Genomic DNA, 282,047 nt, shown 5'->3' with positions numbered 1-282,047 from the left:
ATCTTTTCTATGTGTCCACTTTTGCCAAGGTTGTGCCCTTTTATCTTTTATAAGCGCAAGTTTTTTCACGGAAGCCAAGCAAGTTTCTTCGTTGCTGTTTTACATATTCTTGTCTGTCTTGATGGTCTGAAGGTAAATATAGATACAGTGGCAGGAGAAAAGTGGTAAAATCATGATGAGAGTAAACTGAAGGTTGAGATATTGAAATGGAAGGACGGATTAACCCTGTAATATTTATATTTTTGCAAAAAATTTGTTGGTCAAATTAGACTGACTGGGTAGTTTCAGCTGGTTGTTGGAGTTTGTTCTAGCCAGTAATTCTGGGATGGCTGGGAGACTTTCCTCGTGTATGATTTTCCTCTTGCAACTATTAATTCAGGATCTGTTTTTGTGACAGATGTGCGGCCGGGGTCCAGCTCTATTTAGCCTCGCGGAATTTGCTTCAGCGTTTCACAAAGATTACTTCGTGGCCTCTCTGGTCGCCTGAGACCAATTTTGGTTTGGCCCGAGCCACGACAAAAACAGAACTCCGGTTCCAGATGGCAGAGACCCAGGATGGCAAAGCCAGGCACCCCCACCCCTCTGCAATATTTACCTTTTTAAGGAGTACAGCCATTCTCATGCCAGTAATTACATGTTACAGTGACCCCAATTAGATCAGGACGAGTGCAACAAAGTCTCATAGTATTGTCTATTTTTACCGCTCGAGCACCACATGCTATCTTTTCAGGCTATGATCAGCAGTGTGTGACCGGGCTTTGACGTTCATCTCTGTAAGAGATTTTAAAAGCTCCAGATGCCTATCAAAGGTCATGTGCTGGAGAGCAGCCCCCATGTCAACAGCAGTCAGTGTCCCTGGAGTCTGTGTGTTGACTTGTGGGATGTAGAACTGTGGCCTTTAAAAGTTTAAACTTCGGCTTCGGTGGAGCTCAGGGTTGGTGGAATATCTGAACTCAACTTTCACAGCAAGCCTTTTTAAATACGACTGAAGAGATCCAAACTATGGCAATGTAGAGAATGCTGTTATACAGGTGACAATATGTGGTATCTCTGTGATTATCAGTCTTAGTTTTTTCCTTCTTTTCTCCACTGTTTTGTCATGTCAGTGTAGCTACAAATTCATGTGACAACCTCACCTCTTCTCACACACTGAGCTTCACTGAAACTACTTACAACGAACAACAAAACACTTGTGCAGTTACTTTGGTGCAGCAGACTGTCACGAAAATCTCTTTTATTGATCAGTTTAACATATCAGTTGTGCTATTTGTTTTGAGTGGATAATGACATTGCTGTCAGAACTTGATCCGTGCACATGGACATTCCAGCGTGCTTGTGCTTAAGGGAATTGTCTGTTGGGATATTATTAAAGACGGACTGGATTTGCTGTGCGTTTGCCAAGTAGAAATCTTTTCCATCCCCTTCCCTCATTTGTTCTTTAACATGCTATCCTTCTTCCTGACTTTATTAAGCACCTTGCCTTGAGCCGCACCTTATAAGCCAATGTTTGGACTCCTTTTAACTTCACCGCCAAGACTGCACTGCTTAAGTAAATGTTGAACGAGGCTCATCTTTAAGAGCCCAAAGTCTGCAGGAAGAATGGTCAGGAGACATGAGTGGAAGATACTCTTAAGTCCAGATTAGCGGTTGTAAAGAGAGTGACACTGTGCTAATGGAAAGAAGCGACTTCTGCCCTCTTTGCACCACATCACTGTTTGCAGAGGGGAGTGTCAGCTGTGGGTCTGTGCTGGATTTGCAGGCCGGGGTGATATACGTGAAGCAACAGACACAACAAGCTCCAGGATCAAAGAGCTGCCAGACCAAAAGCAGTCACACACACACATATGCAGAGCTCACGCATGAGATTTATTCAAAAGCCTGTGAATGCTTTTGCCTCTAATCTCCAGACTGTGTGGTGACTAAGCATACAAGGTGGCATTAACACGAGCTTTGTTCAGCGTGTTTCTGCACACTTTAGTTTCACTTATTCATAGCTTTGAGGCTGTTAACTTCCCTTCAAGATGCATTCAGACAGTCGTTGCAGCTCTTATATATAATGCTGAACCCGAATGCCCTCTTACCTGCTGAGATTTTGGGGCTTTTGTAAGTTTCAAAAGTTGCTGCACTTACATTTGCATTGCATTTGCAAATAAATGTGCATCCATGCTGCCGCGTTGCCATTGTGTGCGCTCCTATGCAGCAAAAACACACAAAGTTCTGATTAAGAGACTTCCCAAGCAGCATCAAAAACAATCCATGTGCGTTGCTAAACTATCAATAAATCAATTAGTGAGGAATGTCTTTACTGGGAAAGCAGCCGGCTCACGTGGGAAGCTGCACTGTCTGAATGCAAACTGAATGCACTGTTAAGAAGTGGGGTCCTGGGAGCTGCAGGTGGCCCTGTATCAGACAGACCACTTAACTGAGTTATCTGCCTCACTCTTTTCAGAGCCATCTGTTTTCTGCTAATACAATCATGTTGTATCAGAGCCGTTCAGGACCGGAGTGTCAGGTCTCCATTGGCCGTCTGTGACATTCTATCAGGCGGCTCCGGCCTGCCACTGATTAATGAACACAATAGGTTAATCACTGACTGAGCGATGGAGCGGTGCAAATTCAGTGTTGCACTTGGAGAACAATCCCACAGCCAGCCAAGTAAAGAACATGACGAGATGTTCTTTGTAGGCGGCTCTTTAACAGTCGCTTGATGACACGTCTCACACGTCTTGACAGCTTTGATATGAATCTGTGAAAGCCGCTTGATAATTCATCAGCTATTCTCTGTCATCCTGCATCAGGGAGTTCAGGGAAAACTGCTTCTTATTCTCACCTAAAAAGCTGTTTGAGGGAAACCTGGTTGTCTGTGTATCTCTGTGAATTCAGAAAATGAGGATATACTGTATTTTGCATGCTCAGTTGTTAATTCCTGAATAACGCTGTGTCTCAAGGGTTGGATTTTTCCTCATGCATCCAAGGTGTGTTCATCATCATTTTGCTTTTGCTTACTGCTGCGCTCCTCATTTTTTAGCCATTTGTTTTCAGGTGGAACAGGAAACTAGCATTGATTCTCCCAACACACAGAGTGGCTTCTGCTGTCCTGTGGTCGTGGTTTCAAGCACAGGTTGTTAGATTATGTCTGTCTTGTTGTGGCAACAATGCTAAGTTCTTGTGTATACACTGTAAACCTCAGGTCAGGACAGCGGTAGAAGGCCTGGCATCACTCTGCCAGTTTGAAGCTTTGTTTTCATCTACTTGCACGGCGTGGATTCGGTCCTAGAACACTTTTGATTTCATTTTTACTTCAAAACAGTCAAGACACATCCCTGAAAATATGCAGTGTATGTATACATGAAGATAACCATCCTCTATCTGCCTTTTGCCCTCCTGCAGATAAACACAAGTTACGAGCACAAACACACACTGGTTTGGCAACATACCAAGCGTGGCTCAGACACACTGGTACCGATGATGAGATTTTTTCAGGTCTTCGATTTCGGACCTAATGCTGTTATTAAGACAGATTGAAGCCCGGTCTTTGTGTGTGTACGGTGCCTGCATGTCTTTTTCTCATTATTAACGATATCATCTTCAGAGGAAACACTCTGGTGCTCTGGTCATGGGTCAAGTGACTTTCCCAGGCTGGAGTGTGTTTCTGAACATGGACAGAGCGTGTGTGTGCGCATGCCCATGTGTTTCTGAGCAGAGGGGAAGTCCAGAGCTCCAGGCTCCATTCCTGATGTTAAGTCTTGGCTGTGGACTAGTGAGACGAGAAATCACTAACAGACCTACACACTGGCTTACCACACGCATCCTAAAACACACAGACACACACAGAGTGGCTTCAGCACGGAGGAATGCCTTTAAGGTCAATGACCCCGAGAAGCTAACTGTGCACGATAGCTAAACTTAATTTGCTCAAGCCACAGATAATGTTGTGCAGATTGTGCACGGCATTCTCACTACCAACATCTGCACGCGGCGCACGCAAGAAAGTTAATTCCTGCTTCCGTTAAAGCTGTACATTCAGACACTGCCAGCTGTATGAAGGTTGTTCTGTCTCTCTGCTTTACACTGCTGTAAATAGCTCCACTTTGACGAGAAAACCCTGTTTTGCTGGGTCATGTCATCTGTTCTTGGCTTTCAGCAAAGCCATTTTTCACACGTTGGATATATCTGTCTGTTTTTTTCCCCCCCTTTTTGACTGGATTCCACTGTGTAAAGATAAATGTTCCGCTCAAATAGAACGAAAACTGGAGTCACACAGTCTTCTCGTGTCTCCAGTCATGCATCGCACTGACGCCCGTGGGCTTCCGATCTGCCATTCAGAACGCAAAGTGAGGAAAATGTCGCCTTGCAGAGCAACCATGAGGCCATGCTCATCATCTCTAACCAGATCACGTCTAATGGCCCCTCAGACGTTTGAGGAATGTTTCGCCTCGCAGTAATTCCTATGACATAGAGTGTTATCAATTTTCCTCAGTGACCTCACCCAGGTCAGCTGGAGTTTACTGTATTCCTGTGATGTGACCTTTGCATACATGCTGTTTCTCCTTTCCTCCTGATCATCTTTGTCACGTGTTTGTGTGTTTTCAGATCGGTGCCAACGTGCTGATCTTCCTGTGCACTAACATGATCGGGATCTGCACCCACTACCCTGCTGAGGTCTCCCAGAGACAAGCCTTCCAGGAGACAAGAGGATACATTCAGGCCAGACTGCACCTGCAGAGGGAAAACCAGCAGCAGGTACATATATGCACAGAAAAACACCTGCAAATTGGAGCAGAGTAAGAAAGGAGGACAGCCGTGCCCGCATCCTGCAGGAAAACACGCATACACAGAAATGCAAAAGAGCAACAAATGGGCGTCTCCATTTTCGAGTCTAATTTGTTTGTCTCCCTTCTGGAGGTCAACAATATGTCCTGGAGTACAACACGCACCTCCACTCCTCTCTATTTGACTAACACGTTCCCACACAAATGCCAACGAGGGAGGGTGACTCATTCAACATTCTAACAGTGGAAAATGATGAAAATGAATGGAGTCTGTCTCTCTTTCTTTCTCTCACACTGTCTTTCTGTCTGTTTTTTAATTCCTCTCTCGGTCTGTTCTCTCATTCTGTGTCTCTATCTCTCTCTCAGGAGCGCTTACTGCTGTCAGTGCTGCCAAGGCACGTTGCCATGGAGATGAAGGCTGATATCAATGCCAAGAAGGAAGATATGATGTTCCACAAGATCTACATCCAAAAACACGACAATGTGAGGTAAATGCACGTACATGCTTCCACACAGACGCGCATTCGAGAAGATGTTGGGTCTACTTTGTTGTCTTAGGACCTCACTCCACTGACTGATGCGTAAGTTACAGAGTCGCTTCAGCAGCCATTTCCCTGACAGCATGTATTATGCATGTTGTTGTTTATTGACACTGACAGCACCAGCTGCAGTAACAATATCGACTTAGGCGCACCGCTGTGCTTTCCGTTGCAAATGATCGGAGGCAGAACTTAAGTCTTCCAGCCCCCCCCCCCGTCTCCACCCTCGCCACTGGATTTCACCTCCTGAGTGGGAATAACTCGGTGCTAACAGGTGATCGAAACTTTCCGATGGTGGGCGAATGAAACGAGGTTGCGGCAGAGATCTCCTGTCAGAGGGTGGCCCACATAGGTACAGGTGATGCGCTCAGTGGAACAATCTGCCGCAACACCACGGCCCTACCGAGGTGTAAACTTACAGGAGCAATCCATTACTCCAACAAGATTAAAACCAGCTGTCTTTGTCTAAAACTGATGCTGAGGTCATTTTGTAAAAGCTGCTAAACCTAAGTTGTTTCTTTTTCATTGCGCTGAAAGTGAATTTAAATCACTAATGTCCACAAAACAGACCTGGAACTTAAAAAATTTAGCTATAGACTTCGTTTTTTCATTTAATCCTGCAGGTCAAATTGACCCGTTTTTAAGTTGGAAAATTTGGGATAAAAAAATATTTTCACAGTGAAACTTCTGATGTCCACATTTTCAACATTTTTGGGAAATTTTTGAACAGTTTTTGGTGGGGAAAAAAAGATAAGTTAAAAATGTTTCTTTAAGAAGATTCACATAAAAATCAACCAAAATCCATTAAAATTTTGTGAATGTTCTTAAAGAAAATATTTTACTGTTATATATGTAATTAATTTAGATATTTTTAGGATTTTTTTGAAGATTTTTTTACTCATTTTTCGAAAATATTTACAAGAATTTTCTTGTCAAATTTGGGGGATTTTTTTATATATAAAAAGGTTAACTTTTAAGGAATTATTGGAAATTTCTTCCAGGAGTTTTTTCAAATTTTCAGAAATTTGGTGAATTTTTTTGCTGAATTGTTGGATTTTTTTCAGACAAGGAAACAATATTTTTGGTGCCTGCAAATGAGGACAGCAGGGGGTTAAACTATGATCTAGAGTTTAAGGTTATGATCAGTCAAGAGACAAACCTATTAAGTGTAGTTTTACCTCTAATTTCTGGTTCAAAAAGCACTTTTGTACATTTGATTGAACTTTAACTTGCAGTTTTGTTGGAATCCTGTAGAGTTAAAGTAAAGAAAATTTCAATTATGGTGCTTATTTTGCTAAAAAAAATACAAAAAAACAATCACATGCAACAGTAGCATCTCTGTCCAGAAATAATGTACCAGTTACTTGGAATAACCCACAAATCCTGCTGTCAGCTTTGTTATGGGGCGGTGAAAATTGTTGACAGTGGGAAGTAGAAATCTGAAAATATGGGCAAATAAAAAGGCTAATGCTGCCAAAACTACACCCACAGCTTGGAGAAATCCCACAGGCGCTAAGCGAGAAAGTAAGTTGCTTGATAATTTGGGTGAATCCGTAAATTTAGAGATGAACTAGTGGCTCACAGCCTCGGTCACGGTGGGAGACACAGACACGCTGCTGTAATTAAGGACCAAATCCACCACCATGACCTCATGAGGCCCACAGCGCCATCTGTTGCCTTCCAGTGGAACTTTTTGTCTGTGGTGTTGTTTATCCTCGCCTTTCATTACTATCAAAAGTTAGCAATGAAAGGCATGCAGACAGGGGGGATGAAGGGGGGTGGCGTTCTCAGAGGGAAGGGCTGGAAGAGGTGACCTACATTGGCCTAGATGATGAGAGCCAGAGCTGAACAAATGTCTGCCTCCTTCTCTCTCCCCTCCTGCTCTCATGGCAGCTGGACTCGGAGAAGGGGAGGGAGGGAGGCGCTAGACCATGCTAACTGACTCTATACTTCATCGATTGATCTCCTTTTGTCTTTCTTTTCCTGTCTGTCTGTTTCGGCCACCCTCTCCCCCTCTCACCTCCACCACCACCACCTCTCCTGCAGCATACTGTTTGCCGACATCGAGGGCTTCACCAGCCTGGCGTCTCAGTGCACGGCCCAGGAGCTGGTCATGACGCTGAACGAGCTGTTCGCACGCTTCGACAAGCTGGCCTCGGTGAGCGCCGACACCTGCAGGAGAACTCTGAACCGCTGCTTCTTATGTAACTGTACATTATGTAGCCGTCACTGTTCGTATGACGAAGCCATAATGAAGCACTTACTTGCAGGAGCGGGGTGGGGGGTGGGAGTACTTAAGTATTGTGTAACACGCCAATTAGACCACGCTGAGAGTGATGAGTCATTTAAATTGCGCATCTGTTTGACATGAGCGTGGCTTGTATTAGCTGTAGTTGAAGGCCCTAATATTTCATGTGCTATGCGTCTTTGCCGTGCAGGAGAACCACTGCCTGCGCATCAAAATCCTTGGAGACTGTTACTACTGTGTGTCTGGACTGCCTGAGCCCCGGGCCGACCACGCCCACTGCTGTGTGGAGATGGGAGTAGACATGATCGAAGCCATCTCGTAAGTGAAATGCACCAAAGCACACTGAAAGATGCTGGGTGTGGGCATGGGTAAAAAAAGTAGCCTAAGGGCTTTAAAGTGACTCTGTGATGGTAGTTGTTTGACAGCAGTTTGTGCATCTACAGGCTGGTGAGGGAGGTGACGGGTGTTAACGTGAACATGCGAGTGGGCATCCACAGTGGGCGAGTTCACTGTGGCGTTCTGGGTCTGCGCAAGTGGCAGTTTGACGTCTGGTCCAATGACGTGACGCTCGCCAACCAAATGGAGGCTGGAGGAAAAGCTGGGTAAGTCCCTCCTGCTCCACCTTCTGCTGCTGCACTGAGACAAACTCCCTGCTTAGTTTCCGAAACACTTGCTTTTGTGTGTGTGTAGGCGTATCCACATCACCAAAGCCACGCTGCAGTATTTGAACGGGGACTACGAGGTGGAGCCGGGATTTGGAGGAGAGAGGAATGCCTACCTGAAGGAGCACAACATTGAAACCTTCTTGGTGCTGGGCTGCAGCCAGAAAAGGGTTGGCGCTTTTCAAACACACACACACACACACACACACACACACACACACACACACACACACACACACACACACACACACACACACACACACGTCCTTGATTATCTGCATGACCTCCTCAACACATCACACCGGTGCCATATTTCACACAAACAAGATAATGGCTTGTCACCTGGCATAGAAGACCTTATTTGTCAAAGCATGTACCCTGTTGGGGTTTCTTCACTTCCAGAAAGATGAGAAAGCCATGATGGCCAAGATGCAGCGAGCACGTGCAAACTCTGCAGAGGGACTGATGCCGCGTTGGGTTCCTGACAGATCTTTCTCCAGAACAAAGGAGTCCAAAGTCTACAAGAAGATGGTGAGACACAAACAGGAAGTGCTTTACTTACTGCATGGCACCTTTTCTTCTTTTCTGGATCAGATTTTCAGTGTCATCCTCGCCACGCTCTCTAGTAAAATCATAAATGGGACATATTTTGTCCTCCAGGTAGCCCATAATTATACATTTGTCTTTTGAAGTCTTTCAAGTTTCAGAGATAGATCAACTTTCAGACTTTCTGAGCCCCTAAAGGATGGATTGTAAAAACTATGTTGATCCCACAGCATCAAGTGAGAATTAAAATTCAGTGTTTTGATTTGTGACCAGATATTTAACTAAAGATATTCTGCTTACTGCATTTTTTTGTTTAGTGCACATGGAACACCAAACTATTTTGCTATATTAATTGCAGGTGATAATAATGTTTTCGTAGCTTTCCTGTCAAATAGCCAGAAGATTTATATTTTTAATGCTGTTAAGCATCTGAACCCCCAAATCCATCAGCAGGTTTGAGAGGCAAAGAAAACACCTTTTTAAAAATGGCAAAATTGCACCATTTATCACTGTCAGAAACTGTAAAAAACACCCAAAAAAACATCAAATTATCAACTTTCTGACGGTACTTAAACTACTCATTTGTGAAGTGCCAATATATGAAAATGGTCAGAAAAATGAACCATATCAAAGCATAAAATCATCAAAAGAATGAATACAACATGTACTACAGAACTACTTTCTGTAAAAGACAAAAAATTCGGTACCGCCCTCCACACACATGAAGCCGTTAGTGCGACTAACAGTTGAACAGCAAAAATTCAGGGACTATTTGAACTGGGCTGTACTGCAGGCTGTGTTCACACAGAACGGATATGAGACGGGTATGAAAACAAAATAATAATGTAAGAAATAAAATATCTATAGTATCAAGAGTCACCATCTTTTAGAGTGCTAGGAGGGTCGAGCTATAATTGCGGGACTTTTTGTATCATAGTTGACATTTTTGCTGTTTTCAGGCCAATAAATCAACATGGCCGCCTGTAACCAAACACCACGTGGCATTTTTACAGAAAGATTCTTCTAAAATACTTGGAATGCATATATTTTCTGTCTCTCTGCTTCTAGCCGTTATTGTGCTGTCTTCATAGAGGTGCAGGGTTTTATACTGGAGTGAAAAATGAGACCACAATAAGTAAAAATTTATCAACAGCAAAAAAGGCCCAGGAACTTTTCAGAGGGCTAATTAGTTAGCTACAGTTAGTAAGTTAAGTTACTGTTACAGAGAACATGTCTAACTAGTAAACAGATGTTAACAGGCTAACATGCTAAACTAGGATGGAGCTGCAAGTGTAGCTGTAGACTCCTTTTTATTTTTGAGTGCCTTCACATCCATTTAAATGTGACAAATATGTGCCGAACCGACCTATACGAGACAATGGGAATGTAAGAAGAAATATTGATCCGTTTCCGTCAAACAAACATGAGTCACAATCGGGCTCCCAGGGAGTTCCTCTTATACTTACTAAAGCTAATCTGATGACAATACAGCTGGAGATTTTCTTTCTCACCCACTTTCTCTTATTTCCTCTCTCTCGCTATGCTCAAAGTCTCATTTCCTATTCTTTCCTACATTCTTTCCCTCTCCTCCTCCTTTTGTCCTCTCCATCTCAGAGGGTTTGAGCCCTAGGGGCAAACAGGGTGTAATTTGAAGCCTCCGAGCATTAATTAAAACATCAGTCTGGCTCACAGGGATTAGCTGTGCAGATGTCTGAGTCTGTCTGTTTTTCAGTTGTAGTGTGGCACCACAATAATCTCTTTTTACTCTCTTTTTTTCCTCTCCTGCTCTCTCTGCTTTTTGCTCTCTCTGTGTTTTTGCTTTTTCTCAGGGCATCGATGCCGCATCCAGCAAAGACAAGTGAGTGTTTTGGCTCCACTTTCTGTTATCAGGGCAGCTTTTGTTATTAGTGGTTGATTGGCAGGCTGTCACTTTAGCAGTTTGACTTTAGGACCCACTGTTGGTTTTGCACGGTCAGATCCAACACAGCACTAATACCATATTAGCTCTGAGTCATCCTGCCTGTCACAGCAGAGGCCAGTTCCCTCACATACACATTCGCAGAGTGACCTATTGTTCCATGTTCCTCACAGTCGCTGTGCTCAGGAGGCTCTGAACCCCGAGGATGAGGTGGATGAGTTTCTTGGACGAGCCATCGACGCGCGCAGCATCGACCAGCTGAGGAAAGATCACGTCAAGAAGTTTCTGCTCACATTTCAGACCGTCGACCTCGAGAAAAAGGTTGGTGTTTGACGAGAGTTAGACTGAAATTCACCAAAAATTCTCGCCAAAATAAGCTGAATGAATCATCGCTTCTTTAAACTGAGCTGCAGTGCCACTGAGTTTTCACTGATTTTCTGTTCTCAGTACTCCAAAAAGGTGGATGATCGTTTCGGAGGATATGTGGCCTGCACACTTTTTGTCTTCGCTTTCATCTGTTTCATTCAGATGATTATTTTCCCAAAGTAAGTACTTCTCTCAGACAACTTGCCTTTCGCAGTTATAAAGAATTGTGGCCAGGAAATGTGATTTTAATTACTTTAGGAGGAGTTAATAAGACTTGTACTCCCTAATGAGCCTGCTTTCTGCTCTTCCGCAGAACAACACTTATGCTCGGTCTTTACATCAGCATCTTCATCATCCTCGCCAACATCCTCTTCATCTGTGCCATCTACTCTTGTGTCAAAGTAAGAAACAAAGGCCTTCGCCACTCATATGAATCCTCTTGCAGATATCTTTAGATAAGAGTCCTTATTACATGTCTTCAGCCAGCATCACTAATGGTATTAACTCCCTCTTATCTGATCTTCTCCCCGCTGCCTCTATTAAAGCTTTTCCCAGCTGCCTTGCAGACAGTAACCAAGAAAATAGTCCAGTCTCGAGCAAACAGCACACTGGTGGGCGTCTTCACCATCCTCCTCCTCTTCATCTCTTCTTTTGCTAACATGGTAGGAACTGCATCTCCTCATTTAGTCATTTTTCTATCACGAAACAGATGTTTTAGGTTGACGTTGTTTCAATAAGTCCCGACGGGCTCTGTGTGTCTTCCTCATTTGTCTGTTCGTTCACAAATTTTTCACATCACATGCTCACGTTTTTAAACATTGGGAGACATTCTGCTCCATCTTGGCTTTAAAATTAGACTTATTTGCCTAAGGGGGCGCTATACTTAGAGGCTGCGCTGTAATTGTCAACTGTGACAGATGGGGTTGTAGAAATTCATCTATTTTTAGCCATCATACTTTTTCCATGTTTATCAACAACTCATTTAGCATTGTGTTTGTGCATGTGTGGATTAAAACAGGATAAATGCCGGTGCCAGTGCATGCCAGGTTATAAATGCCACGGCTGAGAAAGGGGTCAAAAGTTGCAGAAGGTTTATACGTGTGACAGCCTATAAACACTGAAACTGTGGAATTTTTTAATCTAATGGTGTGAAAAAAGCTGGCTGTAATTGGAGCGATGCTGTAACCACGGTTTAGCCCAGTTTACCGCAAATGTCGCGTTTGTTTGTAGACCCTGTGTGTCACCTTCTGGGTTTTGTAGCTGCAGCTTTTTGTGCTGACCCACATGCCTGCAGGTGTTGTTCCAGGCTGTGATTGGTTGCTCAATCTCAGGCTCAAGCATCAAATTAGGCAATTTAGGTTTCGTAAGGACTTATTCAGTTGCTCAGTGCAGCAGCTGATTTCCTCTGTGTGTGCACCGTTGACCAACATAGTCAGTTTATACATTTTTGGAACTTTTTGTGACACTTACTGTGTTATGGAAATGTTTAAGTTTGCAAAAAGTAACTTTATAAATACATGTCAAAATATCAGGAATACTGACTAATGACAGGCCAGAGGGCAGAAAGAAAGATACATTGGCGTATTATTGAAAGATATTGAAAATTTAATGGAATTTCAAAACACCAGTATTAACAGAGTTTGATCACCAGAGCACTGAGACCTGTTTTTCAAATGTGCAGTGTCGTAGCTGGTAAATATAGGTCAAAGGTTTTTACAATAATCAAGTGGCTTTTGTGAAATCTGTTATTATGATGTGCAAAAATCCTGCTGTCAGCTTTGTAGTTCTCGTTCAGGAGAATTATTGCATGTTTTATAATTGTGGCTTTCTGTATTAAGCACAACACGTGTCTCCTGCTACTACTTGCTGGTTCCTCTTATTGGCTAACTAGTTCCTCCTTTCTCTCCAGTTTACCTGCAGCACAGAGAATCTGGAGGACTGTGTGTTCAACGAGCTGAACACATCGGTGACTCTCTGCCTGCTGCACAACCTGACCAAGACAGCAGAGGACGGTTTGACTCTGTGCTCCAGCCAGGCCATGCCCTGCCATTTCCCCGAGGTCAGCTCCGTAGCATTTTAACATGTGTGTCTGTTAGTGTTTGCTTTTTGTGTGCGCACACAGAAGCACAGGTGCGTGCCTGTGTGCTCGCCTTCGTGTTTGTTTTTCAGTGTGTAAGAAAAGTATGTTTGAGCATTCGCCTTAAACCTTCCTCCTCCTCCTCCTCCTCCTCCTCCCTGCTGTCTCCTCGGTGCTGCAGTATTTCAGCTACAGCGTACTGCTGACCCTGCTGGCCTGCTCTGTGTTCCTCCACATCAGCAGCATAGGGAAGCTGGCTTTGATGCTGCTCATCCAGCTCACTTTCCTCCTGCTGGTGGAGTGGCCTCAGGTGGCCCTGTTTGACAACGCAGACCTGCTGGTCATGGCCAACACCCTGTGAGTCCAATGCCAGGAACAGTCACACATTCACATAACACGTACTCCCATTCTTTCCCAATTTTCAACCTGAATAGTTCAGCTTCTGTGTCACAGTAGTGCAGTTTAGGTCAGAATTGGCCTACTTTTTTATGATCGGGTTTAGGTTTTAAGAGACCTACTTTCTTCTGTTTCTTTAATATGTTCCAATTTGTTCCCTCAGGCAATTATCACCTGTTAATGATTCCCTCCAACAGTAAGTTGTCTTTTATGTATTGTAGTAGCTAATTTTAATGACTCACATGAAGTATGGTCATGACTTTCTCTTGTCTGTTTTCTAGACTTGGTTTCAATGAAACTGCAGAACAGTGGTGAGCAGTTTTCACTCATTCCTGTGTCCGGTTTAATACGTTTTACTCCCATACAAGACACTCATTCATGACTCCTCTCTCCCTCCTCAGCCTGGAGAGCATGACCAAGGTATCCCTAAAGGTCATGACCCCTGTCATCCTCACCGTTTTTGTTCTGGCTCTCTACCTGCACGGCCAGCAGGTGGAGTCCACTGCACGCCTCGACTTCCTGTGGAAGCTGCAGGTAAATAAAAGAGTTTCAGTTACGAACCAGAAACAAAAGTGAAGCTGCTACTATTCAAACTCGACAAAAGGCGTTTTTCACAGCGGATCTGTTGACGTGTCACAGCAGGAAAAAGCACGAGGTCAGTAATAACAATAACAATGACTATTCTATATAAGTCTTGCCAGTGTGCCAGCGAGCCAACATGCATGACATCAGCACTGCTACCGAGGGAGCTGAATGGAAATTATTATTTACACCTGTGCTTTTTCTACTGCAACATGTCAAACGGTCCCATAGCAGCAGCTTTGAGTTCTTGAAGGAATCCAGTCACCTGATGATGATGATGTGACTCTTGCTGTTCCTCCCATAAGGCCACAGAAGAGAAGGAGGAGATGGAGGAGCTGCAGGCGTACAACCGCCGCCTTCTCCACAACATCCTGCCCAAAGACGTAGCTGCCCACTTCCTCGCACGCGAGCGTCGGAATGACGAGCTGTACTACCAGTCATGTGAGTGCGTCGCCGTCATGTTCGCGTCCATCAGCAACTTTTCAGAGTTTTACGTCGAGCTGGAGGCCAACAACGAAGGCGTGGAATGTCTCAGGCTGCTCAATGAGATCATCGCTGACTTTGACGAGGTGAGTTCAGATACAGATTAGTAATGTAACTCCAATTAATATAGGGGATTGGATAAGGTGTGCACCATGGAAGTGAATCATTAGTCATCTTCTTGTTTGTGTTATTCTGTCACTTAGCATCTCTGCTGACCTGTAGCCGACGTGCTGCTTATCTCTTTTTGATTACTTCTCCCCAGATCATCAGCGAGGAGAGGTTCCGTCAGCTGGAGAAAATCAAAACCATCGGCTCCACCTACATGGCCGCCTCCGGTCTCAACGACTCCACCTACGACAGAGAGGGCCGCTCACACATCCTCGCTTTGGCCGACTACGCCATGAGGCTTAGAGAGCAGATGAAATACATCAACGAGCACTCCTTCAACAACTTCCAGATGAAGATAGGTAAGCGTGGGAGGTAGTGGAAGTTGAGCTTGAAACGCTATCTGATAAATCTTCTTCGGATAGGCTTCTGTTGGGTCAGACAGCAGTAATCCTCCTCCTCTGAAGCAGCATTAATATTCAGATAAACTGGTGTAACTAATGTGATGGCTCACAGTCAGGTGGTTTGTTCTCAGGGTTGAACATGGGGCCGGTGGTAGCAGGTGTGATTGGAGCCAGAAAACCTCAGTACGACATCTGGGGGAATACAGTCAACGTGGCCAGCCGGATGGACAGCACAGGAGTACCAGACTACATCCAGGTACTGCAAATGTGCTGAGGTCTTATCAGCAGAGGATCGGCAGTTTTTGACTTCATGTTCATCAGAAATATTTGCCATATTCAGTTTTTGCTAAATGAGTCAGCCAGCTCAGAATATGAATCCGGTTTCTTGTGAAATTAGTCATAACGCTGTTATCACTGGTTACTCAACATGAACGTGTTTGCCCCTTATGTTCCATTCATGTTCATTTGTGCCCAAGTCACTGTGAAAACAACTTCTGCACATTTCCTGTGGTTGTCAGGTGTTTATTACTCCAAAGCACATAAAGTCTAGTTTGTGGTATCTGAAAGGAAGCTTATACTACAGATCCAATCACTGCACAGTCCTTCACTTTCAGGATTTACGCTCAGACATCTGCAGAAGTGCCTTTGAGCAAGAATCGGTGTCAGCGCTGGACAGGCTGTTATCTAGCAGACATCAGGCTCTAATGTCCCTCTGGGGAAGGACAGAAAGCTAAATTTGAATTCCCTCAGAGGCCACACAACTACCACAATATTATCATCCTCAGTGGTGAAAGATCGTCACATGTTCCTGAGAGAAGCTCAATTTTATTCATAGATTCATATAGCAGATGTTGACACTTATTGTGAAATGTTTAACAGCCCACATGCTGTGAAGCTGCTCCGAAATCAAAAGCATGGAAGAATAGAACAGTGCTTCCATCTGTTGTACACTGTGTGTTACTGCAAATCAAAATACCTTCAGCAACACAAAGCAGAAACAGTGCAAATATTCAGTATTTCTATTGTGAATTAATCTTTTGATGACTTTTAGGTAAACAATAGATTATGAACGGTGTTGTGGTCATTATTTTAAAAATACTGTGCTTATTTGTAATCTGTAGAAAGCAGTTGGTTACACTCCTCATTACATTTATTTAGCGTTCATCTGCAGTATAGCATTAGGAGTACTATCACAAAATTGCCAGCTAATAATATAACCTAAAACCCAGTTTGTGGGTGGGGGTGGGGGCGTGCATTTCACACCTAGGTATTCAATAGTGCTCCATCTGAATCAATTCACACCACAATAACTATGTTATGGCTATACAAACCATCTAATTATGCAGAAATGCAGTATAAAGAACCGTTGAATCACCGATAGATAACTCGTGTAGCCACAATAAATGCTACAGCTGCGACACACATTAAAAAACATCCATAATGACCTCATAAAACTGCAATATTATTGAGGAAAATAGCATTTCTTTATAGCAAATAGGTTTACTCACCAAAAATTCTTCTTATTTGGACACAAAATCCATCCTCCCTGGCACAAGTTTTAATTCGTTTTAGTGCTGAAAATGTTTGCTGGACAGAAGCAGTGGACACAGGGATGGTCACCGCCAAACACAAATGTGTACAGCTGCCCCATGCCCTCACTCAGATTTTTCTGCTGAAGGAAGTCCGGGAAATCAGTGGGAGATTTTCCTGCAAAATCATCCATGGCATACATTACAGTCAGTTCTGGTTTTAGCCGAGACAGATGGTAAAGTGTTCCGTGGCTCTGTGGTAAGCTGGAGAAGGCTGCATGCGGGAAATTTCTCTTGTATTCCAGAAACTTCTGGGGGTCGAGGAGGGTGACAAACATCAGTTTTTCATGGTCGTCTGAAAAATAATACTGTCCAGAATCCTGCCGTGGAGTTGGTGGTAGTGCGCGCCACGATCTTGCGCTTGATCTCTGCGTGCGCTCGGAACGTTTGCGGTGCGTTCAGGGACCTTGTAGAGTTCCTCGTATCGGCTTCTCTCTCGCTCAACGGTGTCACAAAACTCCTTTACCCTAGCCAGACAAAACTGTACATCCAGTTTTATGTCATGTAGTACTGAAAAGATCACATCTGAATACTCAACAATGCCATTAAATATATGAAGCGGTCTCCTGTTTGTGACAGGCTCGCTAGCTCCGGAATTCCCCGACCTTTCTTAATGATGTCCAGCTTTTCTTAAAAAGTCCGTCTTGAAAGTGGCTTTGACAATAAATCTGCAACCAAACCCATTTCTTCTCCTCCTTCAACCATTGTGGGTTGACAAAATAGCTATTAAATCTAACTATATTTCTGTTCGAGCAGCTTGCTAGCTCTGGCCAGTAAACTCTCTGGCTATCCAATCAAAGGGTCTGAATACGCTGACGTCACCGTACGCCTGCTAGAGGGCCTAATTGGTTGAAGCAACAGTTTAATCGACACTTATTTTTTGCTGGAGGGCCCGCAGAACTGATTGTGAAGGCCTCCAGACCATCCATCCATTCTCTATACACCGCTTTATCCTCACTAGGGTCACGGGGGGTGCTGGAGCCTATCTCAGCTGACTCAGCGAAGGCAGGGGACACCCTGGACAGGTCACCAGTCTGTCACAGGGCTACATATACAGACAAACAATCACACTCACATTCACACCTACGGGCAATTTAGAGTAACGAAGTAACCTCAGCATATTTTTGGACTGTGGGAGGAAGCCAGAGTGCCCGGAGAAAACCCACGCATGCACAGGGAGAACATGCAAACTCCATGCAGAAAGATCCCCGGCCCAGCCCGGAATTTGAACCGGGGATCTTCTTGCTGCAAGGCGAAAGTGCTAACAAGTACACCACTGTGCAGCCCAGCCTCCAGACCATAGACTGTATATATATTTATATACTGTATATATATATATATATTTATATACAGTATATGCTCCAGACAGATTTCTTTGACTTTCACTCTGCACAGTCAGGAGGAAAGCGATGAAAGGAAGTGGACAGACAATTTTGAATTATTTAATAAGTATTCATGGACAAAATAGAGAAAAGCAGCAAATGATCACATTCAGTATTACATGTTTGGTATACATTTTTTGATAATGATTTTATAATCAAAGCTTCATTAATTTTCTGTCAGTTGAACTGTCAAGAACTGCTGGTTTGACCCAGATAGATAAACACTGTTTCAGATGCTGGTGGTTAGCACTTTCGCCTTGCAGCTAGAAGATTCCCGGTTCACATCCCAGCTTTGCCAGGATCTTCTTGCATGGAGTTTGCATGTTCTCCCTGTGTATTGTGAGTTTTCTCCAGGTACTCTGGCTTCCTCCCACAGTCTAAACACATGCTGAGGTTAATTAACTCTAAATTGTCCGTAGATGTGAATGTGAGTGCTGTTGTTTGTCTCTGTGTGTAGCCCTGTGATAGACTGGTGACCGGTCCAGGTGTCCTTCTCCCTGAGTCAGCTCAGTTAGACTCCAGCCCATTTGCGACCCTAACGAGGATTAAGCGGTGTATAGATAATGAAGATAATGGATGATGCAGACTCTATTTTTATACACATTTCACTACTTTTTAAACATTCTCTTCTACACATTATCTTCCTCTGTTTACGTTCTGCCTTCATCACGGTGCTTTAGGGAGATTATTCGGTGTGAAACTGGGACTGACACTGTTTCTCTCTGGAAGGGTTGAATGTCTCATATCCTGAGTGTCAAATGTCGGCATCCTCTCTTAGGTGACCACGGACTTGTACCACGTGTTGGCCAACAACGGATACCAGCTGGACTGTCGAGGTCTTGTCAAGGTGAAGGGAAAGGGCGAGATGACCACTTACTTCCTCACCAGCGGCCCCCCGGGCAGTTAGCGACGGACCGGCCGACCGCAGACTGACTCCCCCTGCACTGATGAGGCGGACACTGCAGAGACTGAGTGGTCAGCTCGATGAGGCGATGAGCACCAATAGCTCGGTGAAAACACACCGGGGACAGGAGACGGCCGCCGGAGACGAGTCTTTATGTTCACGTCACCAACTCAGATGCACACGTGTCAGCCGTCGGTCATGTTTGAAGGCTACCCCACCTCCCCAAGCTGCCCGAGAGATAATGAAGCCCAGTTGCCTTAGGACGGAAGTGGCATTGCTTGTGTTTATGAGCAATAGTACAAGTATTTCATGTGGAATCATTATTTATTTTTCGTGAAAAGCAAAAACTACGTTTCGTTAAAGAAAATATGCAAGGACAACATGAAGGATGACAAATAACCAAAGAACAAATGTTTGATATGAAACACACACTAACGATTCTGCTCAAATGTACGGTAACCTTAAGTAATTTATTCATCTTTTGAGAGAAAAAGGCCACGGAAACGTCACTGTCACTGACAGGGATGAACACTTTTTTTGTTTTTTTTGTGGACTTACTAATGAAGGAAACGCACATGCACACGTATGAACACAATGCAAATAAAAAACACAACAACTTTTGCTTGGACCTCTGTGTTTCTTATCAGGGCCTTCTTTGTTTCTTCCAGTCTGTGATTATCCGCAGTCTGGACTTGAGGCTGTTTGTAGTTTTACTCAGATGTACGACTGAACACTCGCTCCCTGCAATGTATTTTTGGTTTGAGCCAAAAAACGAGAAGTATGAAATGAAGGAAGGGCAGTTGCATTCGAAATGCAGAACAGAAGAGATTGTTGAACTGTTGTGAAACATTTTATACAAGAGTGTATGTGTGTGTGTACTGAATGTATGGGTGTGAGCACATGTAACTGAATGCTGATCTTTACCTATAAAGGGGCATACTGTAATTTTTCACTGTGAGGTTTTTACAATACTGTATGACAATGCTTTCTTGCCAAACTGGTTGCTGCAAGGCATGTTTTATATTATTCATCGGAGTTGTGTGTCCATTCCTGATTTATTTTCTTTTTTTTGTGTGTGTCAAAATGATCATTTGAAGAGAATTATGTCTGCTGCGCCTTTTACTGGACTGTGATTCTGACTGATTTCATTCCAACTGAAATAAGCAAAAGCCTATGAAATATGTGGGGTTTTTTTGGATTGTGTAAGGAAATGTCAAAGTAAACTGGTTACCTGACAGCTTCAGGATTAAGTGTGTGCAGAAATTCTCAATCTGCTCATGTCTGTATTGCCTTGAGATGACGCAGTCTGCATACTTCACGGACCAATATTCACAACTCTACACTACAGTATTCAACCCTGTTTTGTGTTTTTCACATGGAGGTTTGTAACCCCCCAAAATTAGTTTCAAACAATAATCAGATGAATGTATGTAATGAGTTGTTCTGTCCACAATGAGACTACTGAAGAATACTAGTCTTTATGTTGCCTTTGGAACTGATGAAGGAGCTGAACTGTTGTTTCCTGAAGCTTTACACTCTGTGGTAATATATGCTCATTTTTCTGTTGGAGTCCAAAAACGCTGCCTGAAGAGGCTACAAAAAAGCTCCTCACTTTCGTTGGTCTTTCTCTGTCCTTAAAATGAAAGGTCAACTAAACACTGTTGCATTTTCCTTTTAAAAAGAAGTGGCAGTTTAACAACTAGTGCAATGATTGATTTGATTAAATTCCCCTTGGATAAGAAATCGAAAAATGACTGTTTTTTTTCTTTGAATTTATTGTATTTGTTTCATTTGACGTTCTTTCTTGAACAAAGACAAAATGAGTCGACTGCTTACTTCACAATGTAGTTTTAGCCTGTTTCGCGGTGTTCTGTTTGTTAGCTTTAATTTAGCTCTCGTGTCAATCAGCACCACGCAATCAAGATTCCTCCCTGTGACAGTAACCTGAGAGATGCTTCCATCTCCTTTTCTGCATAAATCAGTCTATAGTTTCAAGAGGACGATACGGGAGAGAGTATTTAATTGCTTGCATATGAATAATGAATTTCTGTCGAGGTAGAGGTAATGTTCACTTACAACACTCTATGCTGAACATTAATTAAGTGACATAAATTCCTCCTAATCCCTGATGAAAAACACTAATGCTACTATAATAGATTCATGACACAGCGACACATAAAGTACAATCAATGGCCACTTCTACAGGTACTTCTTGCACAGTCTGATGCAACCCGACACTACTGTTCATCCTTTAAGTGGACTTTTATGACCCCTATAATGTTTTCATACACAGGTGTCATTTTAGTCATGAACAAAAGTTAGCATGAACTTATCATATCTTGGTGGTCTTTAGTTTCTGATGACTCATGTAACTGAATTTTCTATGATGGAATTGTTGAAACCCATGCATCTTTGTCAAAAAGATATATTAAAGATCTTCCGCAAAAATGTCAAAAATATAGGTACAACAATGCTTACATTAGGTTTAAATTCTCCGTAGACTTTTTTTTACCTCTAGTAGGTGCTTTTAGTAGCTGTCCACAAGCTTCTGCTTGTATCTTTGATTATTCCTCTTTGCAGAATTAGTGCTGTTAAACTAATTTTCTTTTCTTTCGAACACAAACTTGTCTCTTCTTCATAGCCAACAGTTTCTTGATTGGGTTTAAATCAGGGTGTTGGTCAGATTAGTCTCAAGCACTAATTATAGCCTGATTTAGCCACTTCTTTACCACTTCTAATTTGTGTTTGGGGTCATTGTCTATTTGGAACATCCAACTGTGTCCAAGACTTCCTTCCTTTTCCAAACAATGTAGAGATAATCCTCATTTTTCGTTATTCTATTTACTTTGTGTAAAACAGTAGTTCTACTGCAAGCCAAAGAGCATGATACCGCCACCACCATGCTTAATGGTAGGTTTGTCGTTCTTCGGGTTAAGGGCCTCACCTTCTCTCCTACAAACATATATTTGATTGTTATCTCCAAATAACTCATTTTTTTTTGGTTAATCTGGCCGTGGAACTTTCCTTTAGAGGGCTTTTTCTTTGTCCATGTGACCAGCAACGGTCAAGCCTTAAGGTGTCGCTTCTAGAGGAAAGGCTTCCTTGGATTAATTCTGATCTCCAAAGTTGCTTTAAATTTAGTCTGTGTGCCTTTCCTGACTTCTTGTGGCAGAGTTTAATAAGTATCAAACAGGCCCTATTTAAATTGGCTCAGAGGAGTCACCAACTGTAGTCGATCATAGTCATTCACAAGAAGTTGAAGTTTACAACACTTAGAAAATTTGATTAACACAGCTTTTTACATCACTAAAACTGAGAATTCAATAAAAAATAATAATCCATTTTATTTGAAGGTGCCTTTCTTGCCACTCAATGACACCATACAAAAACATTTCTGTACATACACAGCACACATTAAAAACAATAAAAACAATAGAGACAGGGCAATGGAATATGCAGTTTAATCACGGTATGTATATTTTTGACATGAGATTTTTTTTTCCCCAGAAGACCTTATAATAAATCCATAGAAGAACCAAAGTGAATAACTGTTTCTTGTGACAAAGACTCATGGGTTTCAGTGACTCTGTCATGATTCAGTGATTGGAAACTCAAGACTCCCATGACATACATTGTACGAAAAAAAAATGTGTGCAAACTTTTGTTCAGGACTGGGTTAAGGTCTGAAAAATTGTCTATGGTGATCATCTGGAATGCTCTCCTCTCAGCATAGTGCAATCCAGTAAAAACCAAATGTAGGAATTTACTGAAAATATACATTTCCAACAACATTTTATGTGTTATTGAATCACGGAGTTTCTCATAAAGTGGCCACGGAGTTCGCTTTGGATTATCTATTTTACAGTTTTTGTCTTTTTTGTGTATGTGTGTGTGTCACATGTTTTATGTTGCGTTCTCCCACGTGCGTGAAACTGTCAATACAGGGGCGCAAGCTCTGTTTCCTTTTTTTTTTTTTTAAAGAGAGAAACAAAGATGCGCGCGGAGCTGAGCTGGGGAGGCGCGCGGCCAGCAGGGGACTCGCTCACACTAATTATTCCAACTAATGGCACCTGTTCGCTCCGAAAGCACAACAGTCGGCAGCGCTCTCTGCTCCAGCTTGACAACTTCCAAGAAGAGCCCGGAACATTTGTCGGCTTCACACAGAAACACCGAGTCCGGTACTGAGGCAGGTGAAAGTGGGCGACAACTGCGTCTCAGTTTAAGGTAAGAGGCGATATTTTTTGAGAGCACAAATCATAAACTATTATGGTACTGTACACCTTGGTGTTATTTGTGACGCTTAATGTCAGATTGTCTTCGCCAACTTAATTCGTGATTTCTACTAAGGTAGTACATTGTTTCCTCGTGTGGTGTTTAAAGCTGTGAATGGCCTCATGAAGACTCAGTGAAAGCAGGATGTTTGCGGCTCTTCCTCTTTCATTTTGCTGTAATGTGTTCAACTAAAGGCCTCCTTGGCATTTTTATTTCCTCATATTGCCAGTTCTACTGGTGCTACTTGCTATTCCAAACTGTAGATGCTAACCTGTATAATTATCCTGATCTCATGCATTCCTGATAAAATTAATTTATCGTGATGGCACATATAGATATTTTGACATTAAATTCAAAAGCACAGACTCACATATTGACTTTGTTTTGGCAATGATGTACAGTAACTGACGAGTTAATCAATTAGTTGTCAACTATTGAATTAATCACCAACTATTTCTGTAATCGATTTAAAGGTATAGTATTTAAAAAGGCAAAATTCTCTGATATCAGATTATTAAATTATAATATTTTCTGATTTATTTACTACTATGGCACTAATGTTTTGGGGTTGGAAAACACTAATCAAACATTTTGCCCCATTTTCTGACTTTTATTAAACCAAACAATTACACAAATGCAAATCAAGAAAATAACCCAGAGATAAATCCACAATGGAAATAATCAGTAGTAGTCTCCCTAATATTGTGTGATTCAATGTTTTTCATTCCTCCTCCTCCTTCTTCCTTATGACTGTGGTTTCCCATTAGAGACACTCACAGTGGCCTGTGGTTGTTTGCTCTCTCTGGAACACCAAAAGAGTGTCCTCTTGAATCAATTATGAAGTCGGCTGGCTTGAGAATAAAGCAAATTAATTATGACCAAGTAAGAGTGAGTCTCTTTACAGTGATCACCTAAGGACACACAGATGTCCTACATTGCAGCGATATCCTTGCTGAGCGAGCTTGGCTAATTTGCCAGCTGCTATGACACTTTAGGAGACGCACAAACCGGTTTGTGGGATTTTGCTCTTGCTCGTCTTCTCTTTTTACAGCAGGAATAGCAAGTGATAGCAGGTAAGGATAACAGAGGAGTGTGTTTTGAGTAAAGAGTTTGTTGAAGTTAGCTTAAAACCCTGAGGCCAGTCAACAGGGAGCCAGCTTTCATTCTGTTGTAATCCCTCTCTCTTTTTTTCTGTTTAGCAGCCTTTAGGTGTAACACCCACACGGAAACATGCATCTGTTTCCACGCCGGCGTATGTCCCCACTTAAACTGGTGCTCCTTGGGGGGACTATCTTCTTGGTGGCCCTGGTGGTTCTCCAGAGGGACGTTGGCACCTCATCTGCTGGGGACCCCTGGCTGCAGGAGCTGGTGAACAAGAAGGACCAGATGATGGTCATGGTCCGAGACGCTGTCCACAACATCGGCTTCCAGATCGGAACCCCAGTGCAGCCACCGGTACAGGAACAGCCCACAGAAGACGAAAACTGCCCTGCTGGATTTTACACTCAGGCTCAGCTCAAACCTCACCTGGAGAGACCTCCTCAGGACGCCCAAGCCCCCGGAGCTGGTGGGATGGCCTTTCAGACAGACCACTTGAGCCCAGAGGAGGAGAAGGAGAAGGAGGAGGGCATGACACGGCATTGTTTCAACCAGTTCGCCAGTGACCGGATCTCGCTCAGCCGAAGTCTCGGGGATGACACGAGGCCTCCGGAGTAAGAGCATGTTGTCAGTGTGAACTGATCACTCTTTTACCAACAAGCGTGCTGACGTGCACAGGTCAGATACAACCCTGCTCCTTAGCTGGGATCAATGAAGTTAATTATTTGCATACTGTTTTCCTGAAAATGATTGAGTTAAAAAGCCTGATATGATTGTTACCACTGAAACGGAGTATAGTTTGCACAGTGTTGAGTATCCTGATAATTGAAACTGAAACATTGTCTTTGTTGTAAATGCTTCCATTCTCTGTAAATATTTGTCCACCTTGACAGCTTTTACACTCTAATAGGATATGAGATATTTCCCCTTTCACTGTTTACCATTGGCTTTGAAAATGAGCCGATTGTTAACGAGAGCCACACATTGAGCTAGTTAAAATGTTTGTTAGCAGATCTTGAATGCCTGCACACAATGGCCCATTATACGTCGCGCCCCAGGATCTTCTGTGACTTTTGTTTCATCAGATACGCCTTCTGTCTCACTCACCTCTTTGTCTCTCTGTGTATTTTGATGGCACCTGCCTCGCCCAGGTGCGTGGAAAGGAAGTTTCGTCGCTGTCCTCCTCTGCCTACAACCAGTGTCATTATAGTCTTCCACAACGAGGCTTGGTCCACACTCCTCAGGACGGTGCACAGCGTCCTGCACACATCTCCTGCTATCCTGCTGAAAGAGATCATCTTGGTAGACGATGCCAGTACAGCAGGTATGATATAACAGGGTTTCTGCAGGGCATTAAAAAGTATGAATAGTCATTAAGTTGATTTTGTAAAAATGAAGGCCTTAAATGGCATTAAAAATCATTAAATTTGATTCTCAGTGGCATTAAAAATTATTGCTGCAGTTTTCAAGAAAAATATTTGACAATAATAGTATACAATTATAGACTGCAATTGGTCAGATATGTGCATCTTCGTAAACATGTCGAAGAATTGCGATAATTGTTCCGGCTGGTCGGGTACATTTGCCAAAAAATGCATTTTTTTAAAGTGGCCGGCAGAATGGACCAGGCGGAGGAGAGCTGGGAAAAGGGAAAACACAAATTCCAGCAAAAATGGCTCAAAAACGTGGATTTCAGAGAATGAATACAGCCCATGGGTGGTCATGGGTGGTTTCTGGATTCAGAAATGGTGAATGTAGGGACAGTTTTCATGTAAAACAAACCTGTGTAGTTTGTTGAGTTCATGGTCGTGGCATAAAATTTTTTAGAGAATAGCATTAAAAAGCAATACATTTGACTGGCTGATGTTTACAGAAACCCTGTGTAACTTAAACATGTACTAATACAACAAAAGCATACATGGAGGACTTCTTGACAGGAAGCTACAACAGTGTTTACTTTAGAGGTGTGTGACAATAAGAGAAAGTTCTGTTTTGTCGCTTAATCAGGAACAGAGTGACGAACAAACTGATAAACTCAGTTGTTCTGCTAATCTGTTGGTGTGCCAGTAAAGTAAATATCAAATAAAAATTTAGCAGACAGGCAGAGCAGGAAGTGAAATTCCAATGCCATGCTTCAGTGGAGAAATAGTACATGGTAGCAATAATGGTTTAACAATAAGTGAAGGCTGGCACTTACTATAAAGAACAGACAGTTTTTGCTGCATTTAAAAAAAAAAACAGGAAGCTGTTGTGTTTTTTTTCAGGCGGGAAATGAATATTGAAAATCTAGGAAGGCCCAAGTTATAAGTAATTTATTCATTTAACTGGCCTTCAGAGTATTTAGGGCAACATTCCAGTCACTGCATCAGCTTTGATAGGACGGCCTAGAAATGGTCTTCGCTTGGGATTTTAGCAGCTTGATCAAACAACAGCGAGCAGGTGGGGTTTTACAAATAGCTCAAGAGAGTGATGTGCACGTACACTGTAACGGTCTGCAGCGTCATAAATGAGAATGACCCTGTGTGTTTTACCAAGGGTATGTCCACAAGGCCGGCTACACTAAATTATATGAGTGATAGAGGATCCTGCAAGAGCACATCTACCTCCGTGAGAGTTGGCAGATGTGACAGAGCAGTTGTGGTGAAGGAGACCAGCTTGCAAGTCTCTGAGTGCAGCTTTGCAGGATGTTTTTACAGGAAAGTGTTTCACCCTCCGTGGTAAATGCTATGACTTAACATGCAACGAGATAATTGCTCTCTTATGGAAAACGCGCAAATGCGTTATTGTGCAGCAGCATCGGGCTGTTTTTATAAGCCCCTTTTACTGCTATTAACACTTCACTGGTGTGTTTGTTCTGTTCATAGACACTTTCACTACAGTTTACACACTCTGTTCAGATGCCAAACTGCATGAGCTGGTACATATTGTAGTGAGTAACTGGAAAGATGAATTTAATATAATTTAAAATGCAGATCAGGTTTACTACAGTTCCTCAAGCAACACAAACTATTATAGCTTAAGTGTTGCATCATTTCAGTCCTTGCACCAAAAGAGCATAAGGAATAAGTAAACAGTGACTTCAAAATGCTGATCAGTGCAGATGCAATTAAAATGTTTTGACACTTTTTGAACAGAAAAAGGTGATTGTTAGATTGTTTTAAAAGATAAATTAAATACACACACTACAATATTTGACATTAGCCTGATCAGTCCTGAGTAAAGCAAGTAAAAGATGATTTGGAGTGATGATAGATGGTCTCACACACTGCTTATCAGAGGCTCCAGCATCTGTTGTTTATGAATAATGCTCAGTGGCCTGTTAACTGAGCTTTAAATATCCTCAGTCAGCTTTCTTCTCGTAAGTGAACGTAATGTTACCCTCAGCTGTATGTACATGTTTCCTACTGTATCTAAACGTGCTTTGACTAGCAAAGCAGCAGCTTTCTGTCGTTAGAGTTCATGACATGTGGTTGGTTGATTCTACAATTCTACAATTTCATTTAGCAGACGCTTTTGTCCAAAGCGACGTACAACACCAGCAAGAATTCAGACATAAGGAAAAACCTGTAGTAAGTGCAAAAAGTGCGATTGGTCAAAGGTGTTGCCATCAAGTTGCGGAAGAATTGCCAACACCCCCCCACCCCCACCCCCCACCCCTTTTTTTCCCAACTTTGTTAGCGCTAAATAGGTGCTGGGTTTAGGACCACCTGACTTATTCTACCCCTAAGGTGGACTCAGATTAAGTGCCTAGGTGTTCTCTGAACAATTGAGTCTTCAATTGTCTCTTAAAAGTAGAAAGGGGCTCAGCAGAACGCACAGAGTTTGGTAGTTTGTTCCACCATTTGGGAACAACAGAGGAGAAGAGTCTGGCTAGTTATATCGATATCGAGCCGTGCTGGGCTGGAAGCACCAGGCGTCTCTCACGTGCAGAGCGAAGTGGGCGTGAAGGGGAGTAGACCTGGATCAGGGAATCCAGGTAGGTTGGAGTCGTTCTTGTAAAGGTTTTGTAAGCCAGGAGGAGAGTTTTGAATTTGATTCTGGCTGCAACTGGAAGCCAGTGAAGGGAGATGAACAGGGGAGTGACATGAGCTCTTTTGGGCTGGTTGAAGACCAGACATGCTGCTGCATTCTGGATCATCTGTAGAGGTTTGACTGTACATGCAGGGAGACCTGCCAGAAGAGAGTTGCAGTAGTCAATGCGTGACATCACTCAGATTGAAACTTATAAGAATTATACGGTGTTCCTTGTGGTCATAAAAGCTCTTAAAAGGGAAGTGTGACCCATTTTTATCAGCAGAGTTTCCACGTCATTGTCACTTCTTCTGGCATTGCTCTCAAAGGTATAAACGTTATGAATGTTTGACTTTTTTTTGTCAATGTGGCACTGAGGGTACACTTTGACAATTTTTTTCCAGACACGAGCTATGTGATGAAAATGTTGTTTCATCTCTGCAGAGCACTTGAAGAGCCGCCTCGAAGAGTATGTGCGACAGCTGAAGATCGTCCATGTTGTGAGGCAGCTGGAGAGGAAGGGCCTCATCACTGCCAGGCTTCTGGGTGCCAGTAAAGCTCAGGGTGAAGTGCTCACCTTCCTTGATTCACACTGTGAGGAGATGCAAACACACACAAAAATACACAAGTCACAGAAGCCATTTTAAGCAGCCGTGTGTAGCTCAGTTGGTCATAACACTGTCAGGATTAGGAGTAAAAAGTTGAACAAGTTCCTAATATGGCCGCCGTCTAGAAGCACAGGCTTTATCCAGCTCCGATATCGTCTTAACAATAATCCTGTTATAGACCGTGGACTTGATTCTTAAGAGCACGGAGGAATTAATTTTCTTAAGAGAAGATGGCACCCCCAACAAAAACCAGCAAGGATAAAGGAAAACTGCAGATGAAACTTTCTGATTTCGGGAAATCGGAGCAGAGGCCTAGCAAAGACGCTAGTGTTAGCCCCGCTGACAAAGCTGGCATTAGCAGCGAGGACATGCCTAAACTACTTGCCGCAACCCTTGAGGGATATGGTTGCAGTGAACTTATGCTTGTCAAGGAGGAGATTCTGAAGGCGGTGGGTGATTTCAGAACGGAGTTTACGGCCATCTAAATGGTATACTGAAGGCATCTAAGAAATTACAAAACGGGTAAGTGACTGCGATAACCGAATTGGACATGCGGAGACGCCTATTTCCAATGTTGAAGATGATTGTTTGAGCGTGTGACTTGTAAATCTCCCCGAGGGAGCCGAGAATCCTGATTGCTGTGTGTTTCTTGAGACCTGACTTCCAGATGTATTGGATTTGCAGCTGTGAGCGCTCATAGTAATAGAGCGGGCTCACTGTATTGGGCCAAAGAGGGGTACAGGAGATTCTCCAAGACCCCTCATGATGAAGTTTCTGGACTACCAGCAGAAGGTACTTGTGATGCAAGCTGCTAAAAGCAAGAAGGACGTGTTGTACAAGAATATTCACGTACGGCTTTACCCCGATCTGGCAGCAGAGATGCACAAACAGAGGAAGCAATACGACTCGGTGCATAAAGAACTGCGTGAACTTGGACTAAGGCACGGGATAAGATCGCCTGCTACAATGCTGGTAACGTACAAAGGTGAAACACTGACATTTACTCAGCCATCACACATGGAGGAGTTCATACTCGGGGTCAAGAGAGAGAGCTCATCGGACCAATAAGTTTGATATATTTTATAACGTTAGTAATTGTTGAATAACACTCTCCTGCTTAATGGCTATATAAGCTATTCTAGTTTGTTTTTTTTCTTTGACTTTTACAGTACTTTGGGTAATCTCCATAAACAGTGGTCCTTTCTGTTTGTTTTAAGATGGGAAAAGCTAGAATATTTTAATTTCAGTTTGTTTTTTTACTTTTTATCTCACCGAAGTTGAAGCAGTAGTTCCTAATGTATTAGCATTATATGTTTTTTTTGGGGGGGGGGATCTGTGCATACAAACAACAGGTGTTTAATAATTTATGAATGGAGCTGGAGAGCTTAGGGATCTTTATTTTGAGGATTCTTGTTTTTTATTTTTCTGTTTTAGGATCTGTTCCTACAGGTTAGGGGAAGCGGACATAGACAAGGGGGGTAGCCACTTAGTGTGGACAATGGGATTATTTTTTGGTTTTGATGTTCAGCAAGTTTACAGTTTGTTCTATTGTTGTATTGTTAACCTTGCTCAGAGAAATGGCCAGAAAAACATGTCCTTTTTTGATTTGAATGTCACAAAGTGTAAAGCTTAAGTTTTTTTCCTGGAATTGTAGAGGTCTACAGAAAGTTAAAAAGATAAAACAAGTTATGAATAAACTTAAAGATTCAGATGCTAAAATTACGTTTCTGCAGGAGACTCATATCCTAAAAGAAGATCATGTTAAAATAAGTAGAAGATGGCAGGGGACTGTATATTCGGCATCATTTAATTCTCAGGCGAGAGGAGTTATGACCCTCATCCATCCATCCTCTATACACCGCTTTACCCTCACTAGGGTCGCGGGGGGTGCTGGAGTCTATCCCAGCTGACTCGGGCGAAGGCAGGGGACACCCAGGACAGGTCGCCGGTCTGTCGTTATGACCCTCATTCACAGCTCAATTCCTTTTCAAGTGCTCTATACAATCTAGGATAAATTTGGAAGATGTTTAATTATCCAAGGCTCACTATTATCAGCAAGTCTAAACCTGGTGAATGTTTACGGTCCGAATGTGGACGATCCAAAGTTTTTCACTGACCTCTTTCTGCCTCTCTCCTCCCTCCTTGGGGCATACATAATTGCTGGTGTTTGGAACTGTACGTTAAACCCTATCAAAGACCGATCAACAGGTGTTGACCAAACACACAGTAAAAGTAGGACAATGATCAATCATTTTATAAAAGAGCTGAATTTACTTGATATCTGGCGGCATTTTAAACCTGATGAAATTGCATATTCTTGTTATTCTGGAACATATAAGACGTTCTCTCGCATTGATTATTTTTTAGTGTCTGGTACATTGATCTCTAAAATTAATAACTGTTTTTACGATCCTATACTATTGTCTGATCATGGTCCATGCGGCTATATTTACATAGAATGAGGCTCTTGTAAGAGATCCACCGAGATGGAGTTTAAATCTAAAATGGTTACTGGATGATGACTTTGTCGAATATATTGGAAAAGAAATAGATAACTACTTTAAAGACAATACAACTGAAACAACTGCTGCAATTAGATGGGATGCTTTCAAAGCTGTTTTGAGAGGACATATAATAAGTTATACCTCGTCCAAATCAAGAGATTTTCATAAAAAGAGATTATGATGTCAAAAATTAAAATTTCCCAAAACCTTATGATTAAGGATAGCACACCTAATACACAAAAGGAACTGTTAAGCCTAAAAGTAGAATACAGTACACTGTCAGCAGACAGGGCAGCTGTGGATATTATTAGGCTTAACCAAACCTTTTATGAACAGGGTGCGAAAACTGGGAAACTGTTAGCATGGCAAATCAAACCGTTAGAAACAACAAAGGCAATAACTTCAATTAGGAAAAGCAATGGAGACATGATAACCAATCCTGTTAAGATAAAAGAAGAATTTAGGGAATTTTATCAAAAACTTTATAATTCAGAAACACAAAATGATTAGATAGTTAAAATACTTTTTTAGATGGTTTGGAAACTCCACAAGTTTCAAATGATTTTTGAAGACTTTAGAAGCTGATTTGGAAGAAAAATAACTTAGCAAGGCAATTGATGATATGAGGGCTGGCAGGACACCAGGTCCTGATGGACTCCCTATTGATATTTACAAAACATTTAAATCCAAATTGCTAAAACCCCTTTTAGAAATGTTTGAGTCCGTTCAGAGTGGAAGCCAACCGCCATTGCTAACAGCTGCACTAATAACATTATTGCCAAAGCCTGGAAGGCCAAGTAATTCTTGTGGAAATATGAGACCAATAAGCTTATTAAATGCTGATCTAAAAATTTTATGCAAAGTTTTTGCAAAACGACTTCAAGAAACATTACCTAGCATAATACATAGGGATCAAAATGGATTTGTTCTTGGACAACTGGGTTTCCACAATGTTAGGCGTGTTTTGAATATTCTCCAAGGATTAGATGAAACTACAGATAAGGTCTTCTTATCTCTTGACACTGAAAAGGCTTTTGATAAGGTCGAGTGGCATTATCTTTTTAACGTCCGAGAACGATTTGGAAACAAATTCTTAAAATGGGTTCAATTACTGTATTTAAATTCAACAGCTCAGGTCTTAACAAAAACGTCTCACAATTAATTAAAATAAAGAGAGGATGTCATCAGGGCTGTCCACTTTCGCCTCTCTCGTTTACTTTAGCGATAGAACCTCTGGCAATAGCCATCAGAAAAAATACTAAAATAAGTGTAATATCGATCGGTAATACTGAGCACAAAGTTGCACTTTATGCCGATGATGTTATCTTATTTGTTTCACATATTAGCAGGACAATTCCTGTTATCCTAGATCTGATTAGGGAGTTTAGTAAAATCTCAGGTTATACAATCAACAATACTAAATCTTCTATTTTATTGCTTAATGAGAAAGAGGTGGGAAAAACCAGCCCCACAAGCTCAGTATTTTAAAGTGGTGGATCATTTTGAATATCTAGGTACAGAAATTAGGCGCAAACTAAATTTGATTGTCATATCTAACTACGAATCTTTAATGAACGATGTAACAGGATTAGTGGATAGATGGATGTCTTTACCTTTATCTTTGATTAGTAGAATTAGTGTAATAAAAATGAATGTGCTCCCCAACATGCTGTATATTTTTCAGAATTTACCTCTGCCCCCACCAACTGAATTTTTTGAAAAGGTTAAAAAATTATTTACAGGATTTATTTGGAAAAATTCTAAGGCCTGAATTAGATTGTCCTTATTACAGTTACCATATAATAAAGGAGGACTAAAATGTCCAAATATAAAGTGGTATTATTGGGCAACACAACTGAGGTCAATTAAATTCTATTTTGAGACAAAAGACATCCCGCAGTGGAGGGAGATGGAGTCAGAGGGTCTGATTTTACCATTACCACAATACCTTTACTCAGACAAAATTTCTAAACTTGTTAAAAAAAGTGAAAATCCGATAGTTAAAAATATGATTCAAATCTGGTCTAAAGTTCGCAAACTTGTAAAGGAGCCTTGTAATTTATCTCTCTATTCTCCAATTTGGGGTAACCAAGGTTTCATTCCTGGAAGGGCAGACACTGTTTTTCGAGAGTGGGCATTGAAGGGATTAGAGACTATAAAAGATCTGTATAAACCAAATACAGATGCTTTAATGTCCTTTCAGGAAATAAAATACCAATATAATAATAATAAAAAAAATACTTATTCAAATTTCTTCAACTTAGAAGTTTTATTAGAACTAATCAGAATAATATGAACAAACCTCAAAAAACGGTTTTAGAAAAAATTACTACTAAAAATAGTCTGAGTAAGGGTGCTATATCAGAGTTATATAATTTATTATTGTCCACTTCGACTGATAATACTGACTCTAAATTGAGAGCATGGAATCAGGATTTGCAAACAGATATCTCAAAAGAGGACTGGGAATTGGCATGTGCCAGAGCACATAAACAATTGGTCAAGATTCGATTTAGGCTTCTTCAGTACAAGTGGCTTATGAGAATCTATGTTACACCAGAAAAACTGCACAGATATAATCATAATATACCTGATATATGTACAAAGTGTCTAAATGATAAAGGAACATTGTTCCATTGTATGTGGACATGTCCTGAAGTGGAACTTTTTTGGGAGGAGGTTAAAATAGCAGTAGAGTCAATCATATCAAAGGATATTCCAAAAAGTCCTGCGTTTTTCATTTTAGGAATATATCCAGAAAAACACAATTTTTCAAAAACTGAAAAAACAAGACGACATGGTCATCAATATCCCCCGTCACATGTGATGTCTATGAGTCTATATTCAAAATAGTGATCAAGGGCCATAACTCTGTTAAATATTATCGCACAGGTCTCATTTTCAAACTTGATCAAGGTGTCCATGGTGTGAAGCTACACACTAAATTTCGTAATCCTAGCTGTAATAGTTTCCGAGAAAAGCTGTCCCCTTCATCTCGGAGAGACGGACGGACGGATGGAAGCACGGACGGACGGAGGCCAAACCTATATCCCCCTTTTCCACTTTGTGGAGGCAGGGGATAACAAACCTATATCCCCCTTTTCCACTTCGTGGAGGCGGGGGATAATAATTGCAATATATTGGAAAAAAAAAAGTAGCAGACCCAAACTGGTGCACTGGGTGAAACAGATGCTCATCGTATATCCTCTAGAAAGAATTACATGTATTAGGGGAAAAAAGCTGTCTGTATTTGAAAAGGTGTGGGGATCATTTAAAGACTTTGTGAGAAATTTTGATTTGACACAAGATGCTGATTAAATTTAAATTAATATTTTGTTGTAGACCTTCTCAATATAATTTGTGCATTTAAGTATGTAATGTACCATTTGTTTTCATGTTTGGCAGTATGTAAAGTTCTTTTAACTCAATCCATTTCTGGCAAGGTAATCTTTTATCAAAATCTGTGCAATATGTAAACAAATTCTTTGCCTACAAACCTGGGACAAGAAATGTTGGCATACAGTTCTTACAGTGATTTTCATGTAAGAAACAAATAAAGACATTGTTATTAAAAAAAAAAGCCAAAAAAAAAGTTGGACAAAAGCTGTATTTCTAGTAATTCTCTAATGATTTAGTTTTTTTCTTGTGGCTATATAACAATAATCAGGATTATTTTGCTAAATACAGTCATAAAATCCAACAGTCCATCATTCACGTTGGACTCATACATCTGCTCGATATACTCATACTATGATCCATCATAACACTTGATATTTGACACTGGTTGTTGCAAGTAAGAAGGAAACGTCAAGTTATCTCTCCCTTTTTCAGGTGAGTGTTTCCATGGGTGGCTCGAGCCTCTGTTGGTCCGCATTGTAGAGGAGCCGAAAGCAGTGGTCAGTCCAAAAATCGTCACCATTGACCTCAACTCCTTCCAGTTCCATAAACCCGTGGTCACCAGCCGCATTTTCAACCGAGGCAACTTTGACTGGAGCCTGACTTTCGGCTGGGAGCCAATCCCAGAGGATGCAAAGAAGCTGCGCAAGGACGAAACCTACCCTGTCAAGTAAGAAGGATCTTGTTGGTTTCATATGGAACATCTTGAATCATTCAAGTCTCTAAAGTCTTTGTGTCTGCCTATGGTAATTTCAGAACACCTACTTTTGCTGGAGGTCTCTTCTCAATCTCAAAGGAGTACTTCGAACACATTGGAACGTACGATGACAAGATGGAGATCTGGGGCGGTGAGAATGTGGAGATGTCATTCAGGGTCAGCTTTCTTTTGCTTTCACAATTCCACACATTACGTAATTTGTCTCCTTGTGATTATCAGTTTAGAGACTGAGTGCTTGATTCTTACCTGTAACATATGTGATCCACAGGTGTGGCAGTGTGGAGGTCAGCTAGAGATCCTCCCTTGTTCTGTGGTCGGCCACGTCTTCCGCACTAAGACCCCCCACACTTTCCCCAAAGGCACAGAGGTCATCACTCGCAACCAGGTTCGCCTCGCTGAAGTCTGGATGGACGACTATAAGAAGGTCTATTATCGCCGCAACAAGAATGCTGCTGTTATGGCCAGCGAGGTCAGTTTTTACATGTTAAACTGATACACTGCCGTTAATCACTCTTGCTCTGAAGCTTTTATGACTTGAATTCATACTTCCTGCTGCAACCAGTTGATGTGAAAGTGTAATCCTAAGTTTTGCCCCTTCACTGCTACAGCATAGGTACGGAGACATCTCTGACCGCCTGAAGCTGAGAGAGCGGCTTCAGTGCAAGAACTTCACCTGGTACCTAAACACCATCTACCCAGAGATCTTCATTCCAGACTTAACCCCAGACAAACTTGGAGCGGTGAGTGAAGTTTGTGGATAGCAGTGTACACACGGCATGTGTTGCATAACTGTGGCTGTATCTGAGTGTTATTGTGTGTCAATGTTTGCAAAAGATTAGAAACTCTGGTTCTAATACCTGCCTGGATGTTGGAGAGAACAACCAGGGTGGTAAACCCATGATCATGTACCAGTGTCACAACATGGGCGGCAACCAGGTGCGGCAACTCTGACTTAGTAATGTGGCGTTAAATATGAAATTATTTGATTTCCTTGTTAGAAATTGAGCTCTAAATGGATTACTGTGTCTTCTAGTACTTTGAGTATACATCTCATAAGGAGTTGCGCCACAACATTGGAAAGCAGCTGTGTCTTCACGCCTCAGAGCCGGTGAAGATTGAACTGTGCCAGCTGAAGGGGAAGGGCACCAGTGTGTCTCCACAACAGGAGTGGGTGTTTACAGAGGTGAGGAACCCCAGGGGCCGGATTTACAGAAAAAGTTTTGCATTTATTCAAATGCATTTATTAGCTCCCTGGATAGATGACACTAGATATATCAACTAATTAGCTGTGCTTTGCATAATGCTTGGAAAAAAAGGAAAAGCTTTCCAGCGCTGAATGTTACTGTCAAGTTGTTCAAAAATCGGTGGGCTGTCTAGAAACATATTGCACCCAGCCAAGAAATGCTAATAAACTACTAGAAAACCACACAAAAACGAGGTAAACGTGTTAAATAGTGAGCTTTAGAAGTGATGATGAGGTGATTTTATTTTTTGGTTAGCTGTTTTTAGTGTCAAGCTAACTAGCTATGATACTGGCTGCAGCTTTGTTCACACCAGACCGACAGCAGAGATCTTCTCATCAAACTCTTGGGATAATAAGGATGTTTACCACATTATACTATTCTCTAAACCATTCTATGTGGAATATGTAAGTGGTGTACAGCATGTTATTGAATTAATTTGAGCCTCATTTTTGATTCTCCTCTCTTATTTTACTCTCCAGGATCATCTTCTGAAGAATCCCAGCAGTGGGAAATGTTTACAGCTGAGAGGAGGGCAGATTCAGATGGACTCCTGTAATACTGCTGATCTCTTTCAGCAATGGATCTTAAGCTGACCTCCCAGTCTGCCCATCAGGTGAACTCTGGCACCTTACGTCCCCCACAGACTCGTCATCAAGGAGCCAAACCAACATCGATCCGGTTGGACTTAACGTGATGCTCGAGGCATGTGGCCGTGCAAAATCTGCAGTCAAAGATGGAGGACAAACAGTCATATCTGTTAAAGACCCTCAAGTTGGTCTTAACCGATTTCAAATTTATTTATGGAGGAAACTCAGGAAAAACATTTGAGGTTGTTGGGATCTTCAGACAGAGTTTGGACTTTGCATTTGGGTGTGGCAGCTCGACCGTGGCAGCGCTGATCATGGAAATGACTGAACTGACGTGACCGGATTCACTGGACTTACACTCCAGCTTGAAAAATCACCTATTAATGACTTTTTTTTTGCTGACAGTGAATGTTGAAATGTGAAAATATGCACAAATCTAACCACTGAAGTAATAAAGAAAAAATAAAATGAGATTTGTTTTTTTTTTAAATAAAAATTGTCAGATAAATAATAATTTGTATATAGTACGTAATAAATCTTATTTTTTTATCACCACAGGAGCAGAACACCATTTGTAAGGCTAAATACATTAAAATTGTAGCCAGCCTCTTTGTTCTGTCATGGTTATTTGTACTACTTCAGCAAGCCAACACGCATGACATCAGCACTGCTACTGAGGGAGCTGAACGGAAATTATTATTTACACCTGTGCTTTTTCTACTGCAACACGTCAAACGGTCCCATAGCAGCAGCTGTGAGTTCTGAAGGAATCCAGTCACCTGATGATGATGATGTGACTCTTGCTGTTCCTCCCATAAGGCCACAGAAGAGAAGGAAAAGATGGAGGAGCTGCAGGCGTACAACCGCCGCCTTCTCCACAACATCCTGCCCAAAGACGTAGCTGCCCACTTCCTCGCACGCGAGCGTCGGAATGACGAGCTGTACTACCAGTCATGTGAGTGCGTCGCCGTCATGTTCGGGTCCATCAGCAACTTTTCAGAGTTTTACGTCGAGCTGGAGGCCAACAACGAAGGCGTGGAATGTCTCAGGCTGCTCAATGAGATCATCGCTGACTTTGACGAGGTGAGTTCAGATACAGATTAGTAATGTAACTCCAATTAATATAGGGGATTGGATAAGGTGTGCACCATGGAAGTGAATCATTATTCATCTTCTTGTTTGTGTTATTTTGTCACTTAGCATCTCTGCTGACCTGTAGCCGACGTGCTGCTTATCTCTTTTTGATTACTTCTCCCCAGATCATCGGCGAGGAGAGGTTCTGTCAGCTGGAGAAAATCAAAACCATCGGCTCCACCTACATGGCCGCCTCCGGTCTCAACGACTCCACCTACGACAGAGAGGGCCGCTCACACATCCTGGCTTTGGCCGACTACGCCATGAGGCTTAGAGAGCAGATGAAATACATCAACGAGCACTCCTTCAACAACTTCCAGATGAAGATAGGTAAGCGTGGGAGGTAGTGGAAGTTGAGCTTGAAACGCTATCTGATAAATCTTCTTCGGATAGGCTTCTGTTGGGTCAGACAGCAGTAATCCTCCTCCTCTGAAGCAGCATTAATATTCAGATAAACTGGTGTAACTAATGTGATGGCTCACAGTCAGGTGGTTTGTTCTCAGGGTTGAACATGGGGCCGGTGGTAGCAGGTGTGATTGGAGCCAGAAAACCTCAGTACGACATCTGGGGGAATACAGTCAACGTGGCCAGCCGGATGGACAGCACAGGAGTACCAGACTACATCCAGGTACTGCAAATGTGCTGAGGTCTTATCAGCAGAGGATCGGCAGTTTTTGACTTCATGTTCATCAGAAATATTTGCCATATTCAGTTTTTGCTAAATGAGTCAGCCAGCTCAGAATATGAATCCAGTTTCTTGTGAAATTAGTCATAACGCTGTTATCACTGGTTACTCAACATGAACGTTTTTGCCCCTTATGTTCCATTCATGTTCTTTTATGCCCAAGTCACTGTGAAAACAACTTCTGCACATTTCCTGTGGTTGTCAGGTGTTTATTACTCCAAAGCACATAAAGTCTAGTTTGTGGTATCTGAAAGGAAGCTTATACTACAGATCCAATCACTGCACAGTCCTTCACTTTCAGGATTTACGCTCAGACATCTGCAGAAGTGCCTTTGAGCAAGAATCGGTGTCAGCGCTGGACAGGCTGTTATCTAACAGACATCAGGCTCTAATGTCCCTCTGGGGAAGGACAGAAAGCTAAATTTGAATTCCCTCAGAGGCCACACAACTACCACAATATTATCATCCTCAGTGGTGAAAGATCGTCACATGTTCCTGAGAGAAGCTCAATTTTATTCATAGATTCATATAGCAGATGTTGACACTTATTGTGAAATGTTTAACAGCCCACATGCTGTGAAGCTGCTCCTAAATCAAAAGCATGGAAGAATAGAACAGTGCTTCCATCTGTTGTACACTGTGTGTTACTGCAAATCAAAATACCTTCAGCAACACAAAGCAGAAACAGTGCAAATATTCAGTATTTCTATTGTGAATTAATCTTTTGATGACTTTTAGGTAAACAATAGATTATGAACGGTGTTGTGGTCATTATTTTAAAAATACTGTGCTTATTTGTAATCTGTAGAAAGCAGTTGGTTACACTCCTCATTACATTTATTTAGCGTTCATCTGCAGTATAGCATTAGGAGTACTATCACAAAATTGCCAGCTAATAATATAACCTAAAACCCAGTTTGTGGGTGGGGTGGGGGCGTGCATTTCACACCTAGGTATTCAATAGTGCTCCATCTGAATCAATTCACACCACAATAACTATGTTATGGCTATACAAACCATCTAATTATGCAGAAATGCAGTATAAAGAACCGTTGAATCGCCGATAGATAACTCGTGTAGCCACAATAAATGCTACAGCTGCGACACACATTAAAAAACATCCATAATGACCTCATAAAATTGCAATAATATTTCGGGAAATAGCATTTCTTTATAGCAAATAGGTTTACTCACCAAAAATTCTGATTATTTGGACACAAAATCCATCCTCCCTGGAACAAGTTTTAATTCGTTTTAGTGCTGAAAATGTCCGCTGGACAGAAGCAGTGGACACAGGGATGGTCACCGCCAAACACAAATGTGTACAGCTGCCCCATGCCCTCACTCAGATTTTTCTGCTGAAGGAAGTCCAGGAGATCAGTGGGAGATTTTCCTGCAAAATCATCCATGGCATACATTACAGTCAGTTCTGGTTTTAGCCGAGACCGATGGTAAAGTGTTCCGTGGCTCTGTGGTAAGCTGGAGAAGGCTGCATGCGGGAAATTTCTCTTGTATTCCAGAAACTTCTGGGGGTCGAGGAGGGTGACAAACATCAGTTTTTCATGGTCGTCTGAAAAATAATACTGTCCAGAATCCTGCCGTGGAGTTGGTGGTAGTGCGCGCCACGATCTTGCGCTTGACCTCTGCGTGCGCTCGGAACGTTTGCGGTGCGTTCAGGGACCTTGTAGAGTTCCTCGTATCGGCTTCTCTCTCGCTCAACGGTGTCACAAAACTCCTTTACCCTAGCCAGACAAAACTGTACATCCAGTTTTGTGTCATGTAGTACTGAAAAGACCACGTCTGAATACTCAACAATGCCATTAAATATATGAAGCGGTTTCCTGTTTGTGACAGGCTCTAGCTTCGGAATTCCCCGACCTTTCTTGACGATGTCCAGCTTTTCTTAAAAAGACCGTCTTGAAAATGGCTTTGACAATAAATCTGCAGCCAAACCCATTTCTTCTCCTCCTTCAACCATTGTGGGTTGACAAAACGGCTATTAAATAAACACAACTATATTTCTGTTCGAGCAGCTTGCTCGCTGTTGCTAGTAAACTCTCTGGGTATCCAATCAAAGGGTATGAGTACGCTGACGTCACCGTACGCCTGTTAGAGGGCCTTGGTACGGTGGCCCCGTACCTTGGTGTCGCCAACGCAAAATCTAATTGGTTGAAGCAACAGTTTAATCGACACTTATTTTTTTGATGGAAGGCCTCCAAACCATAGACTGTATATATATTTATATACAGTCTGTGCTCCAGACAGATTTCTTTGACTTTCACTCTGCCTGGCAACAAATTCATGGCTGAAATGTGATTGGTTAAATGCTTTAATATGAAAATACACCTCTAGAAGCAGCACAGCCAGGGGAAAAGCGATGAAAGGAAGTGGACAGACAATTTTGAATTATTTAATAAGTATTCATGAACAAAATATAATTAACATCAGTCTGTGATTCAGATATTTTTTTAGGCCAGCCGAGAAGGCCTTGCAGGCCCTGACGGCCCACCACTGCTTAAACCTTACATGTGTCCCTATGTTGACGAGAATCCCTCTCCTAATAGAGAGGACATGTACAAGATTTTTCTTTTGTACTTTTAAATAAAATGTTACCACTAAAATCACTATTAGTACTTTCTAAAATACAAAAAACCACCAGTTTCACTAACTGCAAAGTGGGTGGAAATCAGCCCACAGAGCACTTGTAATGTAACGTGATTGTGTGAATTTATTAACAGTAACTCATTGTATAATTGTGTTACAGACAATTGTAATGTGATGACAGTAATGTGTGTTTGTCCATTTGTTGCCACCAACACGGAATATATGTATGAAGTCCATGAAGTAGAAATTAAGTAAATGCCCAAAACTGAGCATATTCAGTTCAAAATAATACAAGAGACACGTCCGAGGTGGAGATGTATGAAATATGATGGAAAATTCTCATAGTTGCTGTTGAATTTTCTGAGTTACTTGTTTGCTAAGTCATATTTCAGGTCTAAATATTGTGAAAAATTGGTGAAAAGTGGCCATTGCACTTTTCTAATAGACATGTTCCAAGGATGATGGTCTAGGAGACATCTTCAAATAGCATGCACGAGTTTGGAAAATTATGCAAAACAAAGAAAAGCAACAAATGATCACATTTAGTGTTACATTTTGATAATGATTTTATAATCAAAGCTTCATTAATTTTCTGTCAGTTGAACTGTCAGGAACTGCTGGTTTGACCCAGATAGATAAATACTGTTGCAGATGCAGCACAGTGGCTTGGTGGTTAGTACTTTCGCCTTGCAGCCAGAAGATTCCCGGTTCGCATCCCAGCTTTGCCAGGATCTTCTTGCATGGAGTTTGCATGTTCTCCCTGTGTATTGTGAGTTTTCTCCAGGTACTCTGGCTTCCTCCCACAGTCTAAACACATGCTGAGGTTAATTGTTAACTCTAAATTGTCCGTAGATGTGAATGTGAGTGCTGTTGTTTGTCTCTGTGTGTAGCCCTGTGATAGACTGGTGACCGGTCCAGGTGTCCTTCACCCTGAGTCAGCTCAGTTAGACTCCAGCCCATTTGCGACCCTAACGAGGATTAAGCCGTGTATAGATAATGGAGATAATGGATGATGCAGACTCTATTTTTATACACATTTCACTACTTTTTAAACATTCTCTTCTACACATTATCTTCCTCTGTTTACGTTCTGCCTTCATCACGGTGCTTTAGGGAGATTATTCGGTGTGAAACTGGGACTGACACTGTTTCTCTCTGGAAGGGTTGAATGTCTCATATCCTGAGTGTCAAATGTCGGCATCCTCTCTTAGGTGACCACGGACTTGTACCACGTGTTGGCCAACAACGGATACCAGCTGGACTGTCGAGGTCTTGTCAAGGTGAAGGGAAAGGGCGAGATGACCACTTACTTCCTCACCAGCGGCCCCCCGGGCAGTTAGCGACGGACCGGCCGACCGCAGACTGACTCCCCCTGCACTGATGAGGCGGACACTGCAGAGAGACTGAGTGGTCAGCTCGATGAGGCGATGAGCACCCATAGCTCGGTGAAAACACACCGGGGACAGGAGACGGCCGACGGAGACGCGTATGTTCACGTCACCAACTCAGATGCCAACACAACAAGTCCTCCAATTCATACGACCGCATCGGTCGTTTTCACCGTGCACCGGAATACGACGCATCGGTCGTTTTCACCGTGCACCGGAATACGACCTATGCGGTCGTATGAACGTTTGCGCCCCTACGGGGAAAACGAACGCATTACGGGATTTAATTCGCAAAACGGCTTTTCCGTCGCAAAACGGCTTTTTTCTCACTTTCCCAACACGTTTTTAGGGTTATGGTTAAGGTTAGGGTTAGAGATAGGGACAGGGATAGTGTTAGATAAAAGTTTGTTCATGATGACGTTTCACCTGCGACTCCAGAGTGTCGATATTTACTCAACCGCTAGAGGTCGCATAGTCAAAACGTAACACTGGGTCGTAATACTGGCATGTACAGACGACCTATGTGGTCGTTTTTTGTTTGAGGACAGGCTCCAGATGCACATGTGTCGGCCGTCGGTCATGTTTGAAGGCTACCCCACCTCCCCAAGCTGCCCGAGAGATAATGAAGCCCAGTTGCCTTAGGACGGAAGTGGCATTGCTTGTGTTTATGAGCAATAGTACAAGTATTTCATGTGGAATCATTATTTATTTTTCGTGAAAAGCAAAAACTACGTTTCGTTAAAGAAAATATGCAAGGACAACATGAAGGATGACAAATAACCAAAGAACAAATGTTTGATATGAAACACACACTAACGATTCTGCTCAAATGTACGGTAACCTTAAGTAATTTATTCATCTTTTGAGAGAAAAAGGCCACGGAAACGTCACTGTCACTGACAGGGATGAACACTTTTTTTGTTGTTTTTTTGTGGACTTACTAATGAAGGAAACGCACATGCACACGTATGAACACAATGCAAATAAAAACACAACAACTTTTGCTTGGACCTCTGTGTTTCTTATCAGGGCCTTCTTTGTTTCTTCCAGTCTGTGATTATCTGCAGTCTGGACTTGAGGCTGTTTGTGGTTTTACTCAGATGTACGACTGAACACTCGCTCCCTGCAATGTATTTTTGGTTCGAGCCAAAAAACGAGAAGTATGAAATGAAGGAAGGGCAGTTGCATTCGAAATGCAGAACAGAAGAGATTGTGAAAGTGTGTGTGTGTGTGTGTGTGTGTGTGTGTGTGTGTGTGTGTGTGTGTGTGTGTGTGTGTGTGTGTGTGTGTGTGTGTGTGTGTGTGTGTGTGTGTGTGTGTGTGTGTGTGTGTGTGTGTGTGTGTGTGTGTGAGAATGCTGATCTTTACCTATAAAGGGGCATACTGTAATTTTTCACTGTGAGGTTTTTACAATACTGTATGACAATGCTTTCTTGCCAAACTGGTTGCTGCAAGGCATGTATTATATTATTCATCGGAGTTGTGTGTCCATTCCTGATTTATTTTCTTTTTTTTGTGTGTGTCAAAATGATCATTTGAAGAGAATTATGTCTGCTGCGCCTTTTACTGGACTGTGATTCTGACTGATTTCATTCCAACTGAAATAAGCAAAAGCCTATGAAATGTGTGTGGTTTTTTTGCATTGTGTAAGGAAATGTCAAAGTAAACTGGTTACCTGACAGCTTCAGGATTAAGTGTGTGCAGAAATTCTCAATCTGCTCATGTCTGTATTGCCTTGAGATGATGCAGTCTGCATACTTCACGGACCAATATTCACAACTCTACACTACAGTATTCAACCCTGTTTTGTGTTTTTCACATGGAGGTTTGTAACCCCCCAAAATTAGTTTGAAACAGTAATCAGATCGCAGTGGCGGCTGGCCCATAGGGGGCGCTGGGGCTCCGCCCCATCAGCTGTGGAGGGGATTTTTTTTAATTTTAATTTTAATTTTTTTTAATCAGCTTCAGTTTTACTTAATAGTATGTGTGTGCCTACATGTATTTTAAATCATTTAAACAACATTAACACCAACCGACAACCGAATTTCGGCCGAACTACGGTATGGCATTCTCCCACGGGGCGCTCGGCAAAGTGCCCCTGACCTGCAGCTAAATAGCCAATCAGGTTATGATTGCTAGGGGAAAATTACTGATAATTGGCCTATCGGCGTCACCAAATTTAACGCCGATGGGGCGCTGGAAATGTCGCCCCAACTGCTACGTAAAAAGCGTGAACGTTTATGATCGCTAGAGCTACTTGAGGAGCCAGCGATAGTTTTTTTTCGTAGTGCGACTCCCAGACTCCGTCCTATATCGGGAGGAAAAGAGGAGGGAGAAGATTCTTGTATAAATAAAACCTAGAGAGAGACAAACACATGCGCACAGAAAAATAGACACACAGGAACAGAGACTCACAGGAGCAGAGACAGAGTGTCTTTTAAGTTTATTTTACATTCAATGGGCAGTATGTAATAATCATATAGTTGTGGGTTGGTTGGTTGGTTCTCAATTCTTTATGTTACATTTTTATAGGAAATGTTCTCTTTCATTCTCTCTTCAAAAATAACTGAACCCACATTGATAGCATAACGTCTAATATGTCTGTAAATTGTTACTTCTTCTGTGAAACTGGAAACTGAAATTAAATTATTATTGTGGACCTGTAGTCATTTTCCAACTGTTCATTTGAATGCTTATGCTCGATCTGTTGGCACACCAGCCCCACCAAGATTTTTTTCACCAGCCGCCACTGGATGAATGTATGTATTGAGTTTTTCTGTCCACAATGAGACTACTGAAGAATACTAGTCTTTATGTTGCCTTTGGAACTGATGAAGAAGCTGAACTGTTGTTTCCTGAAGCTTTACACTCTGTGGTAATATATGCTCATTTTTCTGTTGGAGTCCAAAAACGCTGCCTTAATAGGCTGCAAAAAAAGCTTCTCACTTTCGTTGGTCTTTCTCTGTCCTTAAAATGAAAGGTCAACGAAACACTGTTGCATTTTCCTTTTAAAAAGAAGTGGCAGTTTAACAACTAGTGCAATGACTGATTTGAATTCCCCTTGGATAAGAATTAGAAAAAAATTACTGATTTTTTCTTTGAATTTATTGTATTTGTTTCATTTGACGTTCTTTCTTGAACAAAGACAAAATGAGTCGACTGCTTACTTCACAATGTAGTTTTAGCCTGTTTCGCGGTGTTCTGTTTGTTAGCTTTAATTTAGCTCTCGTGTCAATCAGCACCACGCAATCAAGATTCCTCCCTGTGACAGTAACCTGAGAGATGCTTCCATCTCCTTTTCTGCATAAATCAGTCTATAGTTTCAAGAGGACGATACGGGAGAGAGTATTTAATTGCTTGCATATGAATAATGAATTTCTGTCGAGGTAGAGGTAATGTTCACTTACAACACTCTATGCTGAACATTAATTAAGTGACATAAATTCCTCCTAATCCCTGATGAAAAACACTAATGCTACTATAATAGATTCATGACACAGCGACACATAAAGTACAATCAATGGCCACTTCTACAGGTACTTCTTGCACAGTCTGATGCAACCCGACACTACTGTTCATCCTTTAAGTGGACTTTTATGACCCCTATAATGTTTTCATACACAGGTGTCATTTTTAGTCATGAACAAAAGTTAGCATGAACTTGTCATATCATGGTGGTCTTTAGTTTCTGATGACTCATGTAACTGAATTTTCTATGATGGAATTGTTGAAACCCATGCATCTTTGTCAAAAAGATATATTAAAGATCTTCTGCAAAAATGCCAAAAATATAGGTACAACAATGCTTACATTAGGTTTAAATTCTCCGTAGACTTTTTTTTTACCTCAAGTAGGTGCTTTTAGTAGCTGTCCACAAGCTTCTGCTTGTATCTTTGATTATTCCTCTTTGCAGAATTAGTGCTGTTAAACTAAATTTGTTGGCTTTCTTACACAAACTTGTCTCTTCTTCATAGCCAACAGTTTCTTGATTGGGTTTAAATCAGGGTGTTGGTCAGATTAGTCTCAAACACTAATTGTAGCCTGATTTAGCCACTTCTTTACCAGTTCTGATTTGTGTTTGGGGTCATTGTCTATTTGGAACATCCAACTGTGTCCAAGACTTCCTTCCTTTTCCAAACAATGTGGAGATAATCCTCATTTTTCGTTATTGTATTTACTTTGTGTAAAACAGTAGTTCTACTGCAAGCCAAAGAGCATGATACCGCCACCACCATGCTTAATGGTAGATTTGTCGTTCTTTGGGTTGAGGGCCTCACCTTCTCTCCTACAAACATATATTTGATTGTTATCTCCAAATAACTCATTTTTTTGGTTAATCTGGCCGTGGAACTTTCCTTTAGAGGGCTTTTTCTTTGTCCATGTGACCAGCAACGGTCAAGCCTTAAGGTGTTGCTTCTAGAGGAAAGGCTTCCTTGGATTAATTCTGATCTCCAAAGTTGCTTTAAATTTAGTCTGTGTGCCTTTCCTGACTTCTTGTGGCAGAGTTTAATAAGTATCAAACAGGCCCTATTTAAATTGGCTCAGAGGAGTCACCAACGGTAGTCGATCATAGTCATTCACAAGAAGTTGAAGTTTACAACACTTAGAAAATTTGATTAACACAGCTTTTTACATCACTAAAACTGAGAATTCAATAAAAATAATAATACATTTTATTTGAAGGTGCCTTTCTTGCCACTCAATGACACCATACAAAAACATTCCTGTACATACACAGCACACATTAAAAACAATAAAAACAATAGAGACAGGGCAATTGGCATTAGATGGAATATGCAGTTTAATCACGGTATGTATATTTTTGACCCAAGAGATTTTTTTTTTTTCCAGAAGACCTTATAATAAATCCATAGAAGAACCAAAGTGAATAACTGTTTCTTGTGACAAAGACTCATGGTTTTCAGTGACTCTGTCATGATTCAGTGATTGGAAACTCAAGACTCCCATGACATACATTGTATGAAAAAAATATGTGCAAACCTTTGTTCAGGACTGGGTTAAGGTCTGAAAAATTGTCTATGGTGATCATCTGGAATGCTCTCCTCTCAGCATAGTGCAATCCAGTAAAAACCAAATGTAAGAATTTACTGAAAATATACCTTTCCAACAACATTTTATGTGTTATTGAATCACGGAGTTTCTCATAAAGTGGCCACGGAGTTCGCTTTGGATTATCTATTTTACAGTTTTTGTCTTTTATTTGTGCATGTGTGTGTGTCACATGTTTTATGTTGCGTTCTCCCACGTGCGTGAAACTGTCAATACAGGGGCGCGAGCTCTGTTTCCTTTTTTTTTTTTAAGAGAGAAACAAAGATGCGCGCGGAGCTGAGCTGGGGAGGCGCGCGGCCAGCAGGGGACTCGCTCATACTAATTATTCCAACTAATGGCACCTGTTCGCTCCGAAAGCACAACAGTCGGCAGCGCTCTCTGCTCCAGCTTGACAACTTCCAAGAAGAGCCCGGAACATTTGTCGGCTTCACACAGAAACACCGAGTCCGGTACTGAGGCAGGTGAAAGTGGGTGACAATTGCGTCTCAGTTTAAGGTAAGAGGCGATATTTTTTGAGAGCACAAATCATAAACTATTATGGTACTGTACACCTTGGTGTTATTTGTGACGCTTAATGTCAGATTGTCTTCGCCAACTTAATTCGTGATTTCTACTAAGGTAGTACATTGTTTCCTCGTGTGGTGTTTAAAGCTGTGAATGGCCTCATGAAGACTCAGTGAAAGCAGGATGTTTGCGGCTCTTCCTCTTTCATTTTGCTGTAATGTGTTCAACTAAAGGCCTCCTTGGCATTTTTATTTCCTCATCATATTACTAGTTCTACTGGTGCTACTTGCTATTCCAAACTGTAGATGCTAACCTGTAATTATCCTGATCTCATGCATTCCTGATAAAATTCATTCATCATGATGACACATATAGATATTCTGACATTAAATTCAAAAGCACAGACTCACATATTGACTTTGTTTTGGCAATGATGTACAGTAACTGACGAGTTAATCAATTAGTTGTCAACTATTGAATTAATCACCAACTATTTCTGTAATCGATTTAAAGGTATAGTATTTAAAAAGGCAAAATTCTCTGATATCAGATTATTAAATTATAATATTTTCTGATTTATTTACTACTATGGCACTAATGTTTTGGGGTTGGAAAACACTAATCAAACATTTTGCCCCATTTTCTGACTTTTATTAAACCAAACAATTACACAAATGCAAATCAAGAAAATAACCCAGAGATAAATCCACAATGGAAATAATCAGTAGTAGTCTCCCTAATATTGTGTGATTCAATGTTTTTCATTCCTCCTCCTCCTTCTTCCTTATGACTGTGGTTTCCCATTAGAGACACTCACAGTGGCCTGTGGTTGTTTGCTCTCTCTGGAACACCAAAAGAGTGTCCTCTTGAATCAATTATGAAGTCGGCTGGCCTGAGAATTAAGTAAATTAATTATGACCAAGTAAGAGTGAGTCTCTTTACAGTGATCACCTAAGGACACACAGATGTCCTACATTGCAGCGATATCCTGTTTCACAAAGCAGGAAATACAGCCTCCCATTGTGCCAGGTCCGGGTGAAGTTGTCTGTACTCCATGTTGCAACCTCGACTTCCTGCAGTAGATGACAGCTTATCAGTAAAGGTGATGTGTCTTTGAGTGCAGGTGTCTAAGCGCCGCGTTGTGCGTCACTTATCGGCTGGCGTTGGAGCTGCAGGTTGCGCCGGCAGCTCACCTGCTGCCACGTGGGTCCTGGTGGACTGTGTCCAGAGCAGGTGAATTCAGGTGTTTACTGAAAGGTGTGGTGTGTTTGTTCGCTGCACCCGCCCTCTGGGGCTGTTTCCTGAAGAGAAGGAGAGGGAGGAGTGAGCTTGGCTAATTTGCCAGCTGCTATGACACTTTAGGAGACGCACAAACCGGTTTGTGGGATTTTGCTCTTGCTCGTCTTCTCTTTTTACTGCAGGAATAGCAAGTGATAGCAGGTAAGGGTTACAGAGGAGTGTGTTTTGAGTAAAGAGTTTGTTGAAGTTAGCTTAAAACCCTGAGGCCAGTCAACAGGGAGCCAGCTTTCATTCTGTTGTAATCTCTCTCTTTTTTTTCTGTTTAGCAGCCTTTAGGTGTAACACCCACACGGAAACATGCGTCTGTTTCCACGCCGGCGTATGTCCCCACTTAAACTGGTGCTCCTTGGGGGGACTATCTTCTTGGTGGCCCTGGTGGTTCTCCAGAGGGACGTTGGCACCTCATCTGCTGGGGACCCCTGGCTGCAGGAGCTGGTGAACAAGAAGGACCAGATGATGGTCATGGTCCGAGACGCTGTCCACAACATCGGCTTCCAGATCGGAGCCCCAGAGCAGCCACCGGTACAGGAACAGCCCACAGAAGACGAAAACTGCCCTGCTGGATTTTACACTCAGGCTCAGCTCAAACCTTACCTGGAGAGACCTCCTCAGGACGCCCAAGCCCCCGGAGCTGATGGGATGGCCTTTCAGACAGACCACTTGAGCCCAGCGGAGGAGAAGGAGAAGGAGGAGGGCATGACACGGCATTGTTTCAACCAGTTTGCCAGTGACCGGATCTCGCTCAGCCGAAGTCTCGGGGATGACACGAGGCCTCCGGAGTAAGAGCATGTTGTCAGAATTATCTGTCTGAGTGTGAACTGATCACTCTTTTACCAACAAGTGTGCTGACGTGCACAGGTCAGATACAACCCTGCTCCTTAGCTGGGATCAATGAAGTTAATTATTTGCAAACTGTTTTCCTGAAAATGATTGAGTTAAAAAGCCTGATATGATTGTTACCACTGAAACGGAGTATAGTTTGCACAGTGTTGAGTATCCTGATAATTGAAACTGAAACATTGTCTTTGTTGTAAATGCTTCCATTCTCTGTAAATATTTGTCCACCTTGATAGCTTTTACACTCTAATAGGATATGAGATATTTCCCCTTTCACTGTTTACCAGTGGCTTTGAAAATGAGCCGATTGTTAACGAGAGCCACACATTGAGCTAGTTAAAATGTTTGTTAGCAGATCTTGAATGCCTGCACACAATGGCCCATTATACGTAGCACCCCAGGATCTTCTGTGACTTTTGTTTCATCAGATACACCTTCTGTCTCACTCACCTCTTTGTCTCTCTGTGTATTTTGATGGCACCTGCCTCGCCCAGGTGCGTGGAAAGGAAGTTTCGTCGCTGTCCTCCTCTGCCTACAACCAGTGTCATTATAGTCTTCCACAACGAGGCTTGGTCCACACTCCTCAGGACGGTGCACAGCGTCCTGCACACATCTCCTGCTATCCTGCTGAAAGAGATCATCTTGGTAGATGATGCCAGTACAGCAGGTATGATATAACAGGGTTTCTGCAGGGCATTAAAAAGTATGAATAGTCATTAAGTTGATTCTGCAAAAATGAAGGCCTTAAATGGCATTAAAAATCATTACATTTGATTCTCAGTGGCATTAAAAATTCTTGCTGCAGTTTTCAAGAAAAATATTTGACAATAATAGTATATAATTACCTCCGCCAGGAGGTTATGTAATCACCGGAGTCTGTCTCTCTGTCTGTCTGTCTGTCTGTCTGTCTGTTTGTTTGTTTGTTTGTCTGTTAACAGCATAACTCAAGAAGTCATGGACGGATTTTCACCAAATTTTTACAGGATGTCCGGAAGAGCAAAAGTAACAATCGATTAGATTTTGGAGGTAATCCGGATCACTTTCTGGATCCAGGATTTTTTTGAAGGTCGAAGGACAATTGAGAGATGGCCGCCAGGCATGGCGGAGGTCTGCGCTCTCCGAGTGCTTCTCTAGTTATAGACTGCAATTCGTCAGATATGTGCATCTTCGTAAACATGTCGAAGAATTGCGATAATTGTTCCGGCTGGTCGGGTACAATTGCCAAACGCTGCATATTTTTAAAGTGGCCGGCAGGCTGGACCAGGCGGAGGAGAACTGGGAAATGGAGAAACACAAATTCCAGCAAAAATGGCTCAAAAACGTGGATTTCAGAGAATGAATACAGCCCATGGGTGGTAAGGGGTGGTTTCTGGATTCAGAAATGGTGAATGTAGGGACAGTTTTCATGTAAAACAAACCTGTGTAGTTTGTTGAGTTCACGGTCGTGGCATAAAATTTTTTAGAGAATAGCATTACAATGGCATTAAGAAGCAATAAATTTGGCTGGCTAATTTCAACTGAAACCCTGTGTAACTTAAACATGCACTAATAAAAAAAGCATACATGGAGGACTTCTTGACAGGAAGCTACAACAGTGTTTACTTTAGAGGTGTGTGACAATAAGAGAAAGTTCTATTTTGTCGCTTAATCAGGAACAGAGTGACGAACAAACTGATAAACTCAGTTGTTCTGCTAATCTGTTGGTGTGCCAGTAAAGTGAATATCAAATAAAAATTTAGCAGACAGGCAGAGCAGGAAGTGAAATTCCAATGCCATGCTTCAGTGGAGAAATAGTACATGGTAGCAATAATGGTTTAAGGCCCAAGTTATAAGTAATTTATTAATTTAACTGGCCTTCAGAGTTTTTCGGGCAACATTCCAGTCACTGCATCAGCTTTGATAGGACGGCCTAGAAATGGTCTTCGCTTGGGATTTTAGCAGCTTGGTCAAACAACAGCGAGCAGGTGGGGTTTTACAAATAGCTCAAGAGAGTGATGTGCACGTACACTGTAACGGTCTGCAGCGTCATTAATGAGAATGACCCTGTGTGTTTTACCAAGGGTATGTCCACAAGGCCGGCTACACTAAATTATATGAGTGATAGAGGATCCTGCAAGAGCACATCTACCTCCGTGAGAGTTGGCAGATGTGACAGAGCAGTTGTGGTGAAGGAGACCAGCTTGCAAGTCTCTGAGTGCAGCTTTGCAGGATGTTTTTACAGGAAAGTGTTTCACCCTCCGTGGTAAATGCTATGACTTAACATGCAACGAGATAATTGCTCTCTTATGGAAAACGGCATACGTTATTGTGCAGCAGCATCGGGCTGTTTTTATAAGCCCCTTTTACTGCTGTTACCACTTCACTGGTGTGTTGTTTGTTCTGTTCATACACACTTTCACTACCGTTTACACACTCTGTTCAGATGCCAAACTGCATGAGCTGGTACATATTGTAGTGAGTCACTGGAAAGATGATTCTAATATCATTTAAAATGCAGATCAGGTTTACTACAGTTCCTCAAGCAACACAAACTATTATAGCTTAAGTGTTGTATCATTTCAGTCCTTGCACCAAAAGAGCATAAGGAATAAGTACAGTGACTTTAAAATGCTGATCAGTGCAGATGAAATTAAAATTTTTTGACACTTTTTGAACAGAAAAAGGTGATTGTTAGTTTGTTTTAAAAGATAAATTAAATACACACACTACAATGTTTGACATTAGCCTGATCAGTCCTGAGTAAAGCAAGTAAAAGATGATTTGGAGTGATGATAGATGGTCTCACACACTGCTTATCAGAGGCTCCAGCATCTGTTGTTTATTAATAACGCTCAGTGGCCTATTAACTGAGCTTTAAATATCCTCAGTCAGCTTTCTTCTCGTAAGTGAACGTAATGTTACCCTCAGCTGTATGTACATGTTTCCTACTGTATCTAAACATGTGCTTTGACTAGCAAAGCAGCAGCTTTCTGTCGTTAGAGTTCATGAGGTGTGGTTAGTTGATTCACTCAGATTGAAACTTATAAGAATTATGCGGTGTTCCTTGTGGTCATAAAAGCACTTAAAGGGAAGTGTGACCCATTTTTATCAGCAGAGTTTCCACTTCATTGTCACTTCTTCTGGCATTGCTCTCAAAAGTATAAACATTATGAATGTTTGACTTTTTTTTGTCAATGTGGCACTGAGGTGCTTCATGAACTACCAGTCTGACTGCATCACTGAGTACTTCAGGTTCTAAATCTGAAATCTGTTACACCTCTGACCACAGTGATATAAAAGTGTATTGAGTGTACACTTTCACTTTGACAATTTTTTTCCAGACACGAGCTATGTGATGAAAATGTTGTTTCATCTCTGCAGAGCACTTGAAGAGCCGCCTCGAAGAGTATGTGCGACAGCTGAAGATCGTCCATGTTGTGAGGCAGCTGGAGAGGAAGGGCCTCATCACTGCCAGGCTTCTGGGTGCCAGTAAAGCTCAGGGTGAAGTGCTCACCTTCCTTGATGCACACTGTGAGGAGATGCAAACACACACAAAAATACACAAGTCACAGAAGCCATTTTAAGCAGCCGTGTGTAGCTCACTGGGTCATAACACTGTCAGGATTAGGAGTAAAAAGTTGAACAAAAGTTGTATTTCTAGTAGTTTTTTTCCTTATGGTTGTATAACAATAATCAGGATTATTTTGCTAAATACAGTCATAAAATCCAACAGTCCATCATTCACGTTAGACTCGTACATCTGCTAGATATACTCATACTATGATCCATCATAACACTTGATATTTGACACTGGTTGTTGCAAGTAAGAAGGAAACATCAAGTTATCTCTCCCTTTTTCAGGTGAGTGTTTCCATGGGTGGCTCGAGCCTCTGTTGGTCCGCATTGTAGAGGAGCCGAAAGCAGTGGTCAGTCCAGAAATCGTCACCATTGACCTCAACTCCTTCCAGTTCCATAAACCCGTGGTCACCAGCCGAGCGTTCAACCGAGGCAACTTTGACTGGAGCTTGACTTTTGGCTGGGAGCCAATCCCAGAGGATGCAAAGAAGCTGCGCAAGGACGAAACCTACCCTGTCAAGTAAGAAGGATCTTGTTGGTTTCATATGGAACATCTTGAATCATTCAAGTCTCTAAAGTCTTTGTGTCTGCCTATGATAATTTCAGAACACCTACTTTTGCTGGAGGTCTCTTCTCAATCTCAAAGGAGTACTTCGAACACATTGGAACGTACGATGACAAGATGGAGATCTGGGGCGGTGAGAATGTGGAGATGTCATTCAGGGTCAGCTTTCTTTTGCTTTCACAATTCCACACATTACGTAATTTGTCTCCTTGTGATTATCAGTTTAGAGACTGAGTGCTTGATTCTTACCTGTAACATATGTGATCCACAGGTGTGGCAGTGTGGAGGTCAGCTAGAGATCCTCCCTTGTTCTGTGGTCGGCCACGTCTTCCGCACTAAGAGCCCCCACACTTTCCCCAAAGGCACAGAGGTCATCACTCGCAACCAGGTTCGCCTCGCTGAAGTCTGGATGGACGACTATAAGAAGGTCTATTATCGCCGCAACAAGAATGCTGCTGTTATGGCCAGCGAGGTCAGTTTTTACATGTTAAACTGATACACTGCCGTTAATCACTCTTCCTCTGATGCTTTTATGACTTGAATTCATACTTCCTGCTGCAACCGGTTGATGTGAAAGTGTAATCCTAAGTTTTGCCCCTTCACTGCTACAGCATAGGTACGGAGACATCTCTGACCGCCTGAAGCTGAGAGAGCGGCTTCAGTGCAAGAACTTCACCTGGTACCTAAACACCATCTACCCAGAGATCTTCATTCCAGACTTAACCCCAGACAAATTTGGAGCGGTGAGTGAAGTTTGTGGATAGCAGTGTACACACGGCATGTGTTGCATAACTGTGGCTGTATCTGACTGTTATTGTGTGTCAATGTTTGCAAAAGATTAGAAACTCTGGTTCTAATACCTGCCTGGATGTTGGAGAGAACAACCAGGGTGGTAAACCCATGATCATGTACCAGTGTCACAACATGGGCGGCAACCAGGTGCGGCAACTCTGACTTAGTAATGTGGCGTTAAATATGAAATTATTTGATTTCCTTGTTAGAAACTGAGTTCTAAATGGATTACTGTGTCTTCTAGTACTTTGAGTATACATCTCATAAGGAGTTGCGCCACAACATTGGAAAGCAGCTGTGTCTTCACGCCTCAGAGCCGGTGAAGATTGAACTGTGCCAGCTGAAGGGGAAGGGCACCAGTGTGTCTCCACAACAGGAGTGGGTGTTTACAGAGGTGAGGAACACCTGGGGCCGGATTTACAGAAAAAGTTTTGCATTTATTCAAATGCATTTATTAGCTCCCTGAATAGATGACACTGCCGGGCTTTGCAAAAGTTCTGTTACACGGTTTCATGATTTTTAGAGATGTTTACATGTCGGAGTGAAAAATTCCATTAAATAAACTGAAAGTTCTACCTTATAGGCAGGTGTCCTTAATACAATTTTTTTCTCCGGTGAAGTTGTATCAAGATGGAAGTCAAAAGAGTTGAGATATCTGCTCTCCTTCATGCTGGCCACAACAAGTCTGACAGAGCCAAGCAGCTGAACATCAGCCGGATGACCGTCCACAAAGTCGCGGAGAGGCTGAAGAATGGTGAAGATCTTTCAGTGATCTTTCAAGAATGGTGAAGACCTGAAAGATCTTCACCATTCTTTAGCCTCTCCGCAACTCTGTGGACGGTCATCTGGCTGATGTTCAGCACAAAGGAGAGCAGATATCTCAACTCTTTTGACTTCCATCTTGATACAACTTCACCGGAGAAAAAAATGTATATTAAGGACACCTGCCTATAAGGTAGAACTTTCAGTTTAATGGAATTTTTCACTCCGACATGTAAACGTCTCTAAAGATCATGAAACTGAGTGTAACAGAACTTTTGCAAAGCCCGGTAGATATATCAACTAATTAGCTGTGCTTTGCATAATGCTTGGAAAAAAGGAAAAGCTTTCCAGCGCTGAATGTTACTGTCAAGTTGTTCAAAAATCAGTGGGCTGTCCAGAAACATATTGCACCCAGCCAAGAAATACTAATAAACTACTAGAAAACCACACAAAAAAGACTATATAGTGTGTTAAATAGTGAGCTTTAGAGGTGATGATGAGGTGATTTTATTTTTTGGTTAGCTGTTTTTAGTGTCAAGCTAACTAGCTATGATACTGGCTGCAGCTTTGTTCACACCAGACCGACAGCAGAGATCTTCTCATCAAGCTATTGGGATAATAAGGATGTTTACCACATTATAATATTCTCTAAACCATTCTATGTGGAATATGTAAGTGTTGTACAGCATGTTATTGAATTAATTTGAGCCTCATTTTTGATTCTCCTCTCTTATTTTACTCTCCAGGATCATCTTCTGAAGAATCCCAGCAGTGGGAAATGTTTACAGCTGAGAGGAGGGCAGATTCAGATGGACTCCTGTAATACTGCTGATCTCTTTCAGCAATGGATCTTAAGCTGACCTCCCAGTCTGCCCATCAGGTGAACTCTGGCACCTTACGTCCCCCACAGACTCGTCATCAAGGAGCCAAACCAACATCGATCCGGTTGGACTTAACGTGATGCTCGAGGCATGTGGCCGTGCAAAATCTGCAGTCAAAGATGGAGGACAAACAGTCATATCTGTTAAAGACCCTCAAGTTGGTCTTAACCAATTTTAAATTAATTTATGGAGGAAACTCAGGAAAAACATTTGAGGTGGTTGGGATCTTCAGACAGAGTTTGGACTTTGCGTTTAGGTGTGGCAGCTCGACCGTGGCAGCGCTGATCATGGAAATGACTGAACGGCCGTGACCAGATTTACTGGACTTGCACTCCAGCTTGAAAAATCACCTATTAATGACTTTTTTTTTTGCTGACAGTGAATGTTGAAATGTGAAAACATGCACAAATCTAACTACTGAAGAATAAAATGAGATTTCTGTTTTTTTTAAATAAAAATGATTGTGTCAGATAAATAATAATTTGTATATAGTACGTAATAAATCTTATTTTTTTATCACCACAGGAGCAGAACACCATTTGTAAGGTTAAATACATTGAAATTGTAGCCAGCCTCTTTGTTCTGTCATGGTTATTTGTACTACTTTATGTAAACGTGTACTAATCTCGTACTAGTGCGAGAATTTTCCTTCCGTTTTAGCCTCACAGTGGTTGGTACTGATTTACAAAATGTTCTGTATCCTGAAAAAATGATTTACGCCGACTCTTTGCCATGGTTACTGACACTACAAATAAATAATTTGGACTTGAAACCTCGGTAGCTTTAAGACACCAGTCTGGAATTGCTTCATGATGCAGTTTATGACTTATTTTATGGCCTGTGGGAAATACTTTGCCAGAGGTTATGCACTGATAAGATCTCCGTTTGCAACAAAGCACGAAGACTTTCTTTGTTGAAGGTACCTGTTAGTGTTTGCGAAACATTTGAGGAGTGGTTCAGGAGCAGGAGACATTCCTGCCAACTGCTTCGCCCTCGTCTCGTCTGAATAGACCTGAAATGTGAGTTACAGTTATTGAAGGGGATTGCCAAACCTGATCTGATGGAATGTGTAGCTTTCATTCTCGCATAGAATATTTTACATGTAACCTGCTGGACTATAGGAGATAAAAGAGCAGATATGATACTATATACTGTACATTCATAAGGAAGCAATAGCAAGAAAGCAGTTTTTTCTTTGTGACAATAGATGGCAGCACAGAGTTGCTGAGGTTTTTCTGCAAGGCAAGGATGACAACTGAAATTTCACCACAGACCACACAATTTGTGCAATATAGACCATACTGAAACGACCGGTCACTGTGGGGACGGATTGACAGCAGATGGGCCAGAAGATGAGCACTGAGCCTTTGACTCGTGCTGAGGTGTTTGGACAGCTCAGGAAGGAGCTCTATGGAGAGGAGCAGCCAACTCATTCCAACACTCACATATTCATCGTACTGGGAGCGTCTGTGAGTACAACCTTGAGATTCTTACAGCATGACAAAATTATGGGATTTAAAGGTATAGCTGTCACAGTTTCTGTTGTTCACTCTTTAATGGTGTCTTGTTAGTTGTGGACGCATTTATTCTGTTTTGACTTGTTTTGCATCAAATTCCTAACATTTTTTGTGGAGTGTTAGAAGTAGCGGGGGCCCAACAGAGGTGACACAAAGCCTCACTGGGCAATATTGCAGTGTTGTAATCAGAGGCATGAAAGCCAGCGAATGAGCACGTTGACTAAAATGTGCTGCACCTACTTTTTCCTTTGTCAACCACCAATAGAGGAGGATGATTTTACAGCAAAAACCTGTTGACTGTCCCTGCTATTGCCTGGAACAAGTTCCAAAACTAGTTGTTTTTCATCTATCAATACATGAAGTTTCAGGGTTGTGCAAGGAGGGTGTGTTCCAAGTTGCTTAAAAACGTCTGGTTAGGCTTTTTTTTTTTAAATCTCACGTTACTCAACAGGTCCGCTCACTCTACTGTGGCCACTTATTTTCAAAGTTGACATAGTCTTTGGACTCTCGTATGATTCTTTGTTGTCACAGTGATTAGCTCTGTAGGTTCCTGATCAGATCTTTTTGTTTTAATCTGTGGTATTTGCACAGGGAGATCTTGCTAAAAAGAAGATCTATCCAACTTTATGGTGAGTAATCATATCATATGAGGAAGAGTTTGAACCTTGACCAAAGTGTTCTGCATTACTGCGCTCACTTTGTACTGCTGTTTAGGTGGTTGTTCAGAGATGGCCTGCTCCCAGATGACACATACTTTGTGGGTTTTGCCCGGTCTGACCTGACTGTTGAGGACATCAAAACTGCATGTCTGCCTCATATGAAGGTAGTAGGTTTAAGGTTTCTTCCTGGTAAGATTGTGGTTTGTTTGGAGTGTGTTTTCAAGAATCGTTCCATATTATCCTTCAGGTCACTGATGAAGACAGCAAGTGTCTATCAGCCTTCTTCAGTAAGAATTCCTACCTGAGCGGCAGGTATGATGACGGCAGCTCCTTCGACCAACTCAACAACCTCCTGTCATCTCTGCCTGGAGGAGCCGACGCCAACCGGCTCTTCTACTTGGCTCTGCCGCCCAGCGTCTACCACCATGTCAGCGCCAACATCAGACACCAATGCATGAGCCACAAGTTTGTATCTGTTCAGTCCATGAAAGCCCATGATTAACACACTGTTTGATCGAGTGATTCTAACCAGCTGTGTTTGTGGCAGAGGTTGGAACAGGGTAATTGTTGAGAAGCCCTTCGGTCGTGACCTCCAGAGCTCACAGGAGCTGTCAGCCCACCTTTCCTCCCTCTTCACTGAAGACCAGATTTACCGCATAGATCACTACCTGGGGAAAGAGATGGTCCAGAACCTCATGGTGCTCAGGTAAGCTCATTATATCCATTTTTGATTCAGGTATAACCCTAAAGGAGTTCTCATTACCCGTCCATCCTCTGTTGTGTTCTGGAAGTACGTTATTATCTCACTTTCAGGTTTGGGAATCGCATTTTCGGACCCATATGGAACAGGAACAGTGTGGCCTGTGTGGTCCTCACCTTCAAGGAGCCTTTCGGCACTCAGGGCCGTGGAGGATACTTTGATGACTTTGGAATCATTCGGTAGGAGCCGTTATATTCAGATAAATGTGACAAACTGTTAATAATTTATTGGAAACACACTGATTACAGTCCTTTCCATTGAATACAGAGATGTCATGCAGAACCACCTCCTCCAGATGCTCTGTTTGGTTGCAATGGAGAAACCTGCATCCACCAGCCCAGATGATGTGAGGGATGAAAAGGTAACATTGATGATTAAATGGCAGGAGTTTCTATGTTGTCTGTAATGATAGGATTTTCAATTCACTGCAATCCTATGTTTTTGTTTTTATACGTTCTGTAGGTGAAGGTGCTGAAGTCTATAGCTCCGGTTACGATGTCAGATGTGGTGCTCGGCCAGTATGTCGGAGATCCTGAGGGGGAGGGGGAGTCGAAGTTGGGTTACCTGGACGATCCAACTGTACCTAAAGGCTCCTGCACACCAACGTTTGCCACTGCAGTGCTCTACGTCCAGAATGAAAGATGGGACGGTAAGGTTATAATTCCAACTTTCTCTGTTCCTTACTTGTCTTTCTTAGTTTACATTTTGTGACACCACCTCCCTCTGATTTTCTCCCTGACATTCTTCTCCATCCATCTCTTCCATCAGGAGTTCCTTTCATTCTGCGCTGTGGTAAAGCTCTAAATGAGCGGAAAGCAGAGGTTCGTCTGCAGTTCACCGACGTGCCAGGAGACATCTTCGGAGAATGCTGTCAGAGGAACGAGCTGGTGGTTCGGGTGCAGCCAGACGAGGCCATTTACCTGAAGATGATGACCAAGCGGCCTGGAGTTTATTTCAGCCCAGAGGAGACGGAGCTGGACCTCACCTACAAGAGCAGATACAAGGTAGGCTCATTTCATTCAAAGATGTCGTCATTTTCCATAGTTCTTATTGTCAGTGTGTGAATGTTTACTTAATTCATCCTTTGATCTGAAGTGTGCCGGACCAGAAAAAACACAGCATAATAACCTAAAAATAAGGACATCTCCAAATGTTTCCTTTGATTTAGTGAAAAAAAAGTACATTCTGAAAATGTTCACATTAAAAAATTATTGTTTTACAAAATATTATAAACAATCTGAAATTTCTTCAGAAAAATAAATTCAATTGCAACAACATTATCCCTCAGTTTATCATTTACAAATTACAACTGACAGATCAGAGTATCTATAAATTCTCACTAAACTTTTAGTCACAGCTCTCTGGAACTGAGTACATTATTTGACTTCATGATTCAAATGACAAAAGTCAGACAAAAAAGCAACAAAGACAAGTCAAAATACTCCAAAAATGAGACACAATGACAAATATGAGACAAACGACACAAAACATAAGAAAAAAGAGACAAAAAATTGGACGGAAAAGTTCAAAAATGACAAAAAAAAGAACAAAACTACAAAAAAATAGACAAAAAACACAAGCAAGACAAAAAGTAAACACAAAACTACAAAAAAACCACACAAAACAATGAATAAAGCAAAACAAAGATGAAAAAATAAGACCAAAAATACAAAACGACAAAAACGAGAAGCAAAACGACAAAAACATGAGACAAACGACAAAACTCAGACAAAAAAAACAACAAAAAATGAAAACAAAAATGAGACACAATATGACAAAAGAATAGTGAGCATTTTAGTATTTTCAAAACAACTTTTCATGGTCTACAAATTATTTAAAATGTATAGTTTTACAAATTGACAAATTGCAGTTAATGTCTGCAATGTTTACTAGTTGTTCATCTAATCCTTGCTATAGGATGCTGTAGATTACTGACCCTAAAGTAAGCATGTATGTAGTTTTAACAGCGTTCATCTGTTTGTAGAATGTGAAGCTCCCAGATGCGTATGAAAGACTGATTCTGGACGTCTTCTGTGGAAATCAGATGCACTTTGTCCGCAGGTTGGTAGCATTATTTACTGTAAAAAAGTTCAATAAAAAAAAAATCGACTCACTTGTCTCCTCGTGCCAAATATTTACACTCTACAAAAATATAAACCAACACTTTTGTTTTTGCTCCCATTTTTTATGAGATGAACTCAATGATCTAAAAGTTTTTCCACATACACAATATCACAATTTCTCTCAAATATTGTTCACAAATCTGTCTAAATCTGTGATAGTGAGCACTTCTCCTTTGCTGAGATAATCCATCCCACCTCACAGGTGTGCCATATCAAGATGCTGATTAGACACCATGATTAGTGCACAGGTGTGCCTTAGACTGCCCACAATAAAAGGACACTCTGAAAGGTGCAGTTTTATCACACAGCACAATGCCACAGATGTGACAAGATCTGAGGGAGCGTGCAAACTGGCATGCTGACAGCATCGTTGCAAAAACAAAAGTGTTGCGTTTATATTTTTGTTCAGTGTATGTGCAATTCAGATTCACACTGCTTAGAATTTTAGCTCTTAGAGGTAGTTTCATAAAAAGGTTATGATTTTTTTTGTTAAAAGCTGTTCTGAATTGCTTCTCTTTCTGTCCCAGTGATGAGCTGCGGGAGGCCTGGAGGATCTTCACCCCTCTGCTCCACCAAATAGAAGGCGAGAAGACAAACCCCATTCCCTACACTTACGGAAGGTAAACTCTGTTTTATGAGACAATCCATATTATCACTATCCTCTGCAGCAATAACTTTCCTTCCTCCTGTCTATTTATTTGTCGTGTCCACAGTCGGGGTCCCAGTGAAGCAGACGATCTGGTAAAGAGGGCCGGGTTCCGCTATGAGGGAACATACAAGTGGGTGCAGCCCCACACAGCCTGATGCTTTCCGTCACACACACACTCACATACTCATGAAAACAGTAACAGCACTGTAAGAACATTTACACACAATAAAGCTTACTCCAGTCACTGCTGTACCACTGTGATTTTGTCTGCATGTACAAAGGAAACACTTCTTTTTACCTCTAATCATACAAGAATGAATGTAGAGTTAAAACAAAAACTGTAACAGCCTGATCTGACCTGTAAATCTGAAGTTTCTGAATAAATCACGATTCACTTTTTTGCCTACACTTTCTTTAAAAAGCCTTGTAAATACCAGCAACTATGGCTTTAGTATTTATGAAGCTTGCAGAGCAGGAAAATCTACATTCAGTGTGGTATTTATGGACAAAGACTAACGTGACATGTCCTCACAGGGACTTGTACGTGTCAAAACTATAAATTTGTTCTGTGCTGTCAGCAGGCCTGTGTTTACAGTCATCACTACATTATGGTGATGATTGCATAAAGCAGCACCAAGTAGCGTTTGTACCAAGAGGACCTGTTGGTCTGGTTTGTATGAACAGGTGCCTCTCATAATAAGTCATAAAGGAGACACGTTTAAATATCCTGCTGCAGGTAAGAACAGCTTCCAGGTGAGTCTCTTCAGCTAACTTAAATCAAAACATAATATTAATACAATATTAATCTCTCACAATGTACCAATGAGTGTTAACTTGATATTTTTTACACTTATTTACCTTAAAATGAGCTTGATTTCTATTATCTGCCTGCTTCAGATTGATGATGTGTCTTGTCACTTTGTCTTTACCAGGAGTGTGGCCTAACTGGAACCATACACACAATTTATTACACACTGAGCGGTGTGTAAAGCACTCGGAGAGCTGTGGGAAGTACAGAAAGGACAAACACGTGTTTAAACAACTACACCTCCACCACTATTGTACTTTCCTTGTTTCTCCTTCTTGCCTTATGATTTTAAACACACTGCAATGCAATATAAATTAGTAAGGAGGCACTCAGAGTGAAGATAATTTTGAAAATGTTAGTTTATAATCCAGTGTAGTTTGGTTTCCTGTTGCATGATTGTTTATGTTGAACACAAAGGAAGCTGTTGATGCTTTTTTTGAGTTTCAGAGTAAAACTGCACTGCTGACAACAATAAAGCACAAAAGCAAAAAAAAAAGGGTAATCCCTTTTATTGTATAAAGAGGTTTTCTGTCTTACAACTTCTGTTGGTTTTTTCCATGACTTTATTCTCTGGAAACTCAAGTGGACATAAATAAAATTTACAGAATAAAAACTGCACACGCACTGTACACAGTACCATGTTAAACATCCCATATTGTGTCCCCTTTAATCAAACTCTCACACGTCCCCGCAGAGTGTTTTTCAGCTGTAAAACATCTGGTTTTAAGGCAGCTGCTGTCCTCTTGAGGAATATCAGAAGTAAATGTCTTCATATCTCAACAGCTTCAATTTTAAATCTTCAAGTTCATAATGACGACAAAAACGTAAAAGAACGACGATAAAAATTGATTTTCATCATATGGGACCTTGAAATATCTTTTGTGCAAAACCACCTGCACCAAAGATGAGAGTAAAATTTAACTGTTAACTGTTTTTACCGAGAAGTGTTCAGCGAGCACACAGACATTTAAGAATAAATAGCTTTTGTTCATTATTACAATGAGAAAATGTATAAAAGTACCTGAAATATTAGGAACGCTTTGGCCATAAAAGATTGTGCAGCTGGCTAGTGTTTTTAAATTCATTAGCCTCACCATATAGACACCATTCTTCACTTATTTAAAACTATTTGGGATGCATATCCTTTGACACTCGTCCCTTTCTTCACTGTTGCGTATGGCTGCTCCGTCCTCGATGCCCCGAGCGTACAGACGCACCAACTGGCCATGTATCCTGAGAGAGAACACAGCAAGAGACGGCGTTGGTGACAAATTCATCTGGTTTCATATAATCGAGATGAATTACTGATAACACCTAGATCAGGGGTGTCAAACTCATTCAGGGGCAACATTCAGCCCAGTTTGATCTCAAGTGGACCAGACCAGTAAAATCACAGCATAACAACCAACAAACAACCACAACTACAGATTTTCATCACAGGTATCTGGAACTGAACAATATAGTATTTTACTTTATGATCAAAACAACAGTCAGGCAAAAAAACAAAACAAAACACCAAAAGCTCGACAAGATATAAAAACCAGACACAAAACGACAAACGCGAGAAAAAAAGACAATATGAGACACACAATACAAAACAAAACAAAACAAAACAAAGAGAGACAAAAAAGTTACAAAGCGACAAAAACTGGATAAACGACTTAAGTGAGACAAAAAAAACATAAAATTACAAAAATGATACACAAATTAACGAATAAAGCAAAAAAAAAATCTAAATGACAAAAATGAGACACAAAATGACAGAAGGGAGAGAAAAAATAACAAGAAATGAGACAGACAACATAAAACAAAACAAAAAAGAGATTAAAAATTCGACCAAAAAAGTTACAAAGCGACAAAAATTGTACAAACGACAAAAATGAGACAAAAAAATGATACAAATTGCACAAACAAGACAAAAAACATGGCAAAAGCAAGAAACAAAATGACAAAAAAGTAGACAAACCACACAAGCGAGACAAAAAAAAAAACACAAAACGATACAAACGACACATAGAACAACAAAAAAGCTAAACAAAAACACAAGCAGGACAAAAAGGCAACACAAAATGACAAAAACGAGAAACTAAATGACAAAAACATGAGACAACAACAGTCAGGCAAAAAAAAGGCAATAAACCACAAAAACAAGACAAAACATTACAAAAGTAAGACACAAAACAACAAAAGAATGAACCATCTAGAATTTCACTTTTTGATGAAAACAAGTTGTCATGGTCTACAAATTATTTTAAATTTATAGTTTAACAAATTTACAGGTTGCAGCTAATATCTTCGCTGTCATTTTTACGCTTTACAGTCGTCCTGTGGGCCGGATCGGACCCTCTGGCTGGCCGATTTTGGCCCACAGGCCTCATGTTTGACGCCCCTGAGCTACAAGACAAAACAGTAAGCGATGACTCAAAGCGCAGCATGTTGGGCTTCTTACTTGCAGACGATGTCGGTGAAAGGCAGAATCTCTCCATCGCAGTTCCACACCGACACAGCGGGAGACTTTCTGCAGCACAAACCACACAGGAAGGGAGTCGCTGTTTTCTGCTCGTGTGTCACGGCTCTCTCTGCCAGGTGCTGCCGAGATCCGTTCCTGCTAACAGTGTCCACATATTCTCTCTGTCCTTCATCTGTCTCGCCGCTAAGCCCTCCGATTTCTTCATATTCTTGCTCCTCTCTGCCAGACGGCGCAGAGAAGCGGACTGCCTTCACGCGATGGACCTCAACGAAGGGCAGGTCGAACTAGAAACGGAAGGAGAGAGATTAAGTCCAGCAGGTTTTAAACTTCTCAGGCCAGCTTTGTTTTTTTCCATGAGAAAATCCCAAACCTGGTCCTGTGTGCTCGTGTGCCTGTGGAGGAACTTGAGGAAGCCCAGAGGGTGAGTGTCCCACACGAGGACGAGGTCCCCGGTTCCATCCGCCAGGTGAGCAGAAGGTGAAAGACCCAGAGGACTCCTGGCACATGAGCTGGACATACAAGTCAGAGAGATACACCTGAACCTGCCCTCCACACTCACCCACTGACCTGAGGACAGAAAGAAAGAAAGACAGAGATAAAGCTACATTCAAGAAAGAAAAAAATCACTGATAATTCCAACAAGGGCTATACCACTATTTCATGGCTGCAACAGTATTACCACAAAATATTAAAATAACCCTCAGAACCCCAAGCAGTTTCTCTACATCTTTTGCTCCTGGCACATTTTCACTCACTTGTGGACTCATTTTTCACTTTTCAATATAAAGTCTTGAACCTCTATGAGAACAGCACAACCACACCTGTTTGACACAGTTATGATACCATAAATCATTTAAAAAAAACAAAAGCAAAAGTTAAATTTTTTCGAGCATTTCTTTTAGAAGAATTGAAATGACCTGTAATTAGCATCTACAACATTTTTTCATGTGCCTGCAGCTGTTTCCGATGCTTGGAAAGAATGTAAGAATATATAATTGATATTTTGCTGCTCACATTTTAGGTTTGTGATTTCTGCTTTGTGTAAACACTGCCTGCAGTTCAGCTGAAAACTTCTCGAGTTTTTGTTGTGCGACTGTCGGTCACAGTTGGTTCACAGTTGCATCAAGGAGCACAGAAGTTTTTGCTTTTTACTTAACCTGCTTGAGGTAAATTATTCATTTTTGGGGAATTTTTAAATGATACATGTAGAATAAAGGCATTTTGATAAAATGTCATGAATTTAAGCTTAGATTTGCCTCATTTACAGATGGAATGGCACATCGTAGATAATTACTTTAAGGACTTCTTTATGTTTTTACGTTACCAATTCTGACATTTCCTGAAAGAAAACATGCCCTTCTTGTGGGATAAAAGGCAGAAACTAATAAAGAATATTCTCTGCAAAGTGTAAACATATTATAAACAAATAGTATATTTTAAATAGTTCTGTAAAGTAGCGGTTCCCTCATGAGGTGGCTACCCCTGATCCCATGAGCTGAAATAACATTTTCCCACTACTTCTTGTAATATTTGTCGATTCTCTTGGAAGTGTTGAATGACATCAGCTCCTCAGCGCCATTCAAATTGAATTGGCTATTTGACCTAATTAAGCGATCACAAGCCAAAAATACCACTTTACAGCATGCAAGACGTGTAATAAATGGGATGAAATACACAAATCATGCAAAAAGCCAGTACTTCTATGTGCTGCTACCTTCTGAGCCGGGGCTGAACTGGCTGAAGTGGGAGCTGTACAGGGAGCCCGAATCAGACGAGTGGGGGAAAAGTCTTTCTGTGCTTCTGGAACACACACTGCACCTAAACGCACAAACACACACAAAACACAATGAAAGTCACTCTGCTTGAAGTCTGTGAAATAACAAGCTCCTCGACCTTGACGCCCACTCATAAGAGCATTATAAAGCATGTGCTGACAGCCAGAAGCAGCTGCCTCAGACAAAGACCGAGGCTCGGCACACTCTAACAGGAGGCCAAGGCTCACCTTTCATCTAGATCAAGTTCCTCCTGCCATGCTTTCCACCCTCCTTAAGGTGCACCCAACACCTGAGTCCTCTCTGCAGGTGGTGGCAGCGACAGTAGCGTCTCAAACTGTGAACTTGAACCATTTCTCCGTCGATTCAATAATAATGATGTAACTCACGTGAACACTTTCCCTCCTTCTAATGAAACGGGTTTAGAGTTGCACCGAGGATCAAATCATCCTCTCTCTTAGATTGCTTAGATTAGGACTCCAGGACAGTGAGAGACACCAGTTCTTGTAGTTCGGTTGTCACTATGGGCTTCTTCTTCCAAAACTTTCACCTATTCTTGGCCATTACCCTCGCGGTGGAATTGTATCGCTAAGTCACATCACAATGGGAACTACGGTATTAATCCTCATGTTGTCCTGCAGGTAAAAATTATTCCGTTTTAAAGTTTGAAAATGTGGATAAAAATATATTTTCACAGTGAAACTTCTGATGTCCACATTTTCAACATTTTTGGGAAATCTTTGAACAATTTTTGGTGGAAAAAAGAAAAGTTAAAAATGTTTCTTTAAGAATATTCACATAAAAATCAACCAAAATCCAGTGAATTTCGCTGGATTTTGGTTGATTTTTATGTGAATGTTCTTAAAGAAAATACTAGAAATTTTACTTATATGTATGTAATCACTTTAGATATTTTTGAGGATTTTTTTTTGAAGAATTTTATTAATTTTTTGAACATAATTACAAGAATTTTCTTTCCAAATTTGGTGATTTTTTTTTAAATCAAACTTTAAAAGGAAACTTTTAAGGAATTATTGGAATTTTCTTCCTGAAGGTTTTGCAAATTTTCAGAAATTTGGGGAATTTTTTTATGATTTTTGGGATTTTTTTCGGACAAGGAAACAATATTTTTTGGTGCCCGTAAATGAGGACAGCAGGAGGGTTAATGGTTAAATTCACCTCTGTGATGCAGGAAATGAAAGGAAGAAAAAAAAAACATGCAGGCAGGTGCTTAAAAATAACAATATGAAAACAATATGGGAAGTAGATTTGCACATTAGAAAGCACTCCCATGCTGTTTGAAAGTTTTATGGCATTAACCATGAGTATAGCCTACTGTGAACACTGTAACCTTTCTTTCTCTATAGACTTAGACTTTCTTTTCCACAGCACCATTCAGCTGGATTTACATTAAGAGGACAGTACAAAAACAAAGTTCAACATATAAGTGCAGTTTTCACTCTGCTCTGATCACCTTTGCCTTTAGTTGAGGGTCGCTATAATAGGTGGCATCAGGCTTTTGTCTACTTGTGCTCGTCTGCATCTCAGGGTTGTGCATCTACGTCCCGAGGGGAGGAGGGTGAGGTGTGTGTCCAGCGGGTGTGCTATGTCCTGTTCTTTTATGTTTGCAATTTGTGTAATGGCCCTGTCGTTAAGTTCTGTGAGGTTTGGTGTGGGAAGACCGACTGTTTTGGCAGATGTGGTGGTTATGCGTATGGTTTTGTTTGTAACAGGGAGCATGTTGTAGAAGCAGGTGGACTGAATGCTCCTGTACTTATGAAGCTGTCAGTAGTTGGTGTTTTACCCGGCGAGGCAGCGTGTTTTATCTCTGGGGCTGGAGAGCAGTGGGTCTGCTGGTAGATACTGCACTACGCCCGAGTAGCTTCTGTTGCTCAGGTACACCACTGTGCCTGTAGAAAGGAGAACATGAATGTAGAACATCAGATAGACACACAACGGCTTAAAAAGGAACAACATTCACTGCGGGTTTGTTACATCAAATGCATAAAAAAGGAACACATGGGTCACATTAAGAGCTTTCATCTTGGTGAAAGCACCGTCAGCGGCAGTTTCAGGAAGGTTTTTTTAAACTCTTAACCTAAAAATAAATATAGAGAACCTAACAGCATCTCACGTAATTCAGCACGCATTTGTTTCTGTTCTCTAAATGAATCATCAGACCTGAATAGTCGTATCTCAGAGGTCCCATCCAGCGATGTTTTTCACTCTCAGCCAGCACGTCTCCATAGAAGCCATAGCCCAGCAGAGACACCGAGTAGCGCACCCGAGCAGAGGATTGACGAACGGAACAGACGTCCAGAGGCTGGGAGTCTCCTGCAAGGCATTGTGGGAAATCAGGAGGGCTGTACAAGCTTAACCCTCATGTTGTTCTGCAAGTCAAAATTGACCCGTTCCAAATTTTGAAAATGTGGGGGGAAAAAAAATAAAATTTCACAGTGAATCTTCTGATGTCCACATTTTTAACATTTTTGGGAAATCTTTGAACATTTTGTGGTGGAAAGAAGAAATGTTTCTTAAGAACATTCTTAAGAACATTGTGAATGTTCTTAAAGAAAATATTACAAGTTTTCCTGAGTTATATGTAATCACTTTAGATAGGATAGGATTTTTTGGAAGATTTTTACTCATTTTTTGAAAATATTTACAAGAATTTTCTTGCCAAATTTGGCGGATTTTTTAAAATAAAGCTTTTAAGGGAAACTTTTAAGGAATTATTGAAATTTTCTTCCTGAATGTTTTGCAAATCTTCAGAAATTTGGGGAATTTTTTGCTGAATTTTGGGATTTTTTTTTCAGACAAGGAAACCATATATTTTGATGCCTGTAAATGAGGACAACAGGAGGGTTAAAGTTGAGAAGACTGTTTGAACATTGGTTTAAAAAAAAAAAAAAAACAAACCGATGATAATGTGCAGAGCTGAAGTGACGGGGTCGATCACTCCCACAGTGGCGTAACACACACAGTCTGTAGAACCTGCAATGAATACAACCCATCAGTATGAGCGTGTCAGAGCTCTAAATGTGACGCCATCACTGCATGAACACTCAGCAACCTGCAGGGATGATGCCGATGTGCAGCGGACACGGCTGCAGGGCGGCAGTGGGATCATTCTCACAAAGGCCGGCCTCTTGTTGCGTCCGCCCGATCAAACCGTGAAGTAATTCGCTGAACATGCCATCCCCGCCCACGCACACCACACTGTGTAAACAAACACAAGAGTTTCTGTTATGGAAGCGCCTCCCAGCAAGCTTAGCTGGCATAAAGGTCTCCTGCCACAGTATTTACTCTGTGGTGCTGGGAGGACTTACCCATCAAAACCTGTCAGGTCTTTCTTCAGGAGATGATCTCTGGCCTGGTTCGCCCGCTCAGTCACTGAATAATAAAGATTATGATTACATCCACACGGAATATCTTCAGTCATCCATCAGATATAAGCCTTTAGCTGGTAGAGCATTATATCTTTGCATGAGGAACAAATAAACCTTTCTTTAAAATACACAAAGGGGGTTTTTACCAATTACATGAGAGCTTATACCAGCCAGCTCAAACAGAGGAGCCACCAGAGAATGATAGATCTGTCTTCCTTTCTTCTTCCCTCCAAAAGGGTTGATGAACACCAGCAGTCTATGTGGACGCAACGGACCTGGAAGATACGTTTGGAATAGTGTAAGTTTGTGGAAGACCTCAGACATGCAGCTGATGGAAGATTTGAAACTTCTTTAACCCTCCTGTTGACCCGGTTCAAAGTTTGAAAATGTGGGGAAAAATATATATTTTCCCAGTGAAACTTCTGATGTCCACATTTTCAATGTTTTTGGGAAATCTTTAAACATTTTTTGGTGGAAAAAAGAAATGTTAAAAATGTTTCTTTAAGAACATTCTTAAAGAAAATATTAAAAGTTTTACTGATATACATGTAATCATTTTAGATATTTTTACTCATTTTTTGAAGATTTTTACTCATTTTTTGAAAATATTTACAAGAATTTTCTTGACAAATTTGGGGGATTTTTTTTAAAAATAAAACTTTTAAGGTAAACTTTTAAGGAATTATTGGAATTTTCTTCCTGAAGGTTTTGCAAATTTTCAAAAATTTGGAGATTTTTTTTGCTGAACTTTTTCATTTTTTCCAGACAAGGAAACGACATTTTTTTTGTGCCCGTAAATGGCATGTTAAAAACAGGAGGGTTTAAAATAGCAGTAAAATATCGGCCTATTTAGACGGCTGTAATATCAGCTTATCCAGTTACGCATCCCTACTGTGAGTTTTGAGAGCGGTCCTCAGGTGTTTCGTCCACTGGTCTCGTAGAACCCGACTGGCGCAGCTGAACTGGATCCGGCCCAGTCTCCATAGCAACCCATAGGAACCCCCACTGCTGCTACGCTTCACGTAGAAAACTGCAGGAAGATAGCAGATAAAGAAATTGAAACCATGCCATAAAACCACCAACTGTTGCACTGCGGCCGAGCACCATGAAGCTGGAGAGGTCATGCACTTCTATGCACATCACCAACCATCTCGTCTCATTTAAAACTCAGTGCCTACAGGCCGTGTTGTTCTTAATTTACTTGAAGGTGGTCTTGGGTTTGTGACACCTGATAGTCCTTCACCTGTGAAATCTTTGTCTGTGTCTTCTACTGACTTCTGGGGCAGGATCTCCACCCGACCCTCCTCCACGCCAACCACCTCCGCCACAGGTACTGAAACTTTAATCACACAGTAGAAAAAACTTCAGTGGACATGCTCCAATGCACACAGTTAATGGAATATTTTAACAGCTGGAAAGACTGCACACAGGATGTGTTTAACTTGCATTGAAAGTGAATGCACAGGTGTAATTAAGAGCATAAATAATGGGGGCGTCTCATTCAGCTGTGTCATGTCAAAACTGTCTCCACTGTCGGGCAACAGTAGGAAGAGCACAGATGTAAATAAAATAAAATCAGTGGGAGCAGAATTCAATAAGCTGCTTCAGATTCAGGGTGCTGGTGTATAATGTGCCACACTGGCAGATTTGAATAGAACTGAGCTATTGTTTGTGTTAAATCCACCACATGTCTGCCGTGCAAAAGGCTCATTGGACATGCTGGCACATCTTAAAGGAGCGGGGGGTCAATGTCAATGTTGTAAACTACACCTCTGTGCTGTAAATCAGACCATGCGGTTGGTTTTCAGTACATATCAAAGACAGGATGTAAGGAGAATATGGTAAAAATGGACCGTTAAACGTTGCAATGAGTATCTTTGCACAAAATACTTAAAATAATCCAAATCAAATCAATTGTTTTCACTTTTTTGCACTGCTGGAAAGGAAATTGATGAAGAAATAAACTTCACATGTGTATGATATCAAAAATGCATCATGGAGACCGATCCCAGAATCAAACAGAATTCTGACATTAAAATCGTTGAGCTGACAAAAATCATAAAACTAAAAAGTGATCATTGGGCTAAAAATAAAATCTATTCTTCATTTGCATCATTGTATGGTCATGTCAGGTCATACTTTGACTATTTTATCTTATTTAATTTCCTATTCAAAAGATATGGTGTCCCATATTGGCTCCATTATAATTTGACTTGGGGGAGAAATTACTCAAAATTTGTCCCAAATTACTCAAACATTGCCTAAAATTACTCAAAAATTGTCCAAAATGACTCAAAAATGTCCAAAATTATGCCAAAAAAATTTGTCCAAAATTACTCAGGATTTGTCCTCCAAGACAATATGTCATTGTCAAGATATATTGTGTTGGAGAAGAACTGTTCTGCGTTTGATTCCTTTTTAATATTCTAGTCATATGCTCATATAACAGTAAAGCAGTATTTTTTGTTATTATTATTATTATTATTATTAATGATTTTAATCAAGTTTGGAGCTGAGGAACTAGAAAGAACTGTTCCAGAATATAGGTTTTTATTTCGACAATACTCACTAATATGACACACAGACAGATACATATTGGAATATGTCTCTATCTTTGGCTTGCTTGTGTTGTTTTTGTGTATGTTGATGATATCAGACTCCAGGAAACACTTCTTCCCTTCATCCCATTTCCTTCTTTGTGTTTGTGGGTGACAGAGACAAACCTTGGAGACAATTTTGATTATGGTAATAAACCAAAGGTCGATCATTTAGGACAAGGCAAATACCAGACTATAAGGAAGTGCGTGTGCATGTATGAGTGCCTTTGTTTTCAGTAAACTGTCGTGTTTGTGCTGTTTAACTCGTTCTTCACGTTTGCTTCAGGCCCCTAAAGGCTCCATTTAAAAGTTGCCTCCCTGCTAAATGAGCTGCATGTGAGATGTAATGACTTCTGTTTGGTTTGGAGGGTTTCCTTGGCTACTACTGAAGATTGACTACAGGCTTATTTGTCATCAGAGCGATAGGAAACAGACTTCTAACAAGTCAGTGTGGTCCTGCATGTGCACATATTTATTATTTAGATGTGATTAGACGTATTTAAACACAACCTGTAGCCCACAGAGTTTAATATTCTGATGTGTGGGAGGGTTCTCTTACCTGTCTTCTTGTCTCGGTTCTTCTTATCCACCTCGGTCCATCTGAAGTGCCATCCTGTCAGCACCGCCCGGTATCTTTTGTTCCCGACCCATAAACTGGACTCCAGCCCCAGGTCCATCCGGAACAGCTCTGTCACACTCCCTCTTTCCTGATCACATTTCAAACCCTGGACTTTTACATTTTGGCCGTCAGTCCTCCTGGCTCCTCCCCTGACAGGTGAAAGTTCTCATCTCCCTCTGAAGTGAGCCCGCAGACCTTCTCGTTCAAACCTTCATCCCGGTGAAGTGCTGAAGACGCCTCCTCGGTATTATTCTGAACTGTTTCCTCCACTCCCTCCTGACACCTGCTTCATTTGCATGCTGCGCTGCTGATTGGTCGACAGAGGTTTACCTGCGCTGCTGTGGCCAATTACTGTCAGCGTTGGAGGTAACCTGTGTGGACCTCAAAACAATTAAATATTCAGTATAACTTAGAAAAGGCAGTATACAATTAAGGGACTTTTTAAATCCATGGGATATGTCTTGCATACATTTTTATTGAAAGTAAAAAAAAACCTAACATCTTTTATGTTTATTAGGATCATATCTTTACAAATTCCAGATTTGTATTTGAACAAAACTGTGTGCAAATTACTCAACACCAATGTCCATTTGCTTCATTTTATTTAATAACATGTTCAGTAATGCGTAATGTATTTTTTTAAATTAAATTTAGGTGTATGAAATATGCCACAACATTAACAACAAACTCTCTTCAGGGTTTTGCATTTAGTTAATGAAAAGCTATAGTCTGTTATGATTTAATTATCCTCAAAACTTTCCTCTTGTGAACATGTTACGTTAATTAATTTACTATTTTTATATAATGTATTATTATATCGGGCACATCTCTTGTTCATTTTACATGTTTGCTTTATTATCTTTTCATATGTAGACATTAAGATATTGCACAGATTCTTTTGTAGGCGGATAACAAAAGAATAAACGTACTTCAAAATAAAACTGATTCATTATTCATTAAGTACCTCGGCGCTTAGAGCTTTTATTGTGAAATCCCAGCACGCCGTGACGGAAATGTGCGCCGTTATTGTGGCACGCTCCTTCCTCTCTTCCTGCTAGCTAGTCGGCACAGCTAGCTAGCTAACAAGCTCTTTAAACTGCGTGGTGGCACTATTATGAACCGTTTCATCCGTGTGCTGTAATTAATTTCTTTTTCCTTAGTCTTGATAAGAAACCAGACGACAGAATGAACATCAGAAACGCTCGGGTGAGTGAACTGGAAGCCCGTCGACAACCACGCTGGTTCTGCTGGTTGGCTAAGCTAACGACGCTGACTGCAGGCTGCACTTTAACGCACCAAATATCACATCTCGGCGGTTTAGCAGCGTGTCGTGAACCTTTGTTTTCTGTCTTTCAGCCGGAGGACCTCATGAACATGCAGCACTGTAACCTGCTGTGTCTTCCAGAGAACTACCAGATGAAATATTACTTCTATCACGGCTTGTCCTGGCCTCAGGTGAGCCGCAGTGCTGCTCCCCATTTCTGATAAAGGCAGTGCCCCTCTCATGTACAGCTCAGATTTTCACTCTGTCTCTGTTTTTTTTATTTATGGTTTCAGCTGTCATACATTGCAGAGGATGAAAATGGAAAAATTGTGGGATATGTACTGGCAAAGATGTGAGTATTTGATCATATTTGTATAGAATGTGCTTTATTGTTATGATACAGTGAAAAACGAGATTGGAAAGCTTCTTTTCAGTGCGAACAAGAAGGTGCAAGGTAAGTCTTAAAAATCTTAAAGGTAGTGCAAACAGTCTCTATTAATCCTCCTGTTGTCCTTATTCACAGGCACCAAAAAAATATTGTTTACTTGTCTGAAAAAAATCCAAAAGTTCAGCAAAAAAATTCCCCAAATTTCTGAAAATTCCTGTGAAAATCTTCCCCCAAAATCCAAGAAATATCTAAAGTGACTCCATATATATCGGTAAAACTTCAAATATTTTCTTTAAGACCATTCACATAAAAATCAAACAAAATCTAGCGAATTTTGCTGGATTTTGGTTGATTTTTTTTTTTTTTTGTGAATGTTCTTAAGAAACATTTTTAACATTTTTTTTCCACCAAAAAATGCTCAAACATTTCCTAAAAATGTTGAAAATGTGAACATCAGAATTTTCACTGTGAAAATATATGTATTTATTCTACATTTTCAAACGTTGAAACGGGTCAATTTTAACCCGCTGGACAACATGAAGGTTGAACAAATATACAATATAAACAACCGAGTGAATATTGAGGTAGCATAGAGTGGCAGCAGCAGAGACAGTGATGTATATTACACATTTTACATTTATTGTTGGCAGCGTTGTTACATGTGAGAGTTCAGATGGGTGAAGGCTCTCGGAAAGAAGCTGTTTTTCGTCTGTTTTTCCTCACATCATTTGAAGAAAAGCCATGCTTAATGTGCCACAAATAACTCTTGCAAACTGTGTTTAGGGAGGAGGACCCAGATGATGTCCCCCATGGACACATCACATCCCTGGTAAGTCTAACTCATGACTCTATTCATTCTTTATTTTACCAGATAAGATCAGTTGAGAACAATTTCTCATTTTTTAAGAAGCCCCAGCTGGAAGAGAGATAATAAATTCACAATACATATACAAAGAAGGACACACGAGTGTTCGAACAGAGATTAAAAACAGCCTAAATTTATGCTAGCAATTCAGTGAAAACAGTCAGCATGTGCGGTGGTCAGCTAGGGTCTGGTAGAGCTTCTGTTTAAACATATAAAGTAATGGAAAAGATGAGAGTTTGAGAGATTTTTGGAGGGAATTTCAATTGAATTCCAGCCAAAGACGGTGCGAAACTTGGGGATATAGTGTTATGAAATCACTGAATGAATAAATGAATGGATGGATGGTTTATTTCAGTTACAATCTACAGTATAAAAATTTAATTGTGTGCGTTTAGCTGACAAAGAGTTAATATGCACGCTTGCAGTACGCATTTTTTTCCCTCACAAAAAAAGAAAAATTGAACAGGCTCCGTCACCGAAAAAGGAATAGGCTGGAGCCGAGGATTATTTTTGCCTCTCCTGTATAATCCATAAAATAACCCATAATATCAGTAATGCAAGAAATAGACAGACAGAATAATGATGTGAAGCATGAAAGAGAGTGAAGAGTCCACCAGAGACCAAGGTACTTGTATGAGTTGATGAACTGAACATCTGAGCCTTCTACACAGCTGATCTTTATGGGGCTGGTTGAACAGCATACAAGACATATATGTCCTCATTCAGTATAATTTGTATCACACATTATATGCTGCTGAGGTTATATTCTAAACCCTCTCCGTGTCTTTCAGGCAGTGAAGCGATCCCACAGACGTCTTGGTCTGGCTCAAAAGCTGATGGATCAGGCCAGCCGAGCCATGATCGAGAACTTCAATGCTAAATATGTCTCACTTCACGTGCGTAAAAGGTACTGTCGGCACGTTGTGAGCTTAGTTTTGCTTTATTGTGGACAAGCAGGCAGAATCAGCTGCAATGACAAAGTACTTACACAGTATATAAGAAATTTGGTGTCAGCCGTTGGTGCCATTGTAGGAATAAGGAAAAGAGAACAATAAAGTAACTGTAGAAAAACAATGGAGATCTTTACAAATCTAGAACAGAATATAGTAGTGCAAAACAACAGTGGCTAAAGTGAGAAGAGAGTGGCATTGATTCCTGTGTACAAAATGTGTTCATGCTCTGACTGATGTTTTCTCCCCACTTCAGCAACCGAGCAGCCCTGCACCTGTACTCCAACACACTCAAATTCCAGTAAGTCCCTTTTTTTTTTTTTTTTTTGTGAATGTAAAGCACAAACTCGTGGTGTATCTTTGCTCCATAACTCAAACTTACAGAAATCCTGGGGTCATGAGTAGAGCTAGATTACTAAATCATGAGTTTATGTATCAAACTTTATTAGATAATGTCAGATGTAACGATTATTAGTATTTGGTACATGTGAGCTCGTAAGTAACCAAAACAAAACTGCAGCAGAATGTGCCAGACAATGAATGAATGTGCATTGAGCTCATGAAAGATTTTTTTATTTTTTTTTTGGCAGTTCACATTGATAAAAGCAAGACGGGTTTCTTCAGGCTTCCTCAGCCTCAGTTTTTTTTCTGACTGTGCTCTTTCAGATGCCTGCACCTCCAGCTCTGCAGTGCATGCTTTGTGGGAAGGTTTTTGTGCTCGGTGTGTGTCATTAACATCATTTAAAAACTGTGTTGCTATTGACGCATAAAGAGTGAGCTGATAACCTGCCTCTCAAAAAACAACTTAGTTTTTAAAGGATCATTTTCTACATTGTTGTGGTAATGTATTAAAGCAAAAGAACACCAGCTGATATATGTGGGATTAAAATCTAGTATTTGTAGGGCACTGGTCCTGAGTCCAGGTCCCCATCAAACCCCAACTATTTGAAAGATTCTTGTATAAATGCGAGGATTTAAATTATGATGGGGAGCTGCTCAGTCTTTTTTTTTTTTTTGTATATTTATTTGACCTAAAAGTAGTAAAATGTAAATGTATATTAGTCTAAAACTAATTCTTCTTTAAATTTACATACTCTAAATCTTCAAGGTTTCTAAACCCCCCTCAGGAAATCGCTACAGGATATGAACTCAGTGATATTTATATCCACTTTAATTCATGTGGTTTCTTGTTGTTCCTTCACAGAATTAGTGAAGTAGAGCCGAAATACTACGCAGATGGGGAGGATGCCTACGCCATGAAGAGGGACCTGGCCCACATGGCTGATGAGGTGGTTTTATCTCCTACCTTTGTTTTAACCAGCTCTGTGTTCCCTCAGCAGTCGTGTGAAACCGCTGGCTTCATGTGAGCAGATTCTAATTGTGATTCCTGTTTTGTTTTGTTTTTCCTGCAGTTGAGGAAACCTGGAGTGCGAGTGTCTGGTCAAGAGGCTCCGTCTGGCCAGAGCCCGTCAGGGTCCGGAGACCAGGAGAGAGAAAGCGAGAGAGACAGCGGAGGAGAGAGCAAAGAGCTGAGCGAAGTCAGCGAGGCGACAGAAAGCACAGACGTTAAAGATTCTTCTTCTGATTCACAATGACGCTGCAGGCCGAGACATTTTTAAGAAATCATCCCTCACTTCCTCTTTTTATCAGTTTGCCACCAACTCTGGCTTTACAGACTATCTGTGCATCAAAGCTGTTTCAACATTTCCGTCACTGGATTTTTCTAAATTCTTGTTTATTTCCTGCAGTGATGAACAGAGAGACGTGGACATGAATCAGTATGTTGACTTAAGTAAATTACTAAAGAGAATCACCGGTCTTGATGTTTTTATTGGATTGCTGTCGTCTTTACCAAAGCTCTGTGAGATATGGAGGATTGAAGACGTTCTCAATTTGCTCTCGAAAGTATTTATCAGGAAATAAATCTTTCAAATAATATTTGGGATTTCAGTTATTTTAATAAGTGATCATAAAAACAGCATTTTTTTTAGTGTATTTCTGATAACGACCCATTAGACAGTCTGAGAACAGATGATTGTGAAAACATGTTGATGCCGCGCAGTGTGTTGTAATACGATCAATGAAATGTTGCGGGTTGTATAAATGACACAATAAGCTCATTTAGGATTTACATGATAACACTGTCTGCTCAGCTAATGATAAGGTTATTGTTTAATTACAGTTCTTGCATCTGTTGCAGTCACAGGCAGTCAGGTGAGGTATAAACTGCTAAATCCTCCGCCTGGAAATGTGAAAATGTCCCGACTTCAAATGGAAGCTATGGCGACTCCCAGTGGTGGCATCGGTAAAGACAGTATTTCACAGAATGTCCACAGCAAACCTCACCCTGGGAGATACTAAAGGTAACAGGATGAATACAGTTTTGCCAGAAATGCCATATTTCTCCATAAATCAAAGCTCCAATCTTAGGAGATAAATGGAATGCATTGTAGGCAGCCAAAAGTCAGAATGATGAAACCGTTTTCTGCAAAGAATGTCTGACCTCCATCCTCATTTACAGCCAAACATTCCTGTCGCAAAGTTCAAAAGCTGCCCCCGCTTTAAACCAAAAAAGACAAACGAATAATACATTAGCCGTCAATATAGACTAACCGGTTCCTCTGTCATGCTGACCAAACAAATGTGAGAGCAGTGGATTTTTAAGAGTGATTTCACAACACCGTCCTACTGTCCGTTAGAGGAAGGAAAGAGCACAGTGGGTGAGAAGTACGTGGCAGATAAGAGGAAAATTTGTTCACGCTGACCTTTCAGAAAGTTTGGCCGTTTGCTGCATATCACCCAGTTTTACACCTTTATGCCATTTAACACTTTCCAGCAAAGTGTGAAAGAAGACGAGTGCAGTGAACACACGTGACAAACCTTTCATGGAGTGGGATTTTGAAGCAGCAGTGGTTATGCTTTGTTTGTTTTTTGCCGCCAATCTACAAATAATGACCTATATCTGTAAATATTTCACTTGACATGAACATACTTCTGTATTTTCTACATTGGTGGCTCTCATTCATACCAAGAACAACACAAACCAGCTCCCCCCCCCCACTAAACTCTATACCAGCTGATTTCACTTGGTAACTTGCAAGTAACCTGTGAGCCGGAGACCAATCAGTGACAGCAGCTGGGGTTTGATTGGACTGAAAATCTGCTTGGAGCTCGAGAGGCAGCATGACAGAAAAAGCACAGGAAGGACTTGACTCGATGAAGGTTTTCACTCGTGTCACTTGCACAATCACACACTGATGCCTCGGAGCAAATGCGCGACTGAGATGAGGGGTGAGAAAGAGCGAACTGCAGAACAGTGAGTCTATGTGAGAGAGAGAGAGAGAGAGAGAGAGAGAGAGAGAGAGAGAGAGAGAGAGAGAGAGAGAGAGAGAGAGAGAGAGAGAGAGAGAGAGAGAGAGAGAGAGAGAGAGAGAGAGAGAGAGATCCACCCCACCCACATCCATCCGAGTCCAATGTGAGGGGGAGGTGAAACAGTTGAGCGCTCACTGTGCTATTAACTGGCATTATTTAGTTACCTCAGTCTGGAGAAGAGGCTAGTCGAGACTGCTCCTCATCAGGTATGACTCCTTTTTTATTTACGCGTGTGTAAAACTTTAATTGATTTTCATTTACTGGCCTGTCAAGCCAACACAGAGCAGACAGCTGGGGTCTATTAAACACATTTCTGTACTATAAAGTGCATGTTCTTCTGCTGTTAAGGATTGCTCAGCTGGTTTATTTCAGTTATGTTGTTATTGGCTTCAGATAAAAGCCCTCAGGACATTTGATGTTCCATAACTCCAGCAGCATCGATGTGTTGGTACTTGTAAGAACCCCAAGTGAGACAAACAGCGTTACTCTTAATATCAGCTGAGAGGCTACAGCTGCTGCAAGGTTAAAACCAGCTTTAATGAAATATTGCAGCAGATTGTGATGACAGGAGGTGGTGATTCAGTGCTGATCACACAGAGAAAGAATGAAAGGGGCTCATGGAAAAGGGTGACATAGGCTGGAAAAATGAAAATGACACACTCTCCCTTTTCTACACAGAGTTTTGGGTTTGCTAAAAAAAAAATGCAGCAGAGTCGATTTAGCAGGTCAGTTGGTAAATGTTTCAAAGAGTGCACATTTCAGCTTGAAGAAGAATGCTGATGAGTGATGTTTGGCTTCCGAAAAAAGGGAAGTTAAAGGGGAAAGAGAGAGAATGTGAGATGATTGTGTACAAAGGGTTATGATCCAGCAAGAAAACACCCCGCTCTTCCCCTTTCTGATGTGTATTAAATTTTGTCCTAATTAAAGTGTTGCAGGCCACAGTTACTGAGCTTCTGTTTTGTCTAAGGCTGTGAAAGTATTGTGTTTAAATAACTGTCACGCCGCAGCCACTCTCTCTTATCTTATTTCTTCTATGTTCTGCTGAGACATACAGGGGTGCTAGTCTCGGTCATAGAAGACGTTGCAAAGCATAAGAAACTGAAACCAAAATTCTGAGGCAAATGTTTCCAGTCAGGCCTGTTTATTTTCATGTTGTTTGAAGCTAAATCTTAGTCAGCCTAAACCAAAATATACTTTCCCTGTTAAGATTAATAGTCATCTTATGTATACAATAGAAGTCAAAAGCAGAATAAACTTTGAGTGCATCAATAAACTTAAGTATCACTGGTAGAAACCACCTGTAGTCTTCAGCACAAACATCCCTACGGAGCTGTGTGCCTTGTGGTTCACCCTATTTTTAGGGCAGCTGAGATGTTGCTATTGCTATTTTTGCACCTCGTGCAATTCTGCAGTGTGACCGGTGCAGCAGGCAACACATGCCAACTGATTTTCTAGTTGTCTTCCGTTAAGGAGAGCGCTGCAGAGGGGTGACCGCTTTGAAGAGATGTGTTACAGTAAGATGAACATGCTCTTTTCGCTCTTTCTGTGTCGGGAGGAAGTTGCTATGGTCTGTGTAGGGCAGAGTGTGACAGTTTGTGGAAGGGCATGCTGGGGGTGCAGCAGTTGGTCACAGGCCTCGACTAGAATAGTATGTATGCATACAAACCATACTATACTAATGCAGTGGAGACAAAAGGAACAGAACAGGGTTGCTATTTAATACTAGGTGGTGGTGTAGTAAAGTCTTCACCTTTATGCAGAATTCCACCCAGTTGGAGCAACGATGACTTCCCACGTAAAACTCCGGAAGGAGAGGCTCAGCGTTGTGGACTATGACACACAAATCAAAGGTAAACAAACTTTTATCTGTGCCATTCTAACAGCCTTTCTTTACTATCTTCAACTTGCGTTCTTCTGTGGAAGAAGACCTTGTAAAGTCTGTTTCTCACATAGCAGCAAGACTTTCAGAATGAGTTATGTTCTCCCATATGTGCTTCTCTCTGTTTAGAGGTGCGTTGTCAGCTTGTAGACCAACTAAAGGTGTTGGACTTGCAGCTTGAACAGAAAAGCCAGCAGCTGCAAGATCTGGCCGACTACCTGCGGCGGCGGGGTGAGATTGAAAACGAGTACGCTCGCTCACTAGAAAAACTTGCAGAAAGGTTCACCTCGAGGATTAAGAGGTAATGACAGTCCTGCACATAATGTACTAAATTTACTAACAGTTCATTTGAAGGTGCTGTCTGTACTGAAATCCTTTCACCCACATGTCCTTTGCTTCTCCTGTACTGGTAAATGTGCTCAGGAAGGAGCCCAGCAGTCACTCAGTGGCCCAGGTCTGGTTGGCTCTGCTGTCACAGACCCGCCAGGAGAGCAGAGACCACAATGGACTGAGTGAAAGTTGCAGCAACTTCCTGATTCAGCCCCTCACCTACTGTCTGGAGTACACACAGCGCCTTGCCAAAAAGGTACCATTAAAAGTGCAAACCTACCTTCCATAATAATCAAGCTTCCCCTACATCCCCTATAAATGTCAAGACATTGAATGTACTCTGCGGATTGTTGTGTACATTCTGTACTGCGTCACCTCAGTGTGTTATATTTGGTCTCTTCCAGAGTAAAGACATCTGTACCCAGCTACAAGATGGACTGCTAAAGGTTACCACAGAGCTGCAAACTGTAAGTGAGAAACCAACCACCCGAGACATTTTCCGTTTCCAAGACATGCAAAATAAAGCATTGCTGTGTGCGTGTTTGTGAGCAGGCTTGGAGGACATACTACCAATACCACTCAGACTATGTGGCTGCAGAGGGGAAGCTGAGGGAGGCAGAGAAACAGGAGGAAAAGCAAAAGCAGAGTGCTGCTAAGAAACTGGAGAGGCTGATAGAAAAAGTAAATAAATATCCTTCTGTTTGGTGTTCTATGCATGCATCCTGAATATGTGACTCTCGCTGACAGTCCTTATGTGTTGTAGAGACAAGGAAAGGTTCAAGAGATACACCTGAAGTGCAGTAAGGCCCGAAACGACTACCTCCTAAACCTAGCAGCCGCCAATTCCTCCATGAATAAATACTACCTCCAAGACATTTCTACTCTCATAGATGTGAGTGTATTGGTTCACAAGCTTATGTCTCTGCTGCCTCTTCCTTTCCTTTCAAAATAAAGTTTATTACGCTCATACCATTTTTTTAAAATCTGTTTTTAGCTTCTCAACAAGCTAAAACTGCTGTAAAATAGTGTGATGTTAGACCTACAGTGCCTGAGTTAACACCTAAAACCTCGAGTTTAAAAGAAGGCCATTTCCTCCTCCAGTGTGCAGATGTAGGGTACCACCTGTCTTTGGACCGGGTGATGCAAGCATACCTGTCCAAACGCTGGCGGGCCCAGCAGAACCTCAGCACTGGTCTACAGCAGCTCCAGGGGGCCGTGTCTGGACTGGACCAGCGCCAGGACAGGGACACCCTCCTGCAGGACCACTACAACACCTTCTCTATGCCCCTTCGCTTCCCCTATCAGCCCCACGATGGGGACCAGGTATGTGCTTTGGACTGAATGAATATTAGTGTGCATTTTTGTTTGTTTTTTTTAGCTGATTATTCTGCTGTGTCGCATCAGCTCTAGACTTCCTCATGTCTCTCAGGTTTCTGAAGTCAGTGCAGAGTGTGAGATGAGATGCGAGCTCGAGACCAGATTCAAACAGATACAAACGAGGCTGAAAGCAGTCACCCAGGAAACGGAGGAGGTAAAGTATATCTTACAATCCTTACGGCTTCATTTGCATGTTTTTTTGACCTGCCACAATTCTGCAAAAAGTCTATCAAATAATATTTTTGCTTCCTGAATCTAATTTTATTGAAGGAGATAGAAAGTATCATGAGCTAAAGTAAGATGGGAAGCAAAAGTTCTGCATTTAGCAGTGATGAAGAAGCAAAACTGTCCAGATATAGGACAGTGACTTCTCACTTTTTTTAAATTATTCACATGTGCTCAGCCCTGAATAGAATTGTATCCCTACCCAAGCTGATGTAACGCTCACAGGCACTTGAAAGCAATACGTGATTTTTTTTTTTTAAATAGGTCATTGCTTACGCAGTTATTTTTCATGACACAAACAAAATGCCTGTTTGTAGTTTGACACACAGATGTCAGGAAAAATTTACATACACCTTTTTTGTCTTGCGTTTCCAATAATTCCTACAAATTGGATTTATTTTACAGTTAAATGATTGAAACGTGGATTTTTGGCACAGACAATGACTGTGCATTTTGGTTCTTTCAGAGATTTATTCTAAATCTTATGGATGTATGTCAAAATCTGCCCATCAAAAACCTTTTGACTGTGATGAAGGAACAAGTCTATGTCAAAAAGCCAACAAATGTAGTTGAATTGCACCATTTCTGACTAAAGGAGTGGTCAAAGATGCAACCTGAAGCTTGTGGATGACAAACAAAAGTACCTAATTCAGGTTAAAATGGCCAAAGGACATAATTGCTGTATATATTTCTTTAACCCAGCAGTCACATGTCCAAAAGCGCTATAATAATTCTATGAATCAACCAAAATGCACGATTGTTGTTTTTGTGACAAGGATGTGTGTGTTTCAATCATTCAAACCTAAGAAACTAAAAAATGTAGGAGTCACTGGAAACTCAAGACTGTCAGCATTCAGTTTGTAGACTTCTGTTCGCATCTGTAAATCAGAATAGACATCAGAGTCAATATTATTAATATTCCGACCTCAGTGCTGAAGTAAAGCATTCCACCTCTGTAGGTCACTACTTAGTTGTTCTCTCTGCCATTGCCATGCAGGCCGGTAAGAACATGTCCTCAGCCCAGTCCAACCTGCTGGAGGGGATCAGTGATGATGATCTGGAGCTCAGCAGCGGTTCTGGTTCGTCCCACGACGGCAGCACCGAGAATCTGAACGTGAAGCCCAGCGTGGCACGACGCAGAGCCAGCCTGCAGGAAGTAGAAAACCTCTACTTCACCGTGAGTCTGTTTTTAATGCAACTGGCAAGAATAGTTCACTTTTAAAGACGGTTTTGCGATGGAAGGTTGATGCTGATTAAACCTTGTTTTTGACAGAACGCACGTCTGATTTGTCTTGCAGAAAGTTAAAGAGTACCTCGTTGGCAGCTCCCTGGTGTCTAAACTTCAAGCCAAACACGACCTGCTTAAAGTAGCTGTGGAAAAAGGTATGACTCCTGCATTTCTCACATAAAAATAGCACAACAAGGCAAACTGCTGACCCAAAATGTCACTCTGCAGCAAAGGGTGTGGATTATTTTCTGCTAAAATCATTTTTGTCACCACATAAACGAGGAGGTTTTAACTTGCAATTCTTAATTCCTCTTTTTCTCTCTAGCTGAAGCATCAAACGGACATCGGCCCAAGTATGCATATAAAATCAGTTCCTAGTTGCAGATATTATACACTTTGTGATTGAAATGGAGATTGTTGTCTTCATGTTGCGGCATGTTGTTTTGCAGACTGACTGGAAAGTCTGTGCGTGTCAGAAGGAATCACTCAAGTGCCAATCTGTTGCACAACCACAAGCTTTTCAACGGAGACATGCTTTCTTTCATACAGGTCGATATCCTCATAATTAGTTTCTTCTTTCCACTATCAGTCTGCATTAATGTGTCCGGCTTGCTGTTTGTGAAATTCACTGCCGAATTTGTTTTCGTTCAGGCGTCAGGACAACAGATTCCAATTGTTGTGGAAAGCTGCATTTGCTTCATCAACCTCAATGGTGAGTTTTCAAGAGTGAAGGAACAGAAAAGCAGCGGATGCACATTTGTAGCACTGATGCACAAAAATACACTGACAGTCATTAAAAACTTTGAGACCATATTTTTCAACATAATTTTTATTTTGAAGCCCGAAACTGGATTTTCTTCATATGAATCATTTGTTTAGCATATTGGCATACAGAAACAAAAATCTAAAGTTTCAAGAATGATTTCAAAATAAAGAATTTCACAAAAGAAAACGGCACCTTCCAAACACAAAGTCATAACAGTCAATACGGAGTATGGCCTCCATTTGCTTCGATGCAGGCAGCAATCCGTCGGCGCATGCTTTGGACCAGGCTTCTGATTGTGGGTTGGGAACAGCCCATACGCCTGGCTACATCACTGTAGCTCAAACCGGCCTCCACCATACCCAGTGCCCGGAGACATTGTTCATGTGATAGACGCGGCATGATGCTGTTCACTGGACTAACAATGGTGGCTTTTTTTGGGCCTTTATATAGGCCTTCAAAACCCATTCTCAAATTGTGCAGATACTCACTGAGTATTGCTTGGTGTGTATTTGGTTCACTTTTGCAAAGTGACCAACCCATGTGCAATGAATCATGACAAAATGACAACTCATCATTATCTGAACTACCAGGGCACTAGATCATCAGTAAATCCACAATGAATAATTACAACCCCCCTACAAGTAGAATTCTGCTTCCATTTCTACCTCAAAGTTTCTATTGGCTGTCAGTATACATCACAGACATTTTTAGTTCAACTTTTAAAGCCGCTGTGACAGACCTACATAGCCAGGCAGCACTGACACGAACGCAAATCAACAGTATTGGTCATGATTCTTCTTCAAGTTCATTCTAAAAAGGCTATTAGCATAAAATATTAGTGACTTTAAGTGTATGTTTTAGAATTGGAGTTAAATGTTCCCAGCACTGAGTGACTGTAACATTATGTCTGCCCATCAGGCCTCCATCATGAGGGGATATTTAGAGTGCCGGGGTCTCAGATGGAAGTCAATAACCTGAGGGATGCGTTTGAGCGAGGTAGGCCTGTGTGTTTTGTGTGTGGGTGTGTGCTGAGATAACCCGTGTTTCCACAGTAGATCTGCTCACTATGCAGCATTAATAATGTGGGGCAGTGTGCTGTGGGCTTCCTCTGCAGGAGAGGACCCCCTGGCCGAGCGCTGGTACGACCTGGACTCTGTGGCGGGAGTGTTGAAGCTCTACTTCAGAGGGCTGGAGAATCCACTCTTCCCCATCGACAGCACCAGTCGGCTCCTGGAGCACGCTCGTGAGTGTTTGCATGTAATATGGTGGCTGTGGCTGAGGAGGTGCAGCAGCTTATCTTTCCTTCCTCACCTTTTCTCAGAAATAAAGAATGAATCAGAGAGAGCAGCTCAGCTCAAATCAGTCATCTCTTCCTACCCTGAGCCTGTCATCGTCGTCATGAGATACCTCTTTGCATTCCTTCATCAGTGAGTATTGAATCTTGTTGTTGCTGATCAGTGCTTGAATGTGCAAAAACAATCACACCGTGCAACCAGGAAATCAAACTGTTTCTCTCTAGAATATAAGAAAGTCAGTTTTGCAAAGTTGCTGAAGCCATGTTAGATCTTCCAGAAGCATAACGTATATATATATTTTTTAGCATATTGATCATACAGTATTAGCTAAATGTGCAAAACCAGGGCAGCACTAGCACAAAGGTCTGGAGCTTCTGATTAGCTGTGGCCTTTCTGTGTGGAGTTTGTATGTTCTTCCAGGACGTGCATATTTCCTGGTGTTCTGGCTCCTTCAAAAGCATGCATTGTAGGTCAATTAGTGAACCTAAATTAGCTGTAGGTATGAAAATAGGAATGAACAGTTGTCTGTCTTTTTGTGTTAGCCCTGTGATGTAGTCCAGCCCTCTGTGAACCTTCACAGATGAACACAAGTATAGTTGATGAATGGATGAAAATGTGTACGACCGGCTCATGTTCAGAGGGGCCTGATGATGTACTTAAGAGAGACACAGGAAGATGACATGTTTTGACATCTGTACACAAGACAATGTGGCTAAACTGGATTTTTTTTTCATTTAGTGTGAAAAACACAGCAACAAAAAAAAGGAAGAAAAAAGCAGATCTAATTTTAGCTTAACAGAGAAAATAGATGGTGACAGATATAGACAAGTGGCATAGACAGAACAGTGTTTGTATAGCAACAAGGAAACAACAAAACAAAGCAATTAAATATAGTTAAAATATCAGAATGTTTTCATGTTGGAGATGGGTTGAGGTCAGATATTGGATATCCTCCTGAGAATCGAAAGAAAAGCATCTTTTTGGAGCTAAAACACCTCACAATTTAGAATTAAATAAAATATATATTTTTTCGAATTTACATCCTGTCCAATCTAATAGTCAATAGAACGATTTTACCTTTAAAAAAAAAAAACAGCAAACACTTTGAAATCAAAATACTGACAAAAAACATGACGATCCATTTTGTAATCAAACTTTAAGGAACTAAATTAAATATCAATAGTGTAAACTTCAAGAGGTTGTTTGAAACATAGTTATGAAAATGTTTGTTACATGAATTACTTTACATAGAAAATATATTAAATCGTTCTCGTCTGTTACAGTTGACATTCATAAAGGGGTTATTTTTTTTCCTAACCAAAAGTTTAACTGAACTCTGACCCCAGTTTTTAAATCCTGATATGTTCATAAACAAACTATATGATTACCATGAGTAAAACAACAATATGTTATCAATATTTGACTTAACGTTTCTCTTTTCCTGGCAGGAGACTTTTGCTGCAGTCTCCATTCTGTCTCAGTATAAGTTCCCATTTTGCACCCAGTCACCAGATATCATTGAGTTTCCTCTATTGAACACATCTGGGTTTAGTAGGGTAGCACAAATGGGTCAAAAGATTTAGAACAAAAACAAATGTTGAGCACAGAGGACATAAATGAACGGGCTCGGTCTCAGGAGGACATATTTGCAAACACAATTCTATGTATGTTAGATAAATGTAAAAGAAAAAACATATCAGAGAGGATCAGCTTCTTTTCTGTTGTTTCCCCCTATAGCCTTCATTGTCCCCATTCTTTTCTCCCTCATTTCCTCTGCTCTCCCTCCTCCAGTGTGTCTCAGTACAGTGATGAGAACATGATGCAGCCCTACAATCTGGCCGTGTGTTTTGGGCCCAGCCTGGTGAGAGGAGCTCAGGATGAGGATGTTGTCACCCTGCAGCCTCAGATCAACGCCCTGGTGAAGGACATCATCCTCCAGCATGAGAGCATCTTCCCCGGTCAGGGCGAAGTGCAAGGGCCAGTGTACGAGAAATGTATGACACTAGAGCAGGATGACTGGTACGTTGAAGAATGGTTTGACTGGCAGATCGATGCACGGACATATGATTCGTGGTTAACTGATGATCTGAGTGTGTTCTCTTCACAGTGAACCCATTAATGAGGAAGGAGATGTTGAAGCAGAGTGCACTCACACCAAAGATGGTAAGTTTTACGTGCTTATTGCAGTCCATCTTTTCATTAAAACCATTGTGGTGCCTTTTGTGGAAGTAAAAAATGTATTGATGTGTTTTGCAACAGATTTGGAAACGGGATCCTCAGCTGATAACCGCACAAGAAATCGTCCTCGAGCGAACAGCAGCGGCTGCATAGACCAAAGCAGGCTAGCAGCTGGACCAGCAGGGGGAGGCCTCACTGCAGGTGGAAAGTTGATGCTTCAGATTCCAGTTGGGCCACAATGCAAGCCGCGGAGGATGCACTCTCCTGGTTATGTGTACAGAGAGTAAGTAAAACTCCCTGACTAATCATGTTTGAGTGGAAAATACATATTAGGGTCAATATATAATTGAAGAAGTCCGTGGGATATATCTTGCATACATTTTTATTAAAAGTATAAAACAAATGTTTTTTTATGATCATGTCTTTACAAATTCCTTAATTATGGAAACAATTAATTATTATGGAAACAGTCACTTATTTAGAAAAAACAATGCCTGAATATCACTAAAATGTCAATTAGATAACATCCTGATTTAATAACAACCACCTTCTAATTAGCTAAACAATGATAAAATGAGCTTATTTAAAAAATATTTTGATTGTGTTCTTTATATTAAGTTGAGATAATTATGACAGATATTTCTTTTTTTGGCAATAAATCAAATTTCAGATGGAAAATAACAAATTTTATGTGTCCGAGAAATAATTTTCAACTAAGTTCCCCATTACAAAAACACCTCTCTAGGAAGTGTGTTGATTACAGATCACATGACCTGCTCCTCATGATGTCATTTCCTCCTGAAGAAAAGCCTCCAAGGCTTTGAGTTATTTAATATAAAGTAGTGTGTGAGTCAAGTGTGGATTTATGGCATGTCAACAGGTTTACTACAATATCTTTAGAAATAACTTTCAATTTCAGTTTTACTCAATTGTGTATATATAATATTTTCAAAAAATCTTTGTGTAAAAGTATCATGTGGTATTTGGCTATAGAGGACTATGTTGATTTTAGGCCTGAAAACAGCAAAAATGTTTTATGATATGTCAACCATGTTACAAAAAGTTCTGCAGTTCTATATTGACCCATTTACTGTTTTCTGTTCTCTTTTTTGCATACAGAAACCAGCAACACTCATCTTCTGAGGATATAGCCGTTCATATAGACAAGGTTTGTCTTGTTTCTCATGTTGTTTGAGGTTCTGGTTCCATTATGTAACAAGAAATTATTTTTACTGAGGGCTTTATACGGCCTAACTAGACATCAACAATGTCTAGTTAGGCCTTTTTCAATTGTGAATGTTCAATCATTAATGAAGAGTTTTTACAATATTTCATCAAATCTGTAGCTGCTAATGGAATCTGGTGGAAAGTGGCTGAACTATCCTTCAGAAAAATGTTCTTGATGAATAAAAGACCAAAAAAAAAAAAAAAGGAGAGAAATAAATCACCAGTCAAAACTTGACAAGCAGCAACTGAAAATGAGTTTATTAATGGCTTATAAGTACACAAGTAATTACTGACAAGCCCCCACTGGGCCTTTGGCTGGGGTTATCTGTATCCTTTCACCACCAATGGAGGATCTGACCAAATGACTAATGATTTAGTGACAGAAGCACATTGTAGCTTTTCTGACTAGCATAAACGGAAGCTCTTGAGTGGTCTGGTGCAGAGAACAAAGGCAGTTTTGTCTTTTTCCTCTCTCTTTCTCTCATCACCATTGTTCATTCCAAACTACAGGAGGTCTGTCGCCAGATGGACTCGGTCTTCAAGGAGCTTATTTCGCGTCAAGCACTGCAGGAACCCTCCTCCACCGTCTCCTCATCCTCTGCCCAGGCTCCCCAAAGGAAAGGGAGGCGGGGTGATGGACGCAGGGAGAAATGACCAGGTCTCTTCAAAGCAGCAGATCCACGGGACTGAGAGAACAGGAGATGGGAAAAGAGAGAGAGAGAGAGCGGTGATGTTAATGAAAACTGAAGTGTGGCTCGAAGGGCTTTGACAGCAGCTTTCAGCACATCTATTTCTAGAAAAGTCAGATCACTGACCCATAGTCCTCCTCTGAAGTCCCTGTGTTTGGTTCAGGCTTCTCTCCACATGATGGCGTCAGACTCAAGAGCTGTTTCATTCATGTTTGTACAGTGGATCCTATTTGTGACTGCAGGGCTGCAGTACAATAAGAAACTGAAATACTTGAAATGCACCGAGTGGTTTGTGTAAAGCTGCGTGTGCTTGTGCAGCTTTATTTCTGCATAGGTGTTGGTGTTACCTTTCAATTGTTTCCAGTTAAAGCCAGATTTTATCAGTGATTTTTAGTCCACACACACATTTCTACAAGTTCAAATGTCTGTCAAACTGAGATGGAGTCACAAAGTTGATAAAACTGTGAACTCTGTAGCTGTAAGGAATTTGTATATAATGAAATATTTCTAACTTGTTTCAAACTTTTATGATTTGTCTGTAGATTATATAGCAAATAAATAATTTGTCTGTTCTCAATGCTTTTTTTAAAAAAAATCATGAGTTCTGGATATGAGTGCTGAAAACAGGAAGTATAACTTGCATTTCTCCCAGATTAATCTTGATTATTTCAACTAAAATTTTGACATTTTGGCCAGAGGCATTGGTTGTCCAGATGACTCTTTCCCCCAAAACATGTTCCAGTTCCTCCTGGGGGATCCTAAAGCATTCCCAGGCCAGATGAGATAATTATTTTTCCCAGCATTTTCGGAGTCATTAAGGGTGTTTCCTACCCGTTAGGAAAAGTAGGTGCCAAAGATGCCTGAACCATATTTCAGCACGGTCTCTAATGTCATGCCAGTTTGTCAGTTTCTTACTGAATTTAGCCACTCCAGTAAACAAAACCCAGAGATAGTACTTCACTTGGGGCAGCAACTCTGTCACAAACCTCGTGGGGGAGTAATCCAGCTCTTTCCAGCTGAGAACTACGGCCTTGGTGTTGGCTGGTTTTCATCTCAGCTGTGCACAGTTGAGGCCAAAAGAATCACATCATCTGCAAAGAGGAGAGAGAAATATTTTAAGGTCTTCAGACTAAAGACTCACTTCCCACGAGGAGCATCCCAAAATCCTGCCATTTAGATCACAAACAGAGCTCCTGACAAAGAAATCTTGAGGACCAGCAACAACTGGAAATTTGTTTCACAACAGTTCTCACACTAGGTAAATACATGGGTTCTATAAATAGCCTTAATATCACAAACTCCTGCAGCATTGTCCCACAAAATCCCACAAAAGACATGGTCATAAGTCCACAAAAAACATGTAGACTCTGTGGTCAAACACCCCTTAGGCAACAGATCGCCGATGCTGTTCCACAGATAGGACAGATTCCACATTGTTCAGTTGTGATTTCTCTTTATATGATTAGAAAAATATCCAAAAGACTTCATAGAATTATGTTCATTATGACAATATGTGTATAAAATTAGCTCCAGATAGCATCACATAAACAACAAAAAGCACATAAGACTATAGAAGACATAGACCTTATTCACAAAAGACATTTAGAATAGTCATCCATAGCAGAAAAACCACAGATGTAATGAATAAAAGCAACTTAATGACAACTTTATTCCGCTTTGAAGTCACAGTGAGCCAATGTATCAATAAAAGAACCTTATTTTGGACTGTAGCACCTGAATGGAAAGCAGCCATTATTAGTTACGATTATAGTCTGCTTTTACTGTTACATGTCAACATGTCATCTGTGAAGAAGGTCTATCAGCTCAAGGAAACTTTTAAATACCAACACATGACTCCAAGTTAGTTTCACAGATGCACAAAGAGCACTGGAAATCCTCATTTCTAAGCCAGCTACATTGTCAAGAGAAAATAAATACAATGCCCACAAGTCTGACTGCCTTTGCACTGGTTGAAACAGAAAATGACTGGCTATATTTCTTGAATGTTTTATGATGCTACTGAGCAAAAATATAAAAGTAGAATGTAATATTATCGTTAACATGTGGGATTAACTATCTGTTGTTTCAACTGACAGCATCTCTACAACAGAACAGATGTCATGAAACAACCAAATACGACTATATTGGAAATAATAATGGGCAAATGGAGAAGTGCAGTCATAGACCAAAAATCAAGTCAGTAACGCAGAGAGTTAATGAGGATGTTTATGCTGCATGCAGGGTGTTCCTTCATTCTTGCTGGAAATGTTGGGGGACAGAACTATGTTTTTGGCATGTCTATTGGGAGGATCATGTGTCAGATGGTCTGCATGAAAACATTTCTTAGATGAGAAATGATGGAGTTGTGGACATTTAAGTGTCTAGCTGCAGCCCAAAGTGATATGCCAGCATGTCCAACACGTCATTTGTAGCATTGTGTAATTAGAATAAAACTAAATTTTAACATTATCAGTGGTCAGTAATAGTGAATCTGTCACCAGTTAAACAGTGCACAATTGGCAAAAATAACAAAAAACAATAAAAGAAAAACATGACAATAGAAATAGGATTTTTTTTTCTAAGGGAGGAAAGAAGACCATTTTTCATGCTTTGTTTATAGTTTTTCTTCATTGAAAAAAGTGTGAGCAAAAGTACAGTGGAGAAAAAAAGTTAAATAACACTAAAGATCCTGCATCAACAACATATTTATTTATTAAAACGATCAAAGTCTCAAGGGCATTTTGACATTTCTTCTTTTTATATAGTCTATGCTCTCAGGCCACCTTCAGTTTTGACTCAGATGACGTGTCTACATAGCAGTTTCCCAGAGTGCTATGCGTCGCTACAGTCCACGTCATTGCGGCGCAGGCGCAGAGTCGCCGTCTCGGTGAGCTGAGGTGGACTTCTTCCTTTCAGTAAGGAGTGAAACGAACGGAGCAGTTCAGCCACTGGACCCCAGGAGCAGCAAGAAACCTCCGAGACAACCTTTCAGACACCATGATGATCAGGATAGCCGCATTCCTCGTCCTGCTGGTAGCCGCGTGCTCCGGTAAGTCAGCGGAGAACCGATGGAGCTGATTAACCGGCTTAATTAGCCTAATAATGCTAACCAGTGCTAGCTAGTAGCTAGTCCTTCATCTGGCTTCAGTTAGGGAGAACAGAAGCCTTGTTGAAAGTAGTATTTGGATGATGCACCGGTGTCCAGGTGTTTTAGCTAACCTTAGCCGTGCTCTGTGTTGACAGGAGAGAGCTGCACAGATCCAGTCATCACTCCGTCGGCCTACACCACCTCTGACGCCGTCATCTCCTCCGAGTCTGTCTTCATCGTTGAACTCAGTCTGACCTGTGCCAACGGAGCTCAGGTACCTGTCCACCTCCTGTACTATAAACAGACTACATGACACTGCTGCCTCACTCACTGATGGTCCCTTCTGTCTTCTCTAGAGCGTGACTCTGTATGCTGATGTCAATGGAAGGCAGTTCCCTGTGACCAGAGGCCAGGATGTTGGCAAATACCAGGTATGGGTTCATATGGAGTTGCTGCTAAAGACCCTTTCCTTTACGATATCTGACTTATTAGTGTTGCTGTACCCATGGGTACAAGAGCACATAAGACAATGACACTGAACAAGGTTAAGCATATAGCCACGGAGAGTGTTGTGCGCCTGCAAATCACAGATCACCATGAACCTCTTAGCTACAACAGACAAATGAATTCCTTATTGAGTGTGTGTCATATCAAGGAAAACTGTTGTTAGTGTAGATATGCAACTGTCATTTTTAATTTCTACCTACTGGTGTCATTAGGTTAAAAACGTTTGGAAAAGCTTTAAACACAGTTTATAGAAGCTTTCTCATTTCTAGGATACCACTTAACCCATTTCTCAGCAGGCCTTAAACACACAACCATGCCCTCATAGTAAGGACTGACATTTTGGAATTTGCATGCTTAGGAAAAACATTTAAAATTCTAGCTCTCTATATTGTCATTTTGTCGAGATACTCAACAAATTTTCAGTGCACTGAGTAAAGAAACGGAGCTCAAAGCAAATGTTTATTATACGTACTCTTTCAAAACATACGCAGTTCCAGACATTCACATAATTTCCAATATATGTTTAAAGGAAAGTAAAAACAAATGTGGAAGATATAGCACTTAATGTGTAATAGATAATCAAAAATAAGTAGTATAGCTCAAAGATGTTGCTACATTTTTAAGGATTGGTGTTTATAGTGTGTGATTTCATTGCGATAGTAAATTCAAATAAATATAGAAACTTTCTTCTTATATTGTGTGTTTAATGAACTTTCTTCTCTCAGGTGTCATGGAGTCTTCCTCACAAACAGGCCAGCTCTGGAACGTACCAGGTCAAATTCTTCGATGAGGAGTCCTACAGCGCCCTGCGCAAGGTTAGTGTTCGATGTGTAGTTGATCAGCTCGTAGTTTACTGCCTGGGAATTCCTCAGCAAATATGTTTGATTTGAATTCTGTATGTGTCTCGTTTGTTCCAGGCCCAGAGAAACAATGAAGATGTAAATGCCATCCAGCCTCTCTTCTCTGTGAACATCGACCACAGGGTGAGTCTCCTGCAGAACCTCAGTCTGAACACAAGAATGTTTCATAACCCCGATGCCCGTCATAGCAACAACAGTCATTATTTATATAACAATAATGAATCACATGGCTACTTTGAGAATTTGAAAGGTGTTTTAGAGCTACCTGAGTCTGCAGTTACCTCATCTTTATAGACCATTACACCATGTTTCACTTCATCGTCTAGACTTTCCAGCCAGCAGCTGTTCTGTTTTGGATAAAAATGTCATCAGCAGGCAACTGTTTTAGGAAAAAAAAATCTCTATCGTACCCAGTGTGCACTATCAGCGCACTTAGCAACTAAGGAACCTAATATTTATGTCAGGAATTAGTGGAGACTCAAAATAGCCAAAGCGGGATGGGTTTCACTGTGACTGCTGGATGTGTGAAAAATGTTCTTTATATCTGCTGAAAAGGTGATAATATGTTAGTACTGTGTCAAAAACAAGATTCCACTGCTCACAGTGAGTCTCCAGAAAACTATATCTGGCTGTGTTTCATACCACAAAAGTCTGAGCAGAGACAGCAGTGGCTTAAAGGTCTGATTTTAATCAGGTACGACCCGCTTACACAAACAACTTTAATAGGTTTCCTCAGCTCCGTGCAGAAGGATTTTTATTGTGTGTTACTGTAGTGGTGATATCATGTAGAGGAAAATTTAATCTGAGCTTGAGCTGCTTCGTACATGGTAACAACTGCAGAGATGAAAATGGTTATTGCAGCAGCTGTTAGCGTTTCACTGGGATGAAGGGAAGTGTCAGAAAAAATGAGTGATGAAGCCAAAAAATTCACTCTACAATTTGGGTATCCTCTTTGCTGACATTCCAGGAAAATCTATAGTCGCCTAATTAGTAAATAAACATGAATTAACGGTATTTAAGAATAATTTTATGCCTAAAAAATGACTCTGATTAGTCACTGTATACTTTGGAATACAATCTGAGCAGTCAATCATGTTACTTTCAGTGAAATGTACGGTTGATCATCACAAGTTAACTTCTCATTCCTGTAAATATTCGATCTCTTTTATGTATCGCTCTCTCTCTACAGGGAGCATGGAGCGGCCCGTGGGTGTCCACTGAGGTGGTGGCTGCCCTCATCGGTATCCTGTTTTACTACATGGCATTCAGCGCCAAGAGCACCATCCAAGCATAAACGGATCCACTGTCGCTCGTAAACCGCTGGATCATTAAAGACTGAATTCTGATGGAGCTCGACCAACAATCCATCATCCACTGTTGTGGCAAACAAGCAGGATTTTGCTACTTGATCTACTTTGAGACGTCATGCAAAAGTAGCAGTCTTTGTATTTTTTATTCAGACTGTGTCTGTGTGCGATTGGTCTTATCAATTTACAGATGAATTCTGTCATGAATCTGTCCAGTCAGTGTGAATGGAATTTTGTAATAGTTTTTTTTTTTTGAATACCACACAAATGAACCTGGACTTTTACAATTATGGAATATAAATCTACCTTACATACTGTGGTCAGTCCTGCCTAAGAGTAGCTGGTACATCCTCCTGTGTGGATACGATGGTCAGAGTGGGACTTTTACAGATGTTCTGAATACAACAGAGAAAGGTCAAGCCTTCCGTGATTTGAAACGTCAATAATGTAACTGCACTGGCTGTCCTGTACAGGCTTAGAGGATGTGTCTCTTCCAGGAAAATGAATAAATGGCTTTTTTTTTTCTTCCAGTTGAATGTGTTGGTTCATGTGATAGCACAGTGATTCTGCTCTTCTACAAGTCCCTTTTTCTCCAAGACAAACTGGAACATTCATTGTCTCTTATTTCATGACAACACGCATCAACTAGGATGTGTTTTTGTTTGTTTGCAAGTGTTACACAGTGTGTAGCTGATCCAACAGTCATCTAAAATGAGCTATAACCAGATCTAGGGAGATTTCTCTTGTACACACTTAGGCCTTGAGAGATTAATTTTTTTTTTTTTTACAAGGATGACTTTCAGAGCTGCAGTTCCTGTCCTCTGCACTAAATCTTCTTTGATAAGTTGATAGTGTCCAAAAGTTTCCCTGAAGATGTTTAATGTGCTAAATAATGCTGTGAAATTCAGTTCAGTTCAATTTTATTCATACAACACCAATTACAGGTAAAACTGTCTCAAGATGCTTTGCAGAACCCATATGCCTGAACCCCCAGAACAAGCCCTAAGGCAACAGGAGCAAGAATAACACCCTTTTGATGGGAAGAAACCTGAAGCAGAACCCAGTTCATATGGGACCCATCTGCTGCTAGCCAAAGCGTCTATTTAACTGGCAGATGGGTCCCTCCAGATGAAAAGCCGGGTTCTGCTCAAGGTTTCTTACCATTTAAAGGGTGTTTTTCTTGCCTCTGTCGCCTTAGGGCTGCTCTGGTGGTTCAGGCATATGGGTTCTGTAAAGTGTCTTGAGACAATTTGAACTGTAATTGATGCTATATGAATAAAATGAGTTGAATAAGATTCCTATTAGTGAACAAACTCGTGAAAAGTCATTTAGTTGTTGCTGTCTGTTAGATTTTCAGCAAGGAGGATGTGGCTGAACTCTCACTGGACACAATGGCTATTTTTGTCAGCAGAGGAGAAGCAAGCTGTTCCACTGACATTCCTAGATGGTCAAGGAGATATAAGTGTAAAAAAAATAAAAGCCACGGCAGCAGCTAACTTCCTGTTTTCTCTTGCTACACCATCAGTAAACATGTTCGAGGTGCTATTTCAGCCAGCTGCTACTGGACTTGTTTCTTCCTGATTACCTGTAGTGCAGTGCCACCAGTTGAACACACTGTGGCAGCTCTGTGCTGGGTTTTTTTTAACGTTTGTTGGAGCAGATACTCCCCCATAGATAGATTACACGTGATTTGTTTTTTCTGTTTCACTATAAGCTGCTGCTAATGCAACACATTGCACTTTGAGCCCTTCTTTACGTCCCCTTCCCTCCTTGTTTGTCACACTGACAGGTACTTAGCACAAACTTTTGCTTATCTGGTTTGCTGCAGAGATTTAAACTTAGCGTGTCTATTTCTGTCCATGTCCCAAATCGGTGTTTGTACTCACTGAGCAGCACATACAGGTCAGCTTTTTCAAGTGCAGCTCAGTCGATCCCTTTAGACTAACGTAAATTTTGTGCATGAGTAACACGATCTGCACATGTAAATACTGAGTGCTGCACAAAAGTTTCTCACGTCTTCTTTTCTGGCGTTGTTATCACACATGTACAGATGTGTTTGGAAAACTATTTTTGTGAGAACCTTCACTGGCACAATGCATTCTTCCTTAGCCCCTTAGTCGAACCTTAACCCCCACCCTTACCTACACCTAATTCCAACATTAACCCTAATTTCCACTGTGAAACGTATGATGTCCACATTTTGAACATTTTTGGCGGAAAAAGGAAATGTTAAAAACGTTTCTTCAGAACATTCACAAAAAATCATCCAAAATCATCTTCCGGTGACTGGCTGGATAAGATGGCGGCTTAGGGTTCTCGCTCTCGCCTTAACTTCCCAATTTTGACATTGTTCTCCCATTGAACTTGGCTTACTCTTTTGCCTGGATAGTTTTTCAACTGCCGGGGACGAAATGGCTGATTCTGGAAAGAAAGCTGGCTCGAGTGGTACCTCCAAAGCAAACAAAGCTACTTGCTAACGAGCTCGACGCCGTTACCGATTCCGTGATGGAGAAACAACGTGAATTTTTTGAACCTCGGTTTGCTCAGCTGCACAAAATGGGCAAAAGCACGGATAACAAGTTAAATGCAACTCAGACAGAGGTAGTGTCACTTTCGGGTGGTATGACTTTGCTGACTTTTCCACACTCAGAGCTCTGTGGACGACGCGGCTATAAAAGCTCTTGAACTTAAGCTAGCGGACATGGAGGACATGAGCAGGCGGTGCAACATCCGTGTTATCGGCCTAAAAGAGGGAGCTGAGGGCTCGAATGCTGTGCAGTATTTGACACGATCGCTTCCTAAGTGGTTTCCGTCCCTTCGGTCCAAGCCGAGCGGATTAATCTCGCTTTTATTTCGGATTGAACTCATCAGACTGATTCAAGCCAGTGATCTGGACGTTTATTATCTTTGGCCTTCGATCGTGAAGTTATTCAGAGTAAGGTAAAGCACATTTCATTGTTTTTCATTCTGTTTATCGGTGGGCAAACAACTTATATTTGCAATATGGCAGTCTGTTTCCAGTGTTATCTGATATTATGCCTGTAGTAGTTCAAGTACGGCCGTTGGCTCTTGTGTTTGTTCTATTTTACCTATTAGCACAAAAGTTGGCTGGTAATTGTTTTAGATCCAGGAATATGTTGGATCACATAGTATTAAAAAGTAATGGGAGAGAGAAATAATTCAATGTCTTATTTACAACTATGGGAGTGCAGTGGTTGATGTTTGACCTACTGCTGCCCTTTTTCCATTTTAGGTGACGGAATCAGGTATAAGGTCAATGGGGATTTTTAGAGCTTGTTCAGACTCTTTGGGGATTACAGTGGTTGGGGGTGGACGGGCTTTTACCTGTGATTTTCTTGGTCACTACTTTCCGTGGGATTGCGGCTCCTGTTCATGAAGAACTTTTCATTTTGGTTGGGGAGAGAAGGACCTGAGTGGGCAGTTACTAGTATTTGGGAATTTTTTTTGCTGAATTTTTGGATTTTTTTCAGACAAGGAAACAACTTTTTTTTTGGTGCCTGTAAATGAGGACAATATGAGGGTTAAGTTAAGTCTTAACCCTCAACCAGCCCTTTCTGGGATGTAAGAAGGCGAGGAGCTGTCCAAGTGGCCTCATTTTGAAGAAAGGCTGCTGTAAGACTCAACCTGGTCCTCGTAAAAATATCTGTACGACACAAACACACACACTAATGTTGCAAGCATATCTCAGCTTCAGGCTTCTGGCACCTACACGAGACAATGGAGGCATCACGATGCTGTTAGCTCAGAGAAGACACGAGCTGGCGTGAATCCAGACACTCTTTCACAGGGTCACCTATTAGACTGTGGGAAGTAGGGGGACGGCTGCATGGAGGGATATAAATGGAATGAACAAATAAACAGCCAAACAAGGACACATGACTTCTTCCTTCCCTTTGCGATGAGTTCAAAGTCTGCGACTCTGACTCACGCTTCAGCGCTCTTCGCTGTCGATGTAGGAAATGTCTTTGAGATAGTTGCTGTCATATCAGGCAAATATACCCACAGGAAGTCAGTTTCTTCTGTCAGTTGGGAATTATTTATCTTTGTATATTTACTTTAATCGTGTAAACACAGACACATCTCTGTTCATATGATTACATAACACAGGGCTCAAACCTGTTTTTAAGGGTAATGCATCTTTGTCCTTATTAACAGTACCTTTTACATTTTACAGTGGACCATAAACTACTGTAAGAACCTGTGTGTGTTTGTGCTGTGAGGCAGAGAAAAGCAGCTTTGACAGAGGTGTGTAAAACACCAGATCCAGGGGCAGACACCGATGGGCTTAGTGGGATTCAGCAATGTGGAAACTGGCATTGCACAAATGATTCTCACATGAAGTCACACTTTTCTGTCTGTGCCATAAAAATGTGTTTTTACTGCTCGTTCTAGACACTTTTTTTTTCTTTGAATGCAGAGCAAGGTCAACAGACTGCGGACTAACTCAATAATCAGAAAGCAGATGGTATCTCCCCCTTCCTTCGCTACCATAATAGTCATTGTTCGGGTGGTTTGGTGGATGTGTGCATACAGTGAGGCGTGTCAGATGTATCGACGCTTCAACCCAAACAGTTTGACTCTGTTTGGAATGAATAAACTCACAGTCACTTCCAAGCTTTTGTGCGTCCCTCTCTGTTATCTCCCTCTTCCTGTCCTGTTTGGGCATCCTCTAATCCGCTTTCTCTGTCAATGCAATTACCAGTTAAGAACCAGCCATATATGGGGGAAAATTCTCTCTTTTTTTCTCCATCATAGAAGACAGCCCCCTCCTTACATTTCAAACTGGAAGGTCAGCCGCTGGTGTGGAGCATCTCTTTTTTCATTTACTGCTCATAGCTGGCCCGGAGCCATGAAATACTGTAGGTTAAACAGGAACAGACACATCACAACAAACCGTTTCTTAGCGCATAAATCCTGTGAAAGCATCTTGAGCGAGCTCCCCATAAAATACTTTTTATCAGACACCGTCCACATGCCTGTTTTTACTATGAAGGAAAAAGAAATTGCTGGATCTGGTGGCGGTGTAAACACAAGCACACTTTAAGTAATGAAAACAAGGTGGGTGAAAGTGATAAAAGCGTATCCTTGATCCTTCCAGGCTCTCAGAGAGATCGCCCCCTTTAAATCAATAAATGCTTTGTATTCTGCAAAGTACGAGGTGAGGTTTGTGTAGAATCATAATTGCTGCCAATAAAATAAAAGTGTTTAGCAAAAAAAGCACCTTGAAAGCAGCTGCAGTCAAGCTGGGTTTGGTAAGTTCAAGCAATGGATGCAGATGTAGGATGAAAGTCTGACACTCCTTTTCCAGCTACTTTGACACACAAAGGGTTTAAAAATGGTCAAATCTGAGGAAGAGAGAGAAATGAAACAAAAAATTTTTTTTATCTGCAGTTAAATTGGTCAACCTGTGTTTCTTTCTTCTTACTTTAATGTAACATCATCCATACCCAGACGCTGCAGTTGTGTAAGTTGGGCTGCATTTGCCTCCCGATGTCTTGGAATGAGCTTAGTAGAAGCTTCGGCAGTCATCAAGTCTGTGGAGGGGTCTTGGGTTAAGCAGTGCAGACACATTGCTCAGTACAGTAAAGCTCCTGGTTCCAGATCTGATTTATTCTGACTGTAGGCAAGGCTGGGGAGCTCTGTCATTCTTCAGAACCACTGCTTGAACTCCGCAGGTGACCTCAAACTGATCTGAAGAGGGAAGTTGCCCTATTTTCCTGCCCTTGTGATGGCCACACTGAGGGATCATTTATTTCTTTTCTGCCTCATCATGGCTACGGTGCCTGGCAAGAAATGCTGCCGCGCTGTCATGAAGAAGTGACCTTGAGTGTCGACGTTGATGGTGCTTCAGTATGGAAACCATGAGCATTAGGACATTCAGAATAAACACACCCACGCATGCTGGCAGATTACAAAAAAGCAACGACCTACCCTATAGACCACATATCACACCCTGATACAGGAGGGATGATGGCTGCAGCGATAACAACCACTGTCAGTCTTTCATCCCCAGGAAACGGCACACAGTCGCAGGGGAATTGTCTCTGCAATGGTGTATTTTTAGTAGATATTTAGAAGTGGTTGTGCCAGGAAATTCTCATCTACATTCATTATTTAGGAGTGTTAATGTTCACTAATGGCTGCAGTAAACAGTTAAAGTGTTTGGCCTCATTCTGAAGTCTGGCCCGATCATCAGAGAAGAATCATCCCCTGACCTCTCAGCTTCCTGACAGGAAGAGGAAAAATGCATGAACACCCAAAGGTTTGGGAGAAGTTCATCTATTTCCTGATATAACAAAGTGAGACGCGGGACGGTGTTGCTGCAGCCTTTCAGTCTGGCCCAGGATCAAAGTGGGGCCTTGTGTCTGGGGAGTAAATGCACGGTGGCGTGCTGAAAACCTAAACATCACGGCCTCACAGAGGAAAAGGTGAGGCTTCTCCTTCGACCCCAGACAAGTACTCCAGAGACACCTTGAAAGCATCCCAGTATTGTCTGATAGACTCACATAACACTGTTTTCTCATGACAAAAAGGATGTCTGCTGAACTGACTCGCTGCGTGTGAACAGCGTTGAAAAAAGCATCGAAAACATCCAATCTGAAGTAGTTTGACCAAGTAAGGTGAGCTCTAATCTAATTTTATACACATAAAGTTATCACATCTACTGCATGTACAGTATCTTATAGAATTCGACTTTCATATTTATAAAAAGTCTTAGGATTATTATTTTAAGTCATGCAGTTGATGGGGCATAATACATTAGTGTTTACACAGAAATTACAATATAAAAACTATACCTGAAAAGCAGTAACAGGAACTGACATATACATCTGCATGTGTGTTTGAGTGTGCGTGTGAATTTTCATTTATACAGTGGATGAATAAAGAAGAAAGGAGACCACATGGCTCATGGTGTGATATAACATATCCTGTGATCCCTGCTCTGGTGGTAGCTCCGTCTAAGAATAACATGGCTGACATCATTTGAAGATTAATCCAGTGAGGGAGGCCCCTCTGAAAACGTTTACTGACATCGCAGGCACTTAGTTTTGACTCAGAGTATTTGTACTGTTGATGTGAGGTCTTTTCTTGAATAGATTTGCAGCTGAAATAACGTTATTTGTCTTTGCTTGTCTGTTTTCATCTGCTGAAGCTCTGTAACATCTCCATTATTAAGACCTTAAAAGTGAAGCTATAAAAAAACATCTTTGGTTCGATATCTCCTTGTTTTCTACTACATACCTTGGACCATTACAGTTGATGCTTTACATCTGACTTTTTATCTTACACAACATGTAATAATGTGCCTTACACTTTCAATAAATATACTTTACATTGTTCATCACTGTACATGGAATGTTGCTGTTGAATGTTTCTCGTTTGCTTCCTTCCCGTGTCTTCTGAATAATGTTCTCTCTCCTGAGAACACGACGGAAGGTCATTTCGTGTACCTCATAAGCTCTGTTTGTACAAAACACAATCACATAATTGCTTCCCAGTTGGCTATGGAAACCCGGGTTGTTTGTTTGTATTCTTCTAGGCCCTAAACTGTCACTCTTGTTTGTTTGTGAGTGTTGTGAGAGTCTCTTTCCGTCTGTTAATCCACAGTTTTAAAGCTCCTCATGGGGCAGAGTCTTGACCTGCACCGTCCTCGTGAGTGAATCTGTCCATCGTTCTAATAAATCGCGGTTGTTCCTCGTGACTGAATTCCTCCTGAGTGAATATATATGCAGCCTCAAGCATCCATCTCTAATCCACTTTCTTTGATATAACACAGTTTGTTTGCATTATTAGACTTCGACTACAGCCTTCTCAGGACCACTGCTGCAGCCGTAACATCCTTCACATCCCCCGTCTGTTTCCAGACCAGCAGCAGTCTCAGTCTCTCATGCTGTCTGCATGTGTTTCATTCCTTCTTTCCTTATCCTGCTGCTTGGTTTTCTTCACACCCATAGCTTTGTCTGCTGCTTTGTACATTAGGCGTGCCATAAGGCCATGAATGCAGCAATCCACCCCATGCATTCCTTTTGCTCTGCTATGTCTGAGCAAAAGCAGGAGTGTTTTTTTTTTCTTCACATGAATTACTGCACAAGTTCGTAGTCAACAGCAACGGAAGAGATGATTTACTCTCTTTACTCTTTACTTTCCAGGTAATTTTGCCTTGCAGATGAACTGAGAGGCTGAATGTGGTGATGACGGCTTCAATGACATCCTTCCTTACTGCTGAGGTGGAGAAGACAAGTGATTACAGACTGAAGTCCTGCTGACAGTGCAGCTGTCCTTTGTTGCGGAAAACATCTGGCGGAGGTCAGGGCTGGCTGTTCTCAGGCTGTGACGCTGCAGCTGAGTGCAATGACACATCCTTGCAGCGTGTGCACTCATGCATGTGTTTTCAAGCACGTCTCTGTGTGTCCGTTTCTGTCAGTACAGGCTGTCCTTGGTGGTCGAGGTGTGCGTGGTGGTGGAGTCGTCGGGCAGGGACCCCCGGCGGCTGGGTCGTGACCGGCAGCGCAGCAGGTTCTGCAGCTCTCTGGACACGCTGCTGGAGAAAGCTGTGTAGATCCACGGGTTGGTGCACGAGTTCAGACTGGCCAGCAGCATCAGGATGGTGAAGGCCACGCCTGCTGGAGACACACGTTTAGAAGCACATTTATATTCAGAGATAAGTATACAATGCAAGAATAAAAATGTGAAACTGAGGACGAGCCAAGGACGGATCACAGTGTGCATCACATTGTTCTCTTTCAACCATAAGTATGTGCGACTATTTAGTTCATGATTATTGTTTTTCATTTAATTTCCTTCAGGAAAAGCAACAGGATTATAAATATCCCAGAGAGACAAAACCGTACACACTTCCATCATCTTTCATTGTTTTTATTCTTCTAATAATACATCTTTTATGCCATAACTAAAACATGCTTATTTCCCTGCAGCCAGTTGAAGGCAAATAGATTAGGACAAAGTGATTTTAGAATACAAAGCTGATAATAATCAGCTGCGTGTGTTTGAGTGTGGCGCTCATTCATGTGTGTGTGTGTGTGTGCGTACTTGTAGCTGCATGTGAGACCGCTTTAGGCGAATGTGTGTGTGTGTGTGCGCAAGTTTCTGTGCCTTGTGCCATGTGTCTGCTTGTGATTTCGATGATATATGATGTGTGCAAGGTGCTGGCACACATCATTGTTGATGAAATGTCAACATCTGGAAGTGTTACAAAATCAGCAGGGGATATAAACACGTTATCTATCAGCCTCCTGATGTTTGTCTTTAGCTGCGGATCAGAGGACACTCACTCAGTCCATCGCATCAGCCACGACTTGAGGCTACGTTGGCCTTTCCTTGCTTGACTCATCGGGAAATTCAGTTTTTGTGCCAGAATGTCAGAGTCCAGAGATGTCATCCAGGGACTCCTGCTCGTGGGTCAAAGCAAGCACTAGTTCTGACCTTGTATTTCACTCACTGTTACCCCATCTGAGCTGGAACTTGTCCTTGCAATAATGAGTACGACCTGGGTTTAGACTCTGCATTTGATCAGAGGGTTTTATTGTAAAACAGACCCAGTCGTTTGGCTTTTGGCATCCTGGAGTGTAAAAAAGATGGTTCGCACATTTAAGGCAATTAAATGGATTAACTGGGCTGAGGAGGATCAATCCATCTGGGGAAAACAACACAAATTACTCCCCTGAAATCCCCTAAATATAAGTGCTTGTTTGTGTTTCTTGCTGAAGGTGGATTAACCTTCCTGTTGTCCTCATTTACAGGCACCAAAAAATATTGTTTCCTTGTCTGAAAAAAATCCCAAAATTCAGCAAAAAAAAAAAAAAATCCCCCAAATTTCTGAACATTTACAAAAACTTTTCCTTAAAGATTTCCCTTAAAAGTTTTGTTTTTTAAAAAAACTCACAAATTTGACAAGAAAATTCTTGTAAATATTTTCAAAAAAATAGTAAAAATCTTCCCAAAAAAATCCTAAAAATATCTAAAGTGATTACATATATTTCAGTAAAACTTCTAATATTTTCTTTAAGAACATTGGATTTTGGTTGATTTTTATGTGAATATTCTTAAAAAAACATTTTTAACATTTCTTTTTTTTCCACCAAAAAATGTTCAAAGATTTCTCAAAAATGTTGAAAATGTGGACATCAGAGGTTTCACTGTGAATTTTTCCCCCCCATATTTTCAAACTTTAAAGCGGGTCAATTTTGACCCACAGAACGACATGAGGGTTAAGCAAACAGGTGGATGCTGCCGTGCTGCACGTTTACACTATGTTTGAGACTGACCTTGGTCTGGAGGGTTGGGGTCCCAGGCGGCCCACAGCTGGACGATGAAGAACGGCGACCAGCAGATCGTATAGACCAGCACAATGACCAGAGTCATCCTCACTGTCTTGGACATGGCTTTTGTGATGCTCGGAGGTGGGGTGGCTGGAGGCGGAGGGGGGGCGTAGTCCAGCGAGCAGCGTGGAGAGCTACTGTAGGACTCCTGGCAATCCAAACTGCTCGGGGTTTGCTGGTGCGTTGTTGATGTTGTTGCTGTTGTTGTTGTTGTCGTCACATGCTCACTGTGGCAACTGTTGTACTGAATAGCAGCTGGCACATAGTCATAACACTCTCCCACTTGGCTGCTGTGGGTGTTATTGTGAGGGCTGTTATTCGCACCCTTCAGGAGCTGCCCTCCTCTGCCCCCACCTCCAGATGCCCGTCTCCCCCTCTCCCTGGCCCGCTCGTCCTCCTTCTTGAAGCCGTGGAAGCGAAAGAGGATTTCACTCTTCTTCAACTCCGCCATCACCATCCTCTCCGACTTCAGGTAGATGTTGTTGTGAATCTCACGGAAGATTCTTATCTGAAACACGAGGATATTTTCAAGAAATTGCACATTTAACAGAGGAAGCAAGACATTCAATGGCAAGACTCAAGATTGAATTTTGTAACTTGGAATTGTCAGATTCAGATGTTTGTCTGTGCTGCAGATGGTCGTGTTTGCAATTCTGTTGATGGGAAATTTGGAAGGAAAAAGAGAATGTGCGTTGGTCTTAACCATCAGCTATAAACCAGCGTTGGACGTTTTTATGTAACATTATTAAACACTGCTATTCCTTCACTGTGTTTGAGAATAGCTAACATTAAATTTTATGGCATAAAAATGATTCACAGTGCTCTCCTGAGCAAGTAAAAACAATAATTTGAACTCTAGTAATAATAGGTGATTCATTCTTGTAGCTACTTTCAATTCTCTCGATTTTAAAGTTTGCTGCTCGAGGCACAGTTTAATCAGACACTCCACTCTAATACATACTTCCATTCAGATACCAATACATGTGATTTAATCATTTGACTACGACCTCCAGCAGAAAAAACAACATTCCTCTCTCTTCAAAAGTGTCAAAATACTGAATACAAAAAGCAGATATGTAAAAAGGGTCAGGGGTTCTGTGTTTGGCACAGATCTGGTACATTCCACTTCCTGGCAGGAGGTTCTCAGAGAAGGCGGCCATCTCAGCGGTGGACCTCCAAGTGCTGCGTTAATTAGCGGAAATAGCTGGACCCAAGAAATATCTTTCCCTAAATAGAGGCGGACTGATGGGAGGCAGCCCAGAATGCCTGTCCACCATGGGATGCTACACAACACCGACCGCAGTCCCCCGGGGGTTACTGAACAATGCCTGCCAACTGCACCCTTGGCGAAAACAAAGCAGCGTTTCATTCATGCCACATGCTTCATTATTGGATAATGTTTCCTTGAGCGTGTAATCCTCAGGTCAGTAGCCTTTGTGCTCAGTGACAGTGCTGAGAAGCAGCCAGTACAGCCAGTATTACCTGACAGATGGTGATGATGAGGGCAGGCAGGAGGAACACCGCCACCGTCATCCAGGTGACGTAGGCCTTCAGCCCCCACGGCTCGGCAAAGTGACCCCAGCACTCAAACTCTCCAGGAGCCACTTCTGAGCGGGAGAAGATGAATATCTGACGGACGTAACAAAAGACAGGTGGTCAGCACACATGCGGACGCAGCGTGAAGTCATTATCACTCTCCATTAACCGCACTGCTGGCTAAAAATAGACCCAGATCTTGAGTTCTACTCTAGAAATCAGGGTGTGAGCGCATGCTGAGCTTTCATTTCCTATTTCGCCATGTGTTTCTTCTGTGGGAATTGTTTTTTTTAAATTTCACTCCATCTTACCTGCGGTACGCTGAGGACTAGAGCCAAACCCCAGGCTACCATGACAGGGGTGTTCCAGCGGGACATGGCTCCCCCACGGTAGGCCTGCAGTGGGCAGCAGATGGCATAGTGCCGGTCTACTGTCATAGCAACTATCATGTAGGAGGAGGCAAACATGCCCACAATCTGCAAGTACTTGATGGACCGGCAGAGCAAGTCAGGGCCCTGAAATCTTTCTGTTATGTCCCATATGAGCTGGGGAAGAACCTGTAGAGATTTAATGAAAAGAAACAAACAGTTTGTTAATGCAAAATGCATTGTAACATTTGAGGGCATTTTTGTGTAGAAATGCACAAGAGAAAGGCTGAAGAATAGCTCTAGTGATGTTCGATATCTGGGTTAATACTGCATGTGTGCAGCTTATCTCTGCCAAGCAACAATGATCAGTTTTGTGCCTTATTTGAACCCACAAATGGAGCTTTTCCACTACCAACTGCTCGGCTCGACTCAGCTTAACTCTACTCGGTTTTCCATTAGGACGTAGTACCTTGTACCAGGTACTATCTCAGTACCTACTCGGCTGATACTGAGTCGAGTCGATAATGTGACGTCTACAGAATCCAGGCCACTGATTGGACAGGAAGTGACGACACATGAGAGCGACTCCTTCACGAATACCAAACCTGCCACTTTTTAAAAAAAAAGAAAACAACGACAGTGCGCGTTGCTCTTCATGGAACTCTTTTACTTTCAATCTGACAAAAAGCCATAGACCGAGCAGCAGGTATACCATTGCCTCGATGTCCTCCATTGTTGTGTTGTGTTTGTGTCGCACACAAATGACGTTAAGGGACTTCCGGGCCACCATGCTATGACGACTCCACCCACGATGAGATGATACTCAACTGTAGTGGAAAACAACCTACATCAAGTCCAGTGAGTAGGTGCTGTTGGAAAAGCATCTAAACTGACCTGAAAAAGCGCCACCACCAGGTCGGCGATGCACAGGTTCACCATGAACACGTGCATCGGTGCGTTGTGCTTCCGTCTCCTCAGCAGCACCCACAACACGAAGCTGTTCCCCAGGGTGGTCAGAGCCAGCACCAACCCGAGCACCGCGATCTCCGCCCGGGCCAGGCCCAAGTCCCTCACCCTGGGTTGGGGAAGAGTGAAGGGCGTGGTGCTGGAACCATTCTCTGGGAAGAATCCAAAGAAGGATCCCCCGCTGTGGGAAGTATTGAATGTGTTCCGCTCAGACACGAACGAGGAAGAGAAATTGCTTCTTCCACTGATGCCCAGAGAAGAGGAGAGGCCTAACCCATCCCAGTCCGTTTCCACGCTGATGCTTTCCATTCCTGAAAGAGCAGCAACGTGTTAATTCAGTGCAGGATCATGAGACTGCTTAAATTATAACAAGCATTGATTTCTACTACAAACACTTCACTCACTCCTAATGATCACAGGAGCAGCGTCTTGTCTGACCATCGTAAATAATCTCCCTCAAATAGCCTTTTTTCTAGGCGGAGTAAATTTGCCTTAAATGTTTTCTTTATTGTTGCTCTGAGATCCTAGAGCCAAACACTCGGGGCTTTTATTTAAAATAGACGTTGATGAAGACATTAAAAACAGGGACTCTTTGTTGTTGGTGCATCGCTAACTAAAATTGCTTCTCTTGTGCAACTTCATGAAATTTGAAAGTAATAAAAGCCAGACTTTGTACAAACCGTTTTGCCATGTGAATACTGTTGTATATTCGCTGCTGTCTTCAATTTTTTAATAAGTCCTCAGCCTGTCCGTTTCTCAAAGCTTCCCATTATTCTGACGCAAGCCCATTCCGGTTTATTTTCTTTCCCATACTTTCTCAAGGTTGATTTGACAGCTTTCCCTTTTATCCCACCATTCTTATTCCTTCACCTCCGCTCTCATAATCGCTCTCATCCCATGCTTACCCCCATACATTCCTTTTTTCTGCTGTTTTTGTTCCCCTCTCCCCAGATTTTTCTCTCAAGCACCCAGGCATTCTTTTCTCGAACCCCCCCCCCCCCCCCCCCCCCCCCCCGAGTCACACTCTCTCTTTCTTGATCTCATTAAATTTTACGTTTATTTTTCTTTGCCTATAAATATAATGACTAAAAAAGATGACAGGAATGAGACGACAATTTAAGAAACCGAGTCGTGGGATGCCGCTTTTGGTCCGGTCGACTGCACGTAGTGAAGTTTGTGAGGACAAATAGAGGAAGATGAGAGAGGAGTGATGGAGGATGTGCAGAAAAAAGCAAGATAAAACAACAGATTTGAGAAGAGGGGCGATAAGGAAAGACATATAGCTCTAAAGAGTGCTGAATGCCTACAGCTATCACAGAGTGTTTGCTGACTGACAACATATTGAAGTGTTACATTGGTTAATGTACAAGGACTGCTTGGACATGCATAAGTGTTGCTCTGTATGTTTGCTTGGATATTTTCCATGTCTAAAAATAGCGGGTAAGCTATAGCGATAGTTTTGAGCAATTGGGTGTGACTAACCAGACGTTACAAGGTTGTTCCCACTGTTGCGGTGAGACCTAATGACCAATTTGCTTGTAATAATGCTCTCGCTGCTGTGTGCACGAGATAACGCACACAGTGGAGCTTTACGTCCAGGTTTTGCCACAGGAATGTATGCAGATTAATGAATGACAGGCCGAGGCAGCAGCAGAAGGTGAAGCTATGAGTGAAAGGAGGAAAACCTGAAGCAGAACCATTTCTCAGAAGAAGTCGGACAAGCGCTCATGATGGTTTGAGTGAATCTCTGCTGCCACATCAGGCAGATCCAACCCAACTTTTTTCCACTAAACCTGCACTGGTTTGGCGACTTAGTAGAATTCTTCTCAAATAATTAACTCCATATGAAGGTCATTTGGATCTAAGGTTACTATCTGTTCATTATTTTTCTTTAATTAAGGGGTTTAGACAGCGAGGCCCTTTTTTTTTCCATCAAGGAATCTCCTGGCCTCTCTTTGTAGGGACCTGAGGAGCCTGGTGCCCCTCGCTGTAATTACAGCATAATTCATGAGAGGATTCTTTGTGCTGCTGTGGCTCTTTAACCCACTACATAATCTCTTTATGTATATTTGCCCATGTGACTCACTTCTGATGTCAAAGTGTGTTTTAAGTCTGCCTGTCTGCAGATAAGGTGTAAAGACTCACAGGGACGTGTTATAATACCTGTTTGGCCTAATAAGAATCTATAAAATAAAGTAACAGTTATTCGACGTACATCTGAGAGTGGATACAACACAAGCAAGGATCTAGTCGGGAGAAAACAACCCAGATAAGAGCCATAAAACAAGTTAAAGTCTTAATGGGACCATGGTGTCTACAGGCAGTAGACGAAATAGGATTTTTTAATTTTTTTGCAGTCAAGTGCAGAAGTGTTCAGAGAAGAGCTGAGTTTTTAGTATTTTGTTAACCCTCCTGTTGTCCTCATCTACGGGCACCAAAAAATATTGTTTCCTTGTCTGAAAAAAATCCAAAAATTCTGCAAAAAAATTCCCCAAATTTCTGAAAATTTGCAAAACCTTCAGGAAGAAAATTCCAATAATTCCTTAAAAGTTTTATTTTACAAAAAAAAAATCCCCAAATTTGGCAAGAAAATTCTAGTAAATATTTTCAAAAAAATTTGTAAAAATCTTCCAAAAAATCCTAGAAAAAAGTGATTACATGTACACACATGGACAAAATTGTTGGTACCCCTCAGTTAAAGAAGGAAAAACCCACAATTCTCACTGAAATCACTTGAAACTCACAAAAGTAACAATAAATAAAAATTTATTGAAAATTAAATAATCAAAATCAGCCATCACTTTTGAATTGTTGATTAACATAATTATTTAAAAAAACAAACTAATGAAATAGGGCTGGACAAAAATGATGGTACCCATAACTTAATATTTTGTTGCACAACCTTTTGAGGCAATCACTGCAATTGAACGATTTCTGTATTTGTCAATGAGCGTTCTGCAGCTGTCAACAGGTATTTTGGCCCACTCCTCATGAGCAAACAGCTCCAGTTGTCTCAGGTTTGATGGGTGTCTTCTCCAAATGGCATGTTTCAGCTCCTTCCACATATGTTCAATGGGATTCAGATCTGGGCTCATAGAAGGCCACTTTAGAATAGTCCAACGCTTTTCTCTCAGCCATTCTTGGGTGTTTTTGGCTGTGTGTTTTGGATCGTTGTCCTGTTGGAAGACCCATGACCTGCGACTGAGACCAAGCTTTCTGACACTAGGCAGCACATTTCTCTCCAGAATGCCTTGATAGTCTTCAGATTTCATCGTACCTTGCACACTTTCAAGACACCCTGTGCCAGATGCAGCAAAGCAGCCCCAAAACATTACTGAGCCTCCTCCATGTTTCACCGTAGGGACAGTGTTCTTTTCTTCGTATGCTTGGTTTTTGAGTCTATGAACATAGAGTTGATGTGCCTTACCAAAAAGCTCCAGTTTGGTCTCATCTGTCCAAAGGACATTCTCCCAGAAGCTTTGTGGCTTGTCAACATGCATTTTTGCAAATTCCAGTCTCGCTTTTTTATGAGTTTTTTTCAGCAGTGGTGTCCTCCTTGGTCGTCTCCCATGAAGTCCACTTTGGCTCAAACAACGACGAATGGTGCGATCTGACACTGATGTACCTTGGCCTTGGAGTTCACCTTTAGTTTCTTTGGAGGTTGCTCTGGGCTCTTTGGATACAATTCCAACGATCCGTCTCTTCAATTTGTCATCAATTTTCCTCTTGCGGCCACGTCCAGGGAGGTTGGCTACTGTCCCGTGGGTCTTGAACTTCTGAATAATATGAGCCACTGTTGTCACAGGAACTTCAAGCTGTTTAGAGATGGTCTTATAGCCTTTACCTTTAAGATGTTTGTCTATAATTTTTTTTCGGATGTCCTGGGACAATTCTCTCCTTCGCTTTCTGTTGTCCATGTTCAGTGTGGTACACACCTTTTCACCAAACAGCAGGGTGACTACTTGTCTCCCTTTAAATAGGCAGACTGACTGATTATGAGTTTGGAAACACCTGTGATGTCAATTAAATGACACACCTGAGTTAATCATGTCACTCTGGTCAAATAGTTTTCAATCTTTTATAGAGGTACCATCATTTTTGTCCAGGCCTGTTTCATTAGTTTGTTTTTTTAAATAATTATGTTAATCAACAATTCAAAAGTAATGGCTGTTTTTGATTATTTAATTTTCAATAAATTTTTATTTATTGTTACTTTTGTGAGTTTCAAGTGATTTCAGTGAGAATTGTGGGTTTTTCCTTCTTTAACTGAGGGGTACCAACAATTTTGTCCACGTGTGTATATCAGTTAAACTTTTTATATTCTCTTAAGAACATTCACATAAAAATCAACCAAAATCCAGTGAAATTCACTGGATTTTGGTTGATTTTTATGTGAATGTTCTTAAGAAACATTTTTAACATTTCTTTTTTTTTTCACCAAAAAATGCTCAGAGACTTCCCAAAAAAGTTGAAAATGTGGACATCACAAATTCCACTGTGAATATATTTATTTTTTTCCCACATTTTCAAGCTTTAAAACGGGTCAATTTTGACAAGACGAGGGTTAAAGACTGAGAGGGACTCTGCAGATCGAATAGAATTTGGCAACTCGTTCCACCACCTGGGAACCACAGAAGAGAAGAGTCCAGCTATCGACCGGCCCTGTTAAGATGCATGTATAAAACCACTTTTTGTTGGCCGAGCGTAGCGAGCACTAATGCACTAACATCCCCGAGCTGTGTTCAACAGAATCAAATAAAAGGTTCAACAACTGATAAGGAGGAACTGCACTATCACAAACGGAAGGGTTTCTGCAGCGTGTTGTTCTTCTCACTGGGCTGTTCTCAGAAATTCTGAAGTAGCCCCTGTTTTCCTGAAATCCTGCAGGACACTATGTATCTCTCCAAATATGCTCAAGGCTCATTTGCATCGCTTGCGCATCCAAGAAATCAAGATGGATTGTCTTCGAGTTGCTCAATGGTTGAGCTACCAGAGACCCATGCATAGCTCCAAACTTCCCAATCTTTCATGTCCGAGGAGGGAATTTAGTGAACTGAAGCTCCACAGAGAAGGTAAATAATGTCTGCGGAGCTGCGCTGGAAGCAGTTTAACGTATTCCAAGCGCATCACGTCATTCCCATATGTCTGACTGACTTAATGCAAAGCACAAATTATTCCGTCTCTGTGACGGATAGGCCGTGGACGCTGCTTTTAGTAGTTAGTGCAGCGCGTTGCTTCCTCTCTTTACTTGAAAGCTCTCAGTTTGATTAATGATCAAGTCGATGCCTCCCCTGCTCTCATCTCCAGAGGCAAACCAGTGTGCAACCATCTATTTTCATGTCCTCTCCTTCCTGTACTGCTTCTCTGGGCTCACTGGGCCTCAGGGATGACAGAAACAGGTAGTTAAAGCACACAGGAAACATAGCTACCAACCACTTAAATCTTTCAACACCTCGGTCGTCTGTTCTTGCCATTTACACGTGTGTTGGTCATTCCCTTTGACAAACGACGTCACGTTCCAGCTATGAGATCCAAACACTATTTATGTCAAAGGCCTCGTAAAGTACAGTATGTAAAGTACAAAATGTTTGGGGAGGTTTGGGGAGGAAAAAATAATAATTGTGGTGGTAGTTTGTGAAAAAAAAACTGATTTAGGGAATTTATCATACAGATTCTCATGAAGAATCAGAGTAGATAGAAAAAAATATAGTGAACCTAAAGGTTGAAATTAGCTTTAGATGAATAAAACTATTTAAAACTAAAGTATTTATGATACAAGCAACAAAAAAGCCTTTCCAGAGTGCTGGGATTATTTTATTTTAGATTTTACCCAGTGGGAAACATAAACAGGCGCTATAATCCAGACATAATGGAAATCCGTTACCCTCCTGCCTGTCTTGTTTGTGCTTGTCAGTCCCACAATTAGCTTCCTTTGACGAAATTTGACCCTTTCTGATTAAAGAGGGTCTCTCTCATTAGCAGTTGAGCGTTTTCTCAAACAACCTGCCTCTAATTTCCCTCTTTAATCGGCTCTTTTTCTTTCTTTTTATTAGCATCTCTCCTCACCTGTAATGCTCTCTAAATATTCATATCACCCACCATCTTCATTTCTCTCTGTCTTTTCTAATAGTCCACCACCCCCTGTCATCAAGGACCAGAACTGCAGCAGAAGCTCCTTCTGACATGTTTATTATTTTTGGTTTGGATGTTAATCAGCATCCTCTTTAATTGACTTTGGCAGCAGAAAACAGGATTAAAACGGTCTAAGTTTGACTGTGACTAAACATACAGAGCAAACCCTGAATCCCACCACGTGTTCTGGTACAGCTTTAGTATTCTATACTGCTGTACACAGACTTTATTTACACATCGATCAGTGCATCCTTACACAATAACGGCCTGGATGAGTCATGAGATTGCACAGACTAGACCATACGGCATTTCATCTGCGCGATGAAGCAGATTCGAAGGCGCTTTCTTCCTTAAGCCTTCTATCTGTAAATTGGATCCCCACTGACACAATCACAAGCAGCATGAATTCACCTTCTGAGCGAGTCTTTTCGATGACAGGCGGATACTCTGTACATAGTTACACATTTCCAATTTGTGGGGGCACCTGCAGTACTCATTAAAAAGCAGATTCACAGCTGTCCATCCATGATTTATTCCTCTATCTCAGCATGTCACTCGGGTTCTGCTCTCTGACACAAACTCCAGCCCAGGTGAGACATAAAAGCACCTGCTCTTCTCACTGTCTTGGCCAAACAACCCATTAAATGTTAATCATGCGGGCCCACACCTCATTACACACACCGACAAAGCCATTTCTCGCCCACATTTCAGTTGTGTTGTGCCATGGCGCCTCTTGAGTTTTGTATTCACAAGCAACGCGGTGCGTTCTCTTGCCATAAAACTCCGGCCAGTGGACAACGCTCGTAAGGTTTGGTGTTGAAGAGGGTCCAAGTCCCCTTATCGTCACTGATAAAGCCCGTTCATAAGAGCGCGGGCTGTTTTTTCTGTTGTGTATCATTAACTAGCACACTGCCAACAAGCATGTGCTCAAAACATGACCTTCTTGTTGTCACTCAGCTGATACAAAATTTAAGGAGCTTCCCCCTGAAGAAAGGCAAAAGGCGCTGCAGTGCTAAGACAGCATATTACAACAGCCAGGAGCGTTGTGGCTGACACCATCAGACCTGTGCCACATGATGAAATTACCTCAGTGAAATGATTCTTTGTTAGAGAGCAGACTAACTTGACTATTTAATTAATATCAATGATGATTATTTTCCCTGCCACAATCAAGGAAGCAATTTGTAAATTGCAGACTGTCAAAGATAGTTTTTAAAAAAAAAGCATGATTAATGGAAAAACCCTTTTCAAGCTCTTTGGCTCACGCAAACAGCTTTGAACTCTCAATCACAAAAAAAAGTGCTTCTGACAACAATAAATGTTTGGAAACTGGGAAAGTCGGGCCATAAATTAATGAGCTTTAAAGACACAAAAATCCAGCCCGGGACAGCAAATCTTTTTCTCATCTAAAGACCTTTGATTTTCCTTTATATAAATGTACAGGACACACATTTGCACAGAGATGCAATAAAAGAAGAGCAACCCAAGGTGAGGACAGAAATATACCTGCATGCCTGTGTCCTCTCTTACCTTGTTGTCAGTGCATGGTAAGACTTGTCACGCGTGTCCTTTTCTCTCCGTGTGTTTTGCTCTTGTCTCTGTGGGACAAAGCAATCGGAGCCGTCACCATTACAGTCCATTAGCATTACATGCAAGAGCAGATCACATTAACAACCTGACTGTTCTCTGGAGCTTTTTTAATCCGTGGAAAGATTTAGAGGATCACATGCATTTTTTCCGAGCACTCCGGCTTCCTCCCACAGTTCAAAAATATGCTGAGGTTAATTGATTACTCTAAATTGTACGTAGGTGTGAATGTGAGTGTGATTGTTTGTCTGCGACAGACTGGTGATCTGTCCAGGGTGTCCCCTGCCTTCGCCCGAGTCAGCTGGGATGGGCTCCAGCACCCCCCGCGACCCTATTGAGGATAAAGGGGTGTATAGAGCATGGATGGATGGATGGACATGCATTTTTCTGTCATAAAATGCCTTCAGTAAAACGCAAAGATCCAAGTCTGAGATGCTGTTAACATCTATTCCATATGTTGAAATTAGGATTAGTAGATAAAGGAACAATGTACTCTAAGTACTGATACTTCATCGGAATTTCTGTGTCCATCATTAGGAAAATCAGTTAAACCGATTGCGGTTTTCCATCATTTGAAATTGAGACAGAAAGATTGTGTGAAAAGCTTATTAGGCAAACTTCAACCAGCAATTTCTCAAGAGACTGTGGGGCGTTTTGCAAATGTATGAAATGCATGATCAGTCATGGGTTTGCTTTTCCAAAACAGGTGCACTAATAATAAAAAATGATAGTTTTTTTCTTGTATTTAATATCATTTTTACTTAAAAGACACAAATATTCCAATGCTAACCCTATTTACAGTATAAATGTGAGGATTACATGATTAAAGATGATTATGACAACTTGATTCTGGGTCATAAAATAAACTGTGAAAATGTACAAAATGTCAAAAACCGAAAAGTAAGATGATGAGAGATAATTATGGACGGGGAGATTAGGTGGCATACTTGTGTCTCGTGCATACATGAGACACCGCAGACATACAGAGGGATGACCTAGATTGTCTGGTAAACACATTTGTGCAAATACAATGAGAACAAGTTCAAGTTCCTGCAGAACACTGAGCTGCAAAGTCTTTTTTTTAAAATATAATCAGAGGAAAGTTATTTCAGAAACATGATTAGAAGCACCTGCATTTATAGCATACGTGTAAATATAGCATCATGTATCAGTGTTACACGTAAAATCAATCATCACAGATTAAAAAAAAAACGTATTTACTCACTTATTATCTACTTCAGTGGTGCACAAGCAACAAAAAATACCCACAACATTCACATCTTCAATCCATTTCTCTCCATTCTGAATTAATTGGGGGGAAAAAAATCAGTGTGTCTTCATTCAACTTTTTTTGGTCAGTGTTATAAAAAAGAAAGAAGGTGTGGAAGATCTGTGTAAGTCCTCAGTGTGGCAGCTGCTTGTGTTGTCTTCGCTGTCGTTGCGGTTCACGGCTGTTTGTGAGAGTAATCCATTGGAAAGCCAAGCGTGCGTCCCGGGTGCTCGCGCGTCATGTTGTGCCTTTGCAATGTGCTGCGCCTCCAACAGCAGCAGCAGCAGAAATGAATTTGAGCTCCCTCTGCTCTCACCCTCGCCTCCTCCTCCTCCTATTCCTCCTCCTCCCTTCCACAGATATCCCCTCCTCCTGGGTCAACCAGCCTGTCCTCTAGGACTGAGGGTGGAGCCTGCAGCCAGGAGTGGAGGGAGGATGGTGCACATACCTTTGAAGTGTATAAGAGAGAGAGATAAATGGATAGGGAAACACAGACAGACAGACAGATGTGTGTGCAATAAAGGCTTTAAGTTAATGTTTGCACGAGGCTGTGTGTGTGTGGGGGTGTGTGTGACAGAGCAGCACCTCCCCTCCTCGTAGTGATTTATGCCCCGTGGAAGTCATTGATGCACACCGCTTGTGTTTTCATTCAAAGCTCCCCCCCTTGTTTTGCGCCCTCTTCCCTTCCATCTCCTTTTGTCCCCGGAGGACAAGGCCGGGAGCACTTCTACCTCACCGGGAATGCCGATTGGCTGAGTCAGCCGGGGTAGCAGCAGGTCGTGCCCTTGGTGTACACACGGAAGGTTAGCGCACAAAAAAAAGCAAGAAAAAAAGTGCTGTCTTTCAACTTGCAATTTTAACGTCAGGCCTCTTTTGCATACACACACCGACACGTGATGGTAAGGAAGTACCATCGGCATGCAGGCAAACACTCACAGGTGTACACAATGAGGGGATTCATTAACCCGTCGGACGCATAAACGGGCCAAAATCCAAGTGAACGAGCAAACAGGTAGTCAGATTTATTCTGACAGGCAAATTGCAGCTTCCACTTATTTCACCCCCCTAAAAGGTAACAAGGGAAGCTGTAGCTGGTTGACATTTCGCATGTATTATATCATTTCCCATTTGGTGGCCTTCATCGACGCACAGATCCACACATAGAGACCTGTGTGGCTGCTCTCTCTCTGTTTGTCTGTCTGGTCCAAAGCCATTGATCCCCGGCCAGCAGGGACTGGATTTGTCCCATGATGTCAGAAAACCTGGCCGTTGTCTCCCAGCGGTGCCGCCAGGTTCACCTACAGACGTCTCCTCCTCCGTCCGAGCATTCTGCCCTGCTGCTGCTGCTGCTGCTGTGGAGGTAAGCTCCCTGAGAATCGCTCCAACATGATTACCCCGGCTCCTCTGGTCTTAGAGGACGTTTTGTTATAGAGCAGTAAAATTAATCCACAATCCACTTTGCCCGTTTAACAACCAGACATGTCAACTGATGAGCACGAGAAGATAAAAGGAGGCTGTGAGAGGAGAGGCATTAGCTGGACAAATGAAATCACCTTGAATGGGTGACAGATGTCAGATAATTAATGGTTTACTCCAACTTTTAAGGTCAAGTCAACAAAACGTACACTAGAAGAAGACACGGTGGGTGAAATATTTGTATTTGGAAACACGTCAGCTCATGGTTTATTGCTGTAATCTTTCATCAGGTAGAACATCTTTTGCAAATCATGTTGAGTCATAGGGCAGAGCGCACGTTAAAGAGGAATGTGGAGACCTTTAAATATCTCCGTGTATGACAATCTTTTCCTCAGAGATTTCAGGCTGGACATTCTCCCACATGTTGGAGCTTATTTTGAGCCCCTGTTATAGTGCCAGAAATAAAAATGACAGCTGTTTTCCTCTGAAAGGGTGTCTCATCTGCAAAAGCTTTCACTAGCTCTTCACTGGGAGCAACAGAAGTGTTGACAAATACAGAAAATGTTGCTCGATTCAGCCTCGCGGTCAATCAGAGGCCCTCTTGGGTTTGGAGCAAAGTAGGATGGAGACAGTCCTGGAATATACTGAACAGAATCCAAAAACAATCGCTCAGTCAAGCTCACTTTTTCAGTCCAAAGTGTTTGGCTTCATCTCGGAGTCTGTCAGAGACCACAAACATGGCTACCATCAAGCTCAGCGCAGAAGGATGAGGCTTCACTGAATTTTCGCTCAGGTGGACAGAAAGCGCAGCAGAGTCATTTGTCTTCCTGCAGGTCAACCAGAATCGGGCCGAGCGCTCGGATGAGAAGTGCACACAGCACAAAACAACAACTGGTCCGAAGGAGTTGGCAAGGGAAAGGCCGAGGCACATCTGAGGGAATCATTAACTCTCAGACGACCCACGAATAACAGAGACAGATCAAGAATTTGGGATTCATCTTGTTCAAGTCCATAAAAAACAGGAACAGATTCCGTAGGACGTCACTTTGCCAATGAAGCACAGTTTTATTTCTGTCAGAGATCTGATTATTGCCATTGTTGTCGGCACTTTAATGTTTTTCCATGAGAAGCTGCTTGAATAAATCACTTTTGCAAACCTCCACCTGACCTTAAAATCGACACATTCCACTTCTGTCATGGGCATATGCAGCTGACGCTCTGATACAGACTCGACAAGTTAGTTTTACATATATATTATATAAAAAAATGATTTTATACCACAAAAATATTACATCAGATTAAATGACGTATTACTTATGTACTGAAGATAGTTTTGTTTGGCTCCACAGGAATTTCCTGCATGGTGTTGACCGCAAAAATTACAATAAAAATTTAATGGAAACGCCTCTTTCCAGAAGCAGTTTTCCTTTTACTTTGGCTAAACTGCAGAATACGACTGTTTATTTAGTAGGGAAGTTCCACTGAACGCTGTGTTGTGACACACTGCTGTGGATTGTTGTAAATCAAGTTTTAATGTTTAATGAAGTTGCACAAACCCTCCGAACCCCAAATAATTCCTGTGATTTATTTAATATGAGTCATTTTTCACAGCATTATTAAGTCCTGCGCATTCATGGAAACAGTGCGAGCATGGCTGGAGGTGGAGAGAAGTAAAAATGTTTTATGTGTGGTGTGCAGCAGTTAGAATGCCATAAATCAGAAAAACAAGCCAAACAAAAGTTCCATTGGGTCAATATATAATTGCAGGACTTTTTGTAACATAGTTGACAGGTATCATAGTTGATATTTTTGCTGTTTTCAGGCCTAAAATCAACATGGCCGCCTATAACCAAACACCGAGTGGCATTTTTAGAGAAAGATTCTTCTAAATATTATATAAGAATTGAATACATTTGAAATCGAAAGTTATTTATAAAGATATTGTAGTGAACCTGTTGACATGCCATAAATACACACTTGACTCACACACTACTTTATACTAAGTAACTCAGAAAGCCTTGGAGTCTTTTCTTCAGGAGGAAATGACATCATGTGGAGCAGGTCATGTGATCTGGAATTAACACACTTCCTTGAGAGGTTTTTGTAATAGAGGAACTTAGTTGAAAGTGATTTCTCAGACACAGATACAATTTGTTATTTTCCATCTAAAATTTGATATATTGCCAGAAAAGAAATATCTGTCATGATTATCTCAGCTTAAAGACCCACCGAGGAAGATTTTTATGCTCGTAACAAAGTCTCACATTAATGTGGATGAATCTTCGTTATTTACACTTATTAATGCCCCCATTTTCGATTCATGAATCATTTTGGTTTTGTAAATATTTGTATTTTATTAATTTTTTGTCGACTCATCCAGAATTTCCTGTGAGAGACGGAGCGATTTACAGCAAATACGGTGCGCGTGCGCTGACGGAGCGTAGCAGAGCGGAGCTAGTTGTTTTTAGCAGTAGCAGAGCGGAGAGTTGGTTGAGAAGACGGCACACATGAAGCGCAAAAGGAAGCGAACGGAGCAAAGTCTCGTCGTATCTCGTCGGTGGCCATTGTTCAACAACGATTTCAACTCCGCCGGCTTTCCTGAGGCTCGCTTGTTTACGACGGTTTGCGACAGTGCGCGCCGAGGCTCACGGGAAATGTACTGTTGCTTCGGCAACGCTACATTTCCGCTAAAATCTTCCTCGGTGGGTCTTTAATAAAAAGAACACGAATCAAAGATATTTTTGAATAAGCTCATTTTATTATTGTTTAGCTCATTAGGACGGTTATTTAGTTGACATTTTAGTGACACCAAGTCATTTTTTATGAACAAGTGATTGTTTCCATAATAAATAATTCTGGAATTTGTAAAGACATGATCATAATGAACATAAAAAACATTTTTTTAACTTGTAATAAAAATGTATACAAGATATATCCTATGGACAAAAATCCCTCAGTTATATGTCGATCAACTTCTTTTTCTTCTATTTCTATTTATTTTGCGTAATTTTGAGGAAAAAAATCAACTTGTACATCTTTTTCAAGTGCCAGCAGATATTACCAGCACTGGGAATAAAATGTGTGGCTCCCCATACTATACGTAGAGTTTTTAGTTTGTTTCCATGCTCGTCTCCTCTCTCCTTGGTGTGAACACAGCCTGCAGTTCAGCCCTGTGCACCCGAATCAGCTGAGTCAGTCGGATCGTTTCGTTCCTGCTGATGACTGCAATCTTTTTTGTTTTACACAGGATCTGGTTCCTGCAAATAGTTTATATCTGGCACATCTTTTTAAATGAGACGTGCAGAATAAAGCATTTTTTGATGAAGCATCATGATTTTAAGCTCAGATTTGATTCATATTCCCACTGGAACTGCACGTACCAAATGATACAAAACGGACTAACGGAAAGTTCAGAATCAGATGATTCTGTGTTACTGCCTCTGTCTCTAATAAATGCTGTAATTTTGATAATTATTTTTTTAAAGATAATGTGCTTTCCATGGTTTTAATGTGTCGAGGGTATATGGCAGCAGAAATCTCACATGATAATATCTGAAACACCTGAACACATAACTGCAGTTTTCTTAATGAATAGTGACAAATATGCTTTTTTATACTCTAACCAAATCGTTTATGCACCAGGCCTGTAATAAAAGTTGTAGCAGCTGCAATGAAATGTCCTTCAAAGGGATTTTAAACAGAATTTTTACAAGTTTTGTGAAGTACTAGCTACAGCATATGTGAAATAAAGAACGCATGAAGAATGAAAATGTTACTGTTTTTTTTAATCATTTTATTTTAGATTTACCCGCTTTGATTTACAGGTTTTTGGAAATTGTGCGCAAATTAGGTGTTATGTCTTAATATGTGTTAATTTGCACAACTAGCCCATTGACAAAGTGTTGTAAAATGAGCATAAAAATGTGTATTTGGGTGTTCTTTTCCCAACTAATCTGAAAGAAAACATGTCATGCATCTCCAAAATCTCAAAATTGACAATTGCATGAAGAAATCATGTTTGTGCATCTTTTTCTTTACAATTTACAAATGTTGATTTCAACATCGGTGTTTACATGTTGTGCTTTTTTTCCTTTTTAGGTAAAGGGGCTACGTTCAGCTATCAGAGCAGCAGTTTTTTATGAGTTCATCAGATATTTTGTGTGTTGCTAAATAACACTGTATGACAGATGTACAGCTGTGAGATCAGTGTGGATAAGAGCATTTATTGATGTAGCACTTTGGCAGAACACTGTGCTGTTTTTGGGATCCAGTTTATGGTTATAAGATGATCCCTGTAAACACACGTCCCGCTGATCGAAGAGGCCAGGCATTATTAAGATGTTTTGTTTACTTCACGGCAGTCTCAAAAAAATTGTCCGTGACATAATCTGTTCGTGAACCTCTGCATTAAGCGAGGAGGAGAGAAGTAATTTGTCATAACATGCTCTGCATATAGTCACTGTATGATAGTCATAACCACTTTTCATAGAGGAGTACGGCCATTATCTCCATGTGCTTTGTCATTTTAATAGCTGTTGAAGACATAGATGAATAAGCTGAATGGCAGACCTGCGATTCTCACTGCCAAGATGGATATTAATGGAAACTTGTGAAGACAGATCTGAGCCACTGGCCTTCACAGATACAGATGGAGCACACAGGGATATCATGAAGTTGATAACAGAGGAGAAGTGACATTGAGCACTGAAGATGATCTAAAGCTTCGGTACTTTACTGCACTAGATTGGGGCGTTTATGTGCATCTGTAAGTGGACGATACATGAAACAGCTGGTGATTCACATGGGGTTTTACTGTATGAATCAGCTCCCTGGTTTTACAGCTACATAAATGTACAATGGAATAAGACTTTTCTGAATTTTAAAAGAAAGAAGAAAGACATTACACATGAGCATTTTCAGACAAGAGAGATCAGTTTCTTAACTTATCCATATTCCAAATTATTCGTTGACATACACTCTAAAACAGGGGTGTCAAATTCATTTTAGTTCAGGGGAACATTCAGTCCAGTTTGATCTCCAGTGGGCCGACCAGTAAAATCAAAGCATAATAACCTATAAATGACCGCAACTCCAAATGTTTCCCTTTGTTTTAGTGCAAAAAAACGTACATTCTGACGATGTTCACATTAAATGAGTTATCTTTTTACAGAACATTATGAACAACCTGAAATTTCTTAAGCAAAATAAGTGAACTTTCAACAACATTAAGCCTCAGTTTATCACAGCTTACAGATCACAGTGTTTCCACAAAGACACAAGACATTTAGTCACAGGTATCTGGAACTGAACGATATAGCATTTTACAACTTGTAAAGATCTAGAAATTATTTTAAATTCCCATTCATTTCCACATCTGTGTAGTAATCCTGACACATCACACCACACAAATTAAAGTGGGAACTATTAAGGAAGAAGGTTAATTTACCCCCCTGCCTTGTAAATATTTGAATTTATCTATAAAAATATACAGACGTTGTGGCAGTGCATCAACAATAGGGTTCAACCAAACCAAACTCAGTCATACTGAAGCTGCTGACTCACATTATGTTGCACAATGTTCAATGTTTTTCAATATTTTCACAGTAAGTTTTCATTTTCACCTCTGTAATTTTTACACTTTGCAAAGTCGTCCTGTGGGCCGGATTGGACCCTCTGGCGGGCAGTTCTGGCCTGTGAGCCTTATGTTTAACACCCCTGCTGTAAAATATAATGTTAAGGCTGAAAAATGAACAGTTTGCTTCAAGCTTTTTGATTTGAGGTGACGTCTAAGAAATTATGTTCAACCAACAATACTGAGTTTGGGAAATTCACTTTTATTAAATACTTAATGATTGAAGGAATAAATACAACTTCTTCAATTCTTTAATAATGAAAATTAGGTTGTTCTGATTAGTTTCTAATGGTATCTAAAATGAATTTTGTGTGTTACATAGTTACTCATGAATACAAATTTTTCAATTGACAAACAGTTGTTCCATTTAGAATTTCTTCAATAGTGTTGGACTTTTTCTGTTTGTGTTCATGTTGTAGCTTTCAAGAAATGTGTTATTTCAACAACAAAATTGTTGGTAATGAACTTATCTTTAAAATTATGTATTTTCCACACACACTACTTCAACTTCAACTTTATTATTATTATCCCATGGGAAATTTGTTTTTCAGCAGCAGGCAGTACAAGATAAACCATAAACCATAAAACATAAAACATAAGACATACAGACATTAAGAAAATGGGGAAAATCCTGAGCACAAGTGAAAAAGGACGACACTTAAGCCACAAAATGCCAAACTCTGATCAGGCAAAAACCCATAAAGTGCATTCATCGTCAAAGTGCTGTGCAATAGATAAATAAACAGTAATGATGAACATGCGGGGTAAAGCAAATAAAAAGAGATGCAATAAATATTCAATAAATAGTAAAGGATTACAGTCTTAAAATCAACAATCAGTTCTATCCACAGGTGCAAAAAGCAGACACAAGAAAGAAACTGGTCAGGCCAATGAATTGAGGTTTTCAATGGCAACTGGGATAAAAGAAGTTCTGGCTCTCCTCGTTTTGGTTCTGGGCATTCTGTAACGTCGGCCAGAAGGAAGAAGATCAAATTCAGCAAACAGGGGATGATCAGGGCAGTTCAGAACTATATTTAGATTTTCTCACACTATATTTAGATTTTAAAGCAAAAACAACACAAATTTAAATTGCCCATCATATTCTAAATAAATATTAAAAGGTCTAGCTAGCTGAACAGTTTTGTCAAGTGAAAGGTTATCATTCATTTTCCTTTGTTTGCTAAACTAAAACATAGGATGGCTCCGTTTCACTGCTGAATATGAGTCCACTATCAGTGTTCAGTTAATTTCTGTAGTGGAATTTGTTTGTAAAAGACATGTCTCACCATGACATGTGCTTTGTATTGTATTTGTTCAGCCTACAGGCCCGCTGTACGTACAGTCTTGGCTGTCTGAAATTGTCAGGGCATGTTTAGCAGGCAAAGGAGGAGACTTTAAATCCTGAACTAAAGGTAAAGAAAAATCAAGCCAGTTTCATTTAGTTACAACTTGGATACAGTTTCAAATCAACTAATGCAGACATTTTTGTTGCAATTACCATTTTTGTGACAACCCAACCCCTCAAAATAATGTTTTCAACTTGAAATTATGTCTTTAAATGGAAACAGGTCCTTGAACACAACTTACTGCTGCACTTTAGACCTAGTAACACTGTCAGACACAAACTGGTTCACTCTGAGGATAAAACACCCAAAACATAAACTGAGAAATGTTGCAGGGGACTGCAGCAAGGAGTGCACAGACCTGTACACAGAGGAGACTGTACAAATGCATGGGTCAAGAAAAGAGAGCAGCTCGTCCACCTGTATTTTAGAGATAAAAGACACACCTTTGAGGACAGCAATATTGAAATTCTGGACAGAGACCATTTCTTTTCAATTCCATACCTCATATTTTTCTTCCAAAATGACCAGTTGTTGCTTCCTACTTCTGCATAGTCTTGTTTCTTCCACACTTACACGTATGTACCCCTTTGAACCGGTCAGTACTGTTAGTAGCTGATTCCTACAACTGAATTACATAGTGAACTGTGGGCTGCATCATAAAGTGAAGAAAGATAAACTATGAGAAAATACAGACAGGAATAAAAATATGTAGCCAACATGTGCACAAGTGGAATGTCAGTTCTGAGCCATCAAAAAGACCAGGATCTGCTCGATCCAGGCGTTTTTAGCAGATTTATGAATACAGATTTTATAACCGCGGCCTGTCCCTGATCTGCTGCTCACTTGTGCTGGACCTGCCAGCTGAGCTGTCAAACTGACTTTCCAGAGAATTTAAATGCGCACCTTTGTGTTCATCTTTTTGCATCTGTTCCAGCAGCATCTCGCAGGTGGTCGAGCCTCCTAACAACCAACCAGTGAAGTATAACACTTACTTTAGCTTATGAAGAGTGGTTGTCACCATTTACACGTTCCTGCTGCAAGAATTCCAGACAGAAATGCTCTCCAAGGAGGTGTTATAAAATATTATGGCACTTCGTATTAATAGGAGACCATTAAAGGAAAGCTTTGATTCAAAATATTATCACTGCTGAATCTTTTCAGAGTGTGTTGCTATGAAAGAATGCTAACATTGAATTAAATATCTCATCAGTGTAGCATAGCCTTTAGCATTTTAGGATAACATGGATCAGGACAATTTTAAATGTACAGTCTGTGTACACTATCAATATTTACAGTCTGCATACAGGGGTCCTGAGAACTGACCTCTTCTGTTAAAAGGCTGCATCATGGATTTTCTGCAGGGAAACAAGTCAAAAAAATTCCATAACTGTCCTTTTTTCCTCATCTGTTTCCTCTCCTCTTTGTGAGCGCTCAATTTATTGTTCTGTTTTGTGTTTTTCTGCTCAGATTCCTTTTACTGCTAGTTGGCAATGATGGATTATCTGTGTGCACAGCAAACACACAAAAGGTTTCGATAAGGGAAGGATAAACAGCCAAGCAAGTGTATCGACAGAAAAGAGGAGACAACAGGAAAAAGCCCAGGTAGAAAAGAGAGGTACAAAGAAGGAAAAGAATGTAGAAATCAACAAGAGAAACAATTCAGAGAACAATGCAACGTTTGAACTCAGCATGAAGATGGCTTCAAAATGTTTTGTAATGATCCACTAACGAGCCGGGATGTGCCATTCGAACCGTCAATCAGGGAGGAAGCTGCAACAAAAACAAACTCTGAAAAGCTCCCTGCCTGGGAGTATTTTTTCCTCCCTTCTCTGCACACACCATCTATCCTCCCTGATCCTGCACCTCCTCTCCAACAAAACGGTCGGGAACAGGAAAAACTGGATAGCCTGTAATTCAAGCGTAAAAGATGGATAGAATGCAGTGGAATGGTAGATATCTGCATCCCTAAGAAAGAAAAACAGACACCAAAACACGAGGAGAAAGGCTTAGAGGGATTAAGTGGGAAAAAGGGCAGTGTAAATTAGAGTGGAAGGGAAGCGATCTGTCAGTGTTTGGTGAAGAAACGGGAACGCCGGTGAGTGAATAAAGGTTCAGGAGCATGAAACTCCAAGCGCATAGTCCAGAAATAAAACATTAGACTGTAAGCATAAAGTTGTGGCTGTGGCCCGTGACATGAGCGAGTACTGCGGCGTATGTTTCCCTACAGATGGAGGTTTGTTTGGAGTAGCGTGAGTGTGAGAAGTGAGCATGCAGATGGAGATGCAGATGTGGTGAATAGAACTCTGTGCGCTTCAGGGGGCTCCAGGATAAACTGCCAACGTTGAGGTTTTTTTTTTCTACATCTCCACATTTCTTCTAATTTCTCAATGTCAGCCAACACCTCCTACTGGATCTGGACTCACGGTCTGCAGTGTGTGTGTGTGTGTGTGTGTGTGTGTGTGTGTGTGTGTGTGTGTGTGTGTGTGTGTGTGTGTGTGTGTGCGTGCAGCAGAGTATGCAGTAACCATGACCACATGTTGTATCTTTATGTACGTTATTGATGCATGTACACATCAGTAGGTCAAGGTTGGTAAATAAAGCCCTTGGTAGACTACGCTGTGCCTGTGTCACATGATAAAGGATCAAAGGTGGTTCCTGCATTGTTTTACGGTTACAACATTAATGCAGGACCACAGTAGATCATTCCTTCCATTATGGACCTTGTTTGTGTTTAACGGCTTTTTGTTCTCCTATACAGATTGAAATGACAATTTTTATTGTGTTTTGTGGTTGTTATAAACTTGGAGGTGCAAACTAAAAGCTGTTAGTATATGAAGATGTTTGCCTCTGTCATTCCTAAAGCTCCTCCACAACTACTAGATATCCTCCCGGCTTTGAGCTGCTGCATTCCTGCTGAGGAACCAAAAGTTATTCTGCTCAAATTTTGTATAATCCTGCCCCTTCTCTGCCCGCTGCTTTCAGAAGAATGAGCCAGAATGAGCAGCTGTCTCTCAGTCCATTAGGTTTGTTTTCTTTTTGCAGCTGCTTCTGTTAATTCTGAAATGTCATACTCATGAACAAAGTTCACCAAATGTTCTGCTGCTGGCTTAGAGTGAACACAAGAGGGTTCATGCACTCCCAGCGACTGAGGAAGTGAAGAGTCAGAGGATTACTTTTATGATTGATAAGCACACCTTTGTCCTTTAATGGAACATTTCTATCCTGATAGGATCTTTCAGGATGACAATACCCCAATCAATAGGGCATGAAGGGGCCACTGAATGTTTGGATGAAAATTATGTTAATCGTCTACAGTAGGGGCGTCAAACTCATTTTAGTTCAGGGGCTACATTCAGCCCAATTTGATCTCAAGTGACCAGTAAAATCACAGCATAATAACCAATAAATAACGACAACTCCAATTTTTTCCTTTGTTTTAGTGCAAAAAAGTACATTCTAAAAATGTTCACATTTAAGGAATTGTCTTTTTTACAAAACCTTATGAATAACCCAAAATTTTTTAAGAAAACCAAATTCATTTTCAACAACATTATGCCTCAGTTTATCGTTTACACATTACAGCTTCCAGATCAATGAGTGCCTACGAAGGAAGAAAACATTTAGTCACAGCTATCTGGAACTGAACAAAATAATATTTTACTTAATAAAAAGACAAAAAACAACAAAAACAAGACAAAATATTACAAAAATTAAACACATTATGACAAAATGAGAAACAAAATGACAAACAATGAGACAAACAACACAAAACTAAACAAAAAAGAGACAAAAAATTGACAAAAAAGTTACAAAGCGACGAAAAAAATGAACACAGACGAGACAAAAAATGACAAAAGCGAGAAACAAAACGACAAAAACCATACCCAAAACAATGAATAAAGCAAAACACAAAATGACAAAAATGAGACAAAAAACACAAGCGAGACTAAAAGGAACACAAAACAACAAAAAACATGAGACAAAGGATAAAAGTCAGACAGAAAAAAACAAAAAACAACTAAAAGACGACTAAATATTACAAAAATGAAACACAAAATAACAATAGAGCAATGTAGTTGTAGCCAGGTTCTAAAAATCCATACATTATAGTGCAATGGTGTTGGAATCAGGTTTGATAAAATTAGGGATAAAAGCACATTTGAATAAATAATTAATAAATAATAAATAGCCTGCAATAAACAGTTTAAAAACCGTTGTTAAAATCCATATATTTCATTGTGATTAAAATTGTGAAGTTCGTAAAATGTTTAGAAAATTGTAATCCTGTGACCTTTGACCTGTGAAGAGGGAATGACGTAATGCAGAAAGAGAAAAAAAACAGAAAGACGGGCGGACGTGCTAATGCTGGAGCTTTGTGCTCATATTACTCTGTTTGTATGTTTCTGTACTATAGATTGTCAGTGAGATAGTCTGTGAAAGGACGTGTAATGAGGACGCTTGCTAAGCGACAGATAATTTCTCCTCGAAGTTAAGTTCTGTTGTTTATCCTTTCATTCATTAGCTAAGTGAGTGGCTAAGCTAATTAGCATTACAACCGGACCGTGGCTTCAGTTGGCTAACGCAGCTAGCCACGTAGCCTATCCTGGGTTGTTTCCGACCTGGAGATGGAGAGAGGGATACCAGGTAGATCTCTGAGTGACCGGAAAAGCTCAGAGTTCCTCTAGCAACGTTGGAAGACAAGAGGAGAGCTCCGCTGGGGTTTGCCGCGTGTCGTCAATCCATCTGCTTATGGACTGAGGCTAAAGGACAGATAGGAGTTACTGGACATTGACAGATCGCTGGACAAAGGTATCACTCTTTTTGTTTTTGTTTTGCTCATTATTGAGTGAAGGACCGTCGAATTTGCTTTGTGGAATCCCGGACAACAAATCAGGCCAGCACCTTGGGGTTTTTTGGTTAAATTGCTGGTCTTAGAGACTAATTAATGGTGTGCACGCCATAGGTAAAGGGACATTTCAAGGAAAGTAAAAACTGTTAAGACTGATTCTTTCAATTTTAATTATTATTATTATTATGAAGTTGTGTTCCTGTGAAACTTTGACTTGTGACTGCGTTTGTTTATGCACATTTCTCACATATTTGGGGTTGTAATTAAAGTGGGATTGTTTAGTTTGACCATTTCTGGTGCGGTTATTTATTTAGATGGTCAGTAAACTAGTTTATTTATTCTTAATATTGTACAGAATAATTTAGCTCAGGAATTAGAGTGTTGAAATCACTACATAGATTGAAGAACTAAAGACAGTCAAGTAAGACTTTTCATATCAGAGTATTACTGTCAAAAGAACTCGGGGCCCTTTCCTATATAAAATTGGGATAGGAGGGCTACATAGTATTTTAATTTAAGATCAAAACAACTTGTCATGGTCTAGGAACTTTCCAAAGTCATCCTGCGGACCAGATTGGACCATCTAGTTGGCCGGTTTTGGACCGCAGACCGCATGTTTGACCCCACTGATCTACAGCTTTCACAGTCACCAGGTCTCCTCCCAGTTGAAAACATATGGGAGATTATAGACTGACATGTTAGACAGCACTCTCCACTACCACCATCAAAACACCAAATTTAACTGAATTCAGTTTTACTTTTGCAGCAAAAATTCACTACATATGTCGTCTCATAGAACTTAACATAATAAGGTGAATTACTTATGAATTTTAAACAGAGGCTCTAACAATCCAGTGCTGCCTTTGGACTTCCTATGAGGAAACAGTCGGGGACAGTCGGAAGAAACCAAAAAAAAGCACCTCCTTTACCAGGGAGGGAGAAAAAAACTCTGCGTCCACTGGTTGGCATGAGAGTGAGGATGAGGTGAAATGAAATGAGGAACATGTTATGAACAAATGGTGTTCATTTCTCCAGCAGAGTGAAAGCTACTTGTAGATTCAATGACGAGGCACGGTGAAGCTGTTCTGATGGCCCAGCACTTTACTGAGACACTATGTTGGCTTTTCCTTTAATTTGGCATAGTGTGTGTATGTGTATGTTGTTGGGATGGTGCTCTATAAGGATCTATGGATGGTGATATCTGACTGTCCTTCTGTCAGCTCATGACTTTGGCCCAGACTGAAGTATCTCAACAACATTAATGTGATTTTGGACACATTATTCACAGAGTTCATCGTGGTAACATCTCTGACTTTGAAGGTCAGTTTCCACATGTCCGCAAAATTGTAAAAACACAATGTTTGGCTTGTCCTTCCCCAGATCCGAATCACAACTTCGGTGAACCCTGACTTTTTCTCCAGTGTCAGCACAAAGTTTATATTCTAGCGTGTTTGTGAAGCGACTTGAGAAGTATTGATGGATTGTGATAAAAATGGAGAGAAAGTTCCAAGTTAAAATATTATTTATTCAGTTTGTTAGCTGATCACCAAACACCTGCAAAACTAAATCTTTCTCATCATCCTCAGCTCTTCTAAGTACGCCGAGTTGTTTAGATGTCTGTGCTTTTTCTTTGTATATATTTTTTATGTTGTGTTATGTATACACTGTTTTATTATGTTTATATGTTTTATTACAGAATAAACCCAACCCAAACCATTACCTAATCCTGAGGCTCTGCTCTGAGGACGGGCTCTGCACTGTGCTCATTATAGGAAGATCTAAATGGTGCATATTTATAATTAAATGTGACTTTGATCAAATTACTACAAACACAGCAAACCTCTGGCCAGGTGGTATTCTAGCAAAGGAGTAATAGTTGGTTTCTCGTGCTCCAGGCGAAATATAATTAAGCTGCCATGTGTAGTTGACTCGGTGTTTGATTGATACGTGGAGGGAAAAGGGAGAGTATAAACAGAATACACGGAGAGTGGGAGGAGCAGGAGGTCAGTAGGAGCCCATTAACTCAATTTTGCTCAGAGGCCGCTTAAAACCAGCTTCTCTGGACATGTGTACCTGCACGTCCTGATGCAGTGCAGATTTTTTGAAGATTTGGAAGAAAGGCAGTGACTGAGTAAAGATAAACACCTGCTGAGCTGCAGCTATTTGTCAGGACGGATCTCCCTTAATCCTGGAATATCCCCGTTGCTCCCAGAAGACGAGACTCAGTAAAACAGCGTTGCACAAACTGGAAGAGGCGAACGAAGCACTGCAGCTGGAAAAGAAAAACACTGACATTGGAGGCGCATCAATTTCACTTTATGGTGGGAGACAAAGAGGAAGCCAGAGTAGGAAAGCAAACCTTTCATGGACGTTTTATGGGGAATGGAAACAACATAAACACACATCAAGGCAAAGTAAATGCGGTCTAATTGTTACGCCTGGTGAGGACTGAAGCCGGAACATGGACTGCAGCCCAAACATAACCATGCACACACAAACAACCGTTTCACCTTAAAGGTAGATGTTATGCAGTGGTGGAAGAATTATTAAAGTGCCGATATAACTATAAAACTAATAAAATACTAAAGTATTGACATCAAAATGTAGTTAAAGTATAAAAGTAAACGTATTAGTGTGGTGTTTTATTATATATGACGTTATTAGATTAGTAATACTGAAGCGTCCCTTTTGTCAGCATCACGTTAAGACCTTGTCTAAACTCTTTCATTATCAGTTTATATACAAGGACAGCAGATAAATCTGACGGCTCATCAGAGAAAAATAGAATAAACTAAGTTCTGAGACACAAATCTGTTTGCAGTTTTTGGACTTTTTCTCCGATCTTTCATTTTTGGTGAGGTATCGGATCATTTGAGCTTTTACTGAAGTGAAACCAGGTGAGAAGTTTAGAGGGAAAAATCCGTATTTGGTAGAACTGTTACCAACTCATTCACATCTGAAATGTGAGCCTGACTACATGCTGCTTTTTGGAAGATGTCAGAAGCCAAAAACGCTGGAAACCACTGTTTTAACCATTAAGTTTGTGTTACATTTTATGAGCTAGTTAGAATGTCCGTTGTATAAGATATTCATCTCAAAAGTAACTAGAACTGTGGTTCCCTGACGGTTGCCAAACTCTATTCGATCTGCAGAGTCTCTCAGTCTTTAAGAAAAGACTAAAAATCCAGTTCTTCACTGAACACCTTTTCACTTGACAGACAGATCAAACAGAATAACATAATAATAATAAAAATCCTGTTACACCTGCTTTGCCTGTAGACACAATAGTCCCATTATGAGTCTTGAATTTGCTTCATGACACTTATGCAGGTTGTTTTGTCCTGAATAGATCCTTGCTTGTATTGTATCCACTTTCACATTTACTTTGCTTTGGATAAAAGCGTCTCCTAAATGGAATGAAGTGAAGAACTGCTGAATAATCTAGTAGAATAGAAAGTACCAATTCATCCCTATGAAATGTAGTGGAATGGAAATACTCAAGTATCAGTGCCCCAAGAACTTACTTAACCCTCGTGCCGTCCTGCGGGTCAAACTGACCCATTTTAAAGTTTGAAAATGTGTAAAAAAAAAATAGATTTTCACAATGAAAACTTCCACATTTGCAATATTTTTGGGAATTGTTTGAATATTTTTTTGTGGAAAAAATGAAATGTTAAAAAAAATCTACCAAAATCCATCAAAATTCGCTGGATTTTGGTTGATTTTTTTTAATGTTCTTAAAGAAAATATTAGAACTTTTACTGATAAATATGGAATCAATTTAAATATATTTTTTGGGGATTTTTTGGGAGGATTTTTATTCATTTTTTGAAAATATTTACAATTTATATATTGTTTTAATTTTTTAAATTTTTATTTGTTGACAAATTTGAGGATTTTTAAAAAATAAACCTTTTAAGAGAAACTTTTAAGAAATTTTCAGAATTTTCTTTCTGAAAATTTAGCAAATTTTTATAAATTTGGGGAATTTTTTGCTGAATTTTTGGATTTTTTCAGACAAGGAAACAATATTTTTTGGTAAACGAAGAAAACAGGAGAGTTAAATATGGTAGCTCAGTAAGTGTACTTCATTAGTTTCAACTGCCCTGCGACAGACTGGCGACCTGTCCAGGGTGTCCCCTGCCTTCGCCCGAGTCAGCTGGGCTCCAGCACCCCCCGTGACCCTAGTGAGGATAAAGCGGCATATAGATAATGGATAGATGGATAGTTTCAGCTGCTGGTGTTGTGGTTTCTATCAAAATGAGCATTCCTCTGTGGAAAAGTTCACATCCGACATGTCTTACATATACACTCTATATGTACTGGTATGCATGTGTGCACCCTGAAGGATGTGTGTTTCCACATACCTACTTATCATGCCCAGCACTGCATGCATGATAGTGCTGACGTCATAGCTTCAATGATGATTATGTTGATGGTGTTTATGTATCTGTGGAGGTGGAAAAAAGGTGGACGGTGGTTGAATGAGTGCAGTGTCGGCGGCTGCAGAGAGCTAAGGGTGACTCAGGAAGAGCGAGGGGACCCGGGGGGTGAATAGTTCTCTGTGAGGGGATTGAGAGAAAAGAGAGAGCCTCTTGTGGTGTGTTTACATGTCAGTTTAGATCCTGGCCTGATTGAGCGTATCTGTGCGTCTCTGTGTTTGTGTCGCCGTGCGGGTTTCCACATTGAAATACTGGTCCATAATTTAAGTGGGTAATTTAAGAGTGTCATGCGATGATATATCGCTGAATGTAATTTCATTTAGTAACTCTTGGACACCAAGTAATGTCTGGCCTATGCTAAGAGGCGGAGTGTGTTAAAAGGCTTGCTCCTGGTTGTTCCACCATTGTGATTTATAATGAAATAAACCCACCTCTGTGTGGCAGGCAGCGTAAATCTGAGCTTGGCTGGATACTGCTTTGGCCTGAGAGACACCATATTTCATAAGGGAATGAAGCAATTTGATGTGCTTAGTGGAAATTAAAGGCAACCACCACAGGTAATAACCCCACAATTACTCAACTGTGTTCAGTGAAAACGGGACATTTTGTACTCTAAATTAATGTTTACCTGAAATGCAGTGACAATCACAATATAATCACTCACTTTAATCAGTGCACTAAATTAGACATAAACGTTGCTGACATCAGCACCAGCGGTCAACGTTCTGCATTGAAGCACGGTTCAAATAAAGCTGCACCCAAAGCTGTGAGTCGCTGATGTGAGTGTTCCCTGATTTTGAGGCTGCTAAGCGGCTGATTAACTGATGCTGGTTCTAATTATTCAACGAGCAGACGGGGGGAGGAATGTGATGGAAGGAATGAAGGATGGAAAAAACCAAAGAGAGAGCAGAGAGAGAACAGAAAAGGAGTCCACACAGCTGGGTCATGTGGAGGAAAATCTAGCGACGGACAGGAAATACAGGAAAAGGGATGGAGGAGATATAAAAAAAGGAGGCAGACAAGGAAACACACACACACACACACACACACACACACACACACACACACACACACACACACATAGAAGAACATGCATGTATAAGAGGAGGTGTTTAGTGAGATTGTCATCATCTCCTGTTACAGTCGATGAAACATTAAGTGCATCAGTTACCACAGGGTGTTGGTGAGGTGTCAGGTTAGTGTCCTTCGCAGCGGGGGTGTTTGTGTGCCTCTTCGTGTGTGTGTGTGTGTGCAGAGATCAGTGATGTGCGTGAGTGCATGTCCACCTACTTCTGTTTGTTTCATGAAGCACTCCCATGTGTAAAATGAGTCTGAACACCTGATCGGGCCGTGGGTGTCGGTGCGACTGAGGTTGCTAATCCAATAGATTAACTCAGTTAGACCGCGTTTAGACACACACACACACACACACACACACACGGTAATTTTGTTTGTGTTAGAGATACTTTTTGCACATCAGTGAGGCCTGGCGGTAGTAGTGTGACTGCGTTCATGGCACTGTTCCTATAGCTGCTCACGGAGGAGGTTGTGGGAAACCCTGCAACAGTTTGACCATTCAAGACATAAAAACACATCCCAGTATGCCAGTCCTCTGCCCCCTCTCTCCTGGGACAGAGGTGCCAGTTAGACTTACGGTTTTGGATGTTAGAACAAACTGCTTTGTGTGCTGCCGAGTGGCGTAACAGACCTCGTATTTGTTGACTGCGCTGGGAAATCAACACAGCAGCCTGAGCTCAGCCTCTCCCTCCATCTGGTGCTGCTCAGTCTGGGCTCCTGAGTTTACGATGACGAGGCTGTGACAGGGCAGTAATGAGGCTGTGTCAAGTCCGCCAAACAGGATCAGTGGCAAGTTTCTGACTGACAGTGGCTTAGCTGTTCTGTCTTCCACTTCCTTTGTGACGAGCGCCGAGTCCTGTGAAGCAGTAAATCTTTGACGTACGCCACGTTACACTTTACATAAGAGAGGGATATGAGGGTAGAACCAATAAGCTGCTGTATTTGGGACTCATGCGAGGCCCTCGCTGCAAAGTAAACCATCCATGGGTGGCGCCAGCTCTTCCAAGCTTTTCAGCGGATGTCCTGAGTACAATAGGTCATATAGTGTATAGAGAGAGAAAGATAAACAACTCAGCCGGGCTTATAGGATCATATGTTAACCATCATGCCGGCAACTTGTCTGAGTAATTTGGTAGCTATAAATACAGCCCATGTCATCTGTCGTTCATGTTTTAAATATTTTCTCAAGACCGGGAAGGTTTAATTTGTCCAAAAAAACCTCGGAAAAAAAAATTGACAAAATATTCATGGGTGTGTGGAGCATTGGGTGTGAACAAGGATGTAAAGAGATAAAAACAAAGAAAATCCAGTAAGCAAACGACGAAAATCCAGCAGCAAGGGTGCCAAAAAAACATAATGATTCATAGTGGAATGCTATGACATTAAAAAAAAAACAGTAAAAAAGGCTAAATAAATAAGTAGAACAAACAAAAACAAATAAAACTAACATGTGAAAATACAGTAGATATCAGTAAAATAATGACATGGTTGTGTGTGATCACTCATTGTAGAAGGACAAAGTATTCTGTACAAATACAGATCTTAAGTGCAGTTTTGGCATGTTTTTTGTTGCAGTCAGCATGTAAATTTATATTTTTATGTGGGTTTTAGTAGCTGTCTGTAATTTAACGAAACAGGGACGATAAGTCAACAAACAGTCCAAAAATGCACAATTTTTTTGTCCTTAATATACCAACATTTTCTTTAAAATAACAGCAAATATCTGTAAAATAACTGTATTTTTTGCTCATTAAAATACCGTAAAAATACTGTAATTTGATGGTCAAAATTATACAAGTACAAACTGACATTAGTAATATTTTTAAGGTGGACATTATTAACAGTTCGGTCAGTTTTTTTTCTGTTAAGATTTTTTTGTGATTGTATTTGCTTTCAGAATCAGCTTTAATGGCCAATTACGTACTCGATATGCAAGGAATTTGGATTCGGCTGTTGGTGTCACCCTAGAAATAAGGAAAGAGAACAATAAAGTCGCTATTTAAAGAAGAAGTGAGGTAAAAGTAATAGTAGTGATAAAAATAAATTTTAAAAAAGCATATTCAGATATTTACATATATGAAAAGAATATATAAACACAGTAGTGCTAAAAAGATAATTGCTAGAGTGTCAATGCAGTGCAAAAAGCAGAGAATACTTTTATGTCTTTCAACAAAATAGGAAAATAATGTAAAATAATGATGATGTGTTCTCAGTAATTTTTAATTTTTAACGTGTTGTTTCTCTGCACAGTGCCTGACAGATATATTTAGATCGCAGTCTTTGTGTGTCTGCTGTGAGTTGTTAGGAGAACAGAGCAGGGATTAGCGCTGATATCTGCATCACATTTCCGTGGAATATGAGCTGCTGATGCACGGAGCTGACGGATAATGAAAGGTGTCAATTCTTCGGCTACCTGATTGCCGTGACTTGCTGCCGTTTGCCGTCACTCTACACTTAGTTTCTCCCCGGCGTCTTTAATTCCACCTGCCTCCTGGAAAGACTCCCTCCTGTGTTTTTTTTTTTCCCCTCCTCTGTGCTGTCTCTCTCCTAAACCCAAATCTTTAAAACACCTTTGAGGGAAACACATAAACACATAGCTTGTGTCTGGATTCCTTCCACGTTTTGGAGTAATCATTCGATGATTTATGCACGTAAGGAAAGTGTAGAAGAAATGTTTGCTGGCTTGTATTGCAATGAAATGAGCCAGAACGCAGCACTCTGTACAAAGTGTGATTTTGCGTTGCTGAAGTTAGTGTAGGAGCTGAGGTGTATACACAGATTAAACTGTTAACACAAGAGCTGTGAAGACCGTGTAACAACTTGGTGAAATTACGGCATGAGGTCATCGAAAATCTGGCAAATGGAGCCATGTGTTGGGCTCTTGAGTTGGGCTCTGTGCATTGTGTTTTTTTAAGATTAGGCAACAGAATGATAGGAGGCCATGGATAAGACTGGTGAAAGAGCTTTGAAGTGGGGAAGGGGAAGGGGCCAGGCAGGTATGTGCACTTGAAGGACTGTTGAAAGAAATGTCAGGTCAGCAGCAGCAGGAGAATGTGAGGGAAAAAACCCGGAGCCTAACCTTCATCTTCAGAGCCAATAACAACGGTGTTTTTCTTTAGAAGACCAACACTGTGATAGATTTTTAAAAATCTGCTTGTTGGTTTATAAGACACATGCGGGAAAAACGTCGTAAAGACACGACTGCACCTGGTTTCACATCTTCATCCCTTCTTGATTCTCCCAGCTGTTCGATAACACGCCATCAAAAGCAGGATAACTGTCAGAAATTAAGGTAGGATTCTGTCGCAATTTTAACATTACTGCATGAATTTGCAACTGAGAAAATGTTAAAGCCTAATGGCAGTACATCAACGGAGAACAACTGACTCAAGAGGCAGTCGATGCTCGCCGCTTCATCCCGGCTGGATTTACCCAAAGACTGGAGCTATTCAGAGATGGCGAGATAAAAGAGGAGGTGGAAGCTGGAGCATTGCTGGACTGTTTTTTCATATCTGTGCCCGTCTCAGGTGGCTTTACAGCGGGTCACATCAGGTATGTCACTAAATTAGCCTGCCCCGAGGCCAGATGTGTTCTGGCTGCTAGTTAAAATTGTGCTGTGTTTCCTGTCTGCAGTCTCCCAGCTGGTTCATCAAGGATCAAACCCGCCACAGTTTCACTCCTCCTCATTCTTGCGATAGAGGAAATTTCAGTTCTTGCACTGGTACAAATTGAGCAGTCCTTTGTCTTAACATTAGTACAGATTGTTCCCGTTGTTTCTTGTTTGGAACGTTGGCGTCACCGCACCTCCCTTTAGTTTTCTTACAGGAATGAGCGGGTATTTATGAAAAGCAACGCAGACAAGAATCTCGCCAAGCTGTCACAGTGAATGGAGAAATATAATCAAAGCTGTGTTTTCTGGTGGATTTGCAGAAATCTGTTTTCATCAAAATTCTTGAGAGATGCCTGAGGAGAGGAGAATGGGGAAAGAAGTGCAGACATTCAAGACTAAGGAGGGGGTTAAAATAGATAAAAATCAGGAAATGGTGGCACATGATATGAGACAGCCAAAAGAGAGGCAGTGAAGCGTTTTGTTTTTTTTTTAACAGCTACTGGTAAGTGAAAGTTCTGGACAATGAAAAAAGAACCTGACTTTAGGGAATCAAGACCAAAAGTGTAAATAGAACATATGTCATTTTTGAGAGTTTTGGAGGGGTCGCATGGTTCTTTTATTTTGACATATTTAGTCTCTTAATAGCATGTGTCTGGCAACAGGTGGGGAGACAGTCTTGGCCTGGTCGAGGAGATGATCGCTGACTGTGACGTGCAGGAGATTTATTAGACTGAACCGCCTGAGTGTCACTGGGAAATATGCTTTGTTTTGGCAACCGAGAGAGAGCACACTTTTTTCTTCTTTTTTTTTTGAAGTGGTGAACACAGAGCTGGAAAGGGGGGGTTTGCCAAGTTGTCAAAGTGCCAAGACGCTCCAATTTCAGGGGGGAGCGGAGTTGTAATGACATCAGGGCGATGCAATGCAGGTTGCCATGAGCGCAGCATGCGTGCCTTGATGTAATGCAACTCTGGCAGTACCCTCTGAACTCTGAGCAAGGGCACAGACGGAAAAGCATTTAAGAAAATTAAAGATAGAGCAATCAGAAAAGAAAGAAACAGGGCGGAGGGTTTCAGACGGCGCAAATAGTGCATCAATATCCAATCAATGAGTGCTTTCGCTTCTCCTCCCTTCGTTCTTCAGTGTAAATCCGCAGTTTGCTCTCTGATGAGAGGCAGCATGTCGATGTTCTCAGAAAACCCAGCAAGGAACACAGGCCCACTAATTTATCATAAATATAAAACCAAACAGAAATAGCTCACAGGCTCCCCTCGCTGTCACTTTGCCAGGAGGCTTTCAGTGCCGTGCAGAGGGGGAGAAGAAATCGTGTGGGATAGTTAAGGAAAAGTGAGCAAGACAGACAGGATCGTATTTAGAAACAATGCAATAAAGCACCCCACACACATGCTGACCCTTTTCCATGCAACATTTAGCTGCACTGGACCTCTGACAGGTCAGAATGCCAGGAGGAGGGCCGGCTCGTGGAGCACAGGTGGAACCGGTTTCTCTGCCTGAAGCTAAGAACACAGCTGCAGTAAAAACATATGCAGAGTTGCACACATAAATAAGACAGATGCATGTATAAAATCACACACATACCGGTTTGCACACGCACTAAGCATGCCTGGAGCCTCCGGTTTCCTCTCTGGGGGTAAAACAGAGAGCATTACGGATTTACTAATTTATTTTACGAGGCCCAAGGAGAACAAAGCAGTTGCATAAGCATGTGTGCTTCTTTTCTAAGAAGCAGCTATGTTTATGCTATGAGCTCAGCATAGGGAGCCCCTGGTATCTACTGTATCGAACACTCGGAGCGGCAACAAGGGTGGCCGAGTTAGGCAAGTCAGAGAGGCTGTTGGATTTCATGACCCAGGTTCAAGCACTGGAGGTGTAATGATGCAAGGTCATAAAACTCCAGCAGCTGTAGAGATGAACGCTCTGCAGGTAGACCAGCAATCAGAGGGGGACAACCCAAAGTAGACAAATAGGCATGTTCTGATGGAGAAGACGTTTAGCGGAGCTGCAGTGTTAAGCGCTTTATAATCTCAGTAGGTGGTGATTAAACCAACTCAAAAATATCAGTGTGCAGCTCCTGATAAAGAGGTAGGCCGTTGTGTCATGATTTATTTGACTCCTTTCATTTTGAAAAATTCACTGCTGATAAAGTGTTTCGACAACCAACTGCCCGGTGAACTCTCCGGTTATGAGTATGAGTCATACATCAGATTGTTCTTCTGCCCACTTCCTCCAGCTACAACCACTCCCTCTCCCCTCCATTCCTCCGCATGCCATCCTTCAAGAACGTCCTCTCTGCTGCACCCATTTCTGCCAAGCAAACATCAGAATTAACTTCTCCTGACCACTCCTGACACTGGAAGTCATTCTGGAGAAAACACACACAAAGAGGCCAAAACACACATGCAGTCAGGCCCAAGTAAAAGAGAATAGCTGACCGCTGACGTAGCTTAATGTAGCTAAGCCGTAACTGTTAGAGGAAAAAAAAAAAAAACCCAGGCCCATTAAGGGAGAGCAGAGCCGGCTGACTGGATGCAGCTGTGCTCGGCAGTGAATGATCAGAGGCCCGTTGATTGATTACGATCACCTGCAATATAGCAGAGCTGATCAACATGAAAGAGACGCAGATAGAAGGAGGGCGTTCACGTGTAATGGACACTAAAGAAAGGATCTTAGGTTATATGATCTTAGGTTATATGTGTACTTGTACCTCTTTGGGACAAAAAGCAAAGCAAGACTGCATAGTGAAAGTCTACAAGTTTAGGTTGTATAAGGTTAATGATTAAGGAAGTAGTGCTTGTGATTCGATTAAGATTTTAGGAAATGGTTGTTCCAGAGAGAAAGAAATAGATGAAGCACCCTCAAAAGGATCCGAAACTGGGGCACCATTAGGGTTAAAAATAAAGACACAGGCTTTAAGGTCAGCATCACATCTCATGGCCTGACTCCACTTTTCAGGTTATCTTTCAGAGCCAGATAAAAATATTACACATAGTGCTTAAAAGAGACATGAAAAAGAGAAGGAATGAAGGAGAAAGGGGAGGAGATGAAGCGAATTAAGAAAAAAAGGGGTCATAAGCTGGTAAATAAGCCAGGAGCTGGACGTTCAGTGAGTGCTGTAAAGATGAAACACGTCTGCCTGAGTGTACGTGATTATAAGAAAGTTTGGGAATGCTGTTTGGGAAATTAAATTATGTAAGTTCACAGAGTTTCTCTCTATCAGCCTGGATGGTCAGTGTGCCACGAGAAACCAGACAGGAGGGGCAGATGGAGTTATCTATACACCATGTGATCCTCATTAGGGTCGCAGAGGGAGCTGGAACCCATGGGTGAAGTCAGGGGACAGCTTGGACAGGTCACCAGGTTATCACAGGGCTACACGTAGAGACAGACAAGCGCACTCACATTCAAACTATTTAGAATCACCGATTAACTTCAGCATGTTTTTGGATTGTGGGTGGAAACCAGAGAACTCGGAGAAAACCCACAGATGCACAGGGAGAGCATGCAAACTCCATGCAGAAAGATCAGAGGCTGGGACTCAAACCGGGGACCTTCTAGCTGTGAATGCAAAATAACTAATTATATTTCCTCAAGAATTGTATTTAACTTATAAGCACTTGTATTTTGCATGAGTGTTTCCTGGCTACCCTACTATATTTGTTTGGCTATTTTAGTTACTATTAAAATGAAGATTTTACGCATGTGATAACATAACAAGCTCTTACAACAGCACATTGTTCCATCGGTGGATTGCAAGCTCTGTCTTTGGTGCTTTCAGTGCGTAGTTTGAGTCACATTTCAAATATCCATGACTTCCTACGAGCTCCACCAAATAATGATCTTTCAGTTTAAGCATCGCATGTGGTTTCACGTCCATAAATGACCCAGTATCTTACCAAAAAATCAAAGGTTAGAGGAGCAGTCTAGAAACTGAAAACAGATTTTTGTATCAGAAGTTTGTTTTTCTTTCTTGCCTCCCTTTTTTTTTATCTCATGAGCCTCCGTATTTATCTACTGTCCCTGTAAAGTAATTTGAACTGGTTCAACTTCAAGCAGCTGCAACACTAACAGGCTGTAGCACACCAAGGCTTCATAATCCACGATGTCCTACTGTATATAAGAATATATCAGTCAGAGGGACCCGGCAGTGCTTTTATTTTAACACTTTATCTACATTTAACTGCTAGAACCTTTGTAATTTTACCAAGCAGGATTTTTCATGCAGGGTTTTTGCTTGGAATGGAGCATTTGTACAAATTTTACTTACATGAAGGATCTTCCCACACTGATGCAGTTTAACACAACTTCACAAAGACTTTAATGCTCAGTTCACAAAAACAAATCTCTGATTAATGTAGAACAGTTTAGCAGCAACACAAAGTGCAAACTCAAAGAGATCATAGAGTGAAATTAGCATTTCTCTGAAACCGTTTCAACAAAATCTTCGCAACCTTCATTAGTTAATTGGACTGCATTTGTTTTAGCGACGTGTGCCAAACAAACTGACAAATGACTGCAGAGGGAACATTTATCTTCCTTTAAGTGGCAAGTATGAAAACAAAAATATATAAATCTAATGGAAATCTTTCATTTTGTTTGGGTTGATATGTTCAGCTCAGTTTTGAGATCTTTGTGTATTTGCTTCTAGACTAAGACAATAGAGGTGGAAAAAAATGGGTTTGTGTTGCTCAGAATATCAAAAAGTTTTTTTTCTTTACAGAGACCCCATTGCCCTGAATAATTACATGCTGTGATTGTTTTCATGTGGATTATTTTGAGCTCTGTGATTATCCGGGCTATCAGGGACACTGTTTTTGGATTGGGCTGAATTTTCCATCTGTGATTTTTCAACGCGGTGAGCATTGCAAACAAAATTCCACACACCTCAGTTGTACTGGATCGGCTGCACAAATCTCAGACAGACTTCTGTAACACTGGGTACATAAAACCAAAACTATTTGCATGGGCAGATAACACCGAGGGTGAGGGGAGCTTTCTTTTGTAATCCGGCGCTGTTGCAGCAGAAAACACACAGCAGGTTTCGGGTTATGCAAGGACTGAACAGTGGCCCACAGAGGTCAAGTGGCCGGTAGTTTGTTGCAACATCTCCCACTTTCCCAAAACGCCTGACCACCTGCCTCCTGGCCGGACTCCCACTGAGGCTCAGAGGGGACGGAGCATCTCAGCGAGGAGACCCAGAGGTGAGCGGGGTGACGAGGAGGGGAGAGCGAGTGGTTTATATGCAGTGATTAGAAGTGATGTGAGGTTCTGCTGAGGCAAACAGCTTGAGTGGAATAAGATGATTAGAAAAAGCTGGTCTGGAGTAGGGAACCTCTTACACAGAATAAAACACAAAGAAAGATTGAAAATGAATGTTTCGGAGCCAATCTGCTGTCTCTGCGGAGCGAGAGACTGACATGAGTGAAGAGGCAGTAAAACAGTCACAGACAGCCAACTGGCAGAAGCTAAAGTACACACAGCAATTTCCTGCATATTTCACACGCTGTATGATTGCATACAGCTTATTTTTATCGATTTTTATTGATCTGTGCAGCTTTTTTTTAATCTTTCCACACTACTTGATGCAGTCAATCATGCGTTGCTTTTAAAAAGACTACAGTGTTGGTTTTAATTGAAATGCTTTTAAATAGTTTTACAGTCACTTCAAGGACAGACGGCAGTGTGTGGCTAGTGGAAATGTTAAATCAGAATTTATGAAGAGGTGTCACACAGGGCCATTGGTGCATATATCTACATAAATATCTTGGAATCTGGATTGAAGAGACTTTTAAACATGAGGTGTCCAAACTGGTGACTAAACTATAACAAAAAATTGGTTCATTTACAGGATTAACCCTCGTGTCGTCCTGCGGGTCAAAATTGACCCGGTTCAGAGTTTGAAAATGTGGAAATCTATATTTTTACAGTGAAACTTCTGATGTTCACATTTTCAACATTTTTGGAAAATCGTTGAACATTTTTTGGTGGAAAAAAAGAAATGTTAAAAATGTTTCTTTAAGAACATTCACCAAAAAATCAACCAAAATCCAGCGAAACTCGCTGGATTTTGGTTGATTTTTTGGTGAATGTTCGTAAAGAAAATATTCGAAATTTTACTGATATATATGGAATCACTTTAGATATTTTTAGGATTTTTTTGGAAGATTTTTACTCATTTTTTGAAAATATTTACAAGAATTTTCTTGCCAAACTTGGGGAATTTTTTTTTTTCAAATGAAACCTTTAAGATAAACTTTCAAGGAATTGTTGGACTTTTCTTCCTGAAGGTTTTGCAAATTTTCCAAAATTTGGGGAATTTTTTTTGCTGAATTTTTGGATTTTTTTTTTCCAGTCAAGGAAACAATATTTTTTGGTGCCCATAAATGAGGACAACAGAAGGGTTAAATCACATTTCTCATTGCTTTGTAGAAAAGCACTTATTGAGGTCTTACTTTTGGTCGTTATCATGGTGACATTTTACACGTGCATGCATCAGCGGCGACTCTTAAGCTCTTGGACACTGTTTAAAACGCTGCGTTAATATTTATTACTGGTAACAATTACAGTGCTCATCAGTGTGAGCTGTATACGCTGAGGCTGGGTGGCCCTCACTATCTGGGTTTCATTTATTTATAAGGCCTGCAGTGTTTCGTTTTTTCTTACTCCCTTACATACCTTCATTGCTGTCTTTTATTGTGGGCTCTTACCAAACACGCTCGAATGGGTGGATTACGCTGCAGGTGTTGGCTGTTTTTATTTGGCATGGAAAATCCAGTTCTACTCTCGGTGTGCACCTGCAACCTGAAATAACCTGCAGAACAATCTGAAGCTCCGTTTTCATCCTCAGGGCAATTTAGGGTTTTAATTTGACCTCATTTCGGTTGCGGCTGCTCTTGCTTTAGAGTTAGGGTTATAATTTCACTGTTTTGCCAACTTTTTCATACTAATATTGTTGCCCAAGTTTCTTATTTCTGTGCTTAAATGTTTTCTGTTACAGCAAAGGAGGCCTTAACGTACTCCAAATTTAAATAAAGGTTGAATGAATGCCGGTGATTGTTGATTCCCTAAAACGTGTACGTGTAAAAAAAGATTGGACCTCACCCCAAAAGATTTCTCCATTCAGTATGCAAATGTACAAACAGGAACAGTCTGCAACGTTCCCACAGAGCGGGACAGATGATAAATTGTTAGCATTGTTACAGTGACATGTGCCTCATTGACTAAGAGCGGCAGACTGTGATGATTTGGACAATAAATGTGAGCAGAAAGTTAGTGCTGATTGACGCACCGCTATACATCCATCCACTCCCCCTGCTTTATCCGAGGGGCCAGACAATTTATGCATGGTGGGAGCATTTTACGCAATTAGATGAAGCAATAATTACTCACTTGCCTGGTGAAAATATAATAAATGATCTGGTTTCATGCTAAATTGGGATAATTTGAACGGACGGCAAAGCCAAAATACTTCACGTTTGTCTTATAAACCCACAGTCTGAGGCCAAGAGTCTGATTCCTAGAAATCACCCAAAAAGAACACAAGAATTATCTTAATGTTTTCAATTACGTGGAGCAGTCTGGCTGCCAGAGATTCCTGCATTCACAATTCCCCTGCAGCTATTATGCAATGCAGGAGGAACATAATGATATAACAAGAGCACATGCTGTATTTTCTGCATTTTTTCCTTTCTATACAGAGTATTTAAAGGAGCACATGCACTTGCAGCTGGGAATGTTTTTGCAGTTCCAGAAAGTGGTGTTGCCACCTAGTGTTGAAATGTAAAAGAGCAGCTTGTCATCCAATGTTGTCGGAAATATGTTGATGGAGCATGAAATTGTAAAACAAACGGAAGGATCAGTGAGCTTTATCTTATTTGGAGCTAAATAATCTTTATCCCCAGCAGGAGGCCCAGAGCAGAGCTTTTCTTTGAAGCAATGAATCGAAATAACTGATCTCAGCAATAAGGTTTTCTTATTTAGAACGGATCTACGCTCTCAAATTGCTAGTTTAGTTGATGGACCTCGCTAAAACTAATGCTCACTAAGCCAACTGTAATTAGTAGCATCTGTCAGCATGGTGCAAAGCAATTTAACAACACCGCAAACTTCAATCTCAGTTTCAAAGATATTCAAAGAGGAAGGATTTGTTCTCGGACTGTTTCATTGGAGCACATTCATTTCAGCTAATTATATCCAATAAACTCTGTGTACCAGATATAATTTCTAAATCAATGTACTTTAGCTTTAAAAATGACTTCAATCATGCTTCAACATTTGAAGTAGATTATTCCTTTATTGATAATATGATATACAGTATAAGTGCCCGCCAACAAACACAATGTAACCGTTTTTCCGTAGCAGCCTTTAAGAGCACTTGCCGGGTTAAGACTTAAAGACAACAGTCTAACCGTGTGATATTGTCCAGCTTTGGCAGAAATTACCTGATGTACCCCTGATCTGACAACAGAGAAGTACACTTAACATGATGTGAATGTTCAGGACATAACAGCATCTACAAGGCAGCTTAATGTTTAAGTTACAGTATGACAAACAAAGTTAAGCAGTTAAACAAACATTGCACATTTTAGTTGACTGAAAGGCTGTATCAAAATCAGAATCTGAAAAATAAATAACCCACAGTGAAGAATGTTGACGTCAATGCATGCCCAGATTTGCATATGATCAGTATTTTTCACCTCAACGTGTGTTTGGTGACAAACTGGAAATCAGATTTTCTAATTGCAAGGATGTGGATTTTTAACTGTATGAACCTCACCATTTCTGTAGCAAGAGTGATAATGGAACTTTATCAAAAGTAAACAAATTGAGTGTTTTTATGGGGCATTACTATGCGTGAAACACACAGGTGTGGATAAAAGGCTGTTGGTACAGTTCCCGGGTCAGTAGGCCGTGTGAACAAAAAAAAAGGACCTTATGGCAGCAGACATGCATGGACATCTCCTACATCCTGTACACCTGTACCGGGTGCAGACACCTGTTTAAACTCACTCCACCGATAACCGTGTGGTTGTTCAGAGCTCTGCAGTGAGCTGTCCTTTACTCTGAATGATCCTCATGACAGACTGAACCACCTCTGATGTGGTGCCCTGGCCCCCGAGATCAGCTGTGTGCAACTGCAAGACAAAAAAAGTGAAAAATTTGCAATTTTAGCATTTTGGAATGAGCCTCCTGAGATAAACTGCATCTGCAAAGTTGCTCTGTGTATTTAAGTAGTCAGTTTTCTACTGGGAGCAATAAATTATCACATATCGTCGCTCAAAAGAACGATCCAAAGCTGCCACCAGCCTGCAGCTGTAGATGACGGGCAGATCAGGTTTTTAAATGAACTCAAGGACTGTATTTAATGCCAATGTACACAGCGCAAGATCAGATACCGTACAGTGTAGAACTTCATCAGCGCTTTGAGGCAGTAAAGGGACACAATGCTGCTTTGTGTGAATGCATTGTGATGCCCTCTAGGAAGCATGCCAGACCTGCCACCAGGGGCTCTAACCCTGTGTCTCACTTTGATGGCCTGGCAGCTTTACAGTAGCGTGACAGGTGAGAGGAAGAGCCTATCGGTGACAGAGGACTCACCCTGTTTTCGTTCATTGTGGTGAAGACCGCATTCCGGATTGAACTTGCGTAATCGTGAAGCCTGGAGAAGTATAGGAGAATTCATTTTATTCGTGTATCACAGTTGCAAGATTAGGTTTCAGATGAAAGTGCACGAAAGTATGTAATATTATTTTATCTGGAAAAACTTACTTAAGGTGATCCAGCATCATGCAGCCGGCTAGCAGCATAGCAGTGGGGTTTGCAATGTTCTTTTCTGCAATGCTTTTTCCCGTGTTCCTCGTGGCCTGAAATTGGGAAAAGAAACAGGCAAAATTACAATGTATCAAATGGACACGATTAGTGCAATTTTCACCCTTCAGAATTTAGACGGAACAGCGTCTTACACACACGGCTCATTTCCAAACACTCACCGTTTCAAAAACAGCATAGTCACGGCCATAATTGGCTCCAGGAACAAGGCCAGGCCCTCCCACCAGGCCAGCGCACACATTGCTAACCACATTCCCATACAGATTAGGCATCACCATCACATCAAACTGCTGAGGTTTGGACACCAGCTACAAACACAAACAAACAGTGGAAGGTAAATAATTTAGATCCAACATTTACAAAGTGCTGAAGAAATTTCACTCTTAGTCCTTGGAAGTTTGCTGCAGCGGGGTGTTCATTGGTATTCTGGCATCAGAGTACGAGTCTGTGAAGGTAAGCCGACCGAGAACATTTGCGAAGTCCACATTTTATAGGGATGGTCAGAGGGCCGTATGTAAACAGAAGGGTGAATAGTGGTTAATTTGCATATGGTTACTAATCAGTAACAGAGGGTAATACACTAAAGAACAAAAGGTAATTGAATCAAGAGGTCTGGTAGACAGTAAAAGGTAATAGGAGGGTATTATAGACAGCAACAAATAAAAGATAAAAGAATAGTGGATAACTGTGGGAAATGGAATGAAGGAGTGACACTAGAAGGTATCTGTAGCAAAAGCTGTGCTATTTTCTTCATCAAAAGCAACAACTCATTATCAATTCTCACCTGCATGGTGGTGTTGTCCACAATCATGCTGTCAAAGGTGATGTCTGGGTAACCCGAGGCCACTTCTCTGCAACACTGCAGAAACAAGCCATCACCAAGCTTCCTGTGGAAACAGAAATGCCACACTCAACATTTCTAGCAGATAGAAACTCACTATATTATGTAAGACAGAAGGCCAAACTGCTACGACAGGATACTTTACTCTCACAGTGACTTACATGATGTTAGCCTTGTGTACGGCAGTGACTCGACGGCGACCTTTCTCCCTGGCCAGTCGGAAGGCATACTCAGCGATCCTGAGGGAATTGTTCCTGGTGATGATCTTCAGACTCTCCACTACACCGGGCACATTCTAAAGAAGACAGTGGGGAGATTGACAAATGAATAATCACTGGAGTTCAATAGAGTTAAAACAAGGCCAGAAAGACCAATAAGAAACTTAATGTTAACTGTCCAGTGCACCTCATCACAGCATACGTAGCAACGGCTAATTTCCAATGCCTGTTCAGCTTACAATACATTAAATTTTATGGCCATTGGACAAGTATAGCAAAAGGCATTAAATCCAGAACTGCAAGTAGTAAAAGGAAGTGCAAGGAGTTAAAAAAAAAAAAAACATTTCATATATATGTATATATATATATATATATATATATATATATAGAGAGAGAGAGAGAGAGAGAGAGAGGCAAAGTCCATAGTCTTCTACTCTTGAAAGAAATAACTTTGCATGTAACCGACTTAGAAAGAACAAAATGAAGAGCGGAGATATTAAACTAGAGTAATACAGACTACTACAAAGCAGCTGGTGATGTTAATAATGTAGTAACTTTGTTCTGAACCGATTGAGATCCTTCTTCTGTGTGTAAAGCATCGTCACACTTTAAATACACATAATTTCTTCGCTTCACACTCTTTCAGTGTCCAGACATAATAACACTCCTTTTGTGCAAATGTTATGTTTTTCTAAAAGCGTATAAAATGTGGCTGCTATTTCATATTTTGGTGACTAACAAACCATATCTAATGTTGCTTGAGCACATCTTGCAAACATCAGTGACTTTAATAAGGATCAAGTGTGTCAGACCACCACATAAAAAGCTTCTGCACAGTTATTTGGCACTTTGCAAATGAATTGTGGATGTCCTCCTGAGACTGAGTCCATTCATTTATGTCCTCTGTACTGGACATTTGTTTTTTTGTTCTTTATCTTTTGACTCATTTGAGCTACCCTACTAAAACCTGATGTGTTCCATAGACGACATCCTGGCCTTTCCACTGATATCTGGTGATTTGGTGGGAAAATGGGAAGTTTGTTTTCATACTGAGACAAAATGGAGACTGCAGCAAAACTGGTCTGCCAGGAAAAGAGAAAAGTTAAGTCAAATAAAAAGATATAGTTGTTTTACTCATGGTAATCATAAAAGTTTTTTGTTTAGGAACACATTAACTGGAATGGACCTGAAAACGATTTAATATATTTTTTATGTAAAGTAATTAATGTAATAAATAAATAGTTGTTTAGAACTATGTTTCATTCAACCTCTTAAATTTTACACTTTTTAAAATTTATTTTAGTTTCTTAAAGTTTAATTACAAAATGGATCAGCATGTTTCCTTGTCAGCCTATTTTGATTTCAAAGTGTTGTCGTTTTTTTTGTTGTTCTGTTGCCTGCTACAATTGACACGCTGTAAAATCTAAAATTAAAAATATTTTTTGCAAATTCTGAATTGTGAGTTGTAGTTTTAGGTCCAAACAGGCAGGAAATAACAAAACAATTTGCATTTTGAAAGATTTTTCCTTGGTTCTCAGGAGGATGTATGACAATTTATGGACAGTAGCCAACTCCCGCTTCAAAACAGAACAAAAAGTAAAGAAAAACTAAAACTGTTTTCTTATAGGAGGGAGCATGAGCATGTGTTTCAGCAGATGGTGGGACTGATTGTTTTTCTGTTCCGTCTGACCTCATGCTCCAGACTGCTGTACTCTCCCTCTGTGTTCTCCCTGATGATCATGATGTCAATGTTCTGGTGGCGAGTCTGGACTCCGGGGAGGGACTGACAGTGCATCACGTTGGCGTACAGGTCTAAACTCGTGCTGTTGATGTACACATGGAGGACAGGGGAAGAAAAACAAAAAGGGTCACACGGGCTCAAAGGACCAACCTATGGAAGAAATCTGGCAACTGAGGAAAGAGGACGTTTGTCAAGGGAACTGAATATTTCATACAAACTCACCGCAAGAGATTATTCCTGGATTTGACAGATGGCGGCATGGTATGTTTGGTTTCTATGTTACCTATCAGGAGAGTTGAGCAATTTCACAGTTAAATCATAAGATCATGATCTTAATATAAACCACATGCGACTCACAGATGTGTCCCGCTTTTTAGATTTTCACGCTCTGTTTGTGACGCACACACACACACAAAAAAGTGGCTGCTCACCTTTGAGGGCAACTCCATTACGGCGGATCGCAGTGATGGCATTGTTGATATCTTCCTCCGTCTCCAAAGCAGAGTTGACATGAACCACCTCGAAGTCCACGGGCACACAGCTGAACCTATAGCATGATGGCAAACCGCACAACGGAGGGAATCGTCACCTGTGTGTAGCCGACGCTTTTTAAATCAGATTTACTTCAAGTCCAACCAACCTGAAAACCTCTCTGACGTGATTGAGAAGCTCTGGACCAATTCCATCTCCAGGTATGAGGGTCACAGTGTGTCTGCCTCCATACTTTGCAGGAGGGGGCTGCAACATTGGCATTTAACATCTCATTAACTCTGCTGACTGAACATGAAAAACAACACTAGTGATTTTGCAACAACCAGAATCCAGTTACTCACATATTTGCCTAACTGAGGTTATGCTACCACAAGTTTCAGAATGATTTCTGAACTTCCGCTTTAGGAATTAAATATTTGGACAATATGAAAATCACCCTGTGAAGTCATGGCATAGTTGCTTGTATGTATTTCTGTTATTTACATTCTTATACAGTAATGCAGTTGCAACTGGGGCTCTTGTGTCAAATACTCAGATACCTGCACACTGTTGTTTGCATGTAAACAGTGAGGAAGTTACCATTTAATGACAAACAATGTTCATTTAGGTGGACTAACCATGTCAAGCAATTCTAAAATATATGAAAGCTGTCATACTGCGGCTGAATGAAAATACAACACTGGTAGGAAAGGTAGCTAATTTTGACAATGCACACAAATTGTAATCAATGTGCTAAAAATATAAATGCAAAACCACCAGCAAGGTCCACAGCAACACAGAAATAAGCGAGTGAGGGTAAGGTTAGGCCGTTAATAGTGTCATTTAGGCCTGAGCATTATATTATTAGAGTTATAACATCATTATTAATGTTTAATATTGCAACTCAAGAACCAGTTTGTTAATTGTGCAGTAGTTGCAGATTCCAGCAGAAATGACTGAAATGATAATGTGATGTACAGTAGTGGTCTTCTGCTTCTCATACTTAAAAAAAAAAAATCTGCATCACAACCATAGTTAGCAAAATATTCTTCCTTGTATGTGAAGTGATGCATTGCAATCCAGCAAACTGTGTCAAAGAGTCAGCTACTTACTATGTTTTCTCCCTGTTGATGAAGATGGACAGCAAGGAAAGCAGAAGGACAAGAGTCAGTCTGACAGTTGCATAGAAGGACACGTTAAATCCAAACAGTGGTCAAACCCAGAGCCTCTTTTAGCGCAAGAGAGTGGAAACAGATACACAGCACTCCCATCTGGCAATGAAAAAAATACACAGAGAACCCAATCCGAAGCCATACAGCTTGTAAATATAGAGCTTAATGAGTAGCAGTGATTTTTTGTCATAAAGTTACACTATAATGGCAATATGCTCATTCTGTATCAAAAGTGACAAACTGACAAAATCACATGTACTCATTCTGACAGTCTGATTCACTCACAGTTAGCTGTGTCTTATTCCTGTGGCTGGTCAGAGTTGTTCCAAATACCTGAAAAACAGAACAAATGCAGATGGTTTAGAGTCATTTAACACCCATCAGATGTAAACATTTAAGCAAAAACTTTAATGCAACCAGCTCGTAGATGTGGAGGAAGCCTGTTAGCTTGCTAATTCGACTGACTGATGTTAACCGTTTGACCTTGTGATGAGATAAAATAACGAAATTCATTTAGTTTGGAGTCATACGGCAACATACACAGCCGATATAACAATGACAACGTGTATCGCTTTACTTTAACCGTATTTCCAAGGCGTCCACCCCAGAAAGGATTAATGATTTTGGACACGGACAGAACAGCGCTGTGGGCAGCCATCTTGAGAGGGAGGCAGGAGTCGCGTGCACGAGCAGGAAGTGCCGTGCCCGCGCAATGACTATTTTCTTTTTGTGCTCTGTACAGATTTATGTATTGATTTTACATTTTCAGTTGGGCTTTGTGACAGTTTAAGGTGAGAAATTAGTATGTAATTAATTATGTATTACAATTATGTAAAAAAAAAATAGATAGCCTATTCAGCACCCAGGATGAATGTTAAACAAATGTTCTGGTTTTTGTTTTGTTTTACATTTATTTTATGTAATTTCTCCCACCAATGGAGTAACACTATCATCCATTTCAAAAAATGCAGAAATCCTCTGTGTCATTATTCACTATTATTACAGTGAAATTCTGTTATTCTATTATAATTGCATAAACACAGCTTCACTGACTAAACAGTTTGGTGGTTTGTAAGCTACTGAATACATACCGTAATAGAACCTGCCTGCATGAATTACATCTTTATTTACAGATTTGCTTTTCATTTTTTAATTACATCACTGTGCATAGTATCACCTGACACTAGTTAAATGGTCTTCATAGTAAGATGTTAAGTACTTCATACCATGTGTTGAGGTCAGTGTAGAGGTTTAGAGTTATACCTTTTAAATGTTAAAAGCCACCAGATGCATTTTGCCCTTCATTTCTTTCTTCCTTTGAGTTTACCTATTATGTACTTACACCAGTTATGCCAGTGTCTGACCACCAGCCAAATGCACTCCTGTGACATCTTGTGGCCCAACACTGCAGAGGGAGTACCAAAAAGTGCCACAGAGGTGCACCAGGGTGCTAAAGATTGCTATTGAGGTGCCACAAACTGAAACAGACTGCCAGTGAAGTGCCACAGGTTATCACCAGGGTGCCACAAACTTCCACTGAAATGCCACAAACTGCCACCAAGGCACCACTTGCTGCCACAAACTGCCATAAAGGTGCAGGCACAAAGTTAAAACCACAAACTGCCAGCGAAGTGCCACAGACTCCCTGAAATGTGCCACAAACTGCTGCACTTCCCGCCAGCGCCACTAGGGGGATCCTGGCTCCTGTCTCGCTTAAATTTGGTCACGTGGTTCTCTCTGCGCAGACTCTGTGCTCACTGGTTTGGGCTGGGAATGTATTTCCGGAAGACAAATGAGATAAACCTAACATCATTTTTTCCATGCTTGTCGAAAGCGCTGTAATAAAAGTTCGACTGAGCATACTGACTGCAGCCTGCCTAATTACCGAAAGCTTGTTTTTTTATTAGCAGCGCTTCAATGAGGAAACCGCGACATAAATAGTAAAAGTCCGGGGTGACAAGCGCAACAGCTCCTCATTACCGACCGCTTCATCACAGAAAGGCGAGGTGACGAGGCGATACTCGCCTTAAACGTGGACCAAGTGGGTAAGACGTGACATTTCTTAAGTTTAAGTGCAGATATAAGCGAATAATAATGCTGTTCTGGACTTATTCTTCATTGCTTTGTCTTTGCTGTGGCTCAGGTTCATGTCATAAGCTTAAAACGTCATCTCTGCAGTGCCATCTTGCTTGGCCACTGTAAAGAGGGTAAAGTTTCTGGTGAAAATGTCATATAAGCTGTATTGACCTCTAATTAATTGGATGGCAATTTTTTAATGGTGTTGCTCATATTATACTTACACTTTTCATTTCAGTGTTTTAAAGTTACCTTTCTGCACAATAGTGTCTTAATTGAAAACATAAAAACAAACACTCTGTTGTTGTCCTTTTTTTGCTTGTCCTTTCCATTTTATAATTACTTTTGTCAAAGTAACTGGAAAATTGGATAAAATTTCTGACAAAACAAGACCCTCTGTAAAACTGTGACTTGCATCCTGTCTAAGCTGCATTGTTTTCTCCCTGTACAGGTCTGCCAGGCGGTGAATCATGAGGTTAACAGGTATGTGGGAATTGTTTCTGTCAGCAGGAACTTGTCGGTTTATGACTTTTTCCTGACCTGCTGGTTTCCCCTGACAGGCCCCCTGCGAGTCGTGGCTGTTATGCTTTTGGTGGGACTCACCTGGCTGCTGGCGAGCGCATTATTCGGACGAGAAAGTGCCTTAGTGCAATATTTCTTTAGCGGTAAGACAGGTAGTTGAACTCATTTATTGACAGTTTGAGTAAAAGTTTACGGTTCTAGCTTGGCACATGTTGGAGTGTGGTGGTGTTGTGATTATATACAGTCAAGCCCAAAATTATTCAAAAATTTTGACTTAAAGTTCCTTTTAAATGTAAATAAAAGCTTAGAAATGATTTTTTCCCACAATGATGCCTCTTGCATATCATCTTATTATCTTTTTGGAAACACCTGTGTCTTTTCCAATAAAAAAAAAAACAAAACTTGCTGGTTGAATAAAAGTAACTTTAAGTCAAAATTTGCTAGAGGTATGAATAATTTCGGTCTTGACTGTATATATGTGTGTATATATCAACACAAGCACCTGGAGAGCAATCGCCACAGGCTCTGAAAAATCACCATTTTCAACCATTTTTTGACATTCTAGAAACTAGACACAAACTAATTGATGGGAGATGTTTGTAGCTAAGAACCCCACATGCAAGTTATCAGATAAGATTTACTTTATTCATTCGTACAATACAGTAAACAAAGGTAGTGGCATGTACACACAGATGTTGGTCGTAATATAGAAATATCGTGGAACACAAAGTACAAAATGCATAGTTTGTAAAAGTGTTTGTGTAAAAGTGTCTTAAGTGTGTAAAACGTAAGTGGGAGTTTGAACTTATTCCGTGTTTGATGGACATCTGTGAATGAAATCCGCAAATAAATTTTCCCTGATATGAAACCTGTTTATGTTTTCAGGCACAAATGAGGAACCAACACCTGGTAAGTAGCAGGAAATCATACCACATGATTATGACTGATTATGTTGTATCTTTATCACCCCTTATTAATGTATCATGTTCTTTAGAACCTCGGCCTCGAAAGTATAAATGTGGACTTTCAGCCCCTTGTCCCTCAAAGCATTTAGCTTTCCGCCTGGTGTCTGGCGCTGCCAATGTCATCGGCCCCAAAATCTGTTTGGAGGATAAGATGTGAGATACAGTGCTTACCATTTCCTGTCTTTTGTCTCTGGTCCTTGTCTCCCCTGGTTTGTGTTTGTTTGTTTGCTTTCTGTTTCACACTCTGTTCTGTTTTTTTTTTCCCTCTGTGCTTTCATAACCAGGCCTCCAAGTCTGTGTTGGGAGTTGAATGCAAGTATTGTTTCAGTCTGCTGGCCCCTCATCTCTTTGGTTTTTTCTGTAGTCTTTGACCTTTTTGTATGTGCTGTGTGTCAAATGTCAGATGATGTGAACAAGTGTGTAAATTATTGCATATGTCTGAAGCTTGTGATTTTTTTTCTACCAGGTTGTTGAGCAGTGTGAAGAACAATGTTGGCAGGGGACTTAACATAGCTTTAGTAAATGGTAAGAGTGTCATCCTTTAGCTATTGACAGACTGTGCTTTATTACATTTTCAACTTTCAATTGTGGTATTTTAACATCTAACTGATGTTTCCTTGCTCCAGGGGTGACAGGCGAGCTCATGGAGACAAAAACCTTTGATATGTGGGCAGGAGGTAATGAGAACCAGACATTAATGTTTGGTATGAATTTCACATCTGGTGGTAGATATACGTAGCTTGGCAGTCATAAACCACAATTCATAGCTCATTTGATGTATGTTTTTAGATGTTTCGGACCTGTTGAAGTTTCTACGGCCGCTTCATGAAGGCACCCTAGTGTTCGTGGCCTCTTTTGATGATGCAGCTACAAAGTAAGAATCCACCGTTTGTTGCATTTCAGCACTCCTCACTTTTTACTTGCACAAAAAGCAGTTTTAACACAGAGATTGTCCGCTAAACGTGAGGATATTTCATGTTGTAACTCTTGTTAATGTGTCACAAATATTGTGTTGAATGCGGTGCTTGTATTTTAAGTAGCTAAACAGCAGCGGAGCCAAATTCCAGCCAACAATGTAAACTTCACTTGTATAACAATCAGTCAAATGAATAGATTAGATTCAGCTTTGTCATTGCGCAGAGTACAAGCGCTAAGACAACAAAGTGGACTTCAGGCTGTTTACACATACTTTTAAAAATCATTTTAATGTAAACGTCTCTCATTCAACAAGTAGGATACAGTGAAGTTTTTTTTAAATTGTAAAAGTGCACATTCTATGCCAGATTCTAAAGACATTTCCTGCTTAGAAATATACTGATCGAGTTGTAATTATTGTTTTGGTGGCAGAATGAACGATGAGTCTCGACGACTGTTTGAGGAGCTCGGGAGCACAGCAGTGAAGGAACTGGCCTTCAGAGACAGCTGGGTGTTCGTTGGAGCCAAGGGTATTGAAAATAAGAGCCCCTTTGAGCAGGTATGTCACTAATACTAAAAATACTCAACAGAGGGTGAGGTGATGATCTCTGGTAGAACATATCCTGCTAGTGTAGTCGTATTAAGTGTACTGCAGAATGACTCACCGGACAATATGAATCAGATTTGTTGTTTTCAGTGACATTATGAAACACGAATGAATCTCCACAGCGCTGGAGAATGGTTTAGCTGCACCTCATATTCATACTTCAATAGGGAAAAATGCTCTGGTTTGGTTGAATTTCATTAAACCAGTCACTCTCTACCTGTCTAAGCCCAGGATGTGGTAATGATGCCCTACAAAAATAATGACAGGGGAATTGTTTTGGTGGAACTTCAGCATACAGGAGGATGAGCATTGTTGCTAAAACGGATAATTTGCAGACAAAAAACAAACGGTGCTATCTTATCCAAATCTTCTGCAACACTGTGGTAGCTGTTGTTGGTTCCAAACTTTGATTGAATTTGGAAACTGTGACACTGTGTGAAACTGAGGCTCACATCTGGTTTGTCGGTGTAACTTTGCAAAGGTGATGCACCTAATGACTCATCGACAACTTGCTATGCAAACATTTGTACTGACGGATGAAAGCAGACAAGCAAACAGCACAAACATGAACCATCGTTCTCTAGATTATACAATAATAATGAAATGTTAATGGGCATGTGGACTTTACCCTTTGGGGATGATTTGGATCCCAAAGTGGCAAAACCTTTTAAGCATAATCCTCTCCAGTAAAATCTGTGCCGTGGTTCCAGACAGAGAAAAACCCATTTGTGTCTCTTTGGCAAACATGTGTGAGCCTTTCAAATGGAAGGAGCTGTAGAATAATATTAAGCAAATTTGAAACAGATGGTTTGATACTCTGCACCAACCACACCATGTAGGAGATTAAGCTCAATGGGAAAGCAAATTAGGCATGATGTTTGATTAGCCACATTAAATGCACACAGGTGTCAGCATGCTGCTTACACTTTATACCAGAACAGTCACAGCCATGTTTTAGCACTACTTCATGTACCGTGAATGTTGCTTAAAAATACCTGGTAACTGTAGTTGTTTTTCAATCATAATTTGGAACCACAAATCCTACATTTACTACTCACAGTTTGAGTTTTCTAAGTCTATTCTTTCACATTGATTCCGACATGATTTTATGCAAATCTTGAAATCCCTGCTTGTTATGGTGTTTGGTATCATTTGTATGTGATGCAAATTCTAGGGAGTGTATTTATTTGGATGACAGCTATCCAGGAAATTGGAAGTAAATGCAGTTTAACATGTTTAAGCAGAGTAATTCAGCTTAACTGGCTATTCCAGTTGGTAGGAAATATGGATCTCCCCAATATTTAACCCTTTAAGCTTCAGTCAATTCCAGCCGTTTTCAGTACAAAAAATCGCTAATATTCTATTTTTAAATAAAAAAAATTACGAAAAATACAGGGAATATTGGACGCACATCGCGAGGTGCATTTCCTTGAAAACGACCGATTCGTGGATTTTATACCGACTTCAGGACATGTTTTGGACAAAATAGTTTACTGGCTTGTGTCATCTGGATGTAAAAGGTTGGATTATGGCCGTTTTTTGTGGAATCTTTTTTTCTGTGTGTAATAATGAACCCGGAAATGTGAGTCGCGCTGTGTGCGTTGAAGCCGTGTATAGAGAACGGATGGATGAATATTCGTTTTTGTCGGACAAATGTGTTTTTCTCACCCGGTGTGGTAATCGCATCTGAAAGTGGTTTATACCGGCGGATTCATGAGAATCTAAGCTTTCCATCGGCGTATAGTGTTTGTATAATCGTGTTTGCACCCGTCGGACATTCTTGAAATTCCTATGCAAATTGGTAGGTGTACCGCCGGCGGTACACCTACGACGCACTGAAGCGTAAAGGGTTAAATCCATTGTAGTAAGAGTAAAGCCTTTATTTGGGTCCTCGCTATCTCCTAGTGGTACAGCAGATTTCCCAATAGCCGGAGAAAAGACGAGCACAGCTGGACTTCAGTGCAGAGAAATAACAGTATGTCATCTGCATATATAAAAAATACATTTTCCAACTCTAACGCCATTAATGTGTGTGTGTGTGTATTCCAATAGACACAGCCAGAGTTAAATGTTTGTAAAAAAAAACCCAAAACAAAACAAGATGTTGGTCAGTGGACAGCTTCGACTGGTGTCACGTCTAAGTGGACCAATAAACCAGGACAATGCAAGATCTTATTACTTACCACCTCCTTGGTAGAGTAATTATAAAGTGCACACTTACTTGAGATATACAATATGTTTGTGTGTGTACAGAGTTCAGTGAAATTGTTCAGAAGTGCAAGTCTGTGAGGAGCTTTGTAGAGAACCGATCACTTAATAAACCTGGTCGACACTGGACACTTGTTTTTCTGCAACTTAGCATTATAATACAGTCCAAAAGGGGCTGTGATGACAACCTCTGACGTGCTTTTGTGAAAGTGGAAATTATGAATCTGATAACTCCAAGAATACATTGAAAAGCATTTTTTCTGAGTTGTCCTTTGCTGCAACACATTCAAACGAGCATGAACTGATAAATCACATAAGGCTTGGAAAAGCTTCCATTTTGCACTCTGTATACCATTAGCTATTATGCTGTGAGAACCGGATGCCAGTCGGTTTTGTTGACAGTAAATGTTGTTTTCTTGTGGTTGTTCCCATTAGCGTATGAAGAACAGTAAGAGCAGCAACAAGTACGAAGGCTGGCCCGAGTCTCTGGAGATGGATGGCTGTATTCCCCTGCGGCCGCCGCTGGAAGCCTAATTCTGCCCGGTACTCTCTCACATGCATAACACCTGGAGCTACAGCAGGGAGACAGAATGACTGTTAGAAAGCCAAGGAGCTGCTAAATGACTGAAACCATTTAAGATCTGGGCTGTGAAAAAAAAACTACTTTTATTTTCCCTCTCATGGCAGAGGAATGAGGTGAATGCAAAGATTGTTATGACTTGATGCGTTTAAAGTTGCTGGAGTTTGTAGTAAAGGACTAGTGAATGAAGCTTTGTGAGCCATGTTTGAGATGGAATGATGTTTTAGAAATAAGAAAAAACTATGTCAAGTCAATGGAAACTTGAAAGTACTAATGCTGACTGACCAAAGTGTAACAGTGACTAGTGAATGAACACAGCTGGCGTAGGTCTTCCACAGCCATGATAGGAAATGGACATGCTTCCTCTCTTCCAGACTGCCTGTAGGGTGTCAGTATTTTGTGCTTGAGCAACAGGAATATTTAAGTGCTGTGTTCTTGGAAGCAGGAAAAAGTCGCTAACCGGTTTCACAGTTGGGCACTGGGAAACCTAATCCATGCCAGCGTAAGAGAAACTTTTGAGCTACTCTGCTAGTTAGTCTGAAGCACCGTGTCTATGGAAAGGTTTTATATTTGAATACTTTAATATATTTTCATTCTGTAATGTATGTTTGAGTGATATTGTTATTCCTAGTGTTTGCTGCCATTGTTTTCTTGATGCACAGCAGTCGTTGCTTACCACGTTTACAGATTTATTGAGATAAAATTGCCCTTCATCATTATCCTTTGGGGGAAAAAAATATTTATTTTTAATACTTTTAACAGAAAACACAAAGGATTTATTGCGTGAGTTTATCGAAACACTACCAACGATTTCAATGTCGTCTCAGGCCTGCGAGCTTCTCTCCTCTGAGCGCTTTGTTTTAAAGATTCAACCTACATGTGTGATTGTGTTTCTTTTCTTTTTTTTATGTTGAATGTATTCACTTGGAATATTGCAGGCCTTATTAAATGGAAATGTAAAGAATCATGAAAATATTACTTTTTTCTGTATGATTAGAAGTTTATTTTTTAGCTGCTTTTGTCTAGATTAGTTTATATTACACAAGTGTCAAGATTTTTTTTCTACGAAATATTAAGTCTGTGTTTTTATTGTGATAATATTGATGAATAAAAAATGTCTGAATATTTGTTAGTGTATTTTTGCTTTTCCTTGGCTAATGAATGATCTTGGTATACTTGAAGAAATTCACCAGAGGGCGACAAAAGTCCAAGTCTCACCGGGGTTGCTCAGTTCATCCTCCTCAAGGCATTTTCTTGACTGGACATATGCTGAGGTTGGGATTAAATCTGCGGGTCGAATGTAGAGGATTTCTGATTTGACCCCAAATTAAATGATAACATGTAACAGAGATGCTTAATGAATCGACAGAATCTATCGTAATTAAAACAGACGGGATTTATTTCATCGTTACATTGAAATGTGTCATGATGCCTTCATGTGCTATCAGACAAATCGTAAAATTGAGTTTCAAGCGTGTGATGTTAAAATGCAGACTGTGAACATGAGCACGCGGTAAATAATGAAATCTATCTATCTATGCCTGATTTATAGAACATTTCACAAAAAATAGTGAAAATATTTTTTCCCCAGAAGGCCGTCAGCAAAAACATTTCACTCCCAACATTTTGGGAAATATTTGAAAAACTTTTAAGGTGGAAAAAGAAATGTTAAAAATGTTTCTGAATGTTCTTAAAGAAAATATTAGAAGTTTTGTTGATACACATGTAATCACTTTAGATATTTTTAGGATTTTGTTGGAAGATTTTTACTCATGGGCTGCACAGTGGAGTAGTGGTTTGCACTATTGCCTTGCATCAAGAAGATCCCAGGTTCAAATCCCGGTCTGGGCCTGGAATCTTTCTGCATGGAGTTTGCATGTTCTCCCTGTGCATGTGTGGGTTTTCTCCGGGCACTCCGGCTTCCTCCCACAGTCCAAAAATATGCTGAGGTTAATTGGCTGTTCTAAATTGTCCGTAGGTGTGAATGTGAGAGTGATTGTCTGTATATGTAGCCCTGTGACAGACTGGCGACCTGTCCAGGGTGTCCCCTGCCTTTGCCCAAGTAAGCTGGGATAGGCTCCAGCACCCCCGCGACCCTATTGAGGCTAAAGCGGTGTATAGAGGATGGATGAATGGATGGATTTTTACTTATTTTTTGAAAATATTTACAAGAATTTTCTTGCCAACTTTGGGGGATTTTTTGTAAATGAAACTTTTAAGGGAAACTTTTAAGGGATTCTTGGAATTTTCTTCCTGAAGGTTGGGCAAATTTTCAGAAATTTGGGGATTTTGTTTGCTGAATTTTTGGATTTTTTCAGACAAGGAAACAATATTTTTTGGTGCCTGTAAATGAAGACAACATGAGGGTTAAATGAGTTGTCAGTTTTAGCCTCAACCCCCCACTTAACCCTTCCCTCAAGTGTTTTGAGTAGTTTAATCCGTAATTGAGGTGCGTAGTAACTGAATGCTCACAGTAAAATATGTTCTTCATGACCTAATCCTTCGTACAGAACTAAAAAACCTTCAACCTTAACGGCGTAACGAAGTTTACGAGGAGCCGGTGAAGGCAGCATTAAAGTCACATAACGAGCCGCGGACATAAACATGTAGTGCGCCGCCCCCTAGCGGCGGAGTGATCTGCTGTTGTACTGTGATGATGATGATGATGATGCGCCCCGCGGCAAGTGAGAACGGCCAGGCAGCGCGCGCGCTCGGCACACACGAGAACCTGCTGAAGGCCGTTGGAGTCGAACGTTGTAAATTATGTACATAAGTTACCGCCGTTAACCGGAGACACATGAATGGCCAGTCGCACAACTCGGAGCCGACAAACCGAGCAGCGAGCGGGGAATTGTTTAAACCTACGGAAAGCATCGTCTGAATTGGAACACGTACACCAAGTGCTCTCTCTGCCCGTCTCTGTCACAGACCGAAGCTCGACGGCTCCGGTGGGGATTTTCAAGCCGCGGCGACCCGATAAAATGTAAAGAGAAGAGCGAGAGAAAAAAAAACCTACCCGCGGATTTTTTCTTCTTTTCTAAAGCCTTGTTTTTTAATGTATTTTTTCAGTGGGTGTAAAATAATTTTGTAGGCAGAAAGCCCGGTGTAAATGTCGTGTAAATAACACTAACGTTTGTAAATAGACAGATAATACAAATCAGTGAGTTTTTGCTAGCTAACTGGGCACAGCAGCTCGTTTTTAAATGCATATATCGCTGGACTGAAGAGCTACGATGTTACATTTGGGTGAGTGATGTTTGTTGTTATTTTCAATCACAGTGCACGTAGTAATTTTTTGTGGTCCCAGTGAGACGTTGTTATTTTATCCTGTCTGTTTTAGCCACTTCGAGGTCGCTTTTTTGGTATTTATCCTCCACTATGACAAATGATGAAATGAGCTGTGATGTTTGAAGTCAGGTGCAGACGTTACAGGCAGACTGTGGCCAAGACTAAGCCCGTCATTTGAACGGTTTGAAAGGGGGCACCGAGGTCCAGGAGGGTTTGAGGGATTTTGATTTGTGTTGTTGCCTGTCGTCTCAGTTGCCTGTGCTCCTGCCCTTTATGGTGATTGTAGTACTTTGTGTCTTTCTCGGTTTGCATGGCGTTTCTCAAGTCAGCTGAGCTACCAGCTAGCCAATAGCTGTAATTCATGGTGCCTGCACATCCAGCATCACCGTGTTGTGTATGGTGTGGCCTATAAATAACATACATGAACTGCTTTTTGCTTCGGACTGCTGCATAACCAGTCACATCATGGAGACTTTGCTTTACGCATTTTTTTCTCCACTAATTAAAAATTATTGTAACAAAAAGAAATCACATGCCACCTGTGCTACTGTCTCTCATCTGTATCAGAACTGCATCGCTGGCATTTTAATGATATGGTGCCCGTAAATTATGCATAAAGCTAAGCATCCCCTCCTCAACTCCTGCATTGATCATTTATAGGTGTATATCAGTGCATCTGATCCCACTGAGAGCAGCAGCGGTGTACTCAAAACATTAGGGAGGATGCTCTGCTCTCTCTCCCAAAAAGGCTGACAGATGCTAAACTACTGAGCTCAACACTTTGCTGATCCCTGAGCACTTCATCATCCAGAAAAGTTCACCATTTGCAGAAGTAAATGGGGCTCAGTGGTTGAGATATGAGCTCTCGCAGTAGTAAGCCACTTCAGTGACATGTAATCCTGATTCATCATTGGCTGATTAAGGAGTCATTTTCTCACCTGGATTATGGGAATCCTTTGGAATTGGATGGTTCTGCTTGCTGAGGGGAATGCAAGAGAACAAAAAAGGGGGTTAGATAACACACATTCTCTCTGTCTCCCTCTCAGTGAACAGTACTCTGTGTGTGCTACCTACACTCTACTCTCCCATGCTTGACCTGGATTGGACAAAAGTCCTTGTTGTGTTTTCAGGCTTGCGTTTCCCTAATGGGACGAGAACAGTCATTGTGTGTTTGATTCTAGTGGCCAGTATTTTGTATTTTCATTGGATTTCAGAACATCACACAGGGAAACATGCTCAACAAGTCATTGATTAGTTGTCAATTTATTGTAAACTGTATTTTCTTTTGCGCCCATAGCTTTAAAAATAATCAGGGTTATTTTGAATATCTATTCATTAAGACTATGACTTTGAGTTCAATTTGTTGTGTTTTCTCTTCCCCTGTTATGTATATTGCGTAGTGCTTGACCCAAACATTGTAACTGATTGTGACTGTGCCAAACAATCACAGTTTGAGGCTGACCACCTCTTGTTTTTCAGTGCTGTAGCAACAGAGACAAAGTCAGCCCTTTGAAGGTTTACACCTGCCACTTCCAGCAGTGTATCCTGGTGTGACTGTATGGCTGTGGCCATGCCTTTTAATCATGGCCTCACTGAATAAATGTGGTCTTTGTTTTTATCTGCCAGTGTGGTCAACAGCTGAGCTGCAGGGTTCAGATGTAGACCTGTGATCTTCAGAATAGTTGCTGCTTGACTTTGGGCCCATTTGAATTTTGGCCAGACCTTGTGCTACCTCTGCCCCGTCTCCCCACATCACTCAGCCTCCATATTCTCTTTAAATCTCTGTGGGAATAGTGCTGAACTGGGAAGAGACTGGATAGAGTGAAGTGTTACATTCATCATGCTTTCAAGATTTGGCATTTAAGTCAGATATAGGTTTGACTTCAGTTTCAGACAAAAGAGTATTCTGTTACTCAGTCACCTACAGTATATTCAGCCAGATTTTTTCTGAGTTCTCCCAGTTTCCAATTTCCAGCCAAGTGGCTCTGCTGACTTCCTGGTACAGTGTAACCCAGCTCTTTCAGTCTAGCAATCACCAAAGGGATAATGATGATGGAGGATAAGGCCGCAATGCGTCCATACCAACTGATGTCATCCCATTATGACTTCATCCCTGAATTACACCTGAGTGGTGATACTTACAGTCAAGTGCAAGTTTGCAATTTAACTTTTACAGTTTATTGAACAGGCATTCAATATTTTACTAAAATACTACAAAATGTTGGTTTTTTTTGTCAGGCTTGAAAAAGAAAATATAGAAGGGCAGCAACAGTCACTTTGATTAGCTATTTATAGTCAATCATATTGCTTCTTCTGTACAACCAAAAGTCCAAAACTAAAACATGTGAAGGTAACTTTCATAAAAAAACAAAGAAAAGCACATTTTTGCAGTGTGTAAGAAGTTGTAATGTGTCAATATTTGGTAGTTATTGGGAATAAATGACTGACAGAACTGATCTGTTGTGTTGCTAGATGAGTCGGATAACCAGTTCATCTTTTGATCCCTGTTCTTTTTTTAGATTTTAGTTAGACCGGAGGATATTATTAGGTTTACAGCAAAACACACCCTCAACCTGCCCTCACTCTGCCTTCAGCACCCGGTTTAGCTGTGACACTGGACATGCCAACGGAAACTATTCCTATGCTAATGTAATCACCTCATGTTTTCAACCTTTTTCAGCCACTAAAAGCACACCTCCTCTCCTCTCCTCTCCTCTCCTCTCCTCTCCTCTCCTCTCCTCTCCTCTCCTCTCCTCTCCTCTCCTCTCCTCTCCTCTCCTCTCCTCTCCTCTCCCTCTCTACGCACAACTGTAGCTGCTTTTGTTCGGGCAGAAATTTAGCTATAGTCACTGCTTTCATTCACACAAACATTGGCACATATTTTATCAGGCAAAATCCCCCCAGCCCCCTTTTTGTCTGTGCCACCCCTCCATCCCCCTTTATCTCTCTCTTGTTCTCTTTCACACTCACATTTTTCCCACCCCTTCTGCTTGCTGGCCCCCCTCGCTCCATCTCTCCTTCCCTTTCTCTCTGTTTGAAACTCTACAGTTCGCCTGCTCCCACCAACTGCAATCCCTTCCTGTCCCCCTCGCCACTTTTTGTTCACTCTTTTCATCCACATGTTTCCCTCAATTGCAAAAGCATAGCTGTCTGCGCGCACGCTCACACACTGAGTCCCCCCGGCTCTTCCTTTGTCTGGCCGCCTAATTTTCCAGCAGTGGTTTGGTCTGAGGGATTATTGAGTGCGTCCCCTTGAAGTAGTTGATGAAATAAGTGCGACAGGATTGTGGTGCATTTGTCGCGTCTGAAGTTATAAACCGTGTTGGACGTGTTTTTGGATTTTCTAAGTGTTTGTGTAACCAAAAGGGAAAACAAACTGGGCCTTCGAGGGGTTTTGAGATTAGAATAGAAGCTACATCTATTATATTCATGAAGCAAGGATGTCATTCTGATTTTTGTTGCGCATTTCAAAAGTGATTAGGCAGCTGCAGGTGTTCTCCCCATGCAGGAGCCTCATAGAAGCCTGGAGGGCAGGCAGAGTGCAGCATGTCAGATGTTCGGTTCTCATGTATTCGAGCACTGATAGAAAAATGAAGAGACACTGATTCTGACATGGGAACTTGATGTACGCTGCACACTAGAGTCGTTTTGCTGCCGAAGCGAGATGTCACAGTTTCAGCTGCAGCCTTGGTTTTGTTATCTTCAACTTTGGTTTACCACGCTTGCCCACATGGGCAGTTGCTTGGTCATTTGGCTGGTGTCAGGAAATTCCTTTCGGCATTCTTTCATTGAAAGGGGACGTGCAGTTCGGGTGCAAGTTACAGTTTGCTTTTGATGTGTGTTTTTGTCTGTGTAGGAAAGATATTAAGAGTGTGAGAAGGACAGAGGGATGAAGAAAGAGTGAAACACAGCAAAGTTTGTTCTAACTTGCTGGTGTGTGTGTGTGATATCTGTATCTGTGCGTCTATGTGTGTGTGTGTGGAAGCGAGACGGAGCGGGTGTGAGAGACAGTGATGGGGTTGAACGTGTTTGATGTACTGTGATAACTCTGTCCGGTATGTGGCTTTCATGGGAACTCCTTGCCCTGGGGACATGGGCGAATAAGCTCCTGTTTAAAGGGCAACTTCCCTCTCTTTATCGCCTGTTGTTTTTCCCCCTTTATGTTCCCCACATCCTGTTAGCCTTTACCTTTTTAGACTCACTGTAAGCTACAGTTTGACCCTTGTTGGCTAACCTTACTCAATAATTTTCCTGACGTAAAGTGTGTTGCACTTATTGTTTATATTCACTTATTAAAGGCAAAGACAAAAAATACTGTTCTGAGCCTTTTTTGAAATAATGTAGTTTAGGTTGTGTATAAGTGATCTGCTAAACAAGCACATTGTCAGAAACTAGAAGATCTTACCTTTTAAATGAAATCTCATACATGCATTTTGACCTTATAGTTCTTCTGCTGTAAGCTTTTCCATTTGGCTATACCGATCGGGTGAACATTCCTTAAAAAGGTGTGGCTGTTAAGATGTAAAATGTTTATCAGATTGTTTTGATCATAAAATACTTCCTTAATGTGTATCATGCATAAATAATGCACATTGACAGGTTCCATTGTCTTAGTGTCTGCAGCTTTTTTCACTTTAAATTGAACGTTGAATTTTTAAAGGTTGACTTTACATGCTAGTATGTGTGTAATTGTAATGGTGTTTTTTCATAATTTGTTTTGAAAATTCTAAATTAAAGGAAGACATGTCCGCCTATACAGACTGTTAAAATAGCTGCTACTTTAATGTCTATGATTGTATTAGGCTAGCGTGTGCTTAACACCAGGACTGCTCAATTTACCAGATTAGCCAAAATCAAACACTTATTTGTATTTAAATGATTTCTCAATCAAATTTACAGAAAATTACTTACATAACAATATATAATTACTGTTGTTACTCAAAATACATACAGTGCAGTATGATATATGCCTTCATCTATCCTGTCCACCCACATGCAACCAGTGATTTCTTAACGTGTTGTAGCAGACTACTTGCTTAATGCTAATTACGGTGTGTCTCTTAGAACACGTGTATGTCTGGGGAATGTTGGCAAACTGGAATTCTTTCTTTTGCTCGAGGAGCCTCTTTGCAGTTGGCCTAATATCAGCGTATTGTGTTTTAATTTGACTGACAGCTACTAGCATTGCATGTCAGATGCATTTGCTTTGAGCTTGGGGACACAATAGACATGACGTGAGTGTTAATGACTGTATTATAAAAGGGATAATAGCCTCTCTGAGTCCACAGTGACCATGATGGGCTTTGTTCAGTTTAAGGAAAAAGTCTAGACTTGATGCTGTATCACTGCAGGGGTCAAGACCAAATGGCACATGTGTGGTCCCTGTGGATATCTTCATAGCTACAAGTGCTGTAACCCTAGACAGTCTGGGTGCGTGTGACAGGACCACCTTGAAAAAGAGGCCCTTGAAAGTTTCACGTGCTTACTTGTAAAGTAATATGTACTGAGTTGTAAACTAATATGCAAAGTGAGTTTTTTCCCTGACCTGGAATGCACTTTTCGCTTTCCATTTACTGCACCATTAAACTCACAGAACAGCCACATTCTTTCTGTGCTGCTTTTGTTGTTTGTACACGTTCGTATGCTCACTTCCTGTAAGGTCAGATGCTTAATCATAAATGGTGACTTTGGGCGTTATTGTATCTGTTGGTAGCTCAACCGTGTCTCTTAGATACTGTCTCCAGAGTAACTTCAGGCTGGCCAGTATCTTAATGAAACAGCTCTGATGCCGTCACTGAGAGATCATCAGCTGTCAGAAGACAGAGGAGATTCAATATCTTGGCACAGATGTGAAATGATAGAGGAGAAGTAAAGATGCCATCACAAATATGCCAGCTAGTGTTTACACACTGACACACACATACACACATACACACAAATGAAAAACATGAATGAGTTACAGTATTACAGGGAGACTTGTCATGTCAGAGGAAACTTGCTGTGTTCAGCTCCACCTTCTGCTTGTAAAGGTATACTGAGGTTCAGTTTAAAAAAAACTTTGACTTTGTCTCGTATCACCCTGCTTAAAAGGTTGACGGGGTATGCAGTAAGTAATACTGTTCCTGATGCCTGTGCCGAGATAGTCATAATCATAGTTGTGTATATTTATGAGTCCTTTGTTGCAGATGTGTGGTAGTCACTCTCATACAGTTCAACAATCCCTCTGTGTATGAATTATTCACACTCAACTGGCCCATAGTTCATCATCCATATTTAATGGCTGGGATTGCATACTCCTAACTGCATGCTTTCTGTCGACTAATAGAGCTGTTGAGAGCAAATTAAGTCACAAGACACTGATAAACATGTACTTGATAGCTGATGAAGCCATGTGTAATTCCTGACAAGGCTTACTGGATATTCATTTGACTCTTGGTTTAAATGTGGAAAAGAAGCAAGTGCTTTTGTTGGAAACAAGTACTTGAATCATGGAATTAATTACTTCGGCTCACTTTGGCAAGCAGCTGTGGAAAAAGACAACTGACAAGCATTTCTACTAATTAAAGTTTTGCCCTGTGTTTATTTACGCTGAGTACCAAAATCCTCAAAAACAACTTGACTTCAAAATGGGTATGGACACATATAGAGGTGGGGGTGAGGATTAATTTAAACCTGTCTAATCAAATGTAAACAGTAGACCAGTTGCACTCTTCTCTAGGGACTGCCATCATGACAGTTTTCTCCATAAGTGTGTGAATATTAATGCAGTGTTTTGTTTTTGTCTTGCAGGTTTACTTGAGGATATTCGCACAACAGTTTGAGAAAAAACACTGCCAAGAGAGACGTGTGGTTTTCTTTGATTAGCTCTGCACAAGTGGATTCTGAGGAAAATGTAGGAAATGGTGAGAAGGAAAGTGAGGACAGAATCTATTCTCCAACAGTTGTGGTCTCCCCCTCCTCTATTACTGTAAAATAGCAAAGAAAAGGTGACAGAGAAGAAGAGGGAAGACAAAAATTGTTAGTGTCTCCTGTTTGTCCAAGGACAGCCTTCACCTGCGGCACTGGAAGAACGGCCTGACAGAGTAGAAGGGGGGCGTGGGTGACCACAGAAAGACAGAGAGACGGGGACTGACGGAGGAGCAAGAGTTTGGAGGAGGAGGAGGTCTCGAAGGGGTGGGAAAGGCCATTCCCAATGGCTACTGACCCAGGAGATCCCACAGGCACCGAAGACTCTTCTGAGAAACCTGATGGACAGAAGGAGGAGGACACGGAGCGAGAGGGCCGGGTTGAGCAACAGAGGGAGCGAACACATGGCACCTCCGTGGACTTCGCCTCCTCCCAGACTCAGGAGGGGAGAGCCACAGGAGGAGAGGATGGAGGAATCGGGAGAGAAGGAGGAGGAGGAAAAGCTTCCCAGGAGCATGAGGAGACTACAGTCAAACCAATTTCATTCTCCACACCCTCCTTACCCGACGATACAGGTCAGAAACGACTGAGAAGGGAGAAGCGCTTCTTTAGGAAAAGCGTGGAGATTTGTGAGGAGGACGATGAGGTTGAGGTGGCCCCTGAAGCGCCCCACAGTGCCCCCCACCTGGAGCTGCGCTCCCCAGACTCAGTCTTCACGAGCAGTGCCCAGCAGCAAGGGGGGGCCTCATCCTGTGCAGCCTTGGGACATGATCCATCTTGCCCTAGCTCAGGTCATGAGCTTGGAAAAGATGCTCCTTCATCTGCACCTCCTCAAAGGGGGAAGGAGAGGGACCGTGAACAGGAGGAGGAGGCAGAGATGAAGGCTGTAGCCACATCTCCTGGAGGCAGGTTTCTAAAGTTTGACATTGAACTGGGCAGGGGAGCCTTCAAGACTGTGTACAAAGGCCTGGACACTGAGACTTGGGTGGAGGTGGCTTGGTGTGAACTTCAGGTAAGACAAATTGTTTTCTTGATGATACAAAGCATTTAGCCATAATTGCACAGTCTGAATTAGCTGACATAATTTCCTGCAAGATGAAGTAAACACAAAACTAGACGAGCCCCCAGTAGAGGGCAGAACCACACTCATATAGGATACTCTGTATCAATTTTGATCATCCTACGTATATCCCTTTCTACTTGATCTGCTGACCTGTAACTCCACAACTGAGCAGGGGACCTTAGACTGATCTTCAATGCCAAGTTTGATTATCCTGACTTCAGCACTTGCAGAGATATCTGACCGGACATACACACACACACACACACACACATACATACCTACATACATACTTACCCAGCCAGATACCGAAGCGAATGCAGTAACCCCGCTGACATACGTCAGGGGGGTTAATAATGAATGCACTTAAAGAAAATGGAAGTACTTTACATCAACAAATCATATTTTCAATTTGTGTGCTCGGGAGAGCTTTAAGCCCAACATTGCTCTTTTGAGGTAAATATCAATCTGGAAATCTCAGCACGTTGTCTGCTTGCTATTCACACTGTGATGGCAGTTCAGTGGAGACCGAGGTGAAAAGGAGGAGCATCACTTTTGGTTGACTGACAGCACAAAGTGAAAGAGGAGGGTTTTCCTTGTCTAGGACTGTTCTGAATAATCGAATCATAGGCTGTCAGTGTGCCTTCTTGTTGTGTTAGGTATCCTGTTAGAATCGGTATTTTCTGCTTTTTAATGACTTATATGAAGGAATGTATTGCTTTTATTTTGTTTATATTAATGTGGATGTAGTGTTTAAAAACAGTACACATTTTCAAGAGTCTAGAAAATGTGTGTTCTCTTAAGCTATGACAACAAGAAATGCTGATTTTGTCATTAATCAAGTGAGGAGCACATGTCACAAATTTTAAAATGAAATATCTGGTCAGTATTATGTTGCTCAGTATGCTAGTATTAACTTGCTTATGGGTATAGCTGAGGCCTCAGTAGTCAGATTAGTCTTGTCTATTGTATAATGTAATGACTTATCAAATGGAGCTAGTCACATGAATAGGATGGATTTCGTAGGTGTACATGTAGGTGTGACAACAGCAAATATTGCTGTAAGAAACTCTTTGTCATGCATTGACATTGTTGTAGGCAGAAAAATATAAAATATGCTAAATGTTTAATGTGAGAGCGCTGTGGGGTCTTGACATTACTGTAGCCAACCGGATTTTGTTGTGCCGAGAAGTAATGGAAGACATTGTTGTATAGTGTGAATTCAACATGTGGTGGGAGACTGACTTGTGGAGGAGAGAAGAAACGAGTCCCTCTGATTCTTAGCCTCACAATAGAGAGCTGTGTTATGGTAAGCCATCTGATTTGACTGCTGGCTTTGTGTGAGAAAAGTCAGTCATGTGTTTGGTTTGGAGCTAATTCCAAAACAAGAGCCTTGACTAATCCTTGAGATCAGGCTCTGTCTGTTGGACTAACAAGCAGCAGGCATGCCCCCATCACCTTTTCTGGTATTACTCCAACACCTAGTGAATCTGCTTCACATCAGCAGTTGAGCACTGCTACTTGATATTTCATACTGACACAGCGCTTGGCCAATCCTGCTTAAAAACTTGACCTGTCTTTTTCAAGTGATCTGCTCAGCTTGCAAAGATAGCATGTTTCACATTTAATAACAGTGTTACTGTGAACACATTTTGCCACCCGTCAGCTTTCTTTCATTAAATCAGCAAAGGCATATTTTCCTTGGCTCATGAATGTGAGAAAATCTGAGCTGGTAAAGCATTATTTGAAAACGAGAAGACATTAGGCTTAAGCTGTACCCATAATGAATTTGTCATATCGAATTCTGCCTCCCAAAATGTAGCGGGTCATATTAAATTCCTATAGAGAGACAAACTAGTTTTTAATCAGCATATTGTTATTAAACAGGCTATATTAGTCACAAATTACAGAAACAATCCAAAACACTCCATGCGTATTTCACTGTCTAATTAGATTTCATATTATAAACAGACAAGTGATCTTGGAGAAAAACATACTGAGATTCTGACAAGCAGAGCAACAGCTAGGAGATGACAAAAAGGCAGTGTGAGAAAGAAAAGAGTGAGACACAGGAGGTGATGGTGAGTGGGAGAGAGAGAGACAGAGGGGGAGACGATGAGCCAAATGGAGGATTACCATGGCATCCCTCCCAGAGAGCAGTCGTGTAGCTAATGCTAAGTTACCACATGCAGGGAGACGCACGAACACACACAAAAATGTACACACAGGCGGTACACAGTGACCTGGTCACACGCCTATAGATGGATCCAGCGCCACATTCAGAGCAACATTCTAGTCACTCAGGGCACATGATCTGTCCTTTTACTCCCCCTTACCAATGCTAGTACATGGGTTCAGTGAGATGTCGCGTTCAAATGGATAGCCCTGAGCAAAATAATTGCTGTGATAATAACGATAGCCTTGAGTTCATATATTAGATTTTAAACATTAGTATGTCCTCTGCAATTTCATTTAGGATCAATAAAGTACTATCTATCTACCTATCTATCCATCCATCCATCCATGGAAACATTTAATAACACAGTTCCATATGGATGTATCTCAGTTTGTGCAACAACATTCTTGGATGAACTTATCCAAAGTATTTTAAATCAATCCACTGGACTTTAAGAAAGTTCCTTGAAGACGTTTCACCTCTTCTTCAGTTCTGAAGAAGCCTCTTGGACGAGAGGTGAAACGTCTTCAAGGAACTTTCTTAAAGTCCAGTGGATTGATTTAAAATACTTTGGATAACCATGACCTGGATGAATGAGAACCTGCACAGACATCTTGGATGAACTTGTGATGAAAAACAAGCAATTTTACCCAGTTTTTGACACTGCTATAGTTCTGAAATCCAAACAATGCTAATTTCCTCCTTTTTAAAGCACAGGTAATCACCAACAGGAACAGAATATGTTTGCTATTGATATTATAATGCAATAACACAATGAACTGCCTCTGCAAGGCGTCTAGTTTGAAGGCACTGGACAGGACAGGATGGTAAACAACCTATACATGACTATCCGATGCACGATTTGATGCTATTCACTATCCTGTGAGACTGCAGCCTGGGAGCACCATGCTCCTCTCCTCTTGTGTCCATAAAGAGAGGGAAGCCAGGGGATTAGCTGTCCAAATGCAGCTTGAAAGAGTGGGTAATTAAAGTTCACAGTGCGGACACCATCTCTCCTCTTTCCTGTGCTTTTCCCTAGGAATTCCACACCTAAAAGGGCAGAGCTATATATCTCCCTCGTTATTGCTTCAGTTGTATATTTTGCTTTGCATAGCACTAAGTGGCTGTGTTTGTTTGCATCCTGTTCATGTTTCACATTTCTGTGTGTGAGCTGTTGCTTCCCTGTCGGTCTGTGTCAACATATGTCACCATATGTGTCTGCCTATCACCCTCCCTCTCTCCTCCTTTCTCCCTCCCTCCACCCTTCTCTCCCCCATCACTTTTTTGTCTGTTTGAGTGAGCATGCAGAGTGATCCAGGGAGTTAATTACAGTGGGTGCCTGTCAGGCTGGAACAAAAACCTTGCACAGACAGCATAACTCGGGCGGCAGAAACCAGACTGGTTCAACCCAGTCATCCCAGACTGGTCCAGCTCAGCTCTGTCCCGCCACACTCAAAGGACTAGCAACAAGAGAGCAACATTCACAACTGTAGCACTGTAGTTTGCCATTATAATGAGTACCACCTGAAATATTTGCTGATTTAATTAGCTAAGGTGGTTGTGTTCCCAAGCTGCTGTGCCATGTTTCTTAGTGTACTGCCCATGTACATCAAGGCCCCTTGTTGCTGTCAAGACTCTCTGTTTAGCCATTACCATCATGAGAACATAACCATTTACCATTCAAGGCTGAGATAGCATCTGTGGTTGTTTCACACTCTGATTCTCTTGTCAGGTAAAAGCTGCTCTCTTGTTGTGGTACGACCAGTCAATGCATGCTATGATCAAAGTATTCTAGTGAACTATATTATGCACAAAAGATTGGTATTACACAGGTTTTTCTGGTCATAATTCTTTAGTTTGGTGTGACTAACTAACAATAATGGGAGGAGTTGAGGCTTGTCTTAGTTGTTTGTGATTATGAAAGACCAACTAGGTTAGGGCAGGTAAAGCAAAGACATACTATTGATGGGTGACTAAAATTAGTAGGCTAAATCAAATACCTACAGCTGAACTGACTAGACCTGATTGGAATTGATCCAACCAAACTGGCCAGTTCAACCACACCAATGACGTTTGGCAAGTGCCCCTGGGAGTGTGTGCTCCCACCACCGTCATCATTGCCCAACTGACAACAGGGATTCTATTGCTATTGACGGCTACGACATTAACCACATAGCACTAGGATTAACTGTGCCTAATCAGAAATCAATAAATCAGAAGCACTTAGAATAGAACTGTTGTGACGTAATTATTATCAAAAGCAGTCCACTGGCAAAAAAAGGGAGCACTGTGAGTCATAATTTAATATTGATTAGTCACGCAACACGATTTCTAAAAAAAAAAAAAAAAAAGAATAGCAGAATTGTTGATAGACATGTTTTAACCAGTTTGTTTTCTAATTTGGGATTTTGTTGTTTTAGATCTGCTACCACTGAGGCACCAGCGGCACAGAATTACAACTAACAGTTCATGGTAATCTAAAAAGGAATGGCTAGTTAGTGTATTGTCTAATGGCACCTGTAGAGGTTAGTGAACTTGGCCCACTGGCCTGGAGTTTTAATCTGGCGTGCAGGGCAGCCCTTTTCGAGCAATCTATCTTGTTAGTCTGATCTGTTGTAGCTTACAGTAATCTAATCCGAGCCACCCGCCACCTAGGATTTCCAAACATGTACATGCTTACTCCTACACTACAAGACAACACATGCTGCATGCAATCTCATAAATGTACAAGTATCCACCTAAACCCTGTTTTTCCTGCTGTACCTTGTTTCAAACAAGAACGTAACCAGGGAAGCCAGTTAATCTTATGTAACCTGTATGATATGTGATCCTTATGCAGTGTTTGCCAAAAGATGTTTTAGGGCTCACATGCTTTGGCACACATGACCCCAGCTGTCTTTTACCTCCTACCAAATGTGCCTTGTAAGCCATATCCTGTCTATTTACCTCGGTGTTTTATGAGGCTACTTAATAACCCGCAGCTTGACCTTCTGCTCTACCAGATGTCTGATCCCAAAAAAATCTCATGGTACACAACTAGGTCTGAGGCCTTACTGTGTTTACTAAGTAATAGTACTTAGTCTGCTGCCTTAGATGTACCAATTGACAACAGGATTACATGATATTGTGCACACACTAGCAATAACATTCCAAAATAAAACAAAAATAATGGAGTCACAGTAACAGTTGAGATCGACACTGTCATACTGTTTGATCTAATGAAGCTACTGGGTTAAAAGGCTGAATCAACATATCTGTGATACAATCTCAGCAAAAATTGAGCATCATAATCTTCACAAATAGCCTCATATTTAATAGTATTCTGATTAATTTCAGAATAATTTTGCATCCATGGAGCAAAGTCTTTGACATGGTTCACATAGTTCACATAAAAGAAAAGTATACACATAGAATTAAAAGCAACATGGTTAAACATTGTTCATGATTTTGTTGACTTTTATCTGCCTGCTGTGCTTCACATAGTAAGAACCGAGTGCATATGTAGCATGGAACTGTCTTGTTTACGGTCTAACGGAGTCATCTGAATAACTGTCAAAATACACACAACTATCCTAATTAAATTAGCTTTTTTGCATTTTTTTGTACATTTACAATTTGATATTTATTATTTGACATTACTTTGTGCTCGGAGTGTTTATTTGATAAGCAGAAATGCAGAACAATTCATCTGACTTAGAGGAAGAAACACCAGTCCACCCACAATAGTTCTCTTTCATGTGTGCCTGTTCTGTCTCTCCCTCACTTTCTGGTGGCTTATTTCACCGTTTCTTCCTCATCTGTCTGAGAGTTGAAAGACTATTCTGTCACATTTTTTCACCCTATGACGACTGTTTGCCATTTTGTTTGTCAAATCTGTTTCAGTGAATTTTTCTTGTACCAAGGCAAGACTAATGTAGCATGCAGTTTCAGGTTATTGCCATTAGTGTTGAGTTTATTAAGTATCATTCACTTGCAATTTTGTAAGTCAGTGTGACTGAACCTTCCAAACAGCAACAATTGTATTTGTAAGTGACTTATGACACACTTGAAAAGCCTTTATGTAGAGATGTTTTTGTAGGTGCTGTGCCTGTTCTGTGTGGAAAGTGCATAATTTGGTTTCCAGTGGTAAATGGTATAAATGCGTCTAAACGCCATCTCACTATGTGAACTCTTTGTGACCCGTACTGACCCTCAGGCTGTCTGATGCGGCACGATAGACGCTGAGAAAGCAGCAGACAGGGACACATAGGCAGACTCTCTGTCTCACACTGTGCCAAAAACTGAGGTAGAGTGCTGCTCTAAATGAGGAGTGAGACAGAGGGCACAGACAGTCAAACAGAGTCAGTTCTCCTTGTCAGAGTAAAGCACACTGGAAAGAAGGCACATGTAGGCATGGAGGCAGGTAGGAACAGGCTGCATTGAGAACACACCTGCAATTAGGTGCACATATTTGGATATGAATGCCTGTGCGTAGTAACTTTATGAGGTTGGTGTTAATGGAATAAAGGAAGGAAGAAAGATCTAGACTGGGCCACTTACTCTTAGCCATAGTAGTGCAATGACGAGCAGCCCTTTTGTTGATGCTACATCCCTGTTGAGAGGGGAGGGGTGCAGAGATTCCCTTCTCTAGTATTTCCAGAAAAGGACACTGAACCAGTATAGAAACAGAAGCCAAAAGTTCCCTAAAAAATAAACACAGACATAGATAGGAAAAGAAGCAGAGGCTGCTAGCACAGGTAGACAAATTTAACTGTTTGACAGATACAGTAACAGAATGCTGCATTATATCATTATTTGTTTGGATTTAAATATCTGCAGTAACCCAGCCCCCTTTGATGGGCATTGTGCAAAAAGCTCAACATCAATGGAATCGATCAGTGGAAAGCCAGCGTTATGATGACTTCTATTTATAGTGAGGTCTGTTTGTGACACGACAACGGCTGCCATCCGACTCCCGTAGAGATGTTAAGTCAGACACAGTTTGTTTTTTTTCTGTCTTTATAATGTACTGTTACAGTGATGGTGACAGGTTGCATGTTGTAAAGCTACAAACCCATGGCAGATAACTTCTGAAGTTAGTTTTCTGATAAAACTTTTTTAATGCCTTTGAATATCAGGTCACAAGGTCAACAAAGGTCACAAGAGCATGGACCTGAAAAGCTTTGTTTTTTGTACACATGGGTATAACAGACAACAACAGTTGCTTTTGACAAGTCTAAAAATATAAACTAACTGAGTGGAACGAGCCAAGTTTTCCTCCACTGTGAAATGCTTTGTGGTCAAAGTATTATGTCCAGCTCATAAAAATAAATCATCGTCATCACATCATATACATCGTCATAAACATTATTTACTATTGACTTTGAATTTAAAGATGTTTGGATTTTTTGTGTGAATTAAATATATGCTTATTGATGAATTTAGGACTGTTTTAAGAAAACAGAAGACTGCATAAAAATAGGGCAAATTTGCAAACACGTAATAGTAAGCTTATATTATTTTTTTTCTTGACAGAAGAGAACACTTTCACTCCATAATGTACATGAGACTTAGGTCTTATAAAAAAAAAAAAAAAACCTTCGTGCCAGTGTTTAACAGAGGGATTAGTCAGTGGCTCTGTCTGTTCCTGTGGGATGCCGCTTGTGCCAGTGAATTGGATTTCTGCTGCGTCCATTCTGTCCGCCATACTGGGGATGTGTGGCAGATGCAGTAGAAATGTGTTTTATAAAGCTTAGCTTGGGTGTTGTCTTAGCACTGCTTCAATTCTATATTGCTAGTGCCATCTAGTGGCAGTGGGTGTTACTGCAGCTCATGGGCGTGAAGTGTGAGGTAGCCTCATGGGAGTTTGGGTCTCTTACCACAACTGTGTACCACTTGATTTATGGAAACAAATGGAGCACAGTTTGCAGTGTTGAAATTTCCATAAGGGTCACTGTAGGGAAGAAAATGACTTTCCTTCCAGATAACATGGTATATATTTCTCATCTCAGGACCGCAAGCTGACCAAGGCAGAGCAGCAACGCTTCAAGGAGGAGGCAGAGATGCTGAAAGGGCTCCAGCACCCCAACATTGTACGCTTCTATGATTCTTGGGAGTCTGTGCTTCGTGGAAAGAAATGCATTGTACTAGTGACTGAACTCATGACATCAGGGACACTCAAAACGTGAGTAAACCTCCTTGTATATATTATTTTCACTGAATGATAGCTCACTATTATTGTGTGAAATTTTGTCAGCATCTCTAAGTTACATTCAAAATGACAATTGCCATAAGCTCCTCTGTATGCCTCGACAGTGTTATGACACCAACATCTGTATTGCAAGTAGTTACGTAGTTATAGAACATATGTTTTTGTCAATTGGAGTGATGAATCAGTGGGAGTTTTAGCTGAAGGACCCACAGTTGTAAAGCTAGCTCTATAGTTTTTTAACTTTCAGTTCATGCCTCCATTGTGCTGTAAATATTTGATGATGGTCCTCAATATTTTACCGAAAAAAAAACGATATCATGGATCAAGGGGTACTGGTGGGAGATTTTCTTTAGTTGTACTGTACGTACATGGAAGAACAAACAGCAACTAGTAGAGACTATGATTATGGGAAAATGTTTTTTTTTATTTATCTTATGGGGAAGACGGTTAATCTAATCAGTTATGGACAGTATAGTATGACTTGGGTAAAGTGCTTTGATCCTTAATCACAATGTGTTAAAATTTAAAGGTAATTCTATTATTTTGTCTCTCTTGTTCTTTCTGTCAGTAGTCAATTATACTGTTCTTTTAAGTTTAACTGCATGTGCTCTCTCTGTACAGTTACCTGAAGCGCTTTAAGGTGATGAAACCCAAGGTCCTAAGGAGCTGGTGTAGGCAAATCTTGAAGGGTCTTCACTTCCTTCACACCAGGACTCCACCAATTGTCCACCGGGACCTCAAATGTGACAACATCTTCATAACAGGCCCTACAGGATCAGTCAAGATAGGGGACCTTGGACTAGCCACTCTTATGAGGACCTCCTTTGCAAAGAGTGTTATAGGTAGGCTACATTTTCAGAGCATCTACTTTTAAAAACAATGCAAACCATATAGAAGCTACAGCAAACTAGGCCTGCTGGGTCAGGACCTATAAATATGCTGTTCTCTGGCATCAGCACAGTTCAAAAGCATTGCTTTTTATGGAGGACCTTAACTACCTACGGTAGGAGTATAGATTATTATCGACAGAGTCACTCTAAAAATCCATGTGGGGAGCACTTAACATAAACAGAGATACTGATGAGATATTGGCGCTCTGAGCCAAATTAAGCAGTGCACTGTGAGAAACAACTCAAGGAGCAAGAGCAATTGCCAGGAAGATTGTAATCAGAGTTTTAACTGAATTTTAATTCTTCCATTCCATTCTTCCAGCCTGTGCCATGGGTGCTCTGTGGACTATGCTGTATCACTGCAAATACAGATAGTAAACAGCGATAGTGGTGAAGTAGTATTTAGCATTTCGGGTTGTTATGGACATGGAACTACTGTCTGATCTTAACAGGAACCCCGGAGTTCATGGCTCCAGAGATGTATGAGGAGCACTATGACGAGTCTGTGGATGTATATGCCTTTGGGATGTGTATGCTGGAGATGGCTACATCAGAATATCCCTACTCTGAGTGCCAAAATGCTGCTCAGATCTATCGCAAAGTCACAAGCGTAAGTCTCTTTGATTTAGTATTATTCTAATTTTGTTGTGATTCCACCTGTCTGGCTCCATGATGAAAAAGTTTTTAATAATTAAATACATTATCCAGAAAGCTTATTCCACAATTTCCCTTTAAATACAATTCATTTTCCGTCTATTTTTCAGGGTATCAAGCCAGCCAGCTTTGAAAAAGTGAATGACCCAGAGATTAAAGAGATCATTGAAGGCTGCATTCGTCAGAACAAAAGTCAGAGGTAAGGAGGTGTCACATTCATAGCATAACAAAGTGCTCTCTCTCGTGCATATTAACTGTTTAGGTGATCATTAAAAATCCTGGTGTCTGGTTCACCATCCTATGCTTCTCACTTGACAGACTCTCCATCCGAGACCTCCTGAACCATGCATTCTTTGGGGAGGATACAGGGGTTCGGGTGGAACTGGCAGAGGAGGACACAGGCACCCAGGACTGTCTGGCTCTCAGGATTTGGGTTGAAGAACCCAAGAAGCTGAAGGGGAAGCACAAGGACAATGAGGCCATTGAATTCAGTTATGACCTGGAGAATGATAGCGCTGAGGAAGTGGCTCTAGAGATGGTAAGACAGGGGAATGACTCACGCCTGATGAGTAGAGAGAGGGTTCATAGGTGTCAGATATGGTATGAGGTACACTGAGGAAAGGCTTTGATGGTTTAAAGCTTGAATGAAGGTTAGGAGGAAAAATCCCTTTGCTCATTTATCAGCCACATGAGGATGCCTCCTTCTGACTTAAGTTTCCTAAGCCTACACCGACCTATTAATTAATTACTTTCTCCTTGTCTCTCCTTCCCTCTCCGTTATCACAGGTGAAGTCAGGCTTCTTCCACGAGAGTGATGCCAAAGTGGTGGGAAAATCCATCCGGGACCGAGTAAATCTGATCAAAAAATCAAGGGAGCGTCGACAGCAACAGCTCCTTCAGCAGGGCTTTGAAGAACGAAGAGACTCCACCCTCACCTCCTACACCTTTTCGCATCCCTCTTTCCCATCCTCGCTGGGGCAAGGGGCAGCTGGACAGACGGGAGGGGAAGGAGGAGGAGTGCAGGAGTCTGAGGAGCTGCCTGAAGTGGACCAACATGTCAGGAAGCAGCATATTTTTAGTGGGACAACTCTCAGTCTGCCAGGTAGAAAAAAATCAGTCGATGTCATTTGGGAGGATCATGACATTACAACGCTTTAGTTTCACTCTTTTCAAAATTGTTTTTGGTCGCACACCTGTCTGAGCATCATAGCCACCTAGCAGCGGCTACCACATCCTATAATGTGGGGCGTATCAGTAACATCGATGCATTGTAGTGTATCTCGATAAGAAGATGTTCAGCAAGTGATGTGTTTTGCCTGTGACAAGGTCGGAGGTGTGACCAAATGAGAAAATTGGTCGCACTAGTGCTACCAGTGGAAAAAGTCTGGAGCCCTGTATTATTTTTCATATGCCAGTTTAAAAAAAAAAGCAGTCTTTATGAAACAGTAAACATCATAAATGCTTAAATGAGCAAATGTAAAATAGGTAAATATTCTGATTTGGACAAGTATTTGTGGTTTGCATTTTTGTTTTACTTTATGTTTTACCTTATTTTTAAAATTGTCTTTCCACCAGAAGGTGAGAGCATTGGGTCTGCCAGCTGTGAATCGTATGCAAGTGGACAGAGCCAGGCATACTCTCAGCAAGGGGAGTCATACACCCACTCCCAGACTGCTCTCCCCCTATGGTATCTGTACATTTAGCTTCATCTCAGTACCAATCAATTGGTGAAAACCTATTAATTAACTCGTGTTTTAAATCATTGATAAAATACATTGATCATAGAATATTTTCCTACCCTGCAGAGCACTGGAACATTGACCCATCCTCAGATGCTTCCCATTGGTGAGAGTGGAAGTGTTCCAAATGTGCCTCTTGGTCAGAGTCTTAGTATGTCCAGCATGTCTGTTGGCCAAAGTGGAGGAGGACCTGTTGGCCAGACATTTCTTCAACCTGCTACCATGGTTCCACAGGTATCACCAAGTGTACCTCAACAATATTTTCAGGTGAAAAGGGTGATAATATATGCTTTTAAAATCCGAAGCCATATTTATGATGGGGCTACAACATTTAACACTGTTTGAAGTAGAGCTATGGTCCCACTACTCTGTCACATTTTCCATCAAATAACTATTTACTCAATCGCAAATCATCCTCATAATCGTCTGAGATTGACCATCTGGTTGTACGCAATGCAGAGTTTCCCCCAGGAAGTTGGTTAGCAGAGGTGGTGAGATGCAAGAAATTAGTAGTAGCTTTCATTCAGTACTGTTTGGCCTTGTGGTGGGACATGGGGCCTCTGCTCCTTTTCCCTAAAGTTTAATATTTTTTGTATTTGCTTTCTACATTTCTGGAGAAGCAGTCATTGTCTGCTATAAAACACTGTGGGAAACCCTGTTGTTTAAAACTAAATGTGTTGATAATTTATGCTTCCTGCCAAAGCTTATTCTTAACCTAATTTTCTGCTACTTTCTTTCCCCTCTTTCTTCAACACCAATCATCATTCTGTCATTATCACTGAATAGTCACAAACATTCCCAGCAGAAGCTTTTCAAACTGCCACTCCCCATGGATCAATGGCCCCCTCACAGTCATACATACCTCCTGTTTCCCCACAAGCACCCATTAATGTTCTCACTGCATCCATGCCAGTCAGTGATCCTGCTGGACTAGCAGGGACCATTGTGCCCCATGCTCAGCAGACCCAACACCCTGCCACTCCCATGCAGCTCACTGACATCATTCCCCAAGCTGCACCCCAGCAAACACAGCCTGTCATGATCCCTCAGCACACCATTGTCCAACAACAACAGATAGGGATGGATCCCCAGACCTCCACCCTACAGCAGCAGCCACAACAGCAAATGGAGGCCCAGGCCACTCTGCATGAACAACAACAACAAGTTAGTGCCACTCAGCTGCCAACAGAACAGCATCGACAGAGCCTTTCAGCTACAGCTGTCCAGAAACATCAACATGAGCCTCAACAGCAGATCTATGTACAGCAGCCTGTCCCGCATGTCCAGCCAACTTCTCAGCAGCACGTGTTGACTACACAAACAGGTATGGAGCAGCGAGCTATGTCAGCACCACATCAAGGGGAGCAACATCTGACTTATGAACAGACTGGGGACCCTCGTGAGCAGACCATGATACAATCACAACAATTGCAACAACTTCAGCAACAGCCAAGTCTGTTACAGCAGCAGCAGCAACAACAAGCTTTACTGCTTGAGCAACATCAGCTGTACGTCCAGCAACAGCTTGATCAACAGCAACAACAAACACTGCTTCAGCAGCAGCAACAACAGGCCCAACTTCAACAGCAGCAAGCACTTCAACACAAGCATCTGTTGGATCAACAACAGCAGCAAGCTCTTATTCAACAGAAACATGAGCAGCAACAGCAAGTTCTTATACAGCAAGAACAACCACAGCAAGTACTTTTACAGCATCATTTAGAGCAACAACAACAGCTGACGTCACAGCAGCAGAGCCAATTATATCAACAAATTGGACAACACCAAGCTGGAAGTCAAAAGGAGCCAGAGAAGCAACTGCAACTTGGACAACAGCAGCAACAAATCATATTGCAGCAACAACAGCTCCAGCCAACTCAACAGCAGCAGGAACAACAATTGCAGCAGCAAGCCTTAATCCGACAAATGGAACAGCAACAAGCACTAATACAACAGCATTTGCAGCAGCAGTTAATTTTACAGCAGCAGCAGCTACAACAGAAAGCTCAGCTGCAGCAACAAGAGCAGCAACAAGTACAACTCAAGCAGCAGATAGAGCAGCAACAGCAAGCTCTGTTGCAACAACAGTTAGAACAACAGCGTCAGCAACAAGTCCTGTTACAACAACAAGCAGAGAGATTACAGCAGCAGGCTCTGATACAGCAACATATTCAAGAGCAGCAGCAGCAACAAGCTGCCATCATTCAACTACAGCAAACTGAAAAACAAGAGGCTATGCCTATTCCACAAAGCAACAGTGAGCAGCAGATTCAGCAGCAACCAACTGATACATCGCATATGTGTATCCCTCAGCTAAACGCTACTCCATTTACACCTCATACCATTCAGCAACAGGTGACAGAGCAACAACAGCAAGCAGCACTGATGCAGCAGCAGCACACCTTTGTTGCCCAGCCACAGCACCACACCTCAGTGATGGAACCTCATATTTCATCTGGAGCTCCTGGTGGTGCTGAGACGATTCAGCACCAAAGCCATATCGTATCCCAGGTCAAGGTGCCCATGACCATTCAGCCCTCACAAATCCCTGTTCAGAAGCCTGCTGTTGTCCCAGCACAAGTCCTCACTCAGCAAGGACAAAGGGAAGTTCAGTCCCAGAACCAAGGCCAGATCCCAGTCCAGTTTATTGCCCAGTCTACACCCCAAGCTGCTCAGGTTATGCCTGAGACCCAAGTGACACCACCAGTTGCATTGATCCAGGGCCAGACGCAAATCATCCAGACCCAGCAAATTCCTTTGCAGACTACTTTTCCTGGGCCTGTCCCTCTCTCACAGAGTCAGATAACTGCTCAGCCATTAATCCAGACTCAGCCTTTGCATGGAACTATTACTCAGTCCCAGCCACCGCCGGCACAGGTCCAAAAAGTTGACATTAAGATGATGGGCCAACAGATCCAAGCTACTGCCCAACCTCCATCTGCAATTGCTTCAATTCCCAGTCAGATACAGCATGAGACTCATGTTCAGCAAACACCTCCAATGCCAGGGCTCATACAACCCCAGTTCCAGCAACAAATGCAAGGCCAGGTGCAAGCTCAGCCTGCTATTGGTCTTTTGACTCATCAGTATGTTCCTCAGCCTGCCCACCAAGTCATGCCATCTGTACAACAGGATATAACTCATATTTCACAACAGCAGGAGCAACAGCACCCAGTGCACCAGTATCAGACACTGATTTTGTCTCCTGGCTCAGCTGGAAGTGTTGGAACTAAAATAGATTGTCTCAGTACAGTAGTTGACCCTACAAGCTTTGCTACCACTCCTCATCCTGTGCATGCTGGGCAAGCCTATGCTCCAGGCCAAACAGCTCTTCATCAAGTTGTTCAGGCCCAACAGCAGCCCATAGCAAGCACTGTTGACCCTTCAGTCATTCAGGCGATCTCCCAGCCGGCTTTGACTCAGTCTGCTGAACAATACAAGCAACAGCTGCCGAAGCTTTCTCAAGTGCAGCAACCAATAACCATACCTACCACACAGGCCCAGCTACCAGCACAGCCCATCCCAGCTTCCATTCAACAACAAGTTCCTCTGAAGCAGGCTTTGATGCCCCTTGATGAGAATCAGCCTCCCACACAGTGTCAACCTACTTCACATCTAGTGACCCAACCTCCTGCACAGTCAGCCCCTACTCATGTGGCTGAGCCTCGGTCCCAGAATAGGACCCTGCCCCTCCAGAGTCACCTAGTGGCAGCTTCCCCTCCATCTCCGCAACACCAGGCCAAGCAAATGCTGCCAACTTACACACACACACAAACCAGCAGTCAGGCCCAGACACACTCCCAAACACAGACACACGTTCAGACCCAGGCTCATTCTCATATTCAGACACACACCGAAACACCAATTTCTGAACAGCCTGCTCTGCCCCATGCTGTCTTTCCTGCACAACAAATGCCCCTCAGCCCTTTGCATACTTCATGTCCCCCAACATCACTACCATCTTTTCCATCCTTACCATCCCATCATCCTGCTCCAGAGCTGCCTACATCTCCACCTGTGGCCCAGGTAACCTTACCAGGGCAGGCCGACTTTATACCTACCTCCCCTCCACCTGTTGCTACTCTACAACCGCTTGATTCTAATGCCCCCAAACTGCCCCAAGCCTCGCTGCAAGACTGTGACCTTTCCCTGCTGGGCATTGCTCAGGTACAGGAAGTGTGAATGTTTGCTGTATTAATTATGATTTTTTTTTTACTTTTGCTTAGATACTGGCAGAAGGAATATTGTAAATATTTGAAAATAACTTTGGTGGCGACTTTTTGATTCAAACTAACAATTTTTGATTCTTAAAAATTAAATGTATTTATAGAAAAGTATACTTTTTGTTAAGTTTCATATAATCCATAATCACATTATTGTTTATTTTGCATCTGACGTTGCTAATGGTTTTTTGTTCATTTTTTCTCTGTGCCTGCAAACTGTGCCTGTATATATGTCATTCTATAGGATGCTCCATACCTGACAAGTGCAGAACACCATTCTTCTTCAGGGTATGTTTTGTATCTTTACTGTCTTATCTCCATTTAGAAGTAGTTTGTGATAAGAAACCTGATACTGGAAGATTCTGAAAGTCTTTATTTGGCTTAACAAGGCAAAACAATACATGTACAGTATTGTTTTTTGTTTTTTTTTTGCTTAGCAGTGGCCCCATCTCCAGGATGATGATCTTTTTTTCAATCACTTTGACATTTAGATATTTCTAGTACAATATTTGACATCCATGCCACTCTCAGATCTGTTCCAGCCAATGGAGAAGATCCACTGCAGCTCTTGGCGAATGGGAAATCGGAGAAATTAAAGCCTCAAAGAAGAGCTTCCTGTCAGAGAACTGAGAAAGTTTCACATCAGTTTCAACTTAGCATGCTTCAGGTAGAAAAAAAAAATGCTGCACAGAACAAATTGTAGACCAAAATTTGTTTACAGTATATGTTTACACAAGGAGATACAAGTAGATTATTAAATGGAGTGTATATATATATATATTTGTATATATATATTTATACATGTATAAATATAAATGTCTTGTATTCATAGGTGTCTGGCAGTGGGGACAATATGGTAGAATGTCAATTGGAGACCCATAGCAACAAGATGGTGACATTCAAATTTGACATCGAGGGGGATGCACCTGAGGATATAGCAGATTACATGGTACAGTGCTTGTGTATTGCTATAGTTTGCACTGATGCTAAAGAGTACCATCTCATATTGTTGATAAGTTCTCTTTCGTTGTAGGTGGAAGAAGACTTTGTTATTGATGTGGAGAAAGAGAAATTTGTTGAGGAGCTTAGAGCAATAGTTAAGAAAGCCCATGAACTTCTTCAGACACATTCACAGGTATGTTGTTTTACATCCATTATCTTTACTCTTCTTTTCACTTTGCTGTTCTGATTGAAGAATGAGGAATTTTAATCTTTGTTTCTCTGTTAGACTGGATCCACTGACCAGTTACATGTGAGCACTCCAACTAGCTCAAGTGAGTTTATAGATATATACTGACAGTCAATAGAAACTTTGAGGTAGAAATGGAAGCAGAATTCTACTTGTAGGGGGGTTGTAATTATTTATTGTGGATTTACTGATGCTCTAGTGCCCTGGTAGTTCAGATAATGATGAGTTGTCATTTTGTCATGATTCATTGCACATGGGTTGGTCACTTTGCAAAAGTGAACCAAATACACACCAAGCAATACTCAGTGAGTATCTGCAAAATTTGAGAATGGGTTTTGAAGGCCTATATACAGTGCATCCAGAAAGTATTCACAGCGTTTCACTTTTTCCACATTTTGTTATGTTACAGCCTTATTCCAAATCGGATTCAATTATTTTTTTCCCTTAAAATTCTACACATAACACCCCATAATGACAAAATGAAAAAAGTTTTTTTGAGAGTCTTGCAAATTTATTAAAAATAAAAAACAAAGAAATTACATGTACATAAGTATTCACAGCCTTTGCCATGAAGCTCTAAATTGAGCTCATGTGCATCCTGTTTCCACTGATCATCCTTGAGACGCTTCTACTGCTTAATTGGAGTCCACCTGTGGCAAATTCAGTTGATTGGACATGATTTGGAAAGGCACACACCTGTCTATATAAGGTTCCACAGTTGGCAGTGCATGTCAGAGCATAAACCAAGCATGAAGTCAAAGGAATTGTCTGTAGACCTCCGAAACAGGATTGTGACGAGGCACAAGTCTGGGGAAGGGTACAGAAAAATTTCTGCTGCTTTGAAGGTCCCAATGAGCACGGTGGCCTCCATCATCCGTAAATGGAAGACATTTGGAACCACCAGGACTCTTCCTAGAGCCGGCCGGCCATCTAAACTGAGCAATCGGGGGAGAAGGGCCTTAGTCAGAGAGGTGACTAAGAACCCCATGGTCACTTTGTCAGAGCTCCAGCGTTCCTCTGTGGAGAGAGGAGAACCTTCCAGAAGGACAACCATCTCTGCAGCAATCCACAAATCAGGCCTGTTTGGTAGAGTGGCCAGACGGAAGCCACTTCTTAGTAAAAGGCACATGGCAGCCCGCCTGGAGTTTGCCAAAAGGCACCTGAAGGACTCTCAGACCATCAGCAAAAAAATTCTCTGGTCTGATGAGACAAAGATTGAACTCTTTGGTGTGAATGCTAGGCGTTTTGTTTGGAGGAAACCAGGCACTGCTCATCACCAGGCCAATACCATCCCTACAGTGAAGCATGGTGGCGGTAGCATCATGCTGTGGGGATGTTTTTCAGCAGCAGGAACTGGGAAACTAGTCAAGATAGAGGGGAAGATGAATGCAGCAATGTACAGAGACATCCTGGATGAAAACCTGCTCCAGAGCGCTCTTGACCTCAAACTGGGGCGGCGGTTCATCTTTCAGCAGGACAACGACCCTAAGCACACAGCCAAGATAGCAAAGAAGTGGCTTCAGGACAACTCTGTGAATGTCCTTGAGTGGCCCAGCCAGAGCCCGGACTTGAATCCAATTGAGCATCTCTGGAGAGATCTGAAAATGGCTGTGCACCGGCGCTCCCCATCCAACTTGATGGAGCTTGAGAGGTGTTGCAAAGAGGAATGGGCAAAACTGCCCAAAGATAGGTGTGCCAAGCTTGTGGCATCATATTCAAAAAGACTTGAGGCTGTAATTGCTGCCAAAGGTGCATCAACAAAGTATTAAGCAAAGGCTGTGAATACTTATGTACATGTGGTCTCTTAGTTTTTTATTTTTAATAAATTTTCAAGAATCTCAAAAAAACTTTTTTCATTTTGTCATTATGGGGTGTTGTGTGTAGAATTTTAAGGGAAAAAATGAATTGAATCCGATTTGGTATAAGACTGTAACATAACAAAATGTGGAAAAGGTAACGCGCTGTGAATACTTTCCGGATGCACTGTAAAGGCCCAAAAAAGGCCACCATTGTTAGTCCAGTGAACAGCATCATGCCGCGTCTATCACATGAACAATGTCTCCGGGCACTGGGTATGGTGGAGGCCGGTTTGAGCTACAGTGATGTAGCCAGGCGTATGGGCTGTTCCCAACCCACAATCAGAAGCCTGGTCCAAAGCATGCGCCGACGGATTGCTGCCTGCATCGAAGCAAATGGAGGCCATACTCCGTATTGACTGTTGTGACTTTGTGTTTGGCAGGTGCCGTTTTCTTTTGTGACATTCTTTATTTTGAAATCATCCTTGAAACTTTAGATTTTTGTTTCTGTATGCCAATATGCTAAACAAATTATTCATATGAAGAAAATCCAGTTTCAGGCTTTAAAATAAAAATTATGTTGAAAAATATGGTCTCAAAGTTTTTAATGACTGTCAGTGTACAATTCTTTCTCATAAAAAAAGTGACATAGTGTGAAAATGCTGTACATGCTATAATTTATTTTGTTACAACCAGTAAAATGTCTTTCTGGTTTCTCAGTGGACTCAGTTCCTCATTCCTCCCCAGTGGGACGCTGGCGATTCTTTATTAATCAGACCATCCGCCATAGAGACTCCCTTTCCAGCCCGGGAGCAGCCACATCACCAGCCACTGCAGAAACACGGATTCCCCAGTCCCCTAAAAAAGAGAAAGGTGAGCTCTACTCAGGTTGGTTTTAATGCTGTGCCTTATTAACATGACTACGTCAGCAGCATAACATTAACTAACTGTGTGTTCCTCTCTGCCGCTGTAGAAAGTGAAGGATCCCAGAGTCTGGAGTCCTTGACTGAAATGACCTCACCTACCTTTTCTACCCTTTCTACTACCTCCCCCCAGTATCCATCCTCTCAGCCCCCACATCCATGGCCCCCTCAGCCACCGCTGCCCCTGCTTCTCACACTGCTGCTTCTGAAACTATCTCTGGACCACCCTCTGTTCCTGTCCCTGTTTCAGGTGGTGTTGAATTGCCAGTCCTCAACTCAGCTCCTGCTGATCAAATTCACATTGCTCCTTCAACCATAGCAATGCCTCTTGCTGCTAACCTCCCCGCCTTGACCATTGCTCCTGCTGTTGTGTCTCCCACATCTACCACCATTCTTTCTGATACCCTGACCCCTCCTGGAACCAGTGTTTGCTCCGCTGCAGGTCAAAGTACAGGGGATACAGTGATCACTGCTCCAAGGCCATCTGTGTCTGCACTGGACCAGTCTTCAGGCTCTTTTCATTCCCCTCCTCTTGCAGCAGTGATGCCATCTGTAGTCAGCCAACTTGGCATGGATCAGCAGCAGACATTCACCCAGGTTGCTAAACCAGTCCCACAACAACCACAATCACAGCCACAGCTGCAGCCTCCATTACAGCAGCAGGTACTGGCAGCACCACAGCAACTGCAGGCAATGCAGTTTGAGCAACAGATACAGCAGCACTCACAACATCAATTGTACCAAGAACAAATTCCGCTGCAGCAGGAACAAGCACTGCAACAGTCTCTTCAGCAGTTACAGCAACATCAACTAATACAAAAACAAACACTACTTCCACAAAAACTAACTGAGGCACAGGTGCTGCCTCCGTCAGGTCATGCAGAGTTGTTACAACAGTCTGTACCTGTACATCCGTTTCTTCCACCATTGCCCCTACAGCAAACCCAACAACCTGTTGTTCAACAGCAAACATCTCAGTATGCCCCACAACTGTTACAACAACATCAAATACAGCAGTTACCACAGCAGATTATGGCAACCCAAGCTGCTGTAGTGCCCCAACAGCAGGATCACCAGCAACAGTCACAGTTAAACCTACAACAGACAATACACCTACAGCAGCAGCAAATGGTGCAACAGCAACTACAGCCACAGCAACATCACATGCTTATGGGTGCTGTTCCTTTGAAACCAGAACTGCCCCTGTCAGTTAGTCAACAGTTTCTTCAACAGCAGACACAGCTAAATACTAGCCCTGTACCACAGCAGCAGATTCCACAACAGGTCCAAGTGCCTGCTGAGATAATACAACACGTGCAGTCACAGATGCAGCTGCAGCACATTGAGCAGCAACAGGAAATGGTAAAAGCCATGGACACACCCCAGAAACAGCAGCAGTTTCCACTGCAGAAGCAATCTTCTTTACAGATGTCAGAGTCAGAGGTTTCTACGGGAGAAACAAGTGTCACAGACGACACAGGCAGCTGTTCTGCCCCTTTTCTCCCTTCTTCAGACTCCTCTCTGCCGCCTCTCCATCTGAGCTCTGCTGAAGCCCCTTTGCCCACTCTCTCCCTCACAATGACGCCATCCCCTGCTCAGCCTTCCTCTGTGGCTGAGTCAGATAGTGAAGGCCCCCCCAAAATTGAATTTGTAGACAACCGCATTAAGACTTTGGATGAGAAGCTGAGGAACCTGTTGTATCAGGAGTACAGCAGCGGGGCAGCACTGGCCGGGGGAGCTGCTTCTGGCCCTACATCGGCTGCCTCTACGTCAGCAGGAGGTGATGAGTCTTCTGAGCCACAGTCACTTCACCACTCATCTTTCCCCCCACCTGCCTCCTCCTCAGATACTTCCCCCCACTCCCCATCCTCAACTACCTCCTCTACCACCTCTCGTTCCTCCTCTACCTCTCCTGAACCAGAGAGGGATGGAGCAGGAGAGGATGGTACCTCAGAAGTGCCCAACTCCGTGGAGCAGGGCCCAGTGGAGCAGCAGCCCGGCCCATCCCTCCCCTCCACCTCTGCCTCGTCCACCCCGCCTACCTCCCTCCTGCCTCCGAATCAGGATGACTCTGCTGGGCACCAACGCCCACCTGTACCACGAGAGCCAACCATTCTTGTGAGTGAATACCACAGATTAGATATTGAGTAAATTTTCTCTCAGTGCTGTCTTTCACTACACTGAATTTTCTTTACTGTTTATATTTTGGTATGTAAATGTGACTTCACTCTTTTTCAGCTGTCTGTGATTATTTGTAATATTTGAATGTTTGAGTGTCTCTCCATTTTGAAGGTCTCAGCTCCATGCAGCCACTCTTAATTGTCTTAACTGTTCTAGGCTGTACCCCCACACTCTGATACCAGTGCCACTGGAGACGCATCACGGCCCCCCAATCAGCACCCGATCCCCCTCCGGCACGGACAGCAGCAGCACAATGCAGGAGGTGGATATTTTGGCCTAAACCTGACATGTCCTAGTATCAGAAATCCTGTTAGCAAGAAATCCTGGACTCGAAAATTCAAAAACTGGGCATGCAAACTGCGCCACTCCGCCAGCTTGTTCAAGAAGCCCAGAGTCCAGCAAGGTAGCGTCCTTTTAGGGAGCGAGCAAGCGCGAGAGAGAGAGAGAGCGAAAGCGAGAGAGAATGGGATGTTGAGGCATGGACCTAAATCTAATATCTAGCACTAGTTTTAACATAGTATAATGACTTTCTTAACCCTGAATACAGTTTAATGTTAATGGATGATGTTTACAGTTAAATAATTCTGTTTTTGCATATTGTCATTTGACTATAGTCCCCATGTAGTATCAGTGTTGACATCTCTGCATACATTACTGTTTTTATTTTTATTTTTTCTAACGTGCTTTGTACTAAATTTCATTTTCTTGGCAGTCTTTCTTTTTGCATGGGTTACTCACTCAGGGGCGAGAACAGTGAAGAGTAGAGGAGGGTGGGAGATTGGCAGTGTGTAGGAAGAGGTTGGCAGAAATCTGATGCCGTCCCAGTGCAGATGAGCTCTGGAGCAAAGCCCAGCGGTGCCTGTGCCCAGGACATATCCCTTCATATGACACCCCCTCCATTCCCCCAAGTCCACAGGCACTGCCAGCAGCAACCATCTCACCTCCTCACCTCCACCTGCTGGCTCAGTGTAGACAGCGCCATGCAACTCACGTCATCACACAGATAAGATAGATGCTAAGTCGCCATGCTGATGTTATGCAGTCAGTTGTCATTCAGAATACATGTATGCTTTCTGCGTAAGCTCATGCAATATAGCATTGCTCCATGAGAGTCTAAAATATGATGTAGTTGTAGAAGATGCATCTCTGACAGTTGCTTTGTGCATTATCAGTATGATACAGTGCCTATCATAAGTATTCACCCCCTTTGATGGTTTACCCTTTTATTGCTTTCATAAATCAATAAAATTTGTCTCTCTTAACACAAAAAATTATTGGAAAAAACTCTTTAATGTCAAAGTGAAAACAGATTTCTATAAAGTAATGTTAATGAAAGAAAATTATATAAATAAAAATAATTGTTTGCATAATTTTTTTTGTTAAAAAAGCTAAATTTTATTGACCAGGATTGATTTATGAAAGCAATAAAAGGGTAAAACATCAAAGGGGGTGAATACTTATGATAGGCAGTGTATATTGACATTATAATCACAGTCATGATATTTTCGAATACACTGTGGCCTTTACCAAGGGCCTTTAAGTTTCTGTCAGGTTCTGTTGAACATGGGTAGGCTTTTCATGCAGCTCAGCTCCATCATCTGTTCAAGTACTGCACCCATCTTGCATGTGTTTGTGTTTCTATGTGTAATATGTGTAGAACTAGCTTAGATCCTCCCACAAGAGCACACGCATGAGCATGTATGTTATGTTCTACCCGAGTGACTAATAACGGACCATTATCTGTAAGTAACACCTACATGAGGCTGCAACTTTTGATGTTAATTTTTACGTCATGTTTATTTTAAATGCTGCTTTGATTATCCATGTACACGCTTTGCTAATGTAGTAATCCCAAATATCAAACACACTGGCCAATATCGCTGTTCATCTGGCCGCGGATCTCAAATGTGATATTGGGCTTTGCTGTCTGGTATGTGAGTGGGTCAGTGGTGACTGGTGAGAATGAGTGAGTGGATGTGTGGGTGGGTGGGGTACACTGTATTCAACTGCCATGTCACAATGTGATATTTTTTTTATTAAATGACTTGCAACAGTTAGGTTTTTAATGAAACAAGCATTTACCACTCCTCCGCACACGCCCAATAGATGTTTCTTTTAAGCACATTACATCCTACAAAACTTACATTTGTTGTTCAGTTTATTGTTTTCAATTTTGAAAATGACATTCACAGAACTTTTGTTTACACATTTCACACACCTGCATGCAGGTTATATAGTTCTTAAAGTTGATGATGTGTGGTATTGGTGGGTGATTGTGTTGTTTTAATACTGTGCCTCTGTGTTCGTGCCCTGTGTCTGTCTGTGTGCGCCTGTTTGTCTCACTGTCATGAACATTTTTCTGTGTCTGTTGCTTCTGTGTTTGTCTCATTATGTATGTTCTCTTTATACACATGTGTCTGTGTTTTTGTCTCTGTGTCCTTGTCTCCCCTTTTTGTTTTTCATCCCTGTCTCTTTATCAGACGGACATTCAAGCAGCCAGGCACTTAAAGATGACAAGGAGGTGGCCCCATTAAACCCACCTCAGTCACGCAAAGGGCGCTTTCAGGTAGGAGCTGATTTTATCTTTCCCACTTATTGGCCTGAACCTTTAGTGCAGTCTGAATAAGTAGCAAATGTTTCCCCACATGCTCTGCCGTCAGGTGACTCCAGTGCTCCAGACCTCTCTCCCAAAGGATGTGCCATCAGGCCATGGTAGCAGGAAAGTGGGACGCTTCTCTGTAACCCAGGCTGAGACTAGGAAAGAGGACAGACAGACTGACAGCTCCCCAGTGTCTCCTGATTTGGAACGAGAGAGGAGGAAATCTCGGGCAAAGGAAGGGGATAAAGAGGAAAGTAAGAGGACCCCATCAATGGCCCACATGCCTCGAGGTCATGGACACAGCCACTCGCCACTGGGCAGCAGCGATGACGATGATGAGAGTGAACTGGAGGATGAAGACTTGAGGAAAGAATTACACAAGCTCAGAGAGAAGTAAGTCCGTGAGATTAAAGATTTAACTTAATTATTTTGCTTCATGTCTTCATTTATTGCTCTTTCCCGTCTACACTGTATAACAAATCTCTTCCTCTGTAGGCACATCAAAGAGGTGGTTTCCCTTCAGGCCCAGCAGAACAGAGAACTTCAGGAACTGTACAGACAGCTTCGTTCCCTCAAAGACCAAAGGCAGAGTCTGCCCGTCTCCCTGTCGCGAACTCCTCCTCTTCCCACAGGACCTCCCCTCCTCTCTCCTCGCAGACCCAGACCAGCCAAATCCAAGCTTCGGTCCCGGCCTCACTCTCACATGGACAACAACGGAGTTACACACTCTGGTGAGGCTCGTAATCCATTCCATCTTCCTTGCTTTCGCATTTTTATATCACTTGCTGTCTGTGTAAATATTTCTTGTGTGTCTCGTTTAGGGATGCAGCAGTCAAGTAGTTTGTCGGGTGGTGAACAAAGTAGACTGTCGTTGTATTGCAACCCAGAGCACCACACTTCACTGCCTGCTAAAAGAGGTACAGTTCTTCATTATAGTGCTAAATCAAGATAACGGACGACTAATGCTAATCAGCGGTATGTTGACTCACCTCATTTCTCCACAGATCACAGTCCTCTAAGAAAAAGCACATTCACAGATGAACTGCACAAACTAGTTGACAATTGGACAAAGGAACCAGTCGGCTCCGCTCCACCCAAACCCTCACTGAATCAAATCAAGCAGATTCAGCAAGTGCAGGAGTTGGGAGGCTGGAGTCAGTCATCAGAGGTAGGACCGCACTCTATGCATTTTAAATACATACAAAAATAACTGCATATACGATCAAATGGATTGTTGATCCTTCATCAAAAGTGCTGCAGTGTTGTTATCGTTGTACCAAACAAGTTACTAACTCTTTCAGATGTTTATATCATGGTGAAATGTTTCAAGTAGACTCCTGCACTGGGTAGGGTCTTGGGTATATTTTTTTATTGAACTGATTTGTTGTTGATGTTAGTCTTTCCTAAATTTTATCTGCTTAAGTTGTGTCATTTCTTCATTGCAATTGCAGGTTCATCAGCATATGTAACCTGTGTTTTTTTAGAATGTGGTTTGACCCATGTAGGTTTTCAATCGTAATGTATTAGTAACTCGCCCATGTAATTATGTGTTTATGTATGTTATTGAAAGCTTTTTAAGTCTGGCCTTTTATAGTGGCTTCTCTTTGTACCAAACTATTTGCCTGACCGAAACGTCACAAATAAATCTATTTTTGTGAGTTAGACAATGTACAGGAGTCTATATGAAACTTTCTTCTGGGCATAGATGCACAAAGAGGTACTTTGTCTTAAATCAAAGTGTTTATATCATAAAAGATGAATTTAAAAAGTCAGATAGTAGAAAGCAATGGGTTGAAGGCAGAAAAGCAGTTTCAAGAGCCATCAGTACTAAAGCATAGAGTTTATGCTGTCATATTCTATCAGTATTCATTATTATATCTGTTACAGGTGCCTCCTCCAGGTTGGTTTCCAGTGGCTCAGCTGAACCCCCAGGTACCCTCCACCCCTGCCAGCCTGACCGTGCCGGCCCCTTCCCAGTACACAGTTGGAGGAAGCCTGTCCACACTGCACTCTCCGGGACCACCACCGCCGCCACAAACGCACATGGCTCAAGTGCCACAAATGCAGCAAAGTTTACACCTCCATCAGTCTCTCCCCCTGCAGCAGATGACCTATCAGCAGTCCCCGCTCCGGCAGCAAATACCACAGCCCCGGATGCAAACTCCCATTCAGTCCCAGTTGCTATCACAGACACAGCCCATCACCCAGCTGCCCCACTCGCCCCCTCAGAGCCAACCGCTGCTGCCTTCCCAAATGCCCACATCACCGGTGTCCACAGCTGCGTCTCTGTGTGGCACCACTGCACCCACAGATAGCACCGCTGCGACTGGGGGGCTTTTTGCTCGTGTTCCTCATCTTCTTCCACCTGTTCCTCCTCTTGTTCTACTGCTGCTCTACCTTCCAGTGCCAAAATTCACCCAACACCCCCCACCTCAACTCTTCCTCTGGGACAGAAATGAAACTGAGCGAAGTGTGAGGTCAATGTGAAGGTCCAAGAGATGGAAATTCTGCGTGGGTCAGGATGTAAAGCAGATCCATTTGAAGTGTTAGTTCTGTGTATGTGTGAGAGAGTTGTGACTGCAGTGAATACGTGGATTCCAGTGGACTTCTGGATAAGATGGGAAATGAATGTGAAATAAAGATGATAGATTCTAGCATGTACAGATAGAGGGTAACGTGGAGCACAGCAGCTGGGGTTTATGAATCATGATATGTTTGGATGTGGAGATGTACAAAGTCTTTAATGTGTGAGTGTGTGCATTTATGAGTGTGGTCAGTGTTTATGGATTATCTGAGTACATATCACTTATGTCCTTGGACACAAATTAACTGTCATGTTTTTGTTTGCAAACCAACTCAGCTGGACCTGAAATCTCACTAAGCAGAGACAAGAAGGACAAAATATTTGACAGTGTTGACATTTTATGTTTAATTTGTCAACGCTCACAGTGAAAGGACTATCAATTTTAAAAGTGCAATTAGTAGTGGTCATCTAAACTGATCAGCACGTATTGTATTGATTTGTCTGTAAGGCATAAATATTTTTGTAGAAGCACAGTGATGAATACCAGATGCGTAGAGGATTTTTTCATGATCATTTAAAACTGTAGGCCTGCAGCACAAGGCATTTCAATGGGCAGTTAAACCTTTCAAAACAACAGCATGTTACGCCGTTGAGTGCGGAAAACTTAACTGGCTTTCCTCATTGCCGCAGTGCAACCAAATGCACCGTTGCAGTGTCGTGTACCGGAACAGCATGTGCTTAATTTGTATCGTTTATGTTTGTAACTGAAAAAAGTCTGAATTGATGAGATCAGATGAATTCATAACCTGATGGTAAATTGAAATACGCCATCTGTGTTCAGTGAATGCCTCGGTACACTCAGCCTGCATGACCTTATGACTGACTTGACTTGCCTGAGTGCAAACTGCTTGCACTTGCTGTATATTCATGAATCTCACAGTTACTATTTGCGGCCTACTGAGGTAATCAGTCATGAGTAAATTTGCTTTCGGTATGATATGCTTTCACATTTGACATTTTTGCTTTCAGTTTGAGCTCCACATATCAAACAGTATCAGTGTCATGCTGAGGAGGAAGATGAAAAAGAAAAAAAAAACTGCCAAGTTATTATTGACAGGGGAAACCACATGGGTTATTCTAATATTGCCTTTTAAGATTACTGCATTTTTGTGAGTGTGTGAGTGTAGTTTTCTGTGTGACAAAGCTTTGTGACAGTCCCATCGTATAGTGCGTTATAAATTGCATCCTTGTTTCTTTCATTCAAAGCAGCCTCGCAAACGTCACTGTACTCAAATGGAAATGTTTACTCTACCTATGTTTTGGACTTGCTTCCTCAAGAAATGAGATCTTAGATCCTATACCGGCTGTAAATTTGATGTTCAACACTGTTGTGAGATCCTCACTTGCCTATTCGTCAGTTTTATTTGGCATTGTATAAATTCCTTATTTCAACTGTGAACTACCTAGTCTTTGACAATAGGCTGTCGGTGTGAAAGCATCGATCAGAAGCTCAAATGTGGGCCATAACTGTGCTTTATGCACACCGCTAAAGGTTTACTCAAGTCAAAAATGTTCCTTTCCTCAATTCAAAACTCATGACATTAGTCGACGCAGAGATACGCAGCGTAATATATCAGCAGGGGATATATTACTGTGCATTTTATTGGCTTATCAGTGCACTTAGCCATACTCACATTTGACCATTGATGGTCAGGAGTTAATAAATTTTTTGGTGTAATAAGTAGCCTGTAGTCGAAGCAGCATTTCTGTTTTATTAATGATGGAGAGATTGTGTGCCACAGAAAACAGCAGATTGTACAGGATGGTAAAGACTGCTAAACGTGAATCAAAGACATAAAAAAAAACATGAACAGTTAAGGAGGAATAGTTCAAGCTAAAGGGTATGGTTGTTCAGAAACTGCATAATCTAGAATATAAATTATACAGTTCTCTGTATTTGTTGCTTTTCAAAACTACCCACATTTTCACAGAGATATTCATTATTAGTGAAGGTGAAATACTGTGCTGTCATGTCTGATACTAACATGTATCTAACAAGCTGCAGCTTAAGGATCATGATTCATGATGTCAGGCTGGCTTTGTCCTTGAAGTGTTACCAAAATGTTATCTAAAAATAAAGATTATTTTTGTATTTTGGAATGGGGTTGTACAAATTGTAAAATGGTGTTCTCATCACTATAAATCAGAGGTTATTTGAATCTAGAAAAGGCATGGTTTTCATTCCTGTTTGTGTGGGACTCCCTGTTTTGATATACCTCTCTGAGTCGTGACAGGCCAGGATCATTTCAGATTATGGTCAAACCATTTTTGTTCATGTTTGGCATTTTATTTCAGCTTTGAGCATGAAAAGCCCAGATGATACATCGACAGAATGACGCTGACCTTAAAGGCTACAGGTCAGATATAATCTTACAAATTGATGCGACAAAATCTGGGGAGTCTCAAAATGGCACGACTGAGAACCAATGATCAAAATTTGGGCAAAAAAAACCTAGAGAAAAAAAGTATGTTGCTGGTGATTAGCCTCTGTAAATTGTAACTAATTCAACTGTTGATTTTATTTATGTTTTGTAACTAATCAAAATAAATGATGTTAAACATCAAATTACATCGTGTGTTTTTTTCCCATGCAGTAATTTTCACTGGACATTTTCTGACATCAAATACATGAAATTTAGCCCTTTAACCCTCCTTTTGTCCTACCAAAAGATATTGTTTCCTTGTCCAAAAAAAATCCCCAAATTTCTGAAAATTTGGGGAATTTTTAGGAAGAAAATTCTAACAATTCTTTGAAAGTTTCCCTTAAAAGTTTAATTTAAAAAAATCCCCCAAGTGTGGCAAGAAAATTCTTATAAATGTTTTCAAAAAATGAGTAAAAATCTTCCAAAAATAATCCTAAAAATATCTGAAGTGATTACATACACATCAGTAAAACTTCTGTTTTCTTTAAGAACATTCACAAAAAAATCAACCAAAATCCTGGATTTTGGTTGATTTTTTTGTCAATGTCCTTAAGAAACATTTTTAACATTTCTTTTATTCCACCAAAAAATGTTCAAAGATTTCCCAAAAATGTAGAAAATGTGGACATCAGAAGTTTCCCTGTGAGAATGTATTTTTTTTCCCCACATTTTCAAACATTAAAAAGGGTCAATTTTGACCCACAGGACGACACAGCAGTTAAGACGTAGTGCCTAAATTGCAAGGGTTAAAGAGTGATTGGACATTTGGCTGCTGAATGTTTTTTATGCAGCTGGGTTTCATTTCATTTTTACTTCAGGCACAGAAGAGTCCACTAGGGGCTCAGAATTGTTTTATAGTTGAGGTTGCCTCTTAGATAAATGTGGACTTGTGAAAAAGAATATATTGAAGCTAAAAAAGCGCAAATCAGTCTATAATAATACATTTAAAAAAAAAAAAAATTTCTATAAAAGGACAGCTGCACACACAAAACTGTAAAACTGGAATAAAATCTGGTAGACCGAAGAGAACAAGTCAATTAGGTGAGCGGCAAATTATTTGCACAGTGTAGAAAAATAAAGGTGACTCATGAAGGCTCTCCAGCATGTAGGCGTACGTGTTTCTTTGTCAACAATCAAGAGAAGACTTCATAACCAAAGATGATTCACAAAAATATGCAAACTCCTCTGAGGTGTCAGAAATAGGAAGTGCACACTGCAGTTCACAAAAAGTCCTTGAGCAAAGTTCTCTGGACCGATGAAAGATCATCCATCCATCCATTATCTGCGCACCGCTTAATCCTCTTCAAGGTCATGAGGAGCTGGAGTCTATCCCAGCTGACTTAAGGTGAAGGCGGGGACACCCTGGACAGATCGCCAGTTTTGGACATACAGCCAAGCACACTCACATTCACACCTACAGACAAGTTACCAACTAACCTCAGCATGTTTCTGGACTGTGGGAGGAAGCTGGAGACACAGAGAGAACATACAAACTCCACACAGAAAGCTCCCAGGCCAGGACGCAAACCGGGGATCTTGATGAAAGATTAACCTCAACTGAAATAAAAAGATAAGTGTTGAGGAAAAAAAACAGCTCATGACCCAAAGGAGACCACCTTATCTGTCATACGTGCTTCTGCTGGAGGAACTGGCACACTGGCATTTAACTTATTGATGATTTCACAGCTGACAGAAGCAGCAGGACACATGCAGAGGGATAAAGAGCAGACTGTGTCCTCAGACTCATCCAAAAGCATCAAAGCTCTCTGGACTACATTTCACCATTCAGCAGGAAAAGCACCGTTTCTTCCTCACTGCCACCACCACAATAAACAGCTGAGCCATTCCTCCACACCTGTACAATAGACAGTATACAAATGGATATGTACAGCACTTTTTAAACTGCATCATCATGCAGCAATTATCATTTTGCTCTACTGTGTTTATACATTCCTTTAGCTTGTAAATATCTGTATATATTGTGTTATATATTGTCCCTGTTCTTCTTTCTATAGTTACTTTGTTTTTATTATTTTCGTTCCATATTCCTAGAGTGACACCAACAGCCGAAACCAAACTCTTTGTATGTTGTGTAAGTACTTGGCCATTGAAGCTGATTCTAATTCTGCTTTTCAGGATCAAAATGTTAAATATTGTTGCCTGGCCAAGTCAATCACCTGATTGCTGAACGTGGCTTCAGTGAAGGCCTGCGGAGCATCACCAGTAATGATATAATGATCAAAGTGTCTGTTGATTTATATGCATTAAAGACTTGAGGCAGATATGATCACAAAGGATTTCCCAGAAATTATTTTGATTACATTTGACTGAATGTGTATCTGTCCAATTACTTTTGAAACCTCAAACTTTGATTGCCATGTATTCTATACCTCCAAGACATCTACTTCTTGTAAAATCTATTCAACTTCAAATGGTGATTTAGCACATTAATGTAGCATGGATTATTTTTATTTCAAATTGAATGCTCCAATGTCTAAATAAACAAATATCAAAATATAAAGGCTTCGGACTGTATGCATCAATTGTATCAACTCGAAATTAATTATATTTCAAGTTGCCATTATTATTACATCTGCTTTTAAGTATTTAAATCTGATTAACAATGAAGTCTGTGCTACATTTGCACAGAATAATACAATGTGATAGTAATAAAATTAATTCAAATAAACTATTGGCATTTCAGTCTAATCCATAAAATACAGAACCAGGTCACTTTAAATTGACGAGCATATATAAATAAAATAAATAAGAATAGAAACGGCTGTTTTAAAATATGTTTCGTATAGTGGATGGCAATTGCAGAAAAATTAAAGTTCAGATAATGTGCACATAATTAATTTACTCATCTCTGGACTTTGGATTGTTTTGGGTATTTCATCATTATATATTATTATTTAGTGATTTATGTATACCGTTAGAAATAAACACTTTATATCAGTTTTTGCAATTTCTACTGCTGTATGAGGGAACTTCAGCCTTTCTTGCATCATTAACACTCCGCAACGTTTTTTTTTCCCTGAATGCAACCCTGTATTTGACTGTGTGCAACTTTATTGTCCTTTGAACGGCGTACAACGACGAACAACGGTCTGACGTTGCTGCCTTTGAAATGGCGTTGATGCAGTTTAATACGGTGTTATTTACTGTAATTCTGCTTGTTTAGGTCGCTTCAGGTTGTAGTTTTTTGCTCTAGTGGGAACTTCTGAACCAGACCTTTCTATTTGAGCATTACAGAGCCGATAAACAAAAATGTGGTGAAGCAAATTGTTAATAATTGGCGTTGCATAATAAGGCCGCAGCTGCCCCCGAGCTTGCGTGGGGATTACAACGGCTTCTCAATGCTTGGCCCAGCCGCAGCTACGCATCGGTGAGTTGCTAGCGTTAAATATCAGTTTATCCGACAAACGACGCCCTATTGGCTGAAATTACTCAGCTGCATCAGGGGCATGTAATATTTGCTTCACGCTTAGAAGCTAAAATAATTAAACTCGCTGTGGCATAGGTTGGCATTTGTAAATATTTTGATTCTCCAGCTACATCTTCGGCTAACACGGCTAACATTAGCTTGCTTGCTAAACACACAACGTTAGGGCATAGCGTGTTTACAAGCATCGAGCTAACGTTACAAATTTGACTGTTTGCTACCGTTAGTGCTTAGCATAGGCAAATTACTTCTTTATTTTTTAATCTGCGAAAGGCACAAGATAGCTGTCACCATTTACAATGTGTCTTCGAAGAATACAATATATTTTTAGTACTTAAAGATTAATGTTATGTCATTAAACGTTAAATAGTTTGGTTATCCAACTAGCTTACCTAACTTGCTTCTTGCAGGAGTGACTACCTTACGCCAGGAGCAGGTTTTAACTCCTTTACAAACGTATTATTATGTATGTTCTGCTTTTCCATTGTTGTCGTGTCTTAAGACCTGCTATTAACAAGTTTTGCTTCTGTATGTTTGCAGGTTTTGAAGTGAATCCCAGCGGACATGTGTATCAGTAACAGGAACCTGGAAGTGAAGAAGCAGACTTAAGAGTTCCATTCAACATTACCATACCAGTATTAAACATTTAAGCCTTTAGTTTGTTAGATAATTTCTTCTGTCTTAGTCAGATTTTTAAACATTTTTATTACTTAGTAATAGCTTGTTCACAAACATACAGAGAATATGGCATCAGTGCCAGTGTACTGCTTGTGCCGCCTGCCATACGATGTGACACGCTTCATGATCGAGTGTGACATTTGTCAAGACTGGTTTCATGGAAGGTAGGATGTTTTTCTTATTTTGTTGATCATGTTATGTGTAGTGACATTCACATATGATGTTGCATGATTCCTGTGGGTGATGGGGCACGTTGTAGTTCATCCAGGAGAGTCGTAGACTGATTTAACTGTTTTCTGTGTAGCTGTGTGGGAGTAGAGGAAGACAAAGCAGCTGAGATTGACCTGTATCACTGCCCTAACTGTCAGGTCACCCATGGGCCTTCTGTCAGTAAGTTACCTTCTCTGTTTCTCTTAGGTGGTTGTGTTGTTGTTTTTGGTTTACTCATTCATAGGAATGCAGTGGCTGATACCTGTTCTCCGTCTCTCCTTTTGCTTAGTGCGCAAACGACGTGGAGGCAATAAGCAGATAGATGCAGGCACTGCTGGAGGACGAGATCCAAGTCGGCCTGTAAAAACAGGCAGTCCACAGTTTGTTCGAGAGCTACGGAGCCGAACCTTCCCAAAGTAAATCTCACTCACCATCATGCAGTGGTTAAAGTTTATTATTCACAAGTTTAAAGATTAAACTGTGGTTTCCCTGCAGTGATTTACTGACACACACTGTTTTCAGAACTAAATGAGAGATGATAACACTTTTTTGTTTTTTGCATTGTGTTACTGCAGTTGATAGAACTTTATTGTTCCAGTGTTGATCTTACTGTGCTTACCTCTTGTATCACTTCTTTTGCTTGCTATCCTTCAACAATTTTTGCTTTTTGGTTGAGAATGTGCCTGACTGTCATACAGTTGTAAAGCATTCTGTGTTGAATTCTTTCTTCTTGTGATCACAGTTAAAAGTTGTGCGTATGTCTGTTTGTGTTACGATGACAGTGCGGATGAAGTCTTGCTAAAGCCGTCAGGGGCCCAGCTGACAGTTGAGTTTCTGGAAGAGCATTCGTTCAGCGTTCCTGTGATGGTGCTGAGACGGGATGGCTTAGGAATGACCCTACCTCCTTCATCATTCAGCGTCACTGACGTAGAGCACTACATCGGTAAAGTTTGGATACATTTACAACATTTCAATACGTAGCCCTCAAATAGATGTTCTTAAATACTTAAACTTTATGTATGTGTATTGGAGAAATGAAAATGTGTGTCATTATACTAAATATGGTAAATAAATTATCCATACTTTTCTAATACTGGTTCATTTTGTTTCCATTGCAGGTTCCGATAAAGAGATTGATGTGATTGATGTGTCTCGCCAATGTGATCTGAAGATGCGGTTGGGAGACTTTGTTGAATACTACAACAGCCCCAACAGAGACCGAGTGCTCAATGTCATCAGTCTGGAGTTCTCTGAGACCAGGTATGCTAAGATATTCTATTTACTGAGAGTTAAGTTTGTCATTATCTATGTTAAGGAGTTTTATGTTACATTTGTATGAAAGTCAGTTTAATTAAATGAAGCTGCATTGTTATGGATGTGGTGTGTTGAAGACTTACAGTGAATGTTGGACTTCTCTTAGACTGTCAAACTTAGTGGAGACTCCCAAGATTGTGAGGAAACTGTCATGGGTGGAAAACCTCTGGCCTGAAGAGTCTGTTTTTGAGCGCCCCAATGTGCAGAAGTACTGTCTAATGGGTGTGAAGGATAGCTACACAGACTTTCACATCGACTTTGGGGGCACCTCAGTGTGGTACCACGTCCTGAGGGTGAGAAGCAGAGCATTGTCAGCCATGCTTGTGAAGTTTCAGTTATTTGTATTATTTTCAAAGCTTCCCTCTCTGTGTATTTTCAGGGTGAGAAAATCTTCTACCTAATCTCCCCCACCCCAGCCAACCTGGCGCTTTTTGAGCGGTGGAATTCTTCATCTAACCAGAATGAGATGTTCTTCGGAGACCAAGCTGATATGTGTTACAAATGTTCTGTCAAGCAGGGAAACACCTTGTTCATACCAACAGGTAAGCTGCAATGTTAACTTATTTCGGTAGCATCAAGACAAATTGTTTTAGCAAAGTTGTGACAACCAAGCAAGTGTGAGACTACGTCTGTGTTAAACCAGCAAAATTTTAGCTCTACTCCTACTGGACATGTATGGAGAACATGAGAAAGCCTGAATCTTATTATATTTCTGATTCCACATTTGGTTTCTGCTATTTTAAATGTGTTGTTCATTACAAGCATATTACAACAAAAACAGACAGAAAAAGTTTGTAGTTATGATTTTGTCTCTAAACAACCAGAAGTCAAAATGCTTTTAAGAGTTACCAGTGAATGGAAACTGAGCAAAGTGTTGTTTTTGTTGTTGTTTTTTTCTTCTTTCATTAAAAAAAGTGAAATTGCCAGAATATATTTGGTTAGCAATTATGACAGCATTTCTAGAAAGCTCTACTGTCTGAACACATACAAGACCATGGCAGCATTTTCAGACTTACACACTCCAGATCCTGTTTTGGAAAACCTCAGTTTGTGTGGGAGAAACGTGTTTTAGTTTGGACGGAAGGCCAAAACGGAAGGGAAAAGCTCTGTTTAAATTCATCTGGCTTAGTGTGGACATGGTCTTAATCAAACAGTGTTTACACATTTATCATTTGTTTGTCTTCCAGGCTGGATTCATGCTGTTCTGACTCCGGTGGACTGCTTGGCCTTTGGAGGAAACTTCTTGCACAGTCTCAACATTGACATGCAGTTGCGGTTAGTTTTCTTCAGGAGTCCTCCTGTCATCTTATTGTTATATCATTGTATCTCTTTTTTGACCAAAATGTTCTCTTAATGTTATTGATAATTAAACAACAGCATGTAATTGTAACTTTCGCACTAGTGTATAAAAGCAAGATAAAGTGATCGGGGTATTAAAACCTAATGTGATGTGCTGTGAACCAGGAAAAAGGACCAATGCTTGATACTTTAAAATGCAAACATGACTTTAGTTTTTCTAACTAAATTGCTGCAGCTCCTCACTTGAAGTTCCCCTGGGGTGTGGTTCTTGGATATATTTGGTCAAAATAACTACAACGGCTAACTTTACAGAGATAGTTTTAAAGTTTGTGCTATAAAGTCTTTTTTGTGCTTTGATCTAATTTTTAGGGCATACGAAATAGAGAAGAGATTAAGCACAGCAGACCTTTTCAAATTTCCCAACTTTGAGACTGTGTGCTGGTACGTCGGAAAGCATCTTCTGGATACCTTCAGAGGTGAGAGATTTCAGTCAAGCTCATTTTATTCATGTTGTGTACTTAACTGTATTTAATGTCAGTCCTTCTGCCATGATTAACCTTGTGTTTTCCTGTCTAACAGGTTTAAGAGAAAATCGCAGACACCCTGCCACTTATCTGGTTCATGGAGCTAAGGCCTTGAACAACGCCTTTCGTACCTGGACCCGTAAAGAGGTAATAGCTTGCTCTCTTTCTTTATGGTTTGGCATATCATTTCAGTACTCTTCTCACTCTTTGTTACCTTGCTTGCTTTATTTCTTTTTCTAACCAATTGTGACATATACATTGAGGAATTAGTTTGATTTTGAACCCAGTGAATAGAGGAGAGCAGCAGCACATTCATTTTTATTGCATCAAATCATATTTTTATGCATGTTGTTCTGTAAAGGTATTCAGTTTTAAAAAGTTATTGCGCAGGTCATTTTTCATGTCAAAAGACAACATTGAATTACAACATGAAATTAAAATTGACCAGTTAGGGAAGTATTTTTTTTTCTCTTTGTAGCAAAGAGATTTACAAGAACATTGACATTACTCTCATGTCTGCCAATTTCGTATAAATCTACAGTCAGCCATCAGTTAGCTTAGTTTGCCACAGACTGAAAACGGTTTGAAACAGCTAGCTTGACTGGATCAGAAACTAATGACCAGCACTTCTGAGTACTACTTTGTTTGTTTGCTTGTTTATTAAACAACTAATTGTAGATTTACAGGGTGTTATGTGTTATAACTTTGCTCTGAGCAGTTGCCAGGAAACCAGCTGAGACTCAAGGAAGTTACTGATTACTGTCAGGAAGTAGGAAAGCACATAACCTCCTTGTAAAATTGTTAGAGACGATGTAAGAAAAAGGCTTCAGACCACTTCAACAATCCTAAATAGAAATCAGTTGGTAAATTCCTTAATGGCGCAAACCCTGGCCTGCACTTTTCTGAGATAGGTGCTGACGAACAACAGACTTTGAAACAGCAGATTGTCACACATTTACATTCTGACACCAATCTAAACACTCAATATATAGCATATTCAGCAGTGTAATGGTAGTTCACAGGTGCTAGACTGTTGCTTTGTTTCTAGTGTTTGTGCTAAACTGTGCAAACCAGCTTCTGGTTATCGCTTCATGCATAACAGATGGACAAGCGCATTTCTCAATATATCAAACTATTCCTTTAAGTATATTTTGATGTCTATCCTGTTTTAACACTCTTCAGGCTTTAGCAGAGCATGAAGTAGAGATTCCTGAAACCATTAATACTCAGACGCTTGTGAAGGACTTGGCCAAGGAGATTCGTCTGGTTGAGGTAAACACTAGAATCACTGAAAGTTTGTTGTTAGCTTTGTTTTAATTCAGTATGCATGTCGATTTTTTTCCCCTCACATTTTCTTCATTTTACTGACTAAACATCCTCTTTTTTTTCCAGGACATCTTTCAGCAAAACATTGGTCGCACTGGACCTCAGTTTCCTGGCTCCCCGCTCTCCAAAGCTCCGCTGACCACCTCTCAGAATTCCGGACGCCCCCCTGGAAAAAAGAAAGGGCCCAAGCCCAAGGAGGTGATGGGGGGTCTTGGGCCTCCCGGAACGAAAAAGAAGAATCAGAAGGGGCTACTTAAGGCAGAGGCAGGGGAGCTCGACCTCATTGAGATCCACACTAAACACACACTCAAGAAGTTTCAACCTGGCAAGTCCAAACACAAGAATAAGGTATGAGGTTTGCAGACATTTGATGACTATAAATGTGCTTACCCAGCTTTTTTTGTGTGTGTAAATGTTTCATTCTTGCATTTGCTTGAAATTATTATCTGCGTTCCCAGTTGGAGCTGCCGTTGGAGGAGTTTGAAGGGAAGCTAAATAAAAGCAAATTGAAACTTGTGCTGACAAATGGAAAAATCCAAGGGTAAGCTTTGCAGTCATTGTCACTTCCTTCATGCTTTTTCTGACATTATGAGCCTACTACATGTTGGGATTTTACCTGCTATTATTCTGTCTTTAGTAAGAAGGATGGCAGTAACGGTGCAGGGCGTGCTGGAAACTACAAACATCTAGCTGCAGAGGGCTCCAGTCTGTCTGATTTGGAGTCTGAGGATGAGCTGCAGATTGACGAGACCCCTCCTCCGCGACGCAAACCTGCTGGACCTGGCAAGAAAAAGAAACTAAGCGGTAAGAATTAAAATTTAAACCAGAATATTCTGAACCCTTGAGGGAATTTAGTGACCCTTTTTATGGACATAGATACACTGCTGCTGTTTGAATGCTTGGACTAATTGCTAAACATAGTACCATCTATAGGATCACAACTGTAATCTAACGATGTTAAAATCTGCCTTCAGGTCTTCCCCGGAAGCTTCCCAGAGCCAAACCCTGTTCTGACCCCAACCGCATCCGGGAGCCAGGAGAGGTAGACTTTGATATTGAGGTGAGATTTTTATCTGGTTGATGAATCCAATCCTGAATGGTGTTTTTAAGATGTGGTGGCTAGTACAGGTCAGTCCCAGATCTTAAGAGAAAAATGTACTGTAATAGTTGTAACGATTTTAGGGCTGCAGTCATCGATTATTGTAGCAATCAATTATTCTATCGATTTTTCTGGCAATTAAACGAATAATTGGATTTCACGCTTGGCATGCACGTTACAGCATCAAAAGTGGAAGTGAGCGCACTGTGCAACAGAAATAACTGTCCTGGCGAAACACGGACGGTGTATTGTACATACATAATGTAGTACAGGTGTATTAATTGTACATGTATAGTATAGTACAGGGGTATTCAACTAAAACTCAAAGCCATGGGAACCCCACATGTATTCAGTTGTTGATGCAGAAATCCCATAAATATGTTCATATGTTTGGTCCATTTAAAATTTTGGAATCGCAACACACCAGTAAGAAAGCCGATTTGTTTATTAGTATTCACTACAGAGAATATTCAATCAGTAACTTTAGTTTCACTTTGATTTGGCCACAGATTAAAGTGATTAACTCCATTATGAGACAGTGTCAGACCTACATTCACTTCAGTACAATATCATGTTTGAATATATGAAGTTTGATGGTTTTACTGTGCAGCTGTCTGTTAGAAATATTCAGCTGCATTGATCAGTAAAATAAATACATTAACGGACGTTTAACAGTTTTCTACCAGCGTTTCTGTCTTTCATAATTTCCAGTCACAGCTTTTTACCATCATAAATTTTTATGTTCCTCATTGTTCTCCAATAAAACAACCTGTTGACTGAAGCAGCTGAACACGATCGGTTCATTTTGTGCAGAAACGATGCGTTAAACGTCCTGTTTGTGTGATGAGTTTGAAGCAGAAAGTCTGAGTTAACAAAGAAAGTTGAAAACCGCCTTCATACCTGACGGAGGTTTTAGTTTTTGCCGAGCCAACTCACACAGAGAAAGCCTAACTTTGTCAAACTGCCTTCCAAGTTCAGCCTGTGATCTGCTAAACTAACATCTAAACACTAGAAAAGCTGCGCTGGTTAAAATAGAAGCGTCCCATCAAATTTAAAATCCCCTTCTAGTTTATTGATTATAGGTCCGGGTCCGTATAGGAGGAAATCTGGAGGAATTTTACCTCGAGGAATTTTAGTTATCGGATAACTCGAGGAATCATTTCAGCTCTAAAATGTTTCAGGATTGAGACTAATCTATAGCTTCCAGTTTAGCTTTGTTGTCCTTTTTATATTAAACATACTTGTGACAACTTCCATGTTTAACATTTTGTTGGTCACAGCTCAACACAAGTCATGTTTTCTGTATTATAGTTGCTTATATTATTCACTTTTTCTTCCCACTGCTGTGACACATTACATTGGCTGCTTAATCAAGAGAAGATGAAGCAGATAAAGCTCCCTTCTCCCCTCTTGTCCAGCAGTAACAGTAGCATGTTTGTGCATGTGGTTTCAGGAGGACTACACGACTGATGAGGAGGCACTAGCCGCCCACGGAGTGAAGGGTGGCGCTGGGGGCATTCTGGACTTATTAAAGGCCAGCAAGCAAGTGGCAGGCTTGGACTCCTCAGCTTTAAGGTTAGATTGCCTTATTCACCAATGATTCTAATATCTGATAGTGTTTTAAAATACATGTATGTAAATAGATGTTTCATTTGAATTCTATTATGTTCTGGATCTTTGGATACCAATGACTAGAGCAATAAACCAGGGAAAATACTCTTTTATTGCAAGAATCCAATAACCTTTGAAATCTTAATATTTCACATCTTGCGATGGCACCACTATGCTTAACAGTTCATCTCTGAGATGATGAATGATTGCTCAACTCTGTGCCTTTCTCAGTGAGGAAGCCCCAGCCTCTCCCAGCACACGTGACGCCATCCAGGGTATGCTCTCCATGGCGAACCCTCCTTCCTCATCCTCCTCGTCCTCCTCTTCATCTCCCTTATCGATCTCTGGAGGCCTGACAGAGGGATTAGGAGTTGTCAAGGAGAAAGGTGGCAGGGCAGTATGGGTGACAGGAGGGGTCAAAAAGACAGCAAATCCTGAGAAGAAACCTGTCATCGAGCGGCCTGGAAAACGGCCAATTAAACGGCCAGCCCGTCACCTTAGTGACGAGGAGAGTCCCGATGAGCAGGAGACTCTGGGAACTTGTTTTAAAGATTCAGACTATGGTGAGCTGTGCAGTGACACAGAACTGCTGATGTACAAATCAATGTTAGTAAAAACACAATCTTATATTGCCTTTATCGAGAAGCCAAAGACTAATTCTGGTGATGATTTTTTAAAAGTTTATCCATCATTGGAGTCTGATGAGGAGGATCATGTCAACAAGACTAAGATGAAGCGGAAGAAAAACTGGGATGACACACCTTGGAGCCCAAAAGGTAAATGTCTTAATCATAGCAACAACACAGATCAGGTTGTCTTTTTGTCATATTTCTGATCACTGATTTCTCGATATGATATTTTCTTTTACAGCCAGAGTGATGCCCACCCTTCCCAAACAGGATCGACCAGCCAGGGAAGGGGCTCGAGTCGCCTCAGTAGAAACTGGCCTTGCAGCAGCTGCTGCCAAGTTGGCACAACAAGTAAGTTGGAGAGCAAAGCATATTGGTCTTAGATGTGAATGCCCAGTAAACAATGTGGAGTTGAAAAGATAAAGACTCTTGTTCCTTTTTTGTTTTATCATTCAGGAGCAGCAAAAACCTGCTAAAAGGAAATATACCAAAAAGCAGCGTCCTCCTCCTCCGGTTGTCACTCCTCCCCCTGTTCAGACTGAGCCAGCCCCACCCTCCCCAACACCTGCTCCAGAGTCTGTAGCAGATGTCAGCCCAGACAGGAGGATGGATTATTACTCTGCTAGTCTGTTGGACCATGAATACACAGCAGGACCAGGACCTTTTGGCCCTGGAGGCCCCAGAGGCAGTGGAGCCATGGCTCCTGGTGTATTCCTCACTTCAAGAAGACCTTCCCTGTCTCCGCAAAACAGCAGCTCTCACTCTGGTGCATCCCCTGCAGGTTCAGCCAGCCAGGGCACAGCAGGAGTTGGTCAAGGTAAACCTCACCGTGACTAAACGTAATTATTGGCAGCACAGTTTTGTAGCTCTTGGTCAGTATCGTTCTCATTTTTTTCTTCCACTTTCTTTTAGGGAAACGGCCAAAGAAAGGACTTGCAACAGCAAAACAGAGACTTGGAAAAATTCTGAAAATTCATCGCAATGGCAAACTTCTCTTGTGAGAGATGTTGGAAATGTGGCTGAAGACTCAGTGAGAATGAAGCAAATACCTTTGTGAAATAGGTTTGAAGGAAATAGAGATAGTAATCTATATTTTGTACTCTTGTTAAATTTGCTTACTGTTTTCTTTTGTTATTGAACCTCACTATGTCTTGTCCTACACCAGTTTGTCTGCCCAATTCTACTCATCCATATCTGCATAAAGATATTTTTAGAGACACATCTGTGACTGAAAGTGAATCACTCAAACGTGCAGGATGTACACTTAATGTGATAAATCATCTTTAAATATCAGTTATCTGAAATTGGTAATAGGAAATTGTGCAAAGAAAATTTTAAAATGACAGATGGACTTTTATTTAACATTAACTGACAAAGCAAAATGGTTTCTTTTATGTGGACTATTTTAGATGTTGTATTATGCAAAGACATAGTACTGTCCATTGTACATTTTTAAAAGGGAAATATTAAAAACACATTTTCTAGTCAGGTAAAGTGTAATGTTTGTGTAGCCCCCAATTCCACAGACAGACACGTGCAAACACTGACACACAGTCTTGCAGTTGTAGTATTGTATTTAGTTGCCTTTTTACCTCATAAAATGCATTTTTGTGTTGACATTATGATAACAGGACACCAGTCTTTACGACAATAATCAGTTGTCAAGTGTATACATACAGTAGGCTACAGGCCATAATTCTGTTGAACAGTTTGTCTGATGTTTGTGTAACTCATTTCCTCCATATATTGTAGCTCTACACAAGAAATAGTAAGTGCTAAACTAATGCCAAGACTACCACCATATGATTCCATTTATTCTCCTCATATTTATTTAACAAGGCATCATTTTGCCATCTGTTGGTGTTTGTTTTTACCACCTACATTCTTTTGTCCCCTGATTTTCATTGTTTTCAACCACTTAATACCTGTACAAAAACTGTATCCATTGCTCTGTTAGATTTTTTTTTACAGTTTTAATTTGTCATTGTAAATATTTGTAATATTTGTAATTTATATAGCCACGTTGAAAAGCAGACAAATATTACGACATAAAAAGATTAGTTTCCTGCATGTTGCCATTATTTGTGCTTCAAATGTTGGCAGCATTCTTGAGTCAGATGTAGAGATGTGCTTTTTTTTTTTTTTTTTTACCACAGAATGTACTTGTCATAAAACGTTGGCAGAGGTGTAGATTTAACTGTGTTAAAACATTGTGAAGGTGCAGGATATGAATTGAAATGTAAATATATGTTGTAATTTAAGTTCTTTTATAGTTCAAAAACTTTCAAATTTTTCGTAACATAACTTGTACATGATACATTGCTGTATTTGGGAAATATCTGAAATAGTCTTTTTTTATATTTGTAAGCAGTAACTGTCATGCTAAATTCATGTTGTCTTGTTAGTGTAATATTGGAAGTGTGTTGGAAAAATGCCCTTGTTAAATTTCATCCATTTAGTTTTATGTTAATTATCGTTGATATTCACTTTTGTGTTGGTGTGTACTGCGTGTTTTAAACATGATGTGTTTAAATACGACCTGGAAACGATAAAAAAATAACTTGGGCAAAATTTCTTTTTTCCATTGAGTTTATTTGAAGACCACTGAATCACCAAAAAATGTGATTTGTGAGCAAAATTTATGTTTTTCTATACTTGAGTCTACTGGAAAACTCATTGCATTCTCTAAAGAGGAATTTGAGCAATTTTACTGAATATACAGAAAAAGAATATTGTGTTGTATTAAACACATCCACAGTTAATGATTTCTTTTAGTGATAATAGTTCCACTATGTGTAGTTGAAACAATATAGTCATTAGCCACTTTAGATATTATTTTTTTAAAAAGTGGTGACTGCAGATTTTCTCAGGTTTTTTTGTTGTATGTATTACTGTACAATTATTTTCACATCTAATTGGTATCCCATCGCTTAATTTTAAATACAACTTTCCTCTTTCAAATAGAGAAGTCCATTCATCTGTTGTTAAAATGTCCGGTCTTTATTCCCAAATTGTCAGTGAGTTTGAATACACTTTCATATTAAGCAATATTTTAATAAATAAAAAAGCATGAAGAATTCTGCCGTGTACTTTCGTTTGCACCTTTAATCACAAGGTTGAAACTGGAAAATCCACTATACAGGCTGCGTGCTGTTGCGACTGAAAACGCACCAGGATTGTTTTCTACAAAAATGATAAGGGAGTGCCCTGGGTAAGCGCGAACACAGGTATTCTCGCGAGATCCAAACTGCCCTACCACTTCGCTAGTTCAAGATGGAGAAGCAAATTTAACACGCATTCGAGGTAGGCAGAAACACTTATTCCAGACTATTGACATGGGTTTTAGCTAACCGGCGACAGACTTTGCTCTTCCTTAACGGCTATCGTTGAAGATTCACAGTCGTTACGTTATCCGAGGCCACAAACTAGTTTATTTTTAAGGGTAATGTTCGGATCTTCTGCAGTGTAAACCGCCATTTTTAATTTAGCCATGATCCCACGGATAGAGCATTGTGCCGAGCTCTCATTGCTATGTAGTTAGCTCGCGCGAAACCCACAGACATTCACGCCGCACACACAGGCTCATGTTCAGTGTGTGTGGGTATGTGAGCCTCTATTCAGTTACAAGCCAAAGCTCTATCCTCGCTCAGTGGCTACTCTCTCCCTCCTCGGGGGTAACGAGACAAATAGCTGTTGGGAGAGAGTCAAAACCTGTGTCAGGTTACAGATTTGACTCTTCGTGATGTGCTCGCGTTAGCCTTCAAAGCCGAATCGAAACCGAAGTTAACAAATGTTAGCCTAAACTGCTAGTAAACCGGGCTAGTGTCATGCAACTAGCTGTTAACTTTGCTAACGTTAGCGCCACCACTGACTTAGCCTTAACTGCGTAGGTAGCTACTTCAATAACACTGAAAAACAATGTGAGCAGATTTAATACCATTACTAGCTAACTTGGTAATATTAAACTAGTAAGAGAATGTAGCAATGTTGCTAAAGCTCAGCACTATCCTTAGCTATGACTGTATTTTTCTCCCGGAGGGTTTGATGATCTGGCCAGTTCATAACGTCAGTAGCTAATATTAACATAATTGCTGCGGCGTAGTTTTTGGATTAAATAAGTTACATTAATAGGAAGAGCATCATACTGGCAGCACAGTGAGCTATTATTTGCTCATGTACTGTTTTTTGGAAGCTAACAGCAATTTATCTCGTTGAAAACAGTCATAAATGTTTTGGTGTAACTGTAGTCCACATAGCACTGTGTTACCTGTCAGCATCCATCTCTATCAGTCATCATTGCTGTGGCATGACAACAGCAAAAGTGGACTTGTAAAGAGTGAAACACATTTGATTGTTTTTGTATTTTCTACTGTGTAAGACAACTTATGGCTGAGCTTAATAATTCATGAGGATTCCTGAGTTAATGTGCATCACCAGTGGACTCTGAAAGCCAAGTTGAAAAAGAAACAGCTGAAAAGTGGACTTGTGCACTGTGAATTTTGATGCACCTTGATTAATTTGATGGTATATACATGCTGTGATACTAACTACAATGATTTAAGTACCAGTAGGCATTCCGTGTCAAATAAAACACTGTTGAAGTTGCCAGTTTCATTGACCTATGCAAGTTTTAGTAGAGCGGCGCACTTCAGTGGCAGACGTGACACTTCAACAAACTGGAACATTGTTATGAGTTACTTGGCCATGCCTTTAAAAAGAACTGATGAGACATTCCATGAATATGTACATTCTTTGATTACAAGCAAGATACCAAAGAAGTCAAGTCACTTTGTTTGTAAATCTTTGAAAGTAAAAAGTGCACTGACCATCAAGACATGTAGTATTAAGAGCAAAACAAACAGTGCAAGTCTTAGAGAGATGCATATATCCTCATACTGGCAAATAAAATACATATTCAGACCTTAAAGCTATAAAGATAAAAGTGGATCTCGAGGATTTAACAGCAGACTAAGTACACCAGCTACAGTCTTGTTTTAGGTTAGATAAGTTACATATTTACCAGTACGTAAGTGTACAAGACATAAATTGGTGCAGTTTTCATAGAAGTCTGCTTCCTGAATAACACTGACATGAATTTGCAGTTTCACAGTTGCCATAGTTACTTTTTATATCTATGATATAGTTATATTATCTTTAATGTCACTGTTGTTTTTTATTGATGAACAAGCAGCGTGATTATTTTTGTCTTGTCATGCCTAATTTCGTTGTCTTATATATTTTCAGATTGGTTAAAGAAACTGTATAACAAACTAAGGATGAGAGTTGTGGAGCTGTATGAACCAAAGCAGTTTCTGGTATGTACTGCTAACGTTTTTCTTTTTTAACATTTACTGAAACCGCTCTTGTGAAACACCTGAATGGATACCAATTACAGTAAATTGCTGTCAACATGCAACAAAAAAAGTTAGCCGCTACTTCTTGTTAATATATATATATATATATATATATATATATAAACACACACACACACACACACTGGTATAAAAACAATACCAGGAAGAAGATTGTGTATTTTTTAATTAGTTGTTTTATTTTTTGGCCTTTTCCACACAGGAGTTATGAGCTATATCAGAATTATTTTGTCGAGGAATTCAGTCGAGCTTAGGTTTTTCACATTCTTTAAAAACAGGAACAATTTAACCTCAGCAACTAGGTCAACCTTATTTCCTTTTAATTCTTGTGCTGTCATCTATCCAGTCAGATGGTTTTGGTAGAGATTTACTACGGTACACAGTGACACTTGGTCCAGCACCAGCGACATTACTTTTGCGTTCTGCTTAATATCTGCAATTTTACTTAAACATTTTGGTCAGCTGCTCCCCATATTTGTTTATAAGGAAGAGTTGTGACCAGATACAGCTTTAAATAGTCTGCAAATGCACAACAAAGTGGCAGTGAAATATTAACTGATTGTTGCTTAAAAACATGAATATCATTTCTTAGGATAATCCAGGGATGCTGTGAATATGAGTTTCCCTCCATGCATTCCCATCCATCTTGTGTACACTCTGAATTAAAATGCAAAAGGATGCATGAATACAACGAAGTAAATAATGCCAAAGGAAATGTTTGCTGTTAAAGTTAAGAGAAGATTTGGAACATATAAAAGTCTGCACGCTATGTTTGACAAATCTTTCTGAACTGCCACTGAATTAAACTGGACTAAGCAGCTTCAGCAAATCACCACAAAATCATCTTGTCTGGTAGATACTGTAGTACTGGGTAATTAGACGAGTGCAGTAAGTCCTTGTCTCTCAGTGTGTTAGCTCTTAAGATTTCCCTGTTTCAGCAGTGAAAGGGGTCTGGTGCATTAGTCTTTGATAAAACTGGCATATTTGACATGATTACCACATCTTTCACATACTCCAATGAGAAAGCATCTTGCTCTACATTCCTAAGCTCTCCACACCCCAAAACATGAACTTTTTAGAGGCTGTAGTCTCAGATTTGATGGAATTTTAACAGCAACAATATTGCTAATTTCTTATTCTTAGTTAATTTTACTTGGTCTACTTGTGCAATGTTAAAACCTTAAGTTACTTTATGTGTATTTTACTTTACACTTTCATTTTAGAGGTAATATGAGTGATCCTATAAGCATGTCCCACACTAACCCTGAAATCACCTGACCCAGACAAGTGTCCTATATTGAGATTAATATTTGTGTAGATTCATCAGACTGGATTTAGGGGAATCAATCAAGCACTTGCTCTCATGTTATGTAGTTTATTAAGCAATACCTGGCATAAGAATTTTCTTAGGAAATGAGAAAGTTCTATCTTATCTAATCTTACTTATTGAGAAAAGCTCTGTTGGCCTGATGCACAAAATGAAGATTAGACTAACCTTTAAAAAATCTGTTGAACTAATCGAACAATTAATTTATAAGTTCATTAGTTACATCATTAGTGATGGTGAAATTAAAAAGTAGAATATCAGATGCTTCAGTTAGCTTCAATATTGGTCATTTTAACTGTAAAGTGTGTACCAGTTTCAGTAAACATGCCCTTAAAATGTAGGTTTTGCTTTTATGCATGTTTTAGGAATCATTGTGCATTGTGTATCAATGTTATTTTTTTTTTAATGAAAATAAAAATAGGGCTCATCAGTTGCTTTTTTATTACATGTATGAATGAGGCAAGGTTTACAGCTGTAGGTCTGATGGATTTTGATTAAAATAATTTTAAGGAATATGTAGTCATATTTGATATTATTCCAGTGTTTTGATCTCTTGTTTTTCTGATTTGATTCGTTGATCTTAAATGTAAAGTACTGCATAAAATGTGATGCGTTCCACAGACGGACGTTGGCCCATATTAATACGCACTGCATCGATACAAACAACAGTGGCTACTCATTTCCAGCCGTAACGTTATTCACTTTTTGCACACTACCCAGAGTCATGATGACTGTGCCAACTGCTAGTGCCTATGTGCTTTGGAAACAGTCGCGGATACAATAATACACCGGACGGAAGAGCACAGTTCTTTATTGACTCGGTAGCCGGTAGTCAATCTGGCCGAACGCAAATTGAAAACAAAACTCGCAGTGTCACGTTAGACCAGTCCGACAGTGATTCAGCGAGTTATTATGCGTTTCTGTTGCTGCTCAACTAACGGTAGCTAGCTGGCTAGCTAGCGCGTGCCACGACTGTCTAGCTGTAGAAGCAGCGGCTCCGAGCCCAAAGAAAGTACCGTTACCCATTCCAGGTATTTTACACACATCCATCTCACTGTTGCTGGTCAAAGAGTGTTTTTTACGGTTTTATTTTTACTTATACCGGGGACGGCGCAGAAGCAGGGAGTGCGAACTGCTTTTGCGGCCTGCGCAGCCCCGACCTAAATTAGTCAAGAGTCAGGTTAGGACAGGATGGTGAATCTGTGAGATCTGGTTTGACAGCTGTGGCACAAATGGTCAAAACTGCTTAATTTTCTTTGGTTAGCTGCACGTTAAATGCTCGTCCTTGATGGCACGCACGACTTGTTTGTGACTTGGCTGACTTTTATAAGGTTTGATGAGTTAGTATTACATGGGAAGATCGTTTGCTAACGTTACCGGTAGCTCACTGTTAGCTTGCCAGAGGTTAACACCATCTCCGCAGCAAACGTTATCGATCGATTTGTTCGGTACGTTGAGCTTTCCAACGTGTCTTGGTTTGTCAGACGGGTTGCTAACCAGCCACACAGGACCTGTCTCCTTTGTGACTAGTATCTAGAATCAAGCTTGTGAATAGTTACTTGTTAGGGTAAATAACGCTGTGCTGTTAGCAAAGGTGACGTTAGCTTGGTAGCTCTAACTTTAACCTGTTAACGTCAAGTCGCTTGAGTTGTTGTTGGACAGCAGGATGGGTAGCATAACGTTTTATTGATATTTCACTTGAGTTTTATATACGTTAACATTGGGCGACAGTTTTAGGCCAATAATTGAGGCCCAAACCAAATTCAATTAACTTTGTGTCATTGCTCGCTAGCCACTAGCTAATGCTCTGTTTCGGGCTGCTTTGTGATGATCATACTTTTAGATAACCTAAGCAAATTCAGTGTCATTATCGCCAACTACGTATTTTTATAGGGAAGATAACCACATCAGCTGCTTTTGCTTATTCAGTGAGTGCTTTATCAAATTTTGAGACTGCTAACTGATTGTATTTTGCTATGGGCTTAAAAAACTCAGTGTACAGATTTTCATGTGTATAATATGTACATATATGTGTGTGCACTGCTATGTATCTTGTTATGAACTGCATGTTAACTAAATCGTTCATGCCTTTACCTGTCTTGTAAACCATTCTTGTCTGAAAACCTAGTGTACGCTTAAGACATGCTTGTATTGTGGCCCGTGGGACACTGTTGCTAATTCGATTTATGCTCTAATTTTGCAGGTAACTGATACTGGAACATGCTGTTAAGTGGGAATTGCCAAATTATTTTCTGTAAGTACATTTCTGTTTTTGCTTTTGTTTTCATCCACTGTTATTAATTCTACATCTGTATGACTCATTAGATTAGAGGATTTTAATGTTCAAACTATAATGTTTTCTTGATTTACACACTTGAAATCTAAGGAATTTATTTCCCTTTTAAGATTTTGTGTTAGTCCAATGTGAATTTTGTGTCTGTATGATCTGTTGGTTGTTTGAACTGTCATATCTGTTTTATTTACACATTTGACGTCTAAACAGTTCTGCCTTACAATACATTGAAAAAAATCAGCATCATGTATTGTTTTCTGATGTACATGAACATTTCTCAACAGGAGCAGCAAATTGAGATTATAGACAATGAAGGTCGACAGGAGCAAGTTAAAGAAAACTCCTACTGAAGCTGTGAGTATGCATAATGCTTGTTTTTACTTCAGTTCATTTTCTGTTAATCTTTCCCGTTATTAGTGTTAGTATACAGTTTGCATCTTGTACTTGTGTTATTTTATTTTTCTTAATTATTTTAATTCTTTTTTTTCTGGACACACTTAATACACTTTACACACTTCAGACACTTGACACACTGAGACACTTCACACAAACACTTTAAGAAACTTACATTTTGTACTTTGTGTTCTTTGTTATTTCTATTTTACTACTGACCTCTGTGTAATTGTGTATATTCCACTAACTTTTGTTTGTTGTCTATTGTACTGTGGCAAAAGTATTTCCTCTCGGATGAATAAAGCAGATCTTATCTTTCCCTGCATCTTGGTCAGTAGTGCTTACCTTGCATTCAGTCAGTGTACCCAGTTTAATGTGATCAAATGTGATATAATTTGATAACCGGAGCACAGCTTAATTGCCTTTCTGTATTGGAGAGCATTGTAAAAGATGTTGTTTAAAGTGTTGGAGTTTTAAGATGCTGCAACAAATGATCATGATACCTGTCACTTGAGGAGTTAAAGCTTTTTTGTTTGTTTATTGTGGCTACTTCCTTTACCATTTCTACCTTGTAGAAATACTAGCTGATGAAAAGACCACTGAAAACAAAGAATAGTCATCCTGTTGCTAGCCTTGGTGATAATAGGGCTGTACTACCTGTTGGCATTTTGCAATAAATATCATAGCAGTAGTAAACGCATTATCAGTTGCTTGGCAGTTCTTGTCTGTAAAGCAGTAACAGTGCAATTCTGCCTCTGAAATTACATTGATGGAGAGAAGATGGCAAAATCCAAGGCTTTTATTTGTTAACTTAGCAGCATGCTTCATCAGAACTACCTGTGGGATGATTGACTGTGTTGAGCCAGGCATTTTAATGTGGTGACAAATCTCATTTTAAGTTAGACATGGTGATGGTTCAGCTGAAAGTATTGCGAGTCATTGTACTTACCCCTACTGTGAGTTCAGGGAGGAAATTTAGATTTTAATGTCTTTGTATATTACAGTGATGCAAAAGGGTACTATACTCTTTTTAGAAAAGGGGCATAGGCGAGTCATGAACTCTGCTTGACCAAACATTTTGTGCTCCTTGTGAACCCACAGCCTGCTGACTGCAGGATTCTTATAGAGAAGCTCAAAGCATGCAGTGATGAACAGCTGCTGGTTGAGCTGCAGCACATCAAGACCTGGAATATTGGCAAGGTAAGACCCAAAGAAAAAGTGCGGGAGAGGGCCTTCCATCAGTCTTTTCTCACTTATAACAGGGATCCCACTGGTCAAGGATAGTGGAGAACAACAGTGACTTAAGAGGTGTATTCTAGAATTTTGATATTACCCAGGTTGCACCTTAGGCTTCTGCATGCATCTCATTTTTGTAATGCAGATTTTATTAAAACAAAATATGTACACTTCGCATTTCCACATTGTGGTATAACACAATTGTGTATAACACTACTGTGTAGTTGTTATTATGTGCAATATTTATTATCTTGTACTTGCACTTTTGTGACTTTTTGCACTCCTCTGTTTTTTGTTCCTAAGAGCCCTATAACAGTAAATTTCTCCTTTGTGAGATCAATAAAGTCTATCTTATCTTATCTTATCTTATCTTAGAAGCATCTGACCTCTGTGAAAGTCTGGAACAATAGAAAAATGGCAACTTTTCTCCCTTTGTTGTCCTCTTTTTAGCTGACATTTAGTATCTGGTAAGGAATACAGAGAAAACAGAAGAGAAAAGCAAATGTTGATTCCAGCTTGAATATGGATCGGTATTCGTACATTGTTGCCGCATGTGTCCCAGCTGTAAAGCTGTATAATGAACTAAGTGCTACTTTTATGCCATTATGAGCTAAAAGATAAATATTAGGTCATTATTTATGATGTTGTGCCAGACTAATTGCATTTCACATCAAGTTTATTGTGGGAAATCTGTCATGCTTGGTTCAGCCATGCTGCCAGTCATTACAAAATCCTTATATGTTGAAGTGTACCCCTGTTGTTTTTGAGGAAAATGTAAAGGTCTCGGATTATTAATTTTGCTTGGTTCATCACAGAGTTATTTTTGTCATCAACAGTGTGAGCTCTACCATTGGGTGGATCTGCTGGACCGCTTCGATGGCATTCTGTGTGATGCTGGCCAGACAGTGGAGAATATGTCATGGCTACTGGTGTGTGACCGTCCAGACAACGGACAGCTCAAAGCCTTGCTTTTGGCAGTGCTCAACTTCACAGCGCTGCTCATTGAGTATAGCTTCTCTAGGCACCTGTACAGCTCCATAGAGGTAGGCTTGAACTACACTTGCAACCACTGCTCAGACTGTGGATAAGTCACAGAGGAAACGGTAAAGAACTCACTAACTTTAACCATATTTTTTCTACCACTCCCACCACCTTTTACAGCACTTAACCACCTTGTTAGCGTCCTGTGACATGCAGGTGGTCCTGTCTGTGCTGAACCTACTGTATGTGTTCAGTAAGCGCTCCAACTACATCACAAGACTGGGATCCGACAAAAGGACACCTCTTCTGGCCCGTCTGCAACACCTGGCTGAGGTCTAGTGAATGCTATTGTCTTCCTATCGCCATGATTCCAGCTGTCCGTCAAGAGAAAGAGCTTTATTGTTTAGTCTCTTTGTTCTGTTCTGCAGAGCTGGGGAGGAAAGGAGAATGGTTTTGGTCTGGCTGAATGCTGCAGGGATCTGCCTATGACGGTAAGAAATTTATAGAGTAATGTTAAGTTACAGTTTCTGTAAACTACCTACTGCTAATAGACTATTAGCTTTGTGCTTTTAAATAAACGCAGTCAAATAAGATTAATTAACCACTTTTTATAATCTGTCTCTACTCTACTGCCCCCTGTTGGTACATGAGCAGAAATATCCTCCCAGTGCCACCACCCTGCACTTTGAGTTTTACGCCGAACCAGGCCCTGAAGTCAAAGTAGAGAGGAAGGTAAAAGTTAAGACATTTATTTATTCAATAAAAGCTTAAAATGTTTTCCAAATATGGTGTTCATGACTCAACGTTTTTGTCATGTTTATTTCCTCAGCAGACAAGTAGTAACACACTACACTATATTCACATCGAGCAGCTTGACAAGGTACAGTCAGATTAAAATTGTATCATTAAAATTGGAGTAACAGTGTCTTGGGTACTTGACCTTACATATTGTGTTCTCTGTCTCTCAGATTTCAGAGAGCCCATCTGAGATCATGGAATCTCTGACAGTGATGTACAACATCCCTAAAGACAAGCAGACCCTACTGTTCACACATATTCGACTGGCCCATGGGTTTTCAAATCACAAGAAGAGGTTGCAGGCTGTGCAGGCCCGACTGCATGCTATCTCTATACTGGGTGAGCAGATAACTTTCCCATAAGAAGTAACAGGGTCTCTTTGCTGCTAGTTTCAAATGCTGACTTTCACTGTTTCTTTGCAGTGTATTCAAATGCACTCCAAGAGTCAGCCAACAGTATTCTGTATAATGGCCTGATAGAGGAGCTGGTGGATGTCTTACAGATTACAGACAAACAGCTTGTGGTAAGAAAGTAGTTTGCTATTTCTGCCTAATCACTTTGTAAATGCACTCAATGTGTATGCACACAAGCAGTAGCATCATATGTCTTAAATGGCAGTAAAATATGTTTTTTGGCTTTGTCAGACTGAAATAACTTTCAGATAGTTATGTATGCCTGCTCCAGTGTCAGTACAGCAATACTGTTCAGTCCCTTTCATTCTGTTTTTTGAAATGCTATATTGGATTTTGTTCTTCAGGATATTAAGGCAGCATCTTTGCGCACTTTAACTTCGATTGTCCATCTGGAGAGGACGCCCAAGCTTTCCAACATCATAGATTGCACCGGCACTGCCTCCTACCATGGCTTCTTGCCTGTGTTGGTGCGCAACTGTATACAAGCAATGATCGGTGAGAATGTGGTCCAAATGTTTTGTTTTAGTGAGTGATGCACAAAAATTGGACAAATTAAATGGAGTTTTTTAAATAACTTTTCATGTCTACCCTCAAGATCCTTTGATGGAACCCTATCCACACCAGTTTGCCACTGCGCTGTTCTCATTCCTGTACCACTTGGCTAGCTATGATGCGGGAGGGGAAGCCCTCGTCTCCTGTGGCATGATGGAAGCTCTCCTGAAGGTATATCCAGATCCAATAATATACAATACTATATATAACCGAACCAATACGTCCTCTGCAATCATAGTTTTATTTTCAAGAAGATTCATTAATTAATGTTCTTTTACTTTGTAGGTGATCAAGTTCTTGGGTGATGAGCAGGATCAGATCACTTTTGTGACACGAGCAGTGCGGGTTGTGGACCTCATCACCAACCTTGACATGGCTGCCTTTCAGTCCCACAGCGGCCTTTCCATTTTCATCTGCAGGCTAGAGGTTGGTTTTGCACTTTGCGTTTCTCTATTCCTGACACAGCTGCTTCCAGCTACAGTGCCACTGAAGCCTCTCTGCTCACTTGTTCCTCTCTCAATCACTTGCTATTTTTAGCATGAGGTGGACCTATCAAGGAAAGAGTGCCCTTTTGTCATCAAGCCAAAGATCCAGAGGCCTAGTGCAACTGTGGAGTCTGAGGACATGGACACAGACATGGAAAGTAAGTTTAGAACATGGAATATCCTCATCTTCATAAATTCGTATGCAAAGCATTTTATTAGCAATACCTGTACACGTACCTATTCATGCAGTTAACAATAAGCTGATGTTGTGGCAGTAGTGCCATGCAGAAAACCATGCAAATGAAAGTCAGGAGCTTTAGTTCCTGTTCAACACCAAAATGGGAAAATTGTGATGTATTACTTTTTCCATGGCAAGACTTTTGGTGGCAGGCAAGTTGGTTAAAGTGTTTCTGAAACTGCTGATTTTGTCAGACTTTCATGCACAGCAGTCTTTGATGTTTACTCAGATTGGTGAGAAGTAGGAAAACAAAGTGAGAGGCATTTCCACAGATGGAAACACCTTATAAGTGAGGGGTATCGGAGGAGAATGACCAGGTTGGTTTAAGGAGACAGATGGACTGCACTCAAATAATGACTCTTGAAAATTGTATTGAACAGAAAAGCATCTCAGCCAAGCTTAAGTAGATGGACTACAATAGCAGAAAAGCATGTTGGGTCCCACTCCTGGTAGCCAAGAAAAGAAATCTAAGGATTAGGAGCCAAGATTGGACAGTAGTAGACTGGAAAAATTTAGCCTGGTCTGAATGTCAAAGGAATGCTTGGAACATCTTGTTCAGTACGTGCCATGAAGAACTGAGGCTGTTTTGAAAACAAAAGTGGGCCTTACCCAGTGGCAAGATGGTGTAGGTCAAATTTATAATCTCTTCAAGTTCAGGGACTTGCAATAAGTTTTACTAAGTTATAAAGACTCCCCTGGCTGTTGTGTCAATTTGCCAACGTTATGTATTCTCACAGTGTCAGAAGTTGCCATGGAAAGCAGCCCTGGACCATCGACATCTTCTGGTTCCAGACCAGACGCAGACCACCGAGCACAGAGCAGCACTGCAAACACGCCTCGAGCAGGTACGGACACAGCACACACACATTGGAGAAACTCTCAACAAAACTACTTATCCCTGCTGTACTTTATCTGCACTATCACACTCTGTCTGTCCAGGTATGCAGTGTATCCCCCAGAGGGCGGCTCTGTTAAAGTCAATGCTAAACTTCCTGAAGAAAGCCATTCAGGACCCAGCCTTCTCTGATGGCATCCGCCACGGTGAGTCATTGGCATCTTCTCACTTGTTGTATATATGAATTTGAGGTTGAGAGTCCTTGTACTTTCTTGTTGATACACACGTGGACAAAATTGTTGGTACCCCTCAGTTAAAGAAGGAAAAACCCACAATTCTCACTGAAATCACTTGAAACTCACAAAAGTAACAATAAATAAAAATTTATTGAAAATTAAATAATCAAAAACAGCCATCACTTTTGAATTGTTGATTAACATAATTATTTAAAAATACAAACTAATGAAATAGGCCTGGACAAAAATGATGGTACCTCTATAAAAGATTGAAAACTATTTGACCAGAGTGACATGATTAACTCAGGTGTGTCATTTAATTGACATCACAGGTGTTTCCAAACTCATAATCAGTCAGTCTGCCTATTTAAAGGGAGACAAGTAGTCACCCTGCTGTTTGGTGAAAAGGTGTGTACCACACTGAACATGGACAACAGAAAGCGAAGGAGAGAATTGTCCCAGGACATCCGAAAAAAATTATAGCCAAACATCTTAAAGGTAAAGGCTATAAGACCATCTCTAAACAGCTTGAAGTTCCTGTGACAACAGTGGCTCATATTATTCAGAAGTTCAAGACCCACGGGACAGTAGCCAACCTCCCTGGACGTGGCCGCAAGAGGAAAATTGATGACAAATTGAAGAGACGGATCGTTGGAATTGTATCCAAAGAGCCCAGAGCAACCTCCAAAGAAACTAAAGGTGAACTCCAAGGCCAAGGTACATCAGTGTCAGATCGCACCATTCGTCGTTGTTTGAGCCAAAGTGGACTTCATGGGAGACGACCAAGGAGGACACCACTGCTGAAAAAACTCATAAAAAAGCCAGACTGGAATTTGCAAAAATGCATGTTGACAAGCCACAAAGCTTCTGGGAGAATGTCCTTTGGACAGATGAGACCAAACTGGAGCTTTTTGGTAAGGCACATCAACTCTATGTTCATAGACTCAAAAAGCAAGCATACGAAGAAAAGAACACTGTCCCTACGGTGAAACATGGAGGAGGCTCAGTAATGTTTTGGGGCTGCTTTGCTGCATCTGGCACAGGGTGTCTTGAAAGTGTGCAAGGTACGATGAAATCTGAAGACTATCAAGGCATTCTGGAGAGAAATGTGCTGCCTAGTGTCAGAAAGCTTGGTCTCAGTCGCAGGTCATGGGTCTTCCAACAGGACAACGATCCAAAACACACAGCCAAAAACACCCAAGAATGGCTGAGAGAAAAGCGTTGGACTATTCTGCAGTGGCCTTCTATGAGCCCAGATCTGAATCCCATTGAACATATGTGGAAGGAGCTGAAACATGCCATTTGGAGAAGACACCCATCAAACCTAAGACAACTGGAGCTGTTTGCTCATGAGGAGTGGGCCAAAATACCTGTTGACAGCTGCAGAACGCTCATTGACAAATACAGAAATCGTTTAATTGCAGTGATTGCCTCAAAAGGTTGTGCAACAAAATATTAAGTTATGGGTACCATCATTTTTGTCCAGCCCTTTTTCATTAGTTTGTTTTTTTTAAATAATTATGTTAATCAACAATTCAAAAGTGATGGCTGATTTTGATTATTTAATTTTCAATACATTTTTATTTATTGTTACTTTTGTGAGTTTCAAGTGATTTCAGTGAGAATTGTGGGTTTTTCCTTCTTTAACTGAGGGGTACCAACAATTTTGTCCACGTGTGTATACTTTGAACAGATTGATGAAGTATGTTGTGAAGATTTGTACATTTCATTGCACAAATGTTGGTTGATAATTTGTGCATTGTCTGCTTTTTTCCTGAAGTCATGGATGGGTCCTTGCCTACCTCACTCAAGCACATTATCAGTAATGCAGAATATTATGGCCCATCACTGTTCCTCCTAGGTGAGTACACAGTAACACTTCAGAAAAGTCTCTCTGTTGACTGAGCTGAGTGCTGACTTTATTTCAACAATGCAAAGTATGTGTCACATTAAACTGTGGATCTGTAAATCTGATGACATTTGACTGTTTGCTTTATTGAAATGATTACATAGACACTTTTATCAGTGTGTTGCATTCTGACCTTGTTTTGTCTCTGTTTTGTTTTGGGATTATAGCGACAGAGGTGGTGACGGTGTTTGTGTTCCAGGAGCCATCCCTGCTCTCCTCCCTGCAGGATAATGGTCTCACAGATGTCATGCTGCATGCCCTTCTCATCAAAGATGTGAGTTTGCTATGTTTGCCCCATCACTGATAATTAATTTCGGTTCAATAATAGCACTCTTACTTTCTCTCATTGTCTTAACTCATTAACTGGATTTGATGTTTGAAATAGTTTTGAGACTTTTAGCTGTCTCTCATTAGAGTCCACAGAATACCTTCTCATTGATAGAGGTCTCAATCCACTTAAGATATGGATTGAAAGTGTAAATGGGTTATCCTGTCTCCACTGGTTACAATTTGGACTCAGACATGTACTATAGAACTTCATTTTTTACTAAAACATTGTGTAATTTCCAGACCAATCTGAACACATGCTAAATTACAAAGACCAACTCTAGTTTTATGGTCAAATGGCTAATCTAGGTCAGATTCTGGCATCTGGTGTAAACAAGACACTACGGTATGGCAGGTCATAGAATTTTTTTGTAAATGAATTCCATGCATGCTCACACTATGTTTACGTATCACAGGTTGTTAATGTGTCTTTTTATCAGGAAAAAAAAATATAATCGTTTATACTATTTTTAGGTTCCTGCTACTCGTGAGGTGTTGGGTTCTCTCCCTAATGTGTTCAGTGCACTCTGTCTGAATGCAAGAGGCCTGCACTCTTTCGTTCAGTGCCAGCCCTTTGAACGCCTCTTCAAAGTGCTTTTGTCCCCTGACTACCTGCCTGCTATGCGACGCCGCCGTAGCTCTGACCCTTTGGGTGAGTTGGTCTGTTTCTGTTGTGTTCTGATAATCCGATGTGGAACATTCTTGAGTGGATGATATGCTTTTTTTTTTTTGTTTGGCCTCAGGTGACACTGCATCCAACTTGGGCAGTGCTGTGGATGAGCTCATGAGGCACCAGCCCACTTTGAAGACAGATGCTACTACTGCCATTATTAAGGTAGTGTAACATTTTATTTCAAAGCGTTGTCTCCAGTGTCTTCTTATTTGTTGGATCATCAAATTTTCATTGCTGTTACAGTTACTGGAGGAGATCTGCAACCTAGGTCGAGCTCCTGAATACATCTGCCAGAAACCGTCTATCCAGAAAGCAGATGGTACTGTTGCTGTTCCACCTGCACGCTCCAGCCACGCTGCTGAAGAAGCTTCAAGTGAAGATGAAGAGGAAGAGGAGGCCCTCCACACATTCACCCAGCAGCAGGGGGAACCAGAGAGCAACAGACAGTCAGTGCCACTTGAATTGTATGACGCTGAGTTCATAACACAATAGAACAGAACAACAACTCTTTACCGACTTTGATATTTTTTCCAAGTCATTTCTCTAACTTTTGAATACTTTAGTTGGGAGCTGACATTTTTGATGTTGTGTGGATTTTTGCAGGGTGGTAGGAACTGAGGAAAGAATACCCATTCCTTTAATGGATTACATCCTGAATGTGGTATGTGTTGATTGTTTGACGTCAGTGCTGTTTTGGTTATGATGTGAAATATTTCAAGGGATAAAGCAACATTCAGTTTTTTATTTTGGTTACATCATTAATGTGTTCTGCACTTTTTTCCGCCAGATGAAGTTTGTAGAATCCATACTAAGCAACAACACCACAGACGACCACTGTCAGGAGTTTGTCAACCAGAAGGGGCTGCTGCCCCTGGTTTCTATTCTGGGCCTTCCAAACTTACCCATAGACTTTCCCACCTCAGCTGCCTGCCAAGCTGTGGCTGGTGTTTGCAAGTCCATATTGGTGAGCACAAAAGAAAGATCACTGTTGGGATTTTTGTTTATTACATTTTTTTCTTAGCAATGGCATGTATTATCGTCAATATGGTGTTCAACTGCCACATTCAGCCAAAATGCACTCTTTGATCTGCTGTTCCTGGGAACTTACAAAGAGCTGTTTTGTTTCCCTTTATTTCTTCCCCGTAGACACTCTCGCATGAGCCTAAGGTACTCCAGGAGGGCCTGTGCCAACTGGACAGCATTCTGACGTCGCTGGAGCCACTTCATCGACCAATAGAGGTGCCTGGTGGGTCTGTGCTTCTGAGAGAACTGGCTAATGCCGGCCACGTCACCGACGCCACGTTGTCAGCCCGTGCTACACCACTGCTACATGCTCTCACCGCAGCGCATGCCTACATCCTCATGTTTGTCCATACTTGCAGAGTAGGACAGGTAAATATGGATGTGTTTTCTTAAAAAAACAAACCTTACCACCTTTTACTCTATTTTAATAACTCTAAATCACTTTATTTCACAAAGTTGATTTCTGTACATTGTAATATGTGATTTCTAGAAACAAATGGTGATGTCTAAGTTGGAGGTAGGAATTTTTAATAGTTTTGTGATTTGATTCAGATTCTTAGTGTAAAAATATAATTTGTGTGATAAAATGAAAGATGAATACTAAATTTAGGCTTTTCTCTACTTTACTGTATGCCAAACCACTGACTGCTGTTGTTTGTCAACTGACATGAAAATTAACTCTGGGTCATTGTATGACAAAAAGCAAAAAACGTTTGTGCAAGTATGCAGCACTTGAACTGATTGCTTTGAAGTTTTTTTTTTTTTTTTTTTAAGTGAACAATCTTATCTTTTTTTTTTTAAATACAGATTTTTGTACAAATGAGGTCTTTGAAAAGAAACTGATTATCAAGACATTTATTTTTTATGCTTCACCTGCATTTATTTCAGTTTTACTAAGTGCTTTGGTATCTTTTGGTCAGCCTTATTTCCTTGCTAGTGCTGGACGTGGGTCCTAAACACCACTAGCCGTAGTCTAAAGATAGGCAAGGCATTCAGTAACGAAAAAATGATCATCATTCTGAAAATTTTATGAAGTCACAAAATCCAAACCACACCCCAGCACTTGTCTTATTATTTTAAGATGAACTCCATCCTCTGTCCTAGCCAGGTCTCTGTCAAACAAGGCCGCTTAAATAAAGGTTATATAAAATTTAAAAAAAAAAGTATTCACACAACACGCAAGGTAGGTGAATGCTGCACACTTCCTGGGTGCTGTTGCAGTTTCATTCACCCATTTGTATTTGTTAGTGTAACATGAGATAATTATGGATTATTTCACATCACTACAAAAATAATGAATTATTGATTCATTCAATTATTTAGTAAGGCAATAAGCTATCTTTATTTTAAAAATTGTGGCTTCCCAGTTTATTTGGCTTTACAATACTTTAAAAATCATCTTTGCAAATGTCTGATGAGGAAGGGAAGGCATTACTCAGAATTATTATAACTTAATGTACGAGCAAGGCATTTGATTTTCACCTAATGTAAACTTACCTTTTATTGGTTCATAAGAAAACTTGCTCCCAATGGAAGATGATTACAACATTTGTATGTATGTTTTTCACATTGTAGAGGGAGTTCTTCAAATTGAGATTTGGTTTACCATCTCTAAATGTTTGTGTTTGCTTTCTAAACAGAGTGAGATCAGAGCAATCTCAGTCAACCAGTGGGGCTCCCAGCTGGGCTTGAGTGTTCTCAACAAGCTCAGTCAGCTCTACTGCTCTCTGGTATGGGAGAGCACTGTGCTTCTGTCGCTATGCACCCCAAACAGGTAAGGCATCAGCTATCCCCTCTTTTTCAACAACAATGCAAAGTATGTGTCGTCTCTTAGCCCTCCTGACACCTCTCGGTTGTGCTCTGCAGCCTGCCTCCAGGATGCGAGTTTGGCCAGGCTGACATGCAGAAACTGGTGCCCAAAGAAGAGAAGCCATCTGGCAGCACTGCAGCAAGCACAGCCTCTGGTTCCAGAAGAACTGGTAATATAATCATTTAACTTTGTTCAATTGAAACAACCATGTACCTGGGACACTTTTCAATAAGTAAAATTTTGTCAACCTTCCTCCAGCAGAATCTGAGGCAGTTTCTGTAGATTCATCTGCCGGTGGTTTGTTGGAAGGCATGGGTCTAGATGGGGACACCTTGGCTCCCATGGAGACAGACGAACCCTCTACAACAGACCCTAAGGCCAAGTCCAAACTCACCCCAGCTATGGCTACCCGCATCAAACAAATTAAACCCTTACTCTCTGGTGAGATGATTTCCATGACACAATCATTTTTTTCATGTCAGAGTTTTAACAAAGTGTCAGATCTTGAGTTTGTCTGACTAACTGCCTCGTGTCTTTGCAGCGTCATCTCGACTAGGTAGGGCTCTTGCTGAGCTCTTTGGCTTGTTGGTTAAGCTATGTGTCGGCTCTCCAGTGCGCCAACGCCGCTCCCACCATGCCACAAGCACAGGCACTACCCCGACACCTGCTGCCCGGGCCACTGCTTCTGCCCTCACTAAGCTCCTCACCAAGGGTCTAAGTTGGCAGCCCCCACCCTACACACCCACCCCTCGCTTTAGGTAGGAGCAGATGACCACTACCACTGCCATTTTTCATATGTACAAGACATACAGAGTGACACTTTATTTTTTTTCCCCTGGCAGGCTGACTTTCTTCATCTGCTCAGTGGGCTTCACATCTCCCATGCTGTTTGATGAGAGGAAGTACCCGTACCACCTAATGCTGCAAAAGTTCTTTTGCTCTGGGGGACATGATGCCTTGTTTGAGTAAGTCCTATGGTATTATGAGACATTTTAGGGGTACTGATAGTATTTTGTCTTCCCTGTTGCTTGATATTATCATAGGCTGAGTATGACCAAAAATATATTACTATGTTTTTAGTATACTAACTAATATTGGAAAATGTGACTTAATAGGCAACAAACAACTAATTAGGTACCTGCCACAGAAAATACTCAGCAACGTCGCTTTGGACAAACGCGTCTGCTAAATGAAATTGTAGAATGACTGAAAAGGCGGACATGAGATACTGCTAACTAATGTTACCACAAGAGCTTTGTTTTGAGCTTGGGTGCTTGTGCTAGCAGCTTGGGGTGTAGAGTTTTGGTTTCTGTATACTCAGTTGGATAGTAGTGCTATCTTTTGAAATGATGGAAAAGGCTTGTGTTGGCACTGGTTGTCTGGATTTCTGACATATGTATGTATGAATTTTGAAATTTGAACCATTTCAAAATCACCGGAGTCGTCTGACCTAACTCTGCCACGATTCCCTTGTTACGGTCTCTGTATTACTGTTGCCTGTTAGGCAGATGAAAGCTGACCCACATGCAGGAGACATAGATCAACTGTAAATTATTTGTCAGTTTATTATCAATATTGAGGGATTTTTTTCGTAGTAATTGTCAGCATCACTTTCGCTGACAGCTGAAAATAGTATTCTTATTTTAATGTTTGACGAGAGACTCACTGGTTATGTTTGCTGTTGTTTTTTTGTGCAGGACATTTAACTGGGCTCTGTCAATGGGTGGGAAGGTGCCTGTGTCTGAAGGTCTGGAGCATACTGACCTACCAGATGGGACAGGGGAGTTTCTGGATGCTTGGTTAATGCTGGTGGAGAAGATGGTTAATCCAAGCACTGTGCTGGACTCACCCCACTCCCTGCCAGCTAAAATGCCTGGGGTCACGCCCACCATGCCCCAGTTCAGTGCTCTTAGGTTCCTCATCGTCACCCAGAAGGTTGGTATACAGTAGTAAATAAAATTTTTAAGCAATTTCCTTATTTTATATTCAGCTACATTTACAGTCAATAATTATTTGTTGAAATTCGCTAAAATACAGTATGTGTACAGACTAATAGAACCTTTTTTCATCGCAATCATGTTTGCGTCAGGGTACGTTAACAAATTAAAAAACACAAAGTAAACACCAAAGTTACTCCACGAAATGACTTGATGTAAGATTGAGGAACTTTTTTACTCCCGTCTGTATTTGACTGCTGGTGTGTCAAAATCCACTGTTATGCACCGCTAACTCCTGTGCAACTTGAAGGCAAAAATTACATCATTACCCCTGTTTACTCCCAATAGAATTCAGTCTAAATAGTTTTAGAAATTTTGTTGTGATTGCCTTACGTACAACACAGGAGTGACTTCACATTTTGAGTTCATGTTAGTCCAACTGCAGGACACCACTGCTCACCTAGAGCAGATATCGAATATTGTTCCACCAATTTTGTTGGTTTAGAAAATCAATAAGTAACTAAAGCAAAAATGTTTCCCAAAAAATCCAAGCATGGATTTAAAAAAAAAAAAAAAATTATCTACATAGCGCCAGTTTACAACATGTTGCCTCATTGCACTTCACATATTAAGGTAAAGGCCTTATCAATTTTAAAAAGAGAAATCCAACAAATCCATTGTTCATGTTTTCACAACTTTATGCAACAGTTAGCAGAGCCTGACAAGCAACAACTTTGTTTGTCCTTGGAAAGTAGGAAGATTTACTCCTTTTTAGAATATCTGTGTCTCTTCTGAGTGATCTGTAAATGTTCCTCAACTCTCTCATTAAACAGCAAAAGGCTCCACCTCGTGGTACAACTGTGTATTATAATAATTTGCAATTTTCATTTAGTACATTTTCTGACAGTTATGCTGCAAATCTGTCATTTTCTGCATAACTGATTATTATATTTATTAATTAAATCGTTAACTGTAATGAATAAATGGTATTGCTCATTTGTCTAAAAATCAAATGAGCCTTTTGCTGCCTTCAGATAGAAGTTGTTAGTTTGTGTTTTCATCATCTGAAACAAATAATACATTGTGCCCGGCAATTAACTTGGGAAACTAGTGGGAGGACAGCTGTTAGGATAATGACTAAAGATGCAGGGTTCTCTCCAGGATTTTTTTTCAGCGTAACGGCAGGTCCTCCTGCACGCGCACACAATAGACGGGAATGCGCATGCACACGCGCAGGTGCAATAGACGGGAACGGGTCAATCGACAGGAAAGTACGGCTGAGGTGGGGAGACATAAACTAACCTAGATAGGCACCCAGTCAATAAAAGCAAACGCACGTGGCGTTATCTGTCAAAATAACAGCGCAATGGCCCTAATCACAGTGTTAACCCTTCCTGTTCGGCCCCCGACCGTGGTCAGGAAGCTCGGGGTTAACCCCCTTCACTTCCTCAGCAGCCGTAGAGGCAAAGACACAAGAGCCCTGCCGCATCGAAGAACACTGCAGCCTTTATTGTAAATTAACAGTAGCTGAACTGCACAGTACCGCCAACCCAGCAACTACGCACCTCCTCTCCTCCTCTACCGAACCGACTGCCGTCTCTCTCTCGCGCGCTGCATTCAAGGTCGCTTGGACATCTTGCTCTCCCCCTCCCTCTCACACACACACGCTGCTCTCTCTCCCTCTCTCATGACGGAGCCACACACTCTCATAACAACAGCGTAACCTTTGAAATGCGCTGGCGTAGCGGCCCTAATTACAGCGTAGTCTTTTAAACTGACAGCGTAACGGGCCGTTACGCTGAAATGCGCTGGCGAGAACCCTGAGATGGATGCTGAAGCACTGACTGTTCAGTGAGTGCATTTCTGTAATTTAATACCATGTGGAGATAAAAGTCAAAATTAGGCAACAAACTTTCATGAACTCCATGACCAACATGAAGTGATTCATGCTGTTTCATGTCTTCTTGTATCAGTCTTTGTAACAAAGTCTCTCCTTCATCAAGGCTGCATTCAGCTGCATCCGCAGTCTGTGGAACAGGAAGCCGCTGAAAGTCTATGGTGGCAGGATGGCTGAGTCCATGCTGGCCATCCTCTGCCACATACTGAGAGGGGAACCAGTTATTCAGGAACGTCTGGCTAAGGAGAGAGAGGGAACTGTGCGGCCAGATGACGAGGGGGCCCCAACTGGCTCTTTGGCACCGAGTGGGGCCCCAGGAGCCTCTACAACAGGAAGCGAGGCACCAGCAGCGAGTGGAACAGCTTCTGGAGGGCCAGCAGGAGGATCCACTGATGATTCTACCAACTCTACACCTCGTCGTGAGCCCCAAGTTAACCAGGCTCAACTCACACAGGTTTGTGGGAAAGATGTATGACATTCTGCTATTTTTTGAGGATCTTTTTATGCAAGTTGTTTATTTATTTGGAGGTTGATAGTTTATTCTCCTTGCTAACTGTGGTTTATCTCTGGTGTCAGTATTTTCAGCTTGTTGTGTTGGTACTGTAGGCAGTTTTGATAGAACAGGTTAACAGCATAATTATTATGTATCCAAGTGGCCATGTAAGCAAGAAGTTGAAACAAAGGTGCTGTATTTACCAATCTTGTCCCCCAATATTCTGCATGCACTGAATCCTGGGCCACCATTTATTTTACAACAGGGAAGATACAGAGGGAGAGGGAGACCAGCAGAGGAAAGCCAGCAGCACCTCCAACAGGTATCAGAATTGTCAAAAAGAGGGAAGAAATTAAGAGGTGAAGAGAGGTAGGGAGTAAAGGATGGAGCCAGAATGGAGAGAGAGAACTGGTTAAACAGAGACAGTGAGAGAGACACTTGGATAAGATTATTGGATTATTCATACCTTTAGAGACAGAATGTTATAAGTGTTGTGAAGGAAAAAGGTCTGAAAGGGTGTTGTAGAAAGATTACAGAGGCTGTGTTAGAGTCCTCTAAGTCATGATTTTGGGGGAAAAAAGAAAACAAGTGATAAAATATGTTTATTCTTCACAATACTAACAAATGTGTTCAACTTTTTCCTTCACCCTAAGTCATTTTTCTGTAGTTATCTATTAAACCTCATAGTCCTTGTTCCCTCCGATTCTATCCACTTTCCCTTCGCTCATCACCTCATCTCTATGTACTCTTCTCTTTTCTGTGGTATTTTAGCTCATGGATATGGGCTTCTCAAGAGAACATGCCATGGAGGCCCTACTGAACACCAGCACCATGGAGCAGGCCACAGAATACCTGCTTACACACCCTCCTCCACTCCTTGGTGGAGCAGTAAGGGTAAGACTTTATTTACATTATTGTCAAACACGCAAGTATTTTGTTTCTTTATAGTTTCCATCGGTCAAACTCAGCCAGCTGACACTGTTGTTTTTATTCCATCTAGGACCTGACTATGTCTGAAGAGGACCAGATGATGAGGGCAATTGCCATGTCACTTGGGCAAGAGGTCAGCATGGAGCAACGTTCTGACTCTCCTGAGGTGTGTCTTTCTTACCGGCCAAATTACATGGAAATAGTTTAAATGGCCTAAACTGTTCTTGCTGAGTAAAACATAATGAATACATAAATTCCAGTTAGGTAAAGCAGCTGTTGAGAATATTTCTGTCTGCTTCAGGAAGCTGCACGTCGGCGTGAGGAGGAGGACAGAAGAGCCAGAGAGCGGGCAGAAGAGGAGGAGGCACGTTGCTTAGAACGCTTCATGGAGGCTGAGCCACTGGACCCCCAGGAACTACATGCCTTCACTGACTCCATGCTGCCTGGCTGCTTCCATCTTTTGGATGAGCTGCCTGACACAGTGTACCGACTCTGTGACCTGCTGATGACTGCCATCAAGAGAAGTGGCCCAGAGTACAGGGACCTTATTCTTGGCCAAGTTGTCCACCAGGTCAGTCGATTAAAATACTTCAGATTCAGTAATTTAGGGGAAGGGATGTTTAAGTACATTCCTGTGTAACATTTTATGTTTTCTGTTGTATGGCTGATATCTGCAATTAAACTCTTGCATTACTCCTTTGGCAGAACACACAAAATACGAGTAGTCAAATGCAGATTGCCAGTCAGTTCAGTACAATTTGTTGTGATGTTTGTAATTGATTGTTGCGTATTTCAAAACAAATGCTTTTCAGCAGGTTCATAGCATACCAAAATTCAGCTCTGCAAGCAAATTTAAATTTTTGTGTTTTATCACTTATTAGAAGTGACAGGGGAAACATCTTAAAGCCGTAGGCTTTAAATGATCCTGACAAAAGAAGTTTGAACGTCTGAGCCTGATTGTGTGCATGATGTGTGTAGGTGTGGGAGGCAGCGGATGTGCTGATCAAGGCAGCTGAGCCCCTGACTACTAGTGACACAAAGACGGTGTCTGAGTGGACCAGACAGATGGCCACACTGCCCCAGGCCTCCAAGCTGGCAACACGAATTCTGCTGCTCACGTTGCTCTTTGAGGTAACAGAAATAATGGTTCTGTCATAGAGACACGTTTTTGTCAGTGGTTATTTGTGCAGCTCATACATTCATTGGTGATTTTCTGTTTTGACAGGAACTGAAGTTGTTAGGTGCCAGAGTGGTGGAGAACAGTGGGATCCTTGATTTGCTGATCAAGCTTCTTGAGGTTGTGCAGCCATGTCTGCAAGCAGCTAAAGAACATAAAGACATCCAGACACCAAAGTGAGTTTTACACAGCCCCGTGTACCCCGTTTCATTTGCAAATCCTTGATATGTTTGTGGTATGAATTTGTAAAAATTAAAAATGTGCTTTTTCCTTCAGATGGATCACACCAGTACTGTTGATCATTGACTTCTATGAGAAGATGGCAGTCTCCTCAAAGCGCAGGGAACAAATGAACAAGGTACAAACAACGCCACAGTTGAGAATAATACATTGCTTAAATGGATGCACCACACAGAAGTACAGGCAGGTATTATGGGCGAATGAGTGGGAAAATTAAGAGTAGGAACAGAGCAAGTACAAAACCTACACCTGATCTTCCTATTGTCTTATTGTCTACATGATCAGTACTCTTTGCTGTTTTGTTCAAGACTTGTCTTGAATGAGCTGTATCAATACAATAAGGTATACCTTTTGGGTACCCGTATACAGGAAGTTGACAAAACACCCATGATTTCTTACAATATTGCACCCATAAACACAATGTTGTTAATTTTTGTTGTGCTTGTGGCAAGGGTTCTTACATTACCTCTTTTCAGTCTATTTTAAGATATTAGTGTTGTGCAGCTGCACCTTTTTTGTAAAATGACTGAATTCTCTCTTTGTTTGCACTTAGTATCTGCAGCCCAATGGTAATAACTGGCGATGGTTTGATGACCGCTCAGGCCGTTGGTGCAGTTACAGTGCATCCAACAACAGTACCATTGACTCAGCATGGAGGGCTGGGGAGAGCAGTGTCCGCTTCACAGCTGGACGCCGGAGATACACTGTGCAGTTTAACACCATGGTCCAGGTATACACTCTCATTTTTGTCTGTCTGTGAACACTCTATATGGTTTGTTTGTTTAACTGAAACCACTTTATTGGACAGGTAAATGAAGAGACTGGGAACAGGAGGCCCGTGATGTTGACTGTCCAGAGAGTGCCTCGCATTCCCAAACCTTCTAAGGCTGGTAGTGTTACGGACTCTGAGAGAGAGGAGGGAGACAGGGGCAAAGTGGAAGAAACCCAGACTGACCTAGACTCAGGTACAGCAGTGGAGATGAGTGCTCCAAAGGAGGATTCCAGCCAGGTGAAGGAGACCACCTCTGGCCCCTCATCTTCCCTGGAGCCTGACTACTCTCAGGGATCTGATATTGTTGTCCAAGGCCTGACTGAGGACATGACTACTGTTCTTATTCGAGCCTGTGTCAGTATGATTAGTGTTCCTGTGGATCCAGACACTCTTCATGCCACACTGCGTCTCTGTTTACGCCTTACGCGCAATCACCACTATGCAATGATGTTTGCTGAGCTGAAGAGCACACGGATGATTCTGGGACTGACGCAGAGCTCTGGCTTCAATGGCTTCACCCCTCTTGTGACTCTGTTGTTCAGACACATCATAGAAGATCCCGCGACTCTGCGGCACACCATGGAAAAGGTGAATGTTTTTTCGTACTCTTTGGATGCAGATCATAGTATATGTAGATATTGACAACACTGACATATTTTCTCCAGATTGTTATCTTCTAAGTTATGCTTCTGAGATTTGTTGATCTCATAATCCAATTCTTCTCTAATCCATACCATAGGTGGTACGGTCAGCAGTGACCAGTGGAGCAGGTAGTACCACCTCAGGAGTGGTGTCAGGCAGCCTTGGTTCCAGAGAAATCAATTACATTCTGCGTGTCCTGGGCCCTGCTGCCTGCCGTAACCCTGAATGCTTTGCTGAGACTGCCAGCAATTGTGTCCGCATCGCTCTGCCTGCACCTCGTGGAGCTGGCACAAGTGAGTGTGCAAACTTTTCAAAAATATGAAATACTGTTCATTTAGAAGTTTACTTTGAAATGAGTAACAACCTCACAGTTACATCTGAAGTTATGAGTATTGTAAAAGTGACAGATCTATTTGCATATCCAAATGTGAAAATGTTTTAGTCCCAATAAGCTTTTGCACTTTCTTTTTTCTACAGCTTCTGATGATGAGTTTGAGAACCTTCGAATTAAGGGGCCCAATGCTGTGCAGCTGGTGAAGACCACTCCTCTGAAACTGTCTCCCTTACCCCCTATCCCTGACACCATCAAGGAAGTCATCTATGACATGCTCAATGCATTGGCTGCCTACCATGCTCCTGAAGAACGTAAGGCATTTTATCGCCCTGTTTGTCATTTCAATGAAGATACTCCGTTAAATATTTCAGCTTATGAGTGTTTTATGTATATATCACAGCTGAGCGGCCAGAAGAGCGTGCTGCAGCTGTGCCTGGTGGTCAAGACCTTTGCCAGATCTTACAGGACGTTGGTGATGATGTTTACCAGCAGTACCGGCTCACCCGACAGGGGAGTGACTTTGACTCCCAGTCTGCATTCCATATCAATGTGAGACTCCGTGACAAGCAGTCCTGTTTAGCTTGCATATTGACACATGGCATTTGTCATTCCCTTAGTTAATAATAGAACCACGTCTCTTCCTCTCAGACTCAAGTGTTTGCTGCTGATGGAGGTGTGGCTGAGTCTTCCCAATCTGGAACACCACAAGGAGACGGTAAGACAAAAAAGGAAAATTTTCCTTAACACCGGGATAGAAATCCGTGCTAATTAACACCACATATCATATGTCATCACGTTGATTAATTATCTGTCAGTCTATTAACGTTGATTTTGTTGGTGGTGGTTTTATTAAGCACTGTTTAGCATGACTGATGTCTGTCAACAGTTTCAGTAGTCACTAATCTGTTTTTTTAATCATTCAACTGTGTTCTTCTGCCAGTATTTTAATAATATAATTTTGCCATGAGATTTTATTTTTAATTTATATTAAACCAATAAAGGTTGACAATGTGCTTCACACCAGGTATATAATTATTTATATAGTATTAATTTCATCTTCATGTGACAGGGTACCCGCGGATCCTTAAAAAGTATTAAAAAGTCTTAAATTCATGTATCTAAAATTAAGGCATTAAAATGTCTTAAATTCATTAGAAATTCCTTAAATACAGTAGTCAGTGGTCTTAAATTGTCGGGTCTGTTTTTTTTTACTCGGGGACTTTGAGTAACGTAAAAGTTGCGCCGGAAGTTTAATTTCAGTCGCGCGCAGACTCCTTTTTTCCTTTCTTCCTCGCGTCACCGGTCAGTCAGGATGGGTAAGTGCAAGTTTAAGCAGTGTTGGCTGGAGGACAGTCGGTTTCAAAGCTGGTTGAAAACTGTTGCCAATCTCGAGGAGGCCAGGTGCATTCTTTGCAAGAAGGATTTCAAACTCGGCACCATGGGAATTAAAGCGGTCGAATCACACATGCAGGGCGCTAAGCATAAAATGGCGACAGAGAGCCAAAAACAAACGCCGGGCATCTCTCATTTTTGTGTGGGTCCAGCGCCCCAGCTAACAACAACCGCCGCTGCTACCGGTGCTGCTAGCAGCACTGACCTGACGGTTATCTTTGGTGGGACAGCAACACTCAAATCCGAGGTGTTATGGATCTTGAACACTATGGTGAAACATCAGTCCTACACCTCAAATGAGGGGATTGGCGATCTTTTTCGTGTGATGTTTCATTGAGGTTCTAGTACAGCGGGATCCCTAACCATCGCTTGTATTTATAGGATTTTTTTTTTTAAATTCAGTCTTAAATTTCATTCAAGACGGCATTAAAAAGGTCTTAAAAAGTCTTAAATTTGACTTGCTGAAACCTGCAGATACCCTGTGTGAGCTAATACTTTACCTATGTAGTGCATGTCATATTCATACTGTTATTTTGACTTCCTCAGCCTCCACACCAGAAGAGATGCGGGAGGAGAAGAAAGAACAAGAGGGAGAGAAAGGTACCAGCTCAGACGAGAGTAAAGCAGCTAAGGTGAAGGCAAGTAAGCCTCTAATGCCTACCTCTACCATCCTGAGACTGCTGGCTGAACTGGTGCGCTCCTATGTGGGCATCGCCACACTGATTGCCTCCTACTGCTACACCGCTGGACAGTCCGAGCTTATTAAGGAGGTGGGTAGTTTAACGCAATGATCAGCTTTTCACACCTCTGTCTTGCAATCCCTTTTATGCCCTCATTTTTTTCTCTTAACCTATTTGGACATGTCTGCTTTCTAACAGGATTGCAGTGTTCTAGCCTTTGTGCTGGACCATTTACTGCCTCACACCCAGAATTCAGAGGATAAGGACACTCCAGCATTGGCACGTCTCTTCCTAGCTAGTCTGGCAGCTGCTGGTACTGGCACTGATGCCCAAGTGGCCCTGGTGAATGAGGTGAAGGCTGCCCTTAGTCGAGCATTGGCAATGACAGAAGGTGCTGAAAAACATGCCAGGTAAGCAGGATATAAATGCACAACACAACCTGATATTGACACAATAACCCTTAATTTATTGATTAATAATTTAGTTGGATTTGTACAAACTTTCTCACTTTTGTCGTGGGGCATCGGTTTTACAGGCTTCAGGCTGTGATGTGCATCATCAGCACCATCATGGAATCCTGTCCTTCCACATCCAGTTTCTATAGCACAGCAGCAGCGAAGACACAACATAATGGCATGAACAACATCATAAGGCTCTTCCTTAAGAAAGGACTGGTGAACGACTTGGCTCGCGTCCCTCACAGCTTGGATTTGTCCAGGTATATAATTCCATTAATTCAATTTAATTTACAAATCCAAATTAGCTAATGATTCACCTGGAAGAAATAACCTTTGGAGTTAAAACAAACAAGCAAGTTTTACATCAGTGTTCAATTACTCCCATCTTTTTTCTTTACATCATTTGCTTTAGTCCCAACATGGCCAACACAGTGAATGCTGCCCTGAAACCACTGGAGACTCTGTCACGCATTGTTAACCAACCCAGCAGTCTGTTTGGGGGCAAAGGAGGCTCGAGCAAGAACAAGGCAGAACATGACACTGTGGGCACCGCCAGGGACAGCAACAGCAACACTCAGGACCAAGGTATCCACATGAGACAGAGGCGGTACCACAGTACTCTCCCTGTGACTCCAAATAGATCTGTTGCTTATATGTGACATCCATTGCAGGAGAGTCTGGTGAGGCAGAGCCAGTGGATGGCAGCCACCGGGTGCAGGGAACAGACAGTGACCTGATGGATGGAGAGACAGAAGGAGACACGGTGGTCATTGCTGGTCAGCCAGAAGTTCTCAGTACACAAGCTATGCAGGTGAATAACTTTGTATTTCACACAATGCTCACTTTTTCTCCTCATTGCCATATCATAGAATCGGATTTAACTAAATGTAGCAAATTAAGCTCCTAAGTCAGAGCCATTTCTTCACTTTACTTGATGGCTGACATTGTATTTGCATTTAATTTCCTGTTCATGAAGGTCGAGAATGAGTTGGTGGATCTGATTGATGAGCTGTTGGAAAGAGATGCTGGCACTGTGAACAGCACAATTATAGGTAAGCCACTACATTGATTCCAGAGGAGATAACGAAGGCACATGGAGGAAAAAAAAAGTGTAGTACAATTGTATATACTAGCACTATGCCTTAGTGGGGAAAAATTTTAAAGTAATGTTATGATTCTAGAACACTCCTTGTATTGCAAACAGGCAAACAAAACCTAGAGATTATGCATCACGTGTTGTGTGTGTTTTCAATCAGTGGGACGCAGCGGTGAAGATGAATCGCAAGAGGATGTGTTGATGGATGAGGCCCCCTCTAATATCAGCCAGGCATCTACTCTTCAGGCCAACCGTGAAGGTAAGACATTAGCACACCAGAATGCTGTTTGTTTTATTATCACGAGTAGAACTTGCTGTTGTTGTGATTGGTCTCACTTGCGACTTTTCCAATAAGATCTTCTTGTAAGGATATGTGTGTTTCTCTCATCCATCAGACTCCATGAACATCCTGGAGCCAGAGGATGAGGAACATACACAGGAGGAAGATTCTAGTGGCAGCAATGATGATGAAGATAGCCAGGATGAGGAGGAGGAGGAGGAAGAGGAAGAGGAAGAGGATCAGGTGTGGATTGATGCAATGAAATTCATGAGAGGAAGTTTGATTGTTGCTTATACTTACAACTCGACTACTGCTGTTCTTAAGGATGATGAGGAAGGAGATGAGGATGATGATGATGAAGGTTCAGAGATGGAGTTGGATGAAGACTTCCCTGACATCAATGCTGCACCACACATCCGCTTTGAGAGGTTTGACAGGGATGATGACCTCATCATAGAGTTTGACAACATGTTCTCCAACAACGGTGAGCAAGATCATTTACTAACTTTTATTGCGGTCAGATTAACCAATTGTTGATTGATTCCTAGTTGATACCTCACCATCTCAGGTTAATCAGTTGAAAAGAATGAGTTTGAAATCAAGTACATCTTAATTCTATACATACTTTAAAGCTTCTTTCTCCATTAAACTCGCTCTTTGCACAACTGGATGATCACTCTGATTTCCAAATAGTGGTTCTAATGCCACATGACAACAGACCTTTTTCACATTAGATATCCTGACTTGTAGTAGGAGAAGCAAAGACAAAGCAGTTTTTTTAGAATGCTGCCTTATTTCCATAAAGTGCCATGCCAGTCATTCAGCATATTGTGCATAATAACATTTAAACCTGTTTTACTTTTGTAACATATCAGAATGTCTTGTGTAAAAAAAAAAAAAAAAAAAAAAAGTTAACAAAGATACCCTCCTGCTAAACCTCTGCTTGCTTCAGCCACTGAAACTTGTATTGGTGCCTCCCAAATTAGTAGTTACAAATGGAACAGGTGGTACAGAGACTCAAATTTCATTAGACTGATTTTGTTTTTTTAAGTGTTGCATGGGGTTGTGCCATAGTTGTCCCCCTAATGTCTGCCTACTGTTTTCTGTTATTTTTCCATCAGCTGACATCCCTCCTTCCCCAGGAAACATCCCTAGCTCCCACCCACTGATGGTGCGCCACGCTGACCACGGTTCCCTCACCCTAGGTGTGGCGGGGACCAGCAGCCGTCTGGCACAGGGCATGGGTCGCAGCCAGAGGACACTCCGTCAGCTCACTGCCAACAGTGGACACACCATCCATGTTCACTACCCAGGCAACCGCCAGCCCAACCCTCCACTCATCTTGCAAAGGTGAAAAAACGGTTCTTTTTGTGTCTGTTCAACAACACATCTGTGTAGCTGTATATGCTACAGCAGTTTTCTTTGTAATTTGTCGTAATTAGAATGTGTGTTCCTTCTCTTGTCACTTCTTAGACTGTTGGGCCCCAGTGCAGCAGCAGACATTTTACAGCTGTCCAGCTCACTACCTCTGCAGTCTCGTGGTCGTGCCCGCCTGTTGGTTGGAAATGAGGATGTGCACATAATTGCTCGCTCTGATGATGAGTTGTTGGATGACTTCTTCCATGAGCAGAGCAGTACTGGTGGTCAAGCAGGTAAGAATTACTGTTGGCTGCTGTCACTGTTGCTTGGTTTATTATTATGTACATTTCTGACATGCCTGTTCTTTTGGTCTCTCTAGGCACACTCTCTAGTATTCCTACTGCCTTAACTAGGTGGACAGATGAGTGTAAGGTGCTGGATGCTGAGAGTATGCACGACTGTGTAGCAGGTAAATGGATATTAAATCATGGAGTTGTTTCAGTGGTAATACGTTTCATGACAAAAATGATATTTTTTTTACTGCATACCTGCTATGTTTGAAAATGTGCCCATATATTGGTAATGGCTATTGGTGCTTTGAATAAGATGGTCAAGTAGTTGCAAGCATTCCCTGTTCATTTTATTCAGGTCAAGACACTCCTTTAATACGTCAGTAGTTTGACCACATGCCTGATTGGCCATGATTTTTCTGACGATGTTTGGAGTAAAATCCTTAATGGAGATTTTATTTACAGAAACATAGTTACATGTATTACTAAAGACATCAGTGATTTTTCTTTTAAGTTTGTTTTGTCTATACTATAGAAAAATGTAGTCTCAGGACCTAATTTTTGGTGAAGTACTTCATGTCCATTGTCTTAAAACCCAAAGTACACAAAACACTCACAAATCATAGTACTTAGGTTTGTGGCATTTTTGTACCACATCTTTCTCCGTTGGGCTGCTTCATTAGTGTTCAGGGTTGCAAAGGTAGCATGATATTTGTGACACAACACAAACAGGAGTAAATAATATAATCTGATCCTGCATTAAGGTGTGATTTCTTCCAATTCATGATTAATGAATACTGTTATTACTGATTTGAATTCATCCACAATGTTTAATAACTTTACTTAAAGTAGCTTTAATTGACCTAGTAACTTTGAATTACAGCCACAACCAAGGATCAATTCTGATGTCTTTGTCTGCTTTCAGTGGTGAAGGTGCCTATCCTGCAGCATCTGGAGAGTCTGCGAGATGAGGAACTGGAAGAGCGTAGGGAGAAGAGAAGGCGACAGCTGGCTGAGGAGGAGGAGTCAAAGCAGAATGAGAGGAGGGCTTCTGGAGCAGAACAGGCCAGAGAACAGAGCCTGCAGGTCAGCACATAATGCATGTTTATTGACTATATAGGAGGAGAAATTTTCAAATGTCAAAGCATTTTTTTTGACTGACGTATTCACTTTATGCTAATGTGTATTGTTTGTTTTCTTTGTCCACAGGGTTCTGGACTGGGGACAGTTAATGGTGCAGAGAACACTGCAGGTACTGATATTCATATAGATGTTGTTTTTGTTTGTCTTTAATGTTAAAATTCCTTGACCTGTGTGGATTGGACAACTCAGTGAAGGGCACCCAGAGGCAAGCAGCCAGCTTGCTGTGCGTGCTGTGGGATGAGGTAGTAGTTTGTATAGTTTTAGGATCACACCAGATCTGGGAGATAACTATACAGTCTACTGTCTTTCTTATGGCAACGCCATACCAGCTCATCATCTTCATTTGTTGCAAAGGAGCCAATCTCTTGTGAAATGCTCCAATAATTCTCAAACTGAAAATCCCTGATAAACATTACTGTCATATGCACCTTATTCTATTCCTTATTCTATTTTCATTACATTTCTGGTGTACAGTGTTGCTTGATATGTATCTCATTGCATTTCTCTGCTGCTACTTGTGCTGTGGTGAGGTAGTAAGTTGTGTTGTTGTTGGGGATCAGGATTGTGCACCCCGTTCAGGAGATAACTATACAACTTACTGCCTTCCTCAGCAGAGGCCTTTGGCATCTAAATAACACATGTTGTAGAGATAATCAGGTTACTGTTATTTATGTTCTCTTTATGTGTGCTTGCATTACTTCAAACATTAGCCATGAACATCTTAAAGTTTGGAAACACTTTTGATTGCAGTTGTATTTTGGGACTCCTGTTAATTTGTTAGATGCACAAGTACTGGTACTTGTTAGTAAGCATAGGAAAAAAATGCTAGTCAAATGAAACTGCAGTTTTACTTTAAGACATAATCTGTGTAGTTTTTTTCTCATAAAGAAAGTATTAACAACTCTATTCCTGTCTTCATATACATTTTCTCTCTGGATGTTGCAGAGGGCGAGCAGGCTCAGGGTGGTACGATGTCGTGTCTGGATCCACCCAGAGTCTCGGAGGGCTTCCTCACTGCTCCCCCTTCTGGAGAGGTCACTCCCACCACACCTGCCCCTCATGAACAGGCCCTGGTCTCCCTGGAGACTGCGATTAGTCAGCAGGTCCACCAGCCAATTGCTGACCTGCTACTGGCCGAATCGCATGCCAGCTCACTGGCTGCTCTGGCAGGGGCTGGCCTTCCTCCCTTGTCGGCAGCCGACAGGTCAAGCAGTGAAGCAGAGGCATCTCAGATGGAAATGTCCCCAGCACCCACAATCGGTGAGAGAGTCGGAGGAGGTGGTGGTGGAGGAGCGTTGGATGAAGGCAGGGAAGGTAGACTAACTTTGAAAACTTTGTTTATAGACTGACCAACAGTAAGGACACACATTTACAATGTAAAATATGATCTTGATTGAGGTCCAAGCTAGAAGCTATCATATTGTGAAAACTGTGAATGCAAATCATTCACCCAAGGAATTTTACACTGAATGACAAGATATCCTAAGTTAACCTCAACTATTTCTATTCCTTCAGCCTCCTTAAGTCCAGACATTGTGGAGAACTCAGAGCCTGCAGTAGTTGGTGTGTCACAACTGGAAGGGTCACCAATGGATACCAGCAGCCCTGCCTCTGCCACTCAGGAAGAAGCTGCTCCCAATCCTGCCCAGACCGCCCAGCTGTCTCAGGAGCTGTCTGGCAGTGGGGAAAGTGGGCTGACTGACAGGCAGACAGATGTGGAGACTGGGTAAGTAGCTTGAAGTATCATTGCTGACCAAATGTGTGTTCAAAAGCAGTATAATCTGCCCTATAAATGTCCTGACCAGACAACCGTAAGTGTTCATAAAGATGAGTTACGGATCATGTAGATGCCTACTCCCTCTTCATTGATGCTTTAGTTTTCAGTATTCTTACATCAACTCAGTTTATGATATTTTGTAAAACGCCAACAAATTTCCATCAAGCAGTTCAAGCGCGTTCTGTCCAGTTTGACACTTGATTAGGTACATACATAATCACATATTTTGTCGAGTGACAACAGAGCTTTTTTTTATGTGTACAGCTCCACTTCTGTATCGTCCCCTGGGGAAACGATGCCCAGGAGTGATAGTGCTGACAGTCAGTCCCAAGCCATCCAGGAAGAGCCCCTCCCATCCACCAGCAATGAGGAGGAGGACCCACTTGCAGGTAAAATAATTTGCTACCATGCTTCTGCAGTTTTTAACACATTTTTATAAATTTTACATTTCATAATGTGATGTTTTTTTGTCTTGGTAGGCATCAGTCTACCAGAGGGTGTAGATCCCTCCTTCTTGGCAGCGCTTCCTGAGGACATCCGTCGAGAGGTGCTGCAAAATCAGCTTGGCATCAGACCACCCTCACGTCCTCCTCCTGCTACAAGCCTGCCTTCCACTACTGCACCAGTGCTGGGAGGACCAGGGGTTACAGAAGTCAGCCCTGAGTTCTTAGCGGCTTTGCCACCTGCCATCCAGGAGGAGGTAAGAGAGACTGACATAAAAGAAGTTTACGGAACACAAAATGTTAATCTTGAGAAATATGATTTCCAAGCAAATAACTGAAAAATAAGTAATCTGCTCTTTCTTACTTAGGTTCTTGCACAGCAGCGAGCAGAGCAGCAGCGAAGAGAGCTAGCACAGCAGCCTCCACAGGGAGACACCCCTCTGGACCCAGTAACCTTCATCCAGACGCTGCCCTCAGAGCTCCGTCGTAGTGTCTTGGAGGACATGGAGGACAGCGTGTTGGCTGTCATGCCTCCAGATATTGCTGCTGAAGCAGCTGCGCTTCGTAGAGAACAAGAGGCACGTCAGAGGCAACTGATGCACGAGAGGCTGTTTGGTCATAGCTCATCTTCAGCCCTCTCAGCCATCTTGCGTTCACCAGCCTTCACCAGTCGATTAGGGAGCAATCGTGGCGTCCAGTACACCCGACTGGCTGTGCAGAGAGGAGGCACATTTCAGATGGGGGGAGGAACGAACCATAGGTAAGGGGAAAGAGTCATTTAATGCCAGTTTTGAGAATTTACTTTTCAAAATTCTTTTTTGGGGGGTAAATTACATGAAGAATAAGTACATCATCATCATGAATCACTAAAAAAAAGTCTGACTTTTATGTTACAGAGAATTTATGATCAAATCATACAGCAATTTCACAGGTGATAAGCTGAATGTATGTTTCACCTGTGTTTCCTCAGACCATCCAGTTCAAGTGTGGACTCTTTGTTGCGTCTGCGAGGACGATTGCTGTTGGACCATGAGGCCTTGTCCTGCCTGCTGGTTTTACTGTTTGTGGATGAACCGAAACTTAACACCAGTCGCCTGCACCGTGTGCTCAGGAACCTCTGCTACCACTCTCAAACACGTGGATGGGTCATTCGCAGTCTGTTATCCATACTCCAGCGCAGCAGCGAGAGTGAGGTATGTGTGGAAACCTCACGTCTAGAAGATTCTCGTGGCAAGAGGAGCACCCAGGGAGGCTGCGGAGGAAAAAGTTCAGCAGCCTCTTCCCTCTCCTCGTCATCCTCCTCTTCTTCTTCATCCTCATCTTCCTCCTTAGAGTTACTGAACAGGGTGGAGTCTCGCAGTTCTAGCCAGCTTTCCTGGCTGTCTGTTTCTATGGATGCAGCCTTGGGCTGTCGGACAAACATTTTCCAGATTCAGCGAGTGTCAGGCAGGAAACATGCTGACCGGCATTCAGCTGGGAGCTCCACAGCATCTGGAACACTTGTGGGAGGAGTGTCAGGCACCGCTGCAGGTGTCACGTGTGCTGGTGGTGGAGGCTCCACTGTTCATATCCACCCACAAGCTGCTCCCGTGGTTTGTCGACACGTGCTGGACACACTTATCCAGCTAGCTAAGGTAAGAGTCCAGATGTCTTGATCCTCATCTGCTCCAACATCTTTTGTCTATTGTCTGTTGTAAGAATTGAAAAAAAATGTCAATTAGGTTACAGTTGTTTAAATCCTTTTTGTTGTCTGTCTGTGCAGGTTTTCCCTAGCCATTTCACCCAGCAGCGCTGTAAGGATTTGTCAGCTTCATCTTCTGACCTGGATTCTCGCCTTTGTTCAGCCTCCTCGGGGGGAGGGGGTGGAGGTGGGGGCTCCAGATCAGGATCGCAATCTCAGAGCAACCCTAACGCCTCCAACACCCAGAACTCCTTGGGGTCTTCTGTCATTACTCCCCAATCACTGGGAATCTCCACAGATTTTTGGGACCTGCTGGTCAAGCTTGACAACATGAATGTCAGTCGCAAGGGCAAAGCCTCGATGAAGACAGTGCCTCTGGGTGGCAGTGCTGAGGCAGAAGGAGCCCAGTTCAGCTTAGAGACCTCACCTCTAGGCCAGCTAATGAACATGCTGTCCCACCCAGTTATCAGACGGAGCTCATTGCTCACTGAAAAGCTCCTGCGCCTGCTCTCCCTCATATCCATTGCCCTACCTGACAACAAGGCCACGGAGGTGCCTGCTGGACACCCAACCCCACAGGCTGCCAACCCTAACACCGCAGCCAGCTCAGGAGCCACAGTCTCAGTCACAACACAGGGCACGGCATCAGTGGGCTCCATCCAGCCCACTGTGGCCATCCCGGGAGCCTCTGTCGGAGCTGCAGCACAGGGTACTTCCTCAGGGACAAGTCTAGCAACCTCCCAGACATCGTCTACAACAATCTCTATACCTACATCCACTGGAACAATCTCTACAGGTACTATTTTTTTATTCCAAAATAAAATGTCACCAGTTGATTTAGTCTTTATAAAGTAACAGATTTCATTAGAAAACTATGATGTTTGTATTTGCCAAAACAGGAAAACAGAGGGGCACTACTAGCAATATAGAGAGTGACAAGATGGCCTCCACTGGACTAACGGAGAAACAACTTCAGCTCTCTGTGGAGGTATGGAGGAAGAATATAGAACGTGTCATAGGGAATCAGTCACAGGATATGTGAAACTCTCTTACTACTCACAGAAAAATGGAGCTTGAAATCAAAGTACATTTTTGAGATATTAGCCTGGATAACACTGAGAATCCGTAGGTAAGCATATTATAGTACAAGTTGAGGCATATTTGCTTTGTGGCGTGGCCCTAAACTGCAGACAAATATTCTATTAATTAAGGAGCTCTGACTGATCAGCAGTATTAGCTTCAGAGCTTCAAAACTCAGTTTTATCTTAAAGTTTGGTTATTTGAAGAATTGTCGAAGATGTCCTTATCAGAAAGAGGACTTTGTTTACATTGGCTGTGTTTATTTTTACTCCTCTTGCTGCCGACACTAAAATGTAATTAATGCACTGGACTCAATCCTGGCAAAATTCTATTGATACAAATAACTTTGTACAAATTCTGTGAAATCTACATTTGGTTAAATGAGCTTTAAAGTAGTAACAAAAGATCTGTTGTATGACATTGCCTCCTTGATTCAGTTCTGTTTTGGGACGTGGATAGATCAGTTGGTGTTCCACTGTTTAGAATGCTGACAGGATAATTGTTTTACTGGCCCTTGTGAATACACAGAAACATAATGGCATCGTTTGTCAATGTCTGTGTGCACTTATTGATCTGTTTTTCCTTTTCACCTTTCTGCATTTTCTTCAATCGTTTGTAATATTTTTTCTAACAACTCTTTTCATCTTCCTTACAAGGTGTTGACATCTCACTCATGTTCAGAGGAAGGTCTGGAGGATGCAGCTAACATTCTGCTGCAGTTATCTAGAGGAGACGGTGCCACCAGAGACACTGTGCTCAGACTGCTGCTCAGTGGAGCTAGACACCTCGGATACACTCTTTGCAAGCAGATAGGTCAGTTGTGGGCAACTGCACAGCTGCCAGTCCTCATATCTCTCTCTAAGCAAGTAGAGATAATTCTTTACACATGTTGCGTTTTTTCTCTCTCCCAGGAACATTACTGGCTGAGCTTAGAGAGTACAACTTGGAGCAGCAGAGACGGGCACAAGCTGATTCACATTCCCCGGATGCTCCTCCAGAGGATTCCTCCATCTCAGCCAGGCTGAAGGGGAAGATGACCAGCAGGTTAGCTTGTGATGATTCTGTGACATTGATCTGTCAAGAGACTTATAGACTGAGTGTTTTGATTAAAACTCTAGTTCTAATCAAAATTGAAAGCTAGTTTTAACTTTTCCCATGTTACGTTACAACTTACAATGATGTGTCGTATGTCATAACTATAAATTCTTTCGCTTGTGTGAATTTATTGGTTGCGACACAGGTTTGACGGGTCAGAGAGTGTAGTGATTGTGGCTGCACAGAAGCGCACGCTGGGAGGACGTGAATTACAACTTCCCTGTATGAGTTCACTAACATCTAAGACATCAACGCAGAAGTTTTTCCTGAGAGTGCTGCAAGTCATCATCCAGCTCCGCGAAGACACACGACGCGCCAACAAGAAAGCCAAACAGACAGGGCGATTAGGTAAGATGTTATGTATGGTCAGTGTTATTGATATATGCATACAATGTCCTCATGGTTTTATCAAGTGATAAAACTCCTTCCTTTCTCAACGGCCAGGCTCCACCAGTTTGGGCTCAGCCAGCAGCATCCAGGCTGCAGTGCGTCAGTTGGAGGCTGAGGCTGACGCCATCATCCAGATGGTGAGAGAGGGGCAGCGGGCACGTCGGCTCCAACAGGCCCCCCCACCCACCGCCCCTTCTGCCTCTGCCGCCGTCGCTGCTGGATCCTCAGTGGCCGCCCCCCATGCTCCCACTGGTGCTGCTCCCCCTGCTGGCACGGCTGCTGCTGCCACGGTTAGCATGGGCTGCACTGACAGCAGGCATACTCTTACTCACACACCGCACACATTTATATCGTAAAAGATCATTTGAAATCTGAAAATAAAAACATTGACTAGACAGTATAGCCATCACAGTGTGTCAGAATTACTGTGGTGGTCATCGGGATTAATGCGATTCAGTGACAATTATCTGTTTACATGCCACATGTCTAATATACTTTGCTCATACTGGCTTTGTGCATTTTGTAAAATACGCTAACCCATGACTTGCAATGCATATCTTTTTTCTCATTTTTTAGAGCAGATATCTGTAGTTACCTGTTTGTTGTTGCACTTCATTATCTGTTAAACAACATGATGCGCTGTGCTGTCACCCTACAGTCTGTTACCTCAAATGGTTTATGCGTTGTGACATCTACTCTGCTGCTGTGATGAACACTGACAGCCCCGACAGAAAGACAGATTCGCCAGTGATTCACTGCATTCTGTATCAGTGTATTTGCATTGACATGTTCTCCTGTTGATCGTGTCTAAATGTGAATGTACTGCCTGCTCCAAGCCGTTTGATCAGTTTCACTGATGTGTGTTTGCTGGCTGATGTGGCTTCATGCTTCTGGCCCTCCCTCCTCCTTCCTCCCTCTCACTGGATCATGGGAATGTCATTTTGCATGGCAGTCTCAGTCAAGGTGTCTTGCTAGGAAAAGATTCATCTTTCTAATAATTAATTCTTTTCTGTGTATTTTTTCCTGTTTTTTTTATCCCGTCTCTACCTCTCTGGTCCTACCTGGTTTGTTTCTCTAGTCTGAAGTGCAGTCAGTGTCAGAAGCCCAAGCAGCACAGAGAGATGATTCTCCAATGGACGTGGACCAGCCGTCTCCTCTAGAGCAGGATCCTCCACCTCTGGGTATGACTCAAGTAACAGTTTAAAACACCTGCTGATTTACAGTTTTTCTCCCCAACAACTGTTCCCCACATCCCCTCAACACAGTGTTTACCCTTGATTATAATGATATCATTAATTTTCCCCTGTAATTGTGTCATTACTTCAAGCATTTTCACATGAAAAATGACACATCATTTAGTAGTTAGATGGAACAAAGTTGACAAGTTACAGAAGTCATAAACTGCACATGAGAATCCTGTATTATTGGCTGCATTTCAACTTCTTGCCTCTGCTTAGGTTTTAAGATAAAGTGTATAGTATGGTGTTTTACACTCAGACATCTCAGTTGTGATAAACAGCATCTAAAACAGCAGGAGCAACTATCATAACTCAAGCAGTTCAAATATGAACACACACATATGGGCTTGTTTACAAACTGTGGAGCTTTTGGGTCCAATAAGTATTTTAAGTCTGTTACCAGGTATCAGCACGAGCAGCAAAATTGATGCAAGACTTAAATCTATTTTATAAATTCCCTTTTCAGATGAAGAAGGAAATGGACAGTCAGAGAGTGAGGAGAGACTTCCAGACCTCCCTCTGCTCAGTGAGCAGCTGCTGTTGGATGAACTATGGGATATGCTCGGGGAATGCCTGAAAGAGCTGGAGGAGTCCCATGACCAGCATGCTGTGCTGGGTAGGTGGAATCCTTCACAACAGATGTATTTATTTATGATATACTGCATGTATATTACATTGTAGTTATGTCTGTTGAATGGACTTGGTTGGGTGATATGTCCTTTATGATACTTTGTTTCCTCAGTACTCCAGCCTGCGGTGGAGGCCTTCTTCCTTGTCCACGCCACGGAACGAGAGAGCAAGCCTCCTGTGAGGGACACTCGGGAGAGCCAGTTGTCTCACATCAAAGATGAGCCTCCACCACTGTCCCCAGCACCCCTCACGCCTGCCACACCTTCGTCCCTAGACCCGTTCTTTTCCAGGGAACCATCCTCCATGCACATCTCTTCAAACCTGCCACCAGACACACAAAAGTTCCTCCGGTTTGCTGGTGAGCCTGAAGTAACATCTGAGTAAAGAGAAGGATGAAGCTTTGCTCTAAAATGCGGCGTAGTTTTTAATAGGACTCTTTTTTTTTTTCTCCCTTTCAGAAACTCACCGTACAGTGCTTAATCAGATCTTGCGCCAGTCTACCACTCACTTGGCTGATGGGCCTTTTGCAGTTCTGGTTGACTACATACGCATCCTGGACTTTGACGTGAAGAGGAAGTACGGAGAATCATGTTCCGTTTCTACCTTGCACCGTCATCCACAGTTATTGTTTTGTTTTTTTTAATCACTGACTTGCTGCACTTTCTTTTAATCCTTGCAGGTATTTCCGCCAGGAGTTAGAGCGACTGGATGAAGGCCTGAGGAAGGAGGACATGGCTGTGCATGTGAGGAGAGATCATGTGTTTGAGGACTCTTACAGGGAGCTGCATCGCAAGAGCCCAGAGGACATGAAGAACAGGCTGTAAGGCTTCATTGCTGTTCTATCCATCTTAATACCCTCTCAATTTAAAACCGCTCAACCTGTGTCGTACTCTGCTTACTTTCCACTGCAGGTACATTGTCTTTGAAGGGGAGGAGGGCCAGGATGCTGGAGGCCTGCTGAGGGAATGGTACATGATCATCTCCCGGGAGATGTTCAACCCCATGTACGCTTTGTTCCGCACTTCGCCGGGCGATCGCGTCACCTACACCATCAACCCCTCATCCCACTGCAACCCCAACCACCTCAGCTACTTCAAGTTTGTGGGTCGTGTTGTGGCCAAGGCAGTCTATGATAACCGGTTACTGGAGTGCTACTTCACCCGCAGCTTCTATAAGCACATCCTGGGCAAGAGTGTCAGGTATTTCAGCTTCTAGCAGTTAAAGCCGTTTATTACACTGGACATTGTGGCAGCAAGGAAGCTGATTAGTTCTGTTATGTTGCCTTTTAATTGAATGTGTTAAAAATATGAGTGAATTTTCTGTGGGGTCACTAGGTACACAGACATGGAAAGCGAGGACTACCCGTTCTTCCAGGGCTTGGTGTACTTGCTGGAGAATGACGTGTCCACGCTGGGCTATGAGCTGACATTCAGCACAGAGGTTGGTATCTTTTTCCCAAGGTTTCAATTAATATGCTTTTTTTTCCCCCTTCTTATCATTGTGTGTGTTGAAATTGAGGTTGGGGCTGCTTGGTTTAAATGTCATATGTTTAATGTTCTGGTAAAATGTACTTTAACCTTATAATTCTCCGTTACCTAAAATATAACATTCGACTGAAACTCTGCAAGACAAGTGATGCTGAAAGTCTTCATGTGCTTTGTATTTTTGTATTTTTAGGTCCAGGAGTTTGGGGTGTGTGAAGTGAGAGACCTCAAGCCCAACGGAGCCAATATCCTCGTCACAGAGGAGAACAAGAAGGAGTATGTGCACTTGGTGTGCCAGATGAAGATGACAGGTGAGTTTGTGGTCATTTCACCAAAGATTCAAGATCTTTATGTTTCACAAACACAGTTACTGTATATATAGTGTAATTCAAAGTGAAATGTATTGTGCCCCTGTTCCAGACCAAAACAATAGGAGTAATTGAATTAAATAAACGCAGTAAGACTTTAATGATACTAAATTTTACTACCAAAAACAACCAGTCAGTGCTAATGGATTAATCTGTATATTTTAATCAGCAGATGCCATTTTACAAGCTCAGGCATGAATGTAATAAATGTTATTTTGAGTGTTTCCACTAGGTGGCATTACTGAAGTTTTGAATGAATGAATGTGCAGCAGAGTGTTAAAGGTGCTCTCTGGAAGAAGCCTCTTTCAGCTGCTGCCTGATTACATTACTCAGTGAAACTTTCAGTTTTCAGCTGCTTAATTAGAAAAAATGATGGAGCAGTGTTACCTACAAGACAAACAGGCATATTCTCACTTCTACAGAAAGAGCTCCGTGTAAATATTTGGACTTTTTTTTTTAGGTGCAATCCGTAAACAGCTGGCAGCCTTCCTTGAGGGATTCTATGAGATCATCCCCAAGAGGCTGATTTCCATCTTCACTGAGCAGGAGCTGGAGCTGCTCATCTCTGGCCTGCCTACTATCGACATCGATGACCTAAAGGCCAACACTGAATACCACAAATACCAGTCCAGCTCTATCCAGGTATGGATTAGTGCAGCATTAATATTTATCTCTACCGACTCATGTGTGAGGGACCTAATAGTGAGATTACAAAGCTAAGATATGCAGGTTTCTTCACAATAGTCAAATGGACACATCAGGCACATCTGACTATTGTAAAGAAACCCATGAATCTTTGTTTGACTTAAATTCCGGGCTACGCAGAACTGATATAGCTACATTTTGTTTGACTCATGGCATGCAGGACTGGTTGGATGCAGTGTAAATAAACTAAAATGTGTCTAAACCAAAACAACAGACTTGGTTGCATATTGTTTAAAATGACAGAAATCTGTTCTTTTGGTGTTATTCCCGTCACGTTTGAGTTTCTAACAACTATTTTTTATCTCTGACAGAAAAGCTAAAAAATACATTGGAACACATGTATAACTATTTTTTCCCTTTTTCTTTAATGTTTAGATCCAGTGGTTCTGGAGAGCCTTGCGGTCTTTTGATCAGGCGGACCGGGCCAAGTTCCTACAGTTTGTCACCGGCACGTCCAAGGTTCCCCTCCAGGGTTTTGCTGCTCTGGAGGGCATGAACGGCATCCAGAAGTTCCAGATCCACCGTGATGATCGGTCTACTGACCGCCTGCCATCTGCCCATACCTGGTAAACACACCGCAAGATTACAAGGAATCAACCAGGGGTGTCAAACTCATTTTAGTTCAGGGGCCACATTCAGCCCAATTTGATCTCAAATGGGCTCAACCAGGAAAATCACAGCATAATAACCTATAAATAACTCCAAATTTTTCCTTTGTTATGCTGTAAAAAATGTTTGTATTTAAAGGATTATTTTTTTGCAAAACATTATGAACAACCTGAAATTTCTTAAGAAAAATTAATTTCAACAACATTATGCCAACGACAAAAAAATAGACAACACAAGGGAGACAAGGAGGAAACACAAAACGACAAAAACATGAGAAGTCTGACAAAAAAAGATGAAAAACAGGACAAAATATTATAAAAATGAGACACAAAAGGAGAAAAGCAAGAACAAAATGAGACAAATGACATGAAATACAACAAAAAGAAAACGGCAAAAATATGGAGAAACAACTTTGATTTAAAAAAGGTAAACGACAAAGGTGAGAAAAAAATGACAAAAATAGGCTAACAACACAAGCAAGACAAAAGGGAAGCATAAAACGACAAAATATTTAAAAAAAATTAGACACAAAATGGCAAAAGAACAATCAGCAATCTAGTATTTTTACATTATTATTAAAACAACTTGTCATGATCTAGAAATTATTTTAAATTTATAGTTTTACAAAATTTCAATCTGCAGTTTTACAGTTTTCTCTGTAATTTGTACACTTTACAGGGCCGCATGTTTGACAGTCCTGGCATACACGATTATAAGTATTCTGGCAGGAAGACAGTTGTAAAAATGTAACCGTGATGTTCTCGTCTGTTCCTCCCTCAGCTTTAACCAGCTGGACCTTCCAGCCTATGAGAGCTACGAGAAGCTGAGACATATGCTGCTGTTGGCCATTCAGGAATGCTCAGAGGGGTTCGGACTGGCTTAAACTGAGACTCTTAACACACACAGACATGCATACACTTAATTTAGAATTGCCCACTCCTGACACATTCACACTGATAACCTTTGAACACGCACACACACACCATCATAGACAATACTGGATTACTTGTTGAATGGCCTAGACTTGCTGGTTTCTATTCCATATTAAACAGATAAAACCAGCGAGTGAAATAGACTGATTGACATTGCGTACAACACAGAGAGCCTCATTTTGACACACTCGTGTCTCCCTTCCCAATGTAATGGCAAATGCAAGAGGGGACTTAGAGGATAAAACATGGACTAATATAAGAGATGTTTCTTCATTTAGTTTGATTTCTCTGTACAAAAGGTTTGGGAGTTTATTATGTTCAATCTTTTTTGTTCTCTGGCTGTGTAAAAAGAAAAAAGAGAATGTTGTTTGAACAGGATGGTTATAAAACCTTTGGGGAAAAAATGTTGGTGGTTTCCTGTTGCAAATTTGTGACCTCACAAGACTTGACGATGGGGAACATTTTTATGGGGGGTGTATGAACAACTTGAGAGGTTTTGGAGATATTCACAAAAATGCACTTTTCAAAGTTTTGTGGCATTTTTAAGGAAGGATGGTACAAAAAATGAAGAGAAAACCTGAAGGAGATACAAAAAAAAGAAAAAAAAACATTAACCATAAATTCTAGAGTATTTTTGGCTATTAAACCGCTGACCCAGCCTTGAGCCTTTGAATCAGAGTGGAATAACTACATGAATAAATGCATAAAATTGCGTTCATTGTCTCTTTTAACAATGTTTTAACCACTATTTTCATCAACTCATAAACACTGGTTGGGTGTTTGACAGCTTTTGAAATGAGGTATTTTCATCAGCTGAGCCCCCAATGATTCTGTGCCATCAGTCTCACATTGTGCACTCCTGTTGATCCCAGCGGTGAGTCAGACAAACTGTCCCTCCTGACAAAATCTCTTAAACATGATGTGTGATTACCGATGCCGTCCTGCAGCAGAACTCGCCTGCACGGCCCCAAGCTGCCCGCTTAAAACGAGGAGCTGGAGCTGACCCAAGCTGCCCTCCTTGATCGACTGCACCCTCGGCGATGTCTCACAGCCCACAGCGTCCCCTCTTCTCGCCGTCTTTTCGTTGCTGATGAAATGAAGGTGACAGCGCCGCCTTCATTTTCATTTCGTGGCGTTCTCGCAGGTTTCATCTGCTCATCATCGTCACAGGAGACATTTTGGGCTGCGAGAAAAGCACAGCTGTAATTGAAAATGTGAAAAACCGCTATAAATGAAATTAGTTTCACCTGTGCTGCTCTTGTTTTCAAAGCAAAAAAAGAAAAGTCTGCTGTAAGAGAAGCTTTCCCTGGCTTTATTTTGATTAGAAAAAGACTGAAGATGAAGGTTTAATCCACCTGTGTCTAGTTTGAAGTCGGGACCAGCAGGGATTTGGGTTGAAACCGTTAAATTCTTGTAATGTGTTTGCGAAGCCCTTTCAAAGTTACTAGTAGCTGTGGCACAGTTTCTAATTAATCTGTTAATTGGATTGCACCATTAAAACTGAATACCTCAGCTAGTAAAGTCAAAGTGATGTGAAACATGGGTGTTGTGGACAAAAGAATCGGCTAAATGGTAAAATAAGTACGTGTCAGGGAGCTATTAGCTTATTAGATTCAACAATGGCTGCCAATCCTTTGTAAATGCGGGTGTGACTTTGTGTTGCTTTTTTTTTTTCAAATCTAGTTTTCATGTAAACTAGAGTAAAAGTGAGATGTATTCAATTGTGCTAACCTGACCAACCCTGTCTGGTCATTTAGCCAAAATTTTAATGTCTGATACATTCATTTAACCCTCCTGTTGTCTTCATTTACAGGCACTGAAAAATATTGTTTCCTTGTCTGAAAAAAATCCAAAAATTCAGCAAAAAAAATCCCCAAATATCTGAATATTTGCAAAACCTTCAGGAAGAAAATTCCAATAATCCCTTAAAGTTTTATTTTTAAAACATCTTGTAAATATTTTCAGAAAATTAGTAAAATCTTCCCCAAAAATCCTCAAAATATCTAAAGTGATTATGTATATATCAGTAAAGCTTCTATTTTCTTTAAGAACGTTCACAAAAAAATAGATTTTTTGTATGAATGTTCGTAAACATTTTTAACATTTCTTTTTGTTCCACCCAAAAAATTTCAGATTTCCCAAAAATGTTGAAAATGTGGACATCGGACGTTTCACTGTGAATTTTTTATTTTTTTTCCCACATTTTTAAACTTTAAAATGGGTCAATTTTGACCTGCAGGACAAGAGGGTTCGTTTTTGTTTTCTTTATCCATCCTGAAAGCTTATTCTTAGCAAATTTGTCAGCTTCAGTCAACTACTTGACTAACAAACTTGGAAATTAGTGGGTTTAAATATTTAGTAAAACCTAATCAGCAATGAAACAAGTTAAATTCTTAGACCCTCCAGAAAAACGCGATTATGCGATCGCATGAATTCCCGCATTAATCACCAAAATGCCGCTGATTATGCGGGGGTCAGTTATTTCCCAAAAGGCTGCATAATCTCTGCAATACAGCGCATAATTCCCGCAAGAAGCTCATATTTCCACGAAAAAAAAAGAGAAATATGCGGGTCCCGCTTGATTTCACAATTTCCGCATAAAATGAGAAAACTATAACCAATATAAATGGAGTTGTGAGTTTTTATGTGACGCCCGGCCTGACGTCATCAGTTCGCGCATTCACACACACACTAGAAGCACGAGCTGATGCGGAGCGCAGCGCAAGTGTTGCCAACTTAGCGACTTTCTCGCTAAATCTAGCGACTTTCAAAAGCGTCCTAGCGACTTTTTTTTTGTCAAAAGCGACTAGCCACAAATCTAGCGACTTTTTCTGCCGTTTTGGAGACTGACAGGAAAACTCGGATCATTCTGTAGTTACTGTCCTCAACAAGCAGCAGGTGCTGCTGTGAGCTTCTCCCCCTCCCAAAGCACAGGCTGTCACAGTCCCAGTGTATGATTAGAGGACACATCCCTCCGCGTCCAGACGGCAGGTGAATCACGCATATTTCACAACTATTCGCATACTTTGCAACTTTCCGCAATTTCCCCGCATAAAATGGCATAAAAACCCCGCATATTCATTCGCATAATCAAGGATTTTTTTTCCGCGTTTTTCTGGAGGGTCTAAATTCAGTAGTGTGACCAACTTTAATCTGAATTTAAATGCTGGTTCTTGGACGTATTATTTACTGCTGGCTTTGTAACATTTGGGATTGTTTTGAAAGGATGGTGTTGTCTGCATGCTATAACTGAAAATGAAAGAGCATTTTGTAGGTGGTTCTTTCCTCGAAGACAACGGAAACCACAGCCTGTCCATATGCTGAGTATGTTCATACCTTTGGAAATAAACCCAAAGGCTTTTTTTTTTCAAACCTCTCCAGCCCGTTACAGTAAACATTTCACACATTGTCACAACAGGAAAGAGTTTTATTATTACATGTGATGATGATTTCTTTAAATAGCTTTCTGTGTCCAACAAACAGTCAATTCAATTTACAATTGGCCCGTTTCGTAGGGGACATTTTCACATGTAATAACAGAGGTGTAAATATTACAAAGAAATATTGATTCACTCTGTGGTGAAGGACTGTGATTTAAAATGGGAAATCTTTACATTTGACAAGCACAAACCTGTAAACACTTCTCAGTCATTTTCAGTTGATTGACTGATTGAGGACAAGTCCAGACCATCCATCCATCCATCCATCCATCCATCCGTTCTCTATACACCACTTTACCCTCACTAGGGTTGCAGGGGGTGCTGGAGCCTATCCCAGCTGACTCGGGCGAAGGCAGGGGACACCCTGGACAGGTCGCCAGTCTGTCACAGGGCTACATACACAGACAAACAATCACACTCACATTCACACCTACGGGCAATTTAGAGTAACCAATTAACCTCAGCATATTTTTGGACTGTGGGAGGAAGCCGGAGTGCCCGGAGAAAACCCACGCATGCACAGGGAAAACATGCAAACTCCATTCAGAAAGATCCCAGGCCCACTCCGGGATTCGAACCAGTCCTGGTATTAAAGTGACTATTGCAACGTTTCCTTTGGCTCCACCATTTGTACAATCCTTGTGTTTTTGCACTCTCCTCTGTATTTGCAGGATCATTGTCCACGACCCTCCATCCCTGAAAGCGGAGATTTTTGCTTCACCTGCACACCAGGTAAATACGCTTTTTCAGGTCTCACAGCAACCAACAAAGGCTTTTATCAGTGCACCTGGCTTAGGCCCGCTTCATTTTTACAACACTGAGGACAGTAAATGTGAACTCCTGACAGCTCTAACTACAGCCGGCAGTCTTTGTTTAATTTCATGTGACATTAAGTAGTTAAGTTACTGACCTGCAAGCCTCATTTCCTCAGTCAGGTGATGTGATAATGTGAATTTTAGCATGAACCCTGTGTTTGGGCAATCATTTATCATCATACCTTCATACTGAACATTGATTTCTAATAAGATGCCGATTTGCTTTTCTTTTTCCCCTTTCATCAGTGTCCACTTCTCATTTTTTTTGCACGACTTTACTCCATGGCTGTTTTCATATGTGTTCAGTCATGGAAACACTTATTAGACCACTCTTGTTTTCTTCAATATTTTGTTCATTTTAATGCCTAGTGCAACTAAAGGTACATTTACTGGGACAAATATGATGGTAACAACAAAAATAGCTATAAAGAGTTTCATTTCAGAGCTGATATCAGACATTTTTCATAGTTTTCTTGATAATAACCAAAATCACTTCTTACATTAGTAGCTATAGCATTGTGCTGCTAAAAACACCTTTTATGCATTCCATATTTTCTTTTCTGTCTGTTTCAGTCTTATGATCCACACAGCAGTTAGTACTGATCCATAACCATTGTTTCTGATGACTGCAGCCATGCGTCTTGGCATGCTCTCCACCAGCTTCTGACATTGTTCTGCTGTCACAGCAGTCTATTCCTCTTACACAAATTCAAACAAGTTTGCTTTGTTTTTGGACTGTTTTCAAGAGTAGCCCCAAACATGACCTGGTTCATTCTCCCTGTTCCACCCATAATGAAACTACCCCAGATGGTCACTGATCCACCCCCATGTTTTACTGTAGGGGCACACAGTCTGGTCTGTAGCTTCTCCAGGCTTCCTCCTAACCAGTACGTTGGCTGGAGTGGGCATCAACTGAAATTGGATTCATCCCTGAAGAGAACTTTAGCCCTGTCATCACCAAACCAATCCTTATGATCCCCAGCAAAGAGTAACCGGCTTTCCTCTGCCTTTCCTTGATGAAGGTCTTCTTCCTGCCCCGTGTGACCTCAGACCAGCTTCAAGAAGTCGGTTTCCAACTGTCCTTGCTGAACAAGTCCTATTTCCCCACAATGTCCACTCTTTTTTAAGGTCCCTGGAGGTCTGACAATAATTCCTGACACAGAAACTGATGAGTGACGGTCATCTGGTGGGTAGAAAGACGTTTCCTGCCGTGACCAGCTAGCAATTTAGTAGAACCATGTTGGGCTTGTTTGTTCTTGGTCTAATGGACCGCTGTCTTGGAGATCTTCAGTTTTTTGGCTACCTGTCTCTCACTCATGCCAGTTTCCAGCAGTGCCAAGATGGCTGCCTTTGTGGGTTCACATAATTCTTTAGTTTTAGGTATTATGTGAGAGCTGACGACTTCTGAGTTGTGCTACGGCTTGAATGTCAGCAGGAAACCACTCTAGACCTTTGCATGTGCAGTGCTGCTGATGACATGAAATGACCTCTTACATACCCTGGGAATACAATGAATGTCAGATAGGACACAAGGTATTATGGAATCAGCTGCATTTTTTGTTGTGTGCGTTGTTTTCTTCAGGTATAGTACCTTTAGTGGTACCAGGCATTAAAATGAATAAGAAATTGAAGAAAATAAGGGTGGTCTAATCTATTTTTTTCCATGACCATATGTTCTTTTCTACTAGATTATTAAATTCTGTATTTGAACATTTTCCACTGTACTTTTAAAAATGTCTAATTTTGTGAATGCACTGACAGAATTGCTGCTTAATTTTATTGTACACTGTGCAACAACAATTAAGAAATTCCATAATGAGCGAAATTAGCAGTAAATGTTGTCGTGACGCGTTTTCACCTCGAAAATGTAGAGTTTCCAAAACACAGATTTGGATTTCCTGGGTTTCTTATGTCACAAACCTCACAAACCAATCCTGACAGTTTGCAGAGTTAAACGTTCTGTATCCTTATTCTTGGTTTCTGGTTTGAATTACTCCCATAGCCCAACTTGCAAAGATGTAAAACAGTGTTTGAGCGGAGTCTAGGTGAGCTGGTGTGCTCGAGCTGCAGTAACCAGGAAAGGGTTGAGGGATGGAGACCGAAGCAGTGACCTCATAGAGCTTCACATTTTAGAGGAAGAACTGGTGTGGAGCTACTTCTAAGCCATTTTGAGCCGTGAAGGGATTATTTTCATGAGAAAACTCGGTTTCTAAATATACGTCTTTGATCCACAGAGATGAGTTTTTAGGGTTTTAATCAAAGACAGACGAGGGACTTTAGTGTCGCAGCAGCAGAGATGCACATTTCTTAGGATTAAACACTGAGATTAAACTTTCTCTTAACAATCCTTGTTTTCATCAAGAAAAATCTTAAATGCCACCGGGGGATTTAAAGCTAATTACTTTGTGTGAAGCCACAATACCCAGCGTTACAGAATCCTTCTATTTGTTCTGCCTCCCTGCTCCTCCGCTGAAGCCCTCGCATGTCTGCACCTGTCCTTCCCTCTTTTCCCTCAATCATCCCCCGTGTATCCACCTTCTTTCATCTGCTCTTGCGTGCTGAATTTGTTCCACATGAGGACTCGTACAACAGTGGAAATCGAACTGAACCCACCCAGCAGAGCTTGTTTGACCCTCCCCCACCCCGGTTGGAAACCTTCACGCCGGTGGCAGAACGGGGAGCGTCCATGTCTGATTTGGTGCGTGCTGAGGCGTGATAAATGAAATTACAGCGCTGTCATGCAGGGATTTCAGACCCCACAGTAAGGCCTGGTTTTACAGTGCACTGGCCGGCCGCCCCCCGTCATGTATGAAGCACAGATTCCATTTCCCATTGGCCACAGTTGCTTTGCATATTCTGTGAGCATCTGTTGCTGTGTTGAGCCTTTGATTTGCAATTAAAGGAGAAAACTAACCAATGCATGCAGGGAATTGACCCGGATTGACTTTTCTGCTCGTCAGGGGAATTTTCAGATTCAAAATCGTGTCGCAGCTTTGGCTGAATATCCTTCCTGTGACTGTCAGTTGGGGATGGAGACATCAGTGGTGTTGCCAAATGAGCTGTTGCAATGCATCATGGGGACCACAGAATAAACAGGATGTTCCCTGTTCTCCATGTCCCTACATTTTGGTTTCCAGCAAAGTCACTCTGATGTTTTCCATTTCATGCTTTAGGAACAATTCAGGAGTGACTGTTGCCGGAATTCTTTGTGTTTTGGTTCCTCTCGGTCTGCATAAGAGTATGACAAATTCAGCATTTGTCAGACTGCGGTTCTTCAGGATTGTTTTCATGCAACATTTTGAGAAATAAGTGGCCAGTGAACTGCTTAACCCTCAAATTGACCCGGTTTAAAATTTGAAAATCTGGAGGAAAAAATATATTTTCACAGTGAAACTTCTGGTTGATTTTTTTGATAAATGTTCTTAAAGAAAATATTAGGAGTTTTACTTATATATATATATAATCACTTGAGATATTTTTAAGATTTTTTTGGAAGATTTTTATTCATTTTTTAAAAATATTCACAAGAATCTTCTTTTGGGGGGATTTTTAAAAAAAAATAAAACTTTTAAGGAATTATTGGAATTTTCTTCCTGAAAGTTTTGCAAATTTTCAGAAATTTGGAGAATGTTTTGGCTGAATTTTTGAATTTTTTTTCAAACAAGGAATAATGTCCACATTTTCAACATTTTTGGGAAATTTTTGAACATTTTTTGGTGGAAAAAGAAAGGTAAAAAAATGTTTGAAAGTGTGAATGTTCTTAAAGAAAATATTTGAAGTTTTACTGATATATATGTAATCACTTTAGATATTTTTACTTATTTTTTGGAAGATTTTTACTCATTTTTTTTGGAAAATATTCACAAGAATTTTCATGCCACATTTGGGGAATTTTGTTCAAAAAAACTTTTACGAGAAACTTTTAAGGAATTATTGGAATTTTCGTCCCGAACGTTTTTGCAAATTTTCAGAAATTTGGGGGATTTTTTTTTTTGCTGAATTTTTGAATATTTTTCAAACAAGGAAACAATATTTTTTGGTGCCTGTAAATGAGGATAACAGGAGGGTTAAAAAGACACGGGAGATCAAGTAGATTGTGTGTGTCGGCTGCTTCAAGAAAATATCCTGCTGTTGGTACACGAAGTGCAGCAATAACAGTGATCCCTCCTCATCAGTGATAGTGGGGCCGAGGAGGAAATGAAGGCCGGTGGAGTTCATTAGTACTGACTACTTTGTATATGAGCCAGAAAGCTCTCAGCCTAATACATTTTACTGCTGCTGTCTTCAGCTGCTCAGGAATAAATCACAATATTATGGCGCTCACAGAGCAAAATGATAAAAAGCTTTTTCAGCACAGAGCCCAAATGGGCGACGGGACCAAATCAGTTCATTAGAGTAATTGGTTTAATGTTTCTAATTAGCTAGAGAGATATTTATACTGAGGAGAATTGATGATGGTGCTTAACCCTTTCTTTGCAGAAGTCATCAACCACTTCTTTCTCAGTCAAGAGTTTCATGATCCTCCAAATCACTGGGAGAAAAAGGTGAGGCCTGGCTCATACTCGTAATCAATAATGGTAATCAGCTAGCCTAGCCGCGCTAGACCCATGTTCTGAAGGCGCAAGGGTCTAGGGCCGCTCGACAGGGAGGGAGGCGGGCTAAAAGGTTGTCTTTCAAATCACTCTGCAGCAATTGGGTAGGTATACAACCAATCAGTGCAATGAATAGGCTGATGTAGTTCCTAGAGCGCCGGCGGATTGTGGCTAAGTCCCATTAGCTTCCCAACCAGCGGAGCCAACTGGTATATTAAGGATTTGCCATATCCCGTCGGCATAAGTCCAAATACGTCTTTCTTCTCAATGAAACACTTCAGTGCCGTCCTTTGTTTATCTTTCAAGTTGAATTTTAGCTTCAAATCTTTAAGGGCTGTGGCCAAAGCCGAGTCGAAAGATAACTGTTTATTATGCGCCGGTTGTTTCTGTCAGAATCGTCGTGCCTCTGTCGTCACTCCGTTACGCCCGCCTTCTGACTCTACACTTCATGGTGATTGGTCCGGACAGTTTTAGGAGCATCCAGCCTCGAGCCTTATGGAGGGTAACTAGACCCACCCTGGCAGAGAATCAAATTCGTTGCCGTGGGTTGTCTAGCGCGGCTAGGCTAGTAATTAGCAGGAGAATGCAATGTTTCCTCTGGGCCAAAATTGACCCAGTTTTAAGATTGGAAATATGGAAAGAAATATAGATTTTCACAGTGAAACTTCTGATGTCCACATTTTCAACATTTTTGGGAAATGTTTGAACATTTTTAGTGGAAAAAAGGAAATGTTAAAAATGTTTCTTAAGAATATTTACACAAAAAAAATCAACCAAAATCCAGCAATTTTTGGTTTGTATGTGAATATTCTTAAAGAAAATATATGAAGTTTTACTGATATATGTGTAATCACTTTAGATATTTTTAGGATTTTTTTGGAAAATTTTTACTCATTTTTTGAAAATATTTACAGGTATTTTCTTGCCAAATTTGGGGGATTTTTAAAAAAAAAAATTTAATGGAAACTTTTAAGGAAATTTTCTTCCTGAAGGTTTTGCAAATTTTTACAAAATTGAGGATTTTTCTTTGCTGAATTTTGGGGGTTTTTTTAGACAAGGAAACAGTGTTTTTTGGTGCCTGCAAATGAGGACAACTGGAGGGTTAAAGCCGCTATCCTCATAGCTTTGTTTCTCCCCATAAGGGCAACAAAAGCATTTGCACTGAGGTGTTGAGACAGTTTAAATAAATGGAATTTTATTTAGATGCACTGCATGGAAGGAAGGTCAGGGTTGGCCGAGGAAAAACAAAGGAAGTCATTTGTGATTTCTTCATAGTTTATCAGAAACCAGTGAGGTCTTCCAAAAATACCTCAGTTACACAACAGAGAAGGAGAGCAGTGATGGAAATTTCATCCTAACTTTTATTATTTGTGCATTATTATGTTGTTTTTCCTGCTGTGTTGTGTCAAAAAGGCTTCTGTGGAAAAGCTGCATACCTATCAAAAGTATCCACCCGTTTTTGAAGGTTCCTGCAGCAAATACTGTGTGAACTCTATGAACCAAATGTATAGATGAAGGAGAGACTTTGACATATCAAGGTGGACAGGAGCAGCCCTCAGTTTTGACAGCAGTGTGACGGGTTGGCGAGGGTGTTATGTGCTCTTGTGAATGTGTCCGGTTTGTCATCACCTCCTGATTAAGCTGCTATCTCGCCTCTGCCTGTGAGGACGACATCCAGGGAGGAGGAAAATTCACCCGAGCAGCAGTTCCCCATGCGCTGAGAAATCTCTTATACACACAGGGTGTCGCAGGCCAATAATTTTGCCAATTCTTGTTGAAATAACCTCAAATTTTCACAGAATGTATAGAAACAGATCAAGATTTTATATTTAATGTTTTATTATTGTTCAGTTTTCAGGTTGAGCCGTGCCGTTCGCTCCCAAACAAGTCATTTTGTGTCTTGGATTGTGCAGGGTGCCTTCAATGCAAAATTTGGAAAAACTTCACCAACTGGCAAGCAAATTTTGACTTGGTACCAAAAAATGTAAAGAGGACGGCTGCTCATGCAGGGCTAAAGGCCATCATCAACATCAGAAGAGAAGGTCGAGCAAGTTCATGAGCTAGACTTAGTAGGTTTTAGGATAATTCCTTTTAAAATGATGTCAGATTTTTTGGGACACTCTGTATTTGTCTGTGTTTCTTTTTCCCTGTAGGGCAAAGTGGAGAGTCAGCTGTGGGAAAAAGTTGGGCTCAGGTGGGTGCACATAGTCTGGCCTTTGGTCTCAGACATGAGCGGGAAAACCACAGAGTCCAGAGCCAAACTGGAAGTGACAGTTTGCCTACTGTAAAGGTCACAGTCTTTATTACCTCCACGCTCTGTGGTGGCTATCTATCTACCACGATGCATCTGCAGCCCCTCTTCCCCTTTAAGCTTCCCCCCTCGCCTCTCCTCAGTGGCACAGCAGTGAGCACCTTGTGGCATTTCAGAGGAGGCGAGCCACTGCATGAAATTCAGCCCTGTCACATTACAGATCACGTAATGCGGTCAACTGCTGAAGGTTATCATTCGGTGAAGTAATGTCGTTTATCCGCTGCGTCTTGTACGGCAGGATGCAATAACTGCAGGAGGATTTAATAGCTCCATCTGTAATAAGCAGCTTGTTTTATCTGTAAATATAACATGGAGAAGCTCACAGTGGGGGAAAAAGATCTCCTCTTGGTGATATTCTCATGGCTAACACGTTACACTGCAAACCACTGGATGATGTAATTCCTACATGGTGGATTGTAACAAACGATAAAGGAGAGCAAAAGGTCATTTTGATTTTTGGAGGAAAGAAAGCTTGAAAATGTGGAAAAAAAAATTATGTCCACATTTTCAACATTTTTGGGAATTTTTTGAACATTTTTTGGTGGGAAAAAAAAAATGTTGAAAAAAAATGTTTCTTTAAGAACATTCACAAAAAATCAACCAAAATCCAGCGAATTTTGGTTGATTTTTTTTGTGAATGTTTTTAACCCTCTTGGCGTCTTCATTTACGGGCATCAAAAAATATTGTTTCCTTGTCTGAAAAAAATCCAAAAATTCAGCAAAAAAATTCTCAACATTTCTGAAAATTTGCAAAACCTTCAGGAAAAAAATTCCAATAGTTGCTTAAAAGTTTTATTTAAAAAAAAATCCCCAAATTTGGCAAGAAAATTCTTGTAAATATTTTCAAAAATGAGTAAAAATGTAGAAAATATAGACATCAGATATATATATATATATATATATATATATATATATATATAATTTTTTTCCACATTTTCAAACTTTAAACCGGGTCAATTGTGACCTGCAGGACGACACGAGGGTTAAAGTTTGAAAATGTGGGTAAAAGAAGTATTTTTATGTCCACATTTTCAACATTTTTGGTGGGGAAAAAAAGAAATGTTAAACAAAATGTTTCACAAAAAAATCAACCAAAATCCAGCGACATTTGCTGGATTTTGGTTGATTTTTTTTTTGTGAATGTTCTTAAACAAATATGAGAAATTTTACTGATTCATATGGAATTACTTTAAATATTTTTAGGACCTTTTTTGGAAGATTTTTAGTCATTTTTTGAAGAATTTTCTTACTAAATTTGGGGATTTTTTGAAAAATAAAACTTTTAAGGAATTATTGGAATTTTCTTCCTAAAGGTTTTGCAAATTTTCAGAAATGTAGGGGATTTTTTTTTGCTGAATTTTTGGATTTTTTTACAGGGAAGGAAACTATATTTTTTGGTGGTGGTAAGTGAGGACAACAGGAGAGTTAACAGGGAAACATCCCAGTGATTCCTTTGCTTGAACAACATGGCACACCTGCTGCACCATGACAAGTTCTATGCAAAACCTCAATTTGAATATCAATGACGAGAATTTGAGTATACATAATCCACAGATTGCCATTTCCTCTTCGACTGACCGCCCTCATAGTGATTCCTGAGTAACTACAGGGTCTTATCTCTGACGGTGCTCTGACCTTTGGCATGTTTGTTTGTCTGAGGCTGACACGCTGCTATTTACATGCAGCTAACATGCTTAATGAGATGTGTTCTGGTGAGTGAAGTGCTGCTCATCTAGCAGCCGGGCCACTCTAAGCACTGGAAACTAAATCAGAGTCATTTCCCTTCAATTAGCGAGTGATTAACGCCAGGTCGGGATGGCTGGCTGACCTTCTGGCCACCTAATGACTTTAACTGGATCAATGGATCTCCAAAAGCCAACCACTTCAGCAGCCCAGCGACCGTGCAGCGTAGGAGAAAGAGAGTTGTTAAATCTAGTTTTGTCTGCCCACTGCTCACCCTGGTCACCGTCTGTCACCTCTCTCTCTCTCTGTCTCTCTCGTTTTGCAAAATTGTCACATCAACTCTATTTTTCTATTTCCCCCCACACACTGTTGACTCACTGCTACATTTCCACCTTTTTCTGTCGCTCTCTGCGACTCCTTCTCGCGACCACTCAACGTTTTCAACATGCTTTAGCTGTCCGACACTTTCTTTTAGCCCTGTGGCCTCCAGGAATACTATGCCATATAATCACACATCTTTTAAAATCACATTTATTATGTTTGTTGTCTACAATTACGCGCACGGTACCTCAACCCCGAAACTGAAGCAGCTCAATGAATACAGGGAATCATTTTATTATTTACATCTCTGACTTTTCATGTTGTTGCATGTCAATATTGAATGTGTCTCAATTAATTACATTATAAAGACACTTGTATCTGGAAGGTGAATCAGCATTACTGGCTCTAACTATGCTGTGAAGACAAAAACAGAAGTTGGGGATGGATCCAAGGAAATGTCCCTCAGAGTATGGCTCAATCCATTATTAAAAATAGAAGGCACATGGCACATCGCATACATCTTCTTAGAGCAGGATGTCCTCAAAAACTGAGTGACTGTGCAAGAAAGAGATTAGTGAAGGAGACCACCAAGACACCTATGAAGGAGTTACAAGCTTCAGTAGCTGAAATGGGAGAGGCTGTTTTCTGTTCCCTGACAGTTGAAGCTTTATTTTGAGAAGTGGCAACACAAAAGTCCCCATTTAGAAAAGCTTTTTAAAATTTAGAGTTCACCAGAAGGCATGTGGGAGTCACTGAAGATAACTGGAAGAAGATTCTTTAATCAGAATCCATTTGTTCAGCCGTGGCTTTCTCTTTGCTTCGTCCATTTCACTGATTGTTTGACTTCTAGGACCGTTTGTCTGCACTGTGTTGAATTAGGTGAGCCACTTTAAATGAGGGGAAAACTGCTGCTATCACTTTTAAAGTATACGTTTTTAAGTAATTAACATTACTTAGCAGAAATCTTTCACTTTGACATGAAAGAGCCTTTATGGGGGCTCAATTCTTGTCCAAAAAGGTGAATTGTTTTGACTGTGATTTAATACTGAAAAGCATTAAAAAGGGAAATCTTTTACTTTTGGAGCTTTTCCATTATTTCTGCAATGATCCACATCTGATCACACTTATGGTGAAATTCCCATCACTTCTCTTTTTCTCTCTTTCCCTGAAGTGTTTTCTAACTGAAATATTTTTTGGAAGGCCTCGCTGGTTTCCCAGAAACTATGAAGAAATCAAAAATAGCTTCTTTTGTTTTCCTTGGCAAACACATTTACATAAAATGTCGCAACACCCCAGTGCAGATGTTTTTGTTACAAGCACATTTTTTAGGGATGAACACTGAGATTTAACATTTCATTGATGCATTTATGTCCTTCTTTTATTTCGCCTATAAGGCCTCTATTGTAGCCAGCTGTCTGCTGTAAAACTGATCTTTTGTGCCTTTTCTATTTCCCCCTTGTTAACCTCATTTATTTGTGCATAATGCCTGATTTTACAGCCTTTGCTCTACTTTCCTTTTCCAGTTATAAGGCCTTCGAGGACATAACACCATTTTTTTAATTGATTTCTCACACCTGCCTGTACATATTTCTATATTTTTGTGTCTACCACGCCTTCCTTGATGGCACACCGTCCTGTTTTTGCTTTCTTCTAGTGCTCTCCCCTTCTTTTCCTCTCTCTCTCTTCCTCTGAACCTCCATTCCAACACTGCAGCCATTTACTATATTGCTCCTGTCTCTTTGCTTTTTAAGCTGATGGAATTGTCTCCCTCCCTCCCTCCTTCTCTCCCTCTCTCTCTCTCTCTTTCTTTCTGTCTTTTGCTGACTGCATCCTTTTTTCCTGCAACTCCACGCTTTGAGTTGTTCATTCATAACCTTTCCTTCTCTCCCCCCCCTGTCTCTCCGGCTCCTGTCTTCCTCCTCATATATCATTCCATCTCTCCCTCCAGTCTGCCAGCTGACTCACTTACAGTCGAGCCGGGAGGAAGGAAAATGAGCAGAGAGCTTTTGCAAGGGCAAGTGAGAAGTCTCTCACAGTCGAATGGTTTTGAGGTCCGGAACGTATGACGTGATGAGTGACG

The 282,047-nt window shown here is 41.2% G+C and overlaps 16 protein-coding genes and 1 long non-coding RNA gene across 24 annotated transcripts in view; 13 read left to right on the top strand and 4 right to left on the bottom strand.

The window, feature by feature from the left end:
- Nucleotides 1-20,724, top strand: part of LOC110958600 (adenylate cyclase type 6-like) — a 36,745-nt gene extending 16,021 nt beyond the window's left edge. Inside the window, exons 4-24 of the mRNA XM_051949133.1 lie at nt 4,594-4,743; nt 5,139-5,260; nt 7,358-7,469; nt 7,750-7,877; nt 8,003-8,161; nt 8,250-8,391; nt 8,624-8,752; nt 10,597-10,625; nt 10,859-11,006; nt 11,133-11,230; nt 11,365-11,452; nt 11,597-11,713; nt 12,961-13,110; nt 13,310-13,485; nt 13,688-13,720; nt 13,806-13,835; nt 13,926-14,058; nt 14,412-14,675; nt 14,852-15,056; nt 15,230-15,354; nt 18,848-20,724. Of these exons, the coding sequence (XP_051805093.1) occupies nt 4,594-4,743; nt 5,139-5,260; nt 7,358-7,469; nt 7,750-7,877; nt 8,003-8,161; nt 8,250-8,391; nt 8,624-8,752; nt 10,597-10,625; nt 10,859-11,006; nt 11,133-11,230; nt 11,365-11,452; nt 11,597-11,713; nt 12,961-13,110; nt 13,310-13,485; nt 13,688-13,720; nt 13,806-13,835; nt 13,926-14,058; nt 14,412-14,675; nt 14,852-15,056; nt 15,230-15,354; nt 18,848-18,976 (2,667 nt within the window). The 3' untranslated portion in view covers nt 18,977-20,724. The remainder of the gene's footprint in view (nt 1-4,593; nt 4,744-5,138; nt 5,261-7,357; nt 7,470-7,749; nt 7,878-8,002; nt 8,162-8,249; nt 8,392-8,623; nt 8,753-10,596; nt 10,626-10,858; nt 11,007-11,132; nt 11,231-11,364; nt 11,453-11,596; nt 11,714-12,960; nt 13,111-13,309; nt 13,486-13,687; nt 13,721-13,805; nt 13,836-13,925; nt 14,059-14,411; nt 14,676-14,851; nt 15,057-15,229; nt 15,355-18,847) is intronic.
- Nucleotides 20,725-23,073: 2,349 nt separating this feature from the next.
- On the top strand, nt 23,074-58,259 carry LOC110946265 (polypeptide N-acetylgalactosaminyltransferase 6-like). Of its 2 annotated transcripts, none has more exons than XM_051949139.1 (11): nt 23,074-23,197; nt 50,362-50,874; nt 51,427-51,599; nt 54,293-54,442; nt 54,773-55,007; nt 55,094-55,211; nt 55,324-55,524; nt 55,664-55,795; nt 55,890-55,991; nt 56,089-56,238; nt 57,353-58,259. In XM_051949139.1, the coding sequence occupies exons 2-11, from the start codon at nt 50,393-50,395 to the stop codon at nt 57,464-57,466; spliced, it is 1,857 nt and encodes a 618-aa protein (XP_051805099.1). In that variant the 5' UTR covers nt 23,074-23,197; nt 50,362-50,392; the 3' UTR covers nt 57,467-58,259. The 2 variants fall into 2 exon arrangements, with proteins under 2 accessions (XP_051805099.1, XP_051805098.1); XM_051949138.1 differs by lacking the exon at nt 23,074-23,197 and adding an exon at nt 48,558-48,787.
- On the top strand, nt 23,074-58,259 carry LOC110958611 (polypeptide N-acetylgalactosaminyltransferase 6-like). Of its 2 annotated transcripts, XR_007942369.1 has the most exons (12): nt 23,074-23,197; nt 24,445-24,957; nt 25,495-25,667; nt 28,799-28,948; nt 35,298-35,532; nt 35,619-35,736; nt 35,849-36,049; nt 36,189-36,320; nt 36,415-36,516; nt 36,614-36,763; nt 37,304-37,694; nt 57,744-58,259. XR_007942369.1 is itself a non-coding variant. In XM_051949140.1 (11 exons), exons 2-11 carry the CDS (start codon nt 24,476-24,478, stop codon nt 37,415-37,417), a joined length of 1,857 nt encoding a protein of 618 aa, XP_051805100.1. In that variant the 5' UTR covers nt 23,074-23,197; nt 24,445-24,475; the 3' UTR covers nt 37,418-37,882. The 2 variants fall into 2 exon arrangements, 1 of the variants encoding a protein (XP_051805100.1); XM_051949140.1 differs by lacking the exon at nt 57,744-58,259 and having other exon boundaries at nt 37,304-37,882.
- Nucleotides 38,237-44,232, top strand: LOC127534313 (adenylate cyclase type 6). The gene is made up of 4 exons (XM_051949142.1): nt 38,237-38,494; nt 38,671-38,875; nt 39,049-39,173; nt 43,046-44,232. Exons 1-4 carry the CDS (start codon nt 38,252-38,254, stop codon nt 43,172-43,174), a joined length of 702 nt encoding a protein of 233 aa, XP_051805102.1. The 5' UTR covers nt 38,237-38,251; the 3' UTR covers nt 43,175-44,232.
- Nucleotides 58,260-58,765: 506 nt separating the features above from the next.
- Nucleotides 58,766-63,601, top strand: LOC110958598 (glucose-6-phosphate 1-dehydrogenase-like). Its single transcript, XM_022205205.2, has 12 exons — nt 58,766-58,956; nt 59,596-59,633; nt 59,719-59,827; nt 59,911-60,128; nt 60,211-60,369; nt 60,477-60,602; nt 60,691-60,784; nt 60,886-61,072; nt 61,192-61,427; nt 62,408-62,484; nt 63,074-63,166; nt 63,260-63,601. Exons 1-12 carry the CDS (start codon nt 58,828-58,830, stop codon nt 63,348-63,350), a joined length of 1,557 nt encoding a protein of 518 aa, XP_022060897.2. The 5' UTR covers nt 58,766-58,827; the 3' UTR covers nt 63,351-63,601.
- An 895-nt stretch (nt 63,602-64,496) lies between these two features.
- zgc:158263 (ceramide kinase family protein) lies at nt 64,497-75,255 on the bottom strand. The gene is made up of 13 exons (XM_022199241.2): nt 74,791-75,255; nt 72,878-72,973; nt 72,527-72,664; nt 71,781-71,909; nt 71,575-71,638; nt 71,319-71,464; nt 71,165-71,239; nt 70,427-70,579; nt 70,050-70,155; nt 68,188-68,291; nt 66,844-67,040; nt 66,453-66,757; nt 64,497-65,236 (listed from the first exon to the last, which is right to left on the bottom strand). Exons 1-13 carry the CDS (start codon nt 74,906-74,908, stop codon nt 65,119-65,121), a joined length of 1,749 nt encoding a protein of 582 aa, XP_022054933.2. The 5' UTR covers nt 74,909-75,255; the 3' UTR covers nt 64,497-65,118.
- Nucleotides 75,256-75,871: 616 nt separating this feature from the next.
- naa10 (N-alpha-acetyltransferase 10, NatA catalytic subuni) lies at nt 75,872-80,255 on the top strand. The gene is made up of 8 exons (XM_022199242.2): nt 75,872-76,056; nt 76,207-76,305; nt 76,408-76,466; nt 77,286-77,331; nt 78,159-78,274; nt 78,574-78,618; nt 79,522-79,606; nt 79,730-80,255. Exons 1-8 carry the CDS (start codon nt 76,036-76,038, stop codon nt 79,910-79,912), a joined length of 654 nt encoding a protein of 217 aa, XP_022054934.1. The 5' UTR covers nt 75,872-76,035; the 3' UTR covers nt 79,913-80,255.
- A 1,496-nt stretch (nt 80,256-81,751) lies between these two features.
- LOC110954652 (SLIT-ROBO Rho GTPase-activating protein 3-like) lies at nt 81,752-93,455 on the top strand. Of its 2 annotated transcripts, XM_051949335.1 has the most exons (22): nt 81,752-81,895; nt 83,450-83,539; nt 83,698-83,869; nt 83,992-84,154; nt 84,303-84,365; nt 84,451-84,579; nt 84,662-84,790; nt 85,000-85,221; nt 85,328-85,429; nt 86,498-86,677; nt 86,799-86,883; nt 87,054-87,081; nt 87,178-87,277; nt 87,380-87,440; nt 88,413-88,490; nt 88,609-88,737; nt 88,816-88,921; nt 90,581-90,808; nt 90,897-90,952; nt 91,049-91,250; nt 92,087-92,135; nt 92,705-93,455. In XM_051949335.1, the coding sequence occupies exons 2-22, from the start codon at nt 83,473-83,475 to the stop codon at nt 92,846-92,848; spliced, it is 2,493 nt and encodes an 830-aa protein (XP_051805295.1). In that variant the 5' UTR covers nt 81,752-81,895; nt 83,450-83,472; the 3' UTR covers nt 92,849-93,455. The 2 variants fall into 2 exon arrangements, with proteins under 2 accessions (XP_051805295.1, XP_051805294.1); XM_051949334.1 differs by having other exon boundaries at nt 88,609-88,921.
- LOC127534363 (uncharacterized) lies at nt 92,734-96,230 on the bottom strand. The gene is made up of 3 exons (XR_007942467.1): nt 96,103-96,230; nt 93,870-93,974; nt 92,734-92,880 (listed from the first exon to the last, which is right to left on the bottom strand). It is a non-coding gene; the product is annotated as an uncharacterized LOC127534363 (long non-coding RNA).
- Nucleotides 95,738-99,175, top strand: ssr4 (signal sequence receptor, delta). Its single transcript, XM_022199243.2, has 6 exons — nt 95,738-95,932; nt 96,127-96,245; nt 96,328-96,402; nt 97,204-97,293; nt 97,396-97,461; nt 98,528-99,175. Exons 1-6 carry the CDS (start codon nt 95,881-95,883, stop codon nt 98,630-98,632), a joined length of 507 nt encoding a protein of 168 aa, XP_022054935.1. The 5' UTR covers nt 95,738-95,880; the 3' UTR covers nt 98,633-99,175.
- A 6,112-nt stretch (nt 99,176-105,287) lies between these two features.
- On the bottom strand, nt 105,288-121,201 carry LOC110954633 (vasopressin V2 receptor-like). 2 transcript variants are annotated; one of them, XM_051949337.1, is made up of 7 exons: nt 120,821-121,201; nt 119,539-119,606; nt 111,805-112,187; nt 110,854-111,099; nt 110,489-110,635; nt 108,953-109,514; nt 105,288-107,287 (listed from the first exon to the last, which is right to left on the bottom strand). In XM_051949337.1, the coding sequence occupies exons 3-7, from the start codon at nt 112,183-112,185 to the stop codon at nt 107,088-107,090; spliced, it is 1,536 nt and encodes a 511-aa protein (XP_051805297.1). In that variant the 5' UTR covers nt 112,186-112,187; nt 119,539-119,606; nt 120,821-121,201; the 3' UTR covers nt 105,288-107,087. The 2 variants fall into 2 exon arrangements, with proteins under 2 accessions (XP_051805297.1, XP_051805296.1); XM_051949336.1 differs by having other exon boundaries at nt 105,288-107,290; nt 120,821-121,200.
- Nucleotides 121,202-151,525: 30,324 nt separating this feature from the next.
- idh3g (isocitrate dehydrogenase (NAD(+)) 3 non-catalytic subunit gamma) lies at nt 151,526-158,243 on the bottom strand. The gene is made up of 13 exons (XM_022199247.2): nt 158,101-158,243; nt 157,809-157,856; nt 157,464-157,475; nt 156,521-156,618; nt 156,312-156,427; nt 156,103-156,163; nt 155,830-155,962; nt 154,083-154,216; nt 153,865-153,967; nt 153,242-153,388; nt 153,021-153,115; nt 152,850-152,910; nt 151,526-152,386 (listed from the first exon to the last, which is right to left on the bottom strand). The coding sequence occupies exons 1-13, from the start codon at nt 158,179-158,181 to the stop codon at nt 152,285-152,287; spliced, it is 1,191 nt and encodes a 396-aa protein (XP_022054939.1). The 5' UTR covers nt 158,182-158,243; the 3' UTR covers nt 151,526-152,284.
- Nucleotides 158,244-159,252: 1,009 nt separating this feature from the next.
- On the top strand, nt 159,253-166,523 carry fam3a (FAM3 metabolism regulating signaling molecule A). Of its 2 annotated transcripts, none has more exons than XM_022199249.2 (10): nt 159,253-159,568; nt 160,051-160,082; nt 160,160-160,273; nt 161,007-161,030; nt 161,116-161,239; nt 161,553-161,611; nt 161,713-161,763; nt 161,876-161,960; nt 162,434-162,560; nt 165,252-166,523. In XM_022199249.2, the coding sequence occupies exons 2-10, from the start codon at nt 160,070-160,072 to the stop codon at nt 165,348-165,350; spliced, it is 696 nt and encodes a 231-aa protein (XP_022054941.1). In that variant the 5' UTR covers nt 159,253-159,568; nt 160,051-160,069; the 3' UTR covers nt 165,351-166,523. The 2 variants fall into 2 exon arrangements, with proteins under 2 accessions (XP_022054941.1, XP_022054942.1); XM_022199250.2 differs by having other exon boundaries at nt 159,254-159,568; nt 160,160-160,264.
- A 1,523-nt stretch (nt 166,524-168,046) lies between these two features.
- On the top strand, nt 168,047-188,278 carry LOC127534315 (serine/threonine-protein kinase WNK3-like). Of its 2 annotated transcripts, none has more exons than XM_051949149.1 (9): nt 168,047-168,642; nt 175,474-176,602; nt 184,817-184,989; nt 185,638-185,858; nt 186,359-186,516; nt 186,671-186,759; nt 186,879-187,098; nt 187,347-187,662; nt 188,139-188,278. In XM_051949149.1, exons 2-9 carry the CDS (start codon nt 175,877-175,879, stop codon nt 188,261-188,263), a joined length of 2,028 nt encoding a protein of 675 aa, XP_051805109.1. In that variant the 5' UTR covers nt 168,047-168,642; nt 175,474-175,876; the 3' UTR covers nt 188,264-188,278. The 2 variants fall into 2 exon arrangements, with proteins under 2 accessions (XP_051805109.1, XP_051805108.1); XM_051949148.1 differs by having other exon boundaries at nt 168,048-168,642; nt 188,136-188,278.
- A 63-nt stretch (nt 188,279-188,341) lies between these two features.
- Nucleotides 188,342-206,360, top strand: LOC110954637 (serine/threonine-protein kinase WNK3-like). Its single transcript, XM_051949147.1, has 15 exons — nt 188,342-188,566; nt 192,767-192,810; nt 193,054-193,189; nt 193,355-193,471; nt 193,556-193,657; nt 193,751-193,796; nt 196,228-196,380; nt 198,277-198,548; nt 198,768-199,014; nt 201,092-201,177; nt 201,272-201,603; nt 201,706-201,941; nt 202,032-202,127; nt 202,215-202,378; nt 203,098-206,360. The coding sequence occupies exons 1-15, from the start codon at nt 188,393-188,395 to the stop codon at nt 203,695-203,697; spliced, it is 2,805 nt and encodes a 934-aa protein (XP_051805107.1). The 5' UTR covers nt 188,342-188,392; the 3' UTR covers nt 203,698-206,360.
- Nucleotides 206,361-209,302: 2,942 nt separating this feature from the next.
- phf8 (PHD finger protein 8) lies at nt 209,303-221,431 on the top strand. The gene is made up of 22 exons (XM_022199252.2): nt 209,303-209,605; nt 210,203-210,504; nt 210,645-210,730; nt 210,840-210,966; nt 211,333-211,493; nt 211,669-211,810; nt 211,971-212,157; nt 212,244-212,406; nt 213,052-213,139; nt 213,533-213,639; nt 213,743-213,834; nt 214,870-214,959; nt 215,080-215,361; nt 215,472-215,554; nt 215,651-215,817; nt 215,988-216,073; nt 217,566-217,687; nt 217,955-218,286; nt 218,404-218,499; nt 218,594-218,703; nt 218,809-219,169; nt 219,265-221,431. Exons 2-22 carry the CDS (start codon nt 210,407-210,409, stop codon nt 219,351-219,353), a joined length of 3,069 nt encoding a protein of 1,022 aa, XP_022054944.1. The 5' UTR covers nt 209,303-209,605; nt 210,203-210,406; the 3' UTR covers nt 219,354-221,431.
- Nucleotides 221,432-221,582: 151 nt separating this feature from the next.
- huwe1 (HECT, UBA and WWE domain containing E3 ubiquitin protein ligase 1) lies at nt 221,583-267,517 on the top strand. Of its 2 annotated transcripts, XM_051949164.1 has the most exons (83): nt 221,583-221,655; nt 223,597-223,667; nt 227,255-227,305; nt 227,629-227,698; nt 228,839-228,937; nt 229,810-230,016; nt 230,135-230,287; nt 230,383-230,445; nt 230,609-230,686; nt 230,784-230,834; nt 230,923-231,091; nt 231,175-231,275; nt 231,510-231,660; nt 231,761-231,888; nt 232,003-232,143; nt 232,255-232,360; nt 233,178-233,285; nt 233,380-233,481; nt 235,292-235,372; nt 235,588-235,694; nt 236,222-236,399; nt 236,491-236,582; nt 236,664-236,884; nt 237,024-237,081; nt 237,208-237,384; nt 237,567-237,812; nt 239,084-239,217; nt 239,310-239,422; nt 239,512-239,694; nt 239,795-240,011; nt 240,096-240,218; nt 240,951-241,188; nt 243,194-243,541; nt 243,846-243,902; nt 244,352-244,474; nt 244,581-244,676; nt 244,812-245,081; nt 245,489-245,641; nt 245,736-245,863; nt 245,964-246,045; nt 246,481-246,657; nt 246,736-247,287; nt 247,439-247,634; nt 247,819-247,986; nt 248,076-248,224; nt 248,303-248,390; nt 249,614-249,837; nt 249,946-250,157; nt 250,283-250,465; nt 250,618-250,790; nt 250,877-251,016; nt 251,182-251,257; nt 251,462-251,560; nt 251,697-251,824; nt 251,906-252,065; nt 252,703-252,931; nt 253,055-253,233; nt 253,320-253,409; nt 254,156-254,316; nt 254,440-254,482; nt 255,319-255,687; nt 255,889-256,099; nt 256,415-256,539; nt 256,630-256,850; nt 256,962-257,353; nt 257,564-258,227; nt 258,356-259,070; nt 259,174-259,262; nt 260,011-260,167; nt 260,266-260,398; nt 260,595-260,797; nt 260,894-261,129; nt 261,918-262,020; nt 262,544-262,693; nt 262,820-263,065; nt 263,166-263,283; nt 263,387-263,527; nt 263,619-263,906; nt 264,042-264,147; nt 264,385-264,502; nt 265,020-265,201; nt 265,640-265,830; nt 266,654-267,517. In XM_051949164.1, exons 4-83 carry the CDS (start codon nt 227,654-227,656, stop codon nt 266,754-266,756), a joined length of 13,815 nt encoding a protein of 4,604 aa, XP_051805124.1. In that variant the 5' UTR covers nt 221,583-221,655; nt 223,597-223,667; nt 227,255-227,305; nt 227,629-227,653; the 3' UTR covers nt 266,757-267,517. The 2 variants fall into 2 exon arrangements, with proteins under 2 accessions (XP_051805124.1, XP_022054949.1); XM_022199257.2 differs by lacking the exon at nt 243,846-243,902 and having other exon boundaries at nt 230,787-230,834; nt 236,664-236,866; nt 239,515-239,694; nt 248,324-248,390.
- The last annotated feature ends 14,530 nt before the right edge of the window (nt 267,518-282,047 follow it).

The sequence above is a fragment of the Acanthochromis polyacanthus genome, chromosome 6, assembly GCF_021347895.1.
Source record: "Acanthochromis polyacanthus isolate Apoly-LR-REF ecotype Palm Island chromosome 6, KAUST_Apoly_ChrSc, whole genome shotgun sequence".
NCBI lineage: Eukaryota > Metazoa > Chordata > Actinopteri > Pomacentridae > Acanthochromis > Acanthochromis polyacanthus.
This window is presented reverse-complemented; position numbering and strand designations above follow the sequence as displayed.

What these genes read in the sequence shown, in the direction of transcription:
- LOC110946265 (XM_051949139.1), top strand. Translation starts at nt 50,393, where the DNA reads ATGCGTCTGTTTCCACGCCGGCGTATGTCCCCACTTAAACTGGTGCTC. An exon ending in GATGACACGAGGCCTCCGGA is followed by an intron (nt 50,875 to 51,426) that starts GTAAGAGCATGT and finishes TGCCTCGCCCAG; the next exon opens with GTGCGTGGAAAGGAAGTTTC. An exon ending in ACAACATGGGCGGCAACCAG is followed by an intron (nt 55,992 to 56,088) that starts GTGCGGCAACTC and finishes TGTGTCTTCTAG; the next exon opens with TACTTTGAGTATACATCTCA.
- LOC110954637 (XM_051949147.1), top strand. Translation starts at nt 188,393, where the DNA reads ATGCTTCCCATTGGTGAGAGTGGAAGTGTTCCAAATGTGCCTCTTGGT. An exon ending in GAAGCCCAGAGTCCAGCAAG is followed by an intron (nt 199,015 to 201,091) that starts GTAGCGTCCTTT and finishes TCTCTTTATCAG; the next exon opens with ACGGACATTCAAGCAGCCAG. An exon ending in TTCACTGCCTGCTAAAAGAG is followed by an intron (nt 202,128 to 202,214) that starts GTACAGTTCTTC and finishes ATTTCTCCACAG; the next exon opens with ATCACAGTCCTCTAAGAAAA.
- idh3g (XM_022199247.2), bottom strand. Translation starts at nt 158,181, where the DNA reads ATGGCTGCCCACAGCGCTGTTCTGTCCGTGTCCAAAATCATTAATCCT. An exon ending in GCCTTGGAAATACGGTTAAA is followed by an intron (nt 157,857 to 158,100) that starts GTAAAGCGATAC and finishes TCTGTTTTTCAG; the next exon opens with GTATTTGGAACAACTCTGAC. An exon ending in ACTATGCTGTTTTTGAAACG is followed by an intron (nt 153,116 to 153,241) that starts GTGAGTGTTTGG and finishes TCCCAATTTCAG; the next exon opens with GCCACGAGGAACACGGGAAA.
- LOC127534313 (XM_051949142.1), top strand. Translation starts at nt 38,252, where the DNA reads ATGGAGGAGCTGCAGGCGTACAACCGCCGCCTTCTCCACAACATCCTG. An exon ending in CAACTTCCAGATGAAGATAG is followed by an intron (nt 38,876 to 39,048) that starts GTAAGCGTGGGA and finishes GTTTGTTCTCAG; the next exon opens with GGTTGAACATGGGGCCGGTG. An exon ending in GAGTACCAGACTACATCCAG is followed by an intron (nt 39,174 to 43,045) that starts GTACTGCAAATG and finishes ATCCTCTCTTAG; the next exon opens with GTGACCACGGACTTGTACCA.
- ssr4 (XM_022199243.2), top strand. Translation starts at nt 95,881, where the DNA reads ATGATGATCAGGATAGCCGCATTCCTCGTCCTGCTGGTAGCCGCGTGC. An exon ending in AGGATGTTGGCAAATACCAG is followed by an intron (nt 96,403 to 97,203) that starts GTATGGGTTCAT and finishes TTCTTCTCTCAG; the next exon opens with GTGTCATGGAGTCTTCCTCA. An exon ending in CCTACAGCGCCCTGCGCAAG is followed by an intron (nt 97,294 to 97,395) that starts GTTAGTGTTCGA and finishes CGTTTGTTCCAG; the next exon opens with GCCCAGAGAAACAATGAAGA.
- huwe1 (XM_051949164.1), top strand. Translation starts at nt 227,654, where the DNA reads ATGAAGGTCGACAGGAGCAAGTTAAAGAAAACTCCTACTGAAGCT. An exon ending in TGCAAACACGCCTCGAGCAG is followed by an intron (nt 233,286 to 233,379) that starts GTACGGACACAG and finishes CTGTCTGTCCAG; the next exon opens with GTATGCAGTGTATCCCCCAG. An exon ending in AAGGGGAAGATGACCAGCAG is followed by an intron (nt 260,399 to 260,594) that starts GTTAGCTTGTGA and finishes GTTGCGACACAG; the next exon opens with GTTTGACGGGTCAGAGAGTG.
- LOC127534315 (XM_051949148.1), top strand. Translation starts at nt 175,877, where the DNA reads ATGGCTACTGACCCAGGAGATCCCACAGGCACCGAAGACTCTTCTGAG. An exon ending in TCTATCGCAAAGTCACAAGC is followed by an intron (nt 186,517 to 186,670) that starts GTAAGTCTCTTT and finishes TCTATTTTTCAG; the next exon opens with GGTATCAAGCCAGCCAGCTT. An exon ending in CGTCAGAACAAAAGTCAGAG is followed by an intron (nt 186,760 to 186,878) that starts GTAAGGAGGTGT and finishes CTCACTTGACAG; the next exon opens with ACTCTCCATCCGAGACCTCC.
- zgc:158263 (XM_022199241.2), bottom strand. Translation starts at nt 74,908, where the DNA reads ATGGACCTGGGGCTGGAGTCCAGTTTATGGGTCGGGAACAAAAGATAC. An exon ending in GAACCGAGACAAGAAGACAG is followed by an intron (nt 72,974 to 74,790) that starts GTAAGAGAACCC and finishes GTGTGATTAAAG; the next exon opens with TTTCAGTACCTGTGGCGGAG. An exon ending in CACAGACAAAGATTTCACAG is followed by an intron (nt 72,665 to 72,877) that starts GTGAAGGACTAT and finishes ATCTTCCTGCAG; the next exon opens with TTTTCTACGTGAAGCGTAGC.
- LOC110958611 (XM_051949140.1), top strand. Translation starts at nt 24,476, where the DNA reads ATGCATCTGTTTCCACGCCGGCGTATGTCCCCACTTAAACTGGTGCTC. An exon ending in GACGAAACCTACCCTGTCAA is followed by an intron (nt 35,533 to 35,618) that starts GTAAGAAGGATC and finishes TGGTAATTTCAG; the next exon opens with AACACCTACTTTTGCTGGAG. An exon ending in ACAACATGGGCGGCAACCAG is followed by an intron (nt 36,517 to 36,613) that starts GTGCGGCAACTC and finishes TGTGTCTTCTAG; the next exon opens with TACTTTGAGTATACATCTCA.
- naa10 (XM_022199242.2), top strand. Translation starts at nt 76,036, where the DNA reads ATGAACATCAGAAACGCTCGG. An exon ending in TCCAACACACTCAAATTCCA is followed by an intron (nt 78,619 to 79,521) that starts GTAAGTCCCTTT and finishes GTTCCTTCACAG; the next exon opens with AATTAGTGAAGTAGAGCCGA. An exon ending in TGGCCCACATGGCTGATGAG is followed by an intron (nt 79,607 to 79,729) that starts GTGGTTTTATCT and finishes TTTTTCCTGCAG; the next exon opens with TTGAGGAAACCTGGAGTGCG.
- phf8 (XM_022199252.2), top strand. Translation starts at nt 210,407, where the DNA reads ATGGCATCAGTGCCAGTGTACTGCTTGTGCCGCCTGCCATACGATGTG. An exon ending in GTACCTGGACCCGTAAAGAG is followed by an intron (nt 213,835 to 214,869) that starts GTAATAGCTTGC and finishes AACACTCTTCAG; the next exon opens with GCTTTAGCAGAGCATGAAGT. An exon ending in CTGCCAAGTTGGCACAACAA is followed by an intron (nt 218,704 to 218,808) that starts GTAAGTTGGAGA and finishes TTTATCATTCAG; the next exon opens with GAGCAGCAAAAACCTGCTAA.
- fam3a (XM_022199249.2), top strand. An exon ending in TAACATAGCTTTAGTAAATG is followed by an intron (nt 161,612 to 161,712) that starts GTAAGAGTGTCA and finishes TCCTTGCTCCAG; the next exon opens with GGGTGACAGGCGAGCTCATG. An exon ending in TTTGATGATGCAGCTACAAA is followed by an intron (nt 161,961 to 162,433) that starts GTAAGAATCCAC and finishes TTTTGGTGGCAG; the next exon opens with AATGAACGATGAGTCTCGAC.
- LOC110954633 (XM_051949336.1), bottom strand. Translation starts at nt 112,185, where the DNA reads ATGGAAAGCATCAGCGTGGAAACGGACTGGGATGGGTTAGGCCTCTCC. An exon ending in TAGTCCTCAGCGTACCGCAG is followed by an intron (nt 110,636 to 110,853) that starts GTAAGATGGAGT and finishes TACGTCCGTCAG; the next exon opens with ATATTCATCTTCTCCCGCTC. An exon ending in TCATCATCACCATCTGTCAG is followed by an intron (nt 109,515 to 110,488) that starts GTAATACTGGCT and finishes CTCGTGTTTCAG; the next exon opens with ATAAGAATCTTCCGTGAGAT.
- LOC110958598 (XM_022205205.2), top strand. Translation starts at nt 58,828, where the DNA reads ATGGGCCAGAAGATGAGCACTGAGCCTTTGACTCGTGCTGAGGTGTTT. An exon ending in TCATCGTACTGGGAGCGTCT is followed by an intron (nt 58,957 to 59,595) that starts GTGAGTACAACC and finishes GTATTTGCACAG; the next exon opens with GGAGATCTTGCTAAAAAGAA. An exon ending in CCTACAAGAGCAGATACAAG is followed by an intron (nt 61,428 to 62,407) that starts GTAGGCTCATTT and finishes ATCTGTTTGTAG; the next exon opens with AATGTGAAGCTCCCAGATGC.
- LOC110954652 (XM_051949334.1), top strand. Translation starts at nt 83,473, where the DNA reads ATGACTTCCCACGTAAAACTCCGGAAGGAGAGGCTCAGCGTTGTGGAC. An exon ending in CTATGACACACAAATCAAAG is followed by an intron (nt 83,540 to 83,697) that starts GTAAACAAACTT and finishes CTCTCTGTTTAG; the next exon opens with AGGTGCGTTGTCAGCTTGTA. An exon ending in TGGAGAGGCTGATAGAAAAA is followed by an intron (nt 84,580 to 84,661) that starts GTAAATAAATAT and finishes TATGTGTTGTAG; the next exon opens with AGACAAGGAAAGGTTCAAGA.